The 288,358-nt window shown below is 37.1% G+C and overlaps 4 protein-coding genes, 1 long non-coding RNA gene and 1 pseudogene across 6 annotated transcripts; 1 reads left to right on the top strand and 5 right to left on the bottom strand.

Annotated features, from left to right (window-relative positions):
- The first annotated feature begins 70,757 nt into the window (after positions 1–70,757).
- On the top strand, positions 70,758–235,136 carry LOC143538689 (uncharacterized). Its single transcript, XR_013136293.1, has 2 exons — positions 70,758–71,672; positions 235,078–235,136. It is a non-coding gene; the product is annotated as an uncharacterized LOC143538689 (long non-coding RNA).
- On the bottom strand, positions 89,166–95,104 carry LOC143538687 (protein ABA AND ROS SENSITIVE 1-like). The gene is made up of 8 exons (XM_077032188.1): positions 94,938–95,104; positions 94,704–94,809; positions 94,438–94,537; positions 93,995–94,199; positions 91,942–92,179; positions 89,587–89,662; positions 89,438–89,484; positions 89,166–89,343 (listed from the first exon to the last, which is right to left on the bottom strand). The coding sequence occupies exons 2-8, from the start codon at positions 94,784–94,786 to the stop codon at positions 89,175–89,177; spliced, it is 918 nt and encodes a 305-aa protein (XP_076888303.1). The 5' UTR covers positions 94,787–94,809; positions 94,938–95,104; the 3' UTR covers positions 89,166–89,174.
- LOC143538694 (putative polyamine oxidase 4) lies at positions 136,813–142,376 on the bottom strand. Its single transcript, XM_077032192.1, has 10 exons — positions 142,265–142,376; positions 140,852–140,967; positions 140,668–140,756; positions 140,253–140,366; positions 139,848–139,935; positions 139,689–139,774; positions 139,488–139,590; positions 138,711–138,808; positions 138,181–138,613; positions 136,813–137,270 (listed from the first exon to the last, which is right to left on the bottom strand). Exons 1-10 carry the CDS (start codon positions 142,287–142,289, stop codon positions 136,956–136,958), a joined length of 1,467 nt encoding a protein of 488 aa, XP_076888307.1. The 5' UTR covers positions 142,290–142,376; the 3' UTR covers positions 136,813–136,955.
- On the bottom strand, positions 170,118–174,933 carry LOC143538693 (protein DJ-1 homolog D-like; annotated as a pseudogene). Its single transcript, XR_013136295.1, has 5 exons — positions 174,815–174,933; positions 174,628–174,744; positions 173,426–173,863; positions 171,325–171,698; positions 170,118–170,471 (listed from the first exon to the last, which is right to left on the bottom strand). The product of XR_013136295.1 is annotated as a protein DJ-1 homolog D-like (transcript).
- LOC143538686 (PITH domain-containing protein At3g04780-like) lies at positions 176,512–179,662 on the bottom strand. Its single transcript, XM_077032187.1, has 8 exons — positions 179,597–179,662; positions 179,407–179,493; positions 178,634–178,757; positions 177,793–177,841; positions 177,246–177,303; positions 177,060–177,106; positions 176,910–176,987; positions 176,512–176,744 (listed from the first exon to the last, which is right to left on the bottom strand). Exons 1-8 carry the CDS (start codon positions 179,648–179,650, stop codon positions 176,696–176,698), a joined length of 546 nt encoding a protein of 181 aa, XP_076888302.1. The 5' UTR covers positions 179,651–179,662; the 3' UTR covers positions 176,512–176,695.
- Positions 183,336–184,437, bottom strand: LOC143538678 (uncharacterized). Its single transcript, XM_077032180.1, has 2 exons — positions 183,999–184,437; positions 183,336–183,884 (listed from the first exon to the last, which is right to left on the bottom strand). Exons 1-2 carry the CDS (start codon positions 184,435–184,437, stop codon positions 183,337–183,339), a joined length of 987 nt encoding a protein of 328 aa, XP_076888295.1. The 3' UTR covers position 183,336.
- Positions 235,137–288,358: the final 53,222 nt, after the last annotated feature.

Below are 288,358 nucleotides of genomic sequence, written 5' to 3'. Positions count from 1 at the left end.
AGGTCGGGGTATTTCTTCCGAAATTCATCCTTTCGTTCCCAAGTAAATTCTGGGCCTCGTTGCGAATTCCATCTAACTTTGACCAACGAGATCTTATTGTGTCTAAGTTGCTTGATCTTACCGTCCACTATTTCAATGGGCTCCTCTACGAAGTTGAGCTTATCATTTATTTGAACACCCTCTAAGGGTAACACCGATGTCTCATCCGCCAGACATCTTTTCAAATTTGACACATGAAACACGTTATGAACTGCACTTAGTTCCTCAGGCAGTTCTAATCGGTAAGCTACCGGACCGATTTTTCCAGTGATGTCAAATGGTCCAATGTATCTGGGGGCTAACTTCCCCGCCTTGCCAAATCTGACCACTCCTTTCCAAGGGGATACTTTCAAATATACTTTTTCACCCTTCTCAAATGACAACGGTTTTCGACGGGTATCGGCATAACTCTTCTGCCGGTCCCGCGCGGCTTTTAGGTTGTTCTTAATTTCAAGAATCTTGCTGGTCGTCTCCTGGACCAGATCCGATCTAATGACCTGCGGGTCACCCACTTCAGACCAGCAAAGTGGTGATCGGCACTTCCGCCCATACAATGCTTCATAAGGTGCTGCCTTTATACTGCTGTGATAACTGTTATTATAGGAAAATTCAACGAGTGGGAGGTGTTGATCCCAATTTCCCTTAAAGTCCAGTACGCAAGCACGAAGCAAATCCTCCAAAGTTTGAATTGTTCTCTCAGACTGACCATCGGTCTGAGGGTGGTAAGCTGTGCTTAGGTCAATACGTGTTCCCAATGCTTCTTGGACAGCTTGCCAAAGTTTGGAGGTGAAATGGCTATCCCTATCGGAGATGATCGAGATGGGGATGCCATGACGAGACACTATTTCATTTATATAAATCTGCGCAAGTCACTCAGTGTTAAAAGTATTCCTAATCGGAATAAAATGTGCCGATTTGGTTAATCGATCCACGATTACCCAAATCGCATCATGACCTCGGGGTGTCTTGGGGAGATGTGTCACAAAATCCATTGTGATCTGCTCCCACTTCCATTCGGGAATTTCCGGCTGTTGTAGCATTCCCGAGGGTTTCTGGTGTTCCGCCTTAACTCTCGCACACGTCGTACACTTGCCGACGTATGTGGCTATATTCTTTTTCATACCTGGCCACCAGTAAAATTCTTTCACATCCTTGTACATTTTATCTGATCCCGGATGTATGGAATATTTCGATTTATGCGCTTCATCCATGATCAAATCATGAAGGTCATGGAGGGTCGGGATCCAAATCCGATTTTTGAAATAGAGAATTTCGTCCACACGCTGTTCGAAATTCTTCTCATTCCCGTAAAGTCCTTCTTTATCCAATTGGTCCTCTTTCAACGCCTCGCGTTGAGCGACTCGAATCAAATCTGAAAGGTTTGACCGGACTATCATCCCCAACGCCCGCACTCGCAATGGTTTAACCCGATCCTTCCTACTCAAGGCATCGGCTACGACGTTAGCCTTGCCGGGGTGATATCGAATGTCACAGTCATAGTCACTCAGCAACTCGACCCATCTTCGTTGCCTCATATTCAGTTCTTTCTGATCGAATATGTGTTGCAAACTTTTATGATCAGTGAAGATGGTGCACTTTGTACCGTAGAGATAGTGTCTCCAGATTTTAAGTGCAAAGATGACTGCTCCCAGTTCCAAGTCATGAGTAGTGTAGTTTTTCTCATGAACTTTTAACTGTCGAGACGCATAGGCTATGACCTTTTTATTTTGCATCAACACGCATCCTAACCCTTTACGGGATGCGTCACAATAGACAACAAATCAATCGTCTCCGTCGGGGAGACTTAAGATTGGCGCTTGGCACAATCTTTGTTTTAGCGTTTGAAACGCCGTTTCCTGCTCTTCACCCCATTCATACCTTCGATCCTTTTGGGTCAGCAGGGTTAAAGGTTGGGCAATGCTGGAAAAATTCTCAATAAATCGACGATAGTACCCAGCTAAGCCTAAGAATTGGCGGATTTCCTTTGGAGATTTAGGTGCTTGCCAATTCTTAATTGCTTCAATCTTACTTGGATCGACGTGTATTCCTTGATGATTTATAATGTGACCAAGGAATTGCACTTCTTGTAACCAGAAGTTACATTTGGAGAATTTTGCATACAACTTCTCCTGATCCAAAAGTTCCAAAATTAACCTCAAATGTCGCTCGTGTTCTTCTTTACTCTTCGAGTATATCAAAATATCGTCAATAAACACGATGACGAATTTGTCAAGATAGGGTTTACAGACTCGGTTTATGAGATCCATGAACACCGCTGGCGCATTTGTTAGTCCAAAAGGCATAACTAAAAATTCGTAGTGGCCGTAGCGAGTCCGAAACGCGGTTTTTGGGATATCCTCCTCCTGAATTTTAACTTGGTGGTATCCCGATCTAAGATCAATCTTTGAGAAATAGCTCGCACCTTGTAGTTGGTTGAACAAATCATCGATTCGGGGAAGAGGATACCTATTTTTGATGGTTAATTTGTTCAATTCCCTGTAGTCAATGCACATTCGAAGGCTTCCGTCCTTATTTTTCACAAATAGTACAGGTGCACCCCACGGGGAATAGCTGGGACGAATAAATCCCTTATCCAACAATTCCTGCAACTGGTTGGATAATTCTTGCATCTCGGACGGTGCAAGTCTGTAAGGGGCCTTAGCAACAGGGCCAGCTTGTGGTAACAGATCGATTCTGAATTCGACCTGTCGGGTTGGCGGTAATCCAGGAAGTTCCTCTGGAAAAACTTGTGGAAATTCGCGTACCACGGGAATATCGTCCACCCGTTTTTCCTCAGAATCAGCGGCCGTCAGGCTCGCTAGATACGCCACACATCCCTGACGTATATATTTCAACACCTTGAGGTGGGATATAAATGGTATCATGGTGCCGGATTTTTCTCCCTGCACTAATACCTCCTCGTCATCCGACACCCGGATCTTGACGGTTTTCTTTTCACAATTTATTTCTACCTTGTTGCGTGCTAACCAATCCATTCCCACTATCACATCAAAACTACCCAGTTCTACCGGTAACAAGTCAATCAGAAAGGATTGTTCGTTTAGAATAAAAGGACAATTCCGAACGATTTGATTGACTATCATGGTCTTACCGTTAGCGACTTCTACGGTATAGGGTTCTATGGATTCACTAACCGGCATGTTTGCTATTAATAGGAATTTAACGGAGACAAAACTTCTATCAGCACCCGTATCAAATAATACTGAAGCGTAATGGTCAGAAACAAGGAATGTACCTGTCACTACGCTGGGGTCCTGGCGTGCTTCGCTCGCCCCTATCACGAAAGCTCGGCTTCTCGCCGGGTTGGACGACGATGCCTGACCCGTGGGTTGTCTCCCGTTTCCTCCTTGGTTCAGTTTCGGGCAGTTTCTTTTGAAGTGATCCGTGCTGCCGCATTCGTAGCAGGCACGGCTAGTGGTCACCATTTGGTTTCCTTGCGGGTTTTGCTGCAGGGCTGGTTGGGTCCTAAATGGTTGAGAACGAATTGGTTGCGGTTGTCGATTTAGGTTGTTCAGGTTTGTCCTACATTTTGGTGCTGTGTGCCCAATCCTGCCGCACCGGTGGCACACCACCTCTTTGCACACGCCACCATGGTGGTAACCACATTTCCCACACTTAGGAAACGTTCCCTTCTGCGGTTCTTGCCTTCCGCCCGAACTAGTCATAGCGTAGTTCTGGGTAGTGGGTCTAGCCCGTTTACCTTGCTGCTTCTCCCGGATCCTATTGTCATACGTACCTCGCTTTCACCCAGCAGACTCTCCTGTCACCTTTAGTGATCCACTCCTTAAGAAATCATACGTGACAATACCGGCCTGTGCCACTGCACCCTCATACGTCTGGTGTCCCCCCGCGTTAACTATACTCCTCACTACTGGAGTTAGTCCCCAAATATAACGCTCCACCCTTTTTGCCTCTGGGGTGACCAACCATGGTACTAATCGTGACAGCTCATTGAACCGGTTTGTATATCCCAAATGATCCTCCCCCTGCATTTCCAGGTTCCACAACTCATTTTCCAGTTTCTGCAATTCATTCTTTGGGCAGAAATGTTCCAAAACGAGAGCCTTAAGCTCTGTCCAGGTCATGCGGTTTGTCGCCGCCTGACCTCGAGTCTGTACTATGGTGTTCCACCATGTCAAGGCATGGTCGGTGAATGTACAAGTGGCGTACTTAACGACACAATCCTCGGGACAGTTGCTAATATTCACCACTGATTCTATTTTCTCTATCCATTTAACTAACCCATTCGGTCCTTCAGACCCGCTAAACTCTAATGGCTTGCACAACATAAAATCCTTGATCGAACGTCCCCTGGATGTACGAATTGGTTCAGTACGGTTTGTCTCTACCGTAGGTATAGGGCCATTGCTGTCAGTAACGACCACCCTAGGCGGTGCGTCATTACTCGGAATAGTGTTATCATTCCTTGGAGGATTAGCATTTTGTTCCCCGTCATTATTTATGGGCGTTTGATTGCTCGGAGGGGTTGGATTGGTCGAGTTATTAATACTGGCGGCGATGCGCGATACTATATCCGGTATCGCCGCCTCCAACTGTTGAGCAATCAAACGGCTCACATCTACATCCGATATTTTCGTTGATCGTTTCGGTGCCATTCTACACAACATCAAGAAATACATATAATCAATACCATCTCAAATTATAAAACACAATACATATTTCATTCATTAGTAAACATTGATACATATTACACAAACATCAGTTTACATACTTTCCAGTCAACATTACACAACTACGTTTTAATACAAGGGCCCTATGTCGGTATCATCTCGACATAACCCGTAAAAGGGTCAGTGCTTGAATGATACCCAAAAGTATCTATAAAGATATGCCCCAAAAGAGACCCACCCTAGGGGCCAGTGGTTGTATCATAACTAAACCAGATTCACTCCGTGTTAGTATCACCACTAACTACTTACACAGAGTATCAAAAAAAAAGTCCCTGACTATCCCCATCCAAACATAACTACTAAACACGGTGGTATGCCCACCACATCATCACTGCCACCAACGCCACCACTACTGCCATCACCCCCCGGAGCCACGCCTCTAACCGCTGAACCATCATTAGGGAGTACGAGCACTCCCTTGTCAACCGGTCGATTGCATACTGCAATCCAGTATGCGGTCACCAAGGTACACCCGTCTCTGTACCCCCACGGTCAGGGCGGCTGAGTGCTCATTTACTTGCTCTATGAGCACTCGTAGCCAGGCTGCCGCATCCCGCTCCTGTCTCGGAAGGCCCCAGACAGGTAGAGCCATCGGTTCGGGCTGAGATGAGGACTCTCCCCGACGAGTAGCAGGTCGGGGTGGGGGAGAGGTCGGTGGGACACGCGGAATGCTGATCCGCGCCGTAAGGCGAGGACCAAATCCCGGAGGGACAGAGGTGGCCTGCGGTGCGAGTGGAGTAGGGGATCTGACGATCCGGGCCGGGGAGGACTGGCTCGAGCTCCTGTGACTCGCCTCGCTAGGCTCGGAGTCAGATGACACGTGTAGGCTCCCGGAGTTTCCGGGTCTAACCTCCTCCGAATCCTCCTCTACTGATAAGCTATGCGGGCTTGACATTTTTACCTGCACACAAGTTAACAAGCATATAGTTCTTTCCATAGTGTAATTCATAATCAAATCAATACATACTTATTTATACAACTTTACCACATAATAATATTATCATATATTTACACATATGTTGCCAATTTTACCTATTTAAGGTTCCTCGTGACTTCCCCTGAATTCTCCCGTGCAGACAAGTCTGTTATTATGTTCCGGACCATAATAACTCACTTGTCCATCCAAGTTCATCCAGATCCCGTCACAATAAATTATTAGTTGATATTCAGATCCTATAATACTTGAGCTACTGGTTATATTTTAGGTATCTCTTTCAGACATCCTAATTCTTTATAACCAATGGCTCTGATACCAAGTTCTGTAACACCCCGTAACCGCAGCGGAAACGTACACGGGATGCAACAGACACATCTGATATCAACAGCATTGCTTATAAAGAAAATACCACTACATTAATTTATATCATATTACAATGTTGCTAATTCGTTACTGTCTAGGTGTTACACACGAGTTTTACCGATAAGACATTAATATATTCATTACAAAATATAGATCAGCAAGCTTCCAACAAGTAGCACAGATCATTAAGCATCTATCAATCATTCCAACTTGGGCATACCTAGAAAACATGTAAAGAAAACGGGTCAACTACGAATAGTTGGTGAGTTTCACTAATTTAAATAAACATTGAAAGATCATTTTAATAATAATTTATTAAAACAATGTAATTATGAGGGGAACTATGTTTCCCCAAAACATTTATAACCTCTGGGAACTAAGTTACCCCAGAACAATAATAACCGCTGGGAACTATGTTACCCCAGAACAATAACCACCTCTGGGAACTATGTTACCCCAGAACAATAACCACCTCTGGGAACTATGTTACCCCAGAACAATAATAACCTCTGGGAACTATGTTACCCCAGAACAATAATAACCCCTGGGAACTACGTTACCCCAGAACAATAATAACCCCTGGGAACTATGTTACCTCAGAACAATAATAACCCCTGGGAACTATGTTACCCCAGAACAATTCCACACGATAAACAATTTATATATTCTATGCATCAAACCATGTATATATAAATATACAAGTGTTTCCATACGATCGGTATGTACTTAAATATTTTAACAAAGACATGTTTTCCGCCCCGGGAAAATATTTAAAACAGTTCAGTAAAAGGGGCTCGTGAAAACTCACCTTTTTGTGAGTCGGTGGGTAATACAATGAACAGCTACGTGCCTGGATCTGTAATATAATATCTAGTCGTTACTATATAATTCCCGTAAATTAAATCCGTGTTAATCGGTACATCTGGGGACATTGTTAACCCAGTACTGTACTCGATCCGGGGACAATGTTAACCCCGTGACACTTCTAAGGACTCAGATTGTGACATTGCTTAGAGTCTGACGGTCAAAATTATCATTTTTATGATTTCCTTGATTTGCGTGCCTAGCACGGTTATCCGTTTTTAGTTTCAAACATGGGTTTGGTCACACCCGACCCAAAAATGGTGTTGGACTGTTACTTTAGTTAAAGTGATGAAATTAGAGCTCGGTTTGGACACCCCGTTTGGCCGCGGGGCCCGTTTCCGTCATTTAGGTGCCGGAAATAGTAAAATCGGGTAAAATTACCCAAATCATCCGAATTATTTTCGGATGATTTATTTTTACTTAATTTACTTAGTTTTATGAAAATGGTCAATTTTTAGGTTTTTATATATCAGTCAGCTCGCTTATGCGAGTTTTGCCGGTTTACACGTTTTAAGCTTTAGAAATTTGTTTTTATGTTCTTTTTAGCACAAATAATTACCCGTTTAGTCTCGGATCTTGAGATTTTGCACAAAACTTATTTTGACAGTAATAAATTTTACAAAAATTTTCCAGATTTATTTTTTTATATTTTCATTTATTTATCTATTTTTAAACATTATTAAAACACTAAATATGTCAAAAATACCAAAAGACTTTAGAAAAATCCCAAATTTTTCCGGGATGATCCTTGCCATTCTCATGACTCCCTGGAATTTTTCCAGAACCCAAAACTCATATTTCAAGCCATTTTCACAAAAACCAAGCTAGAAAGCCATAGAACTCGATTTACCGAAAAGCCCCTTTAGACTTTTCCAACTGAGCTCAAATTTTGTGTGTGACTTTTATATGTTATAAAAAGCTTATCCTAAATGTTTCAGAATTTTTCATCAAGTTTAGCTATTTTTCACCATTTTTGGCCAAAACCGAGCATTAAATTCACCAAATATTCATATTTTATCCAAAAATTACCAAAAATTCACAGATCTCTTATTTTCATGTGTAGATCATCTCTGTGAAATTTCGTGACCCAACTCTAAGCACGCTACAATATGTCCAAAATCATTAACTCACACGAAAACCGAACTATCTTGTGTTTTCTAGCGTTAGATCGCAAAGATCCGGGTTTCTAGCCTTTGCTAGCCACTAGATACAACACTTACAAGCACAATAACACTATACCAAGCAAGTTATACCAACAATCAAACCATTTCTTTCATAGTGTCGGTTTTGATATAAAAACAAAGGTTTTAACCGTAAAAATCCGTTCTCGACTCTTTTTACTCATTTCTTGGACCAAGATCCCTTGTATAACATGTATACATCTCTTGATCATGCAAGAGTCGGTTTCATCTCGGGTTTTCTCCCGTCTTTCACATAGAAATTCATTTTACAAGATTCTCACCGTAAAAATTCGTTATTTACACTTCTAACTCGTTTCTTGGATCAAGATCCCGTGTATAACTTGTATACATCACTTGATCTAGCAAGGATCGGTTCCATCTCGGGTTTTCACCCATATTTCACTTGGAACTTCCTTTTCTCAAGATTATAGAATTAGAAACAAGATTCAAGCATTAAAACATGTTTATACCTTCAAATCTTTGGTTAGAACTCAAGAAGATTGGATGAATGTGGATGAGAGTTGAGAGATTTGAGAGAGTTTTTGATGAAAAAAAGAAAAATGAAATGATATGGTGAACCATAGGGCCGATCGGTCCTTGTAATGGGTGGGGGTGGGTCCCACAAATCCATTCTAAGCCACATATTCGGATTACGCAATCCGGATAATGTTGTGGATAATCTGGTTCAGTTCGTTTCTCGTTTAAACTCGTAATTCGGCTTAAAACGAGCCTAAAATGGTTGTTTTTCGGGTTAAAAATAAAATTTACATAAAACTGATTTAAAAACTTTAAAAACTTAAATCATGACGTTAAATGACTTAAAACATCGTATTGTCGGTCTTTGTGCATCTTTTTCGGTTTGATCGATCGTCTCTTGCTTGGTTTGATGTTAAAGGTTTCGTTTATCGTACCGACGTACTAATAAATCGAAATCCTTTTTCTGTGCTATAATTCACTTATCCCGAAGCATTAATACTTCGTAAACATCACTAAACATTATATGCTTCGTCTATAATGTAATTCCCGATTCGTTCGGGTTTCAATAATCGTTCATTGGTTAATTGTAATTCCAATACGATTCACTATATAATCGAGTATGATTCGTACTATGAATCATATATACTCGTATAAACGTACTATAACTCGTATAATCAATATTAAATGACACGTAAATAGTATATACCGGCTAGGGTATACCTGGATTTGCCGGAATCGTTACAATCTTTCTCTTGAGAAATGAAGTGAAGAAAAAGTGGTGCCAAGATGAACAAAGGCCACCATTTTGTGGAGTTTCCAAAAGCGCAATGAAAAGAAGAGCAAAATGATACGAACGATGCTTAGGAAGCGGAAACTGGTCTCACGAAGGAAGATGTAGAAAAACTCAAACTCAGTCTCAGCATGAATATACCGAGCTAATGAGGATGGGGGCTATTAGGCTCGAAGCCGAACGATCCATTAGAGTTGGAAGTTATGTTCAAAACAGGATTGAGGAAGAACTTATCCACATCCTCGACAAATTTGGTCTTGACGATCTAACTTTAAAAGAGTCACTAGGTTTGTTTTAAAAAAAATTCGGAAGAAGAAAAGCTAATCGTTGAAGACATCTTAAGACTCCCGACAATCAGCAAAAGTTGTATTTACTATCCTCATTAACCTAAACCCTTTAACCACCACAAAATACCCAACCCCAATTCAGACAAAACCAACCCCAATTACCTTTTGAAATATTCACACATATATTTCTATCTGGAGATTTAAACTTGTTACAAGCTTATTTATCACAGGTTACATGTTGACTAAGAGTGTTCACATACATACATCACAGGTATGATCAGATATATAAACCGAGCGTGAGTGAACATTGTGAGAGCGTGATGTTTTGCATACAGAGAAGTTCATAAAAACAAATTGCATTTTTATCTATCACTACATATATTCCTATGATCTAAGGTTAGTTATTTTGTTCCCATCTTCTTGGAACTCCTTTGGGGATGTTTAAGCTATGGTCCTGACTTGCTATTTTTAGAGAATATTTATAAATAGATTGCTTGAAGACAAGCAATGTTCAAGTGTGGGGATGTTTGATATACATAAAATTATACATCTTTTTAGCATCAAATAATCTCTAAAAACTAGAACTTCTATCAAATAACATAGCATAGAAGACTACTTATCATGAGCCCTGCTTGCGGTGCGCGCATATAATGTATATATGTGTGAACCCTCGGGTGGGCAAAAGTAAAATTGCACTAATTTTGACGTTAGTTTACTAATCTCGTGAAAATAACGTTAAAAGTGGCGGAAGGTCAATCAGGCATCATGTGGTGGCGTTGATAGCCGAAAGACAAGGGCACATGCAACAATCAGCCGGTGTCCCGATGATTGAGTGCTATGTGCCTTATATCCAAGGCTTGATGCAAAACTACTATCGAGCCGGGGGTCTCACCGGAAGCAGCCTCTCTATCCCTATGGGATAGAGGTAAGGCTGTCTACATCTTACCCTCCTCAGACCCTACCATAGCATTGCTATTGGTGGGATATACTGAGTACGATGATGATGATGATGATGAGAAGACTACTTATCATAATAAAATACAATTTCAGGTAAACCCAAGCCCCAAACAAAGAAACAAGCGAAAAGACGAAGAAAAACAGAAGAAAACACAAGAAAAGCAAGAAACACGCCCCCATGCCTCAAGAAACATGCTCCCATGCTTCTGAACACAAGAAAAGACAAAAATCTACAAGAAAAGACAAATACTGAGAACAAAAGCATGGGGCCATACCTCTTGACCACGGGGCTGTGGTTACCCTCAGCAAAAAGACAAAATAATTATGGCACATGTCAATAAAAGCACGGGGGTGTGCCTACCTAAGTACGGGGTTGTGCTTCATCCTCCAGACTGCCTATAAATGGTAGCTCATGTTTCATTGATCAAGTGTGCTTTGAAGAGAATTCTATACGGTTTTCACTTATAAAAACACCAACTAACACTCATATTGAAGATCTTGTGAAGAGTTTGAAGGCTTGGAGATCATCATCATCAACCATCATCATCATCATTAAGAAGGAAGATTCATCCACATTTGGTTACATTGTTCTAATTTAATCATGTGTTTGTTATCATCATCCATTCTAATGTTCATAACCATGCTCATTATGAGCTAAACTCCATTTACCATCTGAAATCTAGGAAGAATCTTTGTTTTACTTGATGATTATATAAAACATGTGATTTAGTTTAGTAAAGTACATGGTTATTTTGCAATTATCTTTTGATGAGAAATGTTTCACTATCTTAATTGAACAATTCAAAGTTGGTGATTGACAATCATATTGACAATCATTCATGATCGATTCATGTTCTTGAAAAATATAATACTTTGATAATTTATCGAAACATGGATCCTTATATTGTACTTAGAAATGATGAGATATAAATTATGATATATTTTTCTAGTTTTGGTAATTCTGAAATAACATCGTTAACACAATTGCTTAGGTTATCATGCTAGTTAAAGAAATCATATGTTAACGGAATATGTAATTATAACCTACTTAAATCAACCAATGGGAGGTTGTGTGACTAAACTATAACCACCCAAAGTTGTTAGAAATGGTATTTGAGAAATCGAAGTCAATCCTAATCTTTCTACTTTACTAAATTACTTGCCAACTCAAATTGACATTCTCGTGGTAGCATGACATTAGGAAAGGGTTGAATTTAAAATGCGCATGCTATTTTCTTTTATGTAATAGGATATGCTCACTTAGAATTGAGGGGCTATTCTACCATATATTATTACGGCAAGTTTATCAGATGTTTACTTTATAATCATCAAGAATAAATGGAGTGGATTCTTGATCTTATATGGTAACCTTTGCATAATTGAATTACTCATTTAGAATTTCTCGTCTTGGTCACCTATATTATATATATATATATATATATATATATATATATATATATAAGTATTTCTATTTTATAAAAAGTTTAAAGAAAATCAACCCCAAAATGATTAAAACTCTCTGATTAAACTAAAACAAAGATTCATTATTGGAAACATTTGTGTCCACAGATCGATTCTTGGTTCTTACCAATACTATTCTACGTATACGATAGGTACACTTGCCTATTTTGCGTGTGTTTAGTCTTAGTAAAAATCACTTTTATAAATTTAAAACACGATCTTGTGCAAAAGCTAAATATCCAATCGATTAATATTTTACAAGCTACACCAGCAAGACCACCATAAGGCCTTTTGGAGGTGAGTTGAATATATTCTAGATATTGTGTAGGGAATGACGGACCAAGATGCAACTTCGTGGGAAGGTGTGATTCGTCATTTTCGGTTTAACTAGTATTTGTTTTTGTATCTGAAACCCGACCCGTTTTGGTCTTTCGGATCTTTCGTTATTAATAAAATATTGTGTTTTATGTTCATTTATGTTACACAATTGTCGGATCAAGAAATCATCTCTTTCGGTACGTTAAAACACCTTTTTTGGCTAAAAAACGGGTTAAAACAAACTTAAGAGACTAAAATTGTCAAATAACGAAAGCATGTGACTTTTAAAAGAAATATTATTGCCAACTCTTCACTCATTCCCTATATAAACAAGACCAATGCATCCCATTTGGGTTTGCTCATTCACCTCAAACTCTCCCCAATCTAGATCTAAGTATTATTTCTTCAAACTCTTGATAGTTTGACTTATCAAGGTCAAACAAATACTAATCTTTGTTTGTATCTAATTCTTGTTAATTAAATATTGTTATTATAGCTGGTTTAAAACATGCTCCCCTTGTTTCTTTGGATTTCCCTTCTCCGGTCATGTTGGTTTAGGTGTATTGCTAGGCAGGGCTTCATGAAGAACTATTATAGTCTTTGTTAACACTTTAATTTATGCTTTAAATTATGCAAGCTTACTAATGTTGTTTAGTTTCTAATTACTTTAGTTTCCAAATCATTTTAAAGAGTTCTATGGTATTAAGTATGTGGCAACCATCCTCGGTTTCATTCCGAGTCAAGGACCGAACCAAAACCGAACTATTGTTTAAATGCTTTATTATTAACATGTTGTATGTAAGACTTGAGTATTATTATTTCTAAGTTTATTTTAATAAGTTCTATGGTATTGAGTATGTGGTAACCAACCTCGGTCTTATTCCGAGTCAAAGACCGAACCAAAACCGAACTCTTGTTTAAATGCTTTATTTTTAACATGTTGTATGTAAGACTTGAGTATTATAATTTCTAAGTTATTTTAATAAAGTTCTATGGTATTGGGCATGTGGTAACCATCCTTGGTCTTATTCCGAGTCAAGGACAAAACCAAGAACGAACTAAACCGAGTTCACTCACTTAAGACACACTAGTGTGTTTTGGGCCACTGAATCTCATATTTTTCTTCAAAACTATACTATAAACTAATTTTTAAATTGTTTTCTCAAAATACTTGGTACGTCGAATCCAACTTGATCTTATAACAAGTTTGGACCGACAAAGCCAAACACCCGCTTAACGGACATTAAGGTTCTTCTTAATAGAACTACACACTTGGTTAAGCTTCTTTTAATTTCATTGAGTTATCTCATAACATTTATCACTTTGGAATCTCGGCTTCAGGCTTGACCAATTATCAAGACTCGAACAGACAAATCCGAACACTCGTAAAATCTCGTCTTAGTATCTATTTAATAAAGGGTCTTGCAATATCACAATTATACCCAAATACTTACTTAACAAAGGTTAAGTAAAACTAATGAATAGCATACCGAGACCCGATTTCGAGTAAAGTTAATTTTATAAAAACCATTACTTTAATCCTTATGTATTTACACTTTAACTCTCAAACTTTAATTATTTATCTTACTTGTCATGTTATTTTACTTTAAAGCTTTTAAGCCCATCTACTAACTCAAGACCCTTTTTAATTTAGGTCTTGCTCATTGAACTTACAATTCCGTTTTATTGCAAACTAATCCTTCAAGGTACTTATTTCACGTGAGTACATTTCATCCCCCGTTTTCCTTTTTATACTTTGAGGGTAACATGCATACTTATTTAAAACAAGAATGATTTAATATACTCGATCCTAAAACCACAAATCTAGGGTGTATGATACTTAGAATACTTGCTCTATTTTGTGTTATATGTGACATTCGTCAATTTCGGGTCAATCGTATATTCGTTTTGTATTTGTTTATCATGTACCGACCCGTTTTGTAAACCGAAACGTTCAATATAATCAAAATGATGGATTTTTTGTTACAATATTGTCTCACACTTTTCGGATTTGAAAACATCTTTTACGGCTTTTAAAACGCTTCTAAAATGACTTAATACGAACTTCGGGGGCCTAAATCATCTTTTGTTGTTTGTTTATGCATTGTTTGACCATTTAAACATACCCATTTTCATTCAAACCATAGAAGAAAATTTATAACCAACCCTTCACTCTTTCCTTATATAAACAAGCTCATATCTTTCATTTCTACCTTGTTCATTTCTCATCTTTTCTCTCCCAAACAAAGAACACAACTTCAACTCTTCAAGGTTTCATAATAATCAATCAAGAAACATTCTTTAATTTTTGTTTTGTTACTTAAGCTTGTGTTACAACATATATAAAATATGAACCCTTGTTTACCTTTGGCTTTCACCATCTCCGGCCATGGTCGGGTGAGGTGATGCGCTACAAGGCAAGGCTTCATGGAGGACTCATTATAGTCCTTGATTATACTATATTTATTTTAATGCTTACTACTCTTGCTTAAAGTTTAAGTAGTTTAGTTTGTATTTCAAATTTATTGAGTTCCATGGTTATGGGTTTGTAGAGACTAACCTTGGTTTAACCGTAAATAGCTCCAAATCATAAACCAAACTTTGTTTACTAGTTTTGTTAAATAATTGTATAATGTAACATCCCGAAATTTCTGGAATAATATTTAATATATTATTTACGTCGGGTAAATTAATTGAGTTAGTGGAATAGTAATAATATAATAATAAAAGTAGGTTATGGACTTGGGTTAGTAGGAGAGACCATGGGCTAAGCCCATAACCCATGAAATATAAACCTTAATTAATCCATAAACCATTCATTTCACTCATTCCATACCATGACAATAGTACGTGGTAGGGTAAGCCTATACGTGCCTTCGTTATTAAAGTGGCATAACGTGAGTGCGTGGTAGGGTAAGCCTATTGATGTGGTGAAAACAGTCAATTAAATATTAACTAAATTAAACAAGTAATAAAAACTAGACTTAAGACTCAACTACACAAAACACCGACAAGTGAACCGATCAATTGTACTAGAGCTAAGTAAGTCCGGAATATAGAACCCACATGACTCTATAAATTACCTTAGTTAACTAATTAGACTCGACTTACGAAACGACTATTTATTATTAATGTATTAAGGGGGTTTTTAAACTAATATTAAGCTAAGAAAGTAAATAAACAAGTAAACGAGAAACAAGCAATTAAACACAAGATCGAAACCAATCAGAGAAGGAATCTACCTAGGTAAGAATCCCAAGTATCAACAATCATCAAGCAATGGACAAATAACATTATACGGAAACTGATTTCTAAATATATTCATCTAACAAACCCTAAAGAACCCTTGACCGAATCAAACGATATCCCAAAGAATGATTATTAGATTATTAAGAAATCACTTATATTGATTTCCTCACGGTTATCAATTAGGGTTAATTAAGAGTATCTAAAGTAAGAAATCTCACGAAACACTAAACTCTAGATAACTTGATAAGTTAAACACGACATCATGAACAAGGATCAACACAATAACCAAGCATGAATTTTGTCAATAATCTAACCTAGAATGTGATTGACCAAGACACATGAGCAACTCCTCACCTTACAGCTATTGGAATTTAGCAAAACATTCAAAATCCTAACTAGCTATCAACAAGTTTTTATGATCTAATGGGCCATTCAATCACAATAATCAAAACACCAAGTAATGATTAAACATAAACCCTAAATCTAAAGAACACAATCAAGAGATAAAAGATCTATGTGAAGCAATAGTTAATAATCAATCAAGATAACAAATACTCATATGCATCATGAAAACAAACTCAAGTCTTTACTATTAATATAATGAAACCATAATCAAAACATTAGTCCAAAGCAAGAATCAAGTGTCAAATATGTTCATCAAACCTACGTAGACATGAAGTCTATCATAGAATCATTATTAAAAACAAATCCAAAAAAGTATTGAAAACAAAGAGGAAAGACATGATAAATAATTAACAAGGATGGAAAGTTAGAGCGATAAAACCCTTAGCAATTTATCCTTGAACACCTCCTTGAAAGAACTCTCGATCCTCCTTGATTACTAGCTTCAAAACACCTTCAAAACCTTGGTTTTCCTATTAGAATCACCTGCCACAATGCATCCCCCCGTCTAGGTTTGCAAAGAGATGTTTATATAACGAAAACCGGGCTTGGGCTTGCAATTTTTGGCTGACCAGAGAGAGTTGGCGCCGCGTGACCAGGTTTGGGCACCCTGGCCGCGTACTCGCGGTTCGTCATCTTGCTCGCCTTCAGATTCAGAAACTTCATCTCGGCCCTCTCAACGTCAGTATCAGCACAGAACATGGTGAACACTAAGGCGAAACGGATCAAGTGCTACGTCAGGGGGCTTCCCCAGAAGGTCCGCACGTTAGTCAGGGCTTCCCCATAAGGTCCGCGTGGCGCGGCGTGTTCCAGGGTTAAGCCACGAAATTTTCTTGTTATTTATTACTTAAACTCGCTAGAACTCTTCCTTGAACTCCAAGCAACGATAGGAACCTTCTAGACCTTCTTTTCCTTAACTCTCAAGCCACCATCTACATGAAAACAAATCAAAACTCTAAGTGAACTAATCATGTAACCGTTGACGAGCAAAACGAACATAAACTTCGCATGAAATGATAGAAAGAATTAAAGCTTAACATGCAAGACACCAAAAGATATAAAACACGACACATATAAATAAACTTGACTCAAAACCTAAATCAATAAAAGATGAATGAAACACGAACTAAAACGAACTCAAAACATTAAAGAAACATAACTTTACAAGGGATTCGAGATGTATAATTAGATGTATATCACATATACGTGCCTTCGTTATTAAGTGGCATAACGTGAGTGCATGGGAGGGCAAGCATCTATGTGCTTCTGTAATCAAGTGGCTAAGACGTAAGGGGCAGTTAAGTGGTTAAGCGGTAAGGTGAACGTATTAGACAGGGGACTACGTTCTTCGGACACGTATATCACTGCATGTAATGATTGTATGGTAAGTTGCTTGATTAACTAGAACTCACTTAGCATAGCTGAATTTTAGTATGCACGCAGGTAAACAAGCTAAAGAGCTAGCAAGAGGATGGCACATGGCAAGGATTGAACGGCTGGCATCTGAAGATGGAAGAAATGATGTTTTAAATATGATGTTTTATGTTATGGTTTTAAAGAAAAGGTTGAACGTTTTGTAACGAATAGTTGAAGTTAACGTTTCCATGAAAAGTTAAATTAACTCTGATTTGTAAGAACTGTGTTTAAGAGTAAATCCGATGCTAAAGTAGGGCACCGGGATCGGGGACTTACAAGTTGGTATCAAAGCAAAGTTCGAGAGATTTAAGCATCCTACATGCTTATACTCGAACAGAGAATGGGATTAAAGTAATAAAAGAGAGAAAATGCCAGTTCAAGATAACCATGTGTCACTCAAGCAAGCTCGGTAAAGTTAAAGTGTATGGTTAAATAACGAATGTAAATGTTAGCTTAATTTCTAAAGAAACGATATGTGAATGTTAGGGATAGGATCAACTGATTGTTTGATTAATTAACTGTTTAAGAGTAGACTTAGTAGAAATAGACTCATAAAGGGAAGTGTATAGGACACGGAAAGTAACGTGATCAGCTAATCACAGCTGGCCACTGTTATTACCTGTTAGCCTTAATATCCCTGTACTAAATAGTTCCTTGAGTGATGACGTTTGTGTTTTCCCTCCAGAATACAATGGTTGGAGCAAGGGTAGTTATCGGAGTAGGAGGTCGCACTGGATGTCGTGGCAGGCCTCGTCTTGTCCGACAACCTATGGTAGAAACAGCTTCCAACACAGGAGATGAAGGAGGCGCATCTGGACGAAACCCAAGCAACAACGACGGGTTTTAACTTGACCCTGCAATTCAAGCAGCTATTGTTCAAGCTGTAGCCACTGCTGTGAAGAACTTGACTCCAGAGGAGTCTGCTGGAGGTCGTGAAAGAACTGATGAGGGGGCAGGAAGAGATGGTAAGAAAGATGAAAGAGAGAAAGGTGACTCAAGTGAGGTTCGCTTTGTGAAAACCGTAGATGGAAGGAAGGGCCGAGGCGGGTGTAACTACAAGTCCTTCAAGGGTTGTGACTCGCCAAAGCTTACTGGTTTGGAAGATGCAATCGCTACTCTTCAATGGATAACCGCTATGGATAAAATTATCCGCATTAGCAAATGCCGTCCCGACCAAGCTGTGGGTTATGCTACTCAATTATTCGGTGACGAAGCAATGTATTGGTGGGAGACGGTTGAATAGAGGAAGGGTCAGGAAGTGATTAATGCGATGAGTTGGAATGACCTGAAGGAGTTAGTGATGAAAAGGTTCTGTGCTGATACTGACGTTGAGAGGGCCGAGATGAAGTTTCTGAATCTGAAGGCGAGCAAGATGACGAACCGCGAGTACACCACTGAATTCAACCGCATATCTAGGCTGGTGCCTGACATGGTGAACACTAAGGCGAAACGGATCAAGTGCTACGTCAGGGGGCTTCCCCAGAAGGTCCGCCCCTCCTCCACTCACTCTCTCTCTCTCTTGTTTATCTTTCCAAGGCTATGCATGTAACTTAATTGGGAGATCACTTTTGAACAAGCATCTTTCTCTCTCACACACAATTTTCTCTCTACTCTTTCTCTCGGTTGAAATACCAAAGGAAGAACAAGGGAGTTTTGCAAGAGTGTAAGGACCCTAACAACCTTGGGTGTTTGTTGGAGCCCGTTGGCTATACAAGCTTGAGGGTTTCTCTATTGAAGTCTCACCATTCATTCTCATTCATCCCTTTATATCTCTAAACTTTATGGTATGTTCATGAGACACCCTGTGGATGTTACTGATTGCATGTATATTGTATATGGATCCTGGTTTGGGTTATACATAGACGGGTTTATGTGTTTGGTAAAAACAAGATTTAAAACTATTAATTTCCGCTGCGTTTTCCTTAATAAATGATTATTTTGGACTTTGATAATCTTGCTAAAACCCTAAAATGGCATCAAGAGCCGCTTATACAATTACATGCTTCAAAATGGGTTCTAAAGTGCTCAGGTTTGATGGTATTCTCTACCATATTAGCCGAGAACTTTAGGCCTTTTGGTTGCCCCTTGGTTTTTCAAGTTTGTACCATACATGCATGCGGTAAAAACTGGAAAAATTGTTCACTTTGGTTGCCAAATTTTGTTTGGGCTGAAACTGTGTTCTTCAGCTCTGGCCGAGAACACAATGGTTGGAAACCATGGTTCTCGGTCTGGCCGAAGACACCCGAAACCCTGTTCTCGGTTGGACGAGAACTCATGGTTGGGAACCATGAGATTTCGGTTGACCGTAAACATGTTAGTGCACGGTTTTGCGTCTAGAGTCTTTGTGTTTATCGTTAAAGTTTTTGTTTATTAATTATTGTAATAATTAGTTTAATTAGTTTAACTTAATAGCCAGTTCGCTAAGTTAAAGGCTAGTTCGCTAGGGGATGTTAGCGAACTAGCCAAGTAATGTATTCCCTCCTGATTCGTTAGGGGATGTTAATGAATCAGGGGGTGTTTCGCTAATTTAATGTATGTAATGAAGGGGAGGCTGGTTCACTAGGGGATGTTAGCGAACCAGATCACCTTCTATATATAGTGAACTACTGTTCACTTTTAATGTAAGTTTTGAGAAAAGTTTGAGAGTTTAAATTAACGAATTGCCGTCCAAACTCTCTCTCAAGCTTCACCTAATATTATACAGATAATTTATTGATAATATATACACATACATAACACTGAATCAAGTTAATTATGAGCTAGATCCTTAAACATATTAATCGGTTATTCACAGATCTGAGATCTATTTAGTTGTTATTGTTATTGATACGATTCATACAGGCTCCAACAAGTGGTATCAGAGCTCTTGGTGCTCATTACACTTGATTTGGTGTTTTAATTATTTCGATATTGTTTTAGTTTTCTGTTTTGGAAGTTTTTGAATCAATTTGTGTTTAATTTGGTTGAATTATGGACGGATTGGATGGAATTTGTGTTGGTTAAGGTATTGGTTAGGTTCGGATTAGAGGAATTGAGGTGTGGTTTGAATTTGTGTTGTTTAATTGTGATTTCGGCTTAATTCCGAAACAGAGGTTTTGTTTTGGTTAAATTTGGATAGGCAATTGGTGTGAATTGGTTACGAGATGGTGTGTACTGGATTCGGAATTTGATTACGAGAAGGTTGATAGGTTATTTGTGCGTTTTGGTTGAAAAACAAGATAGTATTACGGATTTGGTAAATCTGGGTTTCTGGGTTGATCTTCATAATTTCTGGAAAAAAGGTTTGAAGATTTGATGATGAACATGATTCGTTATTATCCTTTTGATGATTTGTTATCTTTTTACTCGTGATTCGTTATCAATTTTGTTACTTCGCTACCTTGTTCGTTAGCCAGTTCGTGTGAGTTATTGGTTCGTGTTATCTAGTTCGTTAACTAGATTAACTGATTCGTGTGACACGTGTTCTTCTTGGAATTTGTGTCCTAACAACCTTTGCCACGTGGCATAAGGTGTCAGAGTTTGTTACAAACGGTTGTAACAACCTGATTCGTTATAGTTGATTCGCTATCAACTGTAGCTGATTCGTTATCTTATTTCGCTAAGAATTCCTTAGTGATTCGCTAAGTTTATTTTGGCGATTCGTTACTGATTATCATCTGATTCGCTAAACTAATACTTTGTGATTCATTAAACTAATCCTTTGTGATTCGTTTGGTCAATTCGTTAAGTTGACTTGTGATTCGCTAAGTTGACATGTGATTCGCTAAACCTTCATCTAGTTCGTTATCTGTTTCGCCATTTGGTCAATCTTAACCTTGTTAAGAGTTGATTCGTTAAACACTGGTAACAGTTCGCTATAACTGTTCTCAGTTCGCTATAATAGTTCACAATTCGCTACACAGTTCGTTAAACCTAGTTCTTTAAACTTATTTAAATTTCAAAGATGGACGGTATGTATGCATTAGCGTCTCAAAACATGTTGATGCAACAGATGTTACAACTTGATACCGAGATAGGTTTGCATTCTAAATGTCCAAGATTGATGAAGTTCAGTGACTTTGCCAAGTGGGAACCTCGGTTTCGTGCACATTTGGGATCTGTTCATCCTGATTGCTCTTACTGTCTTGATGAAGTTTATGTTGCACCAATGATTGGTGATGATACTATTGGGTATACTCCTAAAGTTGTTTCTCAATACTCACAAGAAGAGAAGAAAGCTTTAGAAATCGAGATAAAAGCCTATTCTACTTTTACCATGGCTTTACCCGAGAATATCTTTCATCAAGTGGGTAGTATAAAGAGATGTGCTTCTTTATTTCAACACTTACGTATGAGAAGCATGGGAAACACTGCTGAGAGTAAGAAAGTGATGCTCAAGTTTCAGTTTCGAAACTTTAATCTATTGAAGGGAGAAACAGTTGAAGAGATGACTACAAGATTTAGTCATTTAATTGCTGAAATGGACAAGATGAAAATGGAAATTTCTGAAAGGGATAAAATTGACACTATTAAAAGTATGCTTCCAAGTTCTTACTCAACATTTCTAATGGTTTTGAAAGAGAATGACTATTTTGTGAATGAAGACTTGACGGCACTTGAATTTCTACAAAAGATCGAAGCTAGAGAATACGATCTTAAGTGTCAAAAATCCTCCAAAGAAAATCAAGATCCGGCTTTCTATGGTGGAAGTATGCCTCTTAGTTCAACGATCTCTCCAATCACTGTTTTTCTTACTCATGCTGCTAGTGAAAAATAATCAACTATGTTTAATGATCCAGAAGTTTGTTTCTACTCTGCTGGTAATTCGGGTGGTTCTGGAAGTTCAACTAATTCAAATCCATTTGCTACACAACCTAGTGTTAATATGAAGGAAGCTGAGCAAAACTTTGCTTTTCTGACAGCTTTTATGTCTTCATATGAAAACTTAGTGAGTAGTAAGATTGCCACAAGTGATTTAACAGATGAGGACTATGATCAGATAGATCCAGATGATCTAGAAATAATGGATTTAAAATGGAACATGGCTATGATCGTCGGTAAAGTTAAAAGATTTATGCAGAGTACTGAAAAAGATCTTCCAGCTTTAAACAAGAAGTTGGGTTTTGACAAATTAAAAGTAAAGTGTTATAATTGTCAAGAATTTGGGCATTTCGCAAAGGAATGTGACAAACCAAGGAAAGAATACACTAGTCCTTGTGGTCAAAGTCAAAATGCTTCTACACCACGAGGAAGTGATGCTGAAAAGAAACCATCTTCTTCTACAACACAAGCAATGTTAGCAGATGGAACCGACCGGCCACAACGGTTACTATGCAATGATGTTCAAGCAAATTTGGCTATGTTTGGGTTACATAAAGATTGTCAAGATGTAACTGGTAGTGAGATGTCTTCCGATAATGATTCTGGATCTGATTCTGACGACTCTTGCGACAAGCCTTCCGAATCAATGTTTGCTTGCATGGCCAAGATTAACGAGGTTAGTAATTCTATTTCTGCTACTTCATATGTTAAAGAATTATGTGTTGACTTCGAATCTAACAAATCTAAGTTAGAAGTTTTGAAAAAACAAAATGATAGTCTTATACAAGAAATTGCTTCTCTGAAAGATACTTATCGACAATCTCTTGAATCTCAAATGAGATCTCGAGAAGAGATTGAAGCAATGTCGACAAGTAACCATGATCTCAAAGCCGAATTATCTGTGAAAATGACCATTAATGACCAAAAGTTTCAGAAAATCTTGAAACATCGTTCTAAGATAACTGAGCTTGAGAATGAGGTTCTTGAGTTGAAGAACAAGTTGGGTAAATTTAGAAATTCATCTTTTCTGTTGAATGAAATCATTGAGGTATCTGGAAAACAAGAGGATTCCAAGAAAGGTATTGGTTTTGTTGAAATTCCACCACCTTTCCATAATGATTATAAAATTAATCCTTTTGCAAGAAAAGAAGAGGATTTGATTCAAAAAGAATCTGTGATTTCTGAAAAATCTAAATTGGTTAAACCTGAAATTGTAAAACCCCAAGTTGCTCCTCAAAAACCTCATGTGGAAAGTAAAAAGGTCTTTGTTGAAAATGTTGACAAAGTGATTATTGAAGATGTGTTTGAACCTGAGATAATACACAAGAATAAGAACATTCCTAGTTCTAATCATATTCTTTACGAACCTCAAGAGTTTGAGGAAGCTGTGTATGGTTCATTCAAATCTCAAGTGAACAAGGAAGAAACTATGAAAACCAAACCAGTGAGGGAAAAGAAGTCAGTTAAACCAAAGATTTCTGACGAGGACTTAATGCGTTTCATTAATCCTTCTTGTTCTAAGCCATATGCTGCTAGAGTTTTAAGTTAAAGGGAATGGATACGATGTTCACTGAAAAAGATATTCCAATAAGTATTATCAAACCTGGACTTATTGAGAGTGTTTTTGTCAATGAAACTTCAAAAATTCAAGAACTTGAACGTGTGTATGCTCAAGCAAAAACATCAGTTCAATCTGACCCATTGACTAAGGCAAGACAACTTTTAAAACAAACTAAGAAAATTAACTTTGTGAAGTCAAATGGGACAGATACACTAAAAAGTTTTTCGAACTGTTCTAATTTAGATTTTTACTTAAAGAAGAAATCTGAATTTTATGATGAGTTTGCTAATAGCATGACTAAAAATGTGAGTCATCATTAAACTTCTGGGTCATTAATTCCATATACCTCGCAACAACATCGTGTAGACATGCGAAGTTGTTTCTTATGCGGTCAACTTGATCATGTTGTGAGGGATTGTAGTCAGAAGTATCAGCAGAATCTTCATCCTTTTATCAAGGATCATTCCAAACCGATTCCTTTGGTAAAGGAGATTTTGAAATGACCTGTGTCGTATGCTGATAATACTCATATTATGTTCTCTAACGTGAATCCTCGTAAGGTGGTTCATGTTAATGAGACTCATGGTCAAGTTAAATCCAAGTTAGTTCCAACTGCTCCTTTGTGTAAGAATGAAAATTCAAATGTGGTTTAGGCAACGTATCTAAGACGAAACTCAAAGAAACCTGCAACTTATTCACAAGTTGCTGAACAACAAATGAATGCAAGTAATGTTAATTTTTCCCAAGAAAACCAAAAGGTGCCCAAGACCGAGGCCTGGGCTGCCTTTTTGAACTAATCACTTTTGTTTGTGTGTAGGGATCATCCAAGACCATTTCTGGTGAAAACTGGATCATGGATAGCGGATGTTCTCGTCATATTACTGGAAATCTCAACCTCTTATCAAACGTGAGAAATATTCAAGGGGGTTATGTGGCGTTCGCTGGGAATTTTGGGGGTATGATCACACATGTCGGTCCCCTCGATTTCACCTGGATCTTAATTAGTCATGTCATAACTCACACAGATTGATGTGTCGACAAGAGAGTTAATGACGGGTTGCTATATTTAGAAAGATATCCGTTTGTTAAAGGCAGAATCAATAACAAACATACGGTTGCAATGAATAATCAAAGGTAGAAAGCACACTTAAGATTCACTCAAAATATTTCCATTTATATAATATTAATCATACAAAAGGATAATCGATTTAGGGTTTTCTAGGAATCCTAAGACAGCCGTCACACAATATTCTCTCAGTTAATTGTGTCGGTCTTATCCGTATTGTGCTCACTTTGGCCTCTCTTTTTTTGGCGGCGTGCCCTAAACATTCTATTTATAGGCCTGCCAACCTAGGGCAGCTGTCATTCCTTCTAGAAACCCTAAATACAGTCATACATATTCAAAATAAACTAAGTGTAAAACAAGTCTTCCAGGTAGGCTTTGCATCAATCTTGTTTTTCCGAGTATGCTCGGCCATCCTTCATAACTTGGTAACATAGAAGTGTGCTCGGGATCAGTTTCCGGGTAGACTTTACTTAAAGAGTATTTCACTAAGTAAAATACTCACCGAGTAGACTTCAGTCTTCTAGAATTTTCCAGACTTTTCTCGACAACTCTTTACGAGCAACCTTGTTCTTCAATGATCCATTTCAGCTCTTTGCTATAAAATAACTTATTAGCAAAGTGTACTCGGGAGTACTGTTCCTTGCTTGAGCTGAACCTTACTCGATATTACTTAGAGATATTCCTTTAGATTATCAAGCATACTTGGATCATACTTATTAATGAATACCTTGCCCGGTGTTCCAATCACATGGCTTCTTGGACTTGGTTAACCAAACTTTACTCGGAAGAGTAATATACTTGGCTCTGAAGAACAGACTTGCTTGATAAAGTGAACCTTGCCCGGATTTACATAAACTAGTGAACCCTACTCGGAAACACACTAATTTGCGAACCCTGCTCGGATAGCCACTTAAGAAGACTACTTGAAGTAAACCTTGCCCGGTAGGCAAAATATCGTACTCGGCTAAGTAAAAGCTTGCTCGGAGGTCTAAGGTGTGCTCGGATCCATTACTTAGCAAATTCAGAGGAGGTTGAGAAGATTCCAATCTTCCATGTACTTCATTTAGGTCAAATCTTTGACTCAACAATCTCCCCTTAGGTCAATTTCTTGACCCAACAATCTTCCCCTAGATTGGAACACCTCAGCTGACCTAAAACATTTCTATGGTTACTTACACTCAGCAAAAATACACATCAAATCAAAAATCAAAATTACATATTCAAATAACATAAACAAAATTACATAATCAGAATGTTGTCCGAAGACATTACAAAACAAAGCCTAATCTTGAAATTCTTCATTTCAGCCAGAGATGCTTGTTTAATTTTCTTGCTCAACCAAGAATCTTAACAATTCTGATTGCTTAGCACTTGTAGGCCTTTGCCTTTCTTTGTAATCAGAGAGATACAGTGCTGCAATCACCTTCAATTACCATAGATTGAATTTTCTGAAGTCATTTTTAGAGAAGATCTTCACAATCTCTCCATTTTCCATCATAACATTCAGATGTTCAGTCCTGCAGTCACAAAATATTCCGCTTGGCATAATATTATGGTTGACTGAAGGGTTTTTGGCTTTTACTGCAGTTTTGACAAAAGTTTTATCCATCTTCAAGTGCATTTGCTTTGATTTTTCTTGATTAGTCACAAACATCTTCCTTTTCTTTGTATTGTTCTGTTTTGAGACCAAAGATGTTGTCTTTCTGCAGAATTCCTTTACTTTGGATTTTCCTTTAATTGTCATCTTTGATAGACTAGCCATCTTTTTGGATATTCCTTTGTTCATACCAACTAGAGATTGAGCTGATCCCTTCTTCATGTTCAGCTGTTGTCCTTTTATTTTCTTGAAGTTGCTCAAAATCTCTTTTCTTGTCATTATTTTTACTGAATCAAAGGGAATTCCATTCTCAACTAAAAATCTTGGTTTACCATCATATTCACTCTTGAACTTTTGAACTTCCATTTCTTGTTCCAAATCATCTTTCAATTTCAAATCTTTCACTTCATTGTCTTGAACAATCTTTTCTTCACTCAGTGTTTTTGAAATTTTATCAATAACAGTGTCTAGTTTCTCTTTCACCTTTGTCTCTGGTTCTTCTTGTTTAATCAACTTGAGTAGAGATACTAGCACACCATTTGGAATTTCTTCATCATTTAAACAGTTTCCAATCAATTCTTGTAGGACTTCTCTCTGATTATTCTTCACTTCATCTCTTAGCTTTCTCTCATCGTCAAACATCTTCATCAAGTTTTCTTGTTCTTCAAAGTCTTTATCAGACATCATTTGAGAAAGAAATTCTCTGTCATAAATTTCTGTCATTCTTTGCACATAGACTCTTTTGGCTTCTGATTCAGATTCATTCATTTCTGAGTCCATTGTGTTCTCCTTCTGAGAATTTAAAGTCTGAATTTTATCATCCTCCAGAGCAATTTCTTTTCCTTTTAGTTTCTTGCTTTCCTTAAGTTCTTTCTTTTCATTTTTTGGAATGTTGTCAGTTTCATCATCTGAGCTGTTCTTTTCATAAATTGAGAGAAGCTTCAGCGAATTCTCCCCCTGTTTTGGTGATTTCTTCCCCTGTTTTGGGGCAGCTGAGATCTTCTCAACCTCAGACATTAGGGTTTGAACTCGTTGCAATGCTTTCTTCAGTTCTTCAGAAAGATGATGTTTGTAGGAATTGGTATTACTTGGAGTTAGATCCATTGCTGATTTTCTGTTACATCAATGAACACACAATTATCAGTTAGATCTCAAACTAAGTATTAAAAAAATTAAGGTATAAATAATATTTCAATTCAAACCGTTGTCTTGAATGATGTAGAAATCTGCACAAAACACAAATGTAAGTTACTCTTGAAGTGTGAAGTTTCAAATTTGAATAGCATATGCAGCTCTTCTTTTAATGAGAGTTAAGACAAATGTAAAGTACATATCTGCAATTTTTTCTGCCAAAATTGCAGATAAAGTTATTTTGTTTCTGCCTTTTTCTTTTACATGCCAGGTAAAGTGAGAAATTTGAAAAGTGTTTTGTCTTTTAGCTTATAAAGTGTGTTTCTTTGAGAGTAAGTGTGTTTCTTTGAGAGTAAGGATTTGCAGTGGGAGGAGAGAGAGGGAAATAATTTTGAAAAATTTGCCTAACTCCCTCTTTTATACCTTTTGAAAGTGGGTTTTTGAAAGTGGGTTTTAATTGCTCTTTGTCCTTTTGTGAATTATTAGCTGTCAACCAGTAACATTATCCACTTGATATATTAAACATTTAATTTCATTTAAGTTCATAGGACCTTACTCGAGAGATTAATATATCCAAAGTCTACTCGGTATACTTCCACTTACAAACCTTACCCGGTCAAACTTTGCGTGGAAAATTTTCATTTTGGATATACAAAGTTTGCCCGAATTCTTCTATTTATAAACCTTGCTCGATCAAGTAAATTAATTTAAAGTTAAGACATGATGAAGAAAGCTTACCCGAAATACTAGATTTCTTGAGAAATTAATCACAAGGCAAATAATCAAGTATAATCATCAAATAAACATCCTTACTAAGAATCAATAAGATCCCCACATAGATTTCTCAACTTCAAATTAAAACTTATCTAGCATAAACCCTAATAAGAATCATGATCAATTTTATCATACTAACTAACATATTCAATCAAGTAACACATTCATTCAAGTATGCTTGAAAATATAATGTGCCCGAGCAACCTTTCTGATGTAAAGTGTGCCCAAACAACAATCTTATGCAAAGTATACCCGAATAACCTTCATATAGTACAAAGTGTGCTCGGAAGACAAAGTGTGCTCGGAAGCAAAGTGTTCTCTGAAGCAAGTGTACTCTGAAGCAAAGTATATTGAGGGAACAAAAGTGTACCCGGAATATAAAGTGTGCACGGAAAACAAAGTTTGCCAGAAAACACTTGTAATTTCAAAGAAATCATAAACACACATATCACAGAGCATGCTTGGAATGAAATTAAAACACGTAGACATTTAAGTGTGCTATAGTCTAAAATTTCATAGAGCTTGCCCGAAAATCCTATGTTAGCACTAAGCTTGCTAGGATAAACACATTCAATCATCAGGTATGCCCTACCCGAGGGATTTCAACATGCCAAACCATACCCGAAAAATGACAAACTTAAACAGTAATATCTAAGCATGCCCGGAAATATTAACAAACCTTTCCTAACAACATATTCACACAAATCACAAAGCTTACTTGATGTACTTGACTAAGTTCATAAAATTTGCTTGGAATCACAATCAGCATAACAACACATAATCATCTCAAGACTTCAAGCTTGCTCGGGAAATGAGTACAACAGTGTACTCTACCTGGAAAGTGTAAACACTTCAAAGCATGCCCGAAAATCATAAAGTTAGTCAAAAATGACTAAGCTTACTCGGAAAGGTTGAAATTTATCAAACCTTACCCGAAACAACATATTCACACATAATCAACTGTTTTGTACCCGGAAAGGTTGTAAATCATTAAACCTTACCCGAAAATACATATTCACACATAATCAACTGTTTTGTACCCGGAAAGGTTGTAAATCATTAAACCTTACCCGAAAATACATATTCAAATAGTTTGTGCTCGGGAAGGTTATAAGGTATCAAACCTTACCCGAACTTACATATTCAACCTGTTTTAGGCAAAATGCAACACTTTTTGACTTAAACCACTTTGTCAAAATATATTTTTCATTTCAGATCGTAGTTTAAGAGCAAATGGTGCATTTAGAGATCAAATTTCAGTTATATTTCTCTTCAAAACAGTTTCTTCCATTTACTGAAAAGATCTCAAGAATGGGATCATATTGACTAAGTAGCTATCTCAATACTTCACTCTCAGCATTATTATGACAACATAGAAAGGTTAACAGCAGGTATAAACTTAGCATGAATTTCATCTCTTTGGTGATATGATTTAGGTTCATTTAAAGCATAATGCATTAATGGTCAACACTGTGCTATGATGCCTCATATCTCTTCTCAAAGCTTATTTGGCTTTCCCCATATCACCCCAATTTGACTCCAACCTCCTGTATTTGGTCAAAAATAGTTTTTGTATGACAGAACTTATTGTATTTTTGTATTTTTAGATTCAAACATATATAGAGGTTGAACGTTGGACTTACAGTTAGCAACATGCATTTCATTCAAGATGAGACAGAATTTGCCAACATCTTTGTAGTTCTTGATGTAACCCTCTTGTTTGATAAAATATTTAAAACACTTATCAACTTTTGGTTGATTTATTCATTCTTCCCCTTGTTTTTGATATTTTCTCAAATTTTCTAAAAGTATGTTCCTTGTCATATTTAAAGATGTTTCATTTTCTGTTGACCAAATAACAACAGGCTCGTGTATGACTGGGTAATCACTTTTCTTCCATATCATTCGGAGAGATTTATCTTGAGACATGCAAAGACAACTATGCATCTCCACATAAAGATTAGCATATTCATTATGTTTATATCACCTTAGATTTTACATCATCATGGGAAAGCAACCATACATGTTAATGACTATACTAAGGTCTTTTTAGCCTATTAATTCCATATGATCAACTAAGTAGTCAATGTACTATCATTTCCCATAAAAACACAGTTTAATATTCAATCACCCCAATATCTCTTCATTATCAGGTTAATGGCTATCCTGTTTGACCAAAAGTGGTCAACAGGACCAAACATACATGTGAATATATGTACTTTCAAAGTCAGAGCTATTGATATAGTTTTAAGTGAAGGAATAAGAAACAAGTCATAATTGCCCCAAATGTATTCAGTTTTCAGGTCAATGGCTACCCTTGAATCTATAGAGATTTAAGGACCAAACATACACAAGTGCATGTCCTTCCATCTGGGCAAATGACATAGTTTTCAGCAAGAACAACTATTTGAGACTTTTCTTTAAAAAAATCCTTCTTTTAAGCTTCTTAAAAGCTTGAACTGAATAATCTTATCATATCTCTACACCATTAATCAACTTGCTCATATTTTGACCAAAATAAATTATTTATGCAAAATTCATTATAAAATTCATTGAATCACTTAATTTTGACATAAAACACATTTTAACATAAACAGTTGCATCACACAATCAAATCTTAATCATTCTTAACATCATCAAGAAAACAGACTGTACTAACATTCAATGTATATCCTATCTTAACAACATCAGAAGATCAGATAAAGAACATATTTAAGTAACCATAAACATGTGATTACTCATGACATCAGACAAGCATTCAATTTCACCCAAACAGATCAAACTACTTATCATAGCATCAGATCAGTTAACTTGATAGTCAATAATTATCATCAATTTCAAACAAATTGCACAGATAGTTACTTACGCACCTATCAGTTAACTTCATACCAGTGACATACTCAAAACATATTCAATCAATCATTCAGTTGAAACATATTCAAAACATATTCAATCAACATTTAGTTGAAACATATTCAAAACATATTCAATCAACATTCAGTTGAAACATATTCAAAACATATTCAATCAACATTCAGTTGAAACATATTCAAAACATATTCAATCAACATTTATAAGGTGTAACCTCTGTCAAATTAATCAGTTAGCACAGAGAGACACTCAACCAGGCACACATCCTTAATCAGATTTCATCAGAGTTGATCATTCCCAGGGCTTTCAGAAGAAAGTTGAACCTGGTTCTATCAAGTGGTTTGGTGAATAGGTCAGCCAAATTGTCACTTGTATCAACCCTTTGCATTTTAATCAAACCTTTTTCATTGCAGTCTCTGATGAAATGATGTCTGATTTCAATGTGCTTAGTTTTGGAATGTTGATCTGGATTTTTAACAGTAAAATATGCAGCATTATTGTCAATAAGAATAGGAGTGTTCAAGAAATTCAAACCATAGTCCAGCATCTGTTTTTGAATCCATAGAACTTGTGCATAGCAGGCAGATGCAACAACATATTCAGCTTCTGCAGTAGAGATTGAAACTGTAGTCTGCATTTTACATTGCCATGACACTAGCCTTTCACCCAAAAATTGACATCCTCCTGAGGTTGACTTTCTGCTCATGTTGCAGCCATCATAGTCACTGTCTGTTTATGCAATCAGATCAAAAGCTTGGTTCTTTGGATACCAAATCCCTAAGTCTGGTCTTCCCTTCAAATATCTGAATATTCTTTTAACAACATTCATGTGGGAGACTTTTGGACTTGATTGGAATCTTGCACACACACATACAGCAAACATGATATCTGGTCTTGTTGCAGTCAGATACATCAGAGATCCAATTTTGGCTCTATATTCATGTTCATCTATAGGCTCCCCCTTTTCATCTGCAATCATCTTTTCTTTGGTGTCCATTGGAGTTGAAGCAGTCTTGTACTCATGACAGTTGAACTTGTTCAAGATGTCCTGCACATATTTGCTTTGATGAATGAAAATCCCCTTAGCCTTCTGTTGAACATGCAATCCTAGAAAGAAGTTCATTTCTCCCATAGAACTCATGCTGTATTTGGACTCATTACCCCTTCAAACTCCATACACATTTGTTCATTTGTAGAACCAAAGATTATGTCATCCACATACACTTGTACTAGAAGCAAGTCTGATCCCTTTCTTTTGTAGAAGAGTGTCTTGTCAATGGCTCCTCTTTTGAAACCATTTTCAAGAAGATGATTTGACAGCTCATCATACCATGCTCTAGGAGCCTGATGCAATCCATAAAGGGCTTTGTTTAACTTATACACCATGTTTGGATACATTGGATCCTCAAAACCTGGAGGTTGAGCAACATACACCTCTTCAGCAATCTTTCCATTTAGAAATGCAGACTTAACATCAAGCTGGAACACTTTAATGTTCTTTGAGGCAGCATATGCAAGAAAAATCCTGATAGCTTCAAGTCTTGCAACTGGTGCAAAAACTTTCACAAAGTCTATTCCTTCTTCTTGAATATATCCCAGTGCTACAAGTCTAGCTTTATTCTTAATCACTAAACCCCTTTCATCCCTTTTGTTTCTGAACACCCATTTGGTTCCAATTGCATATCTGTCAAATGGCTTATCAACAAGATCCCACACATGCAGATCTCTAAATTGTGCCAATTCCTCTTGCATTTCTTCCACCCAACAATTATCTTTTAATGCTTGTGCTATGTTCTTTGGTTCTATTTGGGATAGAAAACAAGAGTAAAGACAAATGTTTGCAATTTCAGAATGACTTCTTGTAACTCTTTCATGCAAATCACCAATGATGTTTTCAGAAGGATGATTCTTTTCCACATAAGGAGTTTGAACAATCATATCTGTAGACATAGTTGTGTCAAGATTTGACTCATTGAGTTCTGGTTCTTCAATGATAAAATCAGTCTCTGCATCATGAAATTTTGGTGCTTCATCATTATGTTGTCTTGAAGTAGATGCACCATTATTTTCTAAGTTCAATCTTTGAAATAGATCTTGAAATCTTGCTGTAGATGCAGCTTCTTCTCCACTTGCTTGGTTGTTTGTGTCACCCTCATTCTGAACTTGATCATTTTGTTCATCTTGATTGTCTTGATTGTTCTCAGTATGATTATGTTCAACATTGTGATTGTTTTCTTGATTAGGTTCACCAATATCACATGAGGAGTTCTTCACAAAAGTATATTCCTTTTCCTTTTCAGCAACCTTCTTCCATAATTCTTCCAAGTCCAATGACTTCTTCTTTTTCTCTTCAAATTCACTGGTCTTGTAGAAAGATTTATCAAAGTCTTCAGGATAAATCTTGAAAGACCTTATTAACTTCTCATGATCAAACAGCCATGCTGAACCATCAAATGTATTGAATTGATTCTCATTAAAAATGATGTCAGAAGATTCTATAACACTCAAGTGATATTTTACATAGACTCTGTAGGCTTTTGAGTGTGTAGAATATCCAACAAAGAAACAATCCAGGGACTTTGTTTGAAACTTGTTCAAATAGTCTCTTGTGTTCAGTAGGAAACATTTGCATCCAAAGGGCTTGAAAAACTTTATGTAAGGCTTTCCGTTGTTAAATATTTCATATGGAGTTTTGTTAAGCCTTTTGTTGACAAGTATCCTGTTTTGAACATAGCAGGCTGTATTTATAGCTTCAGCCCAAAAAGTGACAGGTAGATTAGCATCTACTAACATGGTTCTTGCAGCTTCAATAAGTGTTCTGTTTCTTCTTTCTGCTACACCATTTTGTTCAGGTGTTCTAGGAGCTGAGAATTGTTGTTGTATTCCTTTTGCTTCACAGAATTCTTTCATAACTCCATTCTTGAACTCAGTGCCATTGTCACTTCTCATTATCTTGACTGTCTTATTCAACTTGTTCTCAATCATTGTTACACAACCTTTAATCAACTCTGCAGTCTCATCCTTGGTACTTAGGAAATAAACCCAAGTGTATCATGAATAGTCATCAATGATCACCAGACAATATCTTTTCTTCCCAATACTTGGTACACTCACTGGACCAAAGAAATCCATGTGAAGTAATTCAAGTACTTGATCAATTGAGTTGATGAGTTTTGACTTATGAGTAGATTTGTGTTGTTTTCCCTTTTGACATGAATCACAATGATCTTCCAACTTGAATTCTCTTGTAGGTAAACCTATGACATGCTCACCTTTGACAAGTCTATTCATGTTCTTCAAGTTCACATGACACAGTTTCCTATGCCACAATTTTGACTCATTTTCAGTGGCTTTGGAAACAAAACATGCACCTCCTCTTGAAATAGCTTCTTTCATTTTCAATTCATACAAGTTACCATTTCTTGGTGCCATCATCATAATCATTTCAGGTGGAATTACAAACTCAGGTTTTAAAATGAAACAGTTTGAATCATCAAAACTGACTTTGTAACCCTTATCACACATTTTTGATATACTCAGCAGATTGTACTGAAGACCTTCAACATGAAATACATTATCAAATGAGACTTTCCCATTTGTTAAGATTCCTTTTCCAACAATATTTCCACCATTCTCATCACTCCCAAAAGCTACTGGACCTTCATACTTCTCCTCATAATTGACAAGAGATCTCTTGTCACAAGTCATGTGCCTAGAACAAGCACTATACATATACCATATGTCATTTAGAGGAGTGGACTGTTCCTGCACATACAAAGAAAATTTGATTAGTTAAGTGATGAAGTGCAAGCCTTATCAACTTGCAGTTCATCAGATTCAGTTTCAGACACAGCTTGGGAAGTGACTGTTGTTGGTTTAGGATCTTCATGAGCCAATTCTAAGTTGTCTGAATGATCAGTTTCATAACCACACTCTTTTGGAGTTTTGACAAGTGAGGTTGGGCAGTGGTATTCATCTGAGTCAGTGGCATACTCCTTTATCACATAGTCCTTCTTCTCAGAGTAGTCTCTCACATCATCAACTTGCTCAACCTCTCTCAGTCTTAGCTTTCCAAAGGAAACCATGTGGTTCATATCCATGTCTTAGTAGAAACTTCTCATCACCAGTGAGTTCTGTTGGTTTATTTCTGGTATGTGCATCTTTTCTTCTTGTCTTCTCACTGCTTGATGATCCTTGAGAGCTATCAGATTTGACTGATTGAGTATCTTGCTTGATTTTCACAGACTGATAGTTCTTTTTGGTCAATTTCTCATTCTTCTTAGGAGATTTACTTCTTCTTTCTAGTTCAGCCACTTTCTTTTCAATCCTTATCTCCTTTTTCGGATTTTTTCTCTTCTTTGTTCATGGTTTCATTTCCACACACCTTTCCTTTTCCCGGATATTCATCATACTTCTTTTTGTACAGGACAAAGTCTTGCCCATACTTTGTTCCATCTGGTACATGAAATGGTTTGAATTTGAATCTTTCATTACATGAATCTGTGTGGTGACCATATTCATCACACCTTTTGCACCACACTTTGCCTTTGAATATTTCACGTTCTATTGGTTTCTTGTATCTTTCACTTGGCTTAGGTGTCTTGACTCCTAGAGTCCTCTGATTCTTTAAACCATCAAAATCAATTGAAAAAGGAACAAATTCCTCAATCTTGATGTCTTGTCTTTTAAGTTTGCTTTTGACAAAGACAATTTTCTCCATAATCATAGGTTCTTCATCACTGCTTTCTCCAACCCTTGACTATCTTTTCTCATACTCTTCCATAGTTTCCACTTCTCCAACATCCAACACCTCATGACTAGAAAAGATTGGATAAACTGGGATAAAATTTTCTGTATCAACTTTTTCAGTCACCATCTTCTTTTTGTTGTTCTGCTTTATCTTACCCAATACAGCCTTGCTTGGTGGTCTGACTGCATTGTATTTTATCTTCCTCCTTTCACAAATATCGAAAGAAACATGTTCTCTTTTCATTTTATCAATCTGTTTCTTCAATCTTGGTGGGACTGGTGGATACTTTGGAAGTTTATCAATAGATTTAGGTTTCTTATATTTTCTTCCTCTTTCAGCAGCTTTGATTTCCTTTTAAGTAATTTGATCACTCAAATCACTCAAATCAATTTGATCAAACTCAACTAAATCAAAGTCATCCTCAGAGACTTGAACTCCAATTGACTTATTCTCTTTTACTTCTTTCTTAATCACAAACTCTCCTTCTTCATTCACTTCTACCTTTTTGTACAAATCAACAAATTCTTCCTTGTCTTGAAAGACATCTCTGAATTGTTGCAAGTATGCATCTCTTTTCACTTTGTCAACTTTTGGCATGAAGTTGTTGTTGAATGGAGGTGGTACTGTTTTGTATTTGTCTTGTTCCTTCACCTGGTTCATTATACCACATGTGTTGCCTGTTGGGATCAAATTCTTCAGAAATTCAGTTTCAACCTTTAGTCTTGTGTTTTGCACCTTTTCTTCAACCAACATCTTCTTTAATCCTTCAATCTCAGTGGTGTATCTAGTTTGAGTTCTGTAAATGATCATGCAATCATCTTCAAGGCTTTTAATCTTTTCATCACTGATCAACTTACTTGCCTCATACTCATTGATGATGCTTTGTTTTCTAAAACACTCACTTTCCAGCTTGCCTACCTTTGTTTTTAATTCAATGATAAGTTTATTTAAATCAACTGTAGGAGCAGAGTGTACCTGAGATGATGATCCTTTTTCTTTCTCAATTATGGCCATGAATGCCACATGTTCTTTCCTGATATCATCTGCAATGTCCTCTTCATGATTGCTCCAATCAAAATTTCCTTCATGTTGTGTAGTCACTGCCACATTTCCTTGATTTCTGATCTGATTTTGATTTGCTGGAACAGTGTTGTTTGGAACATTTTGAGCTGCTTGAAGATTTTGATTGTTATTCATTTGAAAACCTTGAGTCTGTTGCATACTTTGTTGTTGATTATTCATTTGAGGCTGAAAGTTGTTGAAGTTGGGGTTGTAATTGTTGTTGGGATTGAAGTTGTTGTTGTTAAAGTTGTTCATTTGACTGTTGTTGTTGAATCTTGGCAGATTTTGTTGGTAATGCTGTTGACCTCTTGGTTGATTTTGTTAATATTGATGCTGACCTCCTGGTTGTTGATTCTGGAATTGATTCATTTGAAAATTTCTTGGTTGATTGCATTCTTTTGCAAAATGACCAGGTTGCTGACAATTGTAGCATATTGCTTTGACTTGTCAAATCCAATCCTGTCATTAGGACCAGAAACCAGAAATCTACTTGTTCTGTTATACAGCCTTTTACTTCTCAAACCCAACATGGCAGCTTGCCACTTCAAATCCATGTCTTCCAAGTCATCTGCATCAATTTTTTCTAAATCATCTTGTACCACACTTGTATGAATTATATTCTTTGCAACAAATGCATTATATGACTCAGTAAACATAGACAACAAAGCTTGTGTTTCATTGCTTTGACCATGTCCTGTGCCAGTATTAGGAACATTTCCAATTGGCTTGGAAGCAGAATCAGTATTATCAATCATTTGCACATTGAACCTCTGCTGATTTCCTTGATTACTTGTGCTACCTCCAATGAAGGATTTTGGAGTAACAACATTATGTTCAGCTGGTTCTTCAATAATGGGAATTTGTTGTTGGTTCTTGGTAGACAGATTTCCCATGGGTGCAATCAATGCATTTGAAACATTGAAGCAGGGTCTATCTTCCTTAATCATCTCGTTCTCTTTCATTTCAAGTTCTGCAGCCTGAAGAAAGCATACCACATCATCCAATTTCAATTCATTGAAATTTTGCTTCTGAAGGATGAACTTGCAAGCAGTATACCATTCATTTGGCATTGAGTTGAGTAACCCTTGTATTCAAATCAAAGTCAGTCATTACATAATCAGTTATCCTCAACTCATTCACAATACTTAGAAAACGTTCTAGTATTGATTTTAACCTTTCTCCATCCCTATACTTGAACCTTTCCAACTGTTGCTTCAATCTTTGCTTCTTTATGTTCTTTAGTTCAGTATTCCCTTCATACATCTCAAGGATGGCATCATACATTTGTTTGGCAGTTGTGTGATGAGCCACCTTGGTCAGAATTTCCCAAGACAAACCTAGCTTAATCATAGCTAAGGCTTTGTCATCCACCTTTCTCATTTTTTCCCTTACAGCAGCAGTTGCAGTAGCATTTGCACCTTCTTCAACAGCAGCTTGTGGACCATTCTTGATGGAGTTCCACATATTAATATCATTGTAGCATACGGCTTCTTCAAAGAGTACTTTCCATTTGATAAAGTTTTCCTGTCAATACAACCTTGGTATCTTGTTAGTAGACACCTCTTGTTCCTCATATCCAGACATTTTGAGAAATTAAAAAAATCAGTTTCTTTAAAAAAATTTTAAAATAATCAGATCTGAAAACAAAATGCTCAGATCTGATGTGTCTTATGTGATTAGAACAAGATTTAGATATAAAGATTAGAACTTTAATTGAAATAAGGAAGAAAAAACACCGGTAGAATGTAGATCTGGAAGAAAAATGAAAAACAGGGCTGCTGACGTCACAAATCAATGGAACAGAGGTCTGCTTACGTCATTCTTCTTCAAATCTTCAATCAACAACAATCTTTCCAAAATAGCAGTAACAATGCTCTGATACCACTTGTCGGTCCCCTCGATTTCACCTGGATCTTAATTAATCATGTCATAACTCACACAGATTGATGTGTCGACAAGAGAGTTAATGACGGGTTGCTATATTTAGAAAGATATCCGTTTGTTAAAGGCGGAATCAATAACAAACATACGGTTGCAATGAATAATCAAAGGTAGAAAGCACACTTAAGATTCACTCAAAAGATTTCCATTTATATAATATTAATCATACAAAAGGATAATCGATTTAGGGTTTTCTAGGAATCCTAAGACAGCCGTCACACAATATTCTCTCAATTAATTGTGTCGGTCTTATCCGTATTGTGCTCACTATGGCCTCTCTTTTTATGGCGGTGTGCCCTAAACATTCTATTTATAGGCCTGCCAACCTAGGACAACTGTCATTCCTTCTAGAAACCCTAAATACAGTCATACATATTCAAATTACATATTCAAAATAAACTAAGTGTAAAACAAGTCTTCCGGGTAGGCTTTGCATCAATCTTGTCTTTCCGAGTATGCTCGGCTATCCTTCATAACTTGGTAACATAGAAGTGTGCTCGGGATCAGTTTCCGGGTAGACTTTAATTAGAGTATTTCACTAAGTAAAATACTCACCGAGTAGACTTCAGTCTTCTAGAAATTGCCAGACTTTGCCCGACAACTCCTTACGAGCAACCTTGTTCTTCAATGATCCATTTAAGCTCTTTGCTATAAAATAACTTATTACCAAAGTGTACTCGGGAGTACTGTTCCTTGCTCGAGCTAAACCTTACTCAATATTACTTAGAGATATTCCTTTAGATTATCAAGCATACTTGGATCATACTTATTAATGAATACCTTGCTCGGTCTTCCAATCTCTTGGCTTCTTGGACTTGGTTAACCAAACCTTACTCGGAAGAGTAATATACTTGGCTCTGAAGAACAGACTTGCTTGATAAAGTGAACCTTGCCCGGATTTACATAAACTAGTGAACCCTACTAGGAAACACACTAATTTGCAAACCCTGCTCGGATAACCACTTTAGAAGACTACTTGAAGTAAACCTTGCCCGGTAGGCAAAATATCGTACTCGGCTTAGTAAAAGCTTGCTCGGAGGTCTAAGGTGTGCTCGGATCCATTACTTAGCAAATTCAGAGGAGGTTGAGAAGATTCCAATCTTCCATGTACTTCATTTAGGTCAAATCTTTGACTCAACAATCTCCCCTTAGGTCAATTTCTTGACCCAACAACACAAGAAGGTGAAGTTTCAAATGGTCACATTACGTTTGAGAAAGTGAATTATTGTGATAAAGTTGATCATAACTTATTGAGTGTGTCACAGATTTGTGATAAAAAGTACACTACGATATTTACTGACAAGGAATGTCTTATCTTGAAACCGGGTTATGTTATTCCCGAGGACATGATTGTCATGCGATCACCACGATCAAATGATATTTATGTCTTAAATATGAGTTCTAAGGTATCCACATCGATCGAAACATGTTTTGTCTCGAAAGCAACCGAGAAAGACTCGATTCTATGGCATCGTAGAATGGGTCACATACATGTCAGAAAGATGAATTATTTAATGGCAAATGACTTAGTTGAGAGTGTCTCGTTAAAGAATTTTAAGTTATCCGATCGCTGCGTTGCATGCAAAAAGGGCAAGCAGAAGAAGAAGACACGTCCCTCTAAGTTATTGAATTCCATTGATACTCCTCTTGAACGACTTCATATGGATTTGTTTGGTCCAGTGAATCGTGCGAGTATTTCTGGGGATTTGTATTGTCTTGTCGTGACTGATGATTATTCAAGATACTCTTGGGTGTTATTTATGAGTTCGAAGGATCAAACACCAGTTTTGGTACAAAACCTTATTACTAAGATCGAATCACTGTATAAACAAAAGGTGAGGAGAATCCGAAGTGATAATGGTACTGAATTCAAAAACACTATATTGGATTTCTTTTGTATTCAAAAGGGAATTCACCGAGAATATAGTGCACCTTATGTACCTCAACAAAACGGTGTTGCTGAACGGAAAAATAGAACTCTGATTGAAGCTGCACGCACAATGCTCGCTGATTCTAAGCTTCCTATACACTTCTGGAATGAGGCAGTGAATACAGCTTGTTATATACTTAATCGAGTTCTAACTGTGAAACGACTCAAGAAGACAAGCTACGAGCTCTTAAATAATAGAAAACCTAATTTAAAGTACCTGGAACCGTTTGGGTGTCCGTGTACAATGTTGAAGAAGGATTCGGGTAAATTTGAAGAAAAAGCTATCGAAGGGTATTTCTTGGGATATGCATCTCCAAAGAAAAGGGTTTCTAATTTCACATCTGGTTGTTCTGAAGAATGGTACCATGTGGACTGTCAAAAGTACACAACTCCTCCTCAAGGGAAAGGTCCAGACTGGATGTTTGACTACGATAGTTTATTTAATTCATTTACTCCTTCGACCGAACACATCGACGAAGATCTGGTTCGAGCATACTTTGAAGATCATTTGACCATTCCAAGATTTTTAAGTTCTAATGATGTTGAAGCTCAACCAGATGCTCCAACTGAAGAACCTCAAGTTGTTTCTCCAGTTGTTATTGATAATGTTTCTACTTCTTCTGATGATGATCAAGCTGAAGATCAAGTTATTGACCTTGACAGTGATAATGTTTCATCTCCCGAGTTAGGTGAACATTACACTAACTTATTTGATAATGTTGTTGTTCCTGAGAATCCCACTCTTCGGATTCATGGATATCATCCACAGGAAAACATCATTGGAGAACTTGATGTGGGCGTTCGCACATGTCATCAAGTTGCTTCGTCAAGTGATAATAACATATTGTGTGCTTACACTAACTTACATTCTTCGGGAATTGTAAATCTTGCTAAATTCTCTTGCTTTCTATCTCAAGTTGAGCCAACGACAGCTTGTAAGGCACTTGAAGATCCTTCTTGGGTAGAAGCTATGCAAGAAGAATTACAGCAATTTGCACGTTTGGGTGTTTGGGACTTAATAGACAAACCTGCTAGAGTCAAGAAAGCCATTCCGACTAAGTGGGTATTTTAAGTGTAAGAAAGACGATCGAGGGGTGATTGTCAGAAACAAAGCACGTCTAGTGGTGCAAGGTTTTCATCAGCAAGAGGGTATTGATTACACAGAGGTATATGCTCCAGTTGCAATATTAGAGTCGATTCGAATCTTCCTGGCATATGCAGCTTATAAGAATATCAAGGTCTATCAAATGGATGTTAAAAGTGCTTTTCTCAATGGTGAATTACACGAGGAAGTGTTTGTTTTACAGCCTCCTGGTTTTGAAGATCCTGATTATCCGGACCGTGTTTACCGATTAAACAAGGCCCGTATGGTCTACATCAAGCCTCGAGAGCTTGGTGTGGCACGCTCGCCAACCATCTGACTGATAATGGCTTCAAACGAGGGACTGTCGACTGCACTTTATTTCATAAAACTGTTGGTGACGATCTTCTCCTAGTCCAGATTTATGTTGACGATATTATTTTTGGGTCTACAAACGAAACATTGTGTAAGGAGTTCGAAAAGTCCATGCAAACAAAGTTCGAGATAAGCTCGATGGGAGAGATGAATTTCTTTTTAGGGTTGCAGGTTCACCAGTCTGCTCACGGAATTTTTATTCACCAGACTAAGTATGTGAACGACGTCTTGAGCCGATTCAAGATTTCTACCGGAAAAATCCCTTCTACTCCTCTTCCAGTAGGGCACAATTTATCACCGGATGAATTGGAGGATTCCGTTGATCCTACCCTCTATCGTGCCATGATCGGTTCTTTAATGTATTTATCGGCTTCTCGCCCTGATATTATGTTTGCTGTTTGTCTTTGTGCTAGGTATCAGGCAAGTCCCCGAGTGACTCACCTAGCTGCAGTCAAGAGAATTCTTCAGTATTTGAGGGGAAATACAGACATCGGGTTGTGGTACCCCAAGGATGATACTTTCGATCTTACTGCCTACTCAGACTCAGATTATGGAGGATGCAAGATCAACTTCAAATCAATGACTGCAGGATGTCAATTTTTAGGAAACCGGCTTGTTTCCTGGCAGTGTAAGAAGCAGACCACGGTCTCCACTTCAACCGCCGAAGCTGAGTATGTTGCAGCCTCGAGTTGCTGTTCCCAGGTTTTGTGGATACAACAACATCTTCACGACTACGGTTTGAAGTTTCTTACTACTCCTATTTTGATTGATAATTCTGCTGCAATTTCTATCACAAAGAATCCCGTACAACATTCGAAAACAAAACATATCGAAATTCGATATCACTTTATACGGGATTGCTTTGAGAAGAAGTTGATTGACCTTGAGAAAGTTTGTATAGATAAAATCCAAAAACATTAAAAATTTCAAAATTCAAAAATATTGTGATTTCTGTTTTTCTTTTAAATATTTAGAAAAACCAAAAAAATTTTAAAATTTTGAAAAACCAAAAAGAATGTGATTTATGTTTGTAAAGAAAAATCCGAAAATCCAAAAATATTGTGATTTTTATTTTGTTTATAAGAAAATTGAAAAAGACAAAAATATTGTGTTTTTAAAGTTTGTATAGAGAAAAACCAAAAAGATTTTTGCAGGAGTTTTTAGATTATTTTCTCGCTAAAAATTATGTCGGTTATTTAAGTTTGTGAAGCATGTTTGCATGTTTTGGTCCTATTATTCACTTGTGAATTGATGGTTAGCCATTTATTTATAAACTTAAGTTAACTGGGGCAATTAAATTTATCTTTTATTTTATTTTATGCTTCTCAAAATTTTGAGTTTTTGAAGCAAAAAGGGAACATGATAGTACATTGATTATCTTGACCCCAAATCCAGCAAAAAGTAAGCTTAAAAGACTGTGTGCTTAATTGCATTGGTGCGTTGGTAGGTCTTAAAACAACCTAGTAGAGTAAAGTATGTGATATAAACATAAAGAAACGCCAAATTGAAAGGGGTGTTATTCTCTAGCAAAAGTCTCGGTGAGGATGGCAGAAATGTAATAACCCGTCATACTCAAGCCTTATATTTGTTGATCACCCAAAAATAAAATAAAGCAAATAACAAGTGTTAGGATTCTGGACACTGTGAGTCTTTATGCGGCTTAATCATCTGGGTATTCATAAGCATGAATATTTCACTCGCTTTCATGAAGCAAACCCAAAGTCATTAAACTTGATCACCGCTGTACTTCGTACAATTTAAATTACTGACTTGATCAAAATCCGTTGTTAGTCATACAATTGTTCCTCCCTTGTGTGCGTCTTAATACCAATAAGAAACGGACCCCAGAGGATACAATGTATGTAAGCCGACAGATGGACTCGTGCATACTCACTCACAGTAAAGGAAACTTGATGCATTGCTCAAAATTTCAAAATTGGTATCAAAAATTTTGATCAACAATATAATGGTTTAAGTCAAGTTGGGGTGATTTGGCAAAAATCAAATTAAGCTTGAACCGAGATTAGAGGCTGATAGTTTCTTATATTCTGTGCTTTAATTGAACAAATTAATCATATCACAAAAATACTTGAATGTGTGTTATTAGTTTATGTGGATAACAATACCAATGACCGACTTATCGCCAGTCATAATATCGCTGAAATATAAAACTGTGATGGAAGGGCAATTTGGTCAATATGATTCTCTGCTCAAACTCGACAAAAATACAAAAATATGTTCTGTTTTAGAAAAATTAACGAAAACACATAAATATTGTATATTTTTAATTGTTCGGATATTCTTTTGTAAATACATTCTTTATTTTTTCAAAATACCAAAAATAGTTTCGTTTTTCTTTGTACATATTATTTTAAGTTATGTTTCGTAAGAAATGAAATGCTTTTTAAGGTATTTGGTTGTCGGGATAAAAGGATTCTCGATAACCTAATTTATTTATTATTTAATTAATTTAAATTATTTAACTTAAAATTAAATAAAAGATTTTTTTTATTAAATGCCAATTTGTTATTTATGGATAACGAACTAGGTGATTCTTTAGCGAACTAGCTTCTGGTTCGCTCACCTAATTCGCTTCCGTACTCTGTAACGAATCATCCCTTCGTTATTCATATTTAACGAATCATGACATGAATCATGTCTTGATTCGCTACCTTTAATTTAACGAATCAAGTAGTGATTCGCTATCCTAAGGTAACGAATGAATTAGCGAATGGGCTAATTCGCTAACGTTAATTTAAAAGAATCGCCTGATTCGTACAAGTTGTACCTCGAGTTGTGTGCAAGGTTATAAAAGAAAAGAATAACGAACAGTCCTCCACTGTTCGCCTTCTTCCTTCACCTTAAAGAAACCATGTTCAAATTTTCTCTGAAATCTCGACTTTCTTGTTTGGATATTTCAAGGATATATTTGAGTTTCTAAGGTATAGCCGATCATGGCGATCTAATTTTCATCAAAAATGGCTAAGATTTGATAGTTAAATTATGAACTTTTAAAGGTTTAAGGGTTTCCGAGCTTATAAACCCCATTTATGTATAATTTATGTTAATAACTTGATGATTTAGTTGTCATTGTGATCGGAATGTGATTTCGATACCCTTGGTGGACTTCAATCATCATTTGATTGTTGTTTGCTGGGTTAATTATGATTACTTGTTGTCGGTGTTTATAGTGGGTTTATTTAACCTAGGTAGTTAGAGATGTTGAGTCTCAATCTCATCGATCTTAGCTTAAGAGAGTGATTCCGAGTACAACAAGATCATTATCTCGATGTTTCAACGATAGTTATGGCCAAATTGAATCTGAGTTTATAATGTTGACTGTTGTTGTTCTTCCTGATTTTGACCTTGACTATGCGAGTCAAAGAACAAGTCTTAATTATCTTGACCATTCGTTAATCTTAGCGAATTGGGATTGTTTCGTGTCCAATTCGTTAAGATCGTATATGAACTAGCTAAGCGAATAAGATGTTACACGAATCAGATATGGATTCGCTTAAAATATAACGAACTAGAGTTTAGTTCGTCAAAATTAAATAGTAATTCCCTATGTTCAGTTCGTTAAAGTATTTACTTGATAGCGAATCGCCTGATTCGTTATCTTATTGTAACGAATCAGTGTGATTCCCAACGAATGACATTTATTAATTAACTTAATTTCAAAATTCATTTAATTTAATTAAAGGATTTAAATCGTCTAATACGCATAAATATATTAGTTACGCATATCTTTTAATTACGTATATACACCATCTATAGATATGTTGATATATTTTGATATCTCTTCTCATATTCGATTTTATTTATACAGTAAAACATGGCTGATCAAGAACAACAAAATCAACCACCACTAGAACAACTTCCACAGGATCAACAAGATCAACAAGCTGAAGTGATCTTATTGTCGTTTGATAAAAAGCACAACATTTGTGCTTATGTTGATCAAGATGTACCTGATTTGGAAACATTTGGAGATTTATTGACTTTCTTACGACGATCAAAGATACACTATGCTATCACTGCTAGACCAAAGGTGTATCTAAGTATTATCAGACAATTTTGGAACACGGCTGCATATGTTGAAGAAAATCAGATCATCAGGGCTACAATCAATAAAACTCCAATTACAATTGATGTTGCTGTGATTCGCCGAGTACTTCAATTCGATGATAATGACGATTACCCGAGTGAATTTGACAGGTCATTAGTTAGAGGACTATTCACCCGTTTGCACTATAATGGAAATATTCTTAAGTCCATGTTGAATAAGAATTGGGTGTGTGCACCATACAAGTATCTTCTCCACGTTTTACTTCATTGTATGAATGGCCGTCGGGGTGGTTTTGATGAGTGTAGACTGAGTTTGCAGTCGGCCTTTGTTGCCTTGATTCTGAACAAGCAGTATAATTATTCAAAGTTAGTATTTAATCATTTGAAGGAACAGGTTCAGAAAACTCTTCAGTCGAAGAAATTCTTGATGTACCCTTGTTTCCTACAGCTTATTATTCAAGAATTGATTCCGAATTTGGATATCGATCATACAAGAGTGAATGATGTACTTCATCAAGAACACATGACTGTTGATACCGTTCATCGTATGTTAACTTATAGAAAGGAGAAACCACAGGATAAACAGATGATTGGTCATACAATCAATCCGGATTATGTATGTCCTCCTAATGAGCGTTGGATCCACGATGATTCGGATTCCGAGCGTGAAGGGGGAGAAGGTGGGAACGGTGATGGTGGAGATGATGATGGTGATAGTGATGGGAATGATGGTGATGGTGGAGCTGGTGATCGAGCTCTTAAAGAACAACAAGATGCAGTCGATGCTGCATTAGCTGCCACCATTAAAGCTCAACTAGAAAGAAAACGAAAAGGGAAAGCTGTAGCCACTGGTGAACCATCAAAGAAGCCCCGTGTGTCTGCTGGGGCTGGGGTAATCATAGGAACCCCACCACCACGTCATACAATGCCTCAAAGCTCGGAGATGCCGCTAACCACTAACACTCTGATGCTTACTTTGATAACGACGTTGGTGTCACACGAGAGGCTCGGTCTTATTCCTCAAATGGCATTAACCGAGATACCGAGACCTCCTGCTGCATTGTCTACAGTATCTCCTACCCCATCCATTAGACCTCCTCCTACAACTACAACTCCTCCTCCACCTCCGCCTATTGATGTCTCGTTTATGAGAATTACTCGGCCTCAAGGACCTGTTCAACCTGTCCACCCGTCTGTATACAACTTGCCACCAGGTCGTCAAACTGAAATGCTGTTGAATCTTCTCCACCTCTATGAAAAACAAATGACAGCTGACCGTCAGAACCAAGAAAAGCTTATGGAGAATCAACGACGGATGATGGGGTACATTTCTTTCTGTCAAAAGAAAACTACAGCCCTCCGTGAGATTGTTACGTCTCAGGGGGTGAAATTGAAAGAGTAGGAGGAAATTATCCTACAACTGACGTGTAAAGATGATGCCCTGAAGCGACTCAAGAATGATGATGAGGATCCTGACGAGTCGGGTGCTGGGGGTGAGCCGAAACAAGCTCACGGTTCATCCTCTGGTGCTGGTGTTAGTGGCGGTGATGATTCGAGCAAAAAAATTATTATTTATCAAGATCCAACAGCTGTCAAGCCAATTGAAATGATTGCAGCTAATACGGTGATATTTGTAGATGGATCTGGGGTGGTGAAGAGTGTGGTGAATAGGGACGAGATACAGGTTGGTGAGTTTGTAGAAAGATCCTTGACACGGGAGCTGATTTCAATACTGCTTGGGCTGAATGACGATCAACTGAATGTGTTAGAGGCTGAGCCCGATGTTGAGGTTGTGAATAAAGAAGGGTTGGATGAGGATCCGTTTTTATGAATACGGATTTTATTTATGAGAATGATGACATTGAGATGGAGGATGTGACTGCTGATGAGTACCCGGACTTGTATCAACACACGAATGTTGATCAAGGTGCTCCGGTATTTCAAGAAGAGGTATTTAAAGAGACTGAGGATGAATTGGAAAAGATTGTTCATTGAACAGTACCCTCACTCAAAGAAGTGACTAATGAGGACGTAGAAAGATGGTTCAAACGTCATAAAGTGGGTAAAATTATCAGTGCTTATCGTTATGTAGATCAAGAAAGAAAAGATAATGCTGCTTGCGTTAAGGCTAATCAGGTGACTACCTTCAAGACCGTTTCTAAGGTACATGGTGATATTGTCTCCTGGCTTTATGATTCGGACCTTAAAGTATGTATAGTCAAGTGGGAAAAGGGTGTCCAGTATTACGAGAAGATAATGGACGTTCTGACATTACCGCGATGGGATATTCGTACCCTCGCGAGACGTCCATTTATCAATCGTGGGGGTTACCGAACAGCTGAGTGGTTTCACAAACACTTACTGTTCGAGGTCAATCATGGCTTCAAATTCTTCAAGCCCCAGGTCCCAAGACATAAGCGCATTGACGAGATTGATCCAAGAACCGGCTGGAAGAAACTTGTCTTGAAAGTGAAGCCGCCAAAGACGATGAAAAAGGTTCCTGTGAAGACGATGCCTCAAGATATTTATCTGTCTTTCAACCGTTGGTACTATGACAATCGTACTGGCGAGGCCGTTATTGTTCGTGGTCGAGGACTGTAGACCGAGCTCATCAAGATAATCGACCCGATGTGGTTGGTTAATTTATTAGAGACAGACAATGATGTGCTACACAGGAAGCATATTTTGTTCAAGCGCCGAGAAGATTACGACCTGGCTATGCAATTCCAACGAGTTGTTCGTGTGTGTCATGAACATGGAATTCATAGTTGCAGAGACTGGCAGTCCAAGAGCTTCAAATAAGTTAAAGAAAAAAAGCTCAAGACGAGGGGGTGTCTGTTAGTGCACGGTTTTGCGTCTAGAGTCTTTGTGTTTATCGTTAACGTTTTTGTTTATTAATTATTGTAATAATTAGTTTAATTAGTTTAACTTAATAGCAGTTCGCTAAGTTAAAGGCTAGTTCGCTAGGGGATGTTAGCGAACTAGCCAAGTAATGTATTCCCTCCTGATTCGTTAGGGGATGTTAACGAATCAGGGGGTGTTTCGCTAATTTAATGTATGTAACGAAGGGGAGGCTGGTTCGCTAGGGGATGTTAGCAAACCAGATCACCTTCTATATATAGTGAACTACTGTTCACTTTTAATGTAAGTTTTGAGAAAAGTTTGAGAGTTTAAATTAACGAATTGCCATCCAAACTCTCTCTCTCAAGCTTCACCTAATATTATACAGATAATTTATTGATAATATATACACATACATAACACTGAATCAAGTTAATTATGAGCTAGATCCTTAAACGTATTAATCGGTTATTCACAGATCTGAGATCTGTTTAGTTGTTATTGTTATTGATACGATTCATACGGGCTCCAACAAAACACGTTCTCGGTTTGATCGAAAACTAGTTCTCGGTGTTGACCGAGAACAATAGGTTCTCTGTGGGCCAAAGCTTTCAGGCCGAAAACTCTGAAGCATTGGTTTTGGCCAAGAACTATGTGTTATCTGTTTTCGGCTGAGAACTAAGGGACAAAGGGAACCATTCTGGTCAAAGGTTGAGCTGTTTGGTCAAAAGTTGACTAGCTTGTGTTGGATGTTCATAACTTAGCCATGACCTTGTGTATATTGAAGAGACTTGTTGTGATTTATTCTTTTGCTTGTAATATTCTTTATACGGGTTTGTAATCTATTTATGCTTTCAAATGGTTTGTAATAATAAGTAGAATAGTTGTATTTCTTTTACGAGACAAAATGTATTAGGATATATTTTGTAAAAGAAGATGCAACTACAACACCATTTTGGTTGAAGCCCAAGTGGAAGCCCAATTAAAGAAGAAGAATCACAACTAGAAGTGAACGCTTGAAGCATAAGGATGCGGATTCAAGTGAGAGTTCACCGTCTCATACCTTGTGTCATGCTCGTCCCTTAGGAGAGACCTTATGACACACTTGTTTCGGTCAACAAGCGTTGTTAATTTTAGGTGTCTATGGTTATGAACATGTGATTGTGTTTTATGCTTATGTAGTTGATTTATGTTTATTGTTTTATCATGTTTGGATGTTAACAATTAAAATCGACAACTAGCATAAAAGTGATTCCTTTGAAATTATTAAGTTATAAAATTGGTTTTATTAACTATTAATGATTTCAAAATAAAATGGGTTTTATTAAAAGGAATTAGAAAATTGGTTTTCAAAGGTACCATTCTTTTGAATGCATTCAAATGGAAGGTACATTAAATAGTTTTCCAATCTAGAATTTTGAAAAACTAAATCCCTTTTGAAGAACAAGTTGAACACCATCCTTTTAAACACTCGAGTCACTTGGAGTTTTGATGTGGGGTAAAAGTCACCTAACCACATTTAAGAAAACTTGTGACCTTGAGGTGGGTTTACAATACTTGTGGGATAAAGGTCACCTAACCACTTGTATGTGTAAACTCACACGTGTGTATAAGTAGGACGACTTGATTTGGAAACCATGTGAATAAGCTCACCGAAGCATGGCGTACAAAGGTGTTGATGGTATTAAACATGGCAACTAAACATATGATGTTTAACCGATCCCATAAAACTAGAAGTTACAAAGGGTTGCAATTGTCAAACGTTGACTACCTTGTTAATTTGAATAGTAAGATAAAGGTCACCTAACTACTATTTGAATGAAACGTTGGGTTCTAAGTTTTAATCATTAATTTTCTTGGAGACATTAAAGGGTATTAATGATTAAAATTTATTGATATCGAAGATACTAAATTGAACTTTGTTAAATTCCTTATAGATGGCCGCAAACAATCCACAGAACGCTATTATCCCACCCGTGCATAACTTATCACTAAGATCCATTCTGGATAAGGATCGTCTAAACTATAATAATTTCATGGACTGGTATCGAAACTTGAGAATTGTTCTCAAGCAAGAGAAGAAGTCCTACATTTTGGATGATCCTATTCCCGATGAACCCGATGTCAACAACTTGGATGCCTATGCGGATTGGCTAAAATACACCGAGGATTCGGTGCAAGTTTCTTGCCTCATGTTGGGAACAATGATTCCCGAGATCCAAAAGGATTTCGAGAATCATGAGGCGTATGACATAATAAACCAGCTTAAGGAAATGTTCCTTACACAAACAAGGGTGGAGCGCTTCGAAACGGTTCGAGCACTTCATGCATGTCATATGGAAGAAACCCAATCTGTCTCATCTTATGTGCTTAAGATGAAAAGCCACATTGATCGGCTTGAACGGCTTAACTGTCCCGTCTCAAAAGAGTTAGCCACAGATTTGATCCTCAATGGCTTAACTAAAAGGTTTGAGACATTCGTTATGAACTATAACATGAACGAATGGGACAAAAGCATTGGTGAGCTTCACACAATGCTTAAGACAGCCAAAGCCGGCATGGGTAAAAAGGTTTTACCCGTTCTTGCGATCAATGAAGGTGGCTTGAAGAAGAGGCATCACCCGGAACCAAAGGCAAAGGTTTCCGCTGGTAAGGGGCAAGTCAGGAAGGGGTTCAAGCGAAAGGCAAAGGCGGAACCAAAACCCAAGAAGCTAAAGGTTAGCGCTGAGGATCGGTGCTTTGGTTGTGGGGAGATAGGTCACTGGATGAGAAACTGTCCGACTATCTCAAGGAGTTGAAAGCTAAGAGGGATGTGGGGCAAACCTCAGGTACAACTTTCATGATCCATATTGATCTTAATATTGTTTCTTCTAACGCATGGGTATTGGATACCGGATGTGGAACTCATATATGCAATTCATTGCAGGAGTTCAAAAGAAGAAATGATTTGAAGAAAGGAGATGTTAGTCTCTTCATGGGAAATGGAGCAAAGGTTGACGTCCAAGCCCGAGGAGATTATGTTTTGAAGCTTCCATATGGTTTGGAAGTTATTTTGAAAAACATTCTATATTCTCCTAGTTTTACTAGGAATATTATCTCCGTTTCTGTATTAAGACAATTTGGATATGATTTTAAGTTTGTTGACAATGGAATTTATGTTTTCATGAATAATGTCTTTTATTTACAGGCAATGTCGTCTAATGGCATTTATGAATTAGTTCATGATAATGCATCCATTGATAACTCGTTGTACCAAGCTAACACCAAAAGACTCAAATTAGATTTGAGTGAGACCTTTCTTTGGCATTGTCGCCTTGGTCACATAAACAACGATCTTATTAATACACTTCAAAAGAATGGTCTTTTGGAAGCGAATGATAATTCATTTGATTAATGTGAGTCTTGTTTATTGGGGAAAATGACCAAGGAGCCCTTTAGTGGAACTAATGAAAGGGCAAAAGACTTATTAGGTATCATACATTCGGATGTATGTGGTCTTTTTAAGACAATGACAAGGAATGGTGAAAGATGCTTCATTACCTTTACTGACAATTATAGTCGCTATGGGTATGTGTTCTTGTTAAGACACAAAGATGAAGCCTTTGAATGTTCAAAGTCTTCCAAAATGAAGTACAAAATCAACTCAACAAAACAATCAAAGTTACGTTCCGATAGAGGAGGTGAATACCTCAATGATGCGTTTCTAGATCTTCTTAGGAGTTGTGGGATTATCTCACAACTTACTCCACCTGGAACACCGCAACATAATGGTGTGTTCGAGAGGAGGAATCGAACTCTATTGGATATGGTTCGATCTATGATGGCTAGAAGCACATTACCTCTATCATTTTGGGGTTTCGATTTGATCTCTGCTTCACATATTCTAAATATGGCACCAACCAAGAAAGTGGATAGGACGCCTTTTGAAATATTGCATGGAAGGCCATCGTTATCATATTTAAAAGTATGTAGTTGTGAGGCTTATGTCAAGAACAACACCCAAAACAAGCTCGAAAGTCGATCCACTAAGTGTATCTTTGTAGGATATCCCAAAGATTTGATGGGATATTATTTCTAAAATCTAAACATGCATAAAGTGTTTATATCTCTAAAGGCTGAGTTCTTGGAAAGAATGTTTCTTATGGAAGAAACTGATAGAGCTGTGGAACTCGAGGAGGATCGAGAACCACAAGACGATACACGTTTGGTTGATACTAGCAATCAACAAGAGGTTGTTGATAATGATCAAATGGTTGATCAAAACACACAAAACGTTCGCAAATCTGGTAGAATTAGCACCCCACCTGAAAGATATGGGTTTTTCATGGATGCATGCTACATGGTAGATTCCGATGAACCCACCACATACCGAGATGCAATGTCGCAAACTGATTGTGATAAATGGCTGGAAGCCATGAACGTGGAGATGCAATCCATGCATGATAACCAAGTATGGGACTTGGTTATACCACCTCTTAATTCCAAGCTGGTTGGAAGTAAGTGGGTTTTCAAGAAGAAAACCGATATGCATGGAAACTTGGATACTTATAAAGCTAGACGTGTAGCAAAGGGTTTCACTCAAACTCAAAGGGTTTATTATTATGAAACTTTCTCGCCCGTGGAGATGCTAAAGTCTATAACGATATTGTTTGCCATAGCCGCCTATTATGACTATGAGATATGGCAAATGGATGTCAAAACCACTTTTCTAAATGGGCATCTTGAGGAAGATGTCTATGTGGTTCAGCCTGAAGGTATTGTCGATCCACAACATCCTAACAAAAAAGTTAAAGAAATAAATCTATGGATTGAAGCTAGCATCTAGAATTGGAATCATCGTTTTGATGATGAAGTTAAGAAATTTGGGTTCAACAAAAACGCTGATGAAGCTTGTGTGTATAAGAAAGCTAGTGGGAGCATCGTTACCTTTCGGGTATTATATGTCGATGACATATTACTATTTGGAAATGACATTTCAACCTTGGAGGGTGTAAAAGCCTGGCTTGGAAATTGCTTTTCCATCAAGGATCTTGGTGAAGCCGCCTATATTATGGGAATAAGGATCTATAGGGATAGATCAAGGCGGTTGATAGGTTTAAATCAAAGCGCATACATTGACAAAGTCTTGAAAAGGTTCAAGATGGAAAACTCTAAGAAAGGTTTGGTACCTATTTAAAGAGGAACAACATTGAGTGATTCTCAATGTCCAAGCTCAAAAGGTTGAGCAAGACAAAACGAATGGAATCTCATATGCGTCTGCTATTGGATCCATCATGTATGCCATGATATGCACCAGACCGGATGTGTCATGCGCTTTGAGCATGACAAGTAGATACCAACAAAATCCGGGAACTAGCCATTGGATGGCGGTTAAGAGCATATTGAAATACCTTAGAAGAACTAAGGATTAATATATGGCTTTGGTGAGGAGGAACTCGTTGTAAAAGGTTACACGGATGCAAGTTTCCAAACTGATCGAGATGATTCACGATCACAATCGAGATATGTTTTCGTTCTAAATGGTGGTGTTGTCTCTTGGAAGGGCGCAAAACAGGACGTGGTAGCCATGTCCACCACTGAATCAGAATACATCGCTGCCTCCTTGGCAGTTCAAGAAGCTGTGTGGATTAGAAAGTTCATTGCCGACCTAGGGGTAGTCCGTACCGTTCAGGACCCTCTAGAAATCTTTTGTGACAACGAGGGTGCAATTGCTCAAATCAAGGAACCTCGTGCACATCAAAAGACTAGGAACATCGAGCGGAGATTCAACTACATAAGGGTTGATGGGTTTCGGATTAGCATGTTGAGATTCTTCAACCCTAACCTAACTCATATACATATTTGTGTTGTGCCGACTCATTCAAATTTGTGACGTGTCGTGACAACCCATTTAAATTTGGGTCGTGTTGCAGGTCAACTCATTTAACGTTCACATACGAATATGAGTAATAATTAGTGCATTTAGTAATAAATTAAACAATTAATTACTCTTATTCATATAAAACATTTTAATAATTTGTGATAGATGTCACACCCCAACTTACGGCCTAGACGTGTGACCAACAGTTGGTACCGATTTTGTAAATATATCAGAGTTTATTTTAGCGGAAGACTTTTTTTAAAAATAATTATATACTTTTGAAACCATTATTAATAACATATAATTTCTTTTGTTTGGAAAGGCTTATCGGGTAATAAATACCCAAATATTTGTTTTATAAATCTTTGTTTAATCTTGTTGTTTTAATAATTTAAAATAATCAGTCATCTCTACCTTACGAACATCCACTTCATGAATGGCTCATTCTTGATACTTTAATTTCCTGAAATGTTAAAAAAAATACGTCAGCGATATGCTGGTGAACACGCTGGCGTTAAAAATATTTTCTTTACTTGGTTACCCCTCGAGACTACGTAGGTCTCAGCCCATGTGGTTTATGAATAACCAAGTTAAAACAACACAATTAATAAACACAAGTCTCTACACTCGGACCCCCGCCCCCAGCAAACACCGCAGTGTTCGACTAGTTGAGTGCCTATGCGTATACACAAGGTCATACTCATCGCAGGCAGCGTAATTGTGACCAGGTGTGATGTGCCCATCACATATGTAAGAATCCAGACAAACGTACACGATAGCCTGAGGCCAGTGTTTATACTCTTGTTTATAAATGTTTTATAGACCCTTAGTCTCATGTAAACCTTTTCATTTAACACGTTTGACTCGTTTGAAAACAAGTTGTAAAGTTTGGGGCGTATTCACCTTTTTGATTTGGATCGGCTTCAATACACCGTCCGAGGGTTTTTCCGGTGGCTATCTCACAACTATAATACAAGTGTAACCTTTTCTTTTGGATCAGCTTCAATACTGTAAGGCCCCGTTACCGGTGCCTCACATTTGGACGTTGGATTTACTCATCCACATAGTTCTATTCATCAGAGTTAATAAAAACATTCATGGGAATATAAAAACTTTCATAAAACAATTCTTAATAATCCAAAACTTGTCTTAAACAAACAACTTGTCTTTCAAAAACTAAATAATTAAAACATAACATGTCTTGAGTCTTCCGATGCCAGCCTCTTATTCAATGCCACGTGTTCCCCTCAAGCGAGCTGCCTCATCCTACTCACCTGCGTGCATACTAAAAGTCAACTACGCTGAGTGAGCTCTAGTTAATCACATAACATACAATACATATATACTTACATACTTTCATACTCTATTCCATACATACTTAACTTCATATCTTACGTTATAAAGAGCATTACGCCCTACTTTCCTCGAGTATTATAAGGGCCCGGTTCCCTCTTACCTCGAGTATTATTAGGGCTCGGTTCCCTCTTACCTCGAGTATTATTAGGGCCCGGTTCCCTCTTGCTTCGAATATTAGTAGGGTTCGATTCCCTCTTCGTTACCATACAACCATACATCATTTCACATACATTCATATATCATGCATACATTATTCATAACGTTACAACTTCTCTTCCTTCAGAACTTCCAACACTTCCCTCAGATGCTTGGCATGATCAGACTCACTCTTTGAATAAATCAATATGTCGTCGATGAAAACGATTACTGACTTATCCAACATTGGCCGACACACCCTATTCATCATGTCCATAAATGCTGCGGGAGAATTTGTTAGACCGAATGACATTACGAGAAACTCGTAGTGTCCATATCGCGTACGAAACGCTGTTTTAGGGATGTCTGCCTCTTTCACCTTTAGCTGATGATAGCCTGATCTGAGATCTATTCGTGAGAACTAACTCGAACCTTTCAGTTGGTCAAACAGATCATCAATCCTTGGTAAAGGATATCTATTCTTTACCGTAAGTTTATTCAACTCACGATAGTCTATGCACATTCTCATGCTTCCATCCTTCTTCTTCACGAATAACACTGGTGTGCCCCAAGGGGAAACACTTGGTCTAATAAAACCCTTGTCGAGGAGTTCCTGCAGTTGGGACATCAATTCTTTCATCTCGGATGGCGCTAGACGGTAAGGAGCTTTCGAGGCGGGTTGAGCTCCCGGTACTAAGTCTAGCTTAAATTCTATCTCTCGCTCTGGTGGCAACCCCAGAAGATCCTCAGGGAATACCTATGGATAGTCGCGCACGATAGGAACATCTTTCAATTCTTTTGTCTCGGCCGTAGCGTTGACAACATACGCCAGGTAGGCACCGCACCCTCGCCTTAACAAGCCCTCGGCTTTTATCATTGAAATGACATTAAGCCCAGAACTTTCCTTATCACCATAAACCGTCACCGCAATACCATCCAATGACTTTAACCTTATCACTCTACTCTTACACACTATTTGAGCCTCATACTCAGACAACCAATCCATTCCCAAAACCACATCGAACCCTCCTAAGGTCATAACATACAAAGTAACAGGGAACTTATGTCCCTCTAACTCTATCTTACAGTCCTTAACCATTTTCATTATTTTAACCGAAGTGTCACTAGCGGTTTGTACTATAAAAGTTTCAGACACTCGGCAACATTTCATTTTAGCTAATTTACTAAAGGGCGTGGCTACGAAACTTTTGTTCGCACCCGAATCAAATAATACAGAAGCGGAAACACCGTTTACTAGAAACGTACATGTGACGACATCGGGAATCTGCTTGGATTGTTCTTGAGTCAGCATGTAGGCTCTAGTCTTTGGCCTGTTTGGTTCTGCATCCTTCTTTCCGCTTCCTCCGGCTCCACCATCGGTGCATTCCTTAGCAAAATGACCTGTCTTACCGCACTTGTAACATGCTGGCTTAGCACTGCACTCATGAGCATAGTGACCTGTCTTTCCACACTTGTAGCAGGCATTAGATCCAACTCTACACTCCCCAGCATGCATCTTCCCGCACTTATGACACGTATCGGAACCAATACCCAACCTACATTCTCCATCGTGCATCTTACCACAAGTCTTACACGGCTTCCTCTCCCACACCTTCTGCTTCTTGTCTTTGGAGTTCCACAACTGAGTACCAGGTCGTTTAACAAGAGCGAACCACTTCTTATCCTTCTTCTCCTCCCCCACAACAACATCATCCGCAGCCAGGTCCTCATAAACCATCTCTGCGAGTTCAACAGCAGAGTCAAAGGTAGCAGGTTTATTCGCCCTCACCAGTATGCGAACTTTCTGTGGCAGTCTCCTCACGTAGCACTTGATCTCTTAGCCTCAGTGTTGACCATATCGGGCACCAACCTGGACATTCGGTTGAACTCGATGGTGTATTCATGATGTGTTATCGTCCCAGCCTTCAAGTTCAGGAACTTCATCTCAGCCCTCTCAACCTCGGCGTCAGCACAAAATTTCTTCATAACCAGTTCTTTCAGATCCTCCCACCTCATAGCCTTGATTTCCTCTCGACTCATTCTCTGCTCAGTCGATTCCCACCAATACATCGCCTCATCTTCAAACGATTGGGTGGCGTAACCGACAGCTTGGTCAGGACGACACTCGCTGATTCGGATAATTTTATCCATGGCGGTTATCCATTGAAGAGTAGCGATTGCGTCACCCAACCCAGTCAGCTTCGGTGGGTCGCATCCTTTGAAGGACTTGTAGTTGCACCCACCTCGGCCCCTTTTCCTGTCATCGACTTTCACAGACTTAACCCCACTCGAGGCCTCCCTCTCTCCTTCCTCATCTTTCCTACCATCACCACCAGCCCCTTCGGCAGTTCTTTCACGGCTCCGAGCAGTTCCTTCAGGGGTTAGGTTCATCATAGCAGTGGCTACAGCTTGAACAATAGCTTCTTGAATTACGGGATCCAGTTGAACCCCTTCGTTGTTGTTTAGGTTTCCCCCAGCTGCGCTTCCTTCATCTTCGGTGTTGGAAGCTGTTTCGACCGAAGGTCGTTGGACACGACGAGGCCTACCACGACGTCCAGCGCGACCTCCAGCTCTCACAGTGTCTCCAGTTCCGGGCATCGTATTCTAAAAGGAAAACACAAACGTCATCACTCAGGGAACTATTTAGTACAAGGATAGTAAGGCTAACAGGTAATAACAGTGGCCAGTTGTGATTAGCTGATCACGTTACTTTCCGTGTCCTATACACTTCCTTTTATGAGTCTATTTGTGCTGATTCTAATCTTAAACAGTTAAACAGTCAAACAAGCAAGAAATTCTATCCATATCAATCAAGATAACATTAACATTTATTATTTAACCATACACTTTACCTTTACTGAGCTTGCTTGAGTGATACATGGCATTCTGGAACTGGCATCTTCTTACTTAATTCCCATTCTCTTTTCGAGTCTAAGCATGTAGGATGCTTAAATCTCTCGAACTTTGCTCTGATACCAACTTGTAAGGCCCCGTTACCGGTACCTCACATTTGGACGTTGGATTTACTCATCCACATAGTTCTATTCATCAAAGTTAATAAAAACATTTGCGGAATATAAAAACTTTCATAAAACAATTCTTAATAATCCAAAACTTAGTCTTAAACAAACAACTTGTCTTTCAAAAACTAAATAATTAAAACATAACACGTCTTGAGTCTTCCGATGCCAGCCTCTTATTCAATGCCACGTGTTCCCCTCAAGCGAGCTACCTCATCCTACTCGCCTGCGTGCATACTAAAAGTCAGCTACGCTGAGTGAGTTCTAGTTAATCACATAACATACAATACATATATACTTACATACTTTCATACTCTATTCCATACATACTTAACTTCATATCTTACGTTATAAAGAGCATTACGCCCTACTTTCCTCGAGTATTATAAGGGCCCGGTTCCCTCTTACCTCGAGTATTATTAGGGCTCGGTTCCCTCTTACCTCGAGTATTATTAGGGCCCGGTTCCCTCTTGCTTCGAATATTAGTAGGGTTCGATTCCCTCTTCGTTACCATACAACCATACATCATTTCACATACATTCATATATCATGCATACATTATTCATAACGTTACAACCCGACAATACGTGCAATATCCGAAGATCGTTCACGTATTGACGAGCAAACATTTATATATTTCACATAATCACATAATGCATACACTTATCACTTAGGATAAATGTATTAACAAACACGTCGAGTATGCCACAGCCCCGAAAACTTAACAAGGAATGGGGCTAGAAACTCACTTGGATCCTGTTTCTTTCTTCGTTAATTGTGATTCCTTTCTTTAACTGAGCTCTGCTAACTGTATATAAGATACGCGTATTAAGACTTGTCCTATTGGATTTCAATAGCTACATCTGGTGTAAACAGTTGGCCTTGTTTAGATTACGTTTACTTATTATATTAACATACAACCCTAATGTAAGGTTAATAATTTTTGTATTATTATTATTTTCTCTTTCCTAAAATATTTTATTATTATCTTAAGACTTGATTATTTAAATATTCTTTTAACATTGTTTTCTTTATCGAGTTCACGTCCCTCCTCGTAAATTGTCATGTGTTTATAAGTATACTCGTATCTAGACGTATGTGTGTGTACGTATAGGACACACGGGTTATCCCATACTTTTGAACCCCAAGTGAAATCTTAGGTGTATACTTAAGCGAGTATCCCCTTGTACTCTCGGGTTCTCAACGAGATCAAATACAAATTAATCAAGTCACTTCATAATGTAATCGAATTATAAGTGATCGGGTGTAGGAGTGTTATAGGGCTCGGGTTTGTATTTGGGCTTGGCTAAGCTTCGGGCTAGACACCAAAAACAAGTCCTTGGCTGATATGGGTCCAAGAGCTCACAACTGGGCCATACTCACAAATCTGATTTCGGCTGGCTAGAATTTTGGGCCGAGTATTGATATATACAAAAGAAACCCAACCTTATTATCTGTTCGTCCCTCGTCCTTCTTCATCTTTCTCCTTTTCTTTTTTTCCTTACCACAGCTCCAAGCAATCTCCCTCAAATCAATTGCAATGTAATCGATGATGATGATATTGACTGAATATAAAGACAACTTTCTTGTAATCGACCTCCTCTGTATACGCCACTCAAAACCATCAGCCCAGTGTATGCGATCGAGTCTACGGTTTAGATGACTTGTAATCAACTAAGAAGATCTAAGGTAATCGGATCTGGGATGTAATCTAATCCTATAAGTATACTCGTATCTAGACGTATGTGTGTGTATGTATAGGACACACGGGTTATCCCATACTTTTGAACCCCAAGTGAAATCTTAGGTGTATACTTAAGCGAGTATCCCCTTGTTCTCTCGGGTTCTCAACGAGATCAAATACAAATTAATCAATTCACTTCATAATGTAATCGAATTATAAGTGATCGGGTGTAGGAGTGTTATAGGGCTCGAATTAAGTGTATTCGAATCTTGTAGATGTATGCGAGTGTATATACACATATTGTAATCGATTTCAATGTAATCGATGCTCAGATTGTATGTGTTCAATTGTAATCGAACTGAGTTTATTGTAATTGCCTTTTGATTGTATTCGAGTCCCGTGTACCTGATGTTCTTTACGGTTGGGTTGGGCTGGGTAGATGGGTCTTGGATCCCACCCACCGCCCGTTTACCAGTATTATTATTATTATTGATATTATTATTATTATTATTATCATTATTATAAACCTTAATCATGAATCAATCTTTCCCTTAAGCGCTTTCGTGACCATTTCCGGTTAAGGCTTGACTCGGGAAATCATAAAGTTTGGATCTTTAAACCTTAAACGTTCAAGACTAGATTTTAAGGGTTCCTTTCTAACGAGTCGTTTCCATTTTGGGTTCGTTTCTTTCATTAACAACATCAAGTTTTCAACTTTAATGTTCGTTTAAAGTCGATCTACTCTAGATTCAAGTTTCAAGACTAATCGTTTATTAAATCATAAACTTTAAGATCAAGAACATACCTTTATGGGTTCGTTTGGTTTCGGCTAGCTTGTTTATGAATCTTAAATCCTTGGATCCATCTTATGTGTAGAAGATCTAATAATGGTTAGCTTGATTTGGTCTCGGATCTCTTTCTTTCTCTCTTGGCCATTTATGTATAATAAGGAAGGTGTGTGTTTGTTTGGAGTGTGTGTAGAGATTAAGATGGAAAGGATGGAATGAGAGCTAGGGTTTTGGAATGGTTAAAGGGGGTATTTATATCCCCTTTAAGCCCATGGACTCTAAGCCCATTCATCATCCTAATCCATTTTAATTAATCTAAGTCCATGATCTTTTCACATATTATCTATTAATTAAATATTATCACACGACAACTCGACGCAACTTTTTTTATTTATTATTATAATATTATAATATTTGGGATGTTACAAATACACTGTCTAAGGGTCTTTCCTTCTTCTTTGTTGTCTCGCACCGATAGTACGAGTATAACTTTTTATTAGTCGGATATACAATCCGGCTTAACACCTCTAGTCTCTTTTGTAAAATCTTTACCTCGATTTTAATTTATTTATGAACCTTTAGTTCAAAACATACTTTCTTTATTTTAAACTTTTAGTTTAAAATATTATTTCTTTCTTTTCTTTTTCAAGTTAAAACTCTTTCTTGTAACTTATTTACTTTTCTTTTCTTTTACAAGATAAACCTCAAGTTTAACTTATTTATCTTTTTCTTTAACTCTACGTTTCTTCTTCATTAAGAAACGTATTCTTTTCTTTTCTTATTACTTAAGAGTAATAACTTAAATAATATTATCAATTATAACTATTTTCTACTTTATCTTTTCCTTTTCTTTTAGAGTATGTTTGAACCGATAGTTCAAATCATATATCCTTTACTCTCATACTTGGACCTTTAGTCCGATATGTTTTTCTTTTTCTAAAATCCATGTTTTCCAACAATGTATACTTATATATATCATATAGTTTATATTAATAATATAAACAATATATATATTCATCTATTTAAAATAATTATAAATAGTATTTTTATCTTTATTTAATAATAAAGATTCTTTCATTTATTTCTTTATTCTTTTTCTTTTATTATTATTTAAGATCATTAAAATAATAATTTCGCTTTATCTATAACCAATAGTTATATTTTTATCTTTCTCTTTATATAATTTCTTTGCTTTTCTTTTGATCATTTTTGAGGTATTGACTATACTTTTAACTAACGTCGAAGTCTTTATTATTTTATTAATATTTTATTTGGGCATTATGCCTACCTTGTTCGGCTTATTATTTTCTAAACTCACGGGCAGCACTTCGACGTTGGCACATATATCGAGAATATTGGTCAACACCTCCTTGGCACGCAAATCGAGGCACACCGGTCTTCAAGTCTTGTCGACACGAACTTCGAGGCGGGTCGTCTCGGGTCGGCACGTACTTCAAGGCGAACATCAGGTCGTCTCGGGTCGGCACGTACTTCGAGGCGGAACGTCGGGTCTACACGTACTTTGGGTATCGTCGGGTTATGGCACGGATTACGAGATAAGATGTCGGGGTTTTATGGTCACAGAAAACGAGGTGGTCGGTACACATTTATCGAGGTATTTTCAGAGAGATGTTAAAGAGAGAAAGTGTGTGTGAAAAATGAATGGGTGAAAGCCCATATTTATAGGCTGGAATCGGGACCCGTCGCGATACGCGATGGGCCCAGACATAGCCGTCGCGTATCGCGACGTAACTATCATGAGTCACAGGTAGGTTTGACACGTGGCGGACGCGGTGCCACGTGGTGACACGTGCGAGCTTTATGCCACGTTGTGACACGTGGCAGGAAACGTGTCACCCTGTCAGACCTCGTCATCGCGATACGCGATGACGTTTGGTCTATGGCCGTCGCGTATCGCGATCAGGTCTGGTGACAGATTTTTTTCATTTTTGATTTTTAAGTTTAAAAACTTGTCATTTTTGGTCCTTTATCTTTTGAACTTTGTATTTTTGACCCGATACTTTCGTGATGTTACAATAGATTTAATTGTTTTTGTGTATTTATGAATACAATACAAATATATAAACATTTAAATAGATAAATGTAATAATATTGTTCAAATAAATATAGTGGAGATAAATAAATAAATATATAAATGTAATATGTAATATTTTAAATAAATATGTATTTTGAATTTTTAACAAAAATCTATTAATTACAAGTGGTAAATATATAACATGTTTATTAATATTATTTATTTCACTTTTTTTTACTAACAAATACATGAATATATATATATATATATATATATATATATATATATATATATATATATATATATAAAGTTGTTAAATGAAAAGAAACGTCGATAGTGAAGTGTCGGGTTCAATAAATAATATTTATTTATTATTAATATTAATTAGTAATGATTAAATATTACAAATTATGATTTGAGAAAAAAATAAATAAAACCCAAACTGGGTATAATGGGACTCGAACCCAACTGAGTATAATGGGACTCGAACCCAACTGAGTATAATGTCTAAATTACTTGAACACACACACACCAGCCATGCACGCTGGTTTGTCAGTTAGTTTACATAGCAAAATAAATATTTATATTCAGATACTAAAATACCCAAATATATTAAGAACCCTAGAATTTTCTATTGATAAATATGTAAATCGTTTGTTGTAATTACGTTAGGGTCATTGTTAAACATGTTATATCGATCATAAAGCATAATCAAATTACCAGAAACAGTTACGAAAGAGAGGCTTAATCGGACAATGAACAGACGGCTCAAGCACTTCGGGTATCTACAGGTTGTATCGTCCAATTCCTTCAAGGGCTTTGGTCGTAAGGTTCTGATGAAGGTGTACGCAAGCTTAATTGAATTATCATGAATGGTAATAGCATAATCCAAATATTGACTATGACGGGTTTCGCTAATATGTAAACGAGATCATACAGATTGTATAATCCAAATTAAACGTTTCGGTGTGATCCTAATAGACGTAGGAACGATCTCCTAATATCAACTCCAAGTTTAGGACGTAAATTAAGCTTCAAGAAATCAAAACGGGTTGCGGGCTGAATAAATTAGGATATGGATACGAGTCTGGTTCTTGGGTTTGGGTTAATATAATATTATATAACTAATAACCAGATTTTTCAAAAAGACCCTATAAGTTCTAAGTGGATACCATATGTGGTTAAACTAAAGTTTAGGGGTAAAAATGTTAATAATTGAAAGTTATATTGATAAATTAAATAAATATAATAATAAAATAAAAATAACTTGAATAACGTGACGTTTTATAGATTAAAATTACCCAAAAATGAAAACGGGTCAGGTATTGGTTGTTATATATATATAAATGAAAAACCCGAATTGTTACACATGTGAACAAACTACCATTGATGTCATAGTATATAACCGTAAAAATTACCAATAACCGGAAAAATTGAATTACCAATGGATGTAACCAGAATAATTAACAATAACCGGCATAATTGAATTACCTATGGATGTAACTGGAATAATTAACATAATAAATCCGTTAACAATTGAAATCACAAGCTAAATAAACCACTCATTGTACGGAAGATAGATCAAGTAGAGAAAGTTCAAAATTTCAATTGAATCTTGGATTTTGATATAGAACCTAAATGATTATATGAAAATCATATAATATTAAAATCAATACAAACAAAAAACTATAAAGAAAATGAATTGACAATGACAATAGTGAATAATATATGAAAATCAGCCATTGGAGTATAAGAAAAATAACCTACGGGAATAACGTACTAGGCTATCGGCAGAGATGATGATCCGCAAGAAAGAGAGAGAAAATTAAAATGGTTAATAGGGAAAAGGTTTAGATTTGTTGCATGTTTAGTAAGAATTCCATGAAATTCTCATTTCTGTTGGAACCGAAAGTAAACAACTAGTTAAGTTTTGGGCCAAGAAAGTAGAATATGTAGGTAGGTTAAATCTGGACCCAACCCAACCCAATAAGCAGACAGACATATAATCAATCGAGATCTGAAAACCCTAAGAAAGAAAGAAAGTTTGAATGGAACGATCCAGGCGGAAACAGCAGCGGGATTCCAAACACCGCGAAGAAAGTCTTTCCTCCTACGGCAGCAAGCGGAAGGAGAAAGGAAACGATGATAGTGATGAAGAAGACCTTCGGTATAATGATAAGCGAACTAGGGTTTCGGATGAGAGGAAAGAGAGGAGGAGGTTTGAGGTTAAGGTTGCTGCGGCTGAGGATCAAAGGGATAGTGAAGAGAGGACTAGCAGGAGGAGGTTTCATGATGATGATGAGGTCTATTATTATTATTATTATTTTAAATTTCATGTTACTATTGTTTTGTTTACATAACTTGACTTGTAAATTGTCCACATATAGGGTGTAAGGCCCCGTTACCAGTACCTCACATTTGACGTTGGATTTACTCATCGACATAGTTCTAATAATCAGAGTTAAATAAAACATTCGCGGAATATAAAAACTTTCAATAAAACATACATATTAATCCATGACTTGTCTTAATAAACATATTGTCGTTAAAACATAACTAACAAACGTCTTGGTCTTTCGATGCCAGCCTCTTATTCAATGCCAAGTGTCCCCATCAAGCGAGCTGCCTCATCCTACTCACCTGCGTGCATACTAAAAGTCAGCTACGCTGAGTGAGTTCTAGTTAATCATACATCATACAATACATATATATACTTATATACTTTCGTTTATATTTTCGTACTTTCATACTTTCATACTTTCTTTCATACCTTCATTCATACTTACTTACATTCATATCTTACGTTATAAAGAGCATTACGCCCTACTTCCTCGAGTATTATTAGGGCCTGGTTCCCTCCTTCCTCAGGTATTATTAGGGCCCGGTTCCCTCTTGCCTCGAATATTAGTAGGGTTCGGTTCCCTAGTTCTCGAATATTAGTAGGGTTCGATTCCCTCCTTCCTCGAGTATTATTAGGGCCCGATTCTCTCTTCGTAAACATACAACCATACATCATACCTCGAGTATTATTAGGGCCTGGTTCTCTCTTCGTAAACATACAACCATACATCATACCTCGAGTATTATTAGGGCCTGGTTCCCTCTTCATTACCATACAACCATACATCATACCACGAGTATTATTAGGGCCAGGTTCCCTCTTCGTTACCATACAACCATACATCATACCTCGAGTATTATTAGGTCCCGGTTCCCTCTTCGCTACCATACATTAACCTTCTTTTATTTACTTTGTAACATTCATACATATAAGCATACATATCGTACTTACATTATACCTAACATTTCAGCTTGTCAATTCGTGCAATATCCGAAGATCATTCGCGTACCGATGAGCCATTCATAACTTTCACATAATCACATAAGGCATACACTTATCACTTAGGATAAGTGAATTAACAATCACATCGAGTACGCACACAGCCCCGAAAACATAACACAAAAATGGGGCTAGAAACTCACCTTGATCTTGTTGCGTTCGCCGATAATCGTTATCCCCTTCCTTAATTGTGCATGGCTAACTGTTTTATACATACATACATACATATATATATATATTTGTTAATTAACCGTATAATTGATTAAGTCGGTATTTTAGTTAACCAACGTATTTTCTAAGTTGGGCTTGCTTGTTAATGCTTAAGGTAGTGGGCTAGTCTGTTTTTAAATTGATATGGGCTTAGCATCTTGTAGACCGAGCTAAGACATACCTCAACTGTCCATGGAGGTGTCTGGGCCCAACTAAGTTCAGGCCCAAACCCAACAGGAACTAGGTCAGCCGAGAACTCTTGGCAGAGAACATATGTTGACCGAGAACCCATATTTGACCAAAATCCATTTTTAACCGAAAACCCATATTTGACCGAAAACAAAGGGTTACCGAGAACACATATTCTTGATCGAGAACTCAGTTCACCGAGAACTCAATGACCGAGAACCCTCAGTCTTGGCCGAGAACCCTCAGCTTGGACCGAGAACCCTCATGTCGGGTGTGTTCAGCTCATCTTTCTATCTTTATCACTTTTACCTAGCTCTGTTAACTGTTTATGGTTCATATCATGAACTTTTAACCACTTTGCTCCACCATTCATAACCGTTTTACACCCATCATCATTACGGCTTCAAGATCTAGCCCGTTCTAGTCATAAAGTTTAAACCTTTATAGTGTTAAAACGTTCTAGCTAGATCTAGGGTTTCCTTTATGAACCGTACATAACCATAAGTTCGTTAAGTCCATTTTAATCCTCAAGTTTGCAACTTTATGGTATAGCTATACTCGATTTACTATTCTACTAAGTTTCATGCAAAAACAAATTCGTTTACCCGTCCTTTTCACAAACCGAACACTACTCGTTTTACCCGAAACGAACCAACTAACCCCTTTATTATCAATTTCATTACATTATCAATAATAATGACCCAATCTATCATCCTACCAATTTTCATGTAAATCCGTTACTGAAAAGTAAGCCTTTTTAACAAAAACGTACCTTTGAGGTTTTTGTATGAAATCACTCGAGATGCTCAAAACCATATCAAACGAACTCCGATTTGAGTGATTCAAGTGGCCACGGAACCGTCTCATCCCGATCTACAAATCCATCAGCTCTCTTTCGCCGGAAACCGCCGCTACAGTCACCGGAACAGCTGAACAGTTTCCGGAATCTTCACTTTTGAGCTGCTATGGTTTTGGTGATAAAAATCAAACTTCCCGACCTCTGATCGAAGATCTAATCGGTTGAAATCTTCATTTGTATACCATGAACAACCAGTTAAAATTTGAGGCCGATCCGACGGCTAGATCTCCAGGAATCTTTGTGTCTTTGTGGGTGGTTTTCTCAAAAACGGAAATTGGGTTAAGTGTGTGTTTTAATGGTGTAGGCTATGGTGTGGAGATGTATTAAAATGGAAAGGATTAGCGTTTTAAGGGGTATTTATACTCCCTTAAGCCCATGGACCTTATGCCCATCTTTCCTTTTTGGTCCATAATTAATTACATCTAATTAGCATACTTATTATTTTACTATTTTTCTATTAACTCAAGTAAACTTTTCCATCTTAAATAAATAATAAATTAATTATTTATTCTTAGAAATTTTGGGATGTTACAAGTCTACCCACCTTATAAGAGGTTTCATCCTCGAAACCTTCTTAGTCCTTGTAAAGAGGAATACTTCCTGTATTCACTTCCTTTCTTTAACTTCCTTGCTTACCGGTTCATCCTTTGTCTTACAATCAACGAGTGATGTGTTAATTAGTTTAGGTTTTCTTGGTAGCTTGTCCATGAAGTCATCTACGATACGCTACCTTTTCCAGACTTTGCAAGTGCATATTACTTCCACAAGTATGGACTCCTTTCTTGTCCTTTAAATTAGCACTGAATGGCCATTCCGTCCAATTACAACCTTTAGCAAATATACTGCTTTGTAATACGTTCGAAACATATTGATTCCAAAAAGGAAACCTTTTCAGTTTCTTCTTAATGATTACTTCTTAAAAATCCCTTTGTCTATTCCTTGAGAGAGAACACTTCTTGCAATTCTTGAGCGCATCCATTGCATAACTTGTCGGAGAACTCCTTAAGTCACCACTTGTACTTCTTTCATTCTCAGCTTTGCATCAACATGTAAGATTCATGAGTTATAGTTGTTCAAGGTAGCTTGATCATGAAGTCCATGATGATACATCTCCCTCTTTCTTGACTAATCAAGCCTCACGTTGTCCTATGAATCCATTGTTGTTTGTCGTTGCATATCAGGCTGCCTGATCTATCGTAACCAATTACCTTAACCGACTTCCTTTCCGGTATGTCTTGACCTTCTTTTATAATACCATTCTATCATTTCCGTTCCAGAGGACTTCCCTTCCATGATCACATGATTATCAATTACTCACTAATCATTTGTGTCAAGACTCAATAAGTCTAAACCATATCTACGCTTTCCTTGCATGTCTTTCCACCTTTTGTCCTTGGTTTCTAGCATTCTCTTGCAGTGTAACTTTCGGCTCCACATTCGTAACACTTGTGATTGTTCTTATCCGTGTTGGCAAAGTATCATGTCTATCCACAACTGTCACATACCATGAACTCATCTTCATCTGACTTCTACTAAAGCGTTTCACTTCTATTAGTATATGCATTCATTATAAGTGACATCTAGACTTATGACCTTTACCTAGGATTTGGCCTCGAAGACATCCATGACGTGGAATCCTCAGGCGACCAAACCTGATCTTCACATCATAAGTATTATCTTTCAACTCTCGGTGTAACTAGAGAATTCATTAATTTTTCGTCTTGCTCTCATACTTTATAACTTTTAACTGTACCTTGCGGATCTTGCTAATGCAATCCGGAGTACTAACTAATTTATACTACTTAACTGTCGTGATATCTTCTTCACTTTCTGGCCGTCAGTAACCATATTAGCCTCACCAGGATAATACTTGATTCCACAGTCATAATCCTTTATAAGCCTCACTCATCATCTTGCCTCGTATTCCGTTCCTTCTGCTTCTTATGACATGTGTCAATGATACACCTTGAAAACTTAGCATACAATTACTCTTTCTTCAGCGTTTCCAACACTTTTCTCAAGTGTTCAGCATGGTCGGACTTATCCCTTGAATAATCGAAAATATCGTCTGTGAAGGCAACGACATATTTGTCCTAATATCGGATGACATGCCCTATTCATCATAACCATAAATGATGCTTGAGCTTTCGTCTATTCAAATGATATCACGAGAAACTCGTAGTATTCATTTCACGTCTGAAATGTTGTCTTAGGGATGTCTGCTTCTTTCACTTTCAACTGATGATAGCCTGCTCTGAGGTCTATTTGCGAGGACCAACTCGCACCTTGCATTTGATCAAACAAATTATCCATTTGTGGCAATATCTATTCTTCACAGTAAGCTTGTTCAACTCGTAGAAATCTATACATATTCTCATACTTCCATCTTTTTCCTTCATGAACATCGCCGGTACACCACGTAGGGAAATACTCGGCATAGAACACCTTCGTCGAGGAGTTCTTGTAGTCGGGACATTAAATCTTTCATCTTGGACGGAACCAGACGGTAAGGTGCTTTCGCGACGGGCTGTGCTCCTGGTATTAACTCTATCTAGAATCCTACCTTTCGTTCCAGTGCTAACCCTAGAAGGTCCTGTGGGAACATTTCTGGTTAGTCACACACTACAGTAAGTTCTTTCATTTCTTTCGTGCCGGCCGTAGCTTTGACAACATACGCCAGGTAGGCACTGCACCCTCGCCTTATCAAACCTTAAGCTTCTATCATCGGAATGACGTTAAGCCTTGAGCTTTCCTTATTACCATAAACCATCACTGTACCGCCATCCAATGACATAAACCTTATCAACTTACTCTTACATGCTACACGATCTTTAAACTCAAACGTCAAATCCATTCCCAAACGACATCGATCTCTCTTAAGGTCAATCATAAAGAGTAGCAAGGAACCCACGTCCCTCTAGTTCTACCTTACAATCCTTAACCATTCTCATACTTTAACGAAAGTATAGCTAGTGGTCTATTCCATAAAGTTTCAGGTACACAACTACATTACTCTTAGCGTCTTCTTTCATATTTGCTAAACTATATAGTCTCATACTTTCATGCATGATCACTTAGGATATCTTGACAATCACCCGTCCTTCTCGATCATCTCCGCTTCCTCATCGTTCGCTTCGTTACTCCCGATCCCAACAAGTTCCCTTATGGAGTTAACTATTGCATGCATACTACATGTCTTGACTCATTCTAGTTGGCTTATCTCTGTTTCTTTCATGTTGCTTCCACTTGGATTCTCTAGTTCGGGCTACCTTTGATGCTTCATCGAACATTGTTGGCATTGTATTTAGAAACAATTGAGAAACTCCCTTAGTGTACATGACTACAAGCTCCAAGCATGATCTTTCTTCATTACTTCCTAAAGTCGAAGTCCTACTGCTTTCGCATATCGCTTTATCACACCTTCTTCAACAGGTTTCTGGTTGGCACGTGTCTTACCACAGCGTCCAGTACAATCTCCTCACGCTTGTCCCTTTGTAAGTCATCTATCTTATCTCTAAGGAAACACAAACGTTATCACTCTAGAAATTATTTAGCACATGATTCGTAAGGTAAGTAGTTAATGACAGTGGCCAAGTGTAATTAACTATTTGCATTACTCCTCAGGTTCTACATACTTCCGTTTATGACTTCATTTGTGCTAGTTCTACTTTAAACAGTTAGGCAATCAAAAAAAATCAATTAATCCTATCCCTATCGTTCACATATCCTTTATTTATCATTTATCATACATCACTTAATCATACATCTTACCTTTACTGAGCTTGCTTGAGCGACACATGGCATTCTTGAACTGCCATCTTCTTTCTTTTCTTACTTAAATCTCATTCTCTATTCGAGTCTAAGCATTTAAGATGCTAAAATCTCTCAAACTTTGCTCTAATACCAACTTGTAAGGCCCCGTTACCGGTGCCTCACATTTGGACGTTGGATTTACTCATCGACATAGTTCTAATAATCAGAGTTAAATAAAACATTCGCGGAATATAAAAACTTTCAATAAAACATGCATATTAATCCATGACTTGTCTTAATAAACATATTGTCGTTAAAACATAACTTACAAACGCCTTGGTCTTCTGATGCCAGCCTCTTATTCAATGCCAAGTGTCCCCATCAAGCGAGCTGCCTCATCCTACTCACCTGCGTGCATACTAAAAGTCAGCTACGCTGAGTGAGTTCTAGTTAATCATACATCATACAATACATATATATACTTATATACTTTCGTTTATACTTTCGTAATTTCATACTTTCATACTTTCTTTCATACCTTCATTCATACTTACTTACATTCATATCTTACGTTATAAAGAGCATTACGTCCTACTTCCTCGAGTATTATTAGGGCCCGGTTCCCTCCTTCCTTGGGTATTATTAGGGCCTGGTTCCCTCTTGCCTAGAATATTAGTAGGGTTCGGTTCCCTAGTTCTCGAATATTAGTAGGGTTTGATTCCCTCCTTCCTCGAGTATTATTAGGGCCCGTTTCCCTCTTCGTAACCATACAACCATACATCATACCTCGAGTATTATTAGGGCTCGGTTCCCTCTTTGTTACCATACAACCATACATCATACCTCGAGTATTATTAGGGCTCGGTTCCCTCTTCGTTACCATACAACCATACATCATACCTCGAGTATTATTAGGGCCCGATTCCCTCTTCGTTACCATACATTAACCTTCTTTTATTTACTTTGTAACATTCATACATATAAGCATACATATAATACTTGCATTATACCTAACATTTCAGCTTGTCAGATCGTGCAATATCCGAAGATCATTCACGTACCGATGAGCCATTCATAACTTTCACATAATCACATAAGGCATACACTTATCACTTAGGATAAGTGTATTAACAATCACATCGAGTATGCACACAGCCCCGAAAACACACATAAATGGGGCTAGAAACTCACCTGGATCCTGTTGCGTTCGCCGTTAATCGTTATCCCTTCCTTAATTGTGCACGGCTAACTGTTTTATACATACATATATATATATTATATATATTTGTTAATTAACCGTATAATTGATTAAGTTGGTATTTTTGTTAACCAACGTATTTTTTAAGTTGGGCTTGCTTGTTAATGCTTAAGGTAGTGGGCTGGTCTGTTTTTAAATTGATATGGGCTTAGCATCTTTTAGACCGAGCTAAGTCAGGCCTCAACTGTCCATGGAGGTGACTGGGCCCAACTGAGTTCAGCCCAAAACCAACAGGAACTGGGTCAGCCGCGAACTCTTGGCAGAGAACATATGTTGACCGAGAACCCATATTTGACCGAAATCCATTTTTAACCGAAAACCCATATTTGACCGAAAACACAGGGTTACCGAGAACACATATTCTTGACCGAGAACTCAGTTCACCGAGAACTCAATGGCCGAGAACCCTCAGTCTTGGCCGAGAACCCTCAGTCTTGGCTGAGAATCCTCAGCTTGGACCGAGAACCCTCAGGTCGGGTGTGTTCAGCTCATCTTTCTATCTTTATCACTTTTGCCTAGCTCTGTTAACTGTTTATGGTTCATATCTTGAACTTTTAACCACTTTTCTCCACCATTCATAACCGTTTTACACCCATCATCATTACGGCTTCAAGATCTAGCCCGTTCTAGTCATAAAGTTTAAACCTTTATAGTGTTAAAACGTTCTAGCTAGATCTAGGGTTTCCTTTATGAACCGTACATAACCATAAGTTCGTTAAGTCCATTTTAATCCTCAAGTTTGCAACTTTATGGTATAGCTATACTCTATTTACTATCCTACTAAGTTTCATGCAAAACCGACTTCGTTTACCCGTCCTTTTCACAAACCGAACACTACTCGTTTTACCCGAAACAAACCAACTAACCCGTTTATTATCAATTTCATTACTTTATCAATAATCATGACCCGATCTATAATCCTACCAATTTTCATGTAAATCCGTTCATGAAAAGTAAGCCTTTTTAACAAAAACGTACCTTTAAGGTTTTTGTATGAAATCACTCGAGATGCTTAAAACCATATCAAACGAACTCCGATTTGAGTGATTCAAGCGGCCACGGAACAGTCTCATCCCTATCTACAAACCCATCAGCTCATCTTCGCTGGAAACCCCCGCTACAGTTGCCGGAACAGCTGAACAGTTGCCGGAATCTTCACTTTTAAGCTGCTATGGTTTTGCTGATAAAAATTGAATTTCCCGACTCTGATCGAAGATCTAATCAGTGGAAATCTTCATATATATTACATGAACACTCAGTTATAATTTGAGGCCGATCCGACGGCTAGATCTCAAGGAATCTTTGTGTCTTTATGGGTGGTTTTCTCCAAAACGGGAATTGGGTTAAGTGTGTGTTTTGATGGTGTAGGCTATGGTGTGGAGATGTATGAAAATGGAAATGATTAGGGTTTTAAGGGGTATTTATACTCCCTTAAGCCCATGGATCTTAAGCCCATCTTTCCTTTTTGTTCTATAATTAATTACATCTAATTAGCCTACTTATCTTTCCAACTTTATTATTTTAATATTTTTCTATTAACTCAAGTAAACGTTTCCATTTTAAATAAATAATAAATTAATTATTTATTCTTAGAAATTTTGGGATGTTACATAGGGTGGTTCACACAGTAAGACACATGGAACCACACATTTAGCACCTGACCACCCTCTTCCTATGGTATCTTTGATTTCTACCAAAAATGAAAATGAAAGTAACATATCTTATGAGGTTCCTGTGAAATCCAGTACAGATGGGAATTCTTTAGATGCTTGTGGCCTTTCTCTCGATGTCTTATCTAAGGCGAAAGCAACTTTATTGAAGCAAAAGGAGCTTGCTGAAAAGGTGAAGAAAATCTCTATGGTAAGTGCTATGAACCCTCTTCTTTTTCAATAAAAGGGAAAATCTTATATATCTTCATCTAAAGTTAACATGTTAATGTATCATTTATGTTGACTTTTAATGAATTTTTAGTTTGTTACATTTTACCCCTATTAGTTATTTGATTGTTTTTTTTAACCACATATAGTTTATATTAAAATCAATGATCTAGAGAATCTCTTTTTAGTTGGGATACTGTTAATTGATGCCACTAAATAACCAAATTACCCCGTTAATAAAAACCGTATGATGCATGAACATGCTCTTTTTTGACATACTACTTCAACAAAAACCAATTTTGTTGTATGTTTCATGAGATGTGTGACTAGAGTTTTAACAGCTTGTTTACAAGTATATGATAAATCTTCGTAGCTCAAAATTCACGTTGACATTATTCCTTGTGATGGTTAGAAGGGTTTTATGATTAATGTTGGGTTCTATAGTTGTATCATCAACATCATCATCAGTTCACATTTTGTCAACCCACTAGGGGCATGTTTGGCAAAACTAGCTAGTGGTTGTTAACTGGAAGCTGAAAGCTGGTGGTTGGAAGTTGTTAGCCGTAGCTTTTTGGATATATTTAGGTGTTTTTCAAAGTAGTTGGAGCTTTTAATAAAACTAGCTGGGTGCCCGCGTGGCGAGTGTGGAACCTAACATCAACCGCATAATCAGTGTCGGTACATGATTTACTTGATGACAGTGCAGATATAACCCGAATATAGACGTGTAATTCGTGCAAAGGCAATAAGCGTGTAGCTGGTGGCGAAAATCAAGAAACAAAGCTGAAATATAGAGTAATTACAAATAACTAATTTTTTAAACCAACTTGTTTTGATCTGAATCCCTTTCCGCGACCTGACACTGTTCTAATCTGAAACATGTTTAGACCTAACCCCTTTCGAATAAAAATCGTACCGACACGAACCAAACTAATTTAATCTTTTTTGTATCGACTTTTTCCGACCCTAATTTGGTCTTACACATGACTCGAGTTTGAATTAGTTAACGCCTTTCTCAATATTTTTCTTGTCTAAGATTCACAAATAGGATTTCAAGCCTAGGTAACGTCTTTCTCAATATTGTTCTCGTCTAAGTCTTAGAGTTTGAATTAGTTTAATTTAGTTTAATTAAGTATTAGTTTTATATAAAACAAATAAAAATATAAAAATAATCTTTTCTTAATTATTTATTTAATTAGATTTTAGAACTAGTTTTGTTAATTTAATAAGTGTCTCTAAGGTTCAATATTCTCGGTCTTCCCAGTGCTATTCTACACCTGATGGGTTCACTTGCTTGTTGCTACTGGTTTTGTTTAGGGTGTTTTAGGTTTTTATTACTCGTGCTTGGTCATTATCTTCTAATTTTTATATACCGCTTTATAAGCATCAGCTTGTTTAGGTGGTGATGTGACTTGTTGTGAGGAAGTAACAACAGTCAGTTTTCTTTGTGGACTGTGTGGTGCCAATGGTGATTTAGGCACCTCATCCTCCTAAACTACCTTTTTGGTTTTATTTGAGGATTTGTGTTTTGTGAATGTCTTGGAAGATTTATTTTTGGTGGTAGGTGTGGGTTCCAAGGTACTTCGTTGAGTACCCTAATCACCTAGAGCAATGGGCTCATCTAGAACTGTTAGTGCATGATTTGTTGTCCGCAAATGATCGAAGAGGCTAGGGGTAGTTTAGGTGCTGTTTGTTTTTTAGAGGTAAAATGTCAGAAGACTGCGAAACCACATCTGCCAACATCTGTAGCAGAAGAGGTGGACCAAAACTCTGCAGTCTGCAACAAGAAGACTGTTTGTTTTTTAACATCTGCAGACTGCTAAAATAAGCTGAAATTTAAATAAACTGAAATATAAATAAAAAAGGTCTTCAACATCAAAATTTAAATAATAGTCAACAACACTGAAATAATATTCATAATACCACAAACATTTTTTAAATCATTTATTCCGTATTTTGCATTAACTTCTCAGCAATTTCATCTCTTAACTGAGTCATATATTCCCGATCTGATGCAGTGCCAAGTGCTTCAACCTCGTCTTCATCAGCATCAATTTGCCCACGACTATTTCCAATCGACACATTGGGTTGATCGTATTGTGTAAACAACTCATCGTCCAAACCTTGTTTCCTAATAAAATTATGTAATGCGAAAAATGCAACGGTAACGTTCCTTTGTGTTTCAATGGAAATGGTGCCATCCTCTTCAATATAGGGAATCTTGCTTTCAAGACACCAAAAGCACGCTCAATGACGTTTCGAAGTTTTGCATGTGCATGATTAAATTTTTCTTTATTGGTTAACGCACGTCTCCGACGAAAATCTCCAAGCCAATACCTCACATTACGATATGGAGCCATAAATCCTCGTATGTGTGCATACGCGGCGTCACAAAGATAGTATTTCTCTGTAAATATTTTCAATTAATTACAATATTAAACTAACACAGAAATAATTAACAAACAATAAAAATACCTGATTGTGGAAATGGGAATGGCGCGTGTGGATCTAATAATGCCTCTGATAATATTCTAGAATCATGTGCTACCCCTTCCCATCCGGCCACAAGAAAAGTAAAAATCATGTTAAAATCACAAATTGCTAATACGTTTTGATAACAAGAAAAGTAAAAATCAGGTTAAAATCATATTTAAAGTTTAAATATGATTGACAAATTTCATACGTATAGGAAACAGTATTGTGAAAACAAGGATGGCCATGTAAACAATCAATGATCCTAACAAACTAGCATTCCCAACTAATGAATAAAAACCAGATATTTATCAATTCTCATTCATGATTATACCCTATGGGGAAGTTCAATGGAGACCATTTAAACGCTAACCAATACCTTGCTAACCAACCAGTGGGACCAGGTAAACCGCAACTTAACCAACGAGTTTGACAAAATAACCTTGACTTTAAAAAAATCCCTGTTCAACCGGTGCTTGACAAATGTTCCTTGGCACAACAGATTTCCATCTGGCACGGTGGATCCATTCTCCTGCGCCAAATGAAAACCTGTTGCACCAGGTCAAATCTGTCGCGCTGCGCTGACACAACAAGGTGTGCCATGTGAAAGTTTCTAGTTGGCTGAAACACTTCTTAACTAAAAACACAAAAGTCAACTGATCCTTTTGTAAAATAAAAGAGTCGTAACTATTTTGTCAAACTTATTGGTCAAAATGGTTAGTTTGGGAATTTTCCTGTTTCATAATCTGTACTCCCTCCATCCCATGAAATCTAAAAGTTTATAAAATCTATTTCAACTATTTGTAAAATATCTAACATACATTATGCATTCAAATCAACAATACTACTTTAGCCATAATATTATAACACCCTAACAGGTAAAAAGATTTATAATAAATTATATTTTAAAATTAAGCTTGAAATCAATAAAATTAACTTACTTATTGATGATAACAAAAACGCCACACAGAATAAACGTAACCACCACAAGTAACCATCCACTGGTAATGAATCTGCATAAAAATAACCAATAACTAAAATCTTGATAGTTTTCAAATGTTACCAATTCAGCCAATAGAAACTCAAGTACTCAATGGAAAGTAGGCAACACTATAAGGAAAATCACAATATCAAACGAAAATCAACAAAACCTATGAATTCAAAGCAAATAACAGAACTTCACCGAGCAAATTGTCAAATGAATCAGATCAACAAAACAAAAACATATTATTTGAGAAAATGCAGTTGAATTGTATTTAACCAATCCTTCATCCTCTCTGTTTAATTAATCAATCCTTCATCCTCCACTCTGTTTATAGTATTTCATTTACTTTAATTAATCAATAAACTATTTAATTGTGTTTTTAGTATCTCATTCATGTTGAATTGTTTGTGACAGAAGAGGTATATAGAAACTCAACAACCAAATTCAATAACCAACAATCAATCCAATATCAATCCAATATCAACTCAACAACCAAATTCAATAACCAAATTTTACCTAAGAAACCCTAAAATCAACTCAACAACCAACAATCAATCCAATATCAACTCAACAACCAAATTCACAACACGTATATAGAAACCCTAAAATGAAAAGAATAGAAAGAAAGCATAACCCTAAAATGAATCATTACCTTCAAGAAGATGCCGGAGCAGCGGCGGCAGCGTGGTGAATGGAGCGGCGGCGGCGTGTGAGTGGAGCGTCGGCGGTGTGGAGGTAGCCGGCGGGTTGCGGCCGGCGGTGTGGAGGTACCCGGCTTGGTGAGTGGAGCGGCCGGCGGCAGTGGAGAGGAGGAGGAGTGAAGTTAGGGTTAGGAGGAGGATGATGATCGGTCTCGATAAAATGTGTAGAAGAGGTTAAAGAAGTAATAATACCAACACTTCTGGGAGAAGAGGGCGCGCAGACGTTTTTTAATGAAACGTCTTCGAAAAAACAAACACACTGCAGAGCCCAACGTCTGCGCGCCCTCTTCTCAGTGCAGACAAAAGAGGTGGAGAAGTCCTTCTGAGGAAAAACAAACAGCACCTTAGTCAATAGGCTATAATGTAATATGGCCCATTCGCTATGGATTGTATAGCTAATGGGGTCCATTCGTTAGATTAACTGCCTCTTTCGTTAGCCTGGGAGCACATTCGCTATGAGTGTAGCGAATGTAGCTCATTCATTAATTAACAATGCCCATTCGTTATGGGATTTAACGGATAGGAGCTCATTCATTAATGGAATCACCTCATTCGTTAGTGATGCTAACGAATGGGGTATGGGCCTACATATAGGCAGATCTTATTTACGTGAGATAAGAGATTCGTGTCTTATGTATTCAAGTAAAACTATGATGTTGGATTCTATCTAAGCTTAACATATGCAATGTTTGAACAGTAACATAATCAATAAAGTAATATTAATGTAATTGTCTCGTGTACGTATCATATTATGCAATTAGATCTTGCTAGAGGACTGTAGGAAGTTTTAAGTGTGTGAATGAAGGAAGTGGTGGAAGTGGTCAAGTTTGTCCCATATCGGTTTGGGAACAAAATAATGAATGGTTTATAAGGTGGAGCCCTTACATCCATTTGAATTATTTGTGACATGTTTTACCATAAGTTCTACGCGCACGCAGGGGGGTGCAAATTTGGGTTTCTGGACTAGAAATTCATCGAACTCGTGCTTGCCCGCACGTCCGCGGACACGAATGCAACTCCGAGAACCCAAGCCCGCGTGAGACGATTTTTTGAATTCGTTTTGAAATTCAAATCGATTGGTCTGGTCAATACCAATAATGATCATAATGATTATGATTATTATTATTATTCATTTTTCTATTATGCACTAATGGTCATAATAAGAATATTATTATTCTTTAATAGTCTTGAATGGCCATAAATCATAATTGATTATCTGGTTATGAATTTTGATTATAAATACCATGGCCATTCTTCATTTGTAGACACACCAACGAATATCACACTTCATCTTCTTCCTACTACTGCAACAGTATTATTTCCGACTTCGTTTCAGGCAAGTGTCCGAGTCCGGCAGAGCACCGATTCTGTTTCGAACCGGAGTACCCTGGGAACAGACCGAGAATCTGTTTAAGGGAATTGTGTTAAACACAAGCCGGTTACCGTGTTGATTGTTTCGTTTATTTTTGTTTATTTCTGTTGATTATTAATACAAGATTTCCAACAAACTTAAACAGATTACTTATTATTATTCTTGTATTTTCGTTTCAGAATGAATTTCAACCCATGAGCGCTGCTGTTTCTGCCATCGTGACTACCGCTGTTGCTGTCACAACCGGTTTGGTTGCTCCGCTGCCGAGTGCAGTCACGTCTCATGCTGAGAAACCGGAGAAGTTCACCGGTGTGAATTTCAAACAGTGGCAACAAAATATGTTCTTTTATTTGACCACTTTGAACCTAGCGAGATTCTTGACTGAAACCGTTCCTCATGTTGATGAAGGGGCAACGGATGCGCTGTCGGTGAGCGCGGTTCACGCTTGGAATCATTCGGATTTCTTGTGCCGGAACTATGTCTTGAATGGCATGGTTGATGCACTTTTTAATGTGTATTGTTAGGCCAAGACTGCCAAAGAATTATGGGAGTCATTGGACCGCAAATACAAAACCGAAGATGCCGGTACTAAGAAATTCGTGGTGGCTAAATTCTTGGACTTTAAAATGATAGACTCAAAAACTGTTATGAGTCAAGTCGAAGATTTACAAGTTGTTCTTCATGATATTCATGCGGAAGGGATGTCTCTTAGTGAGACATTCCAAGTTGCTTGTATCATCGAAAAGCTACCACCAAGTTGGGTCGATTTTAAGAACTATCTCAAGCATAAGCGAAAGGAGATGACCATTGAAGATCTTGTTGTTCATCTTCGTATTGAAGAAGACAATAAAAGTGCTCTAAAAAGAATTGACGATCCCGGAACAACAAAGGCCAATGTTGTTGAACATGGCCAATCTTCAAAGGGTAAAAATGGTGGAAAGAAAAATCATGGGAAAGGCTTCAACCTTGGTCCGAAGGGGGGATTTGGGAAGAAAAAAGAAGTTTCAAGGACTTGTTATAATTGTGGAAAGCAAGGCCATAGGGCCAATGAGTGCAAGCTTCCGAAGAAAGAAAATGATCGACAAGTTAACATGGTTCGTGAGGTTGAGAACCTTGTTGCGGTGGTCACGGACCTCTCGATTATGGTCACCGAAGTTAACTTGGTTGGGCAAAATAACAAAGATTGGTGGGTTGATACGGGGGCTACCCGTCATGTTTGTTTTGACAAAAGTCTCTTTAGCACTTTCAAAGAGGTGACTAATGGAGAAAAGGTGTTTATGGGAAACTCCGCTACGGCCGAAGTCAAAGGTGAGGGGAATGTGGTTTTGAAAATGACTTCGGGAAGGAACTTACTTTGTCAAATGTGTTGTATGTTCCCGAAATTCGTAAGAATCTTGTGTCGGGGTGGTAGTTGAACAAGTTTGGGTTCAAAATGGTTATTGAGTGTGATAAGGTCATGTTGACCAAAAATGGTGTGTGTGTTGGTAAGGGCTATGCCCTTACTGGTATGTTCAAGTGGAATGTAACCGTGTTTAACAATATGAATGAGAATGCTACTAGTTCTGCTTATATGCTTGAGTCTTCTAATGTTTGGCATGGTAGACTAGGTCATGTTAATTTTAATTCCATTCGACGTTTGATTAAACTTAAATGCATACCAACATCGATATCGACTCAAATAATAAATGTGAAACTTGCGTCGAAGCAAAACAAACGAGATCGTCTTTAAAAAGATTGAACAATTTACCGAAACCCTCGAGATGATTCACACCGATGTGTGTAATCTAAAAGCAATTCCTACTCATGGTGGGAACAAGTACTTCATAACGTTCATTGATGATAGTACAAGATATTGCTATGTTTACTTACTTAAGAGTAAGGACGAGGCTATTGATAAGTTTATCTTATTTAAAGCCGAAGTGAGAATCAACTAAATCGGAAAAATTAAAAGAGTAAGGAGTGACCGAGGAGGTGAATATGTTTCACCTTTTATTGACTTGTGTGAAAAAGAAGGAATCATACAAGAAGTCACGCCTCCTTACTCCCCTCAATCAAATGCATAGCGGAACGTAAGAACCGAACCTTGAAAGAAATGATGAATGCCATGATGATAAGTTCTGGGGTAAGCCCGGACATGTGGGGGGAAGCAATCTTATCGGTTAATTATGTCTTAAACATGATACCGAATAAGAAGAAAGATTTAACTCCATATGAGTTATGGACGAGAATTAAACACCATATAAATTCTTGCGAGTGTGGGGGTACCTAGCCAAGGTAGTGGTGACTCCACCAAAACGCCTACTAATAGGACCTAAAACCGAGGATTGTGTATTTATAGGATATACCCTTCCCGGTGGTGCATATCGATTTCTGGTGCATGATTCCAAGAATCCCGGAATAAACAATGGCACCATAATAGAAGCAAAGGATGCATCATGGTTTGAATATAAGTTCCCATGTTCGGATAAAGGAAAACCGAGCTATTCTAGACCGGTGAGGAAAGTATTCAAAACGAGAGTACTGGAGATGAACCTCAGGAACAATCTGAGACAGAGGAGGTTGAAATCAGGAAAAGTAAACGGCAAAGGACTGAAAAATCCTTCGGCCCTGATTTCCTTACCTACATGGTAGAAGAGGAACCTCAAACGTATCAACAAGCGGTGAATTCCGCTGAAGGACCTCAGTGGAGGGAGGCCATCAAATGTGAGATAGATTCTATCTTACAAAATCATACTTGGGAACTAGTGGATCTTCCTCAAGGATGTAAACCACTAGGATATCGATGGATCTTCAAGAAGAAGATGAAACCTGATGGCACCATCGATAAGTATAAGGCAAGGTTGGTGATCAAAGGATATAAACAACGAGAAGGTTTAGATTACTTTGATACATATTCGTCGGTTATGCGAATAACATCTATAAGGTTGGTGCTTGCCATTGCCGCCATTAGAAACTTGGAAGTTCACCAAATGGATATAAAAACGGCTTTCTTGTATGGAAATCTAGAGGAAGAGATTTACATGGAACAACCCGAAGGCTTCATAGCCATTGGGCAAGAAAAGAAAGTATGTAAACTTGTGAAATCCTTGTATAGATTGAAACAAGCTCCTAAACAATGGCACCAAAAGTTTGATCATGTCATGTTTGATGCTGGGTTCAAAATCAATGAATGTGACAAATGTGTATACGTGAAAGACACATCCGATGGATATGTCATTTTGTGTTTATACGTAGATGATATGCTCATTGCTGGAAGTGATGACAAAATCATAATATCCACAAAGAACATGCTAAAAGCAAGATTTGACATGAAGGACATTGGTTTGGCGCATGTGATTTTGGGAGTTAAAATCACACGAACCCAAAATGGACTTGTTTTAAGTCAATCACATCACGTGAGCAACATTCTTGAGAAGTTTAATACTAATGACTCAAATGTAGACAGAACTCCCATTGACACGAGTCAACATCTAGCTAAGAATAGAGGTGAACCCGTTAACCAGTTGGAATACTCAAGAATTATTGGCAGCTTGATGTATCTTATGAGTTGCACTAGACCCGACTTAGCATATGCTGTGAGCAGGCTAAGTAGATACACAAGCAACCCAAGTTCAAGTCATTGGAACTGTGTGATTCGGTTGCTTCGGTACCTAAGATACACTAGAGAATACGGGTTACATTATAACAGATATCCTGCAGTTATCGAAGGACATTGTGATGCAAATTGGATATCTGACACGAATGATTCCAGAGCAACAAGTGGGTATGTATTCATGCTTGGAGGTGCTGCTATATCGTGGAAATCGTCTAAACAAACGGTTATAGCTAGATCCACGATGGAATCAGAATTCATCGCCCTAGATAAGCGGGTGAAGAGGCAGAATGGTTACGTCAATTTGTTGAGGATATACCAAGATGGCCTAAGCCGGCATCGGCCATCTGTATACATTGAGATAGCCAATCGGCAATTGGCAGAGCTCATAGCACAATGTATAATGGTAAGAACAGACATATTAGACGTAGACATAATACGGTACGACAACTAATATCTATTGGAATTATCATTGTTGACTATGTGAAGTCAAAGGATAATATTGCGGATCCGCTAACAAAAGGCCTAAGTAGAGAGTTAGTTCAGAAGTCGTCCATGGGAATGGGACTAAAGCCCTTGAAAATTAAAGTTCATGCGAAGGACACCTAACTCAACAGACTGGAGATCCCAAGAGTTGAGTTCAATAGGAAAACCTACTTGTATGAATTAGTGCGGTCACTGTGGGGGGGATAACCCTACAATTTTAAAAAGGGAGTTTACCATGTAGCAAGGTAACCTTCCTAGTCCATTCCTAAGAGTGACAAGTGTGAGGCTAAGCATATGGCTTTTAATGATTCGACCAAGGTAGTCATACATGGTGAATCACCTATGTGAGAGAGAAGTGGGGTCGCTTCGAAGGGTGTTGTTGGGCACAACACTTAATAGCTCTTGTAGAACCAGGTGCATGTTCATGACCATAACGAACATAACTATGAGGACTTGACTTTGTCAGGGAGAGTCTTGTGTGAAGTGTATTGTCGTCTACACAAACGGCAGACGAGTTCAAAGACATCACCGTCTACTCAGAGCCAGTGGGCTAAGTATGCTTTATAAGCAAAGGTTCAAAGGATATCACCTACCTATTGTATGCAAGATTCAACTGCTGAAATCTAATCGGATAACGTTGTTGTTTCTACCTCCATTCATGTGGGGGATTGTTGGAAGTTTTAAGTGTGTAAATGAAGGAAGTGGTGGAAGTGGTCAAGGTTTGTCCCACATCGGTTTGGGAACAAAATAATGAATGGTTTATAAGGTGGAGCCCTTACATCCATTTGAATTATTTGTGACATGTTTTACCATAAGTTCTACGCGCGCGCAGGGGGGTGCAAATTTGGGTTTCTGGACTAGAAATCCATCGAACTCGTGCTTGCCCGCACGTCCCGCGGACACGAATGCAACTCCGAAAACCCGAGCCCGCGTGAGACGATTATTTTGAATTCTTTTTTGAAATTCAAATCGATTGGTCTGGTCAATACCAATAATGATCATAATGATTATGATTTTTATTATTCATTTATCTATTATGCACTAATGGTCATAATAAGAATATTATTATTCTTTAATAGTCTTGAATGCCATAAATCATAATTGATTATCTGGTTATGAGTTTTGATTATAAATACCATGGTCATTCTTCATTTGTAGACACACCAACGAATATCACACTTCATCTTCTTCCTACTACTGCAACAGTATTATTTCCGACTTCGTTTCAGGCAAGTGTCCTAGTCCGGCAGAGCACCGATTCTGTTTCGAACCGGAGTACCCTGGAAACAGACCGAGAATCTGTTTAAGGGAATTGTGTTAAACACAAGCCCGGTTACCGTGTTGATTGTTTCGTTTATTTTCGTTTATTTCTGTTGATTATTAATACAAGATTTCCAACAAGGATTAAACGGTTTCCTCAACTATTCAGTTAACCAGATTTGTTTACCAATATCTAATTTGTTAAATGACATGAGATGATTGTTTAGTTGCATACTTGAACCCTAGGTGTGATTTTCTTAAATTGTTACAACTTGTTAAGTGTTTGCTTATTTCAAATCAATCATTGCCAGTGTGATCACTCCAAACTACTACTTCATAAATTGATAACTTCATAATATTAAGAATCCGTTACACTACACACTGATCACTCACTCTTCGTGGTTTGATACATTGCTTACTCTAACTATTTAAGGTGAATATGACACTCTTTTAATCTTATTTTTATTAGACCGCGATATCTGGATTAATACTATATATAATATAGGACTTAATGACCTCTCAAATTAAGAGCTACAAGATTTTTTGTTTTAGGTGCAAGCCATAATGCAAATAATTTTAAGAATAACTTTCATTTATAAAAGATAATTACAACTTTAGTATCTCAACTTCACTCACTTTTTGTAAATTTAAAGAATAGTTACACATTTAGCCCTTATTTTAAGCTAACTACCACCCATGACTTTTTAACGGACATAACTTTTCACACGTCAATATGTTTTTGAAAGATTATATCATTAAAACGAGCATTTTATTCTCTTTAATTTGAGTATGATATTGATATACTTTATAAATCTTATAAAATATGATATGTTACGTGATTGTGTTGGAATAGGTCGATACATATAAGGTTAATTCGGTTCGGGTCGAAAGGGGTCAAGTCCGAACATGTTTCGGGTTGGTAGAGTCGGGTCGGAGCAAGATTTAGGTCAACACGTGTTGGTTTAAATATGACCAAAACAAAAGGAAAAAAAACAAAATCAAAACCAAACTAAGAAAACCAACCAAAACAAAACAAAAAACCGAAACCAATTTTTTCGTTTATTTTCGTTTAACTAAGAAAACCGACCAAAACACGTCTATCTTAGAGCATGTTTAGGATTGAGTTTGAAAACAACTTATTGGCTTATTAACTTACAAAAGGCCAATAAGTTAAAAAAAAGTGTGGCATTCAAAAAAGCATTATTATTTTAGCTTTTGGAAATAATTAAAAAGTTGTTTTTTTAAAAGCCACAAATTATTGCATTTCAGAATGGCTTTTTGAAAAAGCTAATAAGTTAATTTTCAAACTCAATGGCAAACATGTTGCTAAACCGATCAATAAAACTTAGTATTTTTTTATCAAATCAAAAATGAATCTTTACAAGTTTATTTACAACTATTAAGATAAAACCAGTGTTAGAAGTGACAAAGTCGGAGAATCACTACACACATAACAAGTCGTACAAACCTGTGTTAAAAACAGTGTTGATATGGATTTGTGGAGTAGGAAGAAAGATGCAAGCATCACATAACAGAGAAATGTAATCATATATCAATCAAACATGTTCGTTCACCCTTGACGCTTTGTCACATTTAAAGTTCAGTTTACAATAGTAATCGTCTCCTTTGCCTTTGCTTAATATTTAAAACGACATTAACATCTCATTTTGTGAGCTCAATCGCTTAGTCAAAAACGCTAATCTGCAAAAAATATTGAAAAATGAAAGTAGTTGAGAATCTATGCACAAAGAGTACAAATGTATTCCCAACTGACAGTATACTAGTGAATGGGTCAATTTTGGTTATGTTTTAAATTCGAACTAACCAACCCGGTTTAATTTTTTTGAACTTGAATTGCTTGAAAATAACAGGTGGGAGGTGTCATCGAGTGATTACAACATCCAAACCAGGGGTCATACGAAACCGACATAATCGAACAATAAAAACCATCTGATTTTATGCTTTTTTAAGAAACCATTTTCTCAGTTAAGTTTCAGTTTTTCTATCAATGAAAACCCAAAAAACCCAAACAGAATTGAACCAAAAATCAATTTTAAAAAATAGTTAATGTCATAACCAAATATTATAGGTCCAAATGTGTAATAATCAACTAACTATTAAAAATTTAAGTTTAGGCCCGAGTTTATTATTTTGAACTAAACTTGTTTTCCGACTGAAAAAAATTATGAAGCCCAATGGCAACCCACAAACAGTTTGTTTAAAAGCAAAATATTATTGTAATAACAATCTAAAGTTGTGATTTTTTAAACTTCAGATTACTATTACATAATTTGCCATTTTAAACAAGATGTTTGCGGGTTAACCTGACCCACAAAAAAATACAGTTTGACCCGTTGCCCACTTAATCACCTCTGAATTGATAAAGATTATCAAAGGAACAAAGATAGGGATGTATATGAAACTGAAAAACGATCCGTTATAAAAGAAAAGGCAATAACCAAACCGAAATAACCAAAGTTTTAAGACCCATAATCATTATTTTGTGGCCCAAAAATTTAAAGCACAAATGACAAACCCGAAACCAAACGGTTTTCAAAAAACTTAAAAACCTACTCATACACACCCGTACACAAAGATAGAAAAGAGAAAGCTACCGCCAAGTGAATAAACAGAATAATGCCTATAAATGTTTAGCTCTCCAGTCAACAGCATCATCACTATCTTCATCACTCGATGACTCATCGACGCTACTTTCCTTCTCCACCACTTTAACCTCTTTAACGCGCTTTGCTGACCTGTTCAGCTCTATTTTCTTCCTCTTGAACATTTCCACTCTCTCCCTATAAGACCTGCAATAAGTTGCACGTATTTTATTTTCAGTCACTCATGAGCCATCATAATTTTCTTATTTATGATTTTACCCTTTACCGAAAAACCACTTACTTTTGCTCCACAGTTTCTGCTTCTTCAATCATCTCAGCTGCATCATACTGCATTATTATCATTACAAACTTAAACATTAGAATTGCGGGCAAATGGAAAAGTGAAACAAATGAATATTTGATATTGATTACGAAAATATTTATCAAAACCTCTTCTTCTTCAAGGCGGTTGTCAACCTCCTTCAAGTCTTCTTGTATCAATTTTTCAAATTCCTTGTACTCATCTCTGCTCAGATTTTTAATGAATAAAATTAGCTGATTCGTGAAAATTAACAATATAATTCCATTTTTGTATTATCACTTAGTCAAAACTTAGAGACCAAAATATATTCCATCTAGTTTATATAGCAACAATTAATTTTGCTTTATGTTTAATTGTTTGTCTCCCAATTCTGACCAATAGAATTAGAAATGGAAGCTTTATTTTTCTTTAAAAATTCGTGTAATTCTAAGGATGTGTACTCAAGTGATAACCTCTAGTAAATATGAAGTATTTAACCTCAAAGTGTATTTCATATAATTCAAGTATGTTCAAAGGATTCATACTCAAGTGATAACATCTAGTAAATATGGAATATCTGAGTGATAATCACAGTTTCTATACATTCAATATCCGTTTTTTTTACAATTTGGAGAATATAAGGCATGTAGATGAACCGATCGAGCACGCATGTTCATGTTCGTTTAATTTTTGTTCATGCCCGTTAATTAAGAATCTAAACGAACAGTAAATGAGCGTAAACGAAAAAAATAAAAACATAAACACACAAAATTTAAGAACTCTTAAAAACCAGCCATTTATTTATATTAATATTATTTGAGGGTAGTTTTGTCACTTACTATATGTAAATTTAGGATTGTAATTATGGAAATTAGTTTTACACATATATAAAAGATTTTAGACACGTGCAAATTGGTTATTATATATATATCTAATTTGTTAATTTAAACATATGCAAACTTGTGATTACATATATGAAATCACAAAAATAATATTAAATATAAAAAATAAATAAATGAAATAATTCGGTGTTAGGAGTTCTTGGGTCCATTTGGTCCGCGGAATTTGCAGGAATTGGGTATAGAATTGGAAGTTGTTCAATAAAAAATCATATTTAATTCCACCATTCTCTGGATTTCAACATTCCATACACTTACCCATGGAAGTTAAAACATTCTATTGGAATGTTTGAAGTTTACTAACATAACCCTGTTTTAGCCACTTTGGGGGCTTCAACAATAGTTCCAGCCAACCAAAATAAAAAAAAATATATTGAAACCGTGTTTTTTTCTTTACCAAAGCTTTACCGTAATGTGTATATTAAATGAAAATTCTGACTTTTATCCCAAAAATATCGATCTAAAATCTATATCTAACAGGGGCAAACGTCTTAAGGTTTAATTTCTAGGAATGGTGATAGCAGGGAGGATGTGGAGATTTGACGATAAGGCTAATATAGTAATTTACATTATTAGCATTCCAATTCCTTAATTTTAGTTATCAACCAAACATCACATAAAATTACAATGGATTCCATTCAAATTCCAATTCCAGTTCCAATCCCTTTTGAAAACATTCAGCGAACCAAACGCCCCCTTAGAGTTTAATTATTTTGAGAACCACTTTGAGTTTTAAGAACTCGAAATAACTCAACGTAACAATTTTTTTTCCTTTTGAATCTTTTATGCATATATGTAATATATGTAGGTTACATATACGTAGAAAAATTACAACATTTTTACGCACCAAGATGACTTTTTACATAGGTGTAACGGACGTTTAAATTAGTGTAATCACTGTACATCTTTATTCTCTCTCCTACTTAAATTTTTAATCAGATTTAATCTCAACCACATAATCTAACCTTTTTAATTAAATGTGTGGTTAAGAATGAAGCTCTTAAAGTTCTTAAAACTCAACAAGTTCTCAAATTATCCCTTCCCTATATGTGTGTGTGTGTGTGCGTGTGTATATACTTTATATACTTGAAGGTTTCTATTAGTATTTAAAAGAACATAAACAACTGGATATAAATGAACAAACATAAACGAACATATATAACATAACAACCACGAACAAACATGAACGAACGTAACAAAGACAAACACATATGAATGAGCGTAACGAACACAAGCATATATGAATGAAAGTAATGAGCACGAACATACATATGTTCGTGCCATGAATGAACATAAACGAATGTGAATGAACAAACAAAACATGTGTCCATGTTCATCCATTCAATTAATTAATAAAACAAAAAAATGTTCACTTATCAAACAAACGAATTTCCCTTAGAACCCTTCACAAACGGCTCACTGAACGTTCGGTTCATTTACAGGCCTAGAGAGTATATTTCTACCAAAAGATCATAAACTTGATCAGAAAATTCTAAACAACTTAAAAGTGATTTTGAACCCTTGTTTTGATAAGCCAATTGCTTGTGTTGGAAACAAACTAACAGAAACAAATAATCATAAAACCAATACAATCTGAGGACTTACTTGATATCCAGCTTAGCAGGAGCGATCCCACGTGCACGAAGATCAGCATCTTTATCATCAAAGAAGCCTTCAGGAAGAGCCTGTGTTTGAGTCTCAGCACCCACTGTCTCTGAAACCATGCCACTCGAGACTTCAATTGTTTTGTTATAATCGCCATCAAACGGATACGCAGCTTGAGCTTGCACAGAACCCGGTGTTTTCTTTTTAGCATTGTCAATTAGCTTGGAATTACTAGTTTCTACCCAACGAACAACACTCAATTTCAGTATTCGGTAGAAATGATATATACAATTAGCATAGAAATTACACAAATAGCCCACTGTATACTTTTATCCAAAACAGAGAATGTTTGTCATCAGTTACTCTTTACCAACCTTCATATTCGTTATTTAAGAGAACAAATATGTGAACATTGTAATGGGAGAATTCCATGAACACCCCTGCGAACTTGTGAAATATCATAACTTACTAAAACTTTATATTTTCTTATTTACCTGTTTTAACCCTAAAAATTTATATTTACTAATCAACAATGTTTTTAAATAATATGATTTAATCATTTCATTTTAAACGAGTAGCTTTTGACCTTCTCCGCTTTCTTTAAAAAAATTTCAACCAATGACGGCACAAGTAAAACTGAAAACTAAATCAGGTTAAAAAAATCATATACTTGATCAGGGTAAATGGCCATAAATTAAATACTCACTAAAAACAGGCATACATGATTTTTTAAGTTTGAGTTAGGTATAATGATATTTCACTAAGTTCATAAAGGTATATATCAAATTCTCCCTATATTCAATGGCTAGTTGCAAAAAAGAACAGTTTCTTTTGTTGTATATAAAGATATAACTAATTAATGATAGTACTCAGCTGAGACCATAGTTGTCAATATTAGTTACTAGCAACAAGCTACCCATACGCTACGTAGCGATAGCGATGAAATGGCGGAGGCTAATTGATGTTTAGCGATAAGGTATTAGGGAAAAAAAGTAGCAACAAATACCACCAAAACAGCAAGTAGAATCGATAAATACCACCAAAATAGCAATTATTATCAATAAATACCCATAGCAATTATAATTATTAAATACCACCAAAATAGCGAAAAAATAATTTAAAAAATATATAAATAAATAACTGAAACCATTATTTAGCGCTATGAGGTCGCTACAACCCATTTAGTGGGAATCACCTATAAGCTAAGCTATTCACTATAGCAGGCGCTACGAGCACAATCGACAACAGGGACTGAGAGTTGAGACAAGTAAAAAACAAGAGATAGATCATGTATCCCTCTAAAATAACTGAACCTAATAAAAAACCGACAGTTCCGTTTTATGCTATTTCAAAAACCAAACGATTTGGTTTTGGTTTTGGTTTTACATCAACCAAAAACCGACCAGACTGGAACCGAACCAAAATGAAAAAATTAAAAAACAATTTTATGTAATTTGAAGAAATTAACAATGGTGTTTTCCAAGAAATGTAGATCGAAATGCGTAATAATCAATTAATCATTAAATAACAAAAAGATTTCGGCCCAAATTCATCATTTTAGGCCATTTTTTCATCCCAAAATTTACATGCCCAAATGGTAAAACCGAAATGAATCCATTTTTTAAAACCAAAAACAAAAAAACCAAATAATTTTCAATAACCAAAAAGCTGAAATTTCTATTTTTGGTTCAGTTTGAGCCTAAAATCGACAAACCCGAAGCAAATTGAAAAGGCCAACTTCAAGTAATTTTTAAGTCCAAATGTCTAATAATCAATTAATCATTAAAAAAACACAAAGATTTGGGCCCAAAGTTTTAGGCCCAACTTTAATTTAGGCCATTTTTTCGAAGCGAAATTTAAAGGCCAAATAATAAAAGCGCAAACGAATCAAACCCTCTTTGAAAACCAAAAAAGTTGAAACCAACCCACGCCCATTGCCCGCCCCTAGAAAACTAAAAACCGAAACCGACCCATGCCCACCCCCCAAATATCACACCTAACCAGTCCACTTAAATACTTGTAAAATTATGATGATAATGTGATGTGATTTTACCATTTTGTTTTATTTTTTTCCCTGGATTATCAAAGAAGTCGGAAGGGAGTGCAGATGTTGACTGAGCTTGAGATGGTCTGGTTTGACTTTGATATGACTCAGCAGGATGCTCTGGTTTAGCTTTATTATGTATTGTAGAATCTGCGGATTTCACATTGTCAACTGGAGTAGCTGCAGCGGCTTTTTCTTTTACGTTTTTAATCGCCTGTCAAAATCAGCAATTTTATTATTATTAACTTAAGAGGGAAGAGAATAAAAAGAGCAATCAAAAAAATAGAGCAATCATTCATATATGTAGACACACACACATGCAAACGAAAACGCTGGTAACACAAACACATTTGGTGGCAAATCAACATCTATTACTTAAGGATCAATAGGTGAATACTAATTAATCATCATAATTTGTATATTTGATGAATATATGTAGTTCCAAATGGTACCTGACGATGCTTTGCAGAAATTTGGTGTGCAGTCCAGGCAGAGTCGGATTTGAGAACAACATCACAAACTTTACAGACGGGGAGGTCAGATTCATTATACCTAGAAAAAGAGAAACGTGGACGAAGAACAGCATCTCTTTCTTATGTTAATATAAACCAAGCATAGTTAAGTTAAGTGGAAGTCAGAAGTATCTATTAGTGTTAAAGAAACATGAAAACTAAATTACAAGACATCTGATGTTATTATTATCAAGCAAAATGATTACCTTATGAGAGGAGAATCGATACGTTTGTCCTGCTGTTTTTGTGCTTTCAATTTAGCGCGATACAGTGCCTTCTTCGGATCCATTAATTAATTAATAATATACTACTCTGCAACAAATTGAATAATAATAATACTTAGTTAGAGTTAGGGTTAGAGATTTATTACAGTATTATTCGGTTGGTATTTTGCAGAAACAAATTGATGATGAAATAAATAAAGACCAAGTCGTGTTTACCCTTTGCGCCGCCGCTGCTACTCCGATTGTTTTTCTTCTTCAATCTTCATCATCATCATCAATATAATAATAAATCAAACCCAATTAGATCATACTGAGGTTAGGTCAGTTGCCGGTGGCAGACTTTTGCCTTTGTTAGCGGTTAAAACACAGTTGGGTTTGAATTTTAACTCAACACATTGCAATTCTTGGCCCAAAATGTTTGAGCCTAAACACATTAACAACAAAAATTTCATAAATTTAAAACTCAATAATCTATGATCCATCTTATAATCTACATCATAAATGTTATAAATTGAAATGTTTATTTTTTTACCAACCCGTGTATCACACGGGCTTTAACCTAGTTAGATAATAAAGAATGCTAAGGATTAATTAAACAATTTTTGTTGTTAATGTGTTTAGGCTCAAACATTTTGGGCCAAGAATTGCAATGTGTCGAGTTAAAATTCAAAAGAGGTTTAGAAATACTTTATTGGGGCAATTCCCCAAGTAAAGTTTTTTAACCCATCTACTATCAACAAAATGAAATCTAAACAATTTGTTCCAAGAACAATGACATACGTTTTATGACCTTATTACAAACCAAAATACCAACTTTAATATTCAAAGTAACCGTACATATACAAAAAACATATAAGTTTCAATATGATATTTCCTTTAAATTATAGTCATCGCCTTTTTAACTGCCAATCATTGTGATCAGCTCATTCCAAATTTCATTTCTTTGACAAATGGGCCAAACTTCTTATGATCCAGTTCTTGAGGTCAAGTTTTAACCAACTTGTATCCCATAATCCAAATATCAACAACACAACATTACTATAAGTTTCAGCACTACAAACCAAGCATGTTAAGTATTTAACTAACTTCAATGAAATACTTTGAACCAGAAAATATACATTATGAATATAAACTCAGAATTAATAATGTTTTTTTCCAAATATAGGAATTTCATGTTGACCAAGTTACCCTTTATATTCCAAATTTTTTTGTTGACTATCCTAATCATACCTGATAGTAGTTTTGACATGGTAGAAGTCAACTTTGACCAAAATGCCAAAAGTAACCTAATTAATTATCTGTTTTCTTCAACATTTATAATATGTCCAGTATTAGTTGTTAACAAAAAAATTGTCTCTTTCCTTCAACATTGACCATAATTGTCATATTTAACCAATTTTCCTTTTCTTTCAACATTTCTATATAAATCATAATAAGTTTTTTTGCAAAAATCTTCGTGGCATTATATAAATTTCCCATTAACCTCCCCAAAATTTAGATTAAGCTTTTGTTGGAGCAACAAACTTGCGATGGTGAGATTTCTTTGGAAATCTTTGATTTCAAACTCATATTGTTTGGTTACTATCTTAGCCTTTCTCATGATTGCATATTTTTGGTTAATAACTATTAATGGGAATAATGATGTTTACCTTCAAATGGAATTTCTTTACTGGATTAGGCTGTGGTTGAACGAAAATAGGCCTAGCAACATGAGTTTCAGCTGCAAATAATATATATAAAAAATTAAATAACAGACACCTAAACAAAAACATCTAATGAACAAAAATTGAGATATACCAGGAAGCACATGGTTGTAACACCTTTAAACTTGAAGACGATGCTCAATATTTCACTTGATGTATAATCCAATCTGTAAATCAAAACTTAGGGTTAGTATAACGATTACATATGAATCGAATGAATTTGTGAGAATGTATAATCGGATATTGCTAATGCCATCAGAGTACAAATCGGATACCTGTAAACTTGAAAAGATGATTGATGAGTTGTTTAAATCGACGATGGAGATTTGAGAGCCGGCTAGGGTTAAGGCTGAGTGAACGATGGAAAGGGTGTTGCCAATGAATTTTGTGATTATTATTATGTTATTAAGAAGAGATGTCTGCCGTCGGTTGACCGTGGGTCGACTAACCAAGAAACGTTGAAATTACACTTTTACCCCTGAGTCTATAATTAATCCTAAAACTAAATATCCAAATTTCGTGTAGAGGTTGGGGTTCAAACCCCCGACCCCTGGTTTAACAACAAACAACACCAACTAGTTGAACTTAACTAACATTTAATAAAACTACACAATATGTAATATATATTAAGCACTTGAAATAGTTTCTTGTATATACAGAATGTGTTGTATATGTATGTTGTATATATGTTATGTATGTATGCCGTATATATATGTTGTATGTATATATTTTATATATATACTCTGTATATATATGCTGCATATATATAGATGTTGTATATAATATTTGTTATGTATGTATGCCGTATATATATGTTGTATGTATATATTTTATATATATACTCTGTATATATATGCTGCATATATATAGATGTTGTATATAATATTTGCATGATTACAAGGATCGGGTTTTTTTAAACGTATTTTAAACGGCCAATTTTTTCTAAAAAATCAAACGAGTCCGAATACGACGAAACGGCCCGTTTTTTAATAAACTTTTCACTAAAAAACGACGAAACCGCTCGTTTTTTAGTAAACTTTTCACTAAAAAACGACGAAGCGGCTCGTTTTTTATTAAACTTTTCGTTCAAAAAACGACGAAACGCCTCGTTTTTTAACAAACTTTTCGTTCAAAAACGACGAAACGGGCCGTTTTTTAGTAAACTTTTCGTTCAAAAACGACGAAACAGGCCGTTTTTTATTGTAATTTTAGTTCAAAAATGACGAAACGGCTCGTTTTTTATTAAACTTTTGGTTCAAAAACGACGAAACGGTGGTTTTTTAACAAACTTTTCGTTCAAAAACACGACGAAACGGCTCGTTTTTTAGTAAACTTTTCACTAAAAAACGACGAAACGGCTCGTTTTTTAACAAACTTTTCGTTCAAAAACGACGAAACGAGCCGTTTTCTAGTAAACTTTTCGTTCAAAAACGACGAAACGGCCCGTTTTTTAATAAACTTTTCACTAAAAAACGACGAAACCACTCGTTTTTTAGTAAACTTTTCATTAAAAAACGACGAAACGGGTCGTTTTTTAACAAACTTTTCACTAAAAATGACGAAACGGGTCGTTTTTTAACAAACTTTTGGTTCAAAAACGACGAAACGGCTCGTTTTTTAGTAAACTTTTCGTTCAAAAACGACGAAACGGACCATTTTTTATTGTAATTTTAGCTCAAAAACGACGAAAACGGGTCGTTTTTTATTGTAATTTTAGCTCAAAAACGACAAAACGGGTCGTTTTCTAGTAAACTATACGCCCGAAAACACCGAACCGACTCGTTTTTTAGTTATCCCCAAACCCGAGCCCGAACACACAATGAACACAACCATTCTTTTATATATATTACACAATACATAAACACATACACAAAACATAAACACATATATCAAAACACCCGAATTATAATCTTCGGGATTTTACGCGCCGACCTCGACCCCGAACACTACGGTAGGAGAAGCGGGTCGAGATTCCACGTTCTACAGAACGCCAACCGGACTTGACCGGCGACATTAACAACAACACGGACGGAAATTCGACGAATCCGAAACCGGATTCGGAGACTCATTGCAAGTGGGACTCCGATTAAACATGTGAACCGAATAATGAACACGAAAACCATTGTACGGCGGTGGATGGCGGCGTCGGATGTGGATGGGGATGGCGGCTCGGCGTCGGTGGTGGCGGCGTGGGTCGGTGTTGATGATGGAGATGGATATTGCGATGGAGATGGCGTCGGTGATGGAGATGGCGTCGATGATGGTGTTGTTTATGGCGGTGATGGTGTTGGTGATGGTGTCGTGTATATATATAAATAGTGGGGAAATTGTGGGGAAATTGTGGTGATTGAGTTGGGTAAGAAACGAAGGAAGGAAAGAGGGAGGAAGGAGGGTGGAGAAGGGGGAAGAGTATGGAGGAAGGAGGAAGAAGATAATACCCGGTGGTCGGACTGTCATTTTTCCCGGCAAGCTGGTTTTTTCAAGCTTTTAAAAAATATAACTAACAGAGGGGCACAGATGTGACCGGCCAAAATTATATTTGTAAAAAGTCTAAAATACCCTTCAAATCAACGAACTTTAACGAAAATATTTAACGGATGGGCACAGACTGACCCGCCAAAATTTCACAGTGGTCCATATTTCGCAAAATCTTTTACAGTGTTTAACCTATCGAAGTGGTCCATATACCAGGGAGACAAAATGCAGATTTCTCTATTATGAATTATATTAAAAGAAAGCATATAATTAGAAAATAACACGCGGCATTTTAAAGAGTTTTGGTGAAAGTTTATTAGATAGGAAGATCTAACTAATTTATAATAAAACAAAAACAAAAAATCAAACTTTCAGATACTTTTATCTGTTATGATACACCGACAGTTTCTTTCTTTTTGAATGACACATTTTCAACTTTGTCAAACCAATAATGAAATCTTGTTCCCCCCAAATGGTGTATATACAGTTGATTTTGTACTATAAATACTAGGTGATTGTAACGAAGATTTGTATCCCAGTAAGACTAATAATTCTTACTTTTCTTATTCCCTTATCTCTTGTTAACTCCAAAGTTCATATATTATTCTAATAAGCTTGTTATAATTAGAGCTAATATTATAACACGTTATCAGCACGAGCCGCTTATATCCTAATCAAGAAAGGTAATAGACACAAAGGTATCCACATAAGCATCATAAACACTTCTTTAATTATGTACACTGGATATATATTTATATATGCATATACATATACTAAGTAACAACAGTAATATGTATAAACATTGTTATTAAAATTTGAAAACTATTCTAACTTTTATTTATATATGCACATTAATATTTCATTTAGAAGTTAGATTTATTTACACTAACAAATCTATTCTTATTATTATGCATACTAATTATATATTTTATAAAATAAACTTTATTTAATATCTTATTTATAATCTTACTTTAAAATAATTAATATTATATATATATACACACACATACATACAAACGGTAATGTTACCATTATAAAACAGTAATATAACCGTTGTAAAACGGTTATAAATTTTCGAGAAATCTGCATTTTGTCTCCCTGGTTTATATCGTCGCGCGATGGGTTAACCCCTGAAAAAGATTTTGCGAACTTTGGTCCCCTATGTTTCTCCGGCGGGTTCTTCTGACTCCTGACGTCAGTTGACTGTTGGTATTATAGTAATAATACCAACATTTTAAGGGTATTTTAGTAATCCTCTTCTAATAAATAATAAATATAATAATAATAGTAATAATATAATAATAAATTTTAGAAGAGAAAACTGCTATTTGCAGATCATCATCATCGTATTATTATTATTATTATTATATTATATTAATAACATAGATAAAAAGAAAGCAGCAGATCATCATCATCAAATAAACATATAACAATAACAGCAGTAGCTCATCATATTAACAGAGATCATCATCATCAGCTCATCTTCATCATCATCAACCTTAAACATACTTGATCCTCAAACCCTAGATTTCATCACTAAAACCCTCAAATCTCTCAAATCCCACCACCAATCGCTTCAATAATTCAACCATCACACCCATAAATCATTCGGATCAAAACCCCTACCTCCGGCACTACGCCGCCGCCACGGCAGCCATTGCCGCCATGGAATCCGGCAATCTCTTTTTTCCGGTCATCTCGTTTTTTCGATCATCAACGTCACGGTAACCACCGCCATCTCGTTTTTTCGGTCATCTCGTCGGCACGGTGGCCATACGCGGCCGATGTTCCGGCGAAATTCGTTGGCCAAAGAAGTATCAACAAACTTATAATCTTTCACTACAAGTTCTAGTATTTATAACAATGCTCATCGGGATCTCGCCTTCAAAACCGTTACGAGCAACATCAAAAACTTCTAATCTTTCACTACAAGTTTCAATATTTATAACCTCTGGATCAAACCGTTACCAGAATTTGATGGTGTATGGGTGGGAATTTGATGGTGTATGGGTGGTGCAGATGATATATTGGTGATTATTAGTGATGACAATTTTCTGGAATTAAAACTTAGGAACCCTAATTATAATTGGGGAAGATGAAGTGATAAAAGTGATAATATATAGTTTAGGTTGTATAGCTATACCAAACACTAACTTAGTTCAACTGGTTGTTTTGGTGGATTGTTAAACCAGAGGTCTCGGGTTCGAATCCCGACATTCACATGGTTTTGGATATTTTTTAAAATGAATTAAAGGCTTAGGGGTAAAAACGTAATTTCAACATTTTATAACAGGTCAACTGACGGTCAACTGACGCCAGGAGTCAGAAGGACCCGTCGGAGAAACATAGGGGCCCAAAGGTCGCAAAATCTTTTTCAGGGGTTAACCCATCGCGCGACGATATAAACCAGGGAGACAAAATGCAGATTTCTCTAAATTTTCACCATAAATAACCAATTATCAACCCCATTTTATTTGCAACAAACATTCTTCTTCTTAAGTTTATCCAAGGTAAAGCTTTCAAGATGATTCATCCAGTTTTAATGTTAACTACCATAATGTTGATAATCTTATTGTTCTTAATTTGTAACCTCCCACCTAGAGAGTTTAATCTTTTCTTTTTTCTTTATCTGTTTATAGTTTTACCTCTGTATTTTCTTTCAATTTTAATAAGTATATAATCCTAATATTTATCTTATTTGTGTTTAGTAATAAAATGGCAAATATTTCAAAACTTGAATTTTCGGCTCTCAATATCACCGGAGATAATTATATGTCATGGACGGCACATGTCAAACAACATCTCAAATCAATGGGTGTTTTGGATACGATAACAGTGGGAAATAATTGCGGGGATCAAGACAAGGCAAAAACCGATGTCTTCCTCCATAAACACATTGATGAGATGTTACAATTTGAGTATTCACATTGTGAGGATCCATGCATTTCGTGGGAGGATTTAAAAAGCAGATTTGACCATCAAAGGGAAGTTCTACTTCCCACTGCTGGAGATGAATGGAACAATCTCAGGTTCCAAGATTTTAAAAAAGTAAATGAGTACACCTCTACCTTGTTTAGAATATGCTCAACGCTCCGATTTTGTGGGCAAGCTGTTACCGAGGGAGATATGTTGGAGAAAACTTTCTCCACATTTCATGCATCAAATATGACCTTGCAAACGCATTATCGATTGCGGAATTTTAGGAGATACTTTGAACTAAATGCATTTCTCCTTGTAGCAGAAAAGAATAATAAATTATTGATGAAAAATCATCAATCTCGTCCCACAGGATCATTAGCAAAACCAGAAGCAAATGTTGCTCACAAAAATTCACATAAAAATTCTGGTAATAAATGGGAACAAGGTCGTGGACGAGGCCATGGACGTGGCCGCGGTCATTTTGACAAAAGACATTTTAATGATCTTAAGCATTCATTCAAATGGAACACTAATTCTTACGGTCATGGTCGTGGCCGTGGCCGTGGTCGTAACCAGAGAGCCAATAATTATCATGTCCCACAGAATACCAATTCCAACCACCACAATAAATGGAATGAAGCTGGTAGGTCCGAGAACAATGACACACCTTGTTTTAGATGTGGAAGTACAAACCACTGGGCAAAGGCTTGTCGCACTGCTCCACATCTGTGTGAACTATACCAAGCCTCTCTTAAAGGAAAAGAGAAAGAAGTTAATCATGTTGATAACTTTGATGATCTCAATGCTGATCTGAGCATTGCAGATTTTGATGTGGTTCTCTGAAATAAATATTGTTAATAATTATATGCAATAATTAAGTGTACTTCTCATTATCTTTAGTTATGTAGTTTCATTCATGTATTATTTGTTTTTCAATTAAATAAAGTTCTTATTAAAATATCATAATGTCTTCGTTATACACTTATTATTTTTCTTAATACTTTCAAGATTTAAAATGAAAAACACTGGAGCACAAGATCAAACAAATGAAGAAGATATATGTATAGCGGATAGTGGAGACAAGCATACTATACTTAGATCTAAAAAATATTTTTATAAACTGAAACCAATAAAAGGGATCATCAATACAATATTAGGTCCTACAAACTTGATAGAATGAGTGGGAAAAGCTAATTTAGCATTACCAAATGGTACAAAGCTCAAAATAGAAAATGCTTTATTTTCCCCAAAATCAACAAGAAATTTGTTGAGTTTCAAAAACATATATCATAATGGATATGATACTCAGTCAAGGACTGTTAATAATGAAAAATATTTGCATATCATAAGCAAAGATCAGCTATTGGAAAAATTGCCAATGCTCCATTCTGGTTTGCATTATACATATATAAATATACCTCAAGCACATTTGGCAGTCAAAGAAAATTGTTGCGATTCTTGTATCATAAACTTATGGCATGATAGATTAGGCAATCTAGGATCCACAATGATGAAAAGGATAACTGAAAATACACATGGGCATCCACTGAAAGGTCAAAAGATCCACAAAATAGATAAAATGTCTCAATGTACATCTTGTTCTCTTGGCAAATTAATTACAAGGCCTTCGCCATTAAAAGTCGATAAAGAAACACCAATGTTTCTTGAAAGAATTCAAGGTGACATATGTGGACCAATTCATCCACCATGCGGACCATTTAGATACTTCATGGTCTTAATAGACGCATCCAGTAGATGGTCTAATATCTCTTTATTATCAACTCGTAATGTTTCCTTTGCAAAATTTCTTGCTCAAATTATCAAATTACGTGCACATTTTCCCGATTATACTATTAAGAGAGTAAGGCTTGATAATGCGGGAGAATTTACATCACATGCTTTTGATAATTATTACATGTCTGTGGGGATTGTTGTTGAACACCCTGTTACTCATGTACACACACAAAATGGCTTAGCCGAGTCGTTGATCAAACGCCTACAGCTAATAGCTAGACCATTAATAATGAGGACAAAACTCCATGTTTCTATTTTGGGTCATACAATTATGCATGCTGGGTCATTAATTCGTGTGAGACCAAGTGTAAATCATAAATACTCTCCCACACAACTTGTTTCTGGAAATGAGCCAAATATCTCTCACCTTAGAATTTTTGGTTGTGCTGTGTATGTTCCTATTGCACCACCACAACGCACAAAAATGGGTCCCCAAAGAAGGTTGGGAATATATGTTGGATATGAAACGTCTTCCATCATAAGATACCTTGAACCTTTAACAAGTGATGTATTTACAGCACGTTTTGCTTATTGTCATTTTAACGAGACAATGTTCCCGACATTAGGGGAGAAATGAAAAACCAAGAAAGAGATATATCATGGTGTGTGCCATCACTGTTACACCTAGACCCAAGATCAAAACAAAGTGAGACAAAGGTTCAAAAAATAATACATCTACAAGAAATTGCCAATCAGTTACCTGATGCATTTACTGATATAAACAGGGTCACTAAATCTCATATACCAGCTGCTAATTCTCCAGCTCGAGTTGAGATTCCAAGCAAGAAAAACCATAATAATGCACCTCATGAATCCCAAAAACGTTTAAAACGTGGAAGGCCAATCGGTTCAAAGGATAAAATCCTCGAAAAAGAAAGGGCTCTGAAAAGGATACTGACCCTAAGGATGGAATGATTGACAGAACCATCCATCAGGAAAGAATAATTAATATAACATTCACTCAGGAAGAAATAAATGATTCCAATAAGGAATTGTCAATCACATATAATGTGGGATCGAGATGAAATGGAAAATATTGATGATATATTTTCTTATTCTGTGGCAAGTGATATCATGGAAGAAAATGATGTTCCTGAACCAAAATCTGTAGATGATTGTAAAAATCGACAAGATTGGAACAAATGGAAAGATGTTATGCATGCTGAATTAAACTCACTAAACAATCGAAAGGTTTTTGGACCTATTGTCATTACACCAAAGTAAATGAAACCTGTAGGATATAAATGGGTTTTTGTGAGAAAACGAAATAAGAAAAATGAAGTTACAAGATATAAAGCAAGACTTGTAGCTCAAGGTTTTTCTCAGAGGCCAGGAATTGACTATGAAGAAACGTATTCTCATGTTATGGATGCTATTACGTTTAGATATTTAATCAGCTTAGCAATTTCTAAAAATTTAGAGATGCGTCTTATGGATGTTGTCACAGCTTACTTGTATGGATCACTAGACAGTGACATCTATATGAAAATTCCCGAAGGATTTAAACTCCCCGAAGCAATAAGCTCAAAGCCTAAGGAAATGTATTCCATAAAGTTACAAAGATCCTTGTATGGACTGAAACAATCTGGAAGGATGTGGTACAATCGTTTGAGTGATTATTTGGTAAGCAAAGGATATACAAATAATATTATTTGTCCATGCGTCTTCATCAAGAAGACAACATCAGGATATGTGATCATAGCTGTGTATGTTGATGATCGAAATTTAATTGGGACACAAAAAGAAATTAATGAAGCAATTGCTCTTTTAAAGAAAGAATTTGAAATGAAAGATCTTGGAAAAACCAAATATTGTCTTGGTTTACAAATTGAGCATATGCATAATGGGATACTTGTTCATCAGCCAACTTATACTGAGAAACTCTTAAAACGTTTCAATATGGACAAAGCAAATCCTTTAAGCACACATATGGTTGTTAGATCACTCAATGTTGACAATGATCCATTCGTCCTTGCGAAGATAATGAAGAGATTCTGGGTCCCGAAGTACCATACCTCAGTGCAATTGGAGCACTTATGTATCTTACTAACTGTACAAGACCTGACATTTCTTTTGCAGTTAATTTATTGGCAAGATTCAGTTCATCCCCTAATAAAAGACATTGGAATGGCATTAAACATATTTTCGGTATTTAAAAGGAACCACTGATTTAGGTTTATTTTATCCTAAAGATTCAAAAGAAGGGTTAGTTGGTTATGCAGATGCAGGTTATTTATCTGATCCCCATAAAGCAAAATCTCAAACTGGATACGTATTTAAGAATGGAGGAACTACGATTTCATGGCGTTCTCAGAAACAAACACTCATTGCAACATCTTCAAATCATCCTGAAGTCATTGCATTGCATGAAGCTTCAAGAGAATGTGTATGGTTAAGATCTATGTCACGACATATATTGATTTCTTATGGACTAGAGAAAGATCAAATTCCAACTCCTATCTATGAAGATAATACAGCTTGTGTCTCGCAAATGAAGGAAGGGTATATCAAAAGTGACAGAACAAAGCATATACCACCAAGATATTTTGAGTATACTCTGGATCTTATTAAAGACAATCAGGTTGATATGAGATATGTCCAATCCAGCAGCAACTCAGCTGATCTTTTCACAAAAGCACTTCCCACATCAACATTCAGAAAGCATGTCCATGATATTGGCATGCGCCATGTACGAACGATGTAACGACCTGCAACTTGAGGGGAAGCTATATACTGCACTCTTTTTCCCTTAGATAAAGTTTTTCCCATTGGGTTTTATTTAGCAAAGTTTTTAATGAGGCAGTACTTCAAGACCCCGAAGTTTTGAAAAGGTGTCATCCAAGGGGGAGTGTTATGATACACCGACAGTTTCTTTCGTTTTGAATGACACATTTTCAACTTTGTCAAACCAATAATGAAATCTTGCTCCCCCGAAATAGTGTATATACAGTTGATTTTGTACTATAAATACTAGGTGATTGTAACGGAGATTTGTATCCCACTAAGACTAATAATTCTTACTTTTCTTATTCCCTTATCTCTTGTTAACTCCAAAGTTTATATATTATTCTAATAAGCTTGTTATAATTAGAGCTAATATTATAACATTATCACATTATTTCATGTAGTTATTGTGGGCGTAAAATATAATAAAATAAAAACATAATAATAAATAAATAACATAATAATAGATGTGTTTTTTAATTAATGTTACATAATGGCTAGTGATTAAAAGACACGCAATGACTTTGTGTTTTTAGCATGAAAAGTCAGGTGTTAAAGGGACACATAAATAGATGTGTGAATAATAAAAGTCATACACTCAATCCAACGCAAAAATGTGCATCGGGTGCGTCAACGAGTGAGCTTACCTGACTAAAAATTTATACAACTCAGCTTGACTCCACACAACAAGTAAGCAAGCCGATTTTGAGTCCCACTTATTCAACGAAATTTAAACAGCCATGTTAGTAATATGACGGGTGTCTAGTGGTTGTAATACAAGGGTGTCAATATTCTTGGGTTGGCGAGTTGATGGGTTTCGGATTAGCGTGTTGAGATTCTTCAACCCTAACCTAACTCATATACATATTTGTGTTGTGCCGACCCATTCAAATTTGTGTCTTGTCGTGACAACCCATTTAAATTCGGGTCGTGTTGCAGGTCAACTCATTTAACGTTCACATACAAATATGAGTAATAATTAGTGCATTTAGTAATAAATTAAACAATTAATTACTCTTATTCATATAAAACATTTTAATAATTTGTGATAGATGTCACACCCCGACTTACGGCCTAAACGTCTGACCAAAAGTTGGTACCGATTTTGTAAATATATCAGAGATTATTTTAGCGGAAGACTTTTTTTAAAAATAATTATATACTTTTGAAACCATTATTAATAACATATAATTTCTTTTGTTTGAAAAAGCTTATCGGGTAATAAATACCCAAATATTTGTTTTATAAATCTTTGTTTAATCTTGTTGTTTTAATAATTTAAAACAATCAGCCATCTCTACCTTACGAACATCCACTTCATGAATGGCTCCAATTCTTGATACTTTAATTTCCTGAAATGTTAAAAAAAAATACGTCAGCGATATGCTGGTGAACACGCTGACGCTAAAAATATTTTCTTTACTTGGTTACCCCTCGAGACTACGTAGGTCTCGGCCCATCGTGGTTTATGAATAACCAAGTTAAAACAACACAATTCATAAACTCAAGTCTCTACACTCGGACCCCCCCAGCAAACACCGCATCGTTCGACTAGTTGAGTGCCTATGCGTATACACAAGGTCATACTCCCCACAGGCAGCGTAATTGTGACCAGGTGTGATGTGCCCATCACATATGTAAGGATCCAGACAAACGTACACGATAGCCTGAGGCCAGTGTTTATACCCTTGTTTATAAATGTTTTAGAGACACTTAGTCTCATGTAAACCTTTTCATTTAACACGTTTGACTCGTTTGAAAACAAGTTGTAAAGTTTGGGGCGCATTCACCTTTTTTATTTGGATCGGCTTCAATACACCGTCCGAGGGTTTTTCCTATGGCTATCTTGCACCTATAGTACGAGTATAACCTTTTCTTTTGGATCAGCTTCAATACACTGTCCGAGGGTCTTTCCCTCTTCTTTGTTATCTCGCACCTATAGTACGAATATAACTTTTTGTTAGTCGGATATACAATCCGGCTTAAGACCTCTAGTCTCTTTTGTAAAATCTTTACCTCGATTTTTATTTCTTTATAAACCTTTAGTTCAAAACATCTTTTCTTTATTTAAACCTTTAGTTTAAAATATTATTTCTTTCTTTTCTTTTTCAAGTTAAAACTCTTTCTTTTAACTTATTTACTTTTCTATTCTTTTACAAGATAAACCTCTAGTTTAACTAGTTTATCTTTTTCTTAAACTCTATGTTTCTTCTTCATTAAGAAACGTATTCTTTTCTTTTCTTATTACTTAAGAATAATAACTTAAATAATATTATCAATTATAACTATGTTCTACTATATCTTTTCCTTTTCTTTTATAGTATGTTGAACCTATAGTTCAAATCATATAACCTTTATTGTCATACTCGGACCTTTAGTCCAATATTTTTTTCTTTTTCTAAAATCCATGTTTTCCAACAATGTATACTTATATATATATATATATATCATATAGCTTATGTTAATAATATAAACAATATATATATATATATATTCATCTATTTAAAATTGTGCAGGCGATACGAGCACAATCGACAACAGGGACTGAGAGTTGAGACAAGTTAAAAACAAAAGATAGATCATGTATCCCTCTAAAATAACTGAACCTAATAAAAAACCGACAGTTCCGTTTTATGCTATTTTAAAAACCAAACGATTTGGTTTTGGTTTTACATTAACCAAAAACCGACCAGACTGGAACCGAACCAAAATGAAAAAATTAAAAAACAATTTTTTGTAATTTGAAGAAATTAACAATGGTGTTTTCCAAGAAATGTAGATTAAAATGCGTAATAATCAATTAATCATTAAATAACAAAAAGATTTCGGCCCAAATTCATCATTTTAGACCATTTTTTCAGGTCAAAATTTCCATGCCCAAATGGTAAAACCGAATTGAATCCATTTTTTAAAACCAAAAACAGAAAAAACTAAAACCAAATAATTTTCAATAACCAAAAAGCTGAAATTTCTATTTTTGGTTCAGTTTGAGCATAAAATCGACAAACCCGAAGCAAATTGAAAAGGCCAACTTCAAGCAACTTTTAAGTCCAAATGTCTAATAATCAATTAATCATTAAAAAAACAAAAAGATTTGGGCCTAAATTTTTAGGCCCAACTTTAATTTAGGTCATTTTTTTGAAGCGAAATTTAAAGGCCAAATAATAAAAGCGCAACCGAATCAAACCCTCTTTGAAAACCAAAAAAGTTGAAACCAACCCACGCCCATTGCCCACCCCTAGAAAACTAAAAACCGAAACCGACCCATGCCCACCCCCAAATATCACACCTAACCAGTCCACTTAAATACTTGTAAAATTATAATGATAATGCGATGTGATTTTACCATTTTGTTTTATTATTTTCCCTGGATTATCAAAGAAGTCGGAAGGGAGTGCAGATGTTGACTAAGCTTGAGGTGGTCTGGTTTGACTTTGATATGACTCAGCAGGATGCTCTAGTTTAGCTTTATTATGTTCTGTAGAATCTGCGGATTTCACATTGTCAACTGGAGTAGCTGCAACGGCTTTTTCTTTTACATTTTTAATCTCCTGTCAAAATCAGCAATTTTATTATTATTAACTTAAGAGGGAAGAGAATAAAAAGAGCAATAAAAAAATAGAGCAATCATTCATATATGTTGACACACACACATGCAAACGAAAACGCTGATAACACAAACACATTTGGTGGCAAATCAACATCTATTACTTAAGGATCGATAGGTGAATACTAATTAAGCATCATAATTTGTATATTTGATGAATATATGTAGTTCCAAATGGTACCTGACGATGCTTTGCAGAAATTTGGTGTGCAGTCCAGGCAGAGTCGGATTTGAGAACAACATCACAAACTTTACAGACGGGGAGGTCAGATTCATTATAGATAGAAAAAGAGAAGCATAGACGAAGAACAACATTTCTTTCTTATGTTAATATAAACAAAGCATAGTTAAGTTAAGTTAAGTTAAGTGGAAGTTGTGACATCCGGCATTTTTAAGTTAACTCTGTTAAATAAACCCAGTTAAATCCTTGACTATGTCTATAAACTCAGTTAGTTCTGTTAACTATGAGTATGAACTCTTGTACATGTGATGTCATGTATGCGTATATTTAAGTCAACGTGTCATTGGTGACTTAAACAAGGATAAGTGACTAATTATAACTAGGATAATAAACTCGTCTTGCATGTTATAATAAACATGTCATATAACATGTATGATAAGTATAATGTGCTATGTGATTAATATGTTATATTATGTTATTACATGATGATGTGATTGTAAGTAAGCTAAATGATTAAATAGGTTATATTGTATGTCATGTAACATGTTTATTATTTAAATGGAACCTTAGGTTATGTTACATAGGAAATGTTTATTAAAATATGTAGCATGTCACACATGAGTTAATAAAAGTTAACCTAAGTAATTTTATTCATTAAATCAATCATAAAGGGTTGTTAATAACAAGGAGGTTACAACTATTGGATGCCAACACCTTTTCCTTTCCCTTTTCCTCTCTCTTTGGCCGTGATACTCACACACACACACATACTCTCATTTTCTTTCATACAAACAATCATCTTCTAGTATTTTCCCCATAACACAAGAGTTGGTGATTTTGGTAAACAAGGGTTTAAGCATTTGATCAAGCAAAGTGAGTAGATTATTATGTTTATATGTTTCTTTTTCTTTTAATTCATATGAACCTTGTATCCAAATGGTTGGATCATGAAAGGGGATGATCAAAGTTTGACAAGTAAAAAGGATTTTTGTATGTGTCTTGATTAGTATTTTTTAGTCTTTTATAAATACATGTGTTTTTACTTCTCTTATGAAATCAAATGGATAAAAATAAGACATGAAATTTGATTTGGTAAGAATGTTTCTTGATGATTTTGAATCATAAATGTTTCTTGATGATTTTGAATCAAAAGGATAGAAAAATTGTGATTTGTAGTGGATTGTGCCTAAAACTGCTTGTTGGCAGACTTGATGTTCCGGATTGCATTGTGGATAACTTGATGATATGTTTGAGTTTTTAATCGATTTTTGATTCTATGAACATGTACTTTGAATCTAGTTTTCAGAAAGTTCGGAATCTTAATTTTTGGACTCTGTTTGAGTACTTTTTATGAATTTATAAAATCAGGATGCAAAGCTGATTTAGGGATAATAATTTCTGAGTTGAGTTGTAAATTTCATAACTTGATGATAAAAATAGATATGGATATAATTCTACTTCTAGGATGTTGTAAATTGAATTAGGAATCTAGTCCAATCGGTCTTGCATCAATTGGACGAATATGGAATTTTTGACAATTTTTTGATTACTGCTGTGTTGTTGTAGAAATATAAATCATGTTGTTGTAGTATATGAATATTCTGGACGAATTGGTAAATCCAAAAAGTGTGAGAAAAATATATGTTGAACCTAATACTGATGTGTACATGTGTGATTTATTTGGTAATTTAATTGTGAGTTTTGATTGATGAGAAAAATCGGTTTAGGTGGTATAAATTGTTAAAGGTGATAAAGGTGTTGGTTGAATTGAGATAATTGCAAATTATGATATGTTAGTTGTGGTAAATTAGAACTTTGATTTTTTAAGTCAACTTAGAACTAGTTGACTAAATAGTTAGTCTTGCTTGTGATGTTGTGAAAGTGTATTGATCATAGAATTGCAAGGAATATGGCTAAGTGTGTATACTTGATGATTGATTAAGTGTGACTAGAATTATAAGGTAAACATTCTAAGTCCAACCTTTTAGTTAAAGGTCAATATTTTAGTCAAAGGTCAAAACTTTAGTCAAAGTCAACAAAAGTCAAACTTTGGTCAAAAGTCTTTTTTTAAAACAACGGGAGATTGTTGGATACTAGTGGTTCTAGGAACCATCCCACAAGTTACTTACGTACTTGCATTTTTAGGGTCTTAGCACGTGACGCATTTACTTCGGTCGGATTTGTGTAATACCCGAAGCACCGACAAGGTGAGTTTACGGCCCCACTTTTATACCTTTCCTTTGGGGGAGGAAACATGCAAAACTGTTTTACTTTACTTGCTCTAAATCTTTACACAACCGTTTGGTTGCTTATAACGTAGTGTTTCTTTGCCATGGAAAGTCCTCACGAACATCGGACTGTTAACTAAGGTTAACTGGCGTGGTAAATTTAAATAGTACTATTGGGTTTGACAAACCCCACCCTGCATTATTCTCGACTGGAGGTCGAACGGGGTGTAACTTTGACCAAACATTGTTAAGTTTTGGCAATACTTGACTTGAGGCAATAACTAGTCAGCTTCGGTCGTGATGGAAACATAACACTATGCGGCAACGAGTTAACTAAGTGTAGTTAACCATGGGCCACTTTTATTTATAAATGTTTATGAACTGATAGAGCATAACTTACTTTGAAAACCTGTGAACTCACCAACCATATGTGTTGACACTTTTTAGCATGTTTTCCTCAGGTCACTAGCAAGCACTTGGATTAGGATAACATTGCATGCATGGACTCGCATTGGTTTAAGTTTGAAAACATCTATTTGATATTGGTTGTGTGCTTGTAGCGCCATGAATTATTTAAACTTGTTTGGGAGATGGCTCCCGCACTTTGTTTAGCTTCCGCACTAGCACTTAAGTACTCTGAACATTTTATTTTGATTTGTTAAAACTTTTAAGACCATATAGATGTCGTTTGGTGTGATTAATGTGTTCGGATCCTGGTTTGTCACCCGCCTTACGGTAAAACTCCGTTAGTGGAAATTTGGGGGTGTGACAGATTGGTATCAGAGCCATTGGTTATAGCGAACCAGGTTGCATACCATTTCATATAGGTTGCAGTCTGGTCTATAGCTTTTCATGATGCATTAGTTACACTGCACATATATACATGAGATACCACTCACTCATCCCAACCCCAACCCTTGTGTCACAGTATGTCTTCGTTGTCAGCTGATCACGCCCGTGAGAAAGCACCTATCATCGCTGAGGAGAGCACACCACCTGCGTCCCCGAGACTGAAGAGGCAGCGGACCATCCCTGATGCTGGCACATCTACTGCTGAGGAGTCTTCACCCGAGCACACGTTCTTGCCTAAGCCCCAGTGCGACTGGGAATGGTACCCAGAGGTGGTGACCATGATGATTGAGAAGGAGGAGGTTCCACCCCTAGCTGTTGTAGGTCCTTCTTGCCCTACTCTACCCGCCCTGCCATGCCCTCCTGAGCGGGTGATAGCTGCACTTGTTTCTGGCCTGGATAAGGCGTAGTGTGGGAAACAGGGTATGAAGTCGGACATTGCTAAGCTAGCGCAGAAACAGAGTGGATCCAAGCATAAGATGGATTTCTTGAGGGAGCTCTGCGATCGGAGGTTAGAGATGCACTACAAGTTAACCTTTGAAGTTGAGAGGCTAGGTGAGAAGATGCAGATGCTTGCAGACAGGGTGATAGATTTGACTAACGAACTGAACATTGCTCGTAACCGTATTCGGGATCTGGAGGACCGGCTGGCACCTCCAGAGGACCCAGTAGAGGACCCTGAAGAAGTTGCTACAGGGACTCTCGAGGAGTCAGCACTTACTTGGTGGAATACCCAAGTTCAGTTGTTGGGTCTAAATGCGGCCAATGCTATGTCATGGGAGGAATTCAAAAATCTGATCAAGACCGAGTATAGCCCGCGTGGTGAAGTGCAGAAGTTAGAGCATGAGTTTTGGAATTTGCGGATGGAGGGTTCTGACATTGAGGCTTATACGACACGATCCCATGAGTTAGCGATACTATGCCCTCAAATGGTCGATCCTGCTTATAAGAGGGTCGAAATGTATATTGACGGTTTACCTCCGCAGATCCAGAGTATGGTGACATCGGCAAATCCCGCCAACATTCACGATGCCGTCCGGTTAGCTCATAAGTTAACTGATCAAGCCGTCAAACAAGGCACTCTCCCGTCCAAGAAGTCTGCTACTGGCACATCCGATAATAAACGCAAGGGGGAGAGTAGTGGCAATAACAACTCCAACAACAAGAGCACCTCTTCAGGCCACAATCAACAGAGACGGTTTGAGTCTCCTCGCAGGAACAACTACCCGAGCCAGAACCAACAACAAGGAGGATATCAGGGGAAACTCCCAAAGTGTGACAAGTGTGACTTCCATCATGCGGGGAAATGTGATAAGTACCGTTACAGCAAGTGTGGCAGACATGGCCACGAAACCAAGTTTTGCCGAGTAGACAACCCCCAGAAACAAGCCCCACCTCAGGAGGCCCCGAAAGGGAGTTTTGAGTGTGGACAGGAGGGTCATTTTAAGAGAAACTGTCCCAAACTGAAGAATGCTGGTAACGGAGGGGCAAAAGGCAACGGGAAGAATGGTAACAATGGGAATGGTAACAACGGAAGTGAAGGCAGGGGAAGAGCCTTCGTTATTGGTGGTGGTTCAGGTGAGACTTCTAACGACTCCGTAACTATTACCGGTAAATATAAAATGAACGGTTGTTATGCGCTAACTTTATTTGATACCGGGGCCGATCGAAGTTTCGTGTCAACTAAATTTTGTGAAATGGTTAATAGCACCCCATCTGCCCTAGAGTCTAAGTACACTATCGAGTTAGTAGATGGTAAAACCATCCAAGTGTCCCATATTTTGAAGGGTTGTACCGTAGAATTGTTTAGTCATTTGTTTCCCATAGATCTTATGCCGATTGAACTTGGTAGCTTCGACTTAGTTATTGGGATGGATTGGTTGTCCGAGCACCAAGCCGAGGTCGTCTGTCATGAGAAGATCGTCCGCGTACTTCTCCCTGGGGGAGAAACTCTCATTGTTCATGGTGAGAAAGAGAGTGCGACAGTTGGGATCATTTCCCTTATGAAGGCACAGAAGTTACTGCGTAAAGGCCATACTGCGATCTTAGCCCTAATCACCGACAAAGGTACTGACGAGGCTATGGAGGAGGAGGTCTCAATAGACCAGATCCCTATTGTTAGAGACTTTCCTGAGGTTTTCCCCGAAGACCTACCTGGCCTTCCGCCTCACAGACAAGTGGAGTTCCAAATCGACCTGACACAAGGAGCTGTTCCTGTAGCTCGTGCACCGTATCGCCTTGCTCAGAAGGAGTTAGAGGAACTGTCTAAGCAGTTGCAAGAACTGCTAGATAAGGGTTTCATACGCCCCAGTTCATCCCCGTTGGGAGCCCCAGTCCTATTCGTGAAGAAGAAGGATGGAACTCTACGCATGTGTATCGACTATCGGGAACTTAATAAGGTGATGACCAAGAACCGGTATCCCTTGCCAAGTATTGATGATCTGTTCGATCAGCTGCAAGGATCCAGTTACTACTCGAAGGTCGACCTTAGGTTGGGTTATCACCAACTCTGAGTTCGGGAAGAAGACATTGCGAAAACAGCGTTTCGTATTCGTTATGGACACTATGAGTTCGCCGTTATGCCATTTGGGTTAACAAACGCCCCAGCCGTATTCATGGACCTCATGAATCATGTTTGTAAGCCTTATTTGGATAAATTCGTCATTGTGTTCATAGACGACATCTTGATATATTCGAAGACAAGGGAGGAACATGAAGAGCACTTGCGATTAATGATGGAGCTACTCATGAAGGAACAACTGTATGCCAAATTATCGAAGTGCGAGTTCTGGATGCGTGAAGTAAAATTTTTGGGCCACGTGGTAAGTGGGGAGGGAATCCAAATGGACCAGTCCAAGATTGAAGCAATCAAGGATTGGCCAAACCCGAAAACTCCCACCGAGATCCGTCAATTTCTGGGATTAGCTGGTTATTATCGCAGATTTATTGGAGGATTTTCCAAGATTGCTCAACCACTCACATCCTTAACCCGCAAGGGCATTGTGTATAAGTGGACCGAGGCACATGACACAGCATTTCAAACTCTGAAAGACAAGCTGTGTAGTGCGCCAATCCTATTACTGCCCGAAGGAGTAGAAGACTTTGTTGTTTACTGCGATGCTTCACTGCAAGGTATTGGATGTGTGCTCATGCAACGGGAAAAGGTCATCGCATATGCTTCTCGACAACTGAAGACCGCTGAAAAGAACTACACGATCCATGACTTAGAACTTGGAGCCGTCATCTTTGCACTAAAAATCTGGAGGCATTACCTCTATGGAACCCAGTGTACGATATACACTGACCATAAGAGCCTCCAGCACAAATTCAAGCAGAAAGAACTGAACATGAGGCAGAGACGATGGGTCGAGTTGCTTAACGATTATGAATGTGCTATTAAGTATCATCCGGGTAAAGCCAACGTGGTGGCTGACGCCTTGAGCCGAAAGGAAACTTTGAAGCCCAGGAGGGTTAGGGCTTTACAACTAACGATTCACTCTGGTCTACCCGAAAAGATCAGGGATGCCCAGTTAGAAGCTCTGAAAGCCAAAAATTTCGATACCGAATCTTTGCGCGGTGTAGACGGGAACTCAGAGGTTAAGTCGGATGGCATTCGGTATTACCATGATCGAATTTGGGTACCGCGTTATGGGGATCTAAGAACACTGGTCATGGACGAAGCACACAAATCCCGATACTCAGTACATCCGGGATCAGATAAGATGTACCATGACTTAAAAGAGCTATACTGGTGGCCGAGTATGAAAGAGGAAATTGTTGGGTACGTGGCTAAGTGTCTGACATGTGCCAAAGTGAAAGCAGAACATAGGAAACCGCCGGGATTACTTCAACAACCCGAAATTCCTATGGGGAAATGGGAACAGATATCCAAGGATTTCATATCCAAACTTCCCAAGACACCCAACGGTTGCGACATGATTTGGGTCATAGTGGATCGATTGACCAAATCCGCACATTTTCTAGCCATCCGGGAAGCGGACAAGACGGATAGGCTGGCTCGCATTTACATTAAAGAAATCGTTTCCCGTCATGGTGTGCCGATATCGATTATTTCGGACCGTGATGCTAGGTTGTTGGTGCATAAATGTCAGTAGTTCATAGTCTAGTGTCTGTAATCGAGTCTGTAATGTTATTTATGTTTTTGTTTAAGCGAAGTCGTTAACAAGTTCGCCTAGGCGAACTTGTTGAACAAGCGAAGTTATGGACAACTTCGCCTGAACATATTAGGCGAAGTTGTCGTGTATTTATATATAGGTTACGGCTTGTTTTGTGTTGGTTAATCAGTTAAGAAGTTAGTCGTTTGAGTCGATCGAGTTGACGAGAGTCTGTATCAGTGATTCATATCACGTGAGTTCGGTTATTAATATATAACGTGTTTCGGTTTGTTCGTGTGTGTTTGTTTGGTTTGCTTTCTACGCTCGTAACGATCTACGCAGGGATTCCGCACCTGAGTAGACCGATATATCTCGTGCGATCCATCCAGGGAACCTACAATTGGTATCAGAGCATTTGCTCGATTGTGAGGTTCGGGATATTCACGCGGGTGTAGAAATCGTCCCGTTTCGACTATTCGCGGGACGTGTTTTCTGTGTTTTTGATCATTCTTACCTCCTACCATCGTGTTCAAGCCTAAACACCGTCAAAAACCTCGTTAAAATCCGATTTACAGATCTGCATATCTTCAGTGTTCATCAGGCGAAGTTGCCGTCACTGTGCGTAGGGTTTCGGCGAAGATATAAGGTTAAGCGAAGTTATCCACAACTTCGCCTACCTTCTCAATTTCGCCTCACTCAAGCGAAGTTCTCTACAACTTCGCCTACCTCCTAAGTTCGCTTACCTCAAGAAGTTAAGAATCAGCGAAGTTAATCAGCAGTGTTATCAGCGAAGTTCTCTACAACTTCGCCTACTTCAAGCGAAGTTATCCGTAACTTCGCCTACAGTATAATATATATAAAAATATATATATATATATATATATATATATTTCTTAATTTTTCAGGTCTCTTACTTTTCGGGAAAGATGTCGTCGATCAACATCTCTGAGTTAGTGAAGATGGAAGTTGAAGCAGGGTCAGCTACCAAGGCCCCAAGATTGCTGAAGGGAACCGATTTCGTTGCATGGAAGGATCGGTTTATACAATACGTCAAATACCAGGATGCGAAGATGTGGGTATGCATCCAGGATGGTTATATTCCACCAGTAATGGAGTATGAAGATCGTGATCAAATTAAAAAGTATAGTAAAATGGAAGAAGAAGAGAAAAAGATGTATGAGGCCGAGAGCAAGGCTCATGCTGCTATTACTATGGCTCTTCCTCAAGAGATCCTTCATACGTTCAGAAAGTATACATCAGCAAGAGAGCTTTGGGAAGCTCTTGAGAACAGATTTGAAGGGAATGTAGGAATCCGTGCTTCAAAGATAAAATTGCTCAAAACCCAGTTCTCAGTCTTCAAGCATTTGAAGAATGAATCCTTAGATGATATTATCACTCGATATTACCATCTGATGACTGAATTGAGCAACTATTCCATTTCCTACCGAGAAGAAGAAATAGTTGAGAAGCTTCTGGATGCTCTCCCACCAAAATGGGAGATGTACACTGTGCTGATGAGGGAAGACAAGGACTTTCCCACATATGATCTTGAAACGGCAGTCAACAAGCTCAGAACCTTTGAGCTTAACATGGTCAGAAAAGAGACACCTATGGATCAGGTCCAAGATCCAGGTATGTATGGAGCTAAAGTCAACACTAGCTCAGGATCGAAGACTGAATCTGCTGCCTACTACACAAAGGGAGAGTCGGGCCCCAACTCATCACATGAGGGGCATGTGTCAGTTAACACAAATGGGGATGTTTGCTATGTAGCAGCTGGATCAAGTGGTTCTCAACCCCAGGTAAGCAAGAGTAGTTGCTCTCCAAGTTCTCCCAGCAACAACTACTCCAAGATGCCTATGAGTGTCAAGTCTGCTGAAGAGCAGTTTGGTCTCTATGCTTCTTTCATTGCTTCCTATGAGAACTACATTCAAGGGAAGATTGTTGATCCAGCTATGTTGGATGAAGATTACGATCAGATTGATGCTGACGATATGGAAGAAATGGATTTACAATGGCAAATGGCCATGATCATGAGAAGAGTAAAAAGGTTTATGAGAAAGACGGGAAGGAAGTTTGTCGGTGGAAAGCCGGGGTTTGACAAGACAAAGGTGAGATGCTACAATTGTCAACAAAACGGTCACTTTGCAAAAGAATGCAGGAATGAGCGTGTGGAACGAAGTCAGGGTAGGTCTCCACAGCAAAGTGAGGGTAGAAAAGATTATAGTGCCATGATGTCTAGAGCAGATGGTGAATACAACTGGAACCTGCTTTCTAAAGAAACTTTTGAGCAGGCAAATTTGGCAAAGGTAGAAACTGAAGAAAGTGAGAAGGTTACCGGAAATGAAAAAGCTCTAATGGCAGACGTTAATGACCAGCTCTCCGAGGTATGTTCTAAACCAACTTGTTCAAAATGTGAGAACTTGTCTGAGCAACTAGCAACCATAACCGATCAGTATGTTAGGTTGGATGCTGAATTTAAAACCTTAAAAGAAGATCATTACTTTATTAAATCAAGAGAAAATAATTATAAAATTAAAATAAAAGCTTGTGAAAAAGATGTTAAAAGTCTAAAAACAAAACTTGCTGAAAAAATTGAAGTGATTGATTTAAGTTATGAAGTTTTGGAAGAAAAGACCAAACTAATTGCTGAGAGAGAAAAACAGATTGCTGACCACCAGGTGAAAGTGGTGGAACTGAATCGAAAACTGGAGCAGTTCAGAAATTCTTCTGCTATTCTTGATCACCTTGTTAGTGATCAAGGTTCCTCTGCTAAGAGAGGAGGAATCGGTTATCATGAGGTTCCACCATCTTATAATCACAATTACACTTTTAACCCTAGTGTTCAGAAATCTGTTGATTTTGAGGTAGCTCAGACAGTGCCAATTAAAGTAACTGTTAAAGAACCAAATGTTAGTAGAGGCGAAACAAGTTCGCCTGTTTCAAGTATTGAAATTTCTGATCAAAGTCCAGTCTCGTCAGATTCGGATAAGTCATCCTAGTCTGGTAAGGCAAAAGAGGAGGTTGTGTTACCCAAGAGTGGAGAAAAAGATAAAACAAATAAAAGGAGTACTCCACTAAACCCGTACGTCCCACCATATGTGAGACGAACGGGAGGTAATATAGCCTCGACATCTAAAACACCGGTTGATAAAAAAGTTGAGCATAGGTGTTGTTTTAGATGTAATCAATTAGGACATCTTGTTGCAAATTGCCCTCTGAAGCAGCGATTCAGAGGTGTGAGGCCTACTAAAACTGAGAATAAGCCTAACAGTTATTATCATGCTGCTAAAAATGAAAACCATTTAAAATTCAAAAATGTGACTAATTCGGGTTTTCATAGAAACAAATCTCAGTTTTACACTGCTAATAACCAAACCACAAGCTATAATTCTTTCAATTCACAAAGGTTTGGAAGGCCTCACAATCAATCTTCAATGAGATATCCTAATGGGACTTACAGGAATTACCAAGATACTAACTTTGGAAAGCCAAAGGTTGGGATGTATAGATCCAAGACCAATTGGTCTTGGGTCCCTAAATTCTAATCTTTTGCTTTATTGTGCAGGAACAGTTGAACAGGGCTGCCAACAATCTTTGGGTTGTAGATAGCGGCTGTTCCCGGCACATGACGGGTAACAAATACTTGTTACACGATTTGAAACCTGTTCAAGGAGGGAGAGTGAGCTTTGCCGGTGAAAGTGGTGGAAAGATTACTGGAATGGGAACGGTGTCAAACGGAAAGATGACTTTGGAGAAGGTTAACTTTGTAGAAGAATTGAAGCACAATCTGCTGAGTATGTCGCAGATCTGTGATAAGGAGTACACCGTTCACTTTACAAAGAATGAGGCAATTGTGTTGAAACCTGGTTTTCAGATACCAGAGGAGTGGATTGTGATGAAGGCTCCACGTGAAAGAAATACATATATTATGGATATGAGATCAACTGAAATGGCCACGGCAGAATCATGCCTTATGACAAAAGCGAGTGAATCAGAGTCCGAATTGTGGCATAGGAGAATGGGCCACATTCATCTTCGAAAGATGAACCACATTGTCAGGAATGGACTTGTGCTGGGCGTTCCCTTGAAGAATTTCAATTTTGAAGATAAATGTATAGCATGCAAGAAGGGAAAGCAGCACAAGAAATCCCATCTCACCAAGAAAGTCAATTCAATTGCCAGTACTCTGGAGTTGCTTCACATGGATCTCTTCGGTCCCGTGAATGCAAAAAGTCTAGGAGGAACTTCTTATTGCTTGGTGATCACTGATGACTATTCACGTTATTCGTGGGTGTATTTCTTGAAATCAAAAGACGAAACGGCTCAGATGGTGAAGAATTTGATTACCAAAGTTGAGAACGTTATGGATAAAAGGGTTAAGTTCATCAGGAGTGACAATGGAACGGAGTTCAAGAATTTTGAGATGGAGATCTTCTGCCTTCAGAGAGGGATTGAACACCAATACAGCGCTCCGTATACACCGCAACAGAATGGAGTGGCTGAAAGGAAGAATAGAACATTAATTGAAGGAGCCAGAACTATGCTGGCTGATTCGAAGCTTCCTGTGGTGTTTTGGGCTGAAGCTGTTGCTACAGCCTGTTATGTTCTGAATAGAGTCTTAACTGTTAAAAGACTTGGTAAAACGTGTTATGAGCTTATGCATGGGAGAAAACCAAACTTGAGTGGCCTTGAACCATTCGGGTCCCCTTGTTCGATTTTGAAGACAAATTCTAAATTTGGTGAAGTAGCCGATGAAGGTATCTTAGTCGGTTATGTTGTTGGGACTCCCAACAGACGTGTCTTCAATACATCGACCAGCAAGGTTGAGGTGGTGTGTAACACCGATATCACAAGTTACCAACCGCCAAAACCAAGCAACGGACCTGCTGAGTTTTTCGACTATGTTAACTTTTTAAGTCTTTTAACATACCGTATTTGGATATTGCTGAAGAAGAAGAGAGAGTTGCTACGAAGATGATCCTTGATGAGGAAGAAAACCTATTGCAAAGACAGCTGATCGATAAATGTCAACCTTCCTCATCAAATGCTGTCGATACCCCTGCTACCTCGACTGAAGAAGAATTTTTCAATCCATTTCACTCTCAGCATGAAACAACCATTGACGAGCTCTCTTCTAACTTGGAAGACAATTTGCATGTCGGTTCTGTTCCGACCACGAGAATTCATAAAGATCACCCTTTGGAGAATGTGATTGGTGATGTGTCCTCCGGTGTACAAACAAGACGTAGCTTGAATGAGCACACCTGTGTTTACACAAGCATCAAGGAGACATGCATAATCAACGAATGCTTGTACACCTGCTTTATCGGCCAGATTGAGCCGAAGAATTATCAAATGGCTTTAAAGGACAGCTCGTGGGTCGAAGCCATGCAAGAAGAGTTGGCTCAGTTCAAGAAAATGGAAGTATGGGATTTGGTTGAAAAACCGAAAAATGTGCATGCGATAGGCACAAAATGGGTGTTTAAGTGCAAGAGAGATGAGAAAGGGATTATTATAAGAAACAAGGCGAGGCTAGTCGTTAAAGGTTTTAATCAACAAGAGGGGATTGATTATAATGAAGTGTTCGCTCCTGTCGCAAGGTTGTAAGCCATTAGATTGTTTTTGGCGTTCGCTGCTTATAAGAAGATGAAGGTATTTCAGTTGGATGTGAAGAGTGCGTTTCTGAATGGGAAAGTTGATGAGGTAGTGTATGTTGAGCAACCTCCGGGTTTTCCTGATCCAGACTTTCCTGATCACGTGTACAAGTTAAGCAAGGCATTGTATGGACTACATCAGGCACCTCGTGCCTGGTATTCAACTTTATCAGATTACTTGCTTGAAAATGGGTTTGAAAGAGGGAAGATTGATAGCACGTTGTTCGTTAAGAGAGGAGGAAGCGACTTCCTGCTGGTGCAAGTCTACGTGGATGACATTATCTTTGCTGCATCTAAAGTCTCCATGTGTCAGGAGTTTGAGGACGTCATGAAGAAAAGGTTTGAAATGAGTGCCATGGGTGAACTAACTTCCTTTTTAGGATTGCAGGTTGATCAGAAGAAGGATGGGATGTTCATTCATCAGACCAAGTATGTCCATGATGTGCTCAAACGCTTCAAGATGGAGGACAACACTCCATTCGACACTCCAATCTGCGTCAATCACAAATTGGGTGCTGAGTCAGACGGTGATGCAGATGTGGACCCAACTCAGTATCGGGCTATTATAGGTTCTTTAATGTACTTAACTGCTTCTAGGCCTGATATAATGTTTGTTGTTTGTCTTTGTGCTCGTTTTCAGGCAAACCCAAAGGAATCTCACATGAAGGGTGTGAAGAGGATCTTGCGGTATCTCAAGGGCAAACCGAAGCTGGGGTTGTGGTACCCGAGAGGAGGAGACTTGGAGCTAGTCGCTTACACAGATTCTGATTATGGAGGGTGCAATCAGAGTCGGAAGTCAACAACTGGAGGATGTCAGTTTCTTGGTGGCAGATTGGTGTCGTGGCAATGCAAGAAGCAGACTTCAGTCGCAATTTCAACCTGTGAAGCAGAATACATGGCAGCATCCAACTGCTGCTCCCAGGTTCTTTGGATTCAACAACAGTTGCGCGACTATGGTCTGAATTTCTTACTTACACCTATTTGCATTGATAACACAGCTGCTATCTCAGTAACTAACAATCCCGTGAAGCATAGTAAAACTAAACATATTGACATACGTCATCATTTTATACGGGATTGTGCTGAGAAGAAACTGATTGTGCTTGAAAAGGTGGATACGCTTGATAATTTCGCTGATTTATATACTAAAGCGTTTGACAAAACGAGATTTCAAAACCTTATTGAGTTGAATGGGATGATCAATCCTGAGTAACCATGCTTTTCAAGATAAATTTAAAAAAAAAAAAAAAAAAAAAAAAAAATCACTATCGCTTAAAATATGTCGGTTACCTTAGTTTGAAGGACTTGTCTTCGGATATGTTTTGGTCCTCATTTTCTAATTGTAGATTTTGAGGATAGCCATTAACCAACGGACTGCAAGTGACCGGGGCGGTTTATGATAAGTTTTCATTCTTTCGCTTAAAATTAGTCGATCATACTTGGTTAGAGGGACACATACTTGTATGTGGTCGGTCCAGCTGATCCATTGGATCTTCGGGATAGCCGTTTACCTGAAGACTTTGTTTTGGTCGTGGCGATTAATGTTAAAATTTTTTTTAGGGAAATGAAATTATTTTTCAAGTCTACTACTTCGTAAGAAGTTCGTTAGCTATGTTTAACAGAAAATTGATCCAACCTTGGAAAATGATATATATACTGATTCTGTGTGCTTAACTAGTGAAGTTATTAGGCTTAAAAGGCTTTAGGACAGTCATTGTATGTCATGGTAACTTTTTATGGTGCGTAAAAGTAGATGTGATACAAACTAAAACTACTTGATTTTACGTGGAAACTCCTTACGAGTTTTGCATGTCTTCATATATATCTTTCCGAATGATAGGCAGAAAAGCGATTCCCCAGTCATACACAAGTCCGTAAGTGTTCTGATTCCCGTGAAGATAGCGTTTCAAGAAACTGCAGTGATCCAGATTCGGGACTTGCAGTTGGTTACTACTCTGAAGTCTATGTAAATGTTTATCATAAAACATTTTAGAGTTCAACATATCAAGACTTCTTAATCATGGAGTAAGAAAGAGAACGGGAAGGAGATGAAGAGTAATTACAAACTTAATCAGACACTAAGGGTCGAAGTCAATTCGGGGTGACTTGGGGAAAGCCAAATACGCTTTGAAAATAGATAGGAGGCATCATAAACTCTGAGTTGTTGCCCACTTAAATTTTGAGCTTAATTGAACTTAACTCGTATCACAGAAACGATGAAAACCATCTTAAGTTATTTACCTGCTTACAACCTGTCTCTATATGTCATAATACAGCTAAACACGGATCTATGTGACAGTCACGTAATTAGTATGATTCCTGTTCGGATCTTTTCTAAAACGTAGTAGTCCCTATCGAGACTGAAATTTGATCCCTTATACTTTAATTGTTAAAAGTTTTCTTTTTATGTAGTCGTATGCTTTTATAACTGTTTACTTGGATTTAAACGTGTCATTTAATTCTTAAAGGTAAGTTTTAAAACAAAATTGCAAAATATTCAAACTATAGGGGTTTGATTTGAAAAGTTTAGGCGAACTTGTGAATAACTTCGCCAAGGCGAAGTTATCCACAACTTCGCCTGTTTAACTCCGCCCCTATATAAAGAATTCTTAAGGTCAACAGTGTTCATAACTTTCAATCTCAGCGAACTTATTCCGTATTTTCCGGCGAACTTAACAAGTTATCAGCGTAGTTGTTATTATTCCGATTACTTGTTCTTTTTCCCAGTTTCCGTTACGTTTCAAGGTTCATGATGCCATTACATTGTATAATCTTTGTTCTTCAATGATAATCAGTGGTCGTTTCGACCCGATTATGAACCTCGAACCGTCGGACCTTCAAATCGATTTCAAAACTTGTTTTACGTGTTCATGAGCAAACTGATCGTCCGGACTACCTTAATACCATGTGTTTTAGTCTCCTAAATCGTCAAAATTGGCCGAAACACCAAACTTTTCGATGTTGATTTCTGCTTACTGTTGTCGATTCAGATTCAGGCGAACTTAAGGTTTAGGCGAAGTTATCCGTAAATTCGCCTGAGTCTAAACTTCGCCTGAGGCGATGTTGTGGTGAGGCGAAGTTAACATTAACTTCGCCTGGACCTTTTAATTTTTTAATTATTAGACGAACTTAAAGATGAAGCGAAGTTGTTCCCAACTTCGCCCCAACTTTAACTTCGCCTATACAGAAGTTATCACAACTTCGCTCATGGTGATAAGCGAACTTGTGCTAAACCTTAACGTGTATCTAACTTGGTTCGTTTGTTGCAGATATGGCTGCAGTAGCAGGTGCTGGAGGTGCTGGAGGCGATGACGGAGATAATCAGAGACAATTCTTCCCGGGTCACAACATGTTCATCACCTTAGACCCGGAAACGAGCGGAGTTGAAGACTACCGTGAGATCATCACATTCCTCATTCGCTCGAGGATATTCCACGCAATCACGACGACTCTGCCGATATCCTTACCCAATATCGAGGATTTCTGGCAGACGGTGGAATACGATTGCCGTGTTGAGCCCCCGGTTATGCGAGCAACCGTCAACAACCAAGAAGTTCAGTTCTCATCTGAACAAATACGGGTGGCGTTACGTTTCGGTGAGGAGACTAGGAATGACCCTACAGAGTTTGTTGCTCCGTTTCGCGATGGAGCATTTCTAAGAATGGGCTATTCTGGTCCATTGGGCGATACCCAGAGACGGAAGGGGTTCCTGCTCGATCAGTGGCGCTTCCTCATGCACGTCATGATTGTGTGTATGTCTGGGAGGAAGGCGGGTACTGACGGAATGGGTGCGACCATGCAGTCAGCAATGACTGCTCTGACTTATAACAAACGTTATAGCTTTAGTCAGATGGTCTTTTACGAAATTGATAGACAGAGGAGGGCGATGGCTCGTGAGCGGTTCATAATGTATCCAAGATTCATACAGATGATCTTGAACCATGTGGCTCCAGCTTTGCCTCATCGATGCCCAATAAGATACGTGGAAAGTGTGAGCAAACGTATCTTTGCTCAATGCCGTACTTCGAGTGTGAGGAGCAAGCCTGAACGTCGTCCAAGGCATACTCCACTCTTTGGGTTCTTAATAAACCCGGGGTATGTGCCAGCTAGGGGGGATGAGTTCAGAGACCCTCAACCACAACAGGCAGGAGCAACTCGAGATGTACCTACTGTGCCTGTGGTGTCGGCTGAGGAGAATGTAGACCTTGATGCTGCATTTGGCGGCCAAGGATTCTTCGACATGGACCGTTTTGATCCACAAGAAGAGGTGCAGGTCTCTGCTGCACAGGTTAGGGAAGTGCGTGTTACTAGAGCAGCTACGACAGTGGCTGACTCAGATCTTGATGACGTTATGGATGAGGCGAGGAGGATGTTGGTGACTAGAGAGAGGACGTTAGGGAAGAGAAAGAGAACGGTGGATGATAGTGAATCAGAAGAAGAGGAAGAAGATATCCACAAGTTGATTAGACGTTCAAGACGGGAGAGGACAGGTGCAGGTATGGGAGCTGGAGAGACTTCAAGGATTGTACGTTTCGCTCCATCCGCACTGTCAGGTATGTCGACTGTTCCTACTTCTGTACAGGTTACAAGCGCCGCGGATGTTCCCGTGGTGGCTACATCAGCTGTCGGCATCCCATCCATCACACTACAGACGACGACTCCGGAGATTGTGTCGTTACCACCTCCAACGCTTACTCCTTCAGAGGTGGTGGCACAATTTGTAGAGTCTACCGTCGTTGCAACTGCAGGGTTGTCGGTCACGATACCACCTGCGGTTACGTCCACAACTGCTTCTGATGTCCCGGTTACATTCGAGATCCCTGCTGAGTATACTCAAGATACATCTAACATGAGGTTTGATTTCGATGCAACCCTCTCAGACTCGGAGAGAATAGCTGCACTTGAACGGGTCGTGGCAGAGCAATCGAGGATAAACTTTATCCAGACCCAGGCTATTCAGCGCCTTGTAGCAGAGAATCAACTACAGTCGTCCCTCCTGGTTGAACATGGGCGTATTATAGATGCTATGAAGGAGTTCTTGGCATCTCAGGGGGAGACAGGCTGTAGAGGCGACGAGTTAAGGACGAAGAAGAGAAATGACAGAGATGATGATCCCAATGCACCGAAAGGTGCAGGTGGTGAGTTGCCAAGAACTACTCAAGCTCTTGGGACTTCCACAGCTCAGGGGGAGTCTGCAGGTGCAGTTGGTGGTGATGAGGTGGTGATGGTTGATGATGATGATGATGTGATCGATGCGTTGAAAGAACTGGATGATGATATGCTAGAGGATGATGTGATGTTTGATGATGATGTGCTGCCTATTGAGGAGATTGAGAAGATTGGAGCACAGATTGTGATTGAAGATGAGATTGAAGAAGGTGAAATAATTGAAGAAAATGTTGAACACGAGATCCCAGATGTTGAGAAAGCCGATATGGGTACTGAGATGGATAATGATGAGACTGAGTGGGAGGAGCAGCCTAGGTGGAAGGAAGGCTGTGCTCATTGGTTTATTAAAACTAAGAAGCCTGCTGTTCCAACCATGTTCAAGAAGAGTTATAATATCAAAGGCTATGCTGAGTCGAAGAAAGGAATTATTTGTTGGCTATATGATGAACAGATAAAGTTGTTTGTGGTGAAACGTTTTGATGGGATTCAGTATTTTAAAAGAACGTTGAGATCTCTCAATACATTGCCGGAATGTGAGGTGAAGGATTTGGCTAGATTGGGGCTGATCAATAGAAGCGACAACAACATGGCGAGGGTTATTGGGAAGATCGTGTGGAAAGAAAGCATAAAAGAGAAGAAGTTTGAGTTATTAAAGCCACAGAAGGGAAAGCTAGTGGAAGATAAAGAAAAGGGAATGAGAGCAGATGGCAAGCCATGGATGGTAATGAAGTACAAACCGATTCGATGCATTAAGGAGGTTCCAATGAAGATTATGCCTCAAGATGTGTTGAAGAATCTTAAATGGTGGTATGTTGATTGCCAGACTGCTGAAGCCGTGATGGAAGACGAAGACGAACAAGAAGTGCTAAGGGTGTATGATCCGATGCATCTTGTTAACTTATCGAAAGCTGATCTGCAAGTGTTGAATGAAAAGAAGATATTCTATATTCCTGTTTGGAAAGACGAAGCGAGGAAGTATCAGCGAGTAGTCACGGTATGTGTTAGAGAAGGAGTGCATGCGTGAAGATTACGAGACAAGTGCTTAAAGATCAAGATATGAAGCTACTGCCAAGGGGGAGTCTGTTGGTGCATAAATGTCAGTAGTTCATAGTCTAGTGTCTGTAATCGAGTCTGTAATGTTATTTATGTTTTTGTTTAAGCGAAGTTGTTAACAAGTTCGCCTAGGCGAACTTGTTGAACAAGCGAAGTTATGGACAACTTCGCCTGAACATATCAGGCGAAGTTGTCGTGTATTTATATATAGGTTACAGCTTGTTTTGTGTTGGTTAATCAGTTAAGAAGTTAGTCGTTTGAGTCGATCGAGTTGACGAGAGTCTGTATCAGTGATTCATATCACGTGAGTTCGGTTATTAATATATAACGTGTTTCGGTTTGTTCGTGTGTGTTTGTTTGGTTTGCTTTCTACGCTCGTAACGATCTACGCAAGGATTCCGCACCTGAGTAGACCGATATATCTCGTGCGATCCGTCCAGGGAACCTACATAGGTTTACCTCAAACTTTTGGAAATCGTTGCAAAAGTCGTTGGGTACACGACTGGATATGAGCACGGCTTATCATCCACAAACAGACGGTCAGAGCGAGCGAACAATACAAACATTGGAGGATATGTTAAGGGCGTGCATCATCGATTTTGGGAGCAGTTGGGAGACGCACTTGCCTTTGGTTGAGTTCTCTTACAATAACAGTTACCATACGAGCATACAAGCAGCCCCTTTTGAAGCTCTGTATGGGCGTAAATGCCGATCACCACTCTGCTGGGCGGAAGTGGGTGAGAGCCAACTAACTGGCCCTGAAATAGTTCATGAAACGACGGAGAGGATAGTTCAGATCCGAAACCATATGGCAGCAGCACGTGATCGTCAGAAAAGTTATGCTGATAAGCGTAGAAGGCCTTTGAAATTTGAAGTCGGGGACAAAGTTTTATTAAAAGTGGCACCGTGGAAGGGTGTCATTCGTTTCGGAAAACGGGGAAAGTTGAGCCCGCGTTACGTAGGGCCATTCGAAATCGTGGAACGAATCGGTCCAGTGGCTTATAGGTTGGACTTACCGGAACAACTCCGCGGGGTACATAACGTCTTCCACGTATCAAATCTTAAAAAGTGTTTGGCTGACGAAAACTTGATAGTTCCTTTGGAGGAACTAGAAGTGGACGAACAGTTACGTTTCATCGAAGAGCCGGTGGAAATCATGGATCCGGACGTAAAGACCCGTAGGCACAGTAAAACTCCTATCGTTCGCGTTCGTTGGAACTCTAAGCGTGGACCAGAGTTCACATGGGAGCGCAAAGACCAGATGAAAGAAAAGTATCCACACCTATTCAAACCTGAAGCCAAACCATAGGTACGATTTAAATTTTCGGGACGAAAATTCTTTTAACAAGGGGATGATGTGACAAACCTAAAATTTTTTTTTTATCCCTTTCATGTCCCAGTCTAGTGGTGACATCACATTAATTTTCGGGACGAAAATTCTTTCAACAAGGGGATGATGTGACATCCGGCATTTTTAAGTTAACTCTGTTAACTAAACCCAGTTAAATCCTGTTGACTATGTCTATAAACTCAGTTAGTTCTGTTAACTATGAGTATGAACTCTTGTACATGTGATGTCATGTATGCGTATATTTAAGTCAACGTGTCATTGGTGACTTAAACAAGGATAAGTAACTAATTATAACTAGGATAATAAACTCGTCTTGCATGTTATAATAAACATGTCATATAACATGTATGATAAGTATAATGTGCTATGTGATTAATATGTTATATTATGGTTATTACATGATGATGTGATTGTAAGTAAGCTAAATGATTAAATAGGTTATATTGTATGTCATGTAACATGTTTATTATTTAAATGGAACCTTAGGTTATGTTACATAGGAAATGTTTATTAAAATATGTAGCATGTCACACATGAGTTAATAAAAGTTAACCTATGTAATTTTATTCATTAAATCAATCATAAAGGGTTGTTAATAACAAGGAGGTTACAACTATTGGATGCCAACACCTTTTCCTTTCCCTTTTCCTCTCTCTTTGGCCGTGATACTCACACACACACACATACTCTCATTTTCTTTCATACAAACAATCATCTTCTAGTATTTTCTCCATAACACAAGAGTTGGTGATTTTGGTAAACAAGGGTTTAAGCATTTGATCAAGCAAAGTGAGTAGATTATTATGTTTATATGTTTCTTTTTCTTTTAATTCATATGAACCTTGTATCCAAATGGTTGGATCATGAAAGGGGATGATCAAAGTTTGACAAGTAAAAAGGATTTTTGTATGTGTCTTGATTAGTATTTTTGAGTCTTTTATAAATACATGTTTTTTTACTTCTCTTATGAAATCAAATGGATAAAAATAAGACATGAAATTTGATTTGGTAAGAATGTTTCTTGATGATTTTGAATCATAAATGTTTCTTGATGATTTTGAATCAAAAGGATAGAAAAGTTGTGATTTGTAGTGGATTGTGCCTAAAACTGCTTGTTGGCAGACTTGATGTTCCGGATTGCATTGTGGATAACTTGATGATATGTTTGAGTTTTTAATCGATTTTTGATTCTATGAACATGTACTTTGAATCTAGTTTTCAGAAAGTTCGGAATCTTAATTTTTGGACTCTGTTTGAGTACTTTTTATGAATTTATAAAATCAGGATGCAAAGCTGATTTAGGGATAATAATTTCTGAGTTGAGTTGTAAATTTCATAACTTGATGATAAAAATAGATATGGATATAATTCTACTTCTAGGATGTTGTAAATTGAATTAGGAATCTAGTCCAATCGGTCTTGCATCAATTGGACAAATATGGAATTTTTGACAAATTTTTGATTACTGCTGTGTTGTTGTAGAAATATAAATCATGTTGTTGTAGTATATGAATATTCTGGACGAATTGGTAAATCCAAAAATTGTGAGAAAAATATATGTTGAACCTAATACTGATGTATACATGTTTGATTTATTTAGTAATTTAATTATGAGTTTGGATTGATGAGAAAAATCGGTTTAGGTGGTATAAATTGTTAAAGGTGATAAAGGTGTTGGTTGAATTGAGATAATTGCAAATTGTGATATGTTAGTTGTGGTAAATTAGAACTTTGATTTTTTAAGTCAACTTAGAACTAGTTGACTAAATAGTTAGTCTTGCTTGTGATGTTGTGAAAGTGTATTGATCATAGAATTGCAAGGAATATGGCTAAGTGTGTATACTTGATGATTGATTAAGTGTGACTAGAATTATAAGGTAAACATTCTAAGTCCAACCTTTTAGTCAAAGGTCAATATTTTAGTCAAAGGTCAAAACTTTAGTCAAAGTCAACAAAAGTCAAACTTTGGTCAAAAGTCTTTTTTTTAAAACAACGGGAGATTGTTGGATACTAGTGGTTCTAGGAACCATCCCACAAGTTACTTACGTACTTGCATTTTTAGGGTCTTAGCACGTGACGCATTTACTTCGGTCGGATTTGTGTAATACCCGAAGCACCGACAAGGTGAGTTTACGGCCCCACTTTTATACCTTTCCTTTGGGGGAGGAAACATGCAAAACTGTTTTACTTTACTTGCTCTAAATCTTTACACAACCGTTTGGTTGCTTATAACGTAGTGTTTCTTTGCCATGGAAAGTCCTCAAGAACATCGGACCGTTAACTAAGGTTAACTGGCGTGGTAAATTTAAATAGTACTATTGGGTTTGACAAACCCCACCCTGCATTATTCTCGACTGGAGGTCGAACGGGGTGTAACTTTGACCAAACATTGTTAAGTTTTGGCAATACTTGACTTGAGGCAATAACTAGTCAGCTTCGGTCGTGATGGAAACATAACACTATGTCGCAACGAGTTAACTAAGTGTAGTTAACCATGGGCCACTTTTATTTATAAATGTTTATGAACTGATAGAGCATAACTTACTTTGAAAACCTGTGAACTCACCAACCATATGTGTTGACTCTTTTTAGCATGTTTTCCTCAGGTCACTAGCAAGCACTTGGATTAGGATAACATTGCATGCATGGACTCGCATTGGTTTAAGTTTGAAAACATCTATTTGATATTGGTTGTGCAAAGAGTTAGTTTATAAGTCATCAAGAGGAATGTGACTGAAGCTCATGGAAAAATGGGACATGAGGGAAACCTAACTTAGTTGACTGGAGATCCCAAGACCTAAGTTCAATAGGAAAACTTAATCATGAAACCAAGGGTAGTCACTGTGGGGGAGTACCCCAAACCAAACTTAAAGGGCGTTGCACATGCGTGCATCCTAGTCCATTCTAATCAGTGACATGAAACGAGGATAAGCATAACAAAGGTTAATGACTTGTAGAAATCAAGAATAACCTATGGATTTTAAAGATTCGAGCGAGAATCACCTACGTGAGAGAGAAGTAGGGTCGTTTCGAATGGATTTTGGGGCAAAAATCCTAGAGCTCTCGCGAAACCAGGCTAGTGTTCCAGGACCATAATAGGACAAGACAGTGAGGGGTTGACTAAACTAGGGACAATGTTGTGTGAAGTGTATTGTCGTCTACACTAACGGGGGTATGTTCAAAGACATCGTGTCTACACACCGCCAGGAGGCTAAGTATACTTCACAAAGGAGGGTTCAAAGGGTAACACCTACCTTTCCTGCAACCGCTGAATTGCATCGTTTGAAACTTGCATGAGCGGATCGATTTCCATTTATGTGGGGGATTGTTGGAAAAATGTTAGCAAAAAATGAGTTTGCTAATTTTGGACATTAATAATTATATTTGTATTTGCGTATTATAAATAGTTATCTACGGGTTTGTTATCCTTTATGTGAGAGCATCATAACGAGTCAAACCATGTCCAAAAACCGAGCTAAGATGAATGAGATATCGAAGCTCAAAGACGAGTGGTTGGAAAATCAAAATCATAATAAAAAGCATTAAAGATGTTTAATGCAATTTATTTTTCGACGAGAGTTATGGATTGAATTCAAAATCATAATAAAAAGCATTAAAGACGTTTAATGCAATTTATTTTTTAATTTTGAGTCTTTGATCCTAGCTCCACTATAAATACCAAGGCTAGGCTTGGGTTTGAGACACACCATTTTGCAACTTGAAGAGCTTGCAAATTCTCCATCATTTCTTCATCTTCTCCAACACAACCAAGAAGGTACGAACCGATCCATTTTGGGTGCCTAGTCAACTCCGGCAGTACATACTGCTCCGGTCGTTGTACCCTGGGAAACAAAACGAGGAGAGACTCGGAATTTGTTTTAAGGGCCCCGTGTTCAACACGATCCTCGATCACCAACTTCTACTTCTACCCGATTCTTTGTACTTTGATTTATTTCAGTTGTAATTGTATCGTAATTTAATGCTTTCTACATAAGTGTTTTTTGTCCATTCTTTGTATTGTAATCGTATTAAAAGTGTTTTATTTATTTTATACTAAACGGTTCCTACACATCGTACCGGTGATATACATGTATTTATACATCTCGAATCCCCTGTAAAGTTTTGTATATTTAATGTTTTGAGTTCGTTTTAGTTCGAGTTTCGTTTATCTTTTATTTATTTAAGTTTTGAGTCAAGTATTGTATGCTTTTCATGTTTTAAATCTTTTGGTGTCTTTCACGTTAAACTTAATTCTTTCTATCATTTTATGAGAAGTTTATGCTCGTTTTGCTCGTCATTGATTACATGATTAATTCACTTACGAGTTTTGATTTATTTGCATATAGATGGTGGTTTGAAAGTCAAGGAAAATAAGGTCTAGAAGGTTCTAAGTGTTGCTTGGGATTCAAGGAAAATAATTAACAAGATTTAGCAACAAATAAATAAATAAAAAAGAAAAATCCAAAATCCACCTTTTGAGGGCGCCGCGCCCCGCGAAGGCAAAGGGCCGCGGGGCGCCTAGGCCTTCTGGTCTGCAAAAAAAGGAAGCCACGCCGCGCGGAGCCAAGGGCCGCGGGGAGCCTAGGCCTCCTGGTCAGCTATCTTCGCAAGCCCAAGCCCAGTTCGTTTATATATATATATATATATATATATATATATATATATATATATATATATATATACTATTGCATACCAATCCGATCCTACAACTTTTGGCAGCCGATTTTCCAAGGGTTAGAGCAAGTTTGTGAAGGTTTTGAAGCTAGGAATCAAGGGAGATCATCGAGCTTTCATACGGGTGTTCAAGGATCGATTAAGACGGGTTCTTTCGTTCTTTTTCATTGTCTTTGTTCATTAATTTTCACGATGTTTCTCTTTGTTTTTTGGTTTAGTTATTTGTCTTTGATTATAACTATGCTAGGCTAGACTTCATGTCTACCTAGGTTTGATGAACATATACTGACATGATTCTTGCTTTGGATAGTGTTTTGATTATGGATTTTGTTATTTAGTAGTAAAGACTTGATTTTGCTTTCATGATGTGTATGAGTATTTGTTATCTTGATTGATTGTTAACTATTGCTTCAAATATATCTTTTATCTTTTGATTGTGTTCTTTAGATTTAGGGTTTATGTTTAAATCATTACTTGGTGTTTTGATTATTGTGATTAAATGGGCCCGTTAGATCATAGAAGCTTGTTGATAGTTGGTTAGGATTTTGAATGCTTTGTTAAATTCCAATAGCTGTAAGGTGAAGAGTTATTCATGTGTCTTGGTCAATTGCATGCTAGGATAGATAGTGACAATATTCTTGCTTATTGTATTGATCCATGTTCATGATGTCATGTTAGCTTATCAAGTTATTTAGGGTTTGGTGTTTCGTAAGATTGCTTGCTTTAGATACTATTAGTTAACCCTGTTTGATAACTTTGCGGAAATCAATAATACCGATTGCTTAATAATCTAATAATTGTTCTTTGGGATTTCATTTGATTCAGTCAAAGGTCCTTAGGGTTTGTTAGATGAACACGTTTAGAAATCAGTTTCCATAATCATGTTATTTGTCCATTGCTTGATGATTGTTGATGCGTGGGATTCTTACCTAGGTAGATTCCTTCCCTTGTTGGTTTCGATCTTGTGTTTAATTGTTTGTTGCTCGTTTGCTTGTTTATTTACTTTCTTAGTTTAATCTTAGTTTAATATTAGTTTAAAAATCCCCCTTAAAACATTAATAATAAATAGTTGTGTCGTAATCGAGTCTAATTAGTTAATTAACGTAATTTATAGAGTTCTGTGGGTTCGATATTCCGGACTTACTTAGCTTAGTACAATTGACCGGTTCACTTGCCGGTGTTTTGTTTAGTTGAGTCTTAGGTCTTGTTTTTATTACTTGTTTAATTTAGTTAATATTTATTGACTGTTTCTAGCACATCAACCGGTTTGTAGCGGTTCATACCGAAATGAACCTACCCGCGAACCGAAAACGTAAGCATCTACGAATTGCGTACCCGATTCGCAAACCCGTACCGCGAATTAGGTAACTATGAATCATCCTTCCGTTAATCTATGGCTTGCTTATAACATTAATGTGTTTAGAGAGTTGGAGGGCACTTAAAAATCAGTTAAAACTTAAAAGAGTCCGGAAAGTGTCAAATTTAAGAATAAGGCCAGCTTAAACACTGAAATAGTAGATTAGTAGGCTGGTTTCTTATGTCTTGTAAGGCTATATAAACCCATGTTATCTAACGATGCAAACAAATTTGAATGTTCAGAATAAAATACTTTTATTGGATATACGAAATTATAAACTTGCAACCAAACATCAACAGTCAAAACATAAGTCGGAACAGAACTTTAATTAACCAGCAACTGATGAGAACTAGATCTTGAACTTGGTATCATCATCAATCACATCCTGGAGATTTGAAGAGGGAATGCGGTTTCAAAAACCGCATCACTGAACGAGAGCATACGAAACTTGTCCAAGAAGCCACGTCTTTCCATAAGAAGGTTGCGGCAATTTTCTGCAGCAGCAACACCAGACGAGTATGCTCCATGCACAGACCCCTGGTTTTCCATGCTAACCGCTTCACCTCCAAAGAACAGATTGCCCAAAGGAGCACGCAGCCTGTCATATATGTCACTCGGCTTTCCAACTATGTCATACGAGTAGCATCCAAGCGAGTTTGGGTCCGTTCCCCAACGGGAAACAAGATACTGAACCTGTGTTTTTTTTATGTAACAACATTAAACATTAGCGTAAATTTACTTCGTAAACAGTAAATTTATAAATAAATAAATAAACAAACAAAAAAGAGAGAGAGAAACGTGTAGCTTTTTGTAAAAAGGGTTGGTTTCAAAACTCACGAACAACTTGACAAGTTGTTATTTTTTAAAAGAAACTTAATAATTTACAAGCAAGAAACAGAAAGGTGGTACTTTTTGCAAAAATGGGTTCATTTAAATTAAAATTTAATTTATGGGTTTGTCACAATTCAAGATAGTGACCTCGCTATCTTTAGACAACGCGTAATTCAGTCATTTAACATAAGTTTATTTGTCTCTAATATTAAAAGTTTAAAACCACAGTTGTGTTTTATTTTCGTTCATTGTTAACATTAAGATATAAATTTTGCTAAAAACCAAGTTGTAAAAAGAAAATCAATTGGTTTCAGTTTTCACAATGAGTTTCGTTCGATTTCTGTTTTTTGGGTTTTTCCAATTGGGCTTGATATTATTTAAGTGAAATAAAGGCCCAGGTTAATAAACTTGGGCCTGAAACTGTGTGCGCGTAATTTAATTTGTTAATTAATGATTACTTGATTAATAAACATATGGGCCTAACATTTTTGTTTTGGGCTACATCATTTCCCTTTTTTTTTCTTTTCTTTTCTTTTTTTACAAATCACTTAGAATTCAAAAATAAAAACTATATCAATATCAATAAGTTTTTAGTTGTTGGGTTTGTTTTTTTCAACGTTCGCCACATGTGAAACTGAAACCGAAGTTACCGAACTATAAATTCGGTTTCCAAAAAAACATAAAACCAAAATGTAGGCTTTATGTTGGTTTCATGCACAACCCTACAAGTACAACTAGGTTTTGAAATAAATAATCAAGAAAGGCAACTAACCGGTTGGGTTGCTTGAGGGAACATTTTCTTAAGCTGCAACATCGCAAAATCAGCGGCAGCTTCTTGAGACAGATTCTCGAGGTCATAAGCAAATCTTCCAGCAGCCATATAAACGAGGACCGGGTGTCCAGTCGCCTTATGTAGATTTAGAAAGTAGCCACAAGAATATGATGTTGGTGCAACGGTGCCCAACAACTCAACGTTTGGCCAAAACACGTTATCAAACCGTAATGCAATCTTGTTTTCGTTTCCCATACCAAGATCTGATATTGCAGAAGCCTTCCACTCAGGTAACTCAGGCTCAAACTCGATTAACTTTGCTTTTAGTACCCCAATAGGGACAGTTATGATACAAGCATCTGCAACGAACCGGCTTCCACCTTCAACTGTAACAACTACCTCCTTGGGCCCCACATTTGATATCCTTGTAACCCTAACACACATCCACAACAAACCATATAGGTTTAAAAAACATTTAAAATATGCAAGCAGCACGGTACATATTAGTCACAAGTTTGGAATTAACTAACCTGTGATTTAAACGGATATCAATATCCTTTGCGAGAGCGTTTAGCACGGGATAGTAACCCTCAACCATCAGCCCGTGTCCACCAGTGAGAACGTTTTCCTGCATATTGAAGACTGCCTTTAGTCTATAATCACAAATACATTATACTAATTGAAATATTTTTGTTATTTCAAAGTAAATTAAAAAACTCAAAAATAGGGGTGTAATTGGTCGGTTTTGGGCTCAAAACCGAACCAAAATCTGAAAATTTGGTTTTTGGGTTATTAAAAACCTGTTGGTTTTGCTTTTTTCGTTTGGGCCGGAAAAAAATTTACCCAAACTAAAAGACTTGGGCCGAAAACTATGTGCTTAAACCTTTTTGTTAATTAATAATTAACTGCTCATTATACATTTGGGATAAAATATTTGGTAAAGCTATATATTATTATTATTAAATTCTTATAAATCACATAAAACTCAAATTTAAAATGGAACCCCATGAATTTGTCCAGATACCAAAACCAAACCAAAAGTTTAAATTATTTACAAAAACATAAAACAAAACTGTCAGCTTTTTTTGGGTCTCAGTTATTTCAGTTTTTTTTTTTCAGTTTCACACACACCCCTACTCAAAATACATATAAACTATAATCTGAAATCAAATATTTTTTCATCAGTCATCTAAAATCAAAAAAATCTTCAGTTTCTTCAGCCGTAGATGCATGTATAAAATATCAAAATGTGTAGCTGTTGAGGAAAACGTGAATTCAAGATGTATGGACATAAATGTATGACTCACCTCATCCCAGTTTTTCAGAGATATCATATCCAAATCAGCAGCAAACCATGCTTCCATTCTACATATGAACCACTGCAACACTTCATATGCAAGTCCGTCTTGTCTGCAGAATGTATGTGATGTTAACATGCAAAAACTATTTGCCCATTTTAGGCATTGTTAATGTTTGTTAAGTAGAAAGAAATTCAAAGAATATAATACCTTAAATCTGGATGTCGTTCCAATACAACTGATATTGCCTGAAGAACGGATAGATCTTGTGGATTTTCATTCCTCACTTCTTCAGTCTATCATTGAACATTTAACTAAGAAAGGCGAAATTCACACTTTTGCAATGCAAAAGTTAAAAACTGAACATACCTTCTTGAGAATTCTTTTAAATGCTTCTCCGACTTCAATAACCATCTGTTGAGGAACCTGCCGACCTTCCTTATCAAACAGTATATAGCTGAAAAAAAAACAAAATCATCATATTACATCTTTTTTTCCATTACGTTTTATATAAACAGTTGAATACTACAAAGAAAACATATCTAATGGTTCACAAATGCTACACTACCAAATAACATTTCTAACATCCTAATCGAAGTGCATTAGTCGAAGAAACATGTTGCCAAGTACTACAATCATTCTTTTTATCAAATGAACTAGTAACCGATTTATATAACTCCCATTATGGTAATTGAACTAAATAGCAAACATATCAAAATATTTATAAATAACAGAACAGAATGGTCAACTAAATAGAAAGGTACGCAAAATTACCTCTCTAAATCATGGTCATATAGGACTGAGTTGTCACCACTTGTCCGATATAATGAAAGCCCTAAATGACGGATCAATGGGGCCAAAGGATTTTCATTGCAGACACCGTGTAACCTGAAAAATAGTTCAAATATTAAATTTCATGTTGGAAAATATAATTAACCAAATTACAGAAAACGCTGCAGGTGCGATTGACAAACAAGTTGCACAAGTAGTCTTAATTTCAAGAATAAACTTTCCCACTAGCAATGTAAAAACTGGACAACAATGACAAATTTGACTGGAAATTTAAAAGCAAAGTAGTCATAGATTCAAAAATTGACTTTTTATAATATATAAACTGTACAAAGATGGCATGTTTGACTCGGAATTTAAAAGGCATGAATTAAGCAAAGAAAGTGGATTAGCAACTTACCATGACGCTCCCATATCCACTGGGCAACCAAACGAATAATCAGTGTGGATTCGACCACCAATTCTATCCCGTGATTCCAATAAGACAACCTGTATCGTTAGTACCACTTCGTTAATTACAATGTAAAGTTAAAAAAATAAGACCTTAAATGCCATATAAATGCATTAATTGATAATAAGTTCACCTCAAAATCAGCATTATTGAGTATATGAGCAGCAGATATCCCTGAAATACCACTTCCTATCACAATGACACGAGGTTTTGAACTCTGTTTCAACTCAATGCATGAAGCAAAAGCGCCTACAAACAAGAAAACTTACAGATTAGCAGAAGGTTTGAACTCTATTCACGCCCTGCTTGCGGTGCGCGCATATAATGTATATATGTGTGAACCCTCGGGTGGGCAAAAGTGAAATTGCACTAATTTTGACGTTATTTTACTAATCTCGTGAAAATAACGTTAAAAGTGGCGGAAGGTTAATCAGGCATCACGTGGTGGCGTTGATAGCCGAAAGACAAGGGTACATGCACCGATCAGCCGGTGTCCCGATGATTGAGTGTTATGTGCCTTATGTCCAAGGCTTGATGCAAAACTACTATCGAGCCGGGGGTCTCACCGGAAGCAGCCTCTCTATCCCTATGGGGTAGAGGTAAGGTTGTCTACATCTTACCCTCCTCAGACCCTACCATAGCTTTGCTATTGGCGGGATATACTGAGTATGATGATGATGATGATGATGATGATGATGATGAGGTTTCTTTCATCACTTACCTAAAACTTATTTATAAATATCTTCAAAACAGAGTTTTTTTAAATATAAATAACCTCTATGTACAACCTTCTATGCTCAAAATCGGCCATGTCCCCTAGGGGTGAGCAAAAACCGAACCATTAACCGAAATTAACCATAACCGAACAAAACACAGTTATGGTCAAGTTAACTGACCATTTTGGTTATCGTTACGGTTAATGTGTCTTTCTTAACAGACTTTAACCAAAACCTAACCTTGTATATGTGTTTCCAAATTTTATGTCTATCTCCATCTTTTATACCTCTATTTTCAAATTTTATAATTCTGTTTCCATCTTTTACACCATAACCGAACCAGTTTGAACTATAACAAAAGAAAAAAAAATACATTGGACAATTAACCGACTTATGGTTAACCAACCATTCGGTTATGGTTAAGCCCATATAACTGAACAGAACCGACTCCATGATAATTTGGTGAATATATGAAAGCAAAAACAGTTAGAAAACTAGATATGAAAAAAAAAAAAAAAAAAAAAAGAATCCTAAGCATCAAAAATTGATTCAAAAAGTACACTATTATTATTATTCCAAAAACAATTGATGGATTTGTAACTTTTATCATAATTCAAAAGCACTATTCCACTTTGAAAGTAGAATCTATCTACGGCATGCAAGTTATCTATCATTCTTTTTATCATAAATAATAATAATAATAATAATAATACTTCAAACAACAATTCCAACATTGATCTAATATTCTATTCAATTCAATTCAATGCTGCACGCATCAAATAATAATGATAATAATAATAATAACGTAATTAGAAAGAAAAGAGAAATACCAGAAATGGAATCGTTGAAGTCCATGATGAGATTAATTAAAGTGAGATCGAGAAAGAAACACTAGAGAGAGCGTGAAGAGAAATTATTATTAAAAATAATAACAGAATAGAAAAGAAAAGAAAAGAAAAGAAGCGATGAATTCAAATCGAAATCGAAATTGAGCTGTGTATAGGATTAGGAAAATTAGAGACTAATTGATTAGAATGATAAAGGATGAAAATCAAAAGGCCGGCGATAAAGCGGCTGCAATTAGAACCCCGGAGTTTGTCAAACCAGCTCATAATCAAAATCCAATTCAAACCGGCAAACGAAGCTTGTTCGTCGGTGCTATCATAGATCGGTGGATCGATCAATCAAATTATTAATACTCTCTCTTGAAAGAAAGAAAGAAAGAAAGAAAGATGAATGAATGAATGAATGTGTGCAATGGTGATGATGATATTTATGGTGAAAACAAGTTGCAATCTAAAAATATCTGGCTTACACGTCAGGTCTACTTATCTTTAGCCCTCCAACTACTACAAGGTCACAAAACTAGCCCTTACACTATTATCATTCATAATATTATAATTTAAATAGTTGGATTTCACTCGTATCGTCAGTTTCGAAGGATTGTTGACACGTGTTTTGCATTTATCGAAAATCATTTCAATAAATAATGGTATATATAGATGTTGTTTGGTTGGAATTGGGTTAGTCAAAGTAAACTAGAATGTTGAGGGGAAAGTTTTAAAACAACTAAGTATTCAATTTGTAACATCCGGTTCCTCGTACAAATAATATTGTCTCATTTGCCCCGATGAAAGGCATATCCATGAAGTCACAAATTTGTTTTTTGTTGCCCCAATGCAAACTTCCTATCAGGTCACACATTCTAGCAATACTTCTACCTTCGCACGCTTAACTATGACGTTTTCATATGCTCAACAGCAAACTAAACCCAAAACGTGTTGCTGATTTTAAGCGACATGGAATTTCTTATGATACAATAATCTATCTGTTCATGGTTCGATGTAGGATTTACCTAGAGTTTTACAATTGGTGATGTTAATATTCTCCGTCAGGGACAGACATAGCTTAATAGCACGGGTAGCCTCTGTGACCCCTCAATTTTTCATCGTTAGTGTAAAAAAAATAAATTTCAATTGGTTTTCGTGTTTTCACTACCCCTGAATAATAATAACGTTACCCCTGTGTGTTTTAACATATTTAAAAGTTCAACCTAACTAAAGCCCAAACAAAATGTAAAGCCCAAGCAAATTAAACCCATTAACCATTTAAAAAAACCCATTAATTGTTAAACAAATAAACCACAGCACCACTCGGGCACTCCACCGGTCAACACCTGCTCTACTCCACCAGGTCCGCCCTCCTTCTCCAATTACCAGAACTCCGATAATCACTCACCACCACGGGTCGACTTTGTACTTGCTCAATTTAGATATTCTACTTTTAACTAAAATCATATTTGTTTATATAATTTGTTAATTTGAAATTGTTTGTCGATAATTGAATGATTCGTTATGGTTTGTTGGTTTTTTGGATAATATAAGTCGGAAATGGAGTTGATTAGAATTTAGGGTTTATGTCTAAATTGAAATTTATTAGGGATTTAAAGTTTATGGTTTGAATTTTGTTTAGGGAACTTGGAAGATGAATAACAAAGTCTTATTAGCAATCCTTTTAAACGACAAAGAAAAGAAAATATTGTCAGTCCAACACCAAGTTCAGATATTGTTGATAATATGTAAGAAAATGAAGATATTGGTCCAAGTTGAAATAATGATTTGCAAGAAAATGCTAATATTGGTCCAAATATTCCTTCAGCTTCAAGTCATTCAATCCGTTCAACAATCAATTTAAGTGATCTTCCTTCGTATCCATCTTTTAGACCACCTATTGCTAGTTATCATCATAATCAAATAGATGACATAAGAAGAGCGTATCTTGTTAAAATGTTTTTTCATCAACGAGGTCATGACTTTAAGTGGACAAATTATTCTAGTAGTCGGAGACGTTTTAATGTAAAATGGTTTGATGAGTATTTGAGGCTTCACAAGACGGATTTTCCCAATCGAATGAGTGATGAGTATTTGAAAAACGCTTTAATTTGTGAGGCCGAAAGAGAAATGCTTGATAAAGTAAAAGAAGATGATGTAATGGCTCGATTTCAAGCTTTCAAAAATCAGAAAGGAAAAATATGCAGCCCATGTGTTTAAATTTATTTATTATTGTGTTTCTATTTTGTTTGGTTTACATTGTATGAAATAAGATAAAAAAATGAAAAGAATTTAACGTTACCCCTGGCATTTTGGTCTAGATCCGTCACTGTTCGTCGTATCGTTACATAGATTTTTAATTTTTTTTTAACTTAACGAATACAAGCTGCTAAGAAAAACTTAGATTGAAAGAAACATAAATGGGTTAAAAATGCATATTATTTAAAGTAATGGAAGTGAAATTAAACTTTGTAGCATGTCGTTATTATATAATGCCACTTGCACTCTCTAAACTAAAAGGCAACTTTGCATTGTCATGTAACGTCTTATAAATGTCATGCATAATGGATTGAAGACCTAACTTATATATGCTTCAAACAATTTTCTTTGGGTTTTATGAATTAGTTTTATTAATGATGGCATATATAAAAGATTTAGAATAGTTGGTTGAACTCGGGTTGAATATAAATGTGAATGATAAAAGTATGAGCATGGATTAGAGTAGAAGTGTAATTTTCAGATAATAAATACATTTTATAAAATTTCCAACTATAAAATGACTTAATATAAATTGTTAATAGATATCGATACAGATTTAAATAAAGTATTAACAGATATCGATACAAATTTAAATTCTAATTGTGAATGTCGATAAACTAAAGTTTAATTTTAAATATTCAAAATACTAGGTTAATTACACGTGTAGTACACGGATTAAAATAAGTAATTTTCTTTAAATAATAACATAAAGTGAAATACAAAAAAAAATGTATCACATATATAAAGATATATTATACAGTAAAAAAATTACACATTACCTAATTTGGAAATAAAAAGTTAGAAAATTCATAAATCATAAATTATTCTTTGTTATTTTTATATCAAAACTTAGTTGTAAATGGCTACTTTAATAAACTAACCCTTGGACCAAAACTCATTTTAATCTTAAACTGTTTGACATGAACAATGTTTGATACTTTAACCGGTTAAAGAAATTCACTCGTTTCATATTTGTTACTTAAAAAAATCTAATATCAATAACTAATGCAATATATTTTATATTAAACAAATTAACATATTTATGATGGTATTAATTCTTTTAAATTAGGATGGAATCATTAAAAATTGAAAATGAAATATTAGAAAGAGAAATGTATTTAATATGAAAGAGATGAGGGAAAATTTTGTAAGAATCAACATAATGATGATATGTGGTATTTAAAAAACTTTATTTATTAAATAATATAGATAAGTAAAACAGATAAACCTAATTTCATGGTGTCTTATTTTTTTTTACCTCATGAGCCGACACAAGCCATCGCGAAAACTTATTTTACAAAGTAAAAACTAAAAATCGTCAATCACCACTTTGGTGGTGGTGGTAAGTAGGTTTTTATTAGGTTTTCTTCTAAAGGGTCCCATATTCGAATCCTAATCATTTAATGCATATTTAATTCACTATATTAAATAAAATATATATAATAATGTTTTATTATATGAAGAGCGAAATTAGTTTTTATAAAAGAATGTTTTTATACTTATTATTTAAATATAGACTTGCTAGGTTTGAAATTTTACAAAGACGATTGGCTGAAACACGTTAACGCTAAAAGGGTTAAAAGGTTAAAAGCTTCGTTTCCCGCCCAAACTTATGGAAACAAGCACCCACGTGCTACAATACAATGTCACATCACTATTCACATCCATGTCCCCTCTGACCAAAGTACTTACTCAGGTAAAGTATTATTATTTTATCTATGGACCAGCGATCCAAAGCTTCCTGCCCAACAATGGTCAACTCTCTATGCAAACAAGAGGTTAACTAGTTTAGTTACATCTGAACTGAAAGGCTTACATCTCCTCACTTATATAAGAGATGCTTAGCCATAAACACAAGACAACAGACCTGGAGCTAATACATGCTCCTTGATCTTCTCTTCTCTCTTGAGGAATATACACTTTGCTTATTCCTTTCTCACTTCACAAATATCATATCTTCACCAAGAACATCATCCTAAAACCGATTCCAAACATCACGGTTTTGATCCCTTGGTGAACTATAACAACAAACAACTAACTAGTGAACCTCCTTCTACGTTTTGCAAACGTAGAGGGACACCACGACCTGCGTTAGGCTAATCCGAACTCTTGAAGCCTTTTAGTCTAACCAGTCCATTCACTATCATTGGTCTTATCTTTGTTGTAGCAACAAGTTGGCGCCCACCGTGGGGCTACGCCGCTTACTTTATCAAAAAGACCAGGAGTGTAGCTCCATCACCATGTCAGAAGGTGGATCTCCCAGAGAAGTCAACCAAGTGTCAAGAACACCAAGTGTCGGTCAAGAAACTCCGGCAACAACTTCGATTTTTCTACTCCGGGAGGAACTCGAATAGAACCTTTGTTTCTCGAGCTTTCACCTTTCCGAACTCCAACCCCTTCACGATCCGGAGTTCCTTCTCCCCATGCAGGGGTCACAAACACTTCGGAACGCGTCGACTTGACGCTGGAAGGGGTATCACGAAATTTCTTGCAACTAAGGCATCTTCTTAACCAACACGTGAGCCAAGAAAGAGAAAAGGGGATAAGAATAAGGCTAGATTATGAAGAATCAGAGCCCTCAATGTCGCTTGGAAGACCACCTTCCCCTCTAATCAGCTCACGCCCTGCTGCTTCTCTTTTTGTAGCTGGTCCAAGTGTAACCTGTCAACCCTTTAACCCATCTCCCTACACCTATAAGAGATCAAGCCTAACGGCTTTCCTTTTGTTCACTTCACAACCCCTTGGACACGAGACCACTCTCGACCAGATATGGCAGTCACCAGCTTCAAGTTCTCCTCCCACAGCTACCACATGGGAGCAGGCCATGTCGGTCTTGCCCTTGGCTCGAAGTGCTACGATAAGCACTCCCATGGGAATGAATCAAACAGCAGCAACCCCTGAAAGCCTTCAAGGCTTTAACCTGATGCCTCAGATGATGGCTCAAATGATGGCACACTTTCCTTGGACCTAAAATCATCAACCAAGCGCTGGGTACTCACCAAGGAACAACAAGTCATAATCCTGCTGTAAGGCTAGATGAGGATCTGGCAAAACCTTACAAGCCCGGTAACCTATCTTGTTTCTATCAAAAAATCGCCGATTATTACTTTCAAACAAAAATCAAGACGCCACCCCATATAAGAACGTATGATGGGACTGAAGATCTCGAAGACCATCTCCAGGTCTTCACTGGGGCGGCCAGAATTGAAAAATGGTCCCATGCTGAGTGTTGTTTGATGTTCATGCAAATATGTCACACCCTCAAAATCCACTAACGGAGTTTTACCGTCAGAGGGTGTGAACTAACAGGATCGGAATCATTAGTTATAATCAAACCATAAAAACGTTTAAATGAAATTAAGTGCGGAAGCGTAAAAACCAAGAGATAAAAGTTGCGTCACGCAGGACGACTCAAAACCCCATAATAACAGTTTAAAATCAGGTTGCATAAACAAAAGCGTTTCAAACAATGCATGATCCTATACCGCGCGCCCGCCTCGGCTACCTGAGAATAACATACTAAAAGTGTCAACACGGGGTTGGTGAGTTTACAAGTTTATATAAAATAAAGCGTTTAGCGTTTGCGTTCAGCGTTTTGCGTTCAGCGTTTTGCGTTAAGCGTTTTGCGTTCAGCGTTTTGAGTTAAGCGTTTTGCGTTACCAGATAGTGTTATGTCAATTATATATCTATAGGTAGCTAGCCTATAAAACAAGTATTACTAAGTGTTCGACACCGAAGCTGACTGTTTATCATTTGCCTTGCCACCAGGTCTATCCCGACCATGGTATGTGTTTAGCCAAGATTACACCCACTCGACCTCCAGTCGAGTTTAGCGTTGGGTGGGGTTTGTCAAACCCAGTAGTACTACTCAACAATGACTCGCTATTATCCAATATTAAACGGTTCGATGTGAATGAAGGTCTTTAGTTATTGCGTTTGCCACTTAGTCTTTACAAGTGATATATAATCTATATTAACAAAATCTTAAATGCGTTTTCGGAGTATGTTATCTCCCCCAAGTGAAAAGCGTTTGAAAACAGTTTAAAAGGGGTAAGTGAACTCACTGTTTGCGAAGTATTCCCAAAATAATTCACCAAGATGCGCGTCACAGAAAAACTCTCTCTAGCGTTCTAAAACAACAAGGAGATTTTCTAAGTGTCAGAACTATTATCGAGTCTCTAGACTCGGCACATAATACCTTTGAAAATATCACGTTTCGTGTTTCGTTTGTGAATCGTGTGTGACTTAACAAGTACATTTGTGATACGATACATGTGTGAACAATTATTTACGTGTCATGTATTAATAATGTACATCACTAGCAACTATTCCCCACAGGGGCAATTTTGTCAAAACACCACAATTGTTAAGCAAGTATTCCCCGCAGGGGCAATTTGGTCAAAACATAACAATTAACTAGCAATTATCATGTTTCATGCAATTTCACAAAATTCAGCAGCTAGTTTCACCGAGACAGAAATTCTACTTGAAAGATTATACTATACCACCGATCATAGCATCTCAATTAATTCATCAAAAATCATCACAAAAGCATACATGTATTAGGTTTCCAGAACATATTTTATTTTATTTTTATTCCACATATGTTTCTCACAATGATCAAAACATTACAGCAAACTCATAACAGTCAAATTCATGCGCAACAGAATGTTATTTGAAATTCCCGTTAAACTAAAAATTCAACAAATGCAAGACCACTTGGGTTAGGTTCCTAACTCAACAAGTCAATTTCCAGAAGTGGAACCAACCCAATTGGTCTCGTAGTTCATGAGATATAACATTTACAAAACAACCTAACAGCAGGTCTAACAACTCAGCTTTGCACAACGTTTTTGTAAAATCATAAAGGTTAACTTTTACACGTCCAAAAATTGCAAATTTATATTCTTTAGAAACTAGACTCAACCTAGTTTACTTTAGTATCAATAATCTCAACCAATTTTCACATTTACACCCCGTTACAGTCAATTGAACATCAACAACACAATCTGTCCAGAAACTGTTTGCAACAAAACTCAACCTATTAACTATCTATGGACCATAATCCGTTCATATGACCTTATAGACACCATAATCATTATCCATGCACATCAAATACACATTACATCCATGATTAGGGTTTTACTTGAACTCAAAATCAAGAAACAAACGATTAACATGCAATAACACCAATACTATCTATCAATTCAACAATCAATACATCTTTCAATCAAAACAAGACATATGAACATCATGTATATAATTTCCAGATTCTAGGGTTTATAATTATACCTTCCAAAGCACAAAAATAAGCAAGGGGAAGGTAGAAGATGACTAGAATCGGGTGTAGGATGCTTCAATTGTGAAACCCAAGATCAAAAACCAAGCAATATGTGTGTGTGTGTGAGCCGATCATGAAGAGGGGGGGGGGGGTAGCTGCCGTCGGTTTTGGGGAGGGAGAGAAGGAGGTTAGGGTTTAGGTTAATATTAATAATAATAATATAATACACTTTGGTCCCTTAACTTCCAAATGTTACTTTTCTAGCTTAATTAACTAGTTCTAGCACATTAAGTTAATGTTTATAAGAATGTTATCACATAACACATAAGTCTAACACATAATTATCACATAATTATTGTTTTGACGTTTTTCGTTTATTCACCAATTGTTTGCGTCAACTCGTTTGCGTTTCGGTGCAATTCCCGAAAGACTACACATGTAGTAAGTGTTAAGCGTCATTTAAACCCTAGTTTAAATGTAATGAGGTGTGCGTTATAGATTCAATGATCTTAAGTTTGAATTGACGGAGTTGAGTTAACGGAGTTAACCTGAAATTGACGATTGTCACATCATTCCCATTTTAAAGAATTTTCGGCCCGAAAATTTGAGTCAAGTCGTGATGAGTGTCTGAAAAAGTAAGAAAAGAATTTTCAGTTTGTCATATCATCCCCTAGTAGAAAGAAATTTCGTCCCGAAATTTAATTCATACCTTCGGTGAAATCTGACGGTCTGTCGGGTTTCGCGGTTTTCTGTGTTTGGTCAGCCCTTCAAAAAGGTGAGGATACTTTTTCATCATTTGATCCTCGCGTTCCCACGTGAACTCCGGTCCACGTCTCGAGTTCCAACAAACCTTAACGATTGGAATTTTGCTATGCTTGAGTGTTTTGGTTTCCCAATCCAAAACTTCAACTGGTTCTTCAATGAAGCGTAGCTGTTCATCAACTTGCAATTCGTCCAAAGGGACTACTTGGGTTTCATCAAATAGGCATTTCTTCAAATTGGATACGTGGAATACATTGTGTACGCCACTGAGTTTCGTTGGTAGGTCCAGTCGGTACGCCACCGGACCAACGCGTTCCGTTATCCGGTAAGGACCAACATATCGTGGGTTGAGTTTGTTTCGCTTTCCAAAGCAAACCACACCTTTCCAAGGTGAGACTTTGAGTAACACCCGATCGTTCACTTGAAATTCGAGAGGTTTTAGGCGCTTGTCGACGCTCTTTTGGCGATCTCGTGCTGCTGCCATGCGATTTCGGATTTGAACAATCTTTTCCGAAGTTTCGAGTACCAGTTCTGGACCAGTGATTTGGCTGTCACCCACCTCTGCCCAGCAGAGAGGTGATCGACACTTCCGTCCGTACAACGCTTCAAACGGCGCTGCTTTAATACTTGCGTGGTAGCTGTTATTATACGAAAACTCTACCAAAGGTAAGTGAGGTTCCCAACTTTTTCTGAAATCCAACACACATGCACGCAACATGTCCTCTAAGGTCTGAATAGTTCGTTCACTTTGCCCATCCGTCTGAGGATGGTATGCTGTGCTCATATCAAGACGGGTGCCTAGTGCGCTTTGCAGTGACTTCCGAAGTGAAACGGGAATCTCGATTAGAAATGATTGAGACAGGCACTCCGTGTCTAGACACTACTTCCTTCATGTAGACGCGAGTCAGTCTTTCCATTTTGTCCGATTCCTTAATCGCTAAGAAGTGTGTCGACTTAGTCAACCGGTCAACGATCACCCAAATGGTATCGCATCCCGTCGGTGTTTTAGGTAATCCTGTGATAAAATCCATTGAAATGTGTTCCCATTTCCACATTGGAAGTTCCGGTTGCTGTAGCAGGCCAGATGGCTTCTGGTATTCTATTTTGACTCTGGCACAAGTCAAGCATTTGCTCACGTAGGTGGCAATGTCGGCTTTCATGTTTGGCCACCAGTAAAGTGCCTTTATGTCATGATACATTTTATCTGAGCCAGGGTGGATAGAATATCGGGACTTGTGTGCTTCGTCCATCACCAGAGTTCTCAACTCTTCGTATCGTGGAACCCAAATCCGGTTCTCAAAATATCGGACCCCGTCCGTTTTGGTTTCAAGTTGCTTGTTCATGCCCCGCATGAGTTCTGATGGAAGATTATCATCTTTCAAAGCTTCGAGTTGCGCCTCGCGAATCTGATCGGGTAAGCTGACATGAATCGTGAGTTGCAATGCTCGCACTCGCCTGGGTTTATCGGTTTCTTTTCTACTGAGGGCGTCGGCCACTACATTGGCCTTGCTAGGGTGGTACTTGATGGCACAATCATAATCCTTAAGCAGCTCGACCCAACGACGCTGTCGCATGTTCAGCTCCTTCTGATCGTAGATATGTTGGAGACTCTTGTGGTCGGTGTAAATGGTAAACTTGGTACCGTACAAGTAATGCCTCCATATCTTAAGGGCAAACACCACAGCTCCGAGTTCCAAATCATGGGTCGTGTAGTTCTTCTCGTGAACCCGTAGTTGTCGAGAGGCATAGGCTATAACCTTCTCGAGTTGCATCAGCACACAACCGAGACCTTGTATCGATGCGTCACAATGTACCTCAAAATTCTCTGTTCCCTCGGGGAGGGCCAGAATAGGGGCGCTGCAGAGTTTGGTTTTCAATAGTTGAAAAGCGGATTCTTGCGCGTCTCCCCAATTGTACTTAGTACCCTTGTGAGTCAAAGCGGTGAGGGGTTGGGCAATCTTTGAAAATCCTTCGATGAAACGCCGGTAGTAGCCGGCCAGTCCTAGGAATTGCCGCACCTCAGTCGGAGTCTTAGGTGCTTCCCAGTTTTTGATGGCCTATACCTTACCGGGATCGACATGGATACCATTTTCGTTGATCACATGTCCTAAAAAGTGAACCTAGCGAAGCCAATATTCGCATTTCGAGAGTTTAGCATACAGTTGTTCGTTCTTCAATAATTCCAGAATTACCCTTATGTGTTCCTCATGGTCAGCCTTGTCCTTGGAGTAAACAGGATATCGTCAATAAACACAATCACAAACTTGTCGAGGTACGCCTTGCATACTCGATTCATGAGATCCATAAATACGGCTGGTGCGTTGGTTAGTCCAAAAGGCATAACCGAAAACTCATAGTGACCATACCGTGTTCTGAAGGCCGTCTTTGAAATATCTTCTTCGCGCACTCTTAGTTGATGGTAACCAGATCGCAGATCGATCTTTGAGTAATAACTCGATCCTTGGAGCTGGTCAAACAGATCATCAATTCGGGGTAAAGGATAACGGTTCTTGACCGTCACCTTGTTCAACTCCCGGTAGTCGATGCACATGCGGAAAGTCCCGTCCTTCTTTCTGACAAATAAGACAGGGGCTCCCCATGGCGATGAGCTAGGTCGGATAAAACCCTTATCCAACAAATCTTGCAACTGGGTGGACAACTCCTGAAGCTCCGCCGGTGCGAGCCGATATGGGGCTCGTGCTATGGGTGCTGCACCGGGTGTCAATTCGATTTGGAATTCGACTTGTCGTATAGGAGGGAGTCCGGGCAAATCCTCCGGGAAAACTTCCGGAAAATCTCGCACAACTGGTATATCTTCAATTCGCTTCTCCTCCGCGGGTTTCTCAACAATATGCGCCAAAATTGCCGGGGTGACCCTTTCGTAGATACTTCTGCGCCTTCATGAGGGTAATGACGCTGGTGGTCATGCCGCTTCTTTCGCCTCGGATCGAAATGATCTCGCCGGAAGGGGTAGTAATGTGGACTATCTTGTCATAACATATAATCTCCGCTTGGTTCTCGGATAACCAGTCCATGCCGACAACGACATCGAAACTACTAAGCGTAAAAGGAATAAGGTCAATATCAAAAACATGACCTGACAGTTTTAACTTACATCCCGCAAGTACGTGAGTCGTTACTGTAGTCTTTCCGTCAGCTAATTCAACAGGAAACTTAGCATCTAACGGAGTTGGAGTTAGGTCAATGAGTTGACTAAAGGCTTTCGACACAGAACTCCTATCAGCTCCAGTGTCAAACAATACAGAAGCAAAACAATCGTTCACAGGGAACTTACCAGTCACCACGTACGGATCATTGCGGGCTTGACCCGACCCAATAACAAAAGCTCTTCCTTTACCATTGTTTCCACCACCACTGCCACTTCCATTACCTCCATTGTTGTCGTTCTGTTTCAGCTTAGGGCAGTCCTTCTTAAAATGTCCCTCTTGTCCACACTCAAAACATCCCTTGGTTGTCATGGGTGGTTTAGGAGCACCCTTTGCCGCAAGGTCTCCTCTACATTCCTTTGCTTGGTGACCCATCTTTCCGCATCTCTGACACTTGACACGGTCACACGGGCCAGCATGATGATAGTTGCACCTGTTGCACTTCGGATATTTCCCAGCATATCCGCTCGAACCCTGCCCGCCACCGTTGTTATTGTTATTGTGACCCTGATTGTTGAAGCTCCGGGTGAATTCGGGCTTTCGGTAGTGTTGCTGCTGTGGGGGGTTCGAGGATGAGGATCTGGTGTTGTCAAACTTTCTCTTTCCATAGCTCTGGTTGTTGTTGCTGCTGTTGTCAGTACTCGGGTTGTCACGGGCTTTAGTGGTTGAACCCCTAGGTGGTAGCGCACCTTGGGTCACTGCTTGATCCGTTAGTTTGTGAGCTAACCGAATCGCTTGTTGAATCGTGGCTGGTCTGGAAGACGTTACCATGCCCTGAATTTGCGGTGCTAACCCATCAATATACGTTTCAATCCTCTTACTCGGAGGGTCTACCATCCGCGGACACATCACAGCTAACTCGTGAGAACGGGTAGTGTAGGCTTCGATTTCTGAACCCACCATCTTCAATGACCAAAATTCTGACTCCAACTTTGCAATCTCCTCTCTCGGACAGTACTCCTCTCGTATCATGTTTTTGAACTCCTCCCAGTTCATCTCGTTAGCTAGTTCCAATCCAAGAATCTGTACGTTCGAATTCCACCAAGTGAGGGCAGAATCTTCAAGTGTTCCAGCAGCGAATTTGACCCTACTGGCAGTGGGACAATTACACATCTCAAACGCCGATTCGGCCTTCTCAGCCCAACGCAGGAAACCTATAGCTCCCTCAGTGCCCTTAAACGTACTGGGCTTGCAGTCAAGGTAGTTCTTGAAGGTACACGTTCCAATTGGACCCCCAGCTTGGTTCTGAACATGTGCGGCTAGAGCGGCCGCCGCGTGGTCATTCAGCAGAGTTTGGAGTTCTGCTGCAGTCAAGTTGATGTTACCACGTCCGTGTCCAACGTTTCTTCCAGCCATTTCCTAGAATCACAGCATAAAATGTTAGACATGAATTTTTCTTTCATATGCAACACGCCATACATGTAATAAAAAGATAGGCAGGAAAGAAATGAGAAACAAACATCACATCACAACCATATATTAATCCAAATAAAAATTCATGATTAAAACCATTGTATTCGCTACAAAGTATTTCCAATCAATCCATAAAATCATAGAAAATAATAGTTCGGATGGAGACAACCCCTCCATCTAGGTGTCATCATCACTAGATGTCATCATCTGAGGACACCTCTGAGTGTGCCTCCTCCTCAGCCGGTTCTTCCTCCGGTTCTTCTTCAGGTTCCTCCTCGGGATCTTCCTCGGGATCCTCCTCAGGCTCCTCTTCGGGATCTTCTTCAGGTTCCTCTTCAGGCTCTGCCTCAGGCTCGGCCTCAGGCTCTGCCTCAGGTTCGGCTGCGTTCTGAGCAACTTGCATTTGTAAGACATCGCAACGCTCTAAAGCTATCTCGGTTCGAGTCCTTGCTACTTGGAGTTGCTCTTGCAAGTCTATCATCTCGGCTTGCATCTTTCATAATCTTCATCTGTTGATCACTAGCCTCTTGCATTTCCTTCATGGCCGCTGTCATGCGGGAAATTTCCTTCTTAGTCTCGGTTCCATCTTTTAACAGTTCGGAAACGTTAGCTCTCGTATAGCGCATGTAACCAACATCACGCTCTAAGCAAGAAACAACAGCTGCAAGCACACGCTCTACGGGTTCGGTTATGGGTGGTAGGGTGTTGGGGTAAGCAGGATGGTTCGGGTGAGGTAGCGGGGGAACTTGTTCACGGTAGACCATACGCCTGATCATATTAGGGTACCAATCCCAGCTAACTTCGTTTTCGTACATGCCTCCGGATAAGCGATACCTCTTCGGTGCAGGCGCTTCGAGTTCCGGGACTACACGGTGGTGGCGATGAGGTAGGTAACTGCGGTTCCTTCCCATGTGCATGAGTCATCGGATCGGATGATGATGATGATGGCGGCGTCGACATTCCTACAGGTAATCCGTGTATGCGCGCGTATGAGTGAAAGAGGTAAAGAGATAAGATAACAAAGACTACACAAACTTATGCAGTGCGTATCATTATAACTAATGGGTCGTCGCGGTTATAGTCTAGTATGCATGCAATTTCTAGTTCGCTATAACCAATGGCTCTAATACCAATCTGTCACACCCTCAAAATCCACTAAAGGAGTTTTACCGTCAGAGGGTGTGAACTAACACGATCGGAATCATTAGTTATAATCAAACCATAAAAACGTTTAAATGAAATTAAGTGCGGAAGCGTAAAAACCAAGAGATAAAAGTTGCGTCACGCAGGACGACTCAAAACCCCATAATAACAGTTTAAAATCAGGTTGCATAAACAAAAACGTTTCAAACAATGCATGATCCTATACCACGCGCCCGCCTCGGCTACCTGAGAATAACATACTAAAAGTGTCAACACGAGGTTGGTGAGTTGGTAAAAACACCACAATTGTTTAGCAAGTATTCCCCGCAGGGGCAATTTGGTCAAAACATAACAATTAACTAGCAATTATCATGTTTCATGCATTTTCACAAAATTCAGCAGCTAGTTTCACCGAGACAGAAATTCTACTTGAAAGATTATACTATACCACCGATCATAGCAACTCAATTAATTCATAAAATATCATCACAAAAGCATACATGTATTAGGTTTCCAGAACATATTTTATTTTATTTTTATTCCACATATGTTTCTCACAATGATCAAAACATTACAGCAAACTCATAACAGTCAAATTCATGCGCAACAGAATGTTATTTGAAATTCCCGTTAAACTAAAAATTCAACAAATGCGAGACCACTTGGGTTAGGTTCCTAACTCAACAAGTCAATTTCCAGAAGTGGAACCAACCCAATTGGTCTCGTAGTTCATGAGATATAACATTTACAAAACAACCTACAGGTCTAACAACTCAGCTTTGCACAACGTTTTTATAAAATCATAAAGGTTAACTTTTACACGTCCAAAAATTGCAAATTTATATTCTTTAGAAACTAGACTCAACCTAGTTTACTGTAGTATCAATAATCTCAACCAATTTTCACATTTACACCCCGTTACAGTCAATTGAACATCAACAACACAATCTGTCCAGAAACTGTTTGCAACAAAACTCAACCTATTAACTATCTATGGACCATAATCCGTTCATATGACCTTATAGACACCATAATCATTATCCATGCACATCAAATACACATTACATCCATGATTAGGGTTTTACTTGAACTCAAAATCAAGAAACAAACGATTAACATGCAATAACACCAATACTAGCTATCAATTCAAAAATCAATACATCTTTCAATCAAAACAAGACATATGAACATCATGTATATAATTTCCAGATTCTAGGGTTTATAATTATACCTTCCAAAGCACAAAAATAAGCAAGGGGAAGGTAGAAGATGACTAGAATCGGGTGTAGGATGCTTCAATTGTGAAACCCAAGATCAAAAACCAAGCAATATGTGTGTGTGTGTGAGCCGATCGTGAAGAGAGGGGGGGGTAGCTGCCGTCGTTTTTGGGGAGGGAGAGAAGGAGGTTAGGGTTTAGGTTAATATTAATAATAATAATATAATACACTTTGGTCCCTTAACTTCCAAATGTTACTTTTCTAGCTTAATTAACTAGTTCTAGCACATTAAGTTAATGTTTATAAGAATGTTATCACATAACACATAAGTCTAACACATAATTCTCACAAAATTATTGTTTTGAAGTTTTTCGTTTATTCACCAATTGTTTGCGTCAACTCGTTTGCGTTTCGGTGCAATTCCCGAAAGACTACACATGTAGTAAGTGTTAAGCGTCATTTAAACCCTAGTTTAAATGTAATGAGGTGTGCGTTATAGATTCAATGATCTTAAGTTTGAATTGACGGAGTTGAGTTAACGGAGTTAACTTGAAATTGACGATTGTCACAAAATATTAGTCGGATCAGCAAGAATATGGTTCAACGACCTTCCTGCTCAAAGCGTTCGAAGCTTCGACGATCTGAGCAAGGGCTTCTTGGCCCACTTCTCACAACAGAGAAGGTACGTCAAGGACGCCACGGTCATTTTTCAGATAAAACAAAAAGATGATGAAAACCTTCGAGACTTCATCGAAAGGTACAAGAAAGAAGGGTTACAATATGTGGGGGCTGACGAAAAAATGAGGGTGGCAGGCTTCATGAACGCCATCGCCTCCAAGCACCTCACAAGGGACTTTAACAAGTGCCTACCTAAAACCCTTGAAGAAGCTCTTGAACGAGCCGAGGCTCACATCCGAGGCGAAGAGGCCGTTGATTTCAAAGAACAAAGAAAATGAGCTCCTAGTTGGCAATAAGCTTCCAAGACACTGGAACGACAAAACGCTTAAAAGGTTCCATGCCTAGTCAAAGTCTTGAAATGTACTACAAGAGATGTATAATTCTCCTTTTTGTGAACAACAACATCTTGAAATGAATGATAAAGTTTTTGTCATAACTTGTCTTTACTATCCTATAATCAGGTTGAGAACCTAGCAAGAAACTCCATGGCAAGGGCCATGTAAGGGGATGAGCTCCCAGGCCACATCGCTCAATAGGTTCAAGGGTTAAATGGACCTATATAAGGGGTGAGTACCTATATCAATTCGACTCCATGAGACTTAGAAAATTTTTTCAACTAAAACTCGTCTCATAGACAGGTCTTAACAGCCTACACCAATTCGTTCCTTAAACTTCAAAAAGTTTACGAAAACAAAAAACATACACTAAGTAGTGATATAAAGGATAGCCAACATGTGTTTTTTACCTAATGAAGCCTTGAAGCTAAAAATGGCTGCGGCACTAAAACTTCTTAAGGAAAGTTAGCTAAAAACACATCAAACTAACAAGACAAGCAACCAAAACACAATACTTAGAACATTGTGAGTCATAAACAAAGCCTTAAAAGGCCAACATCATCCATGACATGCCGTTCAGGCTAAAACAAAGGAAATCAAAGGGATTCCCATGAAAATGTTCTATGGGCAATAAAAACAACCAAAACTGAACAAAGCCTCAAAGCCTTGAAACCTTTAAGCAATAGACAAAACATATGCAAAAGTCAGAAGCCCTTGAGTATACTCCTCAAAAACCTCTGACTTGGGGGGCTGAGGACGGGGGTAGCCCAAGGAAATAATAAAATGGCTGAAACACGTTAACGCTAAAAGGGTTAAAAGGTTAAAAGCTTCGTTTCCCGCCCAAACTTATGGAAACAAGCACCCACGTGCTACAGTACAATGTCACATCACTATTCACATCCATGTCCCCTCTGACCAAAGTACTTACTCAGATAAAGTATATTATTTTATCTATGGACCAGCGATCCAAAGCTTCCTGCCCAACAATGGTCAACTCTCTATGCAAACAAGAGGTTAACTAGTTTAGTAACATCTGAATTGAAAGGCTTACATCTCCTCACTTATATAAGAGATGCTTAGCCATAAACACAAGACAACAGACCTGGAGCTAATACATGCTCTTTGATCTTCTCTTTTCTCTTGAGGAATATACACTTTGCTTATTCCTTTCTCACTTCACAAATATCATAGCTTCACCAAGAACATCATCCTAAAACCGATTTCAAACATCACGGTTTCGATCCCTTGGTGAACTATAACAACAAACAACTAACTAGTGAACCTCCTTCTACGTTTTGCAAATGTAGAGGGACACCACGACCTGCTTTAGGCTAATCCGAACCCTTGAAGCCTTTTAGCCTAACCAGTCTATTCACTATCATTGGTCTTATCTTTGTTGTAGCAACAGTTTTTAGTACTTGTTTAGGATTGTTTTTAATAATGATTCTAGGCTAGACTTCATGTCTACCTAGGTTTGATGAACATGTTTGAGACTTGATACTTGCTTTGGACTAATGTTTGATTATAGATTTCATTATTTAATAGTAAAGACTTGGTTTTGTTTTCATGATGCGTATAAGTATTTATTATCTTGATTGATTATTAACTATTGCTTCACATAGATCTTTTATCTTTTGATTGTGTTCTTTAGATTTAGGGTTTATGTTTAATCATTACTTGGTGTTTTGATTATTATGGTTGAATAGGCCTATTAGATCATAGAAGCTTGTTAATTGTTGGTTAGGGTTTTAAATGCTTTGCTAAATTCCAATAGCTGTAAGGTGAGGAGTTGTTCATGTGTCTTGGTCAATTGCATGCTATGATAGTTAGTGACAATATTCTTGCTTATTGTGTTGATCCATGTTTAGCTTATCGAGTTATCTAGGGTTTAGTGTTTCGTAAGATTGCTTGCTTTAGATATTATTAATTAACCCTAATTGATGACTTTGCGGAAATCAATAATACTGATTGCTTAATAATCTAATAATTGTTCTTTGGGATTTCATTTGATTCAGTCAAAGGTCCTTAGGGTTTGTTAGATGAATACGTTTATAAATCAGTTTCCATAATCATGTTATTTGTCCATTGCTTGATGATTGTTAATGCATGGGATTCTTACCTAGGTAGATTCCTTCTCTTATTGGTTTCGATCTTGTGTTTGATTACTTGTTTCTCGTTTACTTGTTTATTTACTTTCTTAATTTAATATTAGTTTAAAATCCCCCTTAAAACATTAATAATAAATAGTCGTGTCGTAAGTCGAGTCTAATTAGTTAATTAACGTAATTTATAGAGTCTTGTGGGTTCGATATTCCGGACTTACTTAGCTTTAATACAATTGATCGGTACACTTGCCGGTGTTTTGTTTAGTTGAGTCTTAAGTCTAGTTTTTATTACTTGTTTAATTTAGTTAATATTTATTGACTGTTTCTAGCACATCAACCGGTTTGTACCGCTATACTTGAAACAAAACCTTATCCCCAATGCTTCGAACAATCTCCCACCATTTATATCAATCCTTAAAGTTCCTTTGTGAATTGCAAAATATCTTTTAATGCGTTTTTCACGTGTTTACTTTCAATACCAATAAGAACATTTTATTTAATTGAGGTGGACTTAAAAAATTTGTATAACAATTAATTTAGAAAATTTTCAACAAATATAAATATTGAAAATTGATTTATCTCCTATACCAAACCTTATGTTAACAAAAATTCAAGCGCCTTTCACCATCAATCTAGAAATATATAATCCATAATAACGCTTCAATTTGAGCTCAAAACACATGAGATCGATCCTAACAAAAACGGAGTGTTCTCTATTTGGTGATCTTTATTATCAATTCAAAGATTTTAAAATTAGTTTTTCTTTCACACAAAAGACTTACTATTATATCTTTTAAAACCATGATAGATTGAAAATATACATACTTTATTGAATCGGTTCTAATATTTGAATAATGGGAGATGAACATCCTCACGAATCACTTCATTTGCAATTAGAAACTAAATTGATAGTGGTGGAAGGAAAAGTCAAGATTGCACACCGTTAGGATTTTAATTATTAGAATAAATGATATAATTTAGATGAGCTTAGAAGTAGGAAAGATAAAAAATATTGATATTAATTCCTAAAATAAAGAAAAATTATATGGACCATCTTACCCTTATGTGTTATAGTTCATCCAATAGTCCATATTGTTTCCTACACTTCTTATGGATTTATGACTTTTTATTCTAACCTTGCTCTCTCCTCTCTCTCTCTCTCTCTATATATATATATATATATACACACACATGTATGTATGCATATTGTCGTAAGTTCCAATCAAGACCAACAACTTGTTTTAGATGGGTTAAGATTTTTCTTAACCGGATCGGACACCGAACCGGTCGGCCTACCGGCTCACCGGTTCCACCAGTCGGACCGGCAACTTTGGTCAAAAAATAATAGGCCGAGCTGGAAAAATGATTTTTCAAAAAAAAATATTTTTTTTTCATATAAAACCGGGTCAGCCGGTCCGGTTTTTCGGTTCGACCGGCCGAACCGGCTGGTCCCTGAGAGCCGAGCGAACTATATAGAATCAGACCGGTCGGTGACCGATTCCCGGTCGGACCGGTTCGGCCGGTCCGGTCTCAACAACATTGGTTAGGATGCTTTTAGAGGCTTCCAAGGGAGTGGTTTATATTTGTAGTATGAGTTAAGTGTTAAGAAAAAATCAAAGATTTTTCAATAGGACACGAAGGAATTGTTGATGATCATATTCTAATGGTAAATCTACATATACTATTAAAACAATAGAGTTTATGAACACATGGCATATTCTTATTGGTCCAACCCTATTACTTCCATATATAACTACCTCTTCTTTGATTTTCTTCCAAATAAAATAATTCAAAAACAAATTTTACTTAATCACAACCAATTTTTGATTACCAGAATAAATAAATATTAAATTACCAAAACATAAAGTTTTATATATTTAAATTATGATCATTAAGGATATCTTGATTTAAGAAAATAGTTTAATACGAGAATATCATTTAAAGAAGTTTGACCACTATTTATTTTGCTAACTATTTTACTTGCTAGTCAAATGATTTAATGGTCACATCAATTGAGATCATTCAGTTTCAATTCTTCAAAGACATATATATAACTCACCAATCATCTCTTTCAATTCTGTTTCAATTCTTCAAATGTTTCTATATTTGACAATGGTCTTCGAAGGGCGATTGAGGACATCGTGGTTTGTGGAGGTCCGTTCTTTGGGGATCTCCAATGGAGGTTGGCATCACTTCCGACCCGTTATGGGGGGTTGGGTCTCTGTTCGGCCGAGGATGTATCTACATATGCTTTTGTGGCTTCGAGAGCACAGTCGTGGTGTTTGCAGGACCATATTCTTCGGGGTTATGATATTTATGGGTTGGACTCTGATTATGGGTGTGCGATGGATCGTTTACGTACTTCACTTCCGGATGATCTTAGCGGGTTCTCTAATAAGGACACCGCCTGTCACACCCCCATCTTCGGCCTAGGAGTGCGACCCAATAGTTGGTATTGTAATTGTAAATAAATCAGAGTTGCATAAATTTGGGGAAGACTTATAAATCTTTAAGGATCGAAAATGTAACTTATATATATATATATATAAAAGACGGGATTATAAAATACCCGTTTAAGTTAACAAAACATTACTTGTTTATATTTACAAACCACCATATATTAAGTTTACAAAAGAAATCCGAGCCATCGGATATCATAGTACTTCGCCATTCCAAGCTCTAACTTTGTTCACCTGCAAAATGTAAGAAAATACGTCAGCAACGAATGCTGGTGAACACACTGACGCAAAAATACTTTCTTTTACTTTATTACCCCTCGAGACTACGCCTGCCTCGGCCCAACGTGGTTTAGGAATAACAAAGTCAAATAACACATTATAAACTAGAGCCTCTACACTAGGTCACCTCAGCAAACACCGCAGCGTTCGACTTAGTTAAGTACTTGTAAATATACACATAAGGTCGTACTCCCTGCAGGAGAGCGTCCTACAACCAAGGGTGGTGCGACGTGCCCATTCATCGCATAGTACCACCTATGTAAGGATCCAGACATACGTATACCACAGCCTGAGGGCTAGGTTCATACCCATAGTTATAACGGTTTTAGGAACACATAGTTCCTTGTAAATAATTTCATATAACAAGTTTGACTCATTTGAAAACAAGTTTAAAATTTTGGGGGCGTATTCACCTTATCTCATTAGGATCGGCTTCACTCACCGCCCAAGGGTCTTTCCCTTCTTTATCTCGCACCTATAGTACGAGTATAAACATTTGTTAGTCGGATACACGATCCGGCTTAAGACCTTTAGTCTTATCTCAATCCTCGATGAACCTTTAGTTCATTTTCTTTTACTTAAAAACCTTTAGTTTAAAAGTAAATTATAAGCCTTTAGTTTATATTTGAAACCCGGTGTTTCTTCTTCTCTAAGAAACGTAATCTTTTCTTTTTATTATTTAAGAATACTCTTTATTCATTAAATAATATCTTCATAACAAAGAATATATTCATAAATATTTACACACATATATATGTAATCACAATATTCGATACTTATTCTTTCATTCATTTCTTTGTTATGTTATCTTTTCTTTTCTTTTATCGAGGTATCGAGTATAACCTCAACTTAAGGCCTAATCCTTGAATATAATGTTATATTATATTGAATTTTCGTTACGCCTAACCTCGTTGGCGTTTAGAAACCCTAGGGACTCGAGCAGCACTCCAACGCCGCTTCTTTTCTCGACACGCAAATCAATGAATGCCAATCTTCAACACACGTTGGCACGTACTTTGAGAACAAACTCCATCTTGGTCAAATGTGGGTGGAGGGTGGCACGCACTTTGAGGAAACGTCAACACGGAAATCGAGAAATCGGGGCACGCTTAACGAGGAAACAAGGCACGAACTTCGAGGTATGGTTTTATATTCTAGAGAGAGAGTAGAGAGAAGTGAGAGCTGTGTTTGGATGTGTGGAATGAACACCCCATGGCTGCTATTTATAGACGAAAATTTGGTTCCCATCGCGTACAATTTGGTTCTCTTCGCGGTACGCGATGGGTCCTTCAGCAGGCCTATCGGGTATCGCGATATAGGCCTGATGACGCAGAGGGTAGGCCTGCCACGTGTCAACACGTGGCAGATGCCGTTCCACGTGGCGGCAGTGTTGCCACGTGGTGACACATGGCAGCACATGGTGCCACTGTGTGCCACGTGGCACACGTGTCACACTATGTCAGAAGCTCCATTGCGGTACGCAATGGGCTTCTCCTTTTGTCCATCACGTAGCTCGATAGGACAAGAAATCAGATTTTTCATTTTTAACCCTCAAGTTTGGATTTTGGCAATTTTAGTTCCTAGACTTTGGAAAGTTTATACTTTGAATTCGAAATTTTCACGTTGTTACACCGCCCCCCCTAAATCCCAACATGTTGTAGCGAGTGCCTTATTTAGTGGAATCGTCAAGAGTTTAGAAGTGAAGTTTGATCTATCCCCTCGCCAAAAGGCGGTGTTTGAATGCCTTCGGGCTCCTCGGGCTCAGGATTTTCTAACGGCCATCCCCATTGAAGGATTAGGCCAACATATGTCGGGTTTGGAGTATCGGGCTATCCTTAAGTACCAGTTAATGATCCCTATGTTCCCGACTGATGAACCTTGCCCAATTTGTCGCAAGGTCTGTTTGGATTCTTTTGGTGACCATGTGGTGTATTGCAAAGAATTGTCTGTCTTTAAATACATACATGATTTGGTTAGGGATGTTCTGTGTGATGTTCTTAAACGGGCAGGGATTTCTACTAAAAAGGAGGCCCCTGTTAACTTTCTCGCGGATCCTCTTGAAGGGAGGTCTACTTTACGACCAGCTGATATTCTTGTGTTCGGGTGGGCAGGGGGGAAACACGCCTGTGTGGATCTTACAGGAGTGACTCCTCTTGTTGAGCTCAGGGACCGTGGGTTTGTTGTGGGTCAGGCCGCGTTGAAGGCTGAATCGGGCAAAGTTGTTAAACACGAGCAAGCTTGTTTAGATAATCAACATGTCTTTCTACCATTTGCCTTTGATACATTTGGTTTTCTGGCCCCAGAGGCTGTGAAATTTTTGAGTATGGTTCAGCGCGTCGTACACGGAACCTCCTCAGCTTCTAGGTCCCAAAGCTTCGTTTTTAGCAGGATAGACTTTGCTATTCAAAAGGGGGTTGCGACGCAGCTTATTGCCCGTTTGCCTGCCATTTTATTGTAATCGTTTTATAGTAAATTATGTCAAATAGGTTTTATTTAAAAAAAATTATAATAACACAATTAAAAACCGTAATAACACAACCAAAACATAATACTAAAAGTCTAAAACTAAAAATGAAATAAACCATAATATAAAATCCATTTATACTCAAGTAATGTATTGCAAAACATACAAAGTCTCCCAACATATTTTTATTAAAATGTTTAAAACAAAATTAACTTATGTAAAGAAAGTCAATATCCGTTTAATTTATTTTTAGTCATCTTTCCATTTTTCTTTTATTTGTTTATTTCTTCCTCAATTTCTGTAGAAAAACAATAATTTCTATAGAAAACAAGAGAAGAAGTTCATACATATTATTTAATGATATACACGCAGGGGTGAGCAAGATAAGGGTCGGACCCTTGAAACCCAGTTACCCGACTCATAAAACCCTTAATTAGACCCGAATATATAATATAGGTCGGGTAAAGTGTATTTAAATTTCACCTTAAAGGGTAAAAGGGTTTCAAGGGTCCGACCCTTTTTCAAATCTTTGACCCGTTTACTAGTTTCTAGATAGATATACATTAGAATCGCGATTAATATAAACTTTTGGAGAGGTTTGTATTTCATATATTATTCATCAGAAATTTCTAAATTACTAAGAAAAATAAAAATAGAGGCCATAATACTGAATGGAAACACATATATGGAAATCACTAAATTGTTCTCCACATGTAATTTGTGAATGTGAATATTATTTGAATCAGTTCAAATGGTTGATAAACTTTTGAAGTTAGACTTTACTATGTTATTAAATGAAAGTATAATTGTTCTAGGATTCATATATTAAAGTCATATGTGAGATATGCAACTAGTAAATGCAAAAAAAAAGAGATGTGATTACAGCCTTAAAGGATAAAGGGTTGGACCCTTGAAACCCTTATTTATACCCGACCCTTTTATTGTTTAGAGGGTAGGGTCTCGGGTCCACGATTCTTCCTAAAAGGGTAAAGGGTCTGGGTAAGGTATTAGGTAAAAGGGTCGGGTCTTACCCTTTGAACAATCCTATATACACGATTACACATAAATGAAATAAAAATATACGAATACTTAATATATGAATATACACATATGGATCAAGAAGGAAATTATTCAACTAATATATACCTAGGTTTTAAAAATATCGCTTGAAAGTTAAGTTATGAGTGTCAGAAACCTAATAAAAGCCCCTACATATTCTAAACAGGTACCAACCCGAAATACCCGTATTTGTACCCGTACCTGTACCAAAAATTACCCGTACCTATAATTTATAAATTTGGGTACCCATACCCGTACCCAATAGACATGTACGGGTACAAATACGGGTACTGAACAGGTACAGGTACGGGTATTCGTAAAAAAAATCTCATCCCTACATGAGTGCACTTCATCTGTCCTCTCTTTTTTACGTTCCTTGCCCCTAGATAGAGACTTCACTCCTCTCTTCTTGCCGTGAACCCGCAACTTTTTCCGGATCAAATAGGTAACGGGGTCTTCCAGAGGTGCACATGCAATTCGGGTTCTAACCTAAAGGGGTTTGGGTGGTTGCCAACAAGTCAAAACCGGTTCGGGTTGGGATCAGTTTGAGGGGTATGGAACCCAAACCGATTGAACCACGTGTTAGGGTCGGGTTAGAGAACAGTTCGTATAGGAATCGATTTTGTTAAGAAAGAATTGAACAACATTTAAAAAATGCATGTAGGCAACATAAAATTCACATTTATTATTTTGTAATTTTAGAAGTTGCGAAAACATAGTCATGAAAAAACATAATTTCAGAAATAATGATACAAAAATATATATAGTTATATACTTCTAAAATTTATTTTTGGTCTTGGGTTGTTGGGTGCAGACGCAGTGATGTAGTAGGCTTCTATATTAATGTTAGTTCTTTGGCGTTACCCATGCGTATCGATAAGTTGTATGCAGTTCTTCATCGAAGAGTGAAGACGATCATCCGCTTGATACATCTATATATAGCGTATTTGTTCCTCGAGTAGGAGAAAAATGGTGCATACGGTCAAAAACAGCTCTAAAACCGTTTCCCAACTACTAGAATTTTTAAACCGGTTCTATCGGGTTAAAAGCAGTTTCTTTCATGTGGCGTTGGAATCGAATGGGTCCAGAAACTGGTTATTTTACTCCTCTAGTGTCATCCACTCAGTAGGGCTAATAAAATTAGAAAGTTGCAAGCAAATTGTAGTTTTTGAGTCCACCACTACTACAAATTAGATTCAGAATATTCGCATATCCAACGCACGCTTTACTGGTTCGGCGTCGGCTTTTGATAATATAGTCTAATCATTAAATCATTAAATAAATATAAAAAAAAAAACAATTTTAGCCACCTTTTTCATATTTCCTTATTTGTGGACTGTGTTTCTCAATTTGAAATTCTCTTACTACTCTTTTAGCCGACTTTTCTTTATATTTTGATTACAATAATTCTTTTAAAATGCAAAAACCGTCTTGGAAATAATCACTAATAAAACAAACAAATATAATATATTCGGAAAAACAAAATATTTAATATACCGAAACCCAACCTATTCGGTGGCGAAGTTTGGACTAAAACACCGAGGGGGGCGAACTCAAAATGTGTACAAAATTTCACAAAGGCGGCCGGGCTCAAATTTTCGGTCAAAACGGCTAAATTTTCACTACGTATAAAAAATTTCGGCAGGAAACGGCTAAATTTTACACTACGCTTAAAACTTTTCGGCCGAAAACAGCTAAATTTTACACTGCGTATAAAAGACTTTGGCCGAAAACGGGTAAAATTACACTATTGCGTAGAAAAACAGGAGGGTCGGGGCCGAAAACAAGCGACAATTCCTTATTATCTCATGCACTTCAACTTGAAGTTAATGTGGATCGTACAAATATATTTTTTCAATAACATGTCAAAAATGTTAAATTCACTCTAATCAAATACCAAAATCTTAGAAGTTTGAGACCCCTAAATCGGTTGTAGGGACCACCCATGTGTATTTTTGTGTTGAGTTGCATCTTGTATGTAATATATGTTTTTTTTTTCATAAATGACAATGAATCGATATGCATATGCTTGTCTTGTTGGGCTTGTGGTGCTAAAGGGAGCGTAGTGGCGGGACCCGCATGATTGAGGAGTGCTTGATTATGAGCTATGACATTATCAGGTTTTATAAATAATAAAGCTTAATAAATGAATGTTTTATGGGAGAGTATAGTAGTAGTATACAAGGTTGAATGGTCCTATTTAAATATCTTAAACAAAAAACACCTTGTCTCAACCGTAATATGTAAACAATTAATTAATATGAACAAACACAAATTGTAACATGAACAAACTCACCATCACTCTATAATTAATTTTGTAAGTTACAGTGTAAATAAATGGTTTACCTCATTACTTGATCTATCTACCTTTTTGACTCATACAATAGGATGTACATTCTTCGATTTTACCCGAAGAACCATGAATACATATTATGGGTGACCACATGGCCAAAGGATACAACAACTGGTGATTATACATAGACATAATAACTAATAAAATTAAGCCGTGTTTATCAGAATTGGTGCTTTAACCGTAATTTTTGTCATTTTGTGTGTGTTAGTGATTTTCCTTTCAAAATTTGTGTTTACAAATTGAACACGTATGCTTTATAAAGGTTGTTCACAAGGTTTTTTTTTTTTTAATTTTAAATTAGTATATTTTTTCTCTTTTCTTTTCAACTTTTCTTTTTTCACTTTAAAGTTTAGCCAACAAAGTTTTTGATATTGAATTTTGATATTTTTAAAAACTAAATACGTAAATTTTGTGACGGACCTAATCGATACGAACACGGGTACCAATATTCGTTTCTATGGCTTTCGGTCGTTGTAATACACGTGTTGATATCCTAATCGCATCTACATTTATTTGATTTTTCTCTCAATATACCGAGTGCCAGTACTATACCAACACCGTAAAACCAAACTGACCGAAATTGAATTCCCACTGCATCGGACCAGAAAATCCCACTAATTTTATTTGTCTCATGACCCGGCTGTCATTAAATAACATGGCACCATCTGTAATAGCCGTCACTTCCACTACACTACTTATCACTTTTAGATTAGATTTGCTATAATTTAAAAGTTACCAACTAAATGTGAACGGGATTATATTCAAGATATATAAATATAGAGCTACACTTGCAAACACATGGAAACAGTCCAATACAGCGGATGGGTCTACCGTGCTTAAATGAGTGGTTCTTGCACATCTTTTGAGATAGCTCAACGATTTAGGAAAGGCGTGTGCAAAATGTGCTTAGAGATTGTTTGCTGGCGATCAACTCACCATACACGAAACTTATTATCAGTAGCATAAGGTTGCAAACATTACGTGTACAAGAAAATGTATGGTGGTTGTAGTTACAAACATACCATAGCACAAACACACATCATACTAAAAGTGTACCTGTACACCAAGCAACGACATGAATTGGGCTATGAACTGAGGATGTCCTGGCCAGGCTGCACCCGTTACTAGATTTCCATCCGTAAAGCAGCAATCTATTGGATCTGGTTCCAGCCAGGATGCACCACCCAACACCACATTTAATTTCACAGCAGGATAAGCGGTACATTTCTTCCCCTGCAGGTAAATGCAATGAAGTTCCTTGGTTGGTCACAAGTTAACTAGTAATAAAATATACATATGTATATATAATATTTTGAGAAATGCAAGAACCAAATAATGAATTGGTACATAAAGCATAAAGAATAATTACAGTGAGAAACAGAGACGGTTACATAACCGTCTTGTGTATCACATTTCAATTACTATGTTGCATTATGTGGTTTTCCTAGTTTTTAACATATTGTTGGTTCTGAAATAAGCACCCCTCGTTTGGTGGGTTCATATGAGAACAACTAAATATTTGAGAATCATAATAAACAATTTTATGCGCTAGTGAATACAAAAATATTTCAACAGGCAGTAGAGGTGTTAAAACAATTTTTAAAAAAATTTGGGCCAAACCGGCCGAGTTGGTTGGGTCACTGAATTGGCCAATTTTACAATTTAGCGATTTTACAGGTTTGGATAACTTTCTAAATGTAGTTTTGGAGTTTGGACAACTTTTTAACTTTTTTTTCAAAGCTTAAATTTTCATGCATGTGTATACACACACACACACACACACTTAACTTCATATTCCTATAATGAAAAAATATAAATAACAAATGTTAAACGACCAGTTCGGTTCACACAGCTGGTTCCAGGTCCAACATCATTAACCGTCAAAACTGCCAAACTCGATCAGTGAACCGAACCATATCTGTTTCAAACCAACCAAACCAGCCGATTTATTCTGGTTTAGACGATTCGGTTAGTTTCTACAGCTAATGACCACCCCTATTCGACAGGTGAATACATTATAAGTATTAACGATTCAACAAACAGCCGGTGAGCAAAATGGCTCCTAAATAGTTAGCCTTTTACGTACCTTGAGAACACCAGCAGCAGAGAGAATCTGTTGACCATGGCAGATAGACGCGACGGGCTTTCCAGCATCCATAAAATGTTTAACCAGCTTAATAACCGCGGGGTCTAGTGCGAGATATTCTGGAGCTCGACCTCCCGGGATGACAAGAGCGTCATAACTTGAAGCATCAATGTCATGGAAGTTAGCAGTAGTGTGAAATCATGGCCCGGTTTTTCACTGTATGTTTGGTCCCCCTCAAAATCATGGATAGCTGTAGGGCATGTATCACCTGCTTTCTTGTTAGGGCAAACCGCATCTACATGGCAGCATTCAAGAGCTTCAAGGGACTGAAAAGGGACCATTACCTCATAGTCTTCCATGTAATCCAGCAACAGGTCAAAAACTTGTGTGTTAAAGGAACCTACTTTTAGTCTATATCTATGGAACATACTTTCATAACCAACATTTTATATATGGAGCTAGATACTTATAAACAAATGAGAAAAGAAAACAATCATAGTGTCCATAATTCCAAAAACTGTAGAGAATAAGACATTCCTAATGAATCTCAACAGTAAATTCAAGAAAAGTGGAAACACGAGTAGGAAAAATCCAGATGTAGAAAAATCAAAGGTTACTGATTCAAGAAGAAAAAAAATATATGATATTCTGTTTGTTTTTTAAAGAAATTAGAATTGATTCTCACTGAACCAAGAGTGATCATGAGAGGTAAACCTACTCAGATACCACCTCAAGTAGGACAGCTTAATATTAGCTAAGTGGGACTTTGGGAACAGGTAATTGCACACACAATACAACAGGATTTCAAACACACTGACCACGATGAAGCAGTGAAATATCTTCTAAATAAACGGAAACTTCAATTGACTGAAAGATTGCCTAAAAACATAAAAGGCTTACTTCACAACAGAAACAACAAATCATAGAACCTAAAACAAATGTTAGTTAAAATAGCCTCTCCTATATCTAGAGTTAAAACAAATCCTGGTTAAAAATATTCCTAAAAGTCTGGAATAAAATAATGCAATGAAAATAAAGAATAAACATAAAACTAATAATAATTCAAACAATAATAATGAATTTTCTGCCCAGTAATGATCTTCTATCTACCTGGTGCGTTATTAGCTTGTCAGTTATTATAACTATAAGTTGACAATCATATAAAGGAAACAGTGATTTTTATTAATTAAGGGCTACACCAGTAACCAGGTCCCTTGTTGAAATTGACCAAAAATAACTTCCTTTTACATGCAATTTACCCTTTTCAAACTACCAATGTCCACACTAAAAGCTAGACTTCACCAAATATGATGAAAATATGTTTGTTTCCTTATAAGAATTTATTACAACAGAAATAAACTTGGAAAACACATAAAAAAAAACATCCACATCAGCATATTTAATCATATACTTTGTCTACATCATCATTTTTCATAACTTGGAAGCCACATGAGCGATATTTTAAACCAGAAACTGGTTACTGGTAAAAAGTTGAAAACTTTTTCATACATTAATGAGATCAAAATAGTTGACCTAAAAAAGAAACAAAAAATGGTGAAAATTCATCCTCTATTTTGACATATAAAGATGAAATCGGTAGCTAAAAAAACAGATATTGATAAACAATCAAGCAGAATTTTGGGCAGAAACCAAGTGAACCGATCGAAATGACCGTACCCAAACAATTAAACAAATGCTTACATAGGTTTTATAATGTTGTAAAAACTGAACTTTCGGTTCGGTTTTGCATGTAAGTAATACCGAAAAAACCGAACCGAATTTATGAATTTTTATTTTTAATCAACTTATAAGAATTCAATAAATAGTGTAACACAAATAGTTTAGCCCAAACGTATAAATAATCAATTACTTACTAATTACAAAAAAGAATTAGACCTGAAGTTTTAGGCCCAAATTCATTATTTTGGGTCAAATTTTTTCGGCCCAAAAATTTCAAAACCAAATGGCAAATTGTTTCAAATATTCAAAAACCGAAACTCCAGTTTTTGGTTCGGTTTGAGACCAAAACGACCCGCACATACGCTTAAGTAGAAGTGATTGAACATTGCATAAGGATGAAATTGAAGCATACCCCACAAAGGAATAGAACACGTTTGTTGGAACCGGTTACAGTAGCTCCTAACACCTTAAGAAAATGACGGATATACTCAGGATGACCAAAGTAAGTAGCTGCAGTGACTAAATTTCCATCAACTGTGCATGCTGCCAATGTCTCGGGTTGTACCCAATGAGCGCCAGCAGCAACGAGCACGGGTCCAACAGTAGGATATGCTGTAACTTTCCGACCTTTTACTACATCAGCAGCAGCCGCCGCCAAGATAACTTGTCCGTGACAAACGGAGGCGATGGGCTTTCCAGATTTAGCAAAATGTGTGACCAGGTTAAGAACAGAGTCATTCATAGCAAGATACTCGGGTGCACGTCCTCCTGGCAGAACCAACCCGTCATATGTGCTTGCATCAGTTTCATCAAATGTGGCATTGAGAGTGAAGTTGTGACCCCGTGACTCAGAATATGTCTGTTAAAATCAAAGTAAACCATATCAAGTGTTTGTGTTTAAAAGTTAGCAGGTGAGTGAGTATAAATGTATATCATAAGTCAAATAACAGAAAATGATTTTCTTATAATAATTTGGTCAAGCCAGACTGTTTGTTTGCCCAAATTGTTTATGCATGCCAGTGTTGAATAAAATGTCGATAATTACTGAAAGTTATCTTGAACGTGTTTAAAAGAAAGTTGGAGGCCAAAGTGAAAGAGTTTAATTAATAGTTTGATTTATCGGTCTAGTAGTTTATATATTTGGCTTTGCATGTTTATCTTATTAGTTTGAATGTATAGATAGAAAGTATGAGTTTGAGTCATAGTATGTTTAGGAAGTCAACTAGGATAAACAGATGGTTAGGGGTATGTAATACGTGTGCAAGTGTCAATAATTATAATAAACAGAAAGAGTTGTTCTTGGTTGCGATTGCAACATTCTGTGCGTGTTCTTGGACCTGATTCCAACACACACGAGTGCATTTGAAAAATCACTACTCTAAGTTGTATATAACTACGACATATGATGTATTAGTTATTAGAATACAACATATATCCTGAAATGAACTGCTTACTTATACTAGTGTTAGTGTTTAAAAGTTAGCAGGTGACTATAACGGCGAGTAAGGTTAAATCAGTAATTTCACTCCTATATAATAAGTATGAATTTCCTAATAATCACTAACCTACATAATTAACAATAATAATAATAATAATAATAATAATTTGTATGTAGAAGAGGACCTGATGAGCAGAAAGTTGATGAACAGCGGTGCGACAAACATCACCAGACTTTTTACCGGGGAAAACAGCGTCAACGGATAGTCCGTAAGCTTGCAACGCCTGAAACGGAACCATCGCCTGCAAAATCCAATCAACTCAACTCAGCATCGATGTTAACAATTCAATCAAAGTAAGAAGAAGATGAAACCTCAAAGTCTTCCATGTAATCGCCGCATATCATTAAGATTTTCTTTGAATTCGCCATTGTTGTCTAGAATAATTGTGGACTAGAAAGAAGAAACCAGATGATGTCTGTATATTGATACTACTGTGTTTAATGTTTATTTAGCCCCTTTGATTATCTCATTTTACTTAATACGTCCCTTTTCTATATTGAGCTTCACATATTTAGTCCCTTCAACTTATATGTTGTTAAATATAAATAAATTATAATAACAAGATTTAACAAAATAAACGAATAGATATACACAGACTTGGCAAGTGATTTCTCAAATTTTTTACATCATCTCATTTCTAACAAAGAATGCTTAGTAAAAAAGCATTTATTGATGTTTTTAAAGACATGGAAACATCACAATATTACTACATAGATAATTAAAAATGGCAAATTAACATTTTTATTTTCTTTTCTCTGGTGTAAATTGATTTGTGATGATAGCAATTATAAAAGGTTTCTTTGACACAATGGATAAATCTTCATCTTTCGCTTTGTGCTCCCGGGGTCACACCCTTCCCTCCTCTCCACTTTTCTTTTTCTTGGTTGTTCTTTTACCTCTAGTTCTCAGGCGTGCACACCTCCGGCTCCAGTTTTAATTTTCTTGGTTTTTTTTCTCAACTCACACTAAACCGGACCCGAAATAAAAACCTGGAATCGGTTTTTCTAATACCCGGGTTTTTAATACCCGTACCCGATCCTACCCGCAGGGTACGGATAGGGTATGCATTTTGGCACTAAAACCCGAACCCAAATCAGACCCAATTTGTACCCGGTAATACCCGAAAACCCTAACCGGTTTCATACCCGGAACCGGGTTTTTCCAATATCCGAAACCGGGTATTTTAAATACCCGATGTATACCCGAAAAATACCTTAAAAATACCCCTAAAAAGTACGAACTTTTAAAAAAAATCCAATCTATACCCAAAAAATGCCCGAAAAAACCCGTAAATAGGGTTTATTCAATACCCCATAATAGGGTATTCAAATACACGGTTTTAGAATACTCGGTTCTATACCCGACCCGAACCCGATGCATAGGGTATGGTTTTTAGAGACAATACCCGACCCGAACCCGACCTGATTATTACCAACACACGCTCATACCCGTACCCAGTTCTATACCCGAACCCGGGTATTTAAAAAACCCGATTTGTTCACCTCTAACTCACACACATTAGGGATGAGCAAAATCGGTACCGGTACCGATTTGGTACCGTCGGTACCGAATCGATACCAAAGTTTTAAGTTTCGGGATCAGTATGCTACTAGTATTTCCCGAATTTTTACCGTCGCTAACGGTATAATCCCGGTACCGGTACCAAGATTTTGCGATTTTCGGGATCGGTATTTTGGGTGCCGGTACGGTACCGTGCTCATCCCTAACACACATAGCATTTGTGTGTTTACTCAACGTTACGTTTATAGCAATTTGGCATGAAGTCCCCCTAGGTAGACTTCATTTTCTTCAATCTAGCTCTCAAAAGAACCATTGCTAACGATGTCAAAACCCCTGTTTATTCCGAATTTAATATTTGAATGATGACGATATTGGTCCATCCATTTAACAATATGCCATCCGATTACAATTTCTAAGATGTTTGAACATCACACAGATATGTGAAACTGAACACCTCCAAATTAATCAGTTTACAATGATAATATAATAACCAAAGCATCCAATCGCTACTTAAGAAAGAAGTGGTCTCGAAAACAAAGTGCCTAGCAAATGCCACAAAGGATATCCATGACCTTATTATACATATGTTTGTAATGGTAGATCCAAATCTATGTTGCATTACATGCCATCAAACCAAAACAGTTGAAAACCAGTTCAAACAACCCTCTTGATCAATGATCTTCTATCTTTTTCAAGCCTTTCATATCTGTTGTTTCCACTCTGCAGCATAGACAGCATTTAAATATCTGAGTATTAAAATTTCAAACACACAAGTGCATCCAACCAATATGATATCACATAATCATGTAATGTCATCTATTATATTTATAACGCGTGAAAAGGTACAAAACGTTTACACCAAGAAAGATTACATAAGAAACTTACGTGCTACCATGCAGAATAATCTTTTGAACTTTTGTAATATCAGAACCAGACTGATTGTCCTCAATGAATATTGTCAAACTGATCCAAGCGTATGTTACTTAGCCAACCTATCGTTTATCATATTCTCAAGCAAATAAACATATTTATTACCTGCGCACGTTTTGAAACTTAACATACTTCAACACAACTGGTTTACCCTGAATGAACATAGAACCAAAACACTGAATAAGAAAACTGGCCAAATCATCAAGATTTAATATATTACTGTTGCAAGAATAATAATTTATGTGTTCATTAATTATATAAGGTATTTAAGAAAATGAGTATGTGGCTTACCTGGAGATTCTCGGGAGATAAAGTAAGCGTGTCACTAGGGGGGAAGTCGCTAACATTACTGCATTACATATAGCCATTTTAATAACCGATTATATATATGATAAACGAACCAGGAGAAACGCCCTGCTTGCGGTGCGCGCATATAATGTATATATGTGTGAACCCTCGGGTGGGCAAAAGTAAAATTGCACTAATTTTGACGTTATTTTACTAATCTCGTGAAAATAACGTTAAAAGTGGCGGAAGGTTAATCAGGCATCATGTGGTGGCGTTGATAGCCGAAAGACAAGGGCACATGCACCGATCAGCCGGTGTCCCGATGATTGAGTGCTATGTGCCTTATGTCCAAGGCTTGATGCAAAACTACTATCGAGCCGGGGGTCTCACCGGAAGCAGCCTCTCTATCCCTATGGGATAGAGGTAAGGCTGTCTACATCTTACCCTCCTCAGACCCTACCATAGCATTGCTATTGGTGGGATATACTGAGTACGATGATGATGATGATAAACGAACCAGGAGAATAACTTATTATATTTTTTAAGTTACCTGAATCCCATGTGTTCCTTGTTTGTATACAGCTTTACGGTTTGAGGACCTGCAAATTGGATAAAGCGTGTAGGAAGGTCCAATAGATTCACAATAAATTTACAACATTATATCTAACTGAACTTGAGTCCTAGTAACAATCGTTAGTATAAAACATTGATAAGAATATAAGTCACGTCAAAAACAAAAGGAAGCTGGCAACCAGAACATTTACATGAAACTTTCACAGGTTACATTTTATAAGAAGATATGACAAAAGCATATATTCATATGTTACAAGTTGTCTCAAATTTCCAGACCATCTTCCATGTCACCAAACTTTTAGGCCTTTTATATCTTTATCGCTTATCGCTTCTTACATACTAGAATATACAAGACTATGCACTAGCTAATGTTAATTAACTGCTACTTTATAGATGAACAGAAGAACTTTTATAATTTTATGGATTTTCAGCATATCAAATTTAGCTTGTACTTATTACAATCAAATAGTTTGCACATGTATGAAGTGAGTTTAATACTCTCAAAAATGCAAAACTTATATATCTAATTATAGCAAAAAAAGAATAAATAGTTTCATTTAGCAAAAAGGTTAGTTTCCTTATTTATCTGACTGGCTGTTATGTTCAAAATCATAACAAGATATTAGAGAAACCGATTGTGGACCATAGGTATTCTCTTAATTAGCAGTATCTTTTATAGCCAAAAACATGTATTAAGCTATGGTATATGTCATACATTATAGCATTATATTGCAGGTACATAGCCAAACAGATACATAATAGTATAATACAACTCATCATGCTGTAATTGTACTGATAAAAAGGCCAGAAATACTTACCTTCATCCTCAGGTCCTTTAATAACAATAGAATGCAGTTTGATAACTTGAGTGAATGGTATATAAACCAGAAGCTGCTCATCTGCATCACTCTCCAGATTTAGACCCTCGTCTTCTCTATAACCCTATTTCACAGACCAAAACATTCAAAAATTAAAGGATCATGAAACCAGAGAACACATTGACAAATATTTCTCACTTCACAAGGGAAGCTTTTAGTGCCTAATGATAATTAAGACTGACATTTGTGCCACACACACTCACTTATCAACCCAAGCTAATTGTATATTTGCATGGGGTTGAAGAGGCTTTCTGACCATCATCGTTATCAATAGCTTACCATTATTAGTTTAGTACCTTTTGTTTTTGGCACACTCTATGTGATCTGGATACAATACTTTACATGTCGGGGGGTGGTTGGAGTCAGCCGAAGCAGGCTCTCTATCTTCGTGGATAAATAAAAGGTTTGCCCCAACCCACCCTCCCCAGACCCTACCAGTATAAGTGGAATTTGAGTGTACATGTCTGTTCGTTTAGCATGATCTCAATTTGAACTAATGGTACCTGACACATACTTTTTGAACATGAGCTTGCTAGATGTTATTATTCTACATAAATTGAGAATAAACATCTACTTGAAGCAGAAAGCTAATCCACTAAATGAAAAATAAATTGACAAGGTGTGAATCTCAAAAACCTAGGTAGGTATTAACTATTAAGAGAAGCTATCTATCAGTAAAATAGGGTTTAGTTATGTAAGAAATGAAACTGAACCTGTTTGAGAGCATTGGGGAAAGGATGAGCGGTGTTCTGATTGAGGCATTCGACTCCAGCCCAGTCGATGAAATCCAGCAAATCCACCTACAAATAAATATATATATGCACCAAACACTTAACCTCAAACTAACAATTAAGAAGCCATAGAGAGAGAGAGAGAGAGATTGAATTAGAGAGTAAATAAAACCTGATTTCTGAGGATTGCCGAAGCAGCAGCAGCAGCAGCAGATTCAGTAGACATCGTTCCGTTCCGGTGAATAATTAGAATGACAAAACTGATTGACTTGTGAAACACGAATATTATTCATTCATTTTACACGCTTTTACGCTGTAAACTGTTGGGCCGGGTCCAGCCCACTAAGTCGTCTTAGAGTATACTCATTACAGACGTTGTGTCTAGAGGTGAAAAAAAAAACAAAACCCGGAACCGGATCCGAAAATAGTCGGAACCGGTTTTTATATACCCAGGTATTCTATACCCGAAACAGGAACCGACCCTACCCGTAGGGTATGGATAGGGTATGAATTTTGAGGTCAATACCCGTACCTGAAACCGTACCCGATTTATACCCGTAAATACCCAGACCCGGTCATACCCTATACCCGATACCAATTTTCTAACACCCGAAATAATACATGAGTTTTTAGAGTATATTTTTATGTTTACTTCACAACTTTTATGTTTAAGTTTTTGTAAAATGCATATTACTAAGTAAATAATTTGAAATTAAGTGGGTTTATGGTTTTTGTAATATAGTTTAATTATATTTATACATTACAAAGCAAATTTAAATTTTAAACAAATTAAAAAATGTATAAAAAAATTACAAATTCAAAACCGGGTATTAATACCCGCTCGTACCCGGTTTCAATACCCGAACCCGATCATACCCTACCCGGGTACATAGGGTTGAGTTTTTCTTCTCAATACCCTACCCGAACCCTACCCGATTTATCTCAATACCCGATTTTTCAATACTCGATCATACCCGAAACCGGTTCCATATCTGAACACGGGTATTAAAAAACCCGATTTATGCACCTCTAGTTGTGTCACTGTGTGGTTTTAATAGTTTGTCACTTTGTTTTCAGGATCTATGAAGTGCGGATTTTGATCTTCATTATTAGATAAAAAAACTATGGATTTCCTCGTGATGCTATATAATCGGTTAAATTCATATGAGTTAAGTCTTTTTATCATTATGCAGGGCAGAACCAATGAAAAGTTTAGAGCCAAAAATGAGAAATAATTTGAGTTGTTTAAAAAGATTTTTTTATTTTTTATAAAAACGGGCTTAAATGAAGTGATTAATTGGGTTTAAATACTAACAATACATATTTTCTTCATAAAAGAAATACACGTATAATTTTTTTTTAAAAAAATTCAACCCTACAGGGTGATCGAGCCGGCGACATCCCCCCCTCAATTCAAAGGCAGCCTTATCAAGCATTTTATCATTTACTTAAGAAAATAAAAAATAATATATTTTTATTTACACAAGTGACCGAATTAAAAAAGTAATAGAATAATCATCCATTTTATTGTTTACTCGGTCGCAATATGTAAGAAACTTGTTCTACTGAGTACTGGATAAATTAGGGGTGGCAATCTCGACCCATGGATTGAATGGGTTGTATCAAAGTGTATAAGATGGGTCAGAATGGGTCAAACTAAAAAAAAAAGGTTGAAACAGATCAAAACGGGTTGACATTTCTCGGGTTTTTTTTATGGAACGAGAAAAACGGAGGAAACTTTTTGGTGTTTTTACTTTGTAAGTTTTTTATTTATATTTCGAGTTATAATTTTTTAATTATTTTTTTTGAATTTTTTGGTGAGAGGTTTTGAAATTGATCAAAATGGGTTGAGATTTCAAAACCCGTTTCAAAACCCCTCACCAAAAAATTCAAAAAAATAATTAAAAAATTATAACTCGAAATATAAATCAAAAACTTAAAAAGTAAAAATACCAAAAAGTTTCCTCCATTTTTCTCGTTCCAATAAAAAAAACCGAGAAATGTCAACCCGTTTTAACCCGTTTCAATCATTTTCTTTTTTTAGTTTGACCAATTCTGACCCATCTTATACATTTTGACACAACTCATTCAACCCATGATTCAAGATTGCCACCCTTAAGATAAATCAAACGTTGCAAGGAGTGCATGGTTTGTTTATCCGATGAACCGCCTGGAAGGGACATGTTCATTAATAAGAAGAATAAAAACTTGTGAATACAAAGTCAGTGAACCCGATTGTTATTTTCTTTGCTGAACAAGAAATTGTTATGATATTATGCTCATCAAAAAGGAAGTTTCAAAAGGTTTGTAACGCTACAAGATTTTATGGACCAACAAAAACATCTATGATTTTATTTTGATATGTTTCATTATATATAGAATCATTGAATCACCAAGGCCTATCCAATGTCCCTGAATAAGTACAATACAACGCATGTTTTATATAGGAGATTAGGAGACATGAAAAGGAAAAAACAAACATAACAATATAACTGAACCAATGCAAACTAACTCAAACGAAGTTACACGAATCGTTCATTCGGGACGCAAACCAGACTTTACTCTTAACATATATGTTTGAACCTTACTTTCATTTTTAATGACATGCAAGCAAATGAAGCAAGTAGAGGCTTGCAATTGTGTAGGATTAATATTAGTGTAGTTTCCTAGGTAAATATGTTTTTGAATAACGTGAAAGTAAATATGTATCAGATTTGTATAGAGTGAGTTTATAAACCCATAACTAAATAATTAGGAATTATATGAGTAGAAATAAACTGGCTAGTGAACGATAATCGACTAAAATGAAAACTATAGTTCAGTTTTAATTTTTCTGATACATTTATAAAAGCATATTAAGGGTGTGTTTGGGATTGCTTATTTAAGTGAAAAAGGACTTTTAGTTAAAAGGACTTATAAACTTATGGAATTTTGAAAAGATGTTTTTGAAAAAAATGTTTGGATTAGCTTATGTGTTGGGGAAAACCAAAATGACCAAAGGGACACTCTTTTTTAAAAGGAGTGTAATGAGGTTTAAGGGTGAGAGGGGTGTAATAGGTAAATCAAACTCATTAAATTAATAAATTGTATATTCCTAACTTTTCAAAACCCCTCTATTTTGCCTTTACCATAAGTTAAAATCCATAAGGCCTTACGGTTTGCCAAACATCTTATACACCTTATTAACTTTTCAAAAAATTTATAAGTTATAAGTTGATGAAAATAAGGAATCCCAAACACCCCTTAACCAAACCAAACAAGTGAACCACTAGTTAACAAAAAGATCTTTTATTATATAACCCCAAAACCGAGTTTACAGTAAACCCTTTCAGTAACAGTAACCAAATTTATAAAATCGACCACAAAACTTGGACCGAATCAATGGGCTCGAGCCACATATGCCAGAGAAGCAGCCGCAGCTAACAATGTCGTTGCAGATGACACCATAGTCCAGAACCCCTTCTCCTTTTTAGCCGAGCTTTTAACCAACTCAACCTGCATTTTCATCTCTTCCAATCTATTCTCTTTATCCATCAAAGCTCTCTTAATCGCTTCAATCCCTGCAACATGCTCTTTAATCTCTTCTTCCACGCCGTTTTCTTGATCAAAATCACCGGTTCCATCACACACCATCACTGTTTTCTTCAAGATATTCAACACCTGGTTCGAGTTTGCCTCTGCTGCACTTAGTTTACCCTCGAGTTCAGCTCGGGTTTCACCAAACCTTGCTTCTAGATCAGCTACTTCTTTAACCAACCCTGCACATTGATCGGTTAATCGGTTCTTTTCACCTAAATTCTCCTCATTGTCTGCTGTCAAAGCTGATAACTTTTGGTTCAAATCTTCAACTTCCATCTTCATTGACAAGATCGTCTGGTTTAAATCATCTGTTACGGCTTTTTGATCATTAAGTTACTTGATAACTTCATCTTTCTCAACTGTAGCTTGATCAAGTGACGATTTGTTGCTTCCTGATTCGATCTCTAACTCCTTAACTTTCTCAACATGTTCGAAATTCGACTGTTCCAGTGACGAAATCGTGTCTTTACACGCAGTCAGCTGTTTGTCTTTCTTGACAATTTCACTCTCCGCATGTGTCTTACCATTCTCCAATTCAGTTTTCTGTTCAACAATCTGCTCAAACGCAAGCTTCTGCTGTTGCAACTCGTCCATCGCACCCTGCAAATCTTTCGAAACCAAACTCTTTTCATTAACTAAACACTCCATCCGCCTCTCGGTTTCCTTCTTCTCTTCAACCAAATCATCAATTCTACTCTTCATCTCCGCTTCATTATCCAAACTTGCAGCATACTTCTTCTCCAAATCAGCAACCTTCTCACACAATACGCCCTCTTCGGTTCTCATCCTCTCTACAACCTTCCTAAGTTCATCCACTAAACCTTGCAACTCAGAGTTCTTAACTTCTTTTGCAGCCTTCTCGTCCGCAATCGCCTTCTTCTCTTCAACCAAGTTAGCAACGTCCCTCCGCAATCCATCAACCACACTGTCCGATTCAACCAACTTCGCTTAAACATCCTCCTTTTCCTTTAATATCAATTCAACCCGTCTCGCACCAGCTAAACTCTCCGTCTTTAATCTATCGCACTCCTCCTTCAATTCCGCCACTTCCGTCAAAACCCGAGCTTCCTTTTCCTCTACTTTAGCTACCTTCACTTTCAATTCATTCACCTCTAAAACTCTACCCTCCAACAAAACTTTAATCTCATCCCTCTCATCACTAACCCGAGCCGAAACCGCTCTCTCTTCACCAATTTCAACCCGAAAGTCGCTTAACCGCTTACTCAAACCCGCAATCTCCGACTCCTTCTCGCGCTTAACCCTCTCAATCTCACTCTTGTCCTCCAAAACCCTCCTCAACTCACCCTCCAAACGCTCCATTAATTGATTCAAATGCACATTCAAATACACAAAAACCATATCTTTCTCAATCTCCAGTCTCACCAACGCTTCCGTCAGCAAACCCATCTCGGACTTCAGCTCATCGTTCTCCATGACCATCCGATTAACCTCAAATGGTCGTCTGGGTCGGATAGACCATCATAAGTGCCAATGTTGGACATTTGTTTGGCACTTTTCGGGGCAATTGCTTCCGCAATGTCCCTTGCAAATTTTGACTTTCCTGCATTCGTAGCAGTTGGTCTAAAGGTTTTGGAGAAGTCACGCGGGTTTCTCTCCGCATTTATTGGTTTAAAGGCTTCCCCAAAATTCCTTTTTGGCTGGGAGTCCGTTTCCTTACGCTTCCCTTTCGCCTTATGGCGAGGGTTTGCGTCGGTATCGGACTCCTCCCTCTCGTCGTCCGAGTACTCGCCCTCGCTGTTCATAATGAGGTGTTGGCGAGTACTGCCGAATTCGTCAGCCTGTTGAACTGAATGCAAGCGTTCGTCCAATTCAGCTTGGAACTCTTTCTGGCGTGCTTCGGCCCACGCCTTCACTTGATCTAGTGTTTGGCGAGGGACCCTCGTTCGTTTTTCCAGCTGGGTATCGGTGAACCCCAGTGGAATATTTACTGCACTTGCCCCGGCTTGGGTAGTCGGGGTAGTGTTCGTAAGGATTGTATAACCGCCGGTGTTCCCCCCAGTTGCTGGGGTTGTTACCGGGGTTTCTTGGTCGGTTACTGGCTTTTGGACCGGAGTAACGTTAACCATTTCTTCAGAAAATTTGAAAAAACTAAATTAGTTCTAGCTTTTATGCACGGATGGCGCCAATGAAGAAACACTAAGTGAACCCTGGACAGATTATAGATAATCTGGGGTTTAAGTAATGTTTCCCACGAGAATGAGGTCCAACAGAGACGGTTGTTCTTCAGGGGACCTGCAAAACAAACACCGTAAGCTCGTCACTGAGAAGGGGGGGGGGGTTCCTCCTTGTGACCACCCTCCGGCGTGAGAATCAGACTAGATTGCTCTGAATATAAGTGTATATTAAGAGATTGCTAGATAACAGGATAGCAGATGATCTTACCATTCCAAGATGTTGGAGTATTTATAGCCGAAGGTAGGTTTCCTAGAAGGTACAGCCGGCTGAATAGTATTCCTGTTCTACCAACAGTGGACTATGCACAGGCCATACTGGTTGGTGGATAGGTTACGGCCAACAGTAACAAAGTCGGCTGCACTATTCCACCAACTGTAGATTATGCACGTCCCACCTACTGTGGATTATACGCAGGCCATGCTGGTTGGTGAATAGGTTACGGCCAACAGTAACACTATTATACCAACTGTAGGCTGCGAATGCCCCTCAGTAAGAGTTGGTGAGTAGGCAGCGGCTAATAGTGACAAACAGTACTAGAGGGTGCTCCTCCTCGTACTGTTGTCGGTGAGCTGTCACCCTGTGATTGGCTCATGGGCTGTTCTGGTCAGATTGTCTGTCCTATCCATACCTTGGTAGGTATAGTACAAGAGATCTTTCAGAATCATACGGACTGGCTCATTTTGGCGGGATTGTTCCCGCCTTGCTCATTCCTTCATGTGACTACTGAAGTAGCTATTGTCTTGTGCGTGTAGCCCTGCTGTCTGCGGGTAGCCTTCCCTGATGGCTTGTATCCGCAACTGCGGGAACAGGCGGGGTACTTCACCATTGGGAGGCTTTCCCTGCGTGTACAGCTTGCGTACTGCGCGTAAGGTTCTCTGAGCATGGTGGGTCCTGCGGGAGCAGATGGCCTTTGCGCAGACGTCCCTGTTCAAGGTGAGTCTTGCGGGACCAACTGGGCTCTGCTGGGACCTACCTCTTCAGCCAACGAATCGACCTGTGTACGCTTCTCAATGGTCTCTTTATGCAGCCTGTCGTTGAGTGATTTCAAGCTTTTAACCTTGTCAGAATCGTCCATTGTTTGATGGGGTTTGTGGCGGGTGGTTTCGGGTGCATTGGTAATGGCCATGGGTTAAGTGGTTATGTGGGGATTGAAGATGAGAGGTTTTAAATTGATTGGCGGTGATGGGTTTCTGTGGCTGAGGATAATAATAATAATAATAAGATGTGGGTTTTTAGGGTTTCGATTCGATTCTATATAAAACAAACTCTGGATTTTATGGAGTCGACAAAAAAATATATATGCATGCAAGGAATAATAGGATAATATTCATTTATGAGTATACATACATCTAGGATAACAAGGAAAATCCACTTATATTTCAAATCAAAATTATACTTGCGTTTTATTTTTGATAGTGTTAGTTATAATTATAGTCCCTGTACTTTAACCAAAGTTACATTTTTGGGTATTTTATGTTTTGAAAGTTACAAACTTGTAGCACATTTGACATTTGGGTTATGTTAAAAGGAAAAATTACGTATATCCCCTTATTAACTTCAATTATTGACAAAAATACCCTTTTGCACCGGATCACCAAACCTAAACCTAATTTGAATATAACAATCAATTTTGTTAGTTAAATATTTGGGTTTTCATATAGCTAGCAGTGGTTTCCGATGTTGCAAACATTCAATTCCAATAGTTTGACCTTCGTTTATGGGGACGCAAGACAAAGACAGATAGACGGTCGGCTGATGCCAAGTCTCCGACAGCAGCGGCTGATAAACAGGTGGTGTGGGACGGTGGCAGGATGACGAGACTGAAGCAACGACAATAGCGGCTCATCGGGTTTCGCCGCCAAGCTCAATGTTTTCTGACGAAACAAAGCCACATGATTCAGGTTAGATCAGACACAATCGATGATAGATTGGTGGTAATTATCTAATTTAGGCATGAGATAATGATGGTAGGCAGGGAGGTGTGTTGACGTGCAGTCCATCTTCTGTAGATTTTGTTTTTTAACTGCTATCCCAATTCTCCATTATCCCATCTTATGTAGATGTGATAATATATTTAACTTGTAAATTTTAATTAAAGTAAGGGTAGAATTGTCATTGTAGAATCAAATGATAGTTTTAAGTTTAAGAAAGGGGATATATGTAATTTAAGTTTAAGGGTTAGGGATATATGTAATAAATGAAGTTAATAAGGGGATATATGTAAATTCCTCTATGTTAAATAACAACAAATAAGTTGTTAAGTTGAGTTGCAAATTGCAATGGCCCTTTCACCCTTTGACCCTTTGACTACTTTAAATATAACTTCATTTATATAAATTCATTAACTATATATACACACACTAGCAAAAGAGTCTGCGCTTTACGGCAGGGACACAGGTGGAATTTGGTTAGTAGGGGTTTGTTTGTTAAGGTACCGGCATTTTGCATAGTCAAATTTGTAGTCAGTATAGTTTGGGATAAAACACATAAGAAATTTATAACATTATCATATAAACTAAGTTAAACACAATTGCATATTTAAGTTTTTTTTAATATTTTGAAGTTAAACGCTGGTTCGTTACAGTACCGTCCATTGGTATAGTATAATATTCAAACTTAAATACCAACTGTACAATCAATTGAATTAAATTAGGCATATAAAATAATTTGAAAAAAAAGTGTTTATGATGCTCTTGTTCAATGTGGTTAAAGAAATGCTTAAGGTTTCTTTAAAGGATGATCCATATATGGTTTTGACCTGACAAGAATGAAGACCAAGAATTAGTAAATTGTGACAATAGAAACACTACCGTTTGGCAAGATCGCATTGAGCTATAAGTCAGCATGTAGCAGCAACAACTTGTCTTCAAAATAATGACCTTTAGCTTTGACAAACATTTGATGGTAAATTTCTATTATTCCAAAGTACAGGAAAAAAAATAATTAACCATGCCGATAAGATTAGTTATGTTTAAGCGTGATAACGATACAGTTTGTCTCGCTGGAAAAAGGTTCATTATATGCTATTAACAGTTATAATGACATCCTTTTAATATTAAGCATGTTTAGTATATGAAAAAAAAAGAGTTTTGGGGGAAGATGTCGATAGAAATACGCGAGTTTTGCGGAAGGATGCCGGTCAAAAGTTACAAATATATCATAGACGAATGTTACATATAAGAGGATATTAATAAATGAAAGTTGAATAGAATATAATAAGGGGGTGTTTGTCTTTTCCCAAAAGAGCTTCCTGACATCTTTTGTCTGCGCCGCGCAGACATTGAGGTTTGCAGACTATTTGTTTTCCGGAAGACAATTCATTAAAAAAGATCTGGGCGCCATCTTCTTGGCGCAGATATGGACTACTCACTTCTCACATATTCTAAACTCTTTCACCTATTCAAAATAGCAGACCTTTATCTCCACAAACCCTAGCCCCCATATCTCCCACCATCTTCCCGTCACCCCCTCTTCCCACCTCCGGCACCGCCCTCCGGCCACATAGGTGGTGACGCTCCCGGTCCTCGTTGGACCCACACGCTCACTGCCATCATGCTTACCAAGAATCAAGGCCCTTGCCTCATATTATTCGGCGACGCCACTGCTGTTGGCGGTGGACCTTCGTCTCTGGACCTTCATTGATTGATTGTTTACTTGAGTTTGTATAATTGTCCTTGGGTTATATGTTTTGATTTTAGGGTTAGATGGGGTCACAAAATCTCCCTTCATGTGTATGATGTTCTCACTAGAAAATGGACCACACATTTCTTTATTTCTGTTAAGCGTTTTTAGTAGGTTTGATTTGTTTATGTCTAGGTTTTGTTGTTGATTAATGTTAATTTAGATTTTGGTTTGGTTGTTGATTAATGTTAATTGTGGTTTTGTTTGATTTGTTAAGAATTTTAATAGGTTTGATTTCCATTAGTTTGTTCGGTGCGGTTTGTTTATGAATTATTTGCTTATATCTTTCAGATATAACTTTTAGCAGTCTGCTGACGTTAAAAAACAAACAGTCTTCTTCTTGCAGACTGCAGAGATTTGGTCCACCTCTTCTGCTACAGATGCCTGCAGATGTGATCCGCAGACTGTAAACATTTTACCTCTTAAAAAACAAACAACACCTAAGTCTATACAGGCTACTTTGGCACCACAATGAGAAGCATGATTGTCATAATTTACCAAAAGAATCAAGTCTCAAATAGTTCTAGAAAAGTTGCCTTTTAGAGTTGACAAGATGAGCTTACACAGGATTCCCGCACAGGATTCCCTGGCTGCATCACAAAACACAAACACAAAATTAGCTAAGAATTGTCTGCTGAAAACTGAAATTCGGTTGCAAATTGAAATTAAATTATTAAAACTTACCGTGACGGAAGAGAAGATTGAGGAACGAAAGATGTGTAAGCGGTTTCCCTTTTGGTAAAATGGTGATGCACCTTTCTACTTTTCTTATCAAAACTCTTTGGAAATTTTTTGTAAGTTTAGCGTATGTGATATTTTTGCTGGCCTGCACAAAAATAATCAACATCAAGGATAATTTTTGATCAATTGATGGATCTATCTAGGGCCGTAATGTAACAACTCGGGTTTTCCCAATTATTATATATAATATTCATGATCATAGTCACATAAATCGCTAGCCTAGCCACGAATTTCGAATTGGTACGATGTGTACCCAATCGCAATTCGCCGGAGAATTCGCGATTCCGGTTGCCGGTACGATTCGATCCATAAAACTCTAATTCGCGATTCAATTGAGCATGGTACGTCGTTCGATTTGATTATGAATTCGCGATTATTGTTAATTGAAATCGCTATTGCGTCAGTTGACCGGTCGCCGGTACGATTCGATCCATAAAACCCTAATTCGCAATTCAATTGAGCCTGGTACGTCGTTCGATTTGATTAATAATTCGTGATTGCTGTTAATTGAAATCGCTATTGCGTTGTTGATATTTTTAGGCGGGAAATTAAGAACGACGTTCACACTTCTCACTCCACAGTCATTATTATAAAGGCTATTATTATTATAAAGGGTTTCATTATTATAAAATCCCACTTCTTTCCTCTCTAATTTCACACTCACACTCAAACTCAAAAAACAATCTGTAACTTCTAGTCTGTAACTTCTGCGGTTCTGCCCAATATTGCAAATGGCTTTTGGAAGTCGATCTCAATCACAAAGAACAGTAGATGAAAACGATACACATGTAAGTGAAACGCAACATACTTACATTGATGTTGATGATGATGAGGCTGTTCATCCATCATCAACATCAGCAGCATCATCAGGTGGTAGTCAATCGAAAATTGACAAAGATTCATCTAAGCCACTACTTGGTGAAGTAACATTCCTTGGTGCGGGAAATAGTAAGAATCCCGGAGGTAGCAAACAGTGGACTTGCAATCACTGTAAGGAGAAGTTCACAAGCACTTACACGAGAATTCACGTTCATTTCTTCGGGGCTGCTTTGGGCAAAAAGGCTGAGATTAAAAGATGCTCATCGGTACTTAGAGATAGAGGGCTGTACGAAAGGCTTTTTACCAAGGTAAAAGAGGTTGAGAATTCGGGAAAGACTTTAAAAAAATCAGTTTTATCCACTCGTGCACCTTCAAAGAAAGGCATTGCTGAAACTTTTGGCGTGTTAGAGAGAAACGTGGTGGACTTGAAGATAGAGAGAGGCTTGTGTGCAAACGGAATTCCGTTTAATGTGTTCCACACTTTCATGAAATGATAGATGCCATAAGGAATGCACCTGCTGGATATAAGCCACCATCAAGTGAAAATGCGAGAACGATACTACTTGACGAATGCGTAAGGGATGTGGAGAAGGAGTTAGCACCCGTTAAAGATACGTGGTACACCCAAGGAGTATCGATTGTTTCAGATGGGTGGTCTAATGTCAAAAGGAGTCCACTTATCAATGTACTTGCGGTTAATTCCCATGGTGCAATGTTCATGTACGCGGAGGATTTTTTAGGGGTGGAGAAAAAAGGAGAGGAGATTGCTAACTTTCTTATTGGAGCTATTGAGACGACTGGGCCAAGCAACGTGTTGTCGGTTGTGACGGATAACGCGGCGAATTGCAAGGCTGCCGGAAAAGAGATCGAGAAGGTATATAAACATATATTTTGGTCCCCTTTTTGCGTACACACGTTAAATCTGATTTTTAAAGACATGGCAAAAGCATTTTTTTGGATGTTTGACACTTATAAAAGAGGCAAGGAAGTTCTTAAGTATTTCCTTAACCACACTCATGCTTTAGCAATTTTCAAAGAAAACTCAAAGATTGAATTATTGAAAATTGCAAAGACTCGTTTTGCATCACATTATATTCTCTTGAGAAGGTTATTTAAATGTCGAGAGGCACTAGCAACAGTTACCGTCCTCAATTCTTGGAGGGAATTGATGAAAAGTGGGGACGAAAATAGTCAAAAAACTGGGGAAATTATGGTTAAGACCATCAATGATGACTTGTTTTGGGAAGATGTTAAGAACATATTAGCCATCACAAAACCAATTTATTTGCTAGTTAAATTTTGTGATGGTGAAGTACCTAGAATGGGAGAAATTTATGAGAAAATGGATAACATGGTGGGCGAAATTAAAGATATTATGGTGGAAAATAAGTTCTCTAGTTATTTCCCTGACATTAACGATATTATTGTGGCTCGATGGAATAAGATGACAATCCCTCTTCATTGTTTATGCTTTGCTTTAAGTCCTAGATTTTATGATAGATACTATTTAGAGAAGTTGGCACCCGGTGGAGAACGTAGAAAGGCTCCTAACGATGACAAAGAAGTTACACTTGGTGTTATGGAGGCGTTTGAAAGAATTTCTGAAAATGAGGCTGAACGAAAAGTGTTGCAACAACAATTTGCAACTTTTCATATAAAGAAAGGATTATATGCAAGAGCCGCAACGCAAGCCGATGCTGTCGTTATGGATGCAATTGATTGGTGGGCTACGTATGGATCGGAGACACCCGAATTAGCCGAAGTAGCAAAAAAGGTACTTTTACAACCAGTTAGTAGCTCTTCGGCCGAGAGAAATTGGAGTACATACTCCTATATCCATAGCGTGAAGCGGAATCGTTTAAATTCCAAGAGAGCGGATAAACTTGAGTTTATTCACTTTAACATTAGACTTCAATCGCGTTTTTCGGAATCTTATAAATCGGGCCCGCACAAAAAGTGGGATATCAATCCGGAAAGCGCTTACATAGAAGGCTTAAGTGCTAGATTGGATGAAATGATGTGGGAAGATCTTGATGACGAAGGGGTTGAAAATGGGAGAGGAAAAAGGAAAAGACAAGATTAGAACTTTATTGTTTTAACTTTTGAAATTTGAACTTTATGTTTTGTTTTAAAGTTTGAACTTATTTTGTACTATGTAACTTTGTTCATGTATGGTGGTACCTTGTATATTAGTAATGAAGATTTTGTTTTGAAGTTAGAAGTATTTTTCAGTTTTGTGTTTTGGTAAGATTTTATTACTATAGGCATAAGAATACATTAGACATATATCAAACCAGACTACTTGGTATACCGTACCGAAGCGTACCGAAATGAACCTACCCCCCTCTGTACCGAATTCGTATAGCCTAGCGAACCGTGTACCCGTACCGAAGCGTACCGCGATTTATGTGACTATGTTCATGATCCGACCGGTTTATATATTCGGGAAATTATATCAATAAACACTAGCGTATTTATCGAGCTATCTAATTACCATAACATTATTGTTTAATTTTTTTATATAATATACAATTATACCTTTCACATTATGACACTTTTAACCCAAACTTAAACTTTTACCTAATCATGTTTCCACCTTCCATTCTCAGGGACTAAAATGCAAAATACCATATATTATGATCGACTAACCACTTGCTCGGATCCATTACCCAAACCCTTGACCCATATCGTATATCCGTTTACCCAGATCATATCTTGTACCCTAATCTTCGTCTTAAATATGGAAATTGGTTATTGTAAATCGTTCATTAGGCATAAAGGATTCTCACCGACAATGGCAATTAAGAAACAATATCAATTATTATATGTATTAACTAAAATATGTCGCAATACTATACTCGTATATGTATCAGAATTATTAACATCGTAATAATGAAATTAAACTGGTAAACTCAATCCTTACAAGCCAGCGAACCTTAACCCTTACATTCTAATCAGCCTATCAATCTTGTTCGTGTTTGTGGCCGACGACACCAGTAGCTGTTCTTCATCAATTCATCAGTATGGCAGGTAATCAAAGTACGTAACACGACCGTCATTCATCATACTTCAATTGCCCCATGATTAATTAAGCAAATATAATCGGATTTAATCAATTTAGATTCTAGGGTTCACGATTGATTTGGGGAACTGAACTATTAATATTTAATATATCGCTTTCAAGTTATCAACAACTGGTTAACCAGTCCAACTAGTGTGGCTAGTGTGCGTGATTCTCTTGGGCCGACCAATGGCGCGGGTTCGAGTCCTGGCCATGGCATTTTTTGGGTTTTATTTTTATTAATATTTTTTAATAGTTTTTAATGATTCATTAACTACTTATGATTAACAATAGGTACTAAATACATATTTTCTTTTGTTAACTGACACTTTTAATTCACGTTCTTATCAATTAATCTCATTAAGTTCCGTGTACATTTATATAAATATCTATATTAGTAAATATGTGTATGTACTGTGAATATATATTTTATTAAACTTTAACTTATTTAAACCCGACACCATCATTTTAGGATTCTTGTTGTTGAACGCCTATATAAACTTACTTATACTTATTTTTTTATGTATATATAAATATATATACATTAAACGTATTAAATAGATTTTTCTTTAAAAGATTTAAATAATATTTATTTACATATTACTACATATTATATTTAAATAATTACATATTATTATTATTATTATTATTATGATTATATATATATTTATATTAGTATCTTATATATATTCAAATAATAAAAAGTATATCTCATATTATATTTAACTAAATTATTTTATTTAAAGTGGTATATTTAATTTAGATTTTATTATTTCAAGCATATCTTATACTAATTAAATTATTTAAGTAATTATTTATATACTATATCATGAGGAATTATTGGGGAATTTATAGTTAATAAGACTATTAATAACAATGACCATAGATTCGATCAATCAATAATTATCCTAATACCAAATATAATTCAAATCACATCGAAATCTTAATTCATTAAATCATGTTATATCATATATAATTAAATCTTGAAATAATATTATTTTAACTAGGAATCCTTGATAGTATATCCGAAGGATTTATCTTTTCTCATCATCCGCACGCATATTTCGTTCCTCTTATCAAGTGAGTAATCACTCCCATTTATACTAATTTTTACCGATTTGGGGACATATGCGTAACTATCTATTTTCATATTACATAGTATTCAAACCGCAATTGTTTATCCTTGTGTATTTATCAGTGTGCTTAATTTGCTATTTGCTTACTTGCTTTATTCGAACGTTATTGATTACTTCGGCAACCGATGTCCATTTTTATGGCAACGGTTTAGTCCTTGCTTGGTAACCAATGCCCATTTATATGGATTGGTTGAGCCCTTTCTTTATAGTTGTTTGATTGTTATGTGCTATGGCTTATCTGTATATATCACAGGAACAGTTTTCACTTTTACCTATTATTATATAGTGTCTCAAATATGGTGATTTACTTTTCGGTAAAATGGTGAGTGAATAATAATAATAATTCAACCTTTCTTGTAGGAAGGCTAGAGCAGAGTTGACATCAAGCCCTAATTGATTCAAATAAGCTTCCACGTCTTTCACAAACGACGCCGCCGGTATTCCCCTCCGTTTCCCCACCACTTCACTCTCCATCTGCGCCGTCGATCCTGTTGCTGTTGCTGTAGCCATTTTCTTTCTTTTCTTTTCTTCGAGGAGGAGGAGGAGGATGCAAAATATATGGTATTTTTTAACTATTTTAATTTGTTTCTTTTTTTTATAAAACAATTTCTGAATCTAATCTAACTAATTTATTAAAGCAACATCATTTCTTTAAAAGACGCATGCTTCGTTCAAAAATCATAACGCTCCTCATCGTTTGTAACCAAATTCTTTGCTTCGTCTACAAACGGTTCTTCATAATTTACCGGTTTCATAATCCAAACAACATCAAATATGTTCATCGTTTTCAATTATCAACTATGATTTATATTATAGTGTTTAATAGATTTTTGTGAAGAACATCAAGCTGATTCACTGCTATTGGATTTAGGGTTTAACTAGCATGATATTTTATATTAACCGTTAATAGATTTGATATTTAATCGATTCCTATTAATCTATTTATGTTTTAATCTATTTTGGGTTTAAAGGAATGATTTTCTTTTAATTATTGGTTAACCAATATGATGTTTAATCTGTTTGTTACTCTAAATCTATCTATATATATTATTGCCTACCATAAAATTCCTGATGTCGCTCTTAGGTTGTTCCCCTCATTCTCTAGAGCCACCAAATTGCTTGATTTATAAATGGAGGCTTCTCATGCATTTGACCGAATTCGCGGGTATGAGTCTCACCAAAGCCGGATAGTATTTAAATGGGTTATAACATCTCATTTATTTGTAAAACTATTTCATAATCAAACAATAATTTTCACGGGTCATGAGTCTCACCAAACCCGGATTACCCTTAAACGGGTTATAACATCTCATTTATTTGTAAAATAACCCTTAATCATCAAAGAATAATTTTCATGGGTTATGGGTCTTACCAAACTCTAATAACCCTCAAATGGGTTATAAGATCTCATTTATTGATAAACACTTTCATCATCAAATCATAATTTAATTTATTTGCTTTACATGTTCTCCGTTGCTGATCTATAATCTCCGTCGTCGGTTAACTTCCGATACTACCCACCATTGTCAACTACATCAACGCCCTTTTTTCATTAGATAAATATTTGTGTTCATGTTTGTACATTTAAAAAAATCAACATGCTCGTGTTCGTTTATGTTTGTTCGTTAAAAATCTAAAAAACCTAAACATCTTAACTGATAAAACCCAAACGTTAAAATATAATAACAAATAATATATATGTATTAAATTAAAACATAATTATGTTAAAAACTAAAATAAATCATCACAAAATAGCAAAACGATTAAAAAAAACTTTAAATAAAATCCCATAACATGGGAGGATCAAACTAGTTGTGTTTATATATTGTGATTTTTGTTCCTAATACACCTAATTTGACTAATGTATTAGATTCCTGCATGTTCGTTATGAACAAGAGATCTCATTTTAAGGATTCATGTGAATGATGTAGTTCAAGTACAGATGAAGTTAGTTTACAAAAAAGACTTGGTTTTAAATGTGAACACTCTTCATGTGATAGTGTATCTGTAATGGTTTAATTCATGTAAACTAATAATTTGTATCATTTTGACCTTTTTTTATTGCCATTTAAGATATTAATATAATTAGTTCAGTTGCGGGCTATATATATATATATATATATAACTAAAGCTAATTTCCGAATATCCAAAAACTCAAGTTTCGTTAAATTAATCATTTGATGCTTCACATTTTACATTCTAATCTTCTGGTTTGTATAGAACAAACAGAAGGTTTGACATGCACCAATTTGAAAATAAGTAACAAATAATTAAATCACACTTAATGTTTGGTAATCGTATCCCACTAATTTTAATTTCTGTATACTAAATATTAACAATTTAAAGAATTATAAATGTCACCTAACTTTTGGTAATCATATCCCATTAATTTATATTTTCGTAAAAAAGTTATATTTATTATACAATCTTCATCATCTGTTCTTATTCATTGATATGCTCTTATTCTTTCTGTGGGTTTGCCTATTGGTTCTTTTTTAGAATGTAGTCAACACGCAAATGCAGATGCACCATCAACCATCACTCACTCTATCTACTCTAAATTCAACCAATGTAAGTTTTTTTATTTTGGTTGTTGGTTTTGTATATATATATCATTGAATTTTCCTTACAATCTTATGTCTGGGCATTGTGCTTTAGAAAATCAACATGTTACATTGAAATCTACTTTCATGTATAACAGATTGAAAGTATTAGTTTTGACAAACGCGATGGTATATTATTATTATCATTATTTTATTTTAGTTTTTTTTGTATTTCATCTAGCATTTTGTGTTTTTTTATAGTTGTTATTTTTTATTACGAATCGAATTCGTAAGAAAATATACTATGTTCAAAAGTTTGTTAGTCAGAAATTATAAGTTCACAATTTTAAGATTGTCATTTTTATAATCAACATTTTTTTTTACCTTTTTTAGTTATAATTTGTTACGTATAACATCTTCATTATTGATAGTTTGTTACGATTTATTTCTAAATTTGCAATTTTAAAAGAGTTGTTTTAATTATATTTTGACGATTTTCTTTCATGTTGTTACGATTTATTTCTAAATTTGCAATTTTAAGAGAGTTAGTTAACATTTGGTTTAGACAAAATGGCAAAAGACGTCCTTTACGTTTGCACGGTTTTTCAATGGACGTCCTTTGGCAAACTTAATGACAGAAAACATCATTTATGTTCAAAAAACGTCGGTTCATCCTTTTCACTAACGAGGGTTAGTTTTTCTCGTTAAATCCAGTCATGTGCACCTCATGCGAGGGCAATTTAGTCTTTTTACCCCCTCAAGGGTTATTTGTGTAATTGACTTAAAATCTTGGGCAAAAGCCCTCGCTAGCTCACCTGATCTATCTATCTATCTATCTATCTAGGGTTTTCACTTAAATCCCCAAATTCCATGGGCAACTGCTGCAGATCTCCGGCCGCCGTCGCTAGAGAAGACGTTAAGTCATCCAACGGCCACGATCACACCAACCACAAACTCAAGTCTAACGCCGGCAACACAAAGAAATCACTTGTTACTGTTCTAGTTGAAAAATCAAAGGAAAGCATTGAAGATAAGTACGCATTAGAAAGAGAATTAGGCCGTGGAGAATTCGGCGTAACTTATTTGTGTATAGATCGGAGTTCTCGGGAGCTGCTGGCATGTAAATCCATATCCAAACGGAAGCTTCGGACCGCGGCGGTGCGGCTGTGGTGGTCCAGAGGTGCGGTGGTGCGGCGGCGGTAGTCCAGAGGTGCGAGATCTAGGGTTCATTACCTAGATCCGATTGTTTTTAATCATGATATTCAGATATATGGTGTCCGGAGATGATTTAGTGATAGGGGATGGTGGTGGCCGGAGTCGGTGATGGTGGTTATAGAGGGAGAGAGTGCAGGTTATAGAGAGGGAGAGAGGACAAAATATATCTTTTATGTATCTTTAAATATTTTTATATTTATCTCAAAGTTTAAGTTATAAACACAAATAGTCCCTCAAAGAGTAAAAGATGAATTTACCCTCATGTGCTATGCACATGATTGGCTTTAACGAGAAAAGTTAACCGGGTTAGGTCCAAAGGATATACCCAGATAGACCTTTAAAACGTAAAGGATGATTTATGTCATTAAGTTTGCCAAATGACGTTCATTGAAAAACCGTGCAAACATAAAGGATGAGTTTGCTATTTTGTCTTTGGTTTATTATTATTATTAATTTTTTGTTTGAATTATATATTTTCTTTACCTTATTATTTCAAAGTTTGAATTTTTTTTAACTCTTATTAGTTATATATATATGGATAATTTTTTGTTAAATTTGTAACTTATTTCCAATTTTTTCAACAAAAGTTCAAATTTAAATAGTCCAAAAATTGATTTATTTCCTAATTATGTTTCTTATAAAAACTATAACTTATTTTCAATTATATCAAAATAAATTCAAATTTTAAAATTTTAAAAAGTTAGAAATTTAAAAATTAATTTGTTTCAAAATTCCAAATTGTAGCCTATAAAAAAATTAAACAAGTTAATGTATATAAGTCAAAATATTTTATTGATTGGAAAGTTATTATACATACGATTTATATTTTGTTACTATTTATTTTTATAAATTGTTACATATAAATCTTCATTATTCACAATTTGTTACTATTATTTCTAAGTTTGCAATTTTAAGAAATTTGTTTTAACCTAGGTTTCTTTATTTTTTAATATGTTAATTAACATTTGTTTTGTTATTATTCAATTTTTTGTTTGAATTATTTTCATTAAACGCAATTTCATTTTATGCAAATTCGAACATTAATATATTTTTTAAAACCTTTAATTATTTTCAAAGTCAAAATAATTTTTTAGTGTTTCAAAAGTTATATAAAAGTTCGTTTATTATAAACCCTTTACCAAGTTTCACTAACATTAATTTATTTTGTTGACCTATCAATTCAAATTTTGAAAATCTTATTATATATGGATAGGAATCTAACTGATTATAATAATTAAAATATTAATTTATTATATTTAACACATTCTTTTATTTAATATTTAATATTTATTTAATTTCATTAATTATTAATTGATTCATAATTTCAAATAGGTGTTCTTATTTTCCCCAATCACAATTTATTATAATTTCAAATGGGTGTCATTTTCCCCAATCACAATTTATTATGTTGACTTTTAATAAAAAACTAGTATTACGACCCCTCGCGTTGCGAGGGTGGGGAGGCGCCATTAAATTGTTAAAAAGAGAACAATCAGAATAAGAAATGGTACTTAAGATCTTGTGTTACGACATAAATGCAAAACTAAACGTCTACCCTTCTCACACCCAATTTCTCACAAATCTCGGTCTCCCACACATCACACATCGTAAAGCCAAAAACCTTCTGAATGATATAAGTTTTTAATTACGAACAATACATATAAAAACAATAAACTAAATGGTTAAGGAAACAGCTTGCTGCGCGAAGAACAGAAGCACCACGCAATACGCCTCCCAACAATATTTGTGCCTCCGACAATGACGAACCAGCCTCTCTAGAGCTGACTGCATGTGAATTAGCTGGTAACCTGATATTCTACCCTGCACTAAAACACAAAATAAAATGTCAAATATCTTAACTACATTTAAAAAAAAGACTACATATCAAGCAAGTTACCATTTGACAGTATGTCCATCCATTCAGCCAACAGAAGTAAACAAAAGAAATATCTTGTATCTAAAGTTTAAACTGAATTTGAGACGTCGCTATGGGAGATCATGTAACTCAACATTCTGAACACAAACCTTGAATTGATCCATAAACTGTGACAATGTCCCAATAGTTTGTTCAGATTGATTGATTGCATCTTCCGGATTACTATATATTGGGGGCACAACCAACAAAAGTAAGATAAGGAAATCTGAATGAGCAAAATCTTAAGGAGAATCATTCACTTTGTAAAAGATATGTATTAGAACCTATTAATACAAAAAAAAAACCAAATTTACCTTCGCAAATTATGCCACAACAGCTACTTCCAAAGAGTAGTATCATACACCAACTGTTAACGTCAAATCACCAAGGTAAATTGTATGATAACCCACAAATGGATTTAAAAAAATCAATGAACACCAATAAACCTCAAAACATATACATGTGAAAACCACATGCTCAGATCAGTGTCGAATGATCATCATAGCAGAAAGAAAAAATGAATCGAGACAGCTTCGGAGGCTCAGATGAAGTGAAATTCATCATCATAGCGTTTATCAACACAAAAGTGTTTACTTACCAACGTTTTCAAGCTACTGACCATGAAGTAAACATGTACATAGCTGGAAACAAAGTGTAGAAACACCATTAAAGAGGCTAAAAATAGACATACTTCGGCAACTACCGCAAAAAGAACACAAAGCAAATAGAGCCGATCACACACTTGAACACAATTCAAGCCATAAACATCCAAAAAACCGCCACTACAATGAGAATAATCTAATCATTTCAGCTTGTAATTAGATACAGTTAAGAGGCTCACCATCGGCAAACACCACCAAACCACCACCGCCACTCGGGGTTCCCAAAAAGAACCGGGCAGCAGTAGTGTAATACCCGTAAATTTTAGTTTTACAAAATATGATATAATAATAATAATAATAATGGGAATAAAAATAATAATAATAATAATAATTTAAAATTGAAACCTAGATGATTTCAAACTCATGACTGAGCATATGTTTATTATTTTATATTCCAATCATCATCTAGATCAACTTGTTTCAAATTCAAACGTGAGCAACAAACAATCAACTTATTTAGGAATTTGATCACGCTTATAACTCGTTTAATATATATATACACAAACGCGATAAGACTCCAACATAAATCTCACAAAACCCTACCGCCATCATATTCGGTTCTGCCGTTACTTGAAAACCACCGCCGCCGCAACTGTTTTAAACCACCACCACTGGCCTCTCTCTCTCTACGTGACCCTACCTTGTTTCTGATTCAAGCGGTCGCCGGTGACTCCACTGCCGACGGACCGTCACGGACCTGTAGTAGTTCATCGCTGCTATCCTTGCAAATTTCATTGCTTCCGTGTCGCGAGACAAGTTCACTTCGTCACCACCGTCAAGTACCGTGCACCACCACCGTTCTGCAAACTTCCGGGAATACACCGCCGCTGCCATCGATCTCCCCAATTTAGTAAGAGACAAGTACCAACCCGAGTCAGTTTCATTCTTTTGATATCATATTTACGTGACAAAGTGGCAACTCATTCGGTTAAATACGCAGCCACCGTCACGCGTCCGGTTACTTCCTCCGCCCTCGCTTTCTGATACGTTCGTTTTGGTCTGGCTTTTGAGGTAACTGTTAACAATCTGATTACGAATACTTGTACGGTTATAGTGTCTATAACCGTTTGTTTGTTCCGGCGACTAAAGCGAATTTCAAAACTTTGTTATAAAGAAAATACACAAACTAATAACATCGATAATCTGGTTCGTTTACTGTATTTACATGATTTAGAATGTGTAATTAAAGAATCAAAAGATAGTCATGTTTCTTGTATACGTAAGTGATATGCATGTGTTTATATAATAATAATAATAATAATAATAATAATAATAATAATAATAATAATAATAAAGTTATGAGTAGCTTTCAAACTAATTAAAAACCGGGAAATCTGTTTTGTTGAAGGAACATATGTTAAACCACAAATAATTTCATGTAAACAAAATAAATGGTATTTTGAGAATTCTAACTGAACGAAAAGAGAGATGTAAAAATATAAAAGTCTCTATCGCCAGAACACAGGTCAACTAGTGAACTAAACAAGTTAACACATCTAAGCAAATCTTTTGAAATAAATAAAATGTAGGTATTAGTACAACGTAACGCGGCTCGGCTTTATTTGCTTACTCATCGACTATTAAGGTACGGTTTCTGGTTTCTGTCACTCATAGTATAAATTATATTCCGTTACTTCATTACGGATTCTGTTTCTTGTTACTTCGTAGTACGGTTTCTGTTTTTGTTACTTTTAGTATCAATTATATTCTGTTACTTGGTAGTACGGTTTCCGTCTTTGTTTCCTCTTAGTATTATTTATATTCCGTTACTTTGTAGTACGGGTTTTAGTTTTCTTCACTCATAGTACTGGTTCTATATTATATTCTATGTCCGTCACTTCGTAGTGCGGATTTTTGTTATTTTTCAGTTTCAGATTGAGTTCAGTTTATCCGTATGATACGTTTAATATTAAGTTTTTAACATGCAATAGGTTATATATATTTTGTATTCATTGTTGCATGTTCCTGTTCGAATTTAGTTATATGAATTTAGCTTCAGTACTCTGTTACCCGAGCATTTCTGACTTGTCGTTGGGGCGTCAACGACATGGCACTTATCGTGACAGTGCGTAATCAAAGTTCACGGCGTCTCTAGCTTGTGCTTGTATAAGCACTCTGGCCCCTAGAGGCGTATAGATCGATCTTAGCTCCGACTCCTGACTCCTGACATGGCACTTATCGTGACAGTGCGTAATCAAAGTTCACGGCGTCTCTGAAAGTACTCATGTAGTACCTTGGCCACTTAGAGGCGTATAGATCGATCTTAGCTCCGACTCCTGACTCCTGACATGGCACTTATCGTGACAGTGCGTAATCAAAGTTCACGGCGTCTCTGAAAGTACTCATGTAGTACCTTGGCCACTTAGAGGCGTATAGATCGATCTTAGCTCCGACTCCTGACTCCTGACTTCTGTTTGAGATGGAACAATGTGTGCACGCCACCCACACCGTCTCTTTGGTGCATGGACTAGCTAGCTGTGTACCCCTCTGTTTAGGCTCTGGGTGCTTCCGTATTTCACGACCTATTTATTTTAACATCATCGTCGTGTATTTTAGTAATTATATTTTGTTTCGCTATATTTCTGGTCCGTTTCGATATGTGTATATGCATTTGGTTAAATTTGAGTATATTCAGATTACGTCCCGATCGTGTATCGGATTATGTTTCGCATTTAATTATAGTTCGGTCTAAAACGTGGTTTTATATCCGCAATAGTTTCAGTTCTATTTCAGTATGTGTTTTGTCTTATGTGTGCTTTTACCTATACTATTGTTCTTTCCGTTACTGGGCAATTTTTGGCTCAGCCGTGTTTTCTTGTTTTGTTTTTCTTATTTTGTTTTCAGGTAATCCGGGATTCGGGGAATTTAGTGATGAGAGATAAAAATGAAGTTCAAGCTTATAAAAGTTAATTCATTTTGTTTAATAATATGACGTAGGTTGCATTAATTTTTGTTGTATTTTGGATTGTGGCGTTGATTTGATATCTGTAATAGTAACACGTTAGCCTGTTCCGGGTTGGGGTGTTACAAGTAGGTTAGCCATGAACACCCAATCCACTGCCTCATATCTGAAACTGTAACAATGAATTTGTTCACAACCTTGAACACCATTCTAATTTTTTTCATGTATCAATAACACAGTAAATTCTTGATTTATTTGTACAACTTTAAGACTCATTTTAGCATTTCAAAAATTGCAACTTGTCATTTGTCGTCATTGAGTTCTAAACTCATAAATAAAACTAAACACACAAAAAATGTAACACTCTGCTAAACTCATAGAAGGTAAAGTTTTGAAATTGAAAGTTTTAATCTTGACATCAATTCATGGTACATCTTATACAAATTTCCTCATTGAATTATATGTTATCATGACACTTTGGACACTAAAAGTGGCTCTTTTTTATCGTTTTCAAAGTTTTAGATAGTTCAATAATCACATGGATAAACTCTCGAATCTCAAAATATGATGCGAAAAAGAAAATTACACAAACACATGTAAACTTTTAACAAAAACAAAACCGGACACCAACTATAACACAGTCAAAACTCATGAAAGACATAACTTTAAAAGTTGAAAACTTTAGCTTTTGACATCAGTTGCTTTTGTATTCATGGAAGAGATTTCAAGACACAAACGACAACTGCATTTACCACATCATAAACCCAGAAAACAAAACAAAGAATCCAATCATACATAAGCAAAAAGAGAAAAATTAATACACAATTTGTAAACCCTAACTACTCACCGGAGCAGATTATCGTAAAGGAAGTGGCAAAAGTTAGGCCATAGTAGGTCAGCCACCAGCTCTCCCACCACAACAAACTACCGGACCCTCGCCGTGACGACACCGCCTAGGGTTTCCAAATGGGACCCGGCAACAGATGACGGTGGCGACCTTGTTGGTGGAAGATGGTCGTAACAGCTCTCCCGGAGATGAAGAAAGAGAGAGAAGCTAGGAGGCGTAAAGACAAAGACGATACCAAAGAGAGGGAGAAGCAGACACTTGTGGTGTAATCTAACATTTGTAATCACACGTGGTATATACAGAAAGCATGAGATGCTGCTGTACAGCAAAAGAAGTATATAGTACAATCTGTAAAGCATGGAAAAGTTTTAAAGCACAAAGTACATGTCACAATGCATCAAGAAGTTCTCTTTTAATATATATATATATATAATTAAAAGTTTTATTTATTGAAAATCATAAATTGATTTCCCAATTTCCCAATTGGTACAATATTAATCAAACAATAATAAATTGATTTAACGGGTATTTATCAATCAATACACACAAAAAAATTAATTATAATTCATTTTAAAATTTTAAAATCTTTAATTTTATAATAATTGGCTTTATATAAATATATTAAATTTAAAAGTTTGAAACACCTAATCAATTAACTTTATAAATTTAGAAACAAATGTTATATCTTATAAGTTGTTTAAATGCCCTTTTAAAACCCATAAATCAAACCCATAAATCTTGAAATAAATTTATGTTTAATAGGTTTGACTAACTCATCATTTGAGTCACCAACAATTAGAGTTTTTTTACCCAAAATGGGATGGGTGAAAAAACTATTTACCAAAATAGGTTTTTTTATTGGAATCTTACATTTCTCACTCCTAATTTAATTAATTTAAATAATTGTTATACAAAAATGTCAATAGTATTAAAGCTATAAAATTTAATGGCTATTAATTTCAAAAAATTTACATCAATATAGTTATGTTTATTATATCTGTTTATCATATATCATACAAAATATGTAAAAAGTAAACACAATATACATATAAAACATGAATAAAAAATTATACATGAATCATAATTGTTTAATATATCAGGTCAACAAGTTGATTTTTTTTTGGTTCCAAATAATTAATTGCATCTGAAAATGCAAAAAATATTTTTCAAAACTATATAAACTTCAAGAGTAAAACTAATGGGTCGTTGCAATGGATCGAAACATTGATAAAACAAGCATGCCGCAACAGTATATCAATGCCGATATCGACGTTCTTTGATCAATATCAATGCTGATACCGACACTATTCGGTCGATATCAATGCCGATATCGACGTTGTTCGGTCGGTATCTGTTCATGTCGTTACTGGTACGACGCGATACAAAAAACATTTATAAACTTCTTAACTAAATGTTTTAGGAAAACAAAAAAACATTTGTTTGAATAAGGTTTTAATAAAAGATGCAATACAAAAGTAAACAACAATTTTCTTAAACAACTATATTCTTTTAATACAGTTCGAAAAAAATGTATTATTTAAAATATATTTAATGATAGATTTATTAAAAAAACATAATCTACATGCAGATATGTGGAATATAAAAATATTAAATAAGTTTCACTTGTCTTTTATTTTAAAAAAATAAGAATTACTTTTTATCCACTAAAAATAGGAGTAAGAACTTTAAGATTCCAATAAAACACCTACTTTGGTAAGTAAGTTTCAAAACACCTATTTTGGTAAATAATTTTTCCACTCACCCTATTATGGTAAAAAACTCCAACAATTATTCCAATAATCACATATCCGATTTGCCATATGGACGAATATGCAAGCATACGTTTCATGCTTGTTTGAGTAATAGCAATGAGATTCCCCAATATCATGCTAAGAATAACTAGGATTTACAGAATAAGATGTCATTCGTTTGATTGAATCCTTCGTGATGGAAATTCCCTTCAAGGTGCTTGCTTCCACTAGTGGCGGGCGGGCGAAGGGTCCAAAGGACACGTAGCCGGGGGCGAGCCAGAAAGGATCAAAACACTTCACACCCCACGAAGGATTTACGGATTGTATTTTTCTTGTTAGCCCATAAGGATCGGACACCCATATTCTAGGGCCATACAAACCTGTTACATGAAATGCACAAAAACCAAAGCATGTAACAAGCTACATCAAGTAAGAAGTGTAAAACGATTAGTTCATAAGGACCACCATTGTATAACCATTCATCAACGGACGGTTCCATTGTATCATTTCTGGGTCCAATGGAATTCACAGTTATAGAAGAAGCCATGTCAAATAGAGATTTTTTCGACCCTATTTCGATTGTTAGTACGATATATAAGGACCGCTACTCCAAAGAGTATTACACCATTGATCATAAAATATCGATTGCTTGTTGAACCTCTTTAACGGATAAAACGAGGGTTCAATTCCCTCTAGGGGTATATCAATACTCAAGACTATAAGGAGTGTGATTTTCTATCAAGTGATCCATCTTTGTCAAGTCCTTCTAATAGTCTACCCAGTGGGACTTTGTATTTTATGGATAGATATATGATTCAACATGACCTTTTGTAAAATAAAATGTAAAAAAAATTCCACTCTCCCCCGACTCCAGAATTGTCACACCCCAACGTACAACAGAAATGCCGCGGCGTGAACTGATTGCTCACAGCTCTTAAGGTTACTATCATGCAATATTATAAATTTCAATATCTATTTAATAAATTCAAATAAAACAAATATTCAATACAATATCCAAACAAAAACAATAGTGCATCAAACAAACAAAATTCATAAAAACATAAGTCCCGTTAAATTCTCTAACTTATTCCTTAAGTGATCTTCAAACTTGAAGTAACTTCACGTCACACGATCACCTGCATATGCGTTAAACATAAAGTAGATTTGTCAACACATGGTTGAGTGAGCAACACACCAGTTTAATGTACATGTAATATATAAAAATAAATAGTGCAACAAGTCATATGAGATAAACAAATTAACCAACGAGTAAAGATAAATGAGATGTCGAGAAGCATGATGGCTATAAAGACTGGCTTATGATCATATTATTCTGAGATTATGCTGGACCTCTCCGAATGCGGTTCACAATGAGCACATAGTCACATAACAAATATGATATAAAATTGTTAACACATAAGACAATAGTTGCAGTTTGAGTATATGTATAAATAAGAGAAAATAGGTTGACACATATGTCCCCAAAACGTAGAAAACGGGTAAAATAGGGGAATGTGGTACTCACCTCAAGACGAACAAAGGTGAATGAGAATACTAAGAATGCGGGAATCACGCGTTGACGATAAAGCCTAATAAGGAAAAAGAGAAGTACGAATAAGCTGAGTAAATGTACAAGATCAATTATGACGACTCGATAATTTATAATTATTATTAAGTTAATATTATACCCCTTTTTAATCATAATGAATATAATAATATATAAAGATATAATATGTAAAATCATTAGTTTGTTATAAGTAAAATATATCTTAAAATATTATTATCATATATTTATATATAGTTTACTTGTTATTTATATATATATATCAAAATATTAACTTTCATGTTATTATTATATATATATATATATATATATGTATGCTTACATATGCATACATGAACGAAAGACGTGAGAAAAATAAGTATTATTAAGTCGTTTTTCTATAAAATAGTTTTAGTTAATGATTTTTATTAATAATATATTTATTAAGTGATTTAAAAAGAAAATATAAACAAAATGCTAAAAATCCGGTGTAGCAGGGGTTAAACCCGCGACCCCCCCCCCCCCCCCCCCCCGTGACTCATAAGGTTTAACCAGCTGGGCTACAAGCGACGTGCAAATAAGTTTAGAAACCATCATTTATAAACATATTAAATCAGTTGATCATAAACCCTAGCAAACTTGATTTGATCAAGCCCGTTACAGTTAATCAAATCCACCATAGAGCTTTTGTTCAACATGATCACGTTATCAAAACCCACTAATTATTTACCTTGATTGATGACCGGAAAAGGTTTAATTGAACGTGACAGTGCCGGCGATGAGAGGTGACGGACGAGTGGGTAAATGGCCAAAATAACTTAAATAAACAGAAGGTTAATATGTCAGCCAAGGGTTAAAGATCGTATCTTGTGTTTTAATTGAACTATCTCATGTATGATCGTGTTCAACAAGATTAATAATATGTCGGTCACGTATTTAGGAAAAACGAATCAATGCTGATATAAGTAACATGTTGGAATCGTTGGTTAGGCCGAAAACAATGTAAAGAATATATTTACGAGATCAATTAACATATATATCACGAATATTAAGGTCCAAGTTAACTGATTGTTGAATTCGGGTTCAAGAAACAAATGTGGGTACGGGTTTGGATCATAGGTATCTGTTTGGTGATATGGGTTATAATAAAAATTACAATTTGGGCCCTGGGATTTGAGTATGGACACAAGAGGAGATAAACTTTATATTTTGGGCTAATTATGTAAAAGCACAAGAGATTTAATTATAAATAATTAAATATTAATAAAATAATCAATCTAACTCTATAAATGCGGAAATATTATTAATGAGCAAGCCCGGACCCGTAAATAGGTCGGGTAACGGTTACAAATGACATGTGGTAAACCCGAATTGTTAAAGTGATCCATACTTTTGGGAATTTCATCTCGAAATTAGAGTATCAGCAGCAACGAAAGGATGGGGGTATTTGAGTTTCATCTGGTCTTTATGCTCTCACGTAAACTCGGCGCCTTATTTGGAATTCCAACGAACTTTAACTAGAGGAATGCGACTTCGCTTAGTAACTTTATCCTTATGATCCATGATCTCAATGGGCTGCTCAACAAAATGCATGGTCTCGTCAATACTAACTTCATCGAGAGGTATGTGGATATTACCCTTGGCAAGAGATTTCTTGAGGTTAGAAACGTGAAACACCGGTGAATATTAGAGAGTTCAACAGGAAGCTTGCGTCAATACGTAACAAGACCAACTCTATCAAGGATTTCAAAAAGACCAACGAAACGAGGATCTAGTTTTCCTTTCTTTCCAAAATGAATAACTCCCTTTCAAGGGGAAGCTTTGAGTAAGACAAAATCACCAACACTGAACTCTAGGGGTTTACGCCTCTTATCAGCTTAACTCTGTAGGTTCCCAGCCGGATCTACACAGGATTATCTCGTAACACGAGGGTGCGGAATCCCCTACGTATACGATACGAGTGCTAACACGATAAACACGTAACTCACACGTAAACACACAAATATAAAGGGATACTTGTTATATTGCAATGACCAAAAGACACAAAACACGTAACACGTAGGTCACAAAACACAACCGTCAAAAGTCACCCAAAATAAGCCGAAGTTAGGGATTATATATAATGACAACTTAGCCTAACATGCTAGGCGAAGTTGTCCCTAACTTCGCTATTCCACAAGTTCGCTAAACACAAAATTAAACTAACAAGTTCAACGCAATACGGACAATGTAACGATTACAGACACAAATAAACACGAGATAAATGAACTACTGGCATCATGCACTGATGTGTGCTTGTGGCTTGTATAAAATATGATAGATTGGATATTTAGCTTTTGCACAAGATCGTGTTTTAAATTTATAAAAGTGATTTCTACAAAGACTAAACACATGCAAAATAGGCAAGTGTACCTATCGTATATGTAGAATAGTATTGGTAAGAACCAAGTATCGATCCGTGGACACAAATGTTTCTAATAATAAATCGTTGTTTTTCTTTAATAGGAAGTTTTAATCATTTTTGGGGTTAATTTTGAACTTTTTATAAAATGTAAATACTTGTATATAATATATAGCTGATCGAGACAAGAGATTCTAAACGAGTAATTCAATTACGTGAAGGTTACCATCTAAGATCAAGAATCCACTCCATTTTAGCATTCATAATTGATATATAAACATGTGGTAGACTTGCCGTAATAATATATGATAGATAGCTCCTTAAGCCTTAAGTGAGCATCTTTGGCATGAAGGAGGTAGCATGTGTATTTTAATGTCCATCCTTTCTTAATGTCATGCCACCTCAATAATGTCAATTTAAGTTGGCAAGTAGTTTCGTAAAGTAGAAAGATTAGGATTGACTTCGATTTCTCAAATACCAATTCTAACAACTTCGGGTGGTTGTAGTTAACTCACACAACCTCCCCTTGGTTAATTTATGTAGGTTATAATTACACATTCCATTAACATATGACTTCTTTAACTAATTTGGTATCCTACGAAAAGCCATTTTCGGATTACCAAGGTTTAGAGAAATACATAATAACTTATATCTCATCATTTCTAAGTACAATATAAGGATCCATGTTTCGATAATGTATCAAAGTATTTTTATTTTTCAAGAACATGAATCGATCATGAATGATTGCCAATGGGATTGACAACCACCAACTTTGAATTAGTGATTTAATATGGGGGAACATTTCTTATCAAAAGATAATTGTAATATAACCATGTACTTTACTAGACTAACCCACATGTTTTATATAATCATCAAGTAAAATAAAGCTTCTTCATAAATTTTAGATGGTAAAAGGAGTTTAGCTCATAATGAGCATGATGATAAACATTAAGATGAATGATGATAACAAATACATGATTAAACTTGGAACAATCTAACCAAATGTAGATGAATCTTCCTTCTTAATGATGGTAATGATGGTTGATGATGATGGTTGATGGTGATGACCTCCAAGCCTTCAAACTCTTCACTAAATCTTCTATGTGAGTGTTAGTGTGTGTTTTTATAAGAGAAAACCGGATAGAATTCTTTTCAAGGCACACCAAATGAGTGCAACATGAGCCACTATTTATAGGCAATCTGGAGTGAGAAGCGCGGCCCCGTGCTTACGTAGGCACGCCCCCGTGCTTTTTAGTGACATGTGCTAATTCTTTTTGTCGTTTCTGGAAGGTAAGCACGGCCCGACGCTTCCTGAGGCACGCCCCCGTGCTTTTTAGTGACATGTGCTATTTCTTTTTGTCGTTTCTGAAAGGTAAGCACGGCCCCGTGTTTCCAAAAGCACGGCCCCGTGTCCAGGTGTTCACTATTTTGTCTTTTCTTGTAGATTTTTTTGTCTTTTCTGAAAAGTGACCAGAAGCACGGCCCCGTGCTTCCAAAAGCACAGCCCCGTGTTTCCTGAAAACACAACCCCGTGTTTCCAAAAGCACAGCCCCATGTTTCCTGAAAGCATAGCCCCATGTTTCCTGAAGCACAACCCCATGTTTCCTGAAACACAGCCCCATGTTTTGCTGTTTTCTTTGTCTTTTCATTCGTTTCTTCATTTGAGGCTTGGATTCACCTGAAAATATATTTTAACATGATAAGTAGTTATTTTAACTATATTATACTATAGAAGTTGCAGTTTTTAGAGATTATTTGATGCTAAAAAGTTGTATATTTTTATATACATCATGCACCAACAGACTCCCCCTTGGCAGTAGCTTCATATCTCTATCATCTTTCACGTGTCTCGTAATCCAAAAAATCATGCACCATCTGTCTTCAAGCATGAACTCCCTGTCTCACACAGACGGAGACTACCCTCTGGTACTTCTTTGCTTCGTCTTTCCACACAGGTATATAAAAAATCTTCTTGTCATTGAGTACCTGCAAGTCAGCTTGAGATAAAAAAATCTATTTATCAATCTCAATCGGGCTAAATCTTTCACCTCGCACTCAGGCAAGGTGTTAAGCGATCTCAATGCCTTATTAAAATACTGAACCCAATCATATCGCTTAATCACAAACAATTTTAGCTGTCCGTCATACAACCAACATATAATACCTTTCCTCGATTCAGCATAGCCCTTGATATTGTAACTTTTCTTGAATATTGTAGGTACCACTGTTTCCAACTTGAAGGTTTCAAAATCTTTATCATCTCTTATTAAGACTGTGTATATTTTCCATTTGGGCTGTAGAGCATCCAATAGTTTTTCCACAATTTTTGCCTCTGTGTATTTGATGGTGTAGTTGTTCAACTCAGTCATTAGGTGATAATATCTTGTAATTATTTCATCGAGCGACTCATTCTTAAGGTACTTGAACACTGTTTCAACAGTTTTGACTTTGAATTTCGAATTCCAACGTTTCCTTCATAGCGATTCTCTAGTGCTTCCCACAACTCTCTAGTGGTATTGTACTTTTTAAAGGTATGGAGGATCTCTTGAGGAAGTGCCATTGTTATGGCTGCTAGAGCTTTACTTTCTGCTTCGTACATTTTCTTTTCATCATCCTCCATCTTATTGTATTTCTTAATTTTCTCACGACCTTCAAACTCAGTAGTCGGTGGAATGTACCCATCTTGAATGAAGACCCACATCTTTGCATCTTGATATTTCACATATTGTTCAAACCTATCTTTTCATGCAACGAAATCAGTTCCTTTCAAAAGTTTTGGAGCTTTAGTTGCTGAACCAGCTTCGACCTCCATCTTTACCAGTTCTGTGATGTTTATTGAAGTCATACTTGAACGAAACGAGACTTAGAATCCAAATACAAAACTGTGAACAGTGATCAGCGAGCTTATCAGAACTTCGCTCTTTGATTAACTTCGCCTTGGCCTCAACTTCGCTCTTGACTAACTTCGCCCTTGACCTCAACTTCGCTGAGGTTATAACTTCGCTTATCTTACAACTTCGCAGTCCTTATAAGTTCGCTGACTTTATAAGTTCGCTGAAACCCTATATCTTCGCTAAAAACCCTAGTTCGTTTGACGGCAACTTCGACAATGGAACTGCGTAGATCAACAGGTTCGATACGTATGATTTGTAGGTTGTGAGAGAGACGGAGAGGTGAGATTGATGAGTATTGAAGAGAAACTAACAAAGGAGCTGTGTTTCAACGCAAAACAGTTCCGTGAATGGTCTAACGGAACAATTTTAACACTTGTGTGATAATCCCAAACCACACAATCACGAGCAAAATGCTCTGATACCAATTGTAGGTTCCCAGCCAGATCTACGCAGGAGTATCTAGTAGCACGAGGGTACGGAATCCCCTATGTATACGATACGAGTGCTAACACGATTAACACATAACTCACACGTAAACACACGAATATAAAGGGATGGGATACTTGTTATATTGCAATGACCAAAAGACACAAAACACGTAACATGTAGGTCACAAAACACAGCCATCAAAAGTCACCCAAAATAAGCCGAAGTTAGGGATTATATATAACGACAACTTCGCCTAACATGCTAGGTGAAGTTGTCCCTAACTTCGCTATTCCACAAGTTCGCTAAACACAAAAGCAAACTAACACGTTCAACGCAATACGAACAATGTAACAATTACAGACACAAATAAACACGAGATAAATGAACTACTGGCATCATGCACCAACAAACTCTTCTGACGACTACGAGCAGCAAGGAGGTTTTGATGGATTTGAGCAACACGGTCAGTAGTTTCTTGAACTAGTTCAGGACTAGTGATTTGAGGTTCACCAACTTCGTTTCAACAAATTGGGGAGCAACATTTGCGACCATAGAATGCTTGAAAAGGTGCCATACCAACGTTAGAGTGAAAGCTATTATTATAAGAGAACTCGATAAGCGGTAGATGAACATCCCAATCTCCTCTAAAATCGAGGAAACAAGAACGGAGCATGTCTTCTAGAGTTTGAATCGTTCGCTCGGATTGATCGTCAGATTGAGAATGATAAGTAGTACTAAGATCCAATCGAGTAACCAAAACAGATTAAAGAGACTTCCAAAAACGAGAAGTAAAACGACCATCAAGATCGAATATAATAGGTAATGGGGTTCCATGATGACAAACAATCTTCTCAACGTAAATACTTGCCAACTGATCAACATAATACGTCTCTTTGATGGGAATAAAATGAGCCGACTTGGTTAGACGATTCATGATTACCCAAATACTATCATGTTTCTTACAAGGAAGTTTAGTGATAAAATCCATAGCAATACCTTCCCATTTCCACTCGGGGACGGGAGGTTGCTCGAATAAGAAAAAAGGTCGGTGATGTTTGGCTTTTACTTTGGAACACGTGAGGCATTTAGAAACATACAAGGCGATATCTTTCTTCATTCCAGGACACCAATAGATAGAACGAAGGTCAGCGTACATCTTATTTGCACCGGGATGTATGAAATATCGCGACTTATGAGCTTCGTCCATATAAATGTGCCAATATCATCATGATCGGGGATCCATAAGCGGTTCAGAAAATAAAGCAGACCATTAGGTTTAGTTTCGATTTGGGTTTCAGCACCACACGACATCTCATCATACATATCGCCTTCGGTGACAAATTCATGTTGAGTTTCGAGAACACGCTTTTCGAGATCATTTTGAACCAGAACACAAGTAAGATGTATGGATTTGAGTGGTTTCTTACGACTAAGAGCGTCAGTGAAGACATTCGCCTTTCCAGGATGATAGAAAATTTCGCATTTGTAGTCGCTAAACAACTCGGCCCATCGACGTTGTCTCATATTGAGTTCTTCTTGGTCAAAAATGTGTTGGAGACTCTTATGATCTGTAAACACCACATACTTCGTACCATAGAGAAAGTGTCTCCAAATTTTCAAGGAAAATACGACAACACCAAGTTCGAGATCATGTGTCGTGTAATTTTTCTCATGCACGTTGAGTTGTCTCAAAGCGTAAGCGATCACCTTGCCTCGTTGCATGAGAACGCAACCAAGACCTTGGTTAGAAGCATCGCAGAAAACGATAAACTTTTCATTACCTTCGGGAAGAGCAAGGATAAGAGCATTGCAAAGCATGTCCTTAAGGGTTTGAAAGGCTTCTTCTTGCTTTGACCCCTACACAAAGGTTTTACCCTTGTGTGTTAAAGCGGTGAGGGGCAATGCAATCTTTGGAAAAAATTGAATATAACGGCGGTAATAACCCGCCAAACCAAGAAAGGATCGAACTTCGGTGGGAGAAGTAGGTGGCTTCCAATTCTTAACAGCTTCAATCTTCATAGGATCAACATGAATACCCTTGTCCTTGACAATATAGCCCAAAAACTGAACTTCTTTCAACCAAAACTCGCACTTAGAAAACTTGGCGTACAATTGCTCCTTTCGAAGCAGATCATGGATGGCATGGAAATGATTCTTGTGGTCGCTCTCGGATTTTGAATAGATTAAGATATCATCAATGAAAATGTAAGTCCTAAGAACGGATCTTTCGATATGATATCAATGATCTCGATGTTATTGCGGAATATAACACAAGATGATTCAAGACACACAACTTAGAACACGTGAATAACACAATGATGCTTCAAAACGTACGTATATTAACGTCAGATGCTTAAGAAATCTTTACACAAACACTTGTTCAACTTAGCAAAGTGAACCGCCAACCCCAAAACCCTACTTACAATATCTATACATAGGGAAACCACAACCTAGCCCATAACCAGCCCAAGCCCACAGAGATTACCATTATCTCGGTTTACATATACATACAAGACACATACCAAAGAAAACACAAACTAAGTACAAACCAAATAATACAGACCCAACAATCTCCCCCTTGGTTTGTAGCTTTGTCTTTCAATCGTCTTCCATAATGTTAGCGTCAGCCTCTCTATATCTGCCATACCACAAACACGTACTGATTATTGATGCCACCATTTTTGTATATTCTTTAGCAGCAGTTTCAAATAATGGTTTGGCAAATAATCTGAAAATTTCTCAATGCTTTATGTCTCGCTCATGAAACTTCAATAGATCACGCGGGTCAACAAAACGATATTGCCCCATTTTTCAGATGAACAACAACAGTAGCAGTTTCACTGTCGTATGTCCAAAATTTCATCTCATCAAGAGAGCCTTCTGGAATCGAAGTAGATAGAGGAATATGAGTAGCCTTATTGGTAGCGGGCCACATCACATTCACCAATGTATTTCCAATCTTTGGATCCCGAACACCCTTAGCTTTCTTCAAATATGACTCAGCGGTTGTCATATTTGGGAATCCCTGATCAACTTGCCTCTTCAAAAAGTTCCAGAAGTTGGTGGCTCTTTTGTCATGATTTGGATTATGGAATGGAGCATTGATGAGGTCATTGAGATCCACCTTCATCCAGGATCCAAAATCCTTCATCTTCTTGTAGTATTTAGTGGTCCCGGACCTTCATTTCACCCACCACATAGACTTATCAACATTGAATCCCCATGACATAATCCCAGACCTACCACCATATTTGTCATAAAAACCATGTTGTAAGTTCAGGATAAACTTATCTGGATTGTTAGAAGATTCTACATTCTGATTAGTGTTCTTCATAATAAGAATCTTCTTGGAGTCTGTTGGATTGTTCATCTGTTCTTGGAGGTACAGAGAAATAATGTTCCAGTGGTTCAGATTCATCTATATTTGTGGTAGGACGACCACTGGAACTATCACCTTGATCAACAACGGGTGTCTTTGATGCAACGTCTCACTGCCTTTAAATTCATCTCCAAACTTTTGAATGAGTTTCTATTGGAGGTCCATGTACATGGCAGTAAGACCACCCATATTAGACTGAAGCTCTTTAATCTTTGAATATTTATATGTGTTGCTGGCTTCAAGTTCTTGAATGCACACATCCTTCACAATTGAATCTTGTTCGAGTTCAAAGACTCGACATTGCAAAGTTTGCACATATACGGGTTCAACTTCAAGTGTAATCCCCTTGCCCTTGTCCTGCAAAATTTTATCTTGCATAGCAAGAATGTGAGCAATTTTCTCAGTAGCACCGAAGCTCGACTGACCAAATGGGTTAGATGATCCCTATGGCTTGTCAAAGAATGGAACATCAGCTTCAAAATCAAACTCTTGAGCAATGTATTCAAAAATATTTTCTTGACTTTTCAGCTGAGGATGGGCTTGTATCAACGTGAGTCTCAGCTATTTCTGACTCACTTTCTGGTTGTTGGCTTGTTGTTTTTGTTGTTGTAGTTTCAGTAACCAGCACGTCGGGTTTTGGATCTTTCTTTCGTCACTTTCGCGGAATAAGATCAGCGGCTGGTTCCTCAAGAATATCTTCCTCTTGTGTCTCAGTAACTGATTGAGGAGTTTTCAATGTAGTTGACTGGAGTTATTCTTTGAATTTCTCAAAATCCTTTAATTGGTCAGCAGTACGAGCGGTTTCAGCTTCTTGGTGTTCAATCTCCATGTGTTGCACTGGAGAGTCTTCAAGTTCATCATCGTCTAAAATAGTTTCAAACGCAACAGTGAACCTCTGAGCATATATCACGTGCTCATCAACAACTTGAGCACTAGCCGGAGAAGCTTCGGTCTCAGCAAACCTTCCAAATTTAACTAGTGGGTGAAGGCCTTTGTACACGACCTTTGACCCCTTTCTAGACTGCTTCATCAACCCAAACGTATTGGGTCCCATGGCTTTCAGATCTAGCGTCTCTACAAATTGAACAAGGTCAGGATAATGCGAATCAAAGATCATCTGTAGAAACCTAGGATACATGAGGAACATATCCTTCTTCCTTCCCTTCAGGTTGCTCATCATCTCATCTGTGACACCCGGTATTTTCCCAATCCCATAAACCAAGTAATCAACCTAATTATTAGGCAAATATGTTATATGCGCCCTGCACGAGCGCGCCATGTTAGAATCAGCGCGTGCATGTTATATGCGCCATGCGCGGATGTTTTGGCTTTATGTTTTCATATAACTTAACTTTTTGCCATATGGGTGGACGCCCCGCCTGATGCTAAGGCGGGTGCATCCCAAATCATTTATGCGCGTGCGGAAAGGGGGCTAACCTCCCCGCATGGCGGGAACATTGAAAGCTAGTTTGTCTGAAGCTCCAGGATGGAATTGACTTCAACATAACTGATCACTATGTTGAAATACCAAGACCTCATGGAGAATCTACAAATGAAACTCAACGTCCCTGACTGCGAGAAGGTTACGCACCTACCCGCAGCAAAGAAACAGCCTACACGCAGAAAGCTATACGCGCAAGGCTACACGCACAAAACACTTAGTCTATTTCTCAAGTGTAAGGGGATTTCCCCCGCCCAGAAGGGACCAGTAGCGTATTTCAGATATTGTTACCTTTTGACTACACACTGACAACAGTACCAGGAAAAGTATACCATAACACGAAATGTCAGCTGTCAGCCGTACCTACTCCCACCAACCACTGTCCTGCATGTCCTGTCAAAATCAATCAGAATCTTTTTAACCACTCCTTAGGACTATCACCCCCATCCCTAAATAAATAATAATAAATCCCATACTTTGTCATCATTACACCTAGATATGATAAGATTTTAATCCCCTAAATCAAGGGATTGTGTTCCCTTGAATTTGCCTATAAATATGTATCAATCCTTGAATAAAAACATCACACAAAAACACTCCAAACTCTCTTAAAATCTGTAATTCTCTCCCAAGCATCCGTTTCCATCTCCGTTTCCTTCGCTAGGTAAGCCGAAACTTTACTTTTCTGACCAACCCTTATATTCTTCGAATTCTTGATCTTAATATACATATTTCTTGTTATTTAATCATATTTTAGACTCCCAATTTCGAGGCTAACACCAAGAAACCCGAAACCCCGATTAATCTCTTAACAAGAATCACAGGTGAGTCTCACAGCCCCTATTTTCACTATTTTCACTGTTTTTAAACTGTTTTCGGGGCGAGGGACACGTACTTAAATTATGCTTTATCATGGTACTCTTACAAGTAATGAAAACGATTATGTGTTTAAATTATGTTTCTTTATGGAATATTTTCGAGCAATGCAAACGGTTATCTATGGTTTTCGATGTGAGTGCGATACGAGTAAGTGATCACTTTACCATTGGAACTCTAAGGGTAGGGACTACTGTGTTTGATCAACCCACTCGTAGGGGTCGCACCCCTTGCAAAGACGGGTGCCTAGTATGTCACGGGGTAGTACTATGGGATTGAGCCCGCTCGTAGAGGTCGCACCTCTTACAAAGACGAGCGCCTTGTTTTCCGGCACAACGTCCGTGCGTGACCCGCGGGACGGTATATCTAAATTATTATAGTGGCAGCTCCACGGTTTTCAGGAACGTCCGTGCGTGACCCGCGGGACGGTATATCTAAATTATTATAGTGGCAGCGCCACGGTTTTCAGGAATGTCTGCGCGTGACCCGCGGGACGGTTTTATCAAAAATATGTTATCAAAACTATGTTTCAATACGGATTTATCAAGCATATGTTTAAACAATGTTATCAGGAATATGTTTCAATATGGCTTTATCAAGATTATGATGCAATACGATCTATCAAGTCACCAAAACTTGTGAACTCACTCAGTTTATACTGATTCAAATGTTTTTACGTGTCTTTCAGGTGATAGGTAAGTAGCGCAAGGAGTCACACATAGAGCACTTCACGCAGAACATCCATAAAATTTGCTTTTTGGAAGATTTTAGTTCTATCCCTTCCACACGTGCAGTTGTTCCCGCCGTGTGAAGGGATATGGCGCGGAAATCTTCAATGATTTTCATACTTGGATGTTTTTATGTAATTCTAAATGTAATGTATTTTGTACTAGACATTTCATGCGCAATGGAAATTTTATTTTTCTTAAATGTTTGCAATGACCCGTGCTTGACTATCAATTCCCACTCGCGCGAGCCCGGCTGTTTCCGCCGTTTAGGGCCGGGTGTGACACATTGGTATCAGAGCACTGGTTATAGCGAACTAGGAAAGAAGTTTTAACCTAGACTATAACCGTAGGGGAATCGCATGAAATATTTTGCAAAGAAAATATTTTCAAAAGAAACCACACACGCACTTAGGAACATGGGTCACACAATGTCTAGTGAACATTAAGGAAAAACACTATGTGCTCAGGGTACATGCGCTAAGTTTGATATATTTTCTCTTTTTAAGAAAAACGAGAATGCCTCCAACCAGAGCCAAGGGAATTACCATGACGCCCGAGGAACTCGCAGAAATAATCGCGCAGGCGATCGCAACGCATGAGGCCAGCAAGGCCCAATCAAGTCAGGGTCGTCAGGAGACCGAAACCCCAGAACCCGAATCAGGAGCTTTGGACAAAGGATGCTCCTATAAGACATTTATGGCCTGTAAGCCTTGGCCATTTAAGGGCACCGAAGGGGCCATTGGGCTCTATAACTGGATCGACAAGATGGAGACAGTTCTCTCTATTAGTGGATGTAGTGAAAACCAAAAGGTCCTTTACGCGACCTGCATGTTTCAAGAAGCGGCCTCGTCTTGGTGGAAGCTTCAAACGAAAACATTGGGGCGAGAAGTTGCTCTCCACAGGACCTGGGAGGAGCTGAAGGAGATGATGATGAAAAAGTTCTGCTCTCGCGCCGAGATTCAGAGTCTACAGCAGGAATTTTGGAACCACACCATGGTAGGAACTGATATCGACGCCTACAACAACCGTTTCAACGAGCTTTGCCAGTTGGTGCCAGATATGGCAAACACGGAGGAGAAGAAGATCGAGAGGTATATCTTTGGGTTACCTCATGTTGTTAGGGTTCCGCTCAACGCCGCAGCGCCTCCAACCTTTGATGAGGCGGTAGCGCGGGCCATCACCCTTACAAGGGATACGGTCCGTGCGGGCATGTTAACTGCGCGCGGAATCGAGCAACGAACCTCTGATCCCAAGAGGAAATGGAACTCTCACCACCGAGGGTCCGACTCCAAGCAACCACCATTCAAGAAACAGGAGAGCGTAAAGGCTTACGCGATTCAAGCCGCGGAGCCACCACGAAAAGTGTACAACGGGCCTCACCCATGGTGCTGCAGATGCAAGTATCACCACGGGGGTGAATGCGCAAGCCTTGTATGCGCCAAATGTAACAAGCCAGGGCACAAGACGATGAATTGCCATGCCAAAGAAACTGGGGGAAGCGATAGCTGCTACGCATGCGGGAAGCCAGCCACAGTGAGATTTTGGTTTGGTTTGATTTTTCTCTCCAGTCCCACCGAGATCAAGGGAGTTCTCGGTCTACGAGGGGAGTTCTCGGTCAATGAAATCAACCGAGAACTCATAGTTTGATCAAGCGTTCTCGGTCAAACTATCTGAAAGAGAAAAAACCCTTTGAGATTCACATCGAAATCGGGTCGTCTTCTCCATTTGGCCGAAATCACCATTGATGATCAAAACCTGCAAATACCCTTAATACATTCCAACACAGATCTTAACCACATCAGATATCCATCCTAATTAGAGTCTATCATATGAACACCATGCAAATCTCAAACAAACACCAATAGACCGAACATGTTGTCCTTATTGTCCCTTTACCTGTTAATGAACGAAGATCACAAAATAATGTGAAACACAAGAGCTGGTTAATCTTGATTAGCAAAGAATGTTAAGGGTTTTTGGCCGGAGATATTATTGAGAGATATGAGATTTGAAAAAGTGATATCAATAATGCAGATCCAGGACTTTTATACTAAAATAAATCCAGACGGGCCGAGAACCCAGATGGGCCGAGATCCCAGATGAGGACCAAGCCTAAGATGATTTGAATTAACCAGATTTTAAGGATACATGGGCTGCATAAGTTTTAAGCCCAACACACGCTTGATCCATGGTTTTAAAAATCGACTTCTTATAGCATCCGTTTCGACGAGAGTAATTAAGAAGTGAAAATAAAATAAATGGAATAAAATAAAACCAAAAACAATAATAAAAACAAAGTGAATCACTTAGTCTTCTTGTAATTACGCAAATTTTGAGATCAAATTTCAGTTATGATAAAACCGTTGCCTTTTTGAAAACATACGAACATGGAATCATATTGATTAAGGTGCTTTCACAAAGATTCATGTTCAGCGTTATTATGACATAAAGAGACAGGTTGATAGCAGGTATAATAAACTTAGCAAGATTTTCATTGCGTCAGTGATATGAGGTAGGTTCAATTTTGGCATAAATCTTAGATGGACATCACTCATGAACCTGTGATACCTCCTATCTCTTCTCAAAGCGTATTTGGCTTTCCCCAGATCACCCCAATTTGGCTCCAACCCCCTAGTGCTTGATAAAAATCTTTATAGATAGCAAGAAAACTTTTAAGCTTTAAGGTTGAACGTTGGCTTACAAGCCGTCCGGACTTACACGCCTTTCATTTAGGATGTTTAAAACAAATTTGAATGCGTCACCATTGTAGTTCTAGTTTGACCCTTTAAGCTTTAAAACCAACATTTATTAATACAATATTATATATACTACTCAATTTTTTTTAATAAAAGAACAAAGACATAATATTTTTGGAGATCAAGATGCTAACGGGCTCGTGTATGACTGGCTAATTACTTTTCTTCTTATCATTCGGAGAGATGTATGTGGAGACATGCACATTTATTCAAAATGACTCTCCACAATAAATTTAGCATAATAACTTCACCCGAAAACAAAATCAATTTTTCTATCATTTTCCAAGGGTTGAATCAATTTTCATTTGAAAATATTTTGAAGCTCCTAAAAAGCTGTTTACTGAACACTTCCCATAGAGTTACAGAAGACAGTTTAAAACTCAGTCGCCCTAGTCACTCTATGTTTTCAAGTAAATGGATATCCCGTATATCCATAAGTGGGTAACAGGACCAAACATATATATATATATATACATGTCCCTCAAACTTAGAACAACCGACATAATTTTAAGCGAGAGAATTAGAAACTAAAACACATCACAATCGCTCTAATGGCTTTCAGTCTTTAGATGAATGGCCATCATGAAAGTCTACAAGTAGATGACATGACCAAACATATACATGTATATGTTCTTTAAACTTAAGCTACCGACATAATTTTAAGCAAAAGTAAATAAATATATATTTTTTAATTTTTTTATTTTTCTTAATAAAAAACACACACACACACTTTTTTTTAAATTTTTTTAATTTTTCTCCTACTAAATTTGTGCAAATTTAGAAAATATGTACAAATTTAACCTAAAAAAAGACTAAATCCTCGAAACGAAGTGTTTAAGAAATCCTACAAGCATATTAAATCTGGCTGTTCCGACTGGTTTTGTAAATAAGTCCGCCACATTATTATCAGTGTAAACTTGTTCAAGGTGAATCAATTTACGGTCGTAACAGTCACGAATAAAATGAATTTTAATATCGATGTGCTTGGTTTTTGAATGCTGAACAGGATTTTTAACAATAGCGACAGCAACATCATTATAACAAAAGATAGGGGTGTCAAGAAATTTCAAACCATAGTCCAGCAATTGATGTTGCATCCATATAACCTGTGAGCAGCAAGCTGACGCAACAACATATTCAGCCTCGGTAGTGGATGTGGATACCATTTGTTGTTTCTTGATTGCCATGAAATAAGACGATCGCCCAAGAACTGACAACCAGCAGATGTGGTTTTCCTGTCAATATCATCTCCACCATAATTGCTATCAGCAAAAGCATATAGATCAAAATATGAGTTTTTGGGATACCAAAGACCTAGCTTCAGTTGCCTTTTAAGATATCTAAAAATACATTTAATAAAAATTAAATGAGAGAGTTTAGGGTTAGCCTGGAAACAGGCGCACTGACAGACAACAAACATGATGTCTGGCGACTTGCGGTGAGATACATCAGGGACCCGATCATCGATCGATAGTACGTTTGTTCTACGGGATTCCCTTCAGGATCAGAGGACAGAAGAGGTCTTTCCGCCATAGGAGTTGTCGTATCCTTGAGTCTTGAAATTCAAATTTCGCAAGCATATCTTCAACATAATTTCCTTGATGCAACAGAATTCTCGTCTAACTCTGACGAACCTGCAACCTTAGAAACGTTGTCATTTCCCCCAACGAACTCATTTCAAATATCTTCTCCATCACCTCCTCAAATTCAGAGCACAACTCAGTACTAGTAGACCCAAAAATAAAAGTTCCAACTGTATCTGGTGAGATAAACAATTTAACCAAATAAGCAAGTATATAATTTGTAGATACGCACGATGCAAGATTGACTGGGCGATGGATACTACATAACAAGTAAATAAGTTATAGTTACGCACGATGCTAGATGAACTGGGCGATGGTTACTACATAAGCAAGTAAATAAGTTGTAGATACGCACGATGCTAGTTGAACTGGGCAATGGATACTACGACAATTCAACCAAATAAGCAAGTAAGCATATAACACATTAGGCATAAATTGGTATACAAACATGATTAACAACTGCAATTGAATATTAAATAATAAAACAATTAGAAACGCATATGTCCCCAAAAGATTTAAAAAAGGTAAAAAAAAGGGAGTGAGATACTCACCTGATTAGATGAACGAAAATACAAACGAGGATGATGTGAGAAAGATAAATCCTTCGAGATAAACAATTAATGATTCCTAGTTAAATAATAGTAATATTAATTAATTATAAAAGAGATAACACGATTTAATGAATTAATATTTCGATGTGATTTGAGTTATGTTATGATTATAATGTTATGGATTTTGAACGATTGATTTCTATAATAATTACTATTGCAAAGATTAAAATCATTGATTATTATTTATAAGAAACACTACTTTTTATTATTTATAATATCACCTTTGCTTTCACTTGATGTGATAAATATATAATCAAATTTAATAATTAATAATTTATATAACTAACTTTAACATAAAATATACTTATAATTACTAGAATAAATAAAATAAAATTATATAAATATTTAAATAAATAATTATATTATGTAGTAATACACATAATAATATTTAATAATTATATATCTTGAGTCTAAAACGAGATTTAATGGTAGAAATATAGTTAATTCGTTTAACACGTTTAATACATTTTATTATATTTCTATTTAAAAAGAATAATACATATATATATATAATACATATTAATATAAAAAATTTGTAAGAACGATTAACGACTAAAAACGTCAATAATGAGGTTCGGGTTTTAACAGAATAACGATGATTTATTATTATTAAAATATACTTTTAATACATATAAATACAAATATATATATATATATATATGTATATATATATGTAAACTAAAGCTTCTAACGAGATTATGACAAAAGACGAAACTTAATGATGCCGGTTTATACTTTATTTATGTTTAAAATTGATTATAATAATTATTTAATATATAAACCATTAATAGAACAACAACAAAAAAAATATCCAACAGAATTAAACACCCACACACTAGCCACTGGGCTGGTGTGTTCAGATGTTTAAGGCCCTGGTCCCGGTGCCCTACTTTGGTGTTGGATTTACTCATAAACACTAAGGCTGTGCAAAGTGTATAACCCGACCCGACCCGACCCGAGGACTGATCCATCTGAAATTACAAGACCGAAGCCAGAACCGATGGGCATGATCGGGTATCCGTCTTCAACCAACCGGTCTGTCGGTGCTTTGCACATATGGCCGAAACCAAAAAATACCTACAATATTTTCCATCGGGCAAGGACTTTCAAGAGGATTCAACTGCAAGTTTCAATCCGTTAGTCTTCAGCAGGTAATCAAGTGATTGATGATAAGGGTCGAATACAAACATGGTGAAACAAAGATATCAATAGCAGTGTGTAGTAGCAGTTTGATTTTGATAAATTGGAATTTGATTTTGATAGAATGGAAAACCAAAACTAAATTGACTGAACAGCTTGCAATAGTAATTTGATGGAAAGTTAAATTACATTTCATACGTTCAATTTCAGCCGCCACATACTTATTTTTTAGGGTTATGTTCCAGGTTGCTATTTTTTAGGTATATTAAATCAGTCCATCGGTTTTTTTTTGTTTTCACGGGTAAAGGACCGAACCCGACCCGAACCCGTTTTGGGTATATTTTAAAGACCGATTTCTTGTGTTTAAAATTAGGGTCGGTTCGGGATCAGGTTTTTTCGGGCCGGTTCATCGGGTTTTTTTGGTCCGGACCTAATTATGTGCACCCCTAATAAACACAGTTCTAAATATCACACTTAAATATCACACTTCAAACATTTCATATCATTTCATAAACTTGTCTCAAACAAACATCTTTTTTCTTTCATAATTAAAGCATCATAAGTCTTCGGATGCCAGCTTCTTATCTTCCTGTATTGTGCCCTCCTCAAGCTAGCTGCCTCATCCTACTCCACCTGCGTGCATACTAAAAGTTAGCTACACTGAGTGAATTCTAGTTAATCAGGCAACATGCAATACATACACTTACCTTCATTTATGCATCCGAAGATACATATTAAATACCTTACTTACTACCTTTCTTCCATACATCATACATACATACATACATACATACATACATACATACATACATACATACATACATACATACATACATACATACATACATACATACATACATACATACATACATACATACATACTTCCATTCTACATACATACTATCTTTTCTATCTCAGATATTATTAAGTTCTGATCCCTTCCTTTATCCTTTTCCTTTTCTATCTCAGATATCATTAGGGTCTGATCCCTCTTTCCTTATCTACCTCATATATTATTAGGGTCTGATCCCTATACTTTTCTATCTCAGATATTATTAGGGACTGATCACTCTTTCCTTGTCTATCTCAGATATTATTAGGGTCTGATCCCTCTTTTTTTCTATCTCAGATATTATTAGGGTCTAATCCCTCTTTCCTTGTCTATCTCAGATATTATTAGGGTCTGATCCCTTACTTCTTTATCTCAGATATTATTAGGGTCTGATCCCTTTCCGTCACTCCAATCATACATACATCTCTTCACATGCCCTTTTCATGGAATACTTCCATACATACTTCTTATATCATTTATACACATTCACGTATCATACCCTTCATACATATATCATTCATACACATTCACATATCATATACTTCATTCATATATCATTCATAAACATTCACATATCATACACTTACCACTTAAGGTAAGTGTATTAAATATTCACATTGAGTATGCACACAGCCCCGAAAACATAGCTTGGAAATGGGGCTAGAAACTCACACGTATCCTGTTACGTTAGCCGTTAATGGTTATTCCTCTCTTTAACTGGGCTCGGCTAACTGTACATTAATTATATGTATCAATACTTTCCCTAATGGCATTATTTAGATTTCAGCAAAACGGTTAAGTCTGGTCGATTCTATTCGGATGTCCCCTCTGTTATTCGAATACATTTGCATTTGGACATCATTGTATTCGAATACCATTGTGTTCGAATAATCTTTGTAGTCGAATTCATTTCATTGTATTCGAATACTCTTGAGTTTGAATATAATTGCATTCGAAACGATTGCACTCGAATAGGCTTGCAATAGACGGGAAGGAATTCTTATTCGAGTATAACGTGTATTGATCGAAACTTGTATTCTCCTTCTTTTCTTTCTTTCTTCCTTTCTTTCTTTCTTACTTTCTATTCTATTCGAATCCTTTATTCGAATACCATTCAAATAAATGCCGTTCAAACACTCGTTTCGTTTGAATACACCCATTGATGGGTACTTATGCTCCTATTATCATTATTACTACATATTGTAACATCCAATCTCCTATCATAGTATCATATCGCCTTTTAAACATTTCCATTTCCAGTTTTTGACTAAGATCTAGTCCGTTTATCCATAAAGCTTGAACCTTTATTGGTTTTAACGTATTTAAGCTAGATCCAGGGTTTCTAAGTGAACCATATATACTTATGAGTTCATCAAGTCCACTTTTAACATCAAGTTTACATTTTTCTTAGATAATATGGTCCGATTTACTATCCTACGAAGTTTCATGCAAGACCGACTCGTTTACCCGTCCTTTTCACAAACCGAACACTACTCGTTTTACCCGAAACGAAACAACTAACCCGTTTACTATCAAGTTCATTACTTTACCAATAATCATGACCCGATCTATCATCCTACCAAGTTTCATGCAAATCTGTGCACGAAAAGTAAGCTTTTTTTTTTTAACAAAAACGTACCTTTAAGATTTTTGTCTGAAATCATTCGAGAAGCCCAAAACCCTATCAAACGAACTCCGATTTGAGTGATTCAAGCAGCCACAAAATCGTCTCACCGAGATTTACCAGCGCCGCCAACTGCCGCCACTGGAATCCGCCGCTACAGTCACTGGAGAACTGAAACAGTTGCCTGAAAACTTCGTTTTTAGCTGTTATGGTTTTGCGATAAAAACCAGATTTCCAGACCTCTAATTGAAGATCTGATCGGTGGTAATCTTCAATTTAATTCCATGAACACTCAGTTAAAATTGAGATCGATCAGACAGTTTGATCTCCGGGAATCGCTGTGTCTTTGTGGGTGGTTTTCTTAAAAACGGGAGTTGGAGAAGTGTGTGTTTTCGATGGTGTAGGTTATGGTGTAGAGATGGATGAAAATGGAAAGGATTAAGGTTTAAGGGGTATTTATATGTAATAACTCGGATTTTTATTATTTTAATTATCATTAGCCGACCTGTTTTAGGTTCGGAAAATTTCATCAAAAAAAAAAAAAAAATTACCGCGTTTATCGAGTAATTATTATTTTATTCTTAATGGGTTATTATATATTTATTATATGTAGATTAACTTTCAAATTGTTGCAATATTAACCCTAAACCAAACTTTAACTCGTTAATGTATCTACTTCCAAACTTTGGGGACAAAAGTGAAAACTATATATATATATATATATTATATGTTTATTACACTCTTAAACCATTAACCCTTAACCCGATCCATTTCACTAAACCCGTATACCCGTTTTCTTTCTTGGCCCTTAATTCTCGTAGCATTTCTGGAATTGATCATTGTAATATTCTATCATACCAAAAACGTCCTTACCGACAATCGTAATTAGGAAACTTGATCTGTTATACCGCGTATTGACCTTCCTAAACCCGTTCATCAATATACAATACAATGAACACCAAAATACAATTAAACTTGCAGATCCTTTCCTCCAACCCTCGTCATTAAAACCCCCATAGATAATCGGGTTATATTTAGCGTTTATGGGGTGTTCTTGGTCCGCGTTTGGCCGGCAATTGTTGGATCAATTAACCATCTGTTTAACAACTAATGAGGTAATTAATTATGTATTACAGTTCATCGTTCTTCATCCTATATTAACCTCATGGTTAACTAAGCGAAATCAAACGGATTGAGCATTTTTGTGATTTAGGGTTATTCAATTTGGGGGAAATTGGCCCAACTGTATTCTTGATTTTTGTTTGCGTTTGAATACAACCAGCATCCCCAGTACGCATGGTGTTGTAGTGTGGGTGTAATTCACTGAACCGGCCAGGGGTTGCGGGTTCGAGCACCCCTGGACGCGGTTTGGTATTTTATTTTTATTTTTTGTTCTTTTAATGGGTTGGATATTTATTAAATTATTATAACTATTTTATTTTTATATATTAAATAAACAATCTCTTATGAAAACTGACATCATTAATTTACATTGTTCGTCAAAATCTCGTTAAAAAAACTTTCGTTACGCATATATATATATACATGTATGCATTATAAGTATATTTTAATACTAACACTTACCCTCTTTATTTATATAAAACCCGACACTTTAATCCATGTTTCTTGTCATTTAACGTTTTATAAAATTGCTTATATTTATTTTATATAAACATATATACATTATATATATTAAACGTATTAAATAGATTTGTATTAAAAGATCTAAACAAAATAATTATTTATATATTTACATATTATAACTAAATAATTATCCATTATTATTATGATAATTTATTTATATACTTGTATTTTATTATTTTCGGATAACTAAAAGTATATTTTATATATCAAATTTAGTTATCTAAGTTATTAGTTTACAATTTTGAGTATATATCATATCAAGTGAATAAAGGTAATTCTATAAATATTAAAAGTAACAACTTTAATAAATAAATGGTAATCAATAATATTAATCTTTGCAACGATAATTATTATGGGAATCAATCGTTTAGTCAATAACGTTCTAATCACAGCCAAACTTAAATCAATTGAAACCCTAAAATTCTTTATATGTATTATATAATTTTCCATTAACTAATATTATATTATTAATTAGGAGTCCTTGTCGGTGCATCCCGAAGGGTTCATCATTCTCGCACATCATTTTAATTTTGTTCCTCTTATCAGGTGAGTAATCACTCCCCCTTTTACTTATTTTTAACCTTTTTGGGGACATATGCGTATCGTATCATATTTATCTATTATCTAGTATTCAAAATCGCAACTGTTTAATCCTTTTGTGTATATCGGTTTATGCCTAACTTGCTGTTTGCTTACTTGCTTTATTTGAACCGCATTCGGAGAGCTCCAACATATTCTCAGTCTAGTATGATCATACGACCGTCGTAGTGGCCGGCGTCCGACGCATTGCAATGGTTTCACCGACACCTCATTTTTGGTAACCAATGCCCTTTCGCATGGCAACGGTTTAGCCCTTTCCTTATGGTTGATTATTTGTGTATGTGCTATGGTTTAACTGTTTGTCTCACAGGAACAGTTTGCATCTTTCTTTATATATCATATACTATAACTGTTGTGTCTTAAACTGGTGTTTTACTCACTCAACATGTGTTGTTGACAAAAATATATTTTATACGCATTTGCAGGTTATCAGCTTTGTTGTTTAGCAAGATGAAGATCACGTAGAGATGCTTTTTAGGATACAAACTTAATTAATCATTGTTGTAATTTCGTTATACTTGATGTACTTAACTGTAATTGTTTTATTTGAAATTATTAAATAGATATTGAAACTTATAATGTTGCAAGATAGTAATCTTGTGAGCTGTGACAATCAGTTCACGCCCCAACATTTCCTCCATAGGTTAGGGTGTGACATTATACTCCCTTAAGCCCATGGTTAGGCCCATCTTTCCTCTTTGGTCCATAATTAATTCCATCTAATTAGCGTACTTATCCTTCCATCTTTATTATTTATTATTTCTCTATTAACTCAAGTAAACTTTTCCACCATAAATAAATAATATATTAATTATTTATTCTTCGAAATATCAGTATGTTACAAGTCTACCCAACTTATAAGAGGTTTCGTCCTCGATACCTACTTAGTCCTTGTAAAAAGGAATACTTCCTGTATTCACATCATTTCTTTAGCTTCCTGACTTACCGGTTTATCCTTTGTCTTACAATCAACGAGTGATGTTAATTAGTTTTAGCTTTCTTAGGTAGCTTGTCTATGAAGTCCTCGATGATAAGCTTCCTTATCCAGACTTTGCAAGTGCATATCAGTTCCACAAGAAGGCTCTCCTTTCTTGTCCTTTAAATAGAAACATTGCACTTACTATCATTACACTTAACATTGAATGACCACTCAGTCCAATTACAACCTTTAGAAAATATAATGCTTGCAATACGTTAAAAACATAAGGAAACATTTCCAGTTTCTCGTTAATGATTATTTCTTGAAATCCCTTTGTCCGTCCCTTAAGGTAGAACACTTCTTGAAATTCTTTTGCACATCCATTGCATAACTTGTCGGAGAACTCCTTAAGTCACCACTTGAACCTTCTTTCATTCTCAGCTCTGCATCAACATGTAGGGTTCATGAGTTATAGCTGTCCAAGGTAGCTTGATCGTGAAGTCCATGATGATACATCTTCCTTTTTCTTGACTAGTCAAGATGTAGATCAGGTTGCCTGATATATCATAACTATTGATATTAACCGACTTTCTTTCTAGGCATGCTTTGTCATTCATATGGACATTCATAATACCATTTTGTCTTTATAGGTCTAGATGATTTACCTCTCATGATCATATGATTATCCTTCACAACACTAATAAGTCGTGTTAAGACTCAATTCAAATAAACATAAGTTTAAACTAACGGTGCAAATGAGCCGAGCTGCTCATGAACTACTCAAGATCGGCTCGTTAAAAAGCTCATTCGAGCCGAGCTTTATCGAGCCCGAGCCCAAGATCAAGCCTAAAAATAAGCTCGTTTAAAAACGAGTCCGAGCCCGAGCTTCACTTATCGAGCTCGATCCAGCTCGCGAGCCTAAACGAGCCTGCCATTTATATTTTTTTTAAAAAATATATATTTAATAATTATTAATTAATAAAAATAATGTTATGAAAAAATAAATAAAAATAACTAAATAATATATATTCTTTTATACATAAAATTATAATAGAAAAAAATAATAATTATAATTATATAAAAAATAATTGATAAATAGTAAACGAGCCGAGCCCGAGCCAAGCTCGAGCTTCAAAATCCATTCACGAGTCGAGCTCGAGCTTTGAAAATAGAGCTCGAAACGAGCCGAGCTCGAGCTCGAGCTCTGTGTAAGTTAAACGAGCCGAGCTCGAGCCTAGTTAAGCTCGGGCTCGGCTCGATTCGTTTGCACCCTGAGTTTAAACCATATCCATGCTTTCCTCGCATGTCTTTCCATCTTTTATCCTTGGTTTCTTTCATCCTCTTGCTGCATTACTGCCGGTTTCACCTTCGTAACACTTGTTCTTGTCTGTGTAGGCAAAGTATCATGTTCTTCCACAATTATCACATACCATGGACTCGTCTTCATTTGAGTTATACTTAAGGGTTTCACTTTCATCAGTATCTGCCTTCATTGTAATCAAATTCTTCCTTTTGAAACCTCGACGTAAACCGACTATCTATGTCTGACACAATTGACAACGACAATCTATGCCTTGTCACAATCTTGCTAATAAACTCCTTAACTAACATTTCTGACGAGATAGCTTATCGTATTGATATAAAGTGAGCACCTTTCTTCAAATAGTCCACAATCACCCTGATAGTATCATGGTTTCTAGTTATACATGGTAGCTTAGTTATGAAATCCTTAGCGATGCATTCCTATCTCCATTCTCGTGTTTCTAATAGTTGTTCCTTTCCATGAAGCTTCGAAGGTTCTGCCTTGACTTGCAAGCAAGTCAAACGTTTACTGACATATGATATCACTGTGTTTTCCATACTCGGCCACTAGTAGTCTATCCACAAGTCTTGTTATATCCTAGTGGATCTCGCATGTCTAACGAATCCACATGCGACCAAATCTGATTCTCACATCATAAGTATTATCATTCAAATCTCTATGTAACCCGATAATTCATTTCTTTTCTTTTTCATCTTACTCTCATTCTTTATAAATTCTATTGTGTCTCGCAGATCTCGCTTATGAAATCCGAAGTGCTAACTAATTTATACAACTTAATCGTGGTGATAACCTCTTTAACTTTACGACTTAGCGCGTCAGCGATCTCGTTCGCCTCACCAGGCTAATATTTGTTTTCACAATCATAATCCTTTATTAGCCTTACCCATCTTCTTGCCTCGTATTCCGTTCTTTCTGCTTGAAGAGATATCCAAACTCTTAGGACATGTATTAATGGTACACCTTGAAAACCTAGCATACGGTTACTCCTTCTTCAACGTTTCCAACAATTTTCTCAATTGTTCAGCATGGTCAGACTTATCAAAACTATCGTCTGTGAAGGCAATGATATATTTGTCCTAATATCGGATGGCATGCCCTATTCATCATAACCATAAATGCTGTTGGAGCATTCTTCAATCCCAACGATATCACGAGAATTTTTAGTGTTCATATCATGTCTGAAACGTTGTCTTAGGGATGTCTGCCTCTTTCATTCTCAACTGATGATAGCCTGCTTTGAGGTCTATTTTTGATGACCAACTAGCACCTTGCATTTGATTAACAAATAATCAATTTGTGGCAACGAATGTCTATTCTTCACTGTAAGCTTGTTCAACTCACAATAATCTGTACACATTCTCATATTCCTGTCTCTCTCCTTCACGAACATCACCGGTACACCATGCAGGGAAATACCTGGCATTAAAACACCTCGTTGAGGAGCTCTTGCTGTTTTGACATTGACCCTTTCATCTCGGATGGTTCCAGGCGGTAAGGTGCTTTCGCGACGGGCTGTGCTCCTGGTATTAACTCTATCTGGAATTCTATCTTTCATTCCAGTGGTAACCCCGGAAGGTCCTCTGGTAACACTTCTGGTTAGTCACACACTACAGGAACATCTTTCATTTCTTTCGTCTCGACCGTAGCTTTGACATTATACACCAGGTAGGCACTACACCCTCGCCTTAACAAACCTTTAGTTTTTATCATCATAATGACGTTAACCCTTGAACTTTCCTTAATACCATAAACTGTCATTGTGCCACCATCCAAAGACTTAAACCTTATCAACTTACTCTTACATGCTATACGAGCTTTAAACTCAAACGTCAAACCCATTCCCAAACGACATCGAAATCTCTTAAGGTCAATCATAAAGAGTAACAAGGAACTCACGTCCCTCTAGTTCTACCTTACAATTCTTAACCATTCTCATACTTTAACAAAAGTATCGCTAGTGGTCTCTTCCATAAATTCTCAGGTCCACAACTACATTCTTCTTAGCGTCTTCCTTTCATATTCGCTACACTATGTAGCCTCGTCCTTTTATTCCTTTTCAATTAGGATGCCTTGACATTCACCCGTCCTTCTCGATCATCTCTGATTTTATCATCATTCTCTTCGTTACTCACGATCCCATCAAGTTCCCTTATGGAATTAACTATTGCAGGCATACTTCATGTCTTGACTCATTCTAGTTGGCTTATTTTTGCATCTCACATGTTGCTTCCACTTAAACTTCCCAGTTCGGGCTGCCTTTGATGCTTCAGCGAACTTTGTTGGCATTGTAGTGCGAAACAATTTAGCAACTCCACTCTATTTGACTACAAGCTCCAAGGGTGATCCTTCTTCATTACTTCCTAAAGTTGAAGTCCTACTACTTTTATATATCTCTTTGTCACCTTCTTCAAAAAGAGTGTCTGGTTAGAACTTGTGTTACCACAGCATCCAGTACGACCTTCTTCGTATCAGTCATCTATCTTATCTTTAAGGAAACACAAACGTTATCACTCTAGGAATTATTTAGCACATGATTCGTAATGTAAGTAGTTAATGACATTGGCCAAGTGTAATTAACTCTTTACATTAGTCCTCAGGTACTACATATTTCCCTTCATGATTTCACTTGTGCTAGTTGCTACAACTTACACAATCATGCAAACATCTATATAACTTACATTCTTTTCCCTAGCAATTAAGCTAGCATACACACATTCTTTATTTAGCAATTAAGCTAACATCACATATTCTTCCACTTTCATTTAACATGCATGTACATATATTTCTAAATCTTTACATGAAATTATTCATGCAACTTACCGTTACCGAGCTTGCTTGAGAAACACATGGCTTTCTTGAACAACATCTTCTTTCTTTTCTTACTTAACTCTCAGTCTCTGTTCGAGTCTAAGCATGTAGGATGCTTAATTCTCTAGAACTTATGTTATGATACCAACTTGTAAGGCCCCGGTCCCGGTGCCCTACTTTGGTGCTGGATTTACTCATAAACACAGTTCTAAATATCAGAGTTAATTAAAACTTTCGCGGATTAAATGAAACTTTAACATTTCATATCATTTCATAAACATGTCTCAAACAAACATCTTTTGTCTTTCATAATTAAAACATTATAAGTTTTCGGATGCCAGCTTTTTATTTTCTTGCCATGTGCCCTTCTCAAGCTAGCTGCCTCATCCTACTCATTTGCGTGCATACTAAAGTCAGCTACGCTGAGTGAGCTATAGTTAATCAGGCAACATACAATACATACAAACACTTACTTTCATATATGCATCCGAAGATACATATTAAATACTGAACTTTTATAAAAACTTAAACTATTTTATAAATATATTAATTATCAAGATCATAGTAGATAAAACTCCTTTATATATATATTTATATATTAAGACTTTTATCAATTTAAAAAATATCTATTGCATATTTATGAACATTTATATGGCGTGTAACCAAAATTCGGAAAACAACTTGTTAATATGACGGTTTTAAAGGAAATACTGAATAATTATTATATATTTAATATTAATAATAATATTTAAAATGATTGATTTATTAATATATGTTTAAAACATAACAAAAATAAAGAAATGGGGTGCCGGGAATCGAACCTGCGCTGGCAGCCGGCTCACCGGAGACACAGCCACAACCAACTGTGCTAACCAGTTAGTTGTTTATTATGTACGAAAAATAATATATAAACAGAAAGGTAGATCAACCAACCCACCCAAGAACCCTAGAAAATTCAATTGATCAATCTGAGTAAAATTAATCCAAACAAACTTAGGGCTTTTGATCAGGGCATTAACGCGATTCAAACCATATGATCAATTACTTCTATTGATGATCTGAAAGGGGCAGACGACGGACCAAGGGTTACGGCTAGACTGAGATCCAGAAACACCACCTTGCGACTTCGATTATATAATTAGACTTAGTGGAAAGATTGGCGATGGCCTAAAGGTTATGCGTACACCTTGAATTGAATTACAGAGCTCGTTATTATGTATAATGATTTTCTAGGTATGACGGCTTAACTATAATAAGAAATTCGCATCACAAACGATTGTTTTAAAATAATTACACTGTCGGTTAGGCCTAAGATGGTAAGTATAACATGATTCTTGATTCACTTTCTATATCGGGTGCGAGAATTGTTGTCCAAGAAACGAAATTGTATAAGCGGGTCACGAGTTGGGTTCGGATCTTGGGTAAACGAGTCCAGGATGGGTTTTAATATAATAATTATAATAGAAATTGCAGTATGGTCCCTGAAGATTGGAAGTGGAAACATAATGAGGTAAAAATTTAGTTTGGGGTAAAAGTTGTAATCTATTGGAAGTTATAGTTATATAGTATATATTTAATTAGATATTAATATAATAACAGATAAGTTACTCGATAAACGCGATATTTTTCTTGGATAAATTTCCCGAATATAGTAACGGGTCGAGTTAATATAAATTGGAAAAACCGAATTGTTACATCTTTTCTATCTCAAATATTATTAGGGTCTGATCCCTTCCTTTATCCTTTTCCTTTTCTATCTCAGATATCATTAGGGTCTGATCCCTCTTTCCTTGTCTATCTCAGATATTATTAGGGTATGATCCCTCTCCTTTTCTATCTAAGATATTATTAGGGTCTGATCTCCCTTTCATTGTCTATCTCAGATATTATTAGGGTCTAAACCCCCTCCTTTATATCTAGGAATTATTAAGGTTTGATCCCTTACTTCTCTATCTCAGATATTATTAGGGTCTGATCCCTTTCCTTCTCTCCAATCATACATACATCTTTTCGCATGCCCTTTTCATAGAATACTTCCATACATAATTCTTATATCATTTATTCACATTCACGTATCATACCCTTCATACATATATCATTCATACACATTCACATATCATGTACTTCATACATATATCATTCATAAACATTCACATATCATACACTTACCACTTAAGGTAAGTGTATTAACTATTCACATTGAGTATGCACACAGCCCCGAATACATAACAAGGAAATGGGGCTAGAAACTCACCTGTGTCCTGTTACGATCGCCGTTAAAGGTTATTCCTCTCTTTAACTGGGCTCGGCTCACTATACATTAATTATGTGTATCAATACTTGCCCTAATCGCATTATTTAGATTTCAGCAAAACAGTTAAGTCTGGTCTATTCTATTCGGATGTCCTCTCTGTTATTCGAATACATACATTTGTATCGAATACTCTTTGTATTTGAATACCATTGTATTTGAATAAATCTGTATTCGAATACATTTCATTGCATTCGAATACTCTTGTGTTTGAATATAATTGCATTCGAACCGATTGCACTTGAATAGGCTTGCAATAGAAGGGAAGGAATTTGTATTCAAGTAAAACGTGTATTGAACGAAACTTGTATTCTCCTTCTTTTCTTTCTTTCTTTCTTTTCTATTCGAATCCTTTATTCGAATACCATTCGAATGCATTCCGTTCAAACACTCGTTTCGTTCGAATGCACCCACTGTTGGGTACTTATGCTCTTATTATCATTATTACTACATATTTTAACATCCAATCTCCTATCATAGTATCATATCGCCTTTTAAACATTTCCATTTCCAGTTTTTGACTAAGATCTAGTCCGTTTATCCATAAAGCTTGAACCTTTATTGGTTTTAACGTATTTAAGCTAGATCTAGGATTTCTAAGTGAACCGTATATACTTACGAATTCCTCAAGTCGACTTTTAACATTAAGTTTACATTTTTCTCATTTAATATGGTCCGATTTACTATCCTACCAAGTTTCATGCAAGACCGACTTCGTTTACCCGCCCTTTTCACAAATCGAACACTACTCGTTTTACCCGAAACGAAACAACTAACCCGTTTACTATCAAGTTCATTACTTTATCAATAATCATGACCCGGTCTATCATCCTACCAAGTTTCATGCAAATGCGTGCACGAAAAGTAAGTTTTTTTTAACAAAAACGTACCTTTAAGATTTTTGTTTGAAATCACTCGAGAAGCCCAAAACCCTATCAAACGAACTCCGATTTGAGTGATTCAAGCTGCCACGGAACCTTCTCGCCAGGATTTACCAGCTCCGCCAACTGCCGCCACCGGAATCCGCCACTACAATCGCCGGAAAACTAAAACAGTTTCCGGAAAACTCCATTTTTAGCTGTTACGGTTTTGCTGATAAAAACCAGACTTCCCGACCTCTGATCGAAGATCTGATCATTGGGAATCTTCATTTATATTCCATGAACATACAATTAAAATTTGAGACCAAACCGACAGTTAAATCTTCGATAATCATTGTGTCTTTGTGGTAGGTTTTCTCAAAAACGGGAATTGGAGAAGTGTGTGTTTTCGATGGTGTAGGCTATGGTGTAGAGACGGATGAAAATGGAAAGGATTAAGGTTTAATGGGTATTTATACTCCCTTAAGCACATGGAACTTAGGCCCATCTTTTCTCTTTGGTCCATAATTATTTCCATCTAATTAGCCTACTTATCATTCCATTTTTATTACTTTATTATTTTTCTATTAACTCAAGTACACTTTTCCATCATAAATAAATAATATATTAATTATTTATTCTTCATAATTTTGGGATGTTACAAGATGGTTATAACCCAAGAATAAAAATGTAGAAGCATTACTGCTTAAATCCCCCAAACCCATAAGAACCCTAGCTTTACAAATTCGCTAATCTGGTATATTATTTATTGATTATTGTTAGGGTTATTGGAATTGGATTAAGGACGATTCAGAAAGACATAATGATTACCCCCAACTCTAATCAGTTGATGGTCGATTAGATGAATATATGACGACTTCATGACGCGATTGGGATCCACATTAATCAGGTTGTTAAGTCGTAATTAAGCGTAGGATTTGATTCACGATGAGTATTGGATCGTTTATCCCCGCTTAATTGAGTTAATAACAAACATATATAGTGGTTTGATTCTTTGATAGTGCCGGCTTGATTATTAGGCTAAACACAAATGATTTGATTTCGTTTCTTAATTAAACATGTCGGTGAGGCCAAATAATGAATGAATAACATAAACATTGATTCCATTTCCATATTAGACGCGAAGATTGAGGTCCAAGCTAGGATATTGGGTAAACGGGTTTATTATACGGTTCACGGGTTTGGATCGGATAGTGGGTAAACGGGTTATAGGTTAGCATATTATAATATTATTAGTTTTTTACAATTTGGTCCCTGAAGTTTGGAAATGGATACATTAACAGGTTAAAGTTTGTTTTAAGGTTAATTTTGCAATATTTTGAAAGTTAATTTAAATATAAAAAATATATAATAAACCACTAAGAATAATATAATAATTACTCGACGAACGCGGAAATTTTAATTGATAAAATTTTTCGAACATAAAACGGGCCGGGTAACGATTATTAAAATAATATAAAAATCTGAGTTGTTACAGTCATAACGTGGAACTTCGTGTAGTCGGTGCAACGCTACATATGAAAATCTCATAAGAGAACTTATATATAGGATATATCAGCGGCATATCCACCATGTCTTTATCGTCTTAACATTTGTACCATTACCCTACTACTTCTGGTTCCAGATCATGACACACGATTGTACGTACTATGATTTCCATGCGAGGACATTGGTAATTACGTATGCATAGGGGTGTTCAAAGTCGAATATCCGAAGTTTCGGATATCTGAAAATTTCGGATAGTGGATTTCACTATCCGAATCTGTATCTAAAATTTCGGATATCCGTTCAGATAACAAAACAGATATCCGAACGTTGAAACCCAAAAAAAATTGAACCCAATTTAGCCCCAATCAAGTAGAGAAATAAAAAGAAAAGGTCCAAAAGGGAGATAGATTTGAGAAGGGGGTTATAGTATGGCTGAGATGGAGGAGGAGGTTGTGACCTACCAATCCGACAACCATGACGTAGATGAAAAAGTGGTTTCGCATCTGAGATATTTATTGTTGGTTTTGAATTTGGACGTGTGTTATTCAAGGTGGAGAAATGTTATTGTGATGGTGGTGAATTGTGAAGTTGCAGCAAGTAATTTAGTGGTTGGTGGTGGAGTTTGGATGGTAAAGATTGTGGATCTGAGATGGAGATTGGTGTCTGGGTAGATGAACACTTGAAAATGGTTTTAGGTTTTCTTTGTATTTTAAAGTCACTAGCTGACGAAGGTTAAAGGTTAACTAAATTCATTTATATACAAATTTATTAGTTTAAAAAATATATAACTCGGATATTTCGGATTTCCGAAATATCCGAAAATTTGAAAGATCACTATCCGGATCCGTAAATTATATTTGTATAAAATATTGCTAAAAATGAATTGAATTCTTGAGTTGTTTTGATAAAATATTAAAATTTTCAAAACATCTTTTGGTAACAGAACATAAATCTTAAAAGTCGGAAAGGAAAGGATTCCTTATATATGATATTGAGACGGATTATGATGAATGAGGACGAGAAATATACTAGGAGTACGGTATCATAGGCAGTTGTCTTTTGAGAGATAAGATAAATTTTAATCATGAGCTAAAACACTAAAAGGATAAATTATTCTAGTTAAAAAAATTGTTTACTACCAAAATTAAATAAAAGTCGCTATAGTGTATGACTGAAAAGACAAAGTATGTTTAGATAGAATGACGACAACAATAAAAATCTTCTTTGAGAAACTTAATTATGATTGATTTGATTGATCACGATTTAAAACACCTTGATTTATTGAATATATAAAAACTTGATAATTGGGATTAATTGATTTGAAATTGCTTGACTAGGTTGACTTGAACGAGTTGTAAAAAAAACAAAGTCTAATTGGGGTAAGTTTGGTAAACATGAGCTTGTTGTTGTTTTTATGAGGATGAGTATGGGTAAATGAATTGAAATGATCAGCAAGGAACTTAATGAACATGATTGAATTGATTGTATTCATGTTTTGGAAATTGAGTTTATATTTTAAATATCGCAGGAGCTATCTCCATGACTATATATGTGGTCATAAGACAGTTATAGAAATTAAATGATTGATGTTGTTTGATGTTGAGAAAACATTCTATGGCTAAATACGTTGAGATTTCATGAGAGGATTGATAAGTTGTGGATTTCATATGAGTTATTAAGGAAAGAGAAATTTGATTATGTTATGCTAGTGTTTATTTATAACTTAAGGGTAAGTTAGAATTTACTTGATAATCAATGAGTTATTTGAAATATATTTGATAGTTGAATATGTGATATCATGAGTATGAGAAATCCATTTGTTTATTAAACTGTCTAATAATGATATTGAAATTATTTGATAGTTTAAAAATAGGATGAGATGTATATATGAAAACCAAAATAGAATGTCTATCATTTTTATAACTTGTGAATGTGATGAGATGATTATGAGAAAACCAATCCAATGATAAGATATAAAGTGTTTAAATTGACCTGTGATAACTGAGTCTTGATGAGTGAATGATTTGTGTTCAATCATGAGAATAAAAATGTTTTTGAGTATGTAAATAGATCGAATTAGTAAGTCTTGATTCAAATGTGATTGAGTAATTGAGTAGTTGGGTAATTAAATCAAATCATAGATTGTTTCAAATGAAATCAAATATACAAACAAATAAACAATTCTTCGATGTGTTGGGTTTCCCTGAGCTCTCAATGGCATTTTATTTTCCCAACTTGTTAGCATACCAAAACAAAAGAAATGTGTGAGTTGGGCTTCCCATGAGCTTGTCCATGACATTTTATTGGCCCAGCTAAATAACATATCAACAATAAATTGAGTTTGTTGCCCATGGGCGTTACATGGAGTTTTAACCGACCAAACTAAACAACGAGTAAATGAATGTAAACATAAGTAGTTGAAGCATTTCGTGTATCACCATAGATGATAATGCTCCAACAAAATATCGCAAATAAAACAAATTGTGCAAATGAACAGTTGGTGTGCCCATGGTATCCCATGGTTTTCCACGTGTAACACCCCCGCTAAATCGGAATACGCCCGGGTGCGACGTACAGATTGTTCAAAACACATATGACACTATTAGGTGACAATATTATCATTATTTCATTGATGATTCAAATAACAAGTTCTTTTGCAAATAAGAAATTACAAGGAAATGAAACATGTATAACACTTTATTAAAAACCCTATGTCTAGTGTTTTCTCATGTTTCATCCTCTAATAAGCATACTTGTAACATATGTATAAAATAATGTTAACTAACTTATTAGTTGTTGAGTTCACACAGTTTGATCTAATACATAAAAATCATACAAATCCATGAAAACTGTAAGTCCCCGGTGGGATGGTGATCGATACGAGATCCGCACGAGGTCTAGGAGTGCTGAATCCTCCTAGACTCATTTACATTTTGTTCTTGAGTTGATTTTTGGAGAGAAAGGAAATGAAAGTGGGAGAATTTAAGGGGAAAGGGATGTTCCAGAGTTTTATAATGGAAAGAAAGGAATTGAAAGGAAAGGAAAAAGGGGTAAAATTGATGCCATTTACTTTATTTCCAAATTGGAGAGAATAGGAGGGAAAGGAAAAGAAAAGGGTTATAATTACAATATTACCCTGATATTATTTAGGTCAAATAATTCTAATCTTCTCCAACCAGCTGTTCATCCTCATCATCAGAGTACTCCACAGAAAAGGAAGAAGAGGAGAGGAGGTGATCGACGGGACGAGTACACGAAATACCTTCCCTCTGCCTCAATCTCCATTTATCATCTCCAAATGAGTATATTCTTCGTGAAATTCTGTCCTCTAACGACCTGAGGTAAGGTAGTTCTTCATCTTGTTCTGTTAATTATTCGTTTGTTCAAGGCTTCAAGCATACACGATCACGATCGAATCAATTATTTGATTTTGTTTTCAGTTGTTTGTGAGATGTTGATTGCAGATTAGTAAACTGGTCATGTAAACTTTATGAAACTTACACATGTTGACCAGAGGATTTTGTTAAATTTCTTGATTTAATTATTAATTAGGGCATAATATATGTTTTGATGTTGATTATGTAGTTGAAGTTATGGTGGATTTGATTCTGATTTTCATGAATCCTTAAACTGGTTCATGTTTGGTCCTGCAATTGAAATTGCTCCTTTCTATTTGGGAATTTTATTTTTGAACCTCCCTTTTTAGCAAATTCATATATATGTAAACAAGAGCTCGAATGTTCATGAGCTATATTTCGAGTTCAGATCGTTAATTTTATGTTTTAGAGAAACGAGTAATGGACACTAGGAAGTAACCTAAGGATATAATGGTAAAATTGTAACTTTCCTTTCTTTTCCTTCTAACTAGGGAACACATAAAATGTAGACTTTTCTTTCCTTTCATTAAACTCGGGAACACGAGACAAAATATCATAGATTCCTTTCTTTTCTCTCATATTTTTCTTTCTTTTCTTTTCCCTCTTTAAATGAAACTCTGGAACAGAGTGTTATGGTGTTAGAGACGAAGAACACGATTACACATAAACAAACACACGAATGGGATAAACGAATCTGCAGATCCTTTATATAATATTCAAACCACGTTACATACCGAACAAATACAAAAAACACGGCCGACCCGAGGTGAGCTCTACCTCGGGTCTGCCCACGACACTCTCTATTTCTTTTTCTCTGAACAATGACGGCTACACAAATACTCTCACTTTCTATGAATTAACAACCCTAAACATGACACACATATATATAAATAAACCAACTTCGCGGGCTTGGGCTGTAGGCGAAGTTGTCCTAATGAAGTTGTTCTAACTTCACCACTTCGTCTCCGCTGGTCAGAATTGCATAACGACGGTCACAAAATGCACCAACAAAAACTTGTGAAAAGCAAATAAGGTCCTTTCCCGATGGTAACAACCAACGTACTTGGATAATGAGGCCCTTTTCCACTCATAACAACAAGGTCTTGAGCGCAAAGGGGGGGGGGGGCATGATCATATATACTATCTTGAAGTAATCAACGAGCAAGTAATTTTGAGCAAGTAACAAGTAAACACACAAGTTCATGTAACGAATTGTAGTTTGTAAGCAAAATCATAAGTAATTGGGTATTGTAGGATACATATGTTACCCCCAAAAGTAATAAAATACTAAAAATGGGGTGTGAGAAACTCACATTTGAAATTGTAAGACAACTTGAAAATAAAGCAGTAAGCGCGTTATATGAAACCAAAGGATCGAATCTTACGAGCTAAAATGATAAGAAACACGAGAATTACTAACTAATTACGGAAATAAATTGTCGGTTTTAAGGTTCATACGTTATTATTTATATATATACTCTACACATTTTTAAGGTATATTAATATTTACGTCTAACGAATTTTAATGGTTTATTATTATAATATTACTTATGAGATTAATGTTAAATTTGAATATATTAATGTTTACGGGATTTTATCGTTACCGGTATATTTTAGTATAAACGTTTGCCGGTTTAGAATTTATAATGTTACAACGATATTATATATCTACATCTATATATTTATTTTACGAGTTTTAAAGAACATTTCGAGTTTGTAAAGGCTTGGTGTTTGGATGAAAAGGCTAAAAATAATCTAAACAATCTTTCTTTAACTTAAAAATGATTTTATTTGATTTATAGTAGTTTATAAAAATATAGTTAGTTTATAATAAATAAAATAAAGCCTTTATAAATATATACAATAAAAATGCACAAACCCGGGTTCGAACCCGGGTCCTTATAACGACAATAAAATGAACTAACCACTAGACCAACCTGTTTTGTGTTTAAAAGATGGAAACTATTAAATATAGGTAAAATCATTTTGACTTCATCTTCTTCATTCAAACACTAGATTCAATTCTCTTAATTTGTTCCATGTTTGTTGAACCTAAGTTAGGGATTTTGTTAGACGGCCAAAAACAATACGAATGCATATTTTACTTACTTGATTTGTCGCTAGAATGATGGTAAACGGAGCTAGTCCGGAATTTAACTTTGACGAACGATTTGATGATTAAAGAGTGTTTGTTTATGTAATTTTATTTTTGCAGCAGGTGTAGACGAAGCTTAGCCTCCTATTTAAAGTTTCATTTGGATCGTTTGGTGTTTAAATCGAGTTAATAGGATCTTGATTATAATCCGATGGGTTAGTGATTAATACTAGTTAATTGGTTGTTAAATGACGAAATTAATCACATAATAATGTTTATCGTTAATTGAGAAGTCGTTTGGGATGATTTAACGGACCGTTTAGAGGTTAAAACGTTGTTTGGTTTCTCGCCAGAAAAACGCCGCCGCTAGTGGGTTTTCTGCCAGAAAAACGTGGTGGGGATGGGGGAAGGGATAGGTATATTATTTTATTATAATTTAAATACAATTTACATAATTAACCCCTGAACTTTAAATAACTTTATGTTTTGTTTTTAAACTTTATTTACTCTTTGAACCTTGAACTTTATCAATATACATAACTAGATTGAAACTTGATATACTTTAATATCTTTGGATTGTTTACGTTTATACTCGTATAGTTTGAAATTTTGATTATTTTATAGACTCAGAGATTTGTTAATTGAACACTACGAACATAATATGAACGGATACGAACTTTAAATCATTGAAATTGATATAACATGATAAATCACAAAAATAAATACATTGAAATGACTAAAAGAGTCGGTTTAACGAATACAAATACAAATATGAATATGAAACACTGACAAATGTTACACCACCCAACTAGAAATTTTAAAAGCAATAAAACACAATAAAGAATGTAACTGTTTAGCCAATTACGTTAAGCGCTTAATGTAACACCCCGACCAAAGGCGGATTATACATCGGGGCGCCACATATTGTTTCATTACTCGTGACACTATTGGGTGTCAATATTTAATAAATATATTCATTCACGCATGCGCAACGTATACATAAGATATAAATAAACCAACATAAATCAATATATTATAAATCAAAATATTCGAACAGTAACAACTTGTCTTGATACATTTTAATCTAGGTCCAAAAGTAAAAACGTCCTATGTGTCCACAAGCTCCAAAACAGCTACTGCAAACCTGAACATGTGTTAAAATAAACGTCAAACACTTGCGTGTTGGTGAGAAATCAAGTTTAATACAATACATAGATAACAATAAATCTGCGCGCAACACGTGTATGTCTGGTGTTTAACAAGGGTGCAATCAGATTGTGATCAAGCCTAAATAGATCATAGCTCATAGTTCATAGTTCAATCCGTGCTCCCAATTGAGCACAAAAACGAGAAAACATCTGTGCAAGTGTAAACAAAGAAAACCGTAAACGATAGGTCTCCCGTGTTCATCTAATGGATCCATGAAAACTGCGGAATAGGCCGAACAAAGCGGTTAATGATACACACATACAAATAAACAGCCAAGTAAACGTCCTCAACACATGGGATACTGCGCGACTAAAGTTCATAAACAAGTTTAAGACTCTAAGTTTGTACGAACACATGAACATCCCAAAACATTAAAAGTAAAAAGGGATTAGATACGAGATTACTCACTTGATAAAGATGCGATGATAGATAACGCAAGAACCAACTTTAAGCAAGCACAAGTTAACCTATAAACAAGATTATTGTTTTAATGATTTGTTTTAAGTCTTGATTATAAGTTAGCATAATTAATAAGTTATTATATATAATATATATTACCGGAAAAGCAGGAAGAACAAGGAGGAAGACGGAGGCAGAGAGGGAGGACGGCAGAGAGAGCAAGGAGCAAGAGAGAATAAGAGAGATTAAGTGTTTTGTGTGTGTAGTGTTAGGAAAAATAATGTTATTATTTATAGAGAAACCCTAGGAGACATAAATCCAGAAAAAGGGGAAAAGATTCCAAGACAAACAGAACAAGACAAAACAAAAGATAACAAAAGATATGGCAGCTGCAGGGGGCAAGATAAAGCTGACAGGGAACAGAAAAAGGCATGGGAGAGGACAGATAAAGTTACTGGTTAAAGCATGGCAAAAGCAGATCTCAAAAGATAATGTCAGTCACTTTTTCTACCAACCAATGGGGTTGGTACGCATGCTGCGCCGAAAGTAACTATTCAGACATTAGATAGGTTAGGTCAACAGCTCAGAAGAAAAGACATTTACAAAAGCAAACGGCTAGAATAAACAGAAGATACAAGGGTTAAGCGCGGGAAGGCTGAGTGCGCGAGCGCGAAGGCTGGCACAACAATCCTTAGCGCACTGCGGGAAGAATCACAAATCCTTAGCGTGCTGCGTGAAGAACTAGAATTCTAAGCGCATCGCGGGAAGAACATACATTCTTAGCGCATTGCGGGAAGAACATGCATTCTTAGCGCGCTGCGAGAAGAGTTCTCTTCACGCATCGCAGGAACAAGATGTCTTCACGCAGGCTTCCATGTAAGGAGTCTGGCGCGTGGAGCTGCAGACATCCTTAGGCGGGAAGAACCAAAGGACAAGCAAAGAGTTAGAAGAAAAAGAGGGAAACAAGGCGGAAAGAGAGAAGGAAGAGGGAGGGGACGGCGGAAAGAAAGAGAGAGAAAGAGGCGGGAAGGAAATATATATTATTATTATTAAAAATAAAATATAAGTATAAATATTAAATAATAAAAGAAAGAGATCGGGTCAGAGAAACGGGTACCTGGGTCGGGTCGGATCGGGCAGATGTCACAGTCTCCCCTACTTTAAGAAATTTCGTCCCGAAATTTATCTCGAAGTAGGTTGCGCAGAGAACAGGTGCGGGTACTTGATCTTCATTTGATCTTCCCTTTCCCATGTAAACTCGGCTCCGCGCTTGGACTCCCAGCGAACTTTCACGATAGGGATACGACTGCGCTTGGTTTGCTTAACCTCGCGATCCATAATCTCAACAGGCTTCTCAACGAAATGCATAGATTCATCAATTTGAACTTCATCAAGTGGAATGTGAAGGTTCTCGTCAGCTAAACACTTCTTGAGATTGGATACATGGAACGTTGGATGCACATTACTGAGCGCGGGCGGCAGGTCAAGTCTGTAGGCAACTTTTCCCACACGCGCGAGAATCTTGAATGGACCAACATAACGAGGAGCAAGCTTACCTTTCTTCCCAAAGCGGACAACACCTTTCCAAGGCGACACTTTGAGGAGAACAAGATCACCAACTTGAAATTCGAGAGGCTTTCGCCTACGATCTGCGTAACTCTTCTGTCGGCTTCTGGCAGTCAGCAGATGATCACGGATCTTGGCGATTTTATCGGTTGTCTCTTGAACAAGTTCGGGTCCTGTGATTTGAGCTTCTCCCACCTCGCTCCAACAAATCGGGGAGCGGCACTTACGACCGTAAAGTGCTTCAAATGGGGCCATACCGATACTGGAATGATAGCTGTTATTATAAGAGAACTCGATCAAAGGCAGGTGCGAATCCCAATTACCTCCAAAATCAAGAACACAAGATCGGAGCATATCCTCAAGAGTTTGAATAGTTCGCTCAGACTGTCCGTCAGTCTGGGGATGATATGCCGTACTCATGTCCAAGCGAGTTCCTAGCGCAAATTGGAGAGATTTCCAAAAGCGAGATATAAAACGGCCATCGCGATCGGATATGATGCTCAAAGGAGTACCATGGCGGCAGACAATTTCCTTGACATAAAGCTGCGCGAGTTGCTCAACACGGTAGTTTTCACGAATGGGCAGAAAGTGAGCAGACTTAGTCAATCGATCCACTATTACCCAAATGCTATCATGTTTGCTTGCTGTCAAAGGTAACTTGGTAATAAAGTCCATCGCTACACATTCCCATTTCCACGTAGGAATTTCTGGTTGTTCGAGCAAACCAGATGGGCGTTGGTGTTCAGCTTTTACTTTGGAACAAGTCAGGCATTTAGCTACGAACACAGCAATATCCTTTTTCATACCGGGCCACCAATAAGTTATGCGCAAATCCTTGTACATCTTATCAGCGCCAGGATGAATAGAATACCGAGATTTGTGCGCTTCACTCAGGATATCAGCGCGAAGATTCTCATCAAAGGGAATCCAAATGCGATTGAGATAGCAGAGAATTCCACTCAGATTAGGGACAAAATGCGCTTCCGCGCCACACGCTAACTCGGCGCGAAGGTTACCATTACTGATGGATGCGCGCTGCGCGTCACGAATGCGCGATTCAAGGTTGCTTTGGATCGGCGCAAAGTGAAGATGCGTGCGCGGCAAGATACAGTTAAGTTGGCAGGGTTTTCGGCTGAGCGCATCGGCTACCACATTAGCCTTACCAGGATGATACCGGATCTCACATTCGTAATCGCTGATGAGTTCGTTCCATCGGCGTTGTCTCATGTTAAGTTCCTTTTGATCAAAGATATGCTGAAGGCTTTTATGGTCAGTGTAGAGGATACACTTAGTGCCATAAAGGTAGTGTCTCCAGATCTTCAAGGCAAAAACAACTGCACCTAGTTCGAGGTCGTGAGTTGTATAATTCTTTTCATGAACCTTGAGTTGCCTTGATGCGTAAGCGATAACCTGGCCTCGTTGCATAAGAACACAACCGAGACCTTGGTTGGATGCATCGCAATACACGACAAAATCATCATTACCCTCAGGTAGCGCAAGAACAGGAGCTTCACACAACAAACGCTTGAGCGTTAGAAAGGCTTCTTCTTGCTTCGAGCCCCAAATATATGGTTTACCTTTGTGCGTTAGAGCTGTTAAAGGCAAAGCGATCTTCGAGAAGTTCGAAATGAAGCGCCGGTAATAACCAGCTAAGCCCAGAAAGGAACGGATCTCAGAAGGAGAGGATGGCGTAATCCAGTTCTTGATTGCTTCAATTTTGGATGGGTCGACATGAATACCCATCTTGTTCACAACATGGCCAAGAAACTGTACTTCATCAGACCAGAATTCACTCTTGGAAAGCTTAGCATAGAGTTGCTCAGCTCTAAGCTTTTGCAACACCAACCGAAGATGTTGCTCGTGCTCGGCCTTGGTCTTAGAATACACCAGAACATCATCGATAAACACAATCACGAATTTATCCAAGAAAGGCCTACACACCCGATTCATTAGATCCATGAAAACGGCGGGTGCATTGGTTAAACCGAAGGACATGACCAAGAATTCAAAATGGCCATAACGAGTTCGAAAAGCAGTCTTCGGGACATCTTCATCGCGGATGCGCAACTGGTGATAGCCAGAGCGGAGATCAATCTTCGAGAAACAAGAGGCACCTTGGAGTTGATCAAAGAGGTCGTCAATACGCGGTAAAGGATACCGGTTTTTAATGGTGAGTTTGTTCAACTCGCGGTAATCAATACACATGCGAAACGATCCATCTTTCTTTTTAACGAACAACACCGGAGCACCCCAGGGCGAAGAGCTAGGGCGGATGAATCCTTTAGCAGTCAACTCTTGAAGTTGGCTTGCCAATTCTTGCATCTCAGCGGGCGCAAGACGGTAAGGAGATTTAGCTACGGGGGAAGCACCAGGGACAAGATCAATACGGAACTCGACTTCACGAGCGGGAGGGATACCAGGAAGATCATCAGGAAAAACTTCAGGGAAATCACGCACAACAGGGATATCGCGAAGCTTCTTCTCTTCAGCAGGTTTAACCACATGGGCTAAGAATGCAACACACTTCTTCCGCATGAGTCTTCGGGCTTCGGCGCAAGACATAAGTTTAAGACCGCGGGAGGGTTTCTCGCCGTAGATATGAAGATCACCATTTTCTCGAGGTATGCGAATAAATTTCTTGGCGCAAATAACTTCGGCGCGATTCTTCGAGAGCCAGTCCATACCAATGATAACATCAAAGCTTCCAAGAGGCATGGGGATGAGGTCGATCAGAAAATCGTTTTCGTTAAGGTTAAGCGTGCAATCTTTAATCACCGAGTTAATTAAAACAGTTTCACCGTTAGCCAATTCAACTGAAAAATTATCTTTTAAATCGTTGCGCGGTCGCGCAAGCTTCTGCTCGAAGGCGCGAGAAATAAAACTTCGATCGGCGCCAGTATCAAAAAGTACAGAAGCATAAAATCCGTTAAGCAAAAATGTACCATTAACTACGTCATTATTCGCTTGCGCTTGGTGCGCGGTTATATTAAAAGCTCGTCCACGCGTCACTTGGTTCGAAATCTGGTTCACCGGATTCGCTTGTGTGATTTGCACTTGTAGTCTCGGGCACGCGTTCCGGAAATGACTGGGATCACCGCAGTTAAAGCACGATCTGGGTCGTGGGTAAGGGTATGTTGGTTGTGGGTTCTGCGGGTAAACTGGTGGTATTGGCGCAATTGGGTTGGCGGAAGGGACTCTACAGTATTCGGCAGAGTGACCAACGCGGCCACATCGGTTACATTGTCGACACGGGGTTTGGGTTGGGTGGTGAAGTCTACAGGTTGGGCAAAAGGGTTGATTTCCTGTGTAAGATTTCTTAGGTGGCGGGGCAGGGAGTGCTGGATTGGTTAGGGCATAGTTGTGAACTACAGGAGGTGTTGGGTAGGCTGTCAGTGGGTTAGGCGCGTAAACTGGAGGTTGATAAATGGGTTGCTGGGCAATGGGCGGGTTGGTAAGCGCATAGGCCTTGCGCCTGCGCTTGAGGTTGTTACGGTTTGAGGGTTCAGGTTTGGTTTCTGTTGGTTCAGGGACAGTCTTGGTGAGTTTGGTCTTCTCAGTTCCCCGCAGGAACAGGGTTCCTGCTCTGACATGGTTGTCGCTGAGCACAGCGGCCAACTCAATGGCGTCAGAGAGGGTAACTGGGTTTCTGGCCCATACAGAATCTTGAATTTCCATGGGGAGACCCCCAAGGAATTTCTCTATGGCTCGGCGGGAAGGGGTAACAAGGTGAGGGACAAGCAAACTTAGTTCATGGAAGCGCGTCGCGTACTCGCGCGCTTCACCGCTGTACTGCTTAAGATTCCAAAATTCCTCCTCCAGGCGCTTAACTTCGTTGGGAGGGCAGAATTCTCGCGTAAGAATTTCCTTAAATTCCTCCCAGAGCATGCTGGAAGCAGCTTCTGCGCCACGCGCATGAGCTACTCCATTCCACCACGTAAGCGCTCTGGATTCCAGGACACTGGAAGCATATAGGGTTCGTCTGTCTGAGGGGCAAGACATAAGTTTAAGACCACTGGAGGGTTTTTCGCCGTAAATATGAAGATCACCATTCTCTCGAGGTATGCGAATCAACTTCTTGGCGCAAATAACTTCGGCGCGATTATTCGAGAGCCAGTCCATACCAATAATAACATCAAAGCTCCCAAGAGGCATGGGGATGAGGTCGATCAGGAAATCGTTTTCGTTAAGATTAAGCGTGCAATCTTTAATCACAGAGTTAATTAAAACAGTTTCACCGTTAGCCAATTCAACTGAAAAATCTTCTTTTAAGTTATCGCGCGGTCGCGCAAGCTTCTGCTCGAAGGCGCGAGAGATAAAACTTCGATCGGCGCCAGTATCAAAAAGTACAGAAGCATAAAATCCGTTAAGCAAAAATGTACCATTAACCACGTCATTATTCGCTTGCGCTTGGTGCGCGGTTATGTTAAAAGCTCGTCCACGCGTCACTTGGTTCGAAATCTGGTTCACCGGATTCGCTTGCGTAATCTGAACTTGTAGTCTTGGGCACGCGTTCCGGAAATGACTGGGATCACCGCAGTTAAAGCACGATCTGGGTCGTGGGTTTTGGTAGGTTGGTTGTGGATTCTGCGGGTAGACTGGTGGTGTTGGCGCAATTGGATTGGCGGGAGGGACTCTACAGTATTCGGCAGAGTGACCAATGCGGCCACATCGGTTACATTGTCGACACGGGGTTTGGGTTGGGTGGTGAAGTCTGCAGGTTGGGCAAAAGGGTTGATTTCCTGTGTAAGGTTTCTTAAGTGGCGGGGCAGGGAGTGCGGGATTGGTTAAGGCATAGTTATGGACTACAGGAGGTGTTGGGTAGGTTGACAGTGGGTTAGGCGTGTAAACTGGCGGTAGGTAGGTGGGTTGCTGGACAATGGGCGGGTTGGTAAGCGCATAGGCCTTGCGCCTGCGCTTGAGGTTGTTACGGTTTGAGGGTTCTGGTTTGGTTTCTGTTGGTTCAGGAACAGTCTTGGTGAGTTTGGTCTTTTCTGTTCCCCGCAGGAACAGGGTTCCTGCTCTGACATGGTTGTCGCTGAGCACAGCGGCCAACTCGATGGCGTCAGAGAGGGTTACTGGGTTTCTGGCCCATACAGAATCTTGGATTTCCATGGGGAGACCCCCAAGGAATTTCTCTATGGCTCGGCGGGAAGGGGTAACAAGGTGAGGGACAAGCAGGCTTAGTTCATGGAAACGCATCGCGTACTCGCGCGCTTCACCGCTGTACTGCTTAAGATTCCAAAATTCTTCCTCCAGGCGCTTAACTTCGTTGGGAGCGCAGAATTCTCGCGTCAGAATTTCTTTGAATTCCTCCCAGGGCATGCTAGAAGCAGTTTCTGCGCCACGCGCATGAGCTACTCCATTCCACCATGTAAGCGCTCTAGATTCCAGGACACTGGAAGCATACAGGGTTCGTCTGTCTGAGGGGCATTGGGTGTGGAGGAAAGTGTTTTCTATTTTCTCAAGCCACTGGAGCATCACGGTGGCTCCTTCAAGTCCTGTGAACTTTGGAGGGTTACCCGCGTTGAAGGATTTAATGTTATAACTGGAGGTATTGTTTTGGCTCAAGGCTTGGGCTATCGCGGCGGCCATTTCCTGGGAACGTTGCTGTCTACGCATGCGCGAGGCTTCTCTTCTCTGAAATCGGCGAGATAGCGGAGGCATTCTATAAAAATTTTAATTTTAGTTAATATCTTGGTTTTAGCGCAAAGTTTTAATCTTATAAAGCTTGGTTTCACGGAGTCAGTTACAGTCAAAAGTTAAAGTAAAATAAATGACCCTAAATGCAGACTTAATAAAGGTAACAAATTCGAATCAAGAATCGACAATTCATGTATCACCATGACTTTCCGAATTCCCAATTTAAAATATACGGGCAAACGAGTATTGGAGATTGGCGATTCATGTATCACCATGACTTTTCAATCTTCAATATAAAACATACAAGAAAATGAGTATTGGAGGTTGACAATTCATGTATCACCATGACTTTTCAAGTCTCCAACCTCAGAACATAATCGTAAATGGAAATTGAAAATCAACTATTCATGTATCACCATGACTTTTCGGATCTTCAAATCCCAACAAACGAATAGGCAGAAAAAAATCAATAAAAATCGAAATTCAGCAAAAATCGAAATATCGCGAAATAAAACATAAAATCATATACTGCGCAAATGCGAGCATATTCATAAATAACGAGTAATTAACAATAAGCGTGCAAACATGAGATTTCTCTCATGCGCGAGAAGGGACTCTTAGGTATTCTAGGCCGTTACGTCTAACCACCTATCCTAAAGTCAACGAGCTCTGATACCAATCTGTAACACCCCGACCAAAGGCGGATTATACATCGGGGCGCCACATATTGTTTCATTACTCGTGACACTATTGGGTGTCAATATTTAATAAATATATTCATTCACGCATGCGCAACGTATACATAAGATATAAATAAACCAACATAAATCAATATATTATAAATCAAAATATTTGAACAGTAATAACTTGTCTTGATACATTTTAATCTAGGTCCAAAAGTAAAAACGTCCTATGTGTCCACAAGCTCCAAAACAGCTACTGCAAACCTGAACATGTGTTAAAATAAACGTCAAACACTTGCGTGTTGGTGAGAAATCAAGTTTAATACAATACATAGATAACAATAAATCTGCGCGCAACACGTGTATGTCTGGTGTTTAACAAGGGTGCAATCAGATTGTGATCAAGCCTAAATAGATCATAGCTCATAGTTCATAGTTCAATCCGTGCTCCCAATTGAGCACAAAAACGAGAAAACATCTGTGCAAGTGTAAACAAAGAAAACCGTAAACGATAGGTCTCCCGTGTTCATCTAATGGATCCATGAAAACTGCGGAATAGGCCGAACAAAGCGGTTAATGATACACACATACAAATAAACAACCAAGTAAACGTCCTCAACACATGGGATACTGCGCGACTAAAGTTCATAAACAAGTTTAAGACTCTAAGTTTGTACGAACACATGAACATCCCAAAACATTAAAAGTAAAAAGGGATTAGATACGAGATTACTCACTTGATAAAGATGCGATGATAGATAACGCAAGAACCAACTTTAAGCAAGCACAAGTTAACCTATAAACAAGATTATTGTTTTAATGATTTGTTTTAAGTCTTGATTATAAGTTAGCATAATTAATAAGTTATTATATATAATATATATTACCGGAAAAGCAGGAAGAACAAGGAGGAAGACGGAGGCAGAGAGGGAGGACGGCAGAGAGAGCAAGGAGCAAGAGAGAATAAGAGAGATTAAGTGTTTTGTGTGTGTAGTGTTAGGAAAAATAATGTTATTATTTATAGAGAAACCCTAGGAGACATAAATCCAGAAAAAGGGGAAAAGATTCCAAGACAAACAGAACAAGACAAAACAAAAGATAACAAAAGATATGGCAGCTGCAGGGGGCAAGATAAAGCTGACAGGGAACAGAAAAAGGCATGGGAGAGGACAGATAAAGTTACTGGTTAAAGCATGGCAAAAGCAGATCTCAAAAGATAATGTCAGTCACTTTTTCTACCAACCAATGGGGTTGGTACGCATGCTGCGCCGAAAGTAACTATTCAGACATTAGATAGGTTAGGTCAACAGCTCAGAAGAAAAGACATTTACAAAAGCAAACGGCTAGAATAAACAGAAGATACAAGGGTTAAGCGCGGGAAGGCTGAGTGCGCGAGCGCGAAGGCTGGCACAACAATCCTTAGCGCACTGCGGGAAGAATCACAAATCCTTAGCGTGCTGCGTGAAGAACTAGAATTCTAAGCGCATCGCGGGAAGAACATACATTCTTAGCGCATTGCGGGAAGAACATGCATTCTTAGCGCGCTGCGAGAAGAGTTCTCTTCACGCATCGCAGGAACAAGATGTCTTCACGCAGGCTTCCATGTAAGGAGTCTGGCGCGTGGAGCTGCAGACATCCTTAGGCGGGAAGAACCAAAGGACAAGCAAAGAGTTAGAAGAAAAAGAGGGAAACAAGGCGGAAAGAGAGAAGGAAGAGGGAGGGGACGGCGGAAAGAAAGAGAGAGAAAGAGGCGGGAAGGAAATATATATTATTATTATTAAAAATAAAATATAAGTATAAATATTAAATAATAAAAGAAAGAGATCGGGTCAGAGAAACGGGTACCTGGGTCGGGTCGGATCGGGCAGATGTCACACTTAAAGCGTTGGTCATATGACAATTTCCAGTTTGACGGGGAATATTATCACACTCCCTAGCTTTAATTGAAAAGAGCAAAAACAAGGCTAGAGAATTCTCAAGGAATTTTCCAATAATGAAATCAATCAACTAACATTAAATGAAAATATTTTGAGAAGAGTTATAAAAATATTTTGAGAGTGATACATGTCTCCGAGTTATAAAAATATTTTGAAGGTGAAGCATAGCTTCGGAGTTGTGTGTGCATGGCAATAAACATAAACAATTAACTAAGCACTTAATCTAGCAAGTAATTATGCAAGCTGTAAACAAATAAATAAAACACATAAGATAAATAAATAAGCATGTATGAGGTAATAAGAATGTTTCTAGGGCACCACTAACGACATATCTTAAATGTCACACCCCAACCTAACCTAAGGCGGTACATGCCGGGGCACGACATTGATTGTATCATAGCTCAGAAGACACTAAGTAAAATACACGTGTCAATATCTAAATTATTCATTCATATATCAATTTTCAAAAGCACAACCATTATCTTACCAATAATGTTACAAATTAATAATAAATAATTTAAAACAAGAAAAGTGTTCTTCAATCATCAAGCAACCTAAGGTCTCATCTACTTCCAATACTTGATTCATCCGATAAAGCTACCTGCGCCATGCGCGAAAATATATATTTTGTCAACATAAAGTTGAGCAAGTAAACCATGATTTTGAGTATATATAATAATAAAATGACAATTCTGTGCGATAATTGTAAATCACTACAACTAGTATAGCAGTATATAAAAGTTGTCTTTTCACTCGAATCATTTTGATAACGAGTTAATTCGACGGCGTATGATCATACTAATGAGGATGAGGATACCAACCAACATAAAGTAAACACATAGTCACATTTGCACATATTAACTAATCGAGCAATTTCAATTACGCATATAGTGGAATCGTAGTGAAAACAATAATTTAATTGTGAACGCATAACGCCCCCAAAACTTAAAATGGTAAAAAAGGGGGATGTGAATTTACTTACCTTTAATGTGGGATAAACGAGGACGAGATAATAAAAGAAAATTCTAGGATGGAAAACAATCAAGCTTCCTGAGATTTGTCGACAATTAATCCTAGTTGTTAACGATAAAGTGAGTTAAATATAAAAGACAAAATAATAAGACGGATTTTGGGTCTCGATGAGGTTATTAATCTTGTTGTCATTTTATTATGGTTGTTTATTATCATTAACGTGATTATCTTTATTGTTGTTGTTATTATTATTATTATTATAATTATTATTATTATTTGCTTTCTTTAGGTTAATAAAAGTTTATAAAGTGATATCAAAGTCGAAAAATTAATACGTACATGAATCTTTAAAATGAATACATATATGTATATATATATATGTATATATGAAGGATTTATGAAGAAAAACGACAAGTCTAGAGGTTCGGTTTGTCCAATTTATGTTTATTAAAAGTTATATTAATATAAACTTGTTTAAAAGTGTTAGAAAAACTAAATAACAAAAAACGGGTTTCTTGAGGCTTAGAGGTTTGGTTCCGACAAAAAATAACATTTATTACTTGATGTTTAGGAGTAATATTAAATATACTAATGGAAAGAGAAATAAAAAAATAAAATATGTCAAACCGCGTCTAGAGGGGTTCGAACCCGCGCCTGGCCGGTTCTGTCTGTTTTAAACAAACGCGCACCAGCCATTGGGCTGGTGCCTTAACTTGGGAAGGAAACAGACTTTGAACTTTATATGCAAGCAGTCCCAAGAACACCCCCAAATCAAATGAACCATAGAATCTGGGTTTGTTTAATTCGTTCAAAGTTGATTCAAATTGAGTTAGGGGTTTCGTTTATAGATTAAAAACGAATACTAAGTGTTAGGGCACAAAAATTTGTCACTGTGGATACGCTATCCTGAAATATGTTCTTGGATCAGTTATCCTTGGACAGATCCTGTCAGGATCAGTGGTCCTCAGTACTTGGTATTATTAACAATTGTTTCTTGTGTGTAGGTTGTTATTTAATAAGTATAACGGCTCCAAGACTTTTTCCACCGGATATCTCGCTATTGGACTTGTCAAACACGTGGTCAAATGGATGTAACACATTTAGTGGGAGAAGTGGCAGATTTATAGGACTTCTTGGTGTGTCATAAATAACTGAGTACTGAGGATATGCTATTCTTGAAGACATGTCTGGATCAATTATCCTTCTAAAGAGTCCCAGAGCTATGTCAGGATCATGGATCCTAGGTATTTGGTGCTGTAACGGTTGTTTCTTATATGAAGGCTGATATTTATCAAGTGTAACTGCTCAAGGACGTGGTCTACCTAATATTATGCTACAAGGCACCTCCAACACGTGGTCAATAGTGAAAACTAAGCTAGTGGGAGTAGTGCCATAAAAATAGGAGTTAGTTAGCCTTTATTTTTGTTTATATTGAGATTATGATCAAAATTAGGTCACACACACACCCATTAGCTGCAGACATTTCACAATACTCTTTCAAGAACTCTCTCTAGCAGTTCATACACATACACACTTAGATATTCTTTGTAATCTTTGATCATATCTCCACCTTTGTAAACCGATTTTTACCATCAATATACTTGACGGTGATAGTTTTCACCGTCCGGGGGTTTTTTGTGCCGGAGATTACTATAATCACGTACTATCCGACCAAAGGTTACATCGTTGATCCTTGACTAAAGTGATTCGACCAAAGATTATCTTGTTAATCCTTGACCGAGGTTATTTTATCAAAGATTGCCTTGTTAAGTTTTGACCGAAGTAAGATTATCGTAATTAAGGGCTTTTTCCCTCGTGATAAAATCATGGTGTTCATATCTATTTCGTTCATATAATCGTTGTTATCATTTTAGCCCTAAACCTCACATAATAGATTTGGATACATTATCCTTAGTAGATATTTGTCCAAAACAATTTGGCACCCACCGTGGGGAAATTGGTGCTATAATCCATATTACTCCTATCAATTTTTGATTTTTTTCATACCCATATCACTAACAATGGCCTCTCAATCAACCTCTGCTTCATCAACCATGCCATCATCGGTTTCTCTCTCAACAAGGACCTTGCCACCAATGCCTCCACCAATCACGGGAGCACAACGAACTGCTGCTGCTGCTGGAAGCAAGACGCAAATACCAGTCTTCCAGAGCTCGAAAACCGATGCTGCTGCCCCGGTGGTTAACACTAACAATGATGTTTCATCTATGTTTTCGCAGGTTAAGGTATATATGGAGCAGCTGAACAAGACCAACAAAAGGATCACTCGTGAGATAGAAGACCTCAAAAAGACTAAGAGGCCAGCAGAGGATCACACTCCCCTGATGCCCAGGATGCTGGATTTCACCACTCCAGGATCCATGGCTCAGCTCTCGCAAGGATCATCCATCCTTCAACAGGGATCCATGGGTCAACAAGCTCAAGGATCCTCACTGTTTCAGCCAGGATCATCCATCCTTCAACATAGATCCATGGGTCAACAAGCTCAAGGATCCTCATTGTTTCAGCCAGGATCATCCAACCTTCAACAGGAATCCATGGGTCAACAAGCTCAAGGATACTCACTGTTTCAGCCAGGATCATCTATCATTCAACATGGGTCCATGGGTCCACAGGCTCAAGGATCCTCACTGTTTTAGCCAGGATCATCTATCCTTCAACAGGGGTCCATGGGTCAACCAGCTCAAGGACCCTCAACTTTTCAGCAAGGATCATATATTCTTCACCAGGGGTCCGTGGGTTAACCAGCTCAAGGACCCTCAACTTTTCAGCAAGGATCATCTATCCTTCACCACGGGTCCATGGGTCAACCAGCTCAAGGACCCTCAACTTTTCAGCAAGGATTATCTATCATTCACTACGGGTCCATGGATCAACCAGCTCAAGGATCCTCAACCTTTCAACAAGGACCATTGATCCTTCAACCAGGATCCTCCGGACCATATCTTCAAGGATCTTACAACTTCCAGCCTCAAGGATCCTTCTATCAGGGTCAAGGATCCTTAGGAGTTCATCATCAACGGTCTTCAGAAGTCCATGAAGGAGATAATCCCCATGCAGACCACAGCTTCTGGTGGACCAACGCCTGTAGCAGACGCTTCTTACATCAGTCACTCTTCTGGAATGCCGACTTTCACTCAACAAAGAGGTGACTTGTATGATCCTATATCCTTAGATGCTAACCGTAGTTCCATGCAGGATGCAGGTATCAACCAAGCTATGGCTAAGGAACTACGAAAACTCAAGGATATGATATCCAGCGTACCAGGGGGTGATCCGTCCAATTCCTGAGATACCAGAAGGAAGGCACAAACTGTCCAGATTTGCTCCACCAATATGTGATGCGGAGATCCCAAAACGCTTTCGAACCCCCAAAATGAAAGTGTACGATGGTACCACTGATCCTGAAGAGCATGTAGCCCAATACAGGGAAAGAATGGAGATCAATCCAATTCCCGAGAGACTCAAGGAATCTTGTCTGTGCAAGGGTTTCGGATCCACACTAACAGGATCTGCATTAAAATGGCTGCTAAGTCTCCCTCCCTTTTCTGTTATTTCTTTCTCACATTTAGTTAACTTGTTCAACAGCCAATTTTCTTGCAGTAGGAAATTTGAGAAGTTAACTAGTGACTTATATAGAGTTGTCCAACCCAATGATGAATCCCTTAGGGATTTTGTCATGAAGTTTGGCAGGGAGGCCCTAGATATCCCTAATCTTGACATGGCTACGGCTGTAGAAGCCTTCAAGATGGGACTAAATAGGGGCTCCCCCTTTTATGATGATCTTGTGATGACTCCTTGCAGGTCTCTAGATGAAGTCAAAAACAGGGCACTTAGATTCATACGGTTCGAAGATGACAAGAGGATCAAGGATCATTTGGGGGACTCAAATGAAGCAAGAATCCCCTGGCCAGAATAAAGGATCCTTGTACAGAAATAACCACTCAAAGCCTTAAAGGATTACTTATCCTCTGCACCAGCTCTGATGAAGCCTGTGGATGGAGAATCCTTGTATCTATACCTAGCCGTTTCAGGAAATGCCGTAAGTGCCGTCCTTGTGAAGGATCACGAAGGTGAACAACACCCCGTCAATTATGTAAGTAAAAGTCTTTTAAATGCGGAAGCCAGGTATTCTCATTTAGGAAAATTAATTTTTGCACTTATTATGGCTTCCACTAAATCGAGACATTACTTTGATACTCATACTATTATTTTAAGAACTAATTATCCTGTTAAGAATGTCTTTAGAAAACCAGAGTTGTCAGGTAGAATGGCCAAGTGGGCTGTGAAACTGAGTGCATATGATATTCAGTACGAGCCAAGAACAACCATCAAGTCACAAGCACTAGCAGACTTTGTGGCTGATTTCAGCAGTGATATACAAAATGAAGCTGATCTAGAAGTCCAACAACTAGAAGAGACTAAGGATCCTTGGATCCTCTTTACCAATGGAGGCTCCAATGTAAGAGGAACATGATTAGGTATCCTACTGAAATCGCCACAGGGGGACATATTACCCCAGTCTATAGCCTGTGAGTTCCAAGCAACGAACAACGAGGCAGATTATGTTGCTTTGATCGTAGGTTTGCAATTAGCTAAGTGCATGAGGATCAGGTATCTTCAAGTTTATGTAGATTCTTTATTGATAACTAACCACTTTAATGGCTCGTATGCTGTTAAATGTGAGAAACTAATGAAATATTTAGATGTTGTGAAGGAGTTATCGAAATCCTTCGAAATATTTAGTATTACACAGGTACCGAGGGAAGAAAACGCAGGGGCAGACGCCTTGGCAAACTTAGCCTCATCTCTGAAGATTCCTGAGGATTTGAAAATCCCAATAATCCACATTCTCTCGCCAGCAATAGGAGAACAAGAAGTTGGAGAGATAACGAATGATAAAGAAATCGTGCTTTGGGATCCTTTATCCTCAACTAACAAAGGATCATGGATCCATCATATCAAGAACTACATTCAGACTGGAGAAATTCTAGACACAGAAAATCCCAAGTCCTTCAAACTCAAGGTATCCCAATATATTTTGCTAAATGATATGGTATATAGAAAATCTCTTGCAGGTCCATATTTGAGATGCATTGAGGATCCTGAGATCCAAGAAGTACACAAGGATTTCATGAAGGAGATTGCAGCAATCACACAGGTGGAAGAGCGTTATTTTCTAGGATACTCAGAACTGGATACTTCTGGCCAACAATGAAGAATGTTGCAATGGAGTATTCAAGGAAATGTGATGCTTGTCAAAGACACGCAAACATCCTTCATCAGCCAGCGGAGCCTTTATATCCTATATCCTCCACATGGCCTTTCATGAAATGGGGTATGAATATTGTAGGCAAGCTACCAAAAGCACCCGGTGGAAAGGTCTTTATGCTTGCTATGACTGACTACTTCTCCAAATGGATTGAGGCAGAAGCATTTGTACAAGTCTGAGAAAGTGAAGTAATATCTTTTATTAAACGAAATATTATAACTAGATTTGGTATTCCTGCTGAAATTGTTTGTGACAATGGTTCCCAGTTTATTGAGAATAGAACCACTAACTTTTGTGACAGTTGGGGCATCAAAATGATTACTTCCACTCCGGTTCATCCTCAAGCCAATGGTCAAGCAGAATCTAGCAACAAGATCCCCATCAACAATCTAAAGAAGAAGCTAGGATCGAAGAAGGGAAAATGGGCTGAAGAACTTCCTTATGTTCTTTGGACAGACAGGACTACGCCTAAAAATGCAACAGGCCAAACACCCTTCTCATTGGTGTTTGGATCAGAAGCAGTGATCCCTACAGAAATGGTGGTCCTACAGCAAGAACGAACATCCGTGACCCTGAAGCCAATGAAGAAATCTATCTTGAAGACTTGGATACTTTAGAAGAACTCAGAGACCTAGCAAAAATCAGAATGGCAGCTTATCAACAAAGGGTAGCTGGGGCATACAATAAAAATATCAGAATCAGAAGATTTCAAGAAGGAGATTTAGTGTTGAGGAAAGCCTTCCAAAACACAACAAATCCGGCTGACGGGAAGCTAGCGCCCAAATGGGAATGACCTTATCAGATTGAGTCAGGAGCAGGAAAGGGGGCATATCATTTGCTCACAATAGAAGGCAACATGTTACCAAGAGCATGGAATGTCATCCACCTCAAGAAATATTTTTTTTGATCAGGATCCACTATCCTGAGAGGATATATTATCCAAAAAATAATCTAGGATCCTTAAATCGATAACATCTTTTTGATCACTTATCCTTTTTGAATTATTACTGTTAATTTAAGGATATTATATTCTTAACATTTTATCTTTCCCGAGTTTTGAATAACCATGCAGGATTATAATGATTCATTTGATGTTCAAGAGGTTGGCCACCTCTCCTTTACATTTGAGGTATTATCTTATTTCCCTTGGCCTAGCCCACGTTTGGATATGACCCCCGATGGTCATATCCCCTACGGTTTAAAGGTTTTCACCTTTCTCATGATCGCCAGTTGCGCATGCTATCCAACATATAGTTCGGGGCAGCGGGACCAGTACACGCTTATTGGCTGACAATTTCGTTGTCTCCGGCTATATGGAGGATCCTACGAATTATGGTTGATGTAACATACCACCGGTTTATAACGTTTTCACGTTATCTCACGTTTGGGCTAAATCCCGGTTTGGGCGAGTCCCCAGTTAACATCTGTATCTTTGGGCCAGTCCCCAGTTTGGGCATGTCCCCAGTTTGGGCTTGTCCCCAGTTTTTGGGATTGTCCCCAAATTACACGGGCGTGTCCCCATATTACACGGGCTTGTCCCCAGACTACACGAGCTTGTCCCCAGTTGCACGGGCTTGTCCCTAGTTTATTTTTTGGGCTTGTCCCTAGTTTATTTTATGGGCTTATCCCCAGCTTAATGGGTTTAATCCCATATAATATCATAAGTTATTTGCATCAGGTATCATAAATTAGATTCTGAGGATCAAAATTCTAAGGATCCCGAATCCTAAAGCTATTCCTTTAAGGATCACTGAGAGTTCAATACTTATGGTAACTTAGGTCTATCTAGACCTTCTGGTATGATCTCTGTTAATTAACTTATGTATCGTATTGGTTGCGATAAATTTGGATATTTCAATTTAGAGGATTATTCCCTTAAAGTTATTTTATTACTAAATTTTTTTACCTATTTTAAGGATACTCTATCCTAAAATTTGTCCTTCATGGAAATACTATTATAAAACTTTTATCAACTTTTAAGGATATTTTTTCCAACTATTTATTCTTTAAGGATATTCTATCCTGAGCAATTTTCTTAAGGATCTTTTATCCTAAAAAACTTTTAAAGATTATTTCTAAAAACTTTTAATAAAGCTAAAGCTATATCAAACAAACTTTCACAATAACAAGCGAATAGTCAAAAGTTTTCAATTATTATTAAACATAAGTCACTTGGACTTAACCAAAAATTTTAACCCAGACTTCACCGTTTAAAAAATAGACCATCTATACTAGTTAAACATGTGTTACTAGCTGTTCATGATGTGCAGGGAGAATAAGAGGAGTTGGATATATAGCCGGACTAGAAGTTCCCAAGAAAACTCTATAGATATTTGATATTTGATAAACGAACCCTAACAACCTTTAGATCAGTTTGAAATCGAAGAACAAGATAACACAAAGGATTAGTATAAGTTCGCTGTGAATACGATAAGTTCGCTGAGATTGAGATAAATGAACAGGAATGACTGTTGATAACCCTTATATATGGGCGGAGTTATTCAGGCGAAGTTACGGATAACTTCGCCTAGGCGAAGTTAACCACAACTTCGCCTGTTCAACAACATCGCCTATATATTTACAAAATCAAACCTTATAATTTTAACAATTTTCCAATTAAGTTATAAAACTTTCCTAGAAGAAATAAATGACATGATCAAGTCTAAGTAACCAGTTAAAAAATCATAAAACTATCTAAGTACAAAAACTTTAAAAAATTTAAAGTATAAGGGATCAAATTTCAGTCTCGATAGGGACTGCTACGTTTTAGAAAAGATCCGAACAGGAATCATACTAACTACGTGACTGTCACATAGATCCGTGTTTAGCTATATTTGACATATAGAGACCGGTTGTAAGCAGGTATAACTTAAAGTGGTTTTCATCGTTTCTGTGATACGAGTTAGGTTCAATTAAGCCTCAAAAGTTAAGTGGGCAACAACTCAGAAATATTGATGCCTCCTATCTATCCTCAAAGCGTATTTGGCTTTCCCCAAGTCACCCCGAATTGACTTCGACCCATAGTGTCTGATTAAACATGTAAGTACTCTTCTTCTGGTTCTCGTTCTTCTTCTTACTCTAAAATTGAGAGGTCTTGATATTTTGTCATCTCTAAAATGTTTCAATAACTCCAAATATATATATATACATATATATTTTTTAATAAAACTTAGACTTCAAAGTAGAAATTTACTGCAAGTCCCGAATTTGGATCACTGCAGTATCTTGAGATGCTATCTTCACGGGAATCAGAACACACATGGGCTCGTGTATGAAAGGGTAATCGCTTTTCTGCCTATCATTCGGAAAGATATATATGAAGATACGCAAAACTCTTAAGGAGTTTCCACGTAAAATCAAGTAAATTTAGTGTGTATCACATCTACTTTTACGCACCATAAAAAGTTACCATGACATACAATGACTGTCTTACAGCCTTTTAAGCCTAATAACTTCACTAGTTAAGCACACAGAATTAGTATATCTATCATTTTCCAAGGTTGGATCAATTTTCCGTTTAACATAGCTAACGAACTTCTTACGAAGTAACAGACTTGAAAAATAATTTCATTTCCCATTTTCTTTCAAAATTTAAACATTATTCGCCCCGAATAAAACAAAGTCTTCAGATAAACGGCTATCCCGAAGATCCAATGGATCAGCTGGACCGACCACATACTAGAATGTGTCCTTCTAACTAAGTATGATCGACCAATTTTAAGCGAAAGAACGAAAAACTCATCATAAACCGCCCCGGTCACTATCAGTAATCTGGTTAATGGCTATCCTCAAAATCTACAAGTAGAAAATGAGGACCAAAACATATCCGAAGACAAGTCCTTCAAACTGATGTAACCGACATATTTTTAAGCGATTAGTGACGTTTTTTTTTTTTTTTTTTTTTTTTTTAAGTCACAAGAAAAGCATGGTTACTCGGGATTGATCATCCCATTCAGTTCAATAAGGTTTTGAAATCTGGATTTGTCAAACGCTTTGGTGTATAAATCAGCGAAATTATCAAGCGTATCCACCTTTTCAAGAATTATCAGTTTCTTCTCAGCACAATCCCGTATGAAATGATGACGTATGTCAATGTGTTTAGTTTTACTATGTTTCACGGGATTGTTAGTTACTGAGATAGTAGCTGTGTTATCAATGCAAATAGGAGTAAGTAAGAAATTCAGACCATAGTCGCGCAACTGTTGTTGAATCCAAAGAACCTGAGAGCAGCAGTTGGATGCTGCCATGTATTCTGCCACACAGGTTGAAATTGCGACTGAAGTCTGCTTCTTGCATTGCCACGACACCAATCTGCCACCAAGAAACTGACATCCTCCAGTTGTTGACTTCCGACTCTGATTGCACCCTCCATAATCAGAATCTGTGTAAGTGACCAGCTCCAAGTCTCCTCCTCTCGGGTACCACAACCCCAGCTTCGGCTTGCCCTTGAGATACCGCAGTATCCTCTTTGCACCTTTCAAATGAGATTCTTTTGGATTTGCCTGAAAACGTGCACAAAGACAAACAGCAAACATTATATCAGGCCTAGATGCAGTTAAATACATTAAGGAACCTATTATTGCCCGATATTGAGTTGGGTCCACATCTGCATCACCGTCTACTTCAGCACCCAATTTGTGATTGACGCAGATTAGAGTATCATATGGAGAACTGTCCTCCATCTTGAAGCGCTTGAGCACATCATGAACATACTTCGTCTGATGAATGAACATCCCGTCCTTCTTTTGATCAACCTGCAATCCTAGAAAGAAAGTTAGTTCACCCATAGCACTCATTTCAAACCTTTTCTTCATGACGGCTTCAAACTCCTGACACATGGAGACTTTTGATGCAGCAAATATAATGTCATCCACGTAGACTTGTACCAGCAGGAAGTCGCTTCCATCTCTTTTGAAGAACAACGTGCTATCAATTTTCCCTCTTTCAAAACCATTCTCGAACAAGTAATCCGATAAAGTTGCATACCAGGCACGAGGTGCCTGATGTAATCCATACAACGCCTTGCTCAACCTGTACACGTGATCTGGATAGTCCGGGTCTGGAAAACCCGGAGGTTGCTCAACATACACAACCTCATCAACTTTCCCATTCAAAAACGCACTCTTCACATCTAGCTGAAACACCTTCATCTTTTCATAAGCAGCAAACGCCAAAAACAATCGTATGGCTTCCAACCTAGCGACAGGAGCGAACACTTCGTTATAATCAATCCCCTCTTGTTGATTAAAACCTTTAACGACTAGCCTCGCCTTGTTTCTGATAATAATTCCCTTATCATCTCTCTTGCACTTGAACACCCATTTTGTGCCTATCGCATGCACATTCTTTGGTTTTTCAACCAAAGTCCAAACTTCCATCTTCTCGAATTGAGCCAACTCTTCTTGCATGGCCTCGACCCACGAGCTGTCCTTTAAAGCCATCTGATAATTCTTCGGTTCAATCTGGCTTATAAAGCAGGTATACAGGCATTCATTGATTATTCCTATCTCCTTAATGCTTGTATAAACACAAGTATGTTCATTCAAGCTACTTCTCGTTTGTACACCTGAGGACACATCACCAATCACATTATCCAAAGGGTGATCTTTATGAATTCTCGTGGTCGGAACAGAACCGACATGCAGATTATCTTCCAAATTAGAAGAGATCTCATCAATGGTTGTTTCTGGCTGAGAGTGAAAAGGATTGATAAATTCTTCTTCAGCAGAGGCAGCAGGGGTACCGATAGTGTTTGAAGAGGAAGGTTGACATTTTTCAATCAGCTGTCTTTGCAATAGATTTTCTTTCTCATCGAGTATCATCTTCGTCGCAGCTCTTTCTTCTTCTTCAGAAATTTCCAAATCCGGTACGTTAAACGACTTAAAAAGCTTAACATAGTCGAAAAGCTCAGCAGGTCCATTGCTAGGCTTTGGCGGTTGGTAACTTGTGATGTCGGTGTTACACACCACCTCCACCTTGCAAGTCGAAGTATTGAAGACACGTCTGTTGGGTGTACCAACAACATAACCGACTAAAATTCCTTCATCGGCTACTTCGCCAAATTTAGAGTTTGTCTTCAAGATCGAACAAGGGGACCCGAATGGTTCAAGACCACTCAAGTTGGGCTTCCTTCCATGCATAAGCTCGTAACATGTTTTACCAAGTCTCTTAACGGTTAACACTCTATTCAGAACATAGCGGCTGTAGCAACCGCTTCAGCCCAGAACATCACAGGAAGCTTCGAATCTGCCAGCATAGTTCTGGCTCCTTCAATTAAAGTTCGGTTATTCCTTTCAGCCACTCCATTCTGTTGCGGAGTATACGGAGCGCTGTATTGATGTTCAATTCCTTTCTGAAGACAGAAGATCTCCATCTCAAAATTTTTGAACTCCGTTCCATTGTCACTTCTGATGAACTTAACTGTTTTACTCATGACGTTCTCAACTTTGGTAATCAAATTCTTCACCATTTGAGCAGTCTCATCTTTCGATTTCAGAAAATATACCCACGAATATCGCGAGTAGTCATCAGTGATCACCAAGCAGTAAGAAGTACCTCCTAGACTTTTTACATTCACGGGACCGAAGAGATCCATGTGAAGCAGTTCTAGAGTAATGGCAATTGAGTTGACCTTCTTGGTGAGATGGGTTTCTTGTGTTGCTTTCCCTTCTTGCATGCAATACATTTGTCTTCAAAGTTAAAACTTTTCAAGGGAACGCCCATCACAAGTCCATTCCTGACAATGTGGTTCATCTTCCGAAGATGAATGTGCCCCATCCTCCTGTGCCATAGTTCGGATTCCGATTCGCTTGCTTTCGTCATTAAACAAGATTCTCCCGTGGCCATTTCAGTAGACCTCATATCCATCACATAAGTATTTGTATCACGTGGAGCTTTCATCACTATCCACTCGTCTGGTATCTGAAAACCAGGCTTCAACACGATCGCCTCATTCTTCGTGAAATGAACAGTGTACTCCTTATCACAAATCCGCGACACACTCAGCAGATTATGCTTCAACTCTTCTACAAAGTTCACATTCTCAAGTGTCATTTTCCCATTGGACACCGTCCCTTTTCCAGTAATTCTTCCTCCACTTTCACCTGCAAAACTAACTCTCGCTCCTTGAACAGGTTTTAAGTCGTGCAACAAATATTTGTTACCCGTCATGTGCCGGGAACAGCCGCTATCTACAATCCAAAGACTGTGGGCATCCCTGTTCAACTGTTCCTGCACAATAAAGCAAAGGATTAGAATCTAGGGACCCAAGACCAATTGGTCTTGGATCTATACATCCCGTACTTCTGCTTTCCAAAGTTAGCATTTGGATAATTCCTGTCAGTCCTATTAGGAAATCTCCTTGGAAATTGAGTGTGAGGCCTTCCAAACCTATGTGTATTGAAAGTATTATATCTTGCGGTTTGGTTATTAGCATTGTTAAACTGAGGTTTGTTTCTGTGAAAACCTGTATTAGTTACATTTCGGAACTTTGAAGGGTTTTCATTTTTAGCAGTATTAAAATTACCGTTAGGCTTATGCTCAGTTTTAATAGGCCTCATACCTCTGAATTTCGGCGTCAGAGGGCAATCTGCAACAAGATGTCCTAACTTATTACACCTAAAACAACACCTATACTCCATTTTATTTTCAAATGTTGTTTTGGATGTAGAGGCTGTGTTACCGGCCGTTCGTCTCACATAAGGTGGGACGTACGGGTTGAGTGGAGTATTCTTTTTAGAAGTTTTATCTTTTTCTCCACCAGTGGGTAACACTACCTTCTCTTTTGTCTTACCTGATTCGGACAACATATCCGAATCCGATGAGACTGGACTCGTAATAGAAATTTTCTCACTTGAAACAGGCGAACTCGTTTCGCCACTACTAACACTTGGTTCTTTACTCGTAACCTTGATTGGAACTGTCTGAGGAACTTCAAAATCAACAGATTTCTGAACACTAGGGTTAAAAGTGTAGTTGTGGTTATAAGGTGGTGGAACCTCGTGATAACCAATTCCTCCCCTCTTTGTAGAGGTACCTTGATCACTAACAAGGAGATCAAGGATAGCTGAGGAATTTCTGAACTGTTCAAGTTTCCGGTTCAGTTCCACCACTTTCACCTGGTGGTCAGCAATCTTCTTTTCTCGTTCAGCAATCAGTTTAGTCTTTTCTTCTAAAACCTCATAACTTAGATCAATTACTTCAATTTTTTCAGCAAGTTTAGTTTTTAAGCTTTTAACATCTTTTTCACACGCTTTTATTTTAACTTTGTAACTGTTTTCTCTTGCTTTCATAAAGTGATGATCTTCTTTAAGAGTTTTAAATTCAGCATCTAAACGAACATACTGATCAGTTATGGTAGCAAGTTGCTCAGACAAATTCTCACATTTAGTACAAATAGATTTAGAACTTACCTCGGAGCGTTGATCATTGTTATCTGCCATGAAAGCTTTTTCCTTACCAGTAGCTTTCTCTTCTCCGGTAGTCTTCTCACATTCTTCATTCTCAACCTTAGCCATATTTGCCTGTTCACTTGTTTCATTCAAATGCAGGTTCCAGTTGTATTCACCTGCTTCTCTGGACAGCATGGCATTGACTTCCTTATTATTCCCAGTGTACTGTGCAGACCTGCCTTGACCACGTTCAACTCTCTCGTTTCTGCATTCTTTGGCAAAGTGCCCGTTTTGTTGACAGTTATAGCACCTCACCTTAGACTTGTCGAACCCTGGCCTGCCACCAACAAACTTTCACCCCGTTTTTCTCATGAACTTCTTCACTCTCCTCACTATCATGGCCATCTGCCATTGTAAATCCATCTCCCCCAGATCATCAGCATCGATCTGGTCATAGTCTTCATCTAGCATCGCTGGATCAACCACCTTTCCTTGAATATAGTTTTCATATGAAGCAATAAATGAAGCATAGAGGCCAAACTGCTCTTCAGCAGATTTGACGCTCATTGGCATCTTAGAGTAATTATTGCTTGAGGAACTTGAAGATCCACTAATCTTGCTTGCTGTCTGTTGAGTACCACTTGATCCACCCGCAACAAAGCAAACATCCCCATTCGAGTTTACTGACACTTGCCCCTCCTGTGAAGAATTGGCACCCGACTCACCCTTCGAGTAGTAGGCGGCAGAATCAGTCTTTGAACTTGTATTGGAGTTTACTTTCGCACCGTACATGCCTGGATCTTGAACCTGATCCATAGATGTTTCTTTTCTTACCATATTAAGCTCAAAAGTTCTGAGCTTGTTGACAGCGGTTTCAAGATCATAAGTAGGGAAGTCCTTGTCTTCCCTCATCAGTACAGTATACATCTCCCATTTTGGTGGGAGAGCATCGAGAAGTTTTTCCACAATCTCTTCTTCTCGGTAGGAAATGGAGTAGTTACTCAATTCAGTCATTAGATGATAATATCGAGTGATAATATCATCAAGAGATTCGTTCTTTAAGTACTTAAAGATTGAAAATTGAGTCTTGAGCAACTTTATCTTTGAAGCCCGAATACCTACATTCCCTTCAAATCTGCTCTCAAGAGCTTCCCAAAGCTCTCTAGCTGATGTATACTTTCTGAAAGTATGGAGGATCTCCTGTGGAAGAGCCATTGTGATTGCAGCATGAGCCTTGCTTTCGGCTTCATACATCTTTTTCTCCTCCTCTTCCATTTTACTGTATTTCTTGATTTGGTCTCGACCCTCATACTCCATGATTGGTGGAATATATCCATCTTGGATGCATACCCACATATTCGCATCCTGGTACTTAACGTATTGTATGAACCGATCCTTCCACGCGACAAAATCGGTTCCTTTCAGCAACCTTGGGGCCTTTGTAGCTGACCCCGCTTCAACTTCCATCTTAACAAGCTCCGAAATGTTGATCGAAGACATCCTTCTTGAAGACTAAGAAACCCGAAAAATTCTGAAAAGGGCGAAGTTAAAAAAAATTTCTTCTGAACAGTACTGTAGGCGAAGTTAAGGATAACTTCGCTTAAGTAATAACTTCGCTGGATTCTTCTTAAATTCGCGTGACTGGGCGAAGTTGAGAATAACTTCGCTTAGGGTAAGCGAACTTAGAAAGTAGGCGAACTTGAAGAAAACTTCGCTGAGCTAGGCGAACTTGAGTAGAACTTCGCTGAGTTAGGCGAAGTTGAGGAGGTAGGCGAAGTTGTGAATAACTTCGCTTCTCCTTATATCTTCGCTGAAACCCTACGTATCCTGACGGCAACTTCGCCTGATGAACAGCAACTTCGCCTGACGAACTTAAACTTTTTGCAGATCTGAAAATCGGATTTTAACGACGATTTTGACGGTTTAAAGGCTTAAACACACTGGTAGGAGGCTAGAATGAGCAAAAACACCACAAACTCGTCCCGTTAATACCCGAAATGAGACGAATTCTACACTCGCGTGAATATCCCGAACCACACAATCGAGCAAAAGCTCTGATACCAATTGTAGGTTCCCTGGACGGATCACACGAGATATCCCGATATACACAGGTGCGGAATCCCTGTGTAGATCGTTACGGACGTAGAATACAAGCTCACAAACATACGAACACGATACGAAAAAACACACGTTATATTAATAACTCGAACCGTGATACTTACAGACTCTCGACCTCACGTCACTCGACTCACTGAATTACACGTAAACTGAACTACTCGATCAACCAAAACTCTAACTCTTAAACAGTAAGCCGAACACTATATAAATACACGACAACTTCGCCTCAGGCGAAGTTGTCCTTAACTTCGCTCGTTCAACAAGTTCGCCTAGGCGAACTTGTCAACAACTTCGCTTGGTTAACAAGTTCGCCTAAGTGAACTTGTCAACAACTTCGCTTTTACTAACAAATACACAAACAATATTACAGACTCGATTACAGACATTAGACATATGAACTACTGACATCTATGCACCAACACGGGGCACATCAAGTATGTATTCAAAATCAAAGGAAATAAAGCTTCTATCGGCTTCCGAATAAAATAATACCGAAGCATGGTGCTTATTAACTAGGAACGTACCGTTCACCACATCATTCGAGTTTCGGGCTTGATGAGCATTGATGGTGAAAGCTTGGCCTTGAGTTCTTTGAGGTGCTTGGATTTGAGAAGTTGAAGATTGAGAGGTTGGAGCTTGATATGCTTGCATGACCATGGGTTGAGCTTGAAGAGTTGGAGGAGCCATGAGTTGGGGTACTTGAGGTTGGTAAGCTTGAACTTGGGCGAGTCGAGGACATGCGTTTCAAAGTTGATTTGGGTCACCATAGTTGTAGCAAGCCTTAGTGGTGTAAATGGTTGGAGCACGACGGATGGCTCGGTTGGGTTGGTTTGATGGTGCGAACCGTGGTGGAGCGGCTTGCACACGAGGTGTTTCTCGACAATATTGGGTGAGGTGGCCGAATCGGTGGCAATTGGTGCACACCCGACAAGTGGCTTGGGTCGGGTGGTGGCATTGGCAAGTGTTGCAATACGGGTGTGGGCCGGTGTAGGGCTTCTTGGTTGGAGGGGCTTGTTGGGCTTGTGGATGGGCTAAGACATAATTTTGGGAGTTGGGTTTTCTCTTGTTGTTGCGGTAGTGAGATGAGATGAGTTGTTTTGGTTGTTATATTTGGAGGATTCGGGCTTAGGCTCTTTAGTGGGCTCAGGTGTGGGCTTATCATTGGACTTCTTATAATTCTTCCACGTCAAGGTCACGCCCTTAACGTGGTTCTCGGTGAGGGTACTGGCTAGGGTGATGGCATCATGGAGCGTTTGAGGGTCATGACTTAGAACGGAGTCTTGGATTTCCATAGGCAAACCCGAGATGTACTTGTCGATTGCACGCTCAAGTGGAGTGACCATGTGGGGAATGAGAAGGCTCAGTTCATGGAAACGATCGTTGTAGGCGATGTCATTACCACTTTCTTGTTTCAAATTCCAAAATTCCTCTTCCAACATCCGAATCTCATGTTTCGGGCAGAACTTCTTGAGCATAAGTTTCTTGAGGTCATCCCATGGCAAGGCCATGGCAACATCAGCGCCAAGCGTGCGCTTCTCACCATTCCACCAATTGAGGGCATTCTTCTTAAGCTTGCTCGAGGCGTAATTGGTTTTCTTATCCTCGGGGCATTCACATTGGGGGAATATGCTCTCCATTTCTTCGAACCATTGGAGGAGAACTGTAGCACCATCGATACCGTGGTAGTCGGGCGGGTTGGCACCCCTGAATTGTTTGATGGGGTAAGCAATTGGGTTCGGAGTTGTGGATGATGAAGAAACATTCACTATTTGCAATTGAGTGATGATGGTTGGGAGGGCTTCCACGATGCCCTTAGCAATGCCGGACGACATGCTACGGCCAGAGTTGCCGGTGCGACGGTTACGGTTGATGAGGCGAGAAGACATACTGCAAGGGTAAAAGGTGTAAAGTTCGTAAGACTCGGGTGCATGTTGCAAGTATAATTAGTTGACGAAAATAGTAATCGTGCATTGAGGTTGGGATTGTGTTTGAGGTTGAGATTTTCGTTATTAACGAGACTTGATTATATAACATTTTATCATCTTTAACATTTTGAGAAAATATAACAACATAACTTGAATAAAAATACATATGTTCATTTGTCGGTTAGGGCTTCATGTATCACCATGGGTCCTTCCAACAAATGAAAAATATCGAACACCAAATAAACAAAATCAATCGAAAATCGACTTTGAGGGGGGTGTTGAGGTAGATGGTTGAAGTAGTTCGGGAACCACCCCATTGAACATACTTCATCCATCCGATCAACAAAAGACAATACAGAAAAACCGATTTTAACCACGAAATCACCGTGAATTCGGTTATAAATTTAAGGATGTGTTCGTCACATGAACACGTTGCTACAATGAGGGTAGTAGATTCGGGTACGTTTGGTGTGATATGCTTTGGCCTAATAAGTTTCACACCCTTACCGAACACTCCAGGAAGGCAACCAGGTCTCGCGGTTGATTGAGATTTAAACGCATTGCACTTCCTTAGGCTCGCAAGCCTTGGTGTCAAGGGTTCGGTAAACAAGTGCGCCCCTCTCTCAGTTACTACATATCCGTCCCACGAATCATCCTCAAGGAGAGGGGAGCAAAAAGGTGGGATTTCTGAAGGAATTTCCTGATAAAAAAATCGTCCTAGAGTTTTTAAAAAATAATTTTTGAGGGTGAGGCACAACCTCGGATTAAGTGTGTGCTTTTTGTGTACAATTGTATATGATGAACAATATAAAATGCTAAGCTATGTACAAAAATTTAAACAAGTAGGGTGAACGTATAGAGACCCTAAGCATGCTACTAGGTCCTTAAGTCTAACCACTTATCTTATAGCATTCGGCTCTGATACCAATCAGTCACACCCCAACCAAAGGCGGTACATGCCGGGGCGTGGCATTGATTGTATCATAGCTCAGAAGACACTAAGTAAAATACACGTGTCAATATCTAAATTATTCATTTATATATCAATTTTCAAAAGCACAACCATTGTCTTACAATTAATGTTACAAATTAATAATAAATAATTTAAAACAAGAAAAGTGTTCTTCAATCATCAAGCAACCTAAGGTCTCATCTACTTCCAATACTTGATTCATCCGATAAAGCTACCTGCGCCATGCGTGAAAATATATATTTTGTCAACATAAAGTTGAGCAAGTAAACCATGATTTTGAGTATATATAATAATAAAATGACAATTCCGTGCGATAATTGTAAATCACTACAACTAGTATAACAGTATATAAAAGTTGTCTTTTCACTCGAATCATTTTGATAACGAGCTAATTCGACGGCGTATGATCATACTAATGAGGATGAGGATACCAACCAACATAAAGTAAACACATAGTCACATTTGCACATATTAACTAATCGAGCAATTTCAATTACGCATATAGTGGAATCGTAGTGAAAACAATAATTTAATTGTGAACGCATAACGCCCCCAATACTTAAAATGGTAAAAAAGAGGGATGTGAATTACTTACCTTTAATGTGGGATAAACGAGGACGAGATAATAAAAGAAAATTCTAGGATGGAAAACAATCAAGCTTCCCGAGATTTGTCGACAATTAATCCTGGTTGTTAACGATAAAGTGAGTTAAATATAAAAGACAAAATAATAAGACGGATTTTGGGTCTCGATGAGGTTATTAATCTTGTTGTCATTTTATTATGGTTGTTTATTATCATTAACGTGATTATCTTTATTGTTGTTGTTATTATTATTATTATTATAATTATTATTATTATTTGCTTTCTTTACGTTAATAAAAGTTTATAAAGTGATATCAAAGTCGAAAAATTAATACGTACATGAATCTTTAAAATGAATACATATATGTATATATATATGTATATATGAAGGATTTATGAAGAAAAACGACAAGTCTAGAGGTTCGGTTTGTCCAATTTATGTTTATTAAAAGTTATATTAATATAAAAGAACTTGTTTAAAAGTGTTAAAAAAAACTAAATAACAAAAAAACGGGTTTCGTGAGGCTTAGAGGTTTGGTTTCGACAAAAATTAACATTTATTACTTGATGTTTAGGAGTAATATTAAATATACTAACGGAAAAAGTAATAAAAAAATAAAATATGTCAAACCACGTCCAAGGGGGTTCGAACCCGCGCCTGGCCGGTTCTGTGTGTTTTAAACAAACACGCACCAGCCATTGGGCTGTTGCCTTAACTTGGGAAAGAAACAGATTTTGAACTTTATATGCAAGCAGTCCCAAGAACACCCCCAAATCAAATGAACCCTAGAAGCTGGGTTTGTTTAATTCGTTCAAAGTTGATTCAAATTGAGTTAGGGGTTTCGTTTATAGATTAAAAACGAATACTAAGGAATGTTTTATTATCGTATATGATGATGGATTAAGGGATAACAATGAACTAGGGTTTGCGGCTCAAAGTTGATCTCAAATCTGGTATTAACGAACTGGTGTGTTGTAAATATGTTAGGGTTTTGGTTCGCGAGGTCGAGGTGAGTGTATGTGCAGGTTTAATTGAGATATTAACGAGTTTATATAGTGCTTTAAGATTGCTTCGGTCCGCGATTCGTTATTAAAGGATTAGCTGTCAATTGCTCATCGATTACCAAGTTTAGGGTGTTAGTGAAATCTTATTAAGGTAAGGATTGATATGGTATGATCAATTACGTGATTTGGTCCGTAAATTATGGTTCAAGAAAAAGAGGGGGTCTTGGCTGTCGGCAACGTGAAGGGAGAAGAGGAGGGAAAGAAAATTGCATAATATTTGCACTTTGGTCCCTACTCTATGGTTGTGGGTTCAAAAGTATGTTAAAGTTAATTGAGGGGTAAATTTTGTACACGAAACATAGTTATAATCATATAAAATAAAATAAATAAATATTAAACATAACGAACTTTATTGATAAAATACCTGAACCCGAACCCGGGTCGGGTAATGGTTACAAAACCGAAAGGGAACGTAAAACCCGAAATGTTACATTAAACCTTCTGCTCTGATACCAATCTGTCACACCCCACCTAAGACGGAAATTTCAGGGCGTGAACTGATTGTTCACAGTTCACAAGGTACTATAATGCAATTGTAAAGTGACAATATCTAATTAATTATTTTAAATAAAACAATTTACATTTAAGTACATCAAGTATAAAGAAATTACAAAACAAATCTATAGCCCACCGAGATACTTTTATGATCTCGGTTTACATTCTAAAGCCCACCAAGTATAGACCCAACATTATGCTTGTCGGTACGTGAACGATCTTCGGATATTGCACGTATCGCCAGGAAAGGTGTGCTTAAATGAGATGCATGAATGATGTATGAATGAGTAAGAATATATATGAATGTATATAATAGAATGTATGTATGAAGAAGCGTAGAAAGGCTTGATGAGATAGAGAAGGAAGGGACCAGACCCTAATAATATCTGATATAGAGAAGAAAGGGACCAGACCCTAATAATATCTTAGATAGAGCAGGAAGGGACAGACCCTAATAATATCTTAGATAGAGAAGGAAGGGACCAGACCCTAATAATATCTAAGATAGAGAAGAAAGGGACCAGACCCTAATAATATCTGAGATAAAGAAGGAAGGGACCAGACCCTAATAATATCTGAAAGAAAGATAACATGATAAGTATGCAATATGTATCTACGGATACGTATATATAAATATGTGAATGTATTGTATGTTACCTGATTAACTAGAACTCATTCAGCATAGCTAACTTTTAGTATGCACGCAGGTGAGTAGGATGAGACAACTAGCTTGAAGGGGGGCACATGGCAGATGAATAAAGAAGTGACATCTGAAGACTCAGTTGTTAATTTTTGAACTAAAAGACAAGTAATGAATGTTTTGTAATGAATATTCAAGTTTTATTTATTCCGCAAAAGTTTTAATTAACTATGATATTTAGAACTGTGCTTATGATTAAATATTCCTGTCCCTGAGTATTTTCTTCATTGTTGAATAATATTCCTGTCCCTGAGTATTTTCTTCTGGATAAGTCATTACTTCATTTCCTTTCGATACCATTGGTTTCTTGGATCTACTTGATACGTCTCCATACGTGTTCCAGTTTGGAATAATCTGAGCTAGGGGGATGTTATAATTAAACGAATCTGAATCTTCCTCCATTGCTGTTTGGTATGAACTTTCATCACTAGGTATAGGAATTAGGAGAAAAAATGTTCCCATATAGCCTTTCCCTTTACCGGATTGACGCTGAACAGATTCTTAGCAAGATTGGCGTTCGGACATCTGTACGAGGTTATATTAAGGATAGGAATGTGTTTAAATATCTTATCCACACTTGTTTTATATCTTATTCATAATAATTTTAATCATTCAATAATTATTTCTTTGATATCCTTATTTAGATACTAATGATTATTATAAACTTATTTCTGATCAAAGCCTAGGTATGATTAAATACCTAATTCGCTAAGATCGATGGCTCTGATACCAACCTGTCACATCCCGAATTAAGGCTTAGGTGTGTGACCAATAGTTGGTACCTGTTTTGTAAATATATCAGAGTTTAGCGGAAGTCTTAAATTTATAATAAAATATTAATATACTTTTGAAACAACAATTTAATTGTAAACCTTTATTTATAATATTTAATTTGGAACGCTTATCGGATAACAAATATCCGAGTGTTTGATTTATAAATTTCGGTTGATTTTATAAAACTTGTTTAAATATTGTTTGTAATATTTTAATGATTTAGAACTGAGCCATCTCTACCTTGCGAGCATCTATCTTCTTGGATGGCAATAATTCCTTGCTACCTGTGCTAACTTTATTTCCTGAAATATTGGGGGGGGGGGATACGTCAGTGATATGCTGATATGCTGGTGAATCGTTGACTCTAAAAACATTTTATAAATCTTTCTTTGACTAACAAGATATTTTCTTGAACACACTCAACAGAAATGTCTCTTATTTCTGGGATTGTGCCACTGCCATATACACACACAATTACGGTTCTCTGGGAACTGACGCCCATTGGAGAACTTTTATTATGATCTCTAGTCTGTCGGCACGTAGCCTTGCTTGGTAGACTAGATTAATTGTGTTTCGATCCATACACATGTGTACTCGGTCTGAGTTGCTTTTATTTTCTATCTTGTATTTTAATAGGGATCACGTAATCCCATAAATCTTTATTTAACTGACTTTGTTTAAGATAAACAACCATTTATCTTGACTGAAAAAGGTTTAACGTATTCACCTGTGACTATCTGTTATGAATGATGTGGTGATCTCGTTTGAAAACCTTTGTGAATGAATGAATTATTAACCTATAATAGAATAGGTTTATATAAATACCCGGATCGTCTTTTAATCCGGCTACAGACCTTTAGTCTCGTTTTGATAGCTTTTAACCTTGACTGATCTTTTGTTTGAATAAAATATTTTTGATATGAATTCCTTCTCTTTGTTTAACAATCATTTGTTATGTTTCTTCCTCAAAAAGAAATGTCTATGATATGCATCTTCTTCAAGAAGAAACGTCATTTATCTTTAACCTCATTATATAAAATCTTATGTTTCTTAATCATGAAGAAACACTATTATTTCTACTATACATTTTGTAGGTAAAAGCTTAACTTTCTTATTCTTGAAGAAATATTATTTTAACTATATCCTCATATATGTGAATGCTTATATTTCTTAACCATGAAGAATTATATTTTAGTTATAATCCTTGTTTATATAATTTTTTATTTCTCAATTATAAAGAAATCTTATTTTAACTATTATCTTTTAAATCAATCAAGGTCTAGGCTATATCCCCGACTAGAGTCTAAGCCTTGAAATAATAATATTTTATTTTGGCAGAACCCCTACCTTGTTTAGCTTTGTAAATCCTAGACTTTCGGCAGCACTTCCACACTTGCACGAATATCATGGTATTCTTGATCTACTATTCTTGGCACGCAAATCGAGGCTACGATCGGGGGTTGCCGGGCCATGCACGCACTTCGAGGCAGAATGTCAGGTTACTTTAGGGTGACATGCACTTCTAGGAACGTCGGTTATTTGGCACGAATTTCGAGGTTCGACATGCCCAACGATGTTCGGCACGCAAAACGGGGTAGAGAGGAAGTAATTATAGAGAGAGATTTTTGGTGTGTGGAATGAATGTCGTGACCCCTTTCTATTTATAGCTGATATTGGGGTCATCGCGATACGCGATGGACCTTTCTCATGGTCATCGCGTATTACGATGACTTATGTTGTTCAGAGAGCGCCACGTGGCTTGCGACGTCTGCCACGTTGTGGACACGTGTCATGAGTTGTCAGACCACGTCATCGTAGTACGCGATGACGTAGTGGGTTCTAGTGATCGCGTATCGCGACACCGCCCTTTCTTGGGTTTGATGAGACAGCCATCGCATAACTCGATGCGCCCTTGGCTATGCCCATTGTGTATCGCGATGGGTTAAGATATCAGAATTGTCATTTTTAGTCCCTTGTCATATCTGGGTCTTACTCGCAATGTCCAAAAATACTAATGCGGCTTGCGGCGATGCGAGCGTGCGAAGTGCAAAGTGCGCATCAAAGCGCCACATTGCGCCCATCGCCATTCGCCGTCGCTGTTACCTTCGCCATCGTCCTCGTCTCTCCCGAGCCCGTGCGCGTGCACGTCGTGTACTCCGCACCCTGATAGGACCACTTGGTGTATGCTTGACATAAAAGGTTATTAGTATGGAAAATCTGTTTCTTATAAAGAGCTTCCATTTCTTTACCACTTTCCACGTGGGGTGAGATTTATATTCCTTATTTATATCCATGTGGAATGCTTCCATTTTCTTCCATATTTCCACGTGGGATGGATTTTCTTTATGGAAATGTTTTTATTTCCTTATTTCTTTAACACGAAATAATTCTATTTCTTTATTTAAATTTTTATATTTTGAGAATATTTTTTGTCATTCAACTTTACTAAGTTGTCAAATTTTGATTAAAATTTTAGGGATATTACACCTATTCTAATCAATATGAAATAAACCCTTCATTTTTAAAAGAATTCTTGTGTTTTTGGAAAAAAAGAATTAAGACAAAAATACAAAATTTTTCTTGATTTTTAGTATATTTTCACTCAATTTTTGGTGGTGGTGAGTCTTCTTTTCCCCAGCGACCTTTACAATAACAATAATGAATTTTTTTTCTGTTTTTCGAGAAGACAAGATATAAGATTTTTAGTTCAAATTAATGACGTGTTGAAATTAATTCATTTCATGTTAGAAAAATTTTAATACCTTTCTGACATCTTAATTTATTTATTTCTTAATTTTTTTATTGTATGTTAATTTATTTACACTATGGATATGGAATGAGTTTTCTATATATCGATATCTCCAGTTATCAACCCAATCAATAAAAGAACTTAATTTTTGCAATATTTTGTACAAAATATGTGTCAATTTGGAGTAATCTAAATTAGACATATTTTAAATTCATTGAAAATTTTATTTTTTGTTTAAAATTTATGAAATCAGATAAACCATAAAGAATGACAAAAAAAAGTCAATAAAATGAAACTAATGACCCTTCAAATTAACTTTTGAACTCATTTTTTTTATCAATTTGAATATTTACTAATTGAATATTTACTAAAAAAAACTGATTTGACTAAAAAAACTGATTTGGTTGAATTGACTTGTTCAATCTCGAAGATTGAATATAAATAGGCTATTATGAGTTCGAGCAAGCCGCTATGGTGAAATCGGTAGACACGTTTCTCTTAGGAAGCAGTGCTAGAGCATCTCAGTTTGAGTCCGAGTGGCGGCATGCCATCTTCTAAAAGATATCCAATAGATCCTATAATTACAAAAAAATAAATTCATTTCTTTTCTTAATTAATATAGGCCCCCCCTCGTTTTTTTTCATTTTTATGATATTTTCAACTTTAGAGCATCTATTAACTCATTTTTGTTTTTCTATTGTTTCAATTGTAATTACAATTCATTTGATAACCTTATTGTGGAATGAAATAGTAAAACCATATGATTCATCAGAAAAGGAAATGATAGCTAATTTTTTTATGCCTAACAGGATTATTAATCACCCATGGATTTATTCAGGCCATTTCCCCCCTAAGCGATTTATATGAATCATTAAGTTTTCTTTCATGGAGTTTCTCCCTTATTCATATAGTGCCTTATTTCAAAATAAAAAAATGATTTAACCACAATAACTGCCTCAAATACTATTTTTACCTAATGCTTTGCTACTTTGGGTCCTTTTAATGAAATACTCAAACCCACAATATTAGTACCTACTCTACAATCGGAATGGTTAATAATGCATGTAAGTATGATGATATTGAGTTATACGGCTCTTCTTTGTGGATCATTATTATCAGTAGCACTTCTAGTCATTACATTTAGAAATATTTTTTATAGTTCTAAAAGTGATAATTTATTACAATTAAATGCATCATTTTCATTTGGTGAAATCAATACAGGAACGAAAGAAACAATATTTTGAAAAAAAAACCTCTTTTTTTCTGATAAATATTTTACAAGGCTCAATTTCTTAAACAATTGGACTCTTGGAGTTATCGTGTGATTAGACTAGGATTTGTCTTTTTAACCATAGATATTCTTTCAGGAGCAGTATGGGCTAATGAAGTAAGGGGATCATATTGGAGTTGGGATCCAAAGGAAACTTGGGCCATTATTACTTGAATTGTATTCGCAATTTATTTGCATACTCGAACAAATAAAAATTTGCAAGGAGCAAATTCCACAGTTGTGGCAATTCTAGGCTTTTTTATAATTTGGATATGCTATTTTGGGGTTAATCTATTAGGAATCGGGTTACATAGTTATGGCTCATTTATGTTAACCTCTAGGTAAATTAAAGAAAAGTTGTTACGAATATAAACAGAATGCAATACGGTGTATATAAAAAATATAGTCTCAACTGGCGAGAACCATGTGAATCAAGTAGTATAATGATTCATGCTCGCGATCGCTACAAAATTCAAAACCTTTCTTATATAATATTCTTTTGCAGGCATGAACATATGATATAATGGCAATGCCTTTTGAGTTTTAGCTAAATTTTTTGTGTGGCATTTATAATAGTCAAAATTCCTGGTTATAATTGTGAAAGTAAAGAAGGAAAGTTTGTTGATCCTAATGTAAATCTGGATTACACACAATATTCATGTTAAATCCGATGATGTTCGTTCCGTTGGCGAATCGGTTTCAATGTTAACAAGGTATATGTAATGACGCGAAGTGTATTGTTGGTTCAATGTTAGATGTTATTTTTTCATTCAAAGTAAATGAACCGAAGGTTTAACCTTTTGACGGAAAATTCATTTATGTTTCGTTTTTGTTTTCTAGCTGTGAGAAGATGAATTTAAACATTAATTACAGTCAAAGGACCATCGGTGCAAAGGAAACCTTTGGAGTATAGGGATTATGAAGTGGACCTTGAATCTTGCCTTTGTAAGACTCATGCTAGTTACATTTTCTTTCAAAAAGTTAATATATATGAAACAATCTATGAACTAACGTTTCTATAATTTTTGTATGTTTAGAAATAAAAAATACCGAAAGACATATCAGTTATGATCATGTCTCCTGACAATGCCTCAGCTAGGACTGTTCAAAAGGTAAGACCTGACCCTTTTACCTAATACCTTACCCGGACCCTTTACCCTTTTAGGAAGAAACGTAGACCCGAGACCCTACCCTCTAACCAATAAAAGGGTCGGGTATAAATAAGGGTTTCAAGGGTCCAACCCTTTACCCTTTAAGACAGTAATCACATCTCTTTTTTTAGCATTTACTAGTTGCATATCTCATAAATGACTTTAATATATGAATCGTAGAACAATTATACTTTCATTTAATAACATAGTAAAGTCTAACTTCGAATTTATCAATCATTTGAACTAATGCAAACAATATTCACATTCACAAATTACTTGTAGAAAACAATTCAGTGATTTTCATATATATGTTTTCATTTAGTAGTATGGCCCTTTATATTTATTTTTCATAGTAGTTGAGAAATTTATGATGAATCATATATGAAATACAAACCTCTCATAAATTTCAGATTAATCGTGAATCTGATGTATATCTATCTAGTAAACGGGTCAAGGGTTTGAAAAAGGGTCGGACCCTTGAAACCCTTTTGCCCTTTAAGGTGAAATTTAGCCCTTTACCCGACCCATATTATTTATTCGGGTCTAATTAAGGGTTTTAAGAGTCGGGTAACCGGGTTTCACGGGTCCGACCCTTATCTTGCTCACCCCTAGCCTCAGCAAGGATAAATGGGTGAAATAAGATTTTTATCTGTTCATCTAGATATTAAGATTTACTAACCATTTCTGTTTTTGTATTTGACATTTGTTGGTCTTTGCTTGATGCTTAGAAGAAGAATCCAGAGAGTTTCTCCAAAACATAAGTTCCTTTGCCACATTTGTTGGTCTTTGCCTTAACTGGAGCGTCTATGAACAAGGTGCTACAGATGTTGCCCTCTTTTCTATCAAATTAATCAATTATAGATGTTATTAACCTCTTCGTTTTCCTAATTATCAAATTATGTTTCCAATTATCACAGCTCTGTTGTAAATTACTGTAGCTACGTTATTTACGTGCAGTCAGACGATATGCCATGAGCCCATGACTAAGAATACTTTTTGAAGTAATTCCAATACTTGACCCTTCCTTGCACCACATGCCATGAGCCCATGTCTAAGTTTGGACATGCTAATTTTCACCATTGAAACTGCTTCTTGTTAGAGGAGTTTTTTTTAATTCTAAATTGTCAAACATTTTATTGCGTCCTTGCGAGTACTAATTATCGTTCAACAAATTTTGCAAGATAACATGCACGATTCAAACATCAAAAGAGACATTTATTACATGCATCATTCAGTGCTTCAAGGTGAATAGTAAGCTACTTTAGCGTTTTATTTGATTCGCTTGCATATTGCATCTTTAGTGTAAACTTACTTTTTATTATATGTTTTTTTCTGTGTTTCTTAGACCTAAACAATTTCAGTTTTTTCTTTGCAAAATATCTTTGAACATGGAGAGGAAATGTAATCAAATCAGATATAAAAACTAGTCGAGGTGATTTTCGGCTGGGAATAGACTAGATTCATGCTTTGAGAACCCAATATACGGGATGTAATAGACTAGATTACATATTTAAGAACCCATTAAACTTCCTGGAATCACTTAAATTTGTAGCCAACACATATTGAGTGGAGGCCCAATTATCGAAGAACGTGTCATGCTATATTTGGAGGCCTATGTTTGTGCTTCCAGAGGTGGCCCACGAAAATGGGCATAACTTGGCCCGCGAAGCTCCGTTTCAAGCCCATTACGAGTCAAATTGAAGCTTGAGACGAGGAGCACATTGTGAAAAACGCCTACAGCAATTTGGCCCCTATCCGAAGCCCAAAAACGCCTTCTAAATAAAGTTATGGGCCTTTTGATGTATTTTCGTCAGTTTTTGAACTTTTCTTTTTGGGTTTGTATTTGGCCCGTGGCCTTTTTTTGGCCAATTTCGTATTAGAAACTTTATTTATATGTTGCTTATGTAATATGAATGGTCAGACTTCAATCTTTATAATAATTATTTTCCTCTTAATTTTCCCTGACCTTTGGGTGGGATTTAGGGTTTTTGGAACATCATCATGGGAATTTACTGAATCAACGTGATCCGATCTCCGTTATCGTTTTACCGCTGCATCACATATTTATCTTCTGCTTTAGTTTAATATAACAAGTTTAACCTTTTGGTTTCATTGTGGGACCTTCAAGTTGATATATTTATCTGCTAACCAGTTTTGTTTACCATTGCTTGCAAATGGGTTAGATTTTTGTATATAAGCTTACTCATGTCAAATTTCAGTTTTTGACCAATGGTCATTTCGGTATATGCTTAAATCAATATTGAAACTACTCAATTGTTATTTCTGGTACGGGTAAAAAAGGAACACT

Source organism: Bidens hawaiensis, unplaced genomic scaffold (assembly GCF_021521415.1).
Source record: "Bidens hawaiensis isolate Kalapana, Puna unplaced genomic scaffold, B.hawaiensis_p1.1 tig00011664_1, whole genome shotgun sequence".
Taxonomy (NCBI): Eukaryota; Viridiplantae; Streptophyta; class Magnoliopsida; order Asterales; family Asteraceae; genus Bidens; species Bidens hawaiensis.
This window is presented reverse-complemented; position numbering and strand designations above follow the sequence as displayed.

Coding starts and splice junctions, on each gene's coding strand:
- LOC143538687 (XM_077032188.1), bottom strand. CDS start 94,786: ATGGATCCGAAGAAGGCACTGTATCGCGCTAAATTGAAAGCACAAAAA. Junction 92,180..93,994: donor GAAAAAAATAAAACAAAATG/GTAAAATCACAT, acceptor TTCGTTGGGTAG/AAACTAGTAATTCCAAGCTA. Junction 89,663..91,941: donor CCTGCTAAGCTGGATATCAA/GTAAGTCCTCAG, acceptor AAATCTGAGCAG/AGATGAGTACAAGGAATTTG.
- LOC143538694 (XM_077032192.1), bottom strand. CDS start 142,289: ATGGACTTCAACGATTCCATTTCTG. Junction 139,936..140,252: donor TATGACCATGATTTAGAGAG/GTAATTTTGCGT, acceptor TTTTTTTTTCAG/CTATATACTGTTTGATAAGG. Junction 137,271..138,180: donor TCCCTCAAGCAACCCAACCG/GTTAGTTGCCTT, acceptor AAAAAAACACAG/GTTCAGTATCTTGTTTCCCG.
- LOC143538686 (XM_077032187.1), bottom strand. CDS start 179,650: ATGTCTACTGAATCTGCTGCTGCTGCTGCTGCTTCGGCAATCCTCAGA. Junction 178,758..179,406: donor TCCCCAATGCTCTCAAACAG/GTTCAGTTTCAT, acceptor TCTGTGAAATAG/GGTTATAGAGAAGACGAGGG. Junction 177,107..177,245: donor TATCTCCCGAGAATCTCCAG/GTAAGCCACATA, acceptor ATGTTCATTCAG/GGTAAACCAGTTGTGTTGAA.
- LOC143538678 (XM_077032180.1), bottom strand. CDS start 184,437: ATGGAGAACGATGAGCTGAAGTCCGAGATGGGTTTGCTGACGGAAGCG. Junction 183,885..183,998: donor AAAGACGGAGAGTTTAGCTG/GTGCGAGACGGG, acceptor ACTTGGTTGAAG/AGAAGAAGGCGATTGCGGAC.